Source organism: Arvicanthis niloticus, chromosome 5, assembly GCF_011762505.2.
Source record: "Arvicanthis niloticus isolate mArvNil1 chromosome 5, mArvNil1.pat.X, whole genome shotgun sequence".
NCBI lineage: Eukaryota > Metazoa > Chordata > Mammalia > Rodentia > Muridae > Arvicanthis > Arvicanthis niloticus.
Window position 1 is genome coordinate 25,710,751 of NC_047662.1, and position 285,491 is coordinate 25,996,241.

The window sequence follows — 285,491 nt, forward strand, 5'->3', positions numbered from 1 at the left end:
TGCAGAAAAAGAGAAATGCTTGTCTTGGTTTGTTAGAAGAAATACAGGGAGAAATCCTGAACGGCATGGCCACCTTCATCAAGAACTAGGTCTTCTTCAGAGACAACAGAGCAATTAATACCAGTGTGCGGCCCTTTTTTTCCCGGTTCTTGTAAAAAAAAAAAAAAAAAAAAAAAAAAAAAAAAAAAAAAAAAAAAAAAAAAAAAAAAAACCAAAAAAAACCAAAAAAAAACAAAAACAAGAAAACAAAAACCCAGATTTTTAAAAATCTTTATTTGTGTGTGTGTTTATGTACCGTGAGATCAGAGAACAACTTATAGGAGGAGTTTCTTCCTCCACCATGTGGATTCTTGGGATTGAACTCAAGTCTTCAGGCTTGGTGGCAAGTTCCTTTACCCAATGAGCCATCTGATTGATTTTTTTTTTTTTTTTTTGGTTATTGATTTTACTTTTTGTCATTTTTTTTGTTTGTGATTTTTTAACCAAATATAACAGAAATAGCTGATGAATCTGTGGTAGATACATTATATTTACTTATTTGTGCATATGTAAGCATGTGGTATATGTGCATCTGTGTCTGTATGCTTGCGTGTGTGTAGGTACGCAAGCACTTGTGTGTGTTTGTGCGTGTTTATGGAGGCCAGAGGTTGGCATTGGGTTTATTTATTTGTATTTTATTTACCGAGACAAGATCTCCTTCAGAACCTGGAAGTCACTGACTCTGCTAGTCTAGCTTGCCCCGGGGGGTCCCCCCTACTCTGGGGTCCCCCTTCCACCTCCTGATTGCTGGCTCTGTATGTGTGCCACCATGCACATCTGACTTTTTATATGGATGCCGAGGATCCAAACTCTGGTTCTCATGCTTGCAATGGCAAGCACTTTATCCACTGAGCTCCCTGCTTATTTATTTTTGAGACAAAGTTTCACTATGTAGCCCAGGTTGTCCTCCAAAGCCGCATCCTCCCGCCTCTTCCTCCTGAGTGCTGGGTGGTGAATATGTGTTTAGCCGGAACTGATTAGTGGAGGAGTGTTTGAATCAGCGTCAATCCCTAAGAAACAGCCATGAGTGGTACCACAGCTCTTCCCATTTAATAGAAAAGAAACTAGAGGAACTGCTCAGCACAGACAGAGTTCTTGTGAAGGCCTGGGTCGGTCCCTATCACCATACTAATAGTAACTAATAATAATTAAGTTTGTTCCTAATAGTAACAATAATAGTAACGATTAACAACAACAACAACAATAAATATTTTGAAAGGAGGTTTGGTTTGGTTTTAAGACACAGTGTCACACAATGTCTAGGCTGGACTGGAACTCACTATGTAACCCAGATTGTCCTTGAACTAGTTGCAATCCTCCTGCCTCAGCCAAGTCTTACAACTGTAGGCATGAGCCACCATGCCTGTCTTGATAAGAAATGTTTACCATTGTTTTTGACACCACAGTGTTTAAGGTTCTTCTTGTCTATAGAACCTTGTCTATAAAGTTTGTGTGAAATGACTCATGAAAATTAAAATTAATAAAAACACTTTCATCAATTATGAATGCAAGTTTATAAATGTGGCCAGGCTTTTACTAAGTGTGAAAATCAATTTTGATGAAAGCATGAGAAATTTGTAGAGGAGAAGGTACAGAAACAGTAAGTGTGGAGTTACTCTGTGTCTGCCAGACTAGCATACAGGTCCACGTTTACGCCCTTCTTTTAAAAACTATACCAATAATTAAGAATCATAAATCTGACTTGAGGAAATGGCTCAATGGGTAAACCATGGGCTGTGTAAGTATCAGGATCTGAGTTCAAATACCCCAGATAAAGTTGTATGAAGTACCACATGTCTATAGATACAGCACGCTGCTCTGGGAGACAGGAGAGAGGGAGACCAGAAAATCCCCAGAGATGTATAGGCCTGTTCTTCTGGGAAGATGAATGAATGAATAGCAAGAAACACTGTCTCTCACTAAGTGGACACTGAAGGTCATCCACTGACTTCCACACTGAAGGTCTGTGCTGTGGCTCAAGTGTGCCTATATGCACACACCCAAGCATACACACATACACACACACACACACACACACATTGTAAAGAAAATTCACAAATCTATCAATTTTTTTTTGTGTTAAAATATTTTACTTTCTGATATTGTCACCGGCGTCTGTTTCTTTTGTAGCTGTTATCATTTATATAAACATTATGGTTATTTATGAAAATATTTGTATCATATGAGAGAGAATATTAATAAAAAATATCTGGCCTGGGTATTGAATGCCTGAGGACAATCACCAAGGATGTAGCTTTCATTTCATTCCTATAAGAAGTGTTGTACAGTCTGAACACAAGGAAACACCAGACAAAACAAACTGAAAGACATTTACAAAGTAACTGGCCTAGAGAGCCTTGCAAATGTCAAGTTCGAGATAGACAGAAAAATGTCAAGTTCAAGGAAGATGGAAAAGGTCGTTAACTGTTTCAGATTAAAGGAGAAGGCGGGGGTGGGGTGGGGGTGGGGATAAACACAGACACACCATCTTGGATTATATTCTTAACCGGAAAACAGTTCTCAAAGGCTTTATTGGAGAGACTGATGACATTTGACTGTGGACAGGGCGTAAATAGACCTGTCACCTCACTCTGATTCCCATCTTTCTGTGACTGCACTTTTGCTTCTTCTGGGAACTTCGTTCTTAGGGAGCACACTCCGAAATGTTTAGTAGGCACGATGCTTTCCTCTGCATATTTTTATGTGAAAAATATGTGTTTATGGAAAGCTGCAGTGAACGAGGGCAAACCAGCGGAAGCGACACTCGGGGCTTCTTATGCTAGCTTGCAACGTTTCTGTAAAATCAAGATTACCTTAACATGAACATTTAACTCTTCCCGAAAACAAAAGAAAACAAAACAGCCCAAACCATAAACAGACTGCTCTCAGTGGTTTGCCACACTGGGAGCCGCTGAGGATTGTTTTGGTTGGGGGTAGGGGACAAGGGGGGTGGGGAGGCAGGCTACAGCGGGTTCTGTGGTTACTCCCCAAAGATATGTTCACATCCTGCCTCCCCAAACTGAAAAACAAAAAAAAAGAGTAAACTTATTTGGTAAAAAGATCTTTGCAAATGGAATGAAGTGATTTTTTTAAAAAAGATTTATTTATATGAGTGCACTGTCACAGTCTTCAGACACACAAGAAAAAGATCAGATTGGTTGTGAGCCACCATGTGATAGCTGGGAATTGAACTCAGGACCTCCAGAAAAGCAGTCAGTGCTCTTGTCTGCCGAGCCACCTCTCCAGCCCCAATGAAGTGTTTTTTTTTTTTTTTTTTTTTTTTTTTTTTTTTATAAAAACATGCTGTATTTATCGGTGTGAGTCTGTGTGAGTTCAGGCACATGAGAGCACAGGTATCACGTGAGGTCAAAGGCCAACTCTCAAGAGTTGATTTTCCTCTTCTATCCTGGGCCTGAAACTCAGGTCACAAGGCTATCAGGGAGAGCTTTTACCCATTGGGTCATCTTGCTGACAGGAGTTAAGGGAGTGTTAAGTACTCCTTTGGGCTGGGATGCAGCTCAGTGGGAAAAATTTTGTCTAGCTTATGCAAAGCCCTGGTTTCAATCTCCAGAAGCACAAGAAAGAAAAACAACAACAACAACAAATTGTTCTGAATTTCCCATTTGGATCCTAACCCACTGACTAGAGTCCCTCAGAGAAAAAGATGAAAAAAGGGCAGAGAGAAGAGGTGAAGATTAGAGCTGGCCACACCTCAGGGTTAAAGGAGGAGTCTCTTCTAGAGCCTGAGGTTGGAGCTCCGACTTACTGGCATCTGCATTTGAACTCCTGGCCTCCAGAAGGAAGAGAATAAATCCCATTGTTTCAAGCTACTGTTGTGGTAACTCAGGCTAACAGCTCTGGACACTAATACAGCTGCCCGATGGGAAATCTGACTGTAGCTGAAGGCCTGCGGGGCGGCTGCACTCTGGGGCAGCTGTGACCAGGCAGGGCTCTACTGCCTCTCCCCTCTGTTGTTTCAGATGGTTTCCTCTGGGCCCATGGGCTCAGGCAGCTCCAAAGGAAAACTCAAAAATGAGGGGTGTTGGGCGGGAGGGCAGGCTTGTGTCATGAAGCCTATTAGTCCCCGCTAGAGATAAAGAGTGCCTAGGTGAGCCTCACGCCCAAGAAAGGGGCCTGTGAGCCATGAAACACACAACACAACACAACACAACAGAACAAAACACAGCAAAGTGCTTCTCTCCACATCGGGTGTCCAGCCAGGAGGAGTGGCTTCTGAAGTTAAGCCTACCTCTGAAGTCCCAGCTCTCTCTCTGTCTTCTGGGTAAGCCTCTATCTAGTATTTCTGCATTCCTGGAAGTTTCTGTTGTCACTTTGGTTTAATGACATCTTGTCTACCCTATTGGGCAAGCCCAAGGCAGAACATTTACTCCAGCTCTTATCTGCCTGTGAAACTACCTGCCTTCTTCCAGCTCCTACTTCTGGGCCTGGCCCTTTCTCTCCCTTCACCTCTGAAGTGACCAAAGTGGGTGAATGTTGCCCTACTGACTGCAAACGATTAATCCATAGGTGGTCCCCTGAGTCAGGCAAGGCCTGTAAAGGCAGATGCCCATAAGTGGCTGTGGCTCTGAACTTCAGACTCAGAGAGAGAGAGAGAGAGAGAGAGAGAGAGAGAGAGAGGTATTTGAGTCACAGTCCTGGAGAGTCCAGTTCATGGTTGGATGGATTCATTGCTTTTTGGACCACATCATGGCAAGAACACATGTTGGAACGCTACTTCTCACTTTATGGGCAGGATGTGCAAAGAGAGATGATAGGACTACGGTCTAAATATACCCCTCAAGTGCATGCCCACACCCAGCAGAAGACCCCTCACTAGGCTTCACCCTCTTCATGTCTTCCCACCCCTAAGACTTTGGGATGGAGAACCAAGCCTTCAGCCATGGCTCCGTGGAGGTATTCCACATCCGAACTCCAACACTGAGGTCCTTGATTTGCTCACAGCTTCTGCTGCTCACCCCTCCACTCTTTTGGATGTCGATTATTTGTGAGCCTAAGATAGATTTCTGCCTTTTACATAGAACATAGAACATGCAAAAAGAACATGTACGGGCAGAGTAAAACTTGGAACTATCCACTTGTGACAAGTGAACATGGCATCAAAGCCTCAATGTTAGTTCAGCTCATGTTGCATGTGGGAAAACCGAGGCCTAGAAAAGAGAGGTGAACCACTGAGACCCCAGGCGTTTGCACAGGGGACTTCAAACACGCCTCCTCAGTGGTCTGCCACTCTGAGCCTCTCTCTAAGGGCCTTCTCTAACTCAGGGGTTTGTGTGTAACCTAGGGTGGCTGGCTTCATTTTTATCTGCCTCAGTTTCCCTATCCAGTCCCTATGGGCTCTCCATTCCTGGTAGAAAGGAGCCAGATGTTATCATACAGGCTGTTTTGAGGTCTCCAGGGGACAAAGGCCATTATTATTTAATTACTGCTAGTGGTAATTAGAAGAGAAAGTAATTGCTTACCCTTTCATTAATGGCGCTTCTGCCCATCCCTTATAGCCCTAGGCCAGCAATAAAAGGGAGCTGGTGAAACTCTGTGGGGAGGGTCTCTCTAGAGAATGTGGCCTAGCCCTGGAGAAAGGCTATGAAGGTTACTGCCAGGGGCATCACCTTCCAAAGGTGGTTTGTGGGTGACTCCATTTTCTTACATCCTGGAGATCCCCCAATCCTAGTAATAAGGATCCCTGGACATGTACTGGGCATAGGTCTAGGTACCCACTCTTCTCTGGACAAGATTCTTCCACCAAAAGCCCAATAGATGCCTTGTTTACAGTTAATGCATGGCATATGGTGGTGTGTTCTAATCCTGACATCCTGCCCCACTGAGGAGAGAATACCATACCCATCTACAGACTAGAAAACTAGTATCTCAGGGCTGGAGGCGGAGCTCATTTGGAAGAGGGTTTGCCTAGCATGCTCTGGGTTTGATTTCCAGCACTGCATGAACCAGGTGTGGCCCCGTATGTGATACCAGCAGGAGGATCCCAAGTTCAAGGCCATCCATGGCTACCTATCGAATTCAAGGTGAGGATGGAGGTGGGAAACGTCGAGGGGAAGCAGAAGAGTGGCATCTTCTGGGATCTTATCTAGTGGAAAGCAAGATTTGACCCCCAAGTGCCCGATCTCACAGCTCTGGTACTCTCAGCATAGATGGACTGTAGTCCTTAAACTATTGCCCGTTTCTCGGATGAAGAGCAACAAACTTACCACGACAAGCTCAGGGATTTAACAGTATCGAGACTTAGTGTCCCTTGTCCTGTCCTGTCCTGTCCTGTCCTGTCTGGATAAAGTTCTGGCCTGTTGCTGGCCCTGCTCTGCTGGTCTGCCTTTTCCCTGCCACTCATCTTAATCCAAGATCCCAGCCCTCCTGATGTCAGACACAGGAGGATGGCTAAAAATGAGACCTTTACTTCTGAGCTGAACTACAGAGCTGGAGTTATGGACTCCTGGTGGCCTCTGGGCTGTCATGGAAGCCCAGTCAGGACAGTCCTTCCTCTTGTTCGAACTCCAATTCCTCAACCTTCCAGATCTGGATCATAGTTAAATTAGAATTTCCACCACACCTTGGTAGAAATCCAATAGTGTGCTCTAGAGCTTTTCACTTCCCAGTGCTGTACAAAGTCCCTCTGACTTCTCACTCCTGCTTTCTGGTCTCAGCACATCTCCACTTGTCTTTACTGAGCTTCCCACCCTACTCCCAAGTGCCAAGCCAGGATACCCGGTGCCGCCTGACCACAGTGCCTGGTTCATTTTGCTAAATATTCAAGGAGACAGAAGATGTTTACATCACTACAAGGCAAAGGGCAGCAAGCTGAGGGTCTCCCCTCTTTCCGGTCACCGCACCCATCAAGTAAACATTGGATTACAAATTTCAGCTCCTCCACTCTGAGCCCCTCTCACCTTCAAACTTTCGATACCCATTACATTTTTATGAGGTGAACGAGCACAGAGGTATTGAGCTTGCAATCTGCTATCAGAGCCAACTATGAGGAATCTGAAGGCAGAATTATAGCTAGAATAGTTGTGCAAAAAGAAGAGAGTCCCATGAAGCTACGAGAGCCACCTGAAGGTGGTGTAAGGCTGTCTTTAGAATGCAGCTACGGGGCCTGACATGGTGGGTGAGCAAGGGTTTCCCTAGGTGAAGAGACTGTGGGTGTGGCTAGGTAGAGCATCCATCCTGAGCAGAGGAGGGCTGCATGTGCAAAGCCTTGCAGGAAAATGAAATTATATGCATCGTTCAGGTTTCTGTGCCTGGGGACAGACGCCAAGGTGGGAGCTGATAGTAGTTAGAGAGAGAGAGATCAGTAAGGGCCAACGTCAGATCTGGAGGCCCAAACCCACCATGTAAACCAATGCAGAGCTTTTCTTCTTCAGCTCACATACAACTGTGGTTTATCCCATGTTCTGAAGATGTCTGCTTAATAATGGGCTAGGGAGGTTGGGGAGATGGCTGGGTGGGTGAAGCACTTGCCATGTGTGATGGGTAGCTTTAACTGTCAGCTTAGCACAAGCTAGACTCACTGGGGAGAGGGATCTCAGGGAGCAGTGGTCCACACTGAGTTGGCCCACGGACATGTCTGTGTGTGTGGGGGGGGGTCTTGGCTGCAGAAACCGATGAGGAAGGAGCCACTCCAAATGTGGGTGGCAGTTTCATCTACCATGTTTCTTTCAAAGTTGGCTCCTTTGCTGCTATTAGAACCGGTTTCTTCAGGCTTCCAGAGTGACCCAAAGACCAGCAGCTCTCCAGGAATCTTTAGGCTGCTGGTGCCAGATTGGAACTGTTGAAGCAGCCAGTCTTGTAGTCCTAGCAACTACTGAGCTGTCTGCCTCTCTGGTATGAGACAGCTATATTGTTGGACTACCCAGCCATATGATGTGAGCCAGTCTAATAAATTCTCCTCCATATTTACTCTGTCAGTTCTGTTCCTCTAGGGAACTTCAACTAATGCACCATGCAAGTGACAGGACTTGAACTGAAAGACTTCAAACCCACATAAAGCTTCACATATAGTGTGTGTAATCCCAATGTTCCTACAAGATAGGAGGTGGGAGGCAGGAGAGTGCCTGTAATCATCCAGAGTGGCTAGTTTGGCATAGGCGGGTGGAAACTGAGGACCTATATCTGAGATTAACCTCTGACCTCCATTGTGCTGGGGCACCCATACCTACTCCCACGCACATCCCACACAAGATTTAAAAAAAAAATAGTGAGCTAAATACTCAGTCTCCCTAGAGAATGCGGCTGCCATGGAAGCCTCTTGCTTCCCCCACACCTGTCCAGCACTGAATCAGAGTGTCTCCACTTCCACCAATACCACATGGTCCAAGCCGGATTCATCCTTCATGAAGACTTTGCTGCTTCCCTACTTTTGTCCCATTCCAGTCTGTTCGCTTCCCACGACCGTATGATCACTTCCGATAGAACTCAGCCCAGAAGTCATGCTTGTGATTTTCCCTAGGGAGATGTGAACGGTAAAACGTCTGTTCACCCTGATTGAGCTTCAACAACTGGCCAAAGAATCTATCCTACCTGAGTGACTTCAGTTTGGCAAACAAAGAATTTATTGGGCTTACTTATAGGGCTTACTTATAGGAGTGTGGGTGAAGGCTCATAGGTGAGCCCCAAAGTGCCACGTCACTGAAAAGCCCTTCTCCACCATGGGTGATTCTCATAATAATAATAATAATAATAATAATAATAATAATAATAATAATAATATATGTTTTATTGGAGTGCCCATTCCAATTAGCCATCACCCCATAAGAACTCTAAATAGCACCTCCCAAGGCCAGATGCAGCTTATGCAGGATTACATGCATCTTGGAGGGGTCAGGAGAGAGTGGGTCTCAGTCTCAGCTGAGGCTCTGGTGAATTTCCCTAACCCTCCTTCTATTTGAGAAGTCTTGTGGACCGCATGTGTGTGATCACAGCTTCTGTGATTTCAAGCAAGCAACACCACGCCATACTCAGAAGACAGAGGCCCATAATAGAATTGCTGTGTTGTCTTATTTCTATAAAACCGAAACCCTAAATCTTTTCCTCCCTGGGTCCACACGAAGCATCCATCCCTCAGGATCATGTCACGGTTGCCTCATTTGGTTGCTGGTATGTTGTCCCTTCTGTGTGGCAAGCTCTTACTTGCTTTAGCTCTTACTTGCTACATGCCAGTTTCTCTCCTAGAATCACTGTTCTCTTCCTGGTTTCAGCTTCACTCCCTTTTCCTCTGGAGAGTTCACCACGATCTCTTCCACCTTCCGGCACTTCAGATCTCTCCTCTGTAGTGCTTGTGAGCCCTAAATAAACAATCATGAATAAAGGAATTCTTTGCTCAACTCTGTCTCTGAGAACAGACTTTTGGAGAGTTCACTCACATCCCGAATAGCTACCGCTCTTCCTCATAGGGAACTCAGTCTCCCAGCTTCCATTGCGGTTGGACAAGCCATGTGACTAGTCTTGTCCAATGGATGGTGAGGAGTGGTATGAATCACTTCTAGGCAAGAGCAGTAGAATACCCATTCACCTGGCCATTCAGACAATCATAAGTTCCAGTGGATACTGTTCGAAGATGTCAGTGACTAGCCAGTCTAAGGTCCTCGATGACTAGAGCAGAGGACCTGTGTGGGCAAGTGGTACAAGCCAGCAGCAATTTCCTGTTGTGTTCTACACCTGAGGTTTGGAGCTCTCTGTTACCACTGCACATTCTGGGTAGTACTGTGCTCTGTCTGAATAGGGACCAGGGTTTGTCCTCTGCTGCCTCGCCAGAACCTCGGGCCCTGAATGAGACCCCTGAGTAGGCGCTTGGTGAATGCGTGTTGAATTATTAAAGATGTAAGCCATGGTTTCTTCCTCAAGGAATTTACCCTGGCCTGGCATGAGGGTGTATGCTTTTAATGTTAATACTCAGGAGACAGAGGCAGTTTCCGGGAAGTTTGAGAGCAGCCTGATCTACATAGAGCTCCAGGTTAGCCATGGTTACACAGTGAGATCCTGCTAATTTTTTTTCTTAAACTCATATTCAAGGAACAAATACATCCACACAGCAAGTAGAATGTAGTCAGGAGCTACACTGTCCACATTAGAGAAATGAGGCGAGGGGATGAGCCTCAGCCACAGAGGGCTTCCTAAGGGAGAGTAAAAAGAGTTGCGGAATCGGAGAGGACGCACATCATCCATCCATCTGCCCAGTAAGCATTTATTCGGATGTACCGTAGCCAGTTTGCTAGCATGGTGTTTGGTGGCCCTGGGAGTTCTGTAGAACCAGAGGACACACTTCTGTCCATGTAGGAGATCTACAGTGGATTCATAGATATGATGGTATTTGCTCGCAGGCTTGACAAATAGGTGTTTGCCAGACAGAAGAAATGAGGAAAACAATTGAGATCCAAGACAGGTGGAGGAGCTCGAGCAGGGAAAGACAGGTGAGCAGGGCTGAGGGACAGGGAAGCACCAGCCTGGCTTTCGTGGGAGGAGTGTGAATAGCAGTGGCAAACCGCCGGGCATCCCCATCCCTGGCTTCCGTGTGTCATGGCACATCGTTTACCTTGAGGCCATATTAATAAAATCCTGGAAGACCCTGGATGGATTTTACTTATTATTATTATTATTATTATTATTATTATTATTATTATTATTATTATTTGTGTGTGTGTGTGTGTGTGTGTGTGTTCATGTGGGTTTGAATGTGTGTGAGTGCAGGTACCCAAAGAGTCCAGAGGACAGCAGATCCTCTGTAAGTAGCGTTGCAGGCAGTTGTGAGGCTCCCATGGTGGGTCCTCTTAGCCACGGAGCTCTCTGTCCAGCGCCCTCACCTCTCCTCCTCAGAGCTTTTAAATGGCTAGGCTAAAAAGGGTGAGTCGAAGCTAGTCAGGGAGGGTGTTGTGGAAGGACAGGTGAGCCCTGGGTGGAGGGAACCACATCCGGAAAGGGATAGGCAAGGGTGGGATGGCCGCTCATGCTGGCTGAAACCCTTTTGAGGGTGGTCAGAGACTGGCAGGGCGGGGAGGAGCCAAGTGATGCTACCTGCACACGCGAATCCCCTCGGAAGGCCCCAGCTCCGCAGCCAATCAATGCCTTCAGTGTTCTGTATCCTTGGATTTTGGCCCTAATGCCTTTTCTAGAGTTATTCTAAGTGCCAGTGATGACCACACAGTTACATTTGAGGACCCCTAGGATGTTCAGGGCAGTGGTGAGATGAACTTTCAACAATGCCATAATTGGTTTACTCAGGAGTTTTCTTTTTAGGCTTAGTATGTATGTATGTATGTATGTATGTATGTATGTATGTATGTATTATAATGTATGTGTGTATTATATGTGTGTATGTATGTTTGTGTGTATATGTATATATGTATGTATGATATGTGTGTATGTATATATGTTGTATGTATGTTTGTGTGTATATGTATGTGTGTGTATGTATGCATGTATGTATGAATGGATGTATGTATTCAGGGTCTCGCTGTATAACTCTGGTTGTCCTGGAACTTGCTAATGTAGAATAGCTTCAAAATCTCTGAGATCCTCCTATCTGGGATACTGGGAGCCCTGGGATACTGGGCTTAAAGTCATGTAACACCACCCCCGTTAGACTTTTTTTTTTTAAAGCCTGTTTTATTATTTACCAAAATTTCAAGTAGTGGGTTCCCCCTTATATACTCCCACCACCCCTCCCCCATTACCAATATATGATAACTAAGTGATACAATTTTCCACAATTATTCATACATAGTTTTATTTACATAATTAATTAGGATCTACAATTTGATTAGAGAGTCATAGTTTTGCTTTAACACCTATTTGTCTGCTCCAATACCTCATCTAGGGCAATCGCATTACACTCAGTCATCCTGTCTCCTCAGGTTCTGCCAGGCTGTGACTGTTAGACTTTCCTGGTTTTGTTTTGTTTTTTAATGATCTTGACAGGTCTAAGAAGTAAGGTATTTTGTTTCACCACTAGTGAAGTGTGCTTGATACTTTTTTCCTCATAGGAAAGAACACCACCGAGGTAATGTGCCACTAAAATAAAATCACCTGGGGCTGGAGAGAAGGCTCAGTGGTTAAGAGCACTGACTGTTCTTTCAGAGGTCCTGGGTTCAATTTCCAGCACCTCCGTGGCAGCTCAGAACTGTCTGTAACTCCAGTTCCAGGGCATCCAATACACTCACACAGATACTAATGCAGACAAAGCGCCGATGTACATGAAATAAAAAAATAAAAATAAAAAAATACACACATACACGCTCTCTCTCTGTCTCTTTGTCTCTGTCTCTGTCTTTCTCTGTGTGTCTCTCTCTGTGCGTGTATGTGTGTGCAGTGGGCACATTTGCAGGATTTTACTGTTGTGAACAGACACCATGACCAAGGCAAGTCTTTAAAAGGACAACATTTAGTTGGGGCTGGCTTACAGGTTCAGAGGTTCAGTCCATTATCATCAAAGTGGGAGCATGGCAGCATCTAGGCAGGCATGGTGCAGGCAGAGCTGAGAATTCTGCATCTTCATCTGAAGACTGACTTCCAGGCAGCTAGAATGAGGTAAGCTCACGCCCACAGTGACACACCTACTCCAGCAAGGCCACACTTCCTAATAGTGCCACGCCCTAGGCCAAGCATATACAAACCATGACATTCCACTTCCTGGCCCCCATAGGCTTGTCCAGACATGAGTCTATGGGGGCCATACCTAAACATAGTATAATGCAAAATACATTTAGTCCAACTTCCAGAGTCCCCATAGTCTATAGCAGTCTCAATAACGTTAAAAATTCGAAGTTCAAAGTCTCTTCTAAGATCCATCCAATCACTTAACTAATTCCCAAAGCAAGACAGGAAACCAGCTGGGCAAACTCCAAACTCTGCATCTCCATGTTTGATGTCAAAATGGTCTTCAGATCTCCAACTCCCTTTTCATCTATGTTGACTGCAACAAACTTTCTCCTGGACTGGTTCCACCCGTTAGAAGCTTTCCTCAGCAGATAGCCTATGGCTCTTGAATATCTTGGGGTCTCCAAGGCAACTTCAGCTTCACAGCTTCTTGTTTCAATGTCTGGGATCCACACACAGAGGCGTCACTTCTCCAGCTCTGCCCTGCAGCACTCTAAGCTCAGGCTGACCCACTCCACTGCTGCTGCTTGGCGATCATCCCATAGTACTGGCATCTCCAATACACTGGGGTCTTCTGTTGCAACTAGGCTTCACCAATAGCCTCTCATAGGCTCTCTTCATGGTGCCAGGCCTCAACTCCTTTGCACAACCCCTTCAGTCCTGGGCTGTAAACTACAAGTGAGGCTGCACCTTCACCAGAGTTTCTCTGGCTTCACCCTGCCCCAGCATAGTTGTCCATCTTTTGTGTCCTAACACGTGTTCATGTTCCACCTCCCCGGTGTGGTGGGCGAGACTGGCCAGTGGTGAGCCCTCAGCAGACTGGAGAGGCCTCCGGATCCCACCTCGATGCGGGCTCTGCATCTTCATTGCACCACGACTACTTTTGGATAGAGCCCCTGATTGGACAGGAGGGAGTGTCAGATCTCCTGGAGCTGGAGTTAGGCAGTGGGGAGGAGTTAACATGGATGCTGGAATCGAAACTCTAGTCCTCTGAAAGAGCAGCGAGCCCTCCATCTCTCCAGCACCTAAAGTAGTAGTTCTTCTCCTTCTCCTTCTCCTTCTCCTTCTCCTTCTCCTTCTCCTTCTCCTTCTCCTTCTCCTTCTCCTTCTCCTTCTCCTTCTCCTTCTCCTTCTCCTTCTCCTTCTCCTTCTCCTTCTCCTTCTCCTTCTTTAAAATAAATGTTTATTGTTTTTAACTAAGCTGGGGGAGAGGGTATGTGCACATATGGGTGAAGGTTCTGGAGGAGTCCAGAAGAGGGCATCAGATCCCCTGGAGCTAAATTACAGGCAGTTATGAGCTACAGTACCTGAGTGGTAAAAACCAAACTCAGGTCCTCTAAAAGAAGAGCTGGTGCACTCTAACCTCTGAGTCATCCCTCCAGCCCCGGAAGGTTTGCTTTTCATCAGACGTCAAATGTGCACACCATCATCATGATTCATGACTGCTGATGTGGCCTTCATCAGTTTTCTTCCTTTTCTGACTGTGCTCTTTGAAAGGAAGTCACTCTGTAAAACCCACGCCCCACGTCTCACACCTTGATTCTTGATTCTTCTACATGGGTGATTTTTCTTTTCACTCCCGTTGCTGGCCGGTGTGTTTCCTCATAGAACTTTCTCAACTCTGGGCTAGTCATTTTGTTTTACCCTTGTTCTGGAAATCAAAAGGCCTTCCTCTCTCCTCTTCCAGGCTCACGCCAGAGCCATGTTCTGAAAACAGCCGCTATCTCTCTAGGAGAGTGGCCTCTGTATGGTCATTACGATATCATTCCAGTTAATTCGTGTCGCTTGCTTATTGTGCCTCTGCCCTATGCTAGGAACTATGTGCTTGGTGCTTGAGAAGGAACTAACGACCTCCGTGGGTCCCACCCTCCAGCTGCCCCAGTGTGTGACATCTTGTGCTAGACTGGAATCCCCGCGAGGACAGCGACTTTGACCACTCTTTAGAACTGTGTCCTCAGCCAACTAGCACGTGTGCCTGTAAACGTTTACTTCCTAGAAGGCAGGATGGGTTTTTTTTTGTCCTTCCTCCCCTGGGATGCTTTTGGCGGCAGAGGCAACCTTGATCCTCTAGGCCTGCAGGTGGACAGCTGAGTGTAACACAGAAATCTAAGCCGGTTCGGAATCGGGAATGTCTGCCTCCTCAGGTAGAAGTGAAGTTTAGAAATTGACACAGCCCGCGAGGCCGAATCAAGAGGACTTGGTGACTGATTGGCTGGGGAGGGTGAGGCGGGAGGAGGAGTCGCGCAGATGGCTGTGAGGTCTGGAGCTGGGGGACAGCCGGTGCCACCTCTGATAGACTTTCCAGAAGTGCTGGCAGCCCCTGGTCGCCCCACCGCTGAGGCTCAGGCCTAGGGATGGGAAGCGGTGTCCTGGCCTGTGCAAACTTCTGCACCCCCACCCCGCCCCCACGTCCTTTCTTCAGAAATAAATAACAAAAATCTTAGCAGGGATCTTGAGCCTGGCCGTTTGTCACCGGGGGCGGTGGCGGGGGGGGGGAGGATTCGGGGGGCACCGTGGGGGTCCGCACCAGCCTGCGATTTCCCAAGCAGGAACAGACACCCCCACCCCTCCCAGGAGCAGCGTGGCCAGCCAGTCCCGGGTCCCCAGGCCACAGCCACCAGGGAGCCGAGTCTGGGCGGGACAATGGCCGCGGCAGCCCGGGCCCCGGGAGCCCCCGTGCTGGGGAAGGGGCTGTCCTAGGGCCGGGCGCCGGTGCCCTCCCCGCGCGGCTCGGGCGGGCGGAGGGGGGCGCGGAGTTCCTTTGTGGCTCAGCCTCCGGCGCGGCGCGGCGCGGGCAGGGGGCGCCGCGCAACTTTCCTTGGCGGCGGCGGCGGCGAGCGCGAGACGAGGCCCCGGGGCCGAGCGGGGGCCCCCAGCGCGCGGCCCGTCCCCGCCCCGCCGGCCCCCTCCCCTCGCCGTCGCCAGCGCCGGGCGCTGCCCACTCGCCGGAGCCCCGGGGCCGGGCGGGCTGCGCAGCCGAGAGGCGGGGGGCCGGACGCGGCTCGCTCGCGGGGCCCAGCGCACCGGGGCCGCGCGGCTGCACAGCCGGCCTCCGCCGCCGCGGCGCCTGCAGAACCCAGAAGTGAACAGCAGGCGACCCGGAAGGTTTGCGCGCCGCTCCGCACCGAGCCCCAGCCGCGCGCCGCCGTCGCTGCCGCCGCCGCCGCCGCCGAAGCCGGGAGCCCCCAGCCCGGCCCTGTTCGGGCCGCCGGGCTCGGGGCTGCGGCCGCTTCCCGGAGCGCCGCCAGCACTGCCAGGTCCGTGCGGGCCCGGGGCGCGCGGGGGAGCGGGCCCGCCCGCGGGAAAGTTGCGCCGAGTTGCGGGGCGGGGGCCGGGCGGGCGCGAGCGCTGTCAGCGCGGGGCGGCCGCGCTGCGTGGGCTCGGGGGTCGCCGGTGCCTCGGGCCCGGCCCCGGGGCGGCCGCGGCGGCGGCGGCTGCGCGCGCGGGGTAGGCAGCGTCTCCCGCGGCGTGTCTGGGGCTGGTCTCCGAGTGTGTGCGTGTGTGTTTTCCTAAGCCGGGCTATTCAAACCTGCTGCAATTCTCCGGTAAACAATGATTCATGGGGCTTAATGCAAATAAACGGATTGCAAACGGCGCGGTTCGCGCACTTTGCAGCCGGCCCGGTGGAGCGGCCAGTGCCGGATTTCTCCGTTTTTTTGCAGATCTGAAGAATATGGCGTCCCTGTCCTGTTTTAAAAATAAGCCAGGCTGCCATTTTTGTTTTTCTTTTGTCTGAAGATTTTAATAAAACTGTCTGAGAATGTGGGAGAGGCGGCTGGAAGCAGAGGGGGCACCCGAAGGGTTGGCTTTTTTCCTTTTCTTTGGAGAGAGCCGGGAGCCTTTCGGGGAGGTGAGACACAATACAATTACACTTTAAAGGAAAAATAAGGGGGAGAGAAGCTGCCGGGTGATTTGGGGGGAGGGGGCTGGGGATTTAAAGTTAACTCTGAAAGTTTTCTTTTCTTTCTTGCTTTTTTTTTTTTTTAAAGATTTTTTTTTCTTCCCCTGAGGGCCCTGAGATGCCGCGAAAGGATATGGGGGCCCATTTCTCTGTTTCTTCCCCCCTAGCTAGTCGCCTTTGCAGGGTTTTTGGGAAAAGTTAACTGCCGGTTTCCCCAGAGCTGCGTGGGTGGGGATGGTGTGTGTGTGTGTGTGTGTGTGTGTGTGTGTGTGTGTGTAGGGCTGAGGTGAGAGTTTTTGGGAGGAGTCCTTTGGACGAGGCTCTGTTTCAAAGTGGCATTATAAGAAACTATACTGAAGCCCCAGATTTGGGGGAGGTGGCTGGCTCTAACGGGCCCAGGGTTTGGAGCCAAGATCTCTGTCATGAGGACATGACCCTTCTCACCACCCTGTCCTCCAGCAATGTGGATCCTTTAGGAGCTGTGTGTGTGTTGGAGGTGGAGGGAGGTTTGCCCCTTCATGGGTGGCCAGAGCCCCTTGGTGGACAGGAAGTTTTGGTAGCCCCCTCTTGGGGCAAGTCTGATTGATTGCAGTGGAAGAATCCCCTTCAGGTATGGGTGGTCTTCTTAGCCTCCAGAGATGGCTTCTGTTGGTGAGTGTCCTTAATGGTGGGTTTTTAGCTGGGTACAGGCCTGCAGCTCCTGTGGGTCCAGTATACATGAGAGTAGCTGGCTGCCTGGCCCTTGTGATTTGGGCCTCTCCTCTGCTTGTGTTAACTCCTTTCTGCCACCCGGCCTGCCACTTTGAAGTCTCCTGATTGGACATCAGTTGAGTTTCTGAAGTGTCTGACTGGACTTGCTGATGGCTTTGCAGGCAGGCAGCAGAGTGGTATGAGGCCAGGCCCATAAAATCTGAACCTAGTCTTTTCCCCTTTGGGAGAATCTGTCCTAGGAGGACCCTGTTCTGTGTAAGCTCAGAGCCTTTGTGCTTATCTAGGTCCTTTCCCCCAACCCCCATTTCCTGGAGGGAAAACACTCTAGAGTCTCCCTTCAGATCTGTGTCCTGGCTTTACCAGGCTATGTGAGTTCCTTACGGACAGTCAGTGGTAACAAGGTCTGGGAGTGTTGAGCTGCAGAGCTAGGCATGCCTAGGTCAACAGGTTCTGAAACAACAGGGTTTTAAGATGGAGAAACTGAGGCCCAAGAGTCTCACTACTCTGCCCAGTCGAGGAGAACTGAGGCCGGGATCTCCGTTTGGGTTCCGTCTAACTGTTCTCTTTTGGAGCGCTGTCACAAGTATGGTTTGTTTCAGACAGAACTGGACAGGAATAGGACAGTGCAACCCCCTTCATTTTCCCCTGGACTCCATTATTATACTGTTTCAGGAAATTGAACTGTACAGTGTGTACAATGTCCTATGTGGCTGTAACCATGTCAGGCGCTCCCCAAAACTGAGTTGAGGTCAGATACTCAGGTGAGGACAGTTGATCTCATTTTAAAATGTAAGAAACTGAGGCTTGGGGAGGTAGGGCAGTGACGGAGGAGGGCTCTAACTCGGGCCTGCAGGCTCCCTGGGTGGGCCTTTCCTATGTGGGTGGGGCTTTGGGCAGGACCTTTCCCAACTTCTAGTTTTTGGTCTGAAATTCTTCTGTTGACCCCAGTGGCTGTGTAAAAACCCAGAGGCTCACCCCCACCCCAAAGAATGTCAGAGATGGAAAGGCCCTGGGAGGTCATCTGGACTCAGAGAGGAGGGCACTGGCTGAAAGTCTGGCCCCAGCTAGTTCTGGAGCGCTGTTCTCCTGTCTTTTCCTGTGAAATGCTCAGAGAGATGGTGGACCACTGGGCCCGCTGTAGGGCTGCTAGCTGGTGCGGGAGGGGCTGGCGGATAATGGCCACATTAGATAGGTTGGTCCTAAGGGGTAAAGGATAGTTTGCCTGTGACCGTAGGAAACGGAGGCCAGCTTGGTCGTAGGTGGGAAGAAACTGGTGTGTGAACCGGCTGCGACCTCAGTCTAAAGCTAACTTAGCCCTGTCCTTCTCAAGGCAGGTGTTCCTTGCCTCTTTCTCATTGCTCTGTATTCTTGTTGTTCATATATTCTCTCATTTGCTGCCAGGCCATTTGTGTATTCTTTCACTGTCTATTTCTTAGTCTATTGGTTAGTCAGTTCAGTAGTCTGCTTGTCTATCCTATCATCCAACCATCCATCCATCCCTCCATCCCTCCATCCATCCACCCACCCACCCATCCATTAATCCACCCTCCCACCCACCCATCCATTCATCCATTCATCCACCCTTCCACCCACACATCCATCCATCCATCCATCCATCCACCCACCTATCCACTCATCCATCCATCCATCCATCCATCCATCCATCCATCCATCCATCCGATCAATCCAACTCCCCCAGCCCAGGTTGGACAGATATGAGATGCAAATATAGCCCTGTCATGTTTGAATGCTAACACGGGAGAAAAGCCTAGGCTTCAGTTGCGTTCCTAGGGATGAGAGTGTCAGAGGCTCTGTAACAGTGAGCCTGGGTCCTAAGATCAAGTCCTATTTGTGTCTCAGGGCTCTGAGCCTGCTCTGTACCTCCGTGAGCTTCCACCTGTACAGTGGGCGCTCTCCTTGGTCTCATCGATCATATGGGGAGATAATAACAGTGGCTTAGATGTCTCCCATCCCTGGCCAGGCATGTGCTGGGATCTCTGGACATGTTCGTTACCCCATAAGGATCATCACTTACTTTTCTAGGCCCTGCCTTGACTTTGTGAGCCATGGTGGGGGGTCTCAGAATGCTAAGTGGTCTGTGGACCCTGAGGGTCCCATTCTGCCTCCTTCTTCCCTGCTGAAAGTTCCACTGCCTCCTGAACATTTAGAAGGAACATAAGTAGCCTAATTCTGGGCCTACAGTGGGGGGTGGGGGTGGGGTTCTAGAGTTCCAACTTTGCCCGCTTTTCAACCTCTGCTTTCCCAAACCAGCTCTGCCCTGCCCACCCGCATTTCTTACCACCTCTGGCCATGCTAGCTTCTTTGCGCACCTTCCCTGACCTGGAATGTTTTTCTCCTGAATCCTTGCATAGCCGGAGGCACCATCGAATATCACCTCCTCAAAGGGGCCATTGCTGACCCGTTGGCTGTAAATAGCTCCCCACTGTCACATGAGCCCCCTTTTGTGGCTCTGGGCATCTGAGACCTTCTCATTCCCTTGTTTGTTTGTGCTTCTCACTGTCTGCCCGGGGACAGCTTAAGCACACTTAAGCTTCCAGTGAGGTATGGCTGGGGCTCCTGCAGAGGTGAGGACAGGCTGTGGAGCCAGGTGTGGTGGCAGCCACGGTGTCCTGGCAGTGCCTGGGAGATGATGTTACATCGAGGTCTGTCACCTTCCCCTGGGAATCTTGGGGTTGTTGTTAGGCAATTAATGAGATGATTAAATCACAGGCTCAGACTCAGAACTGTACAACCCAGGGAGCTTCCCACCCAGAACCGTTGACACTTTGACCGTGAGCCCCACGTGTGTTTAGGGACCAACAGAGGATACTCGTGCTTCGTGCCAGACCATGCTCTCCGAGGCATTGTGCGTATGGAAATATACAGTCAACATTGTTGTCTTCTTTTGTAGCTGAGGAAGTGTAGGCATGGAGAAGTCAGGGAGCTTATCTCTGGGGAGTTGAAGGGTGACTGGTGTCAGGTGGGGGGCACTGCTGGGTCTGGTTAGGACCCCACTGCTGTTGTGGGGAAGCCCAGCCTTACCTGACCCTTGCTCACATCCTGACTGAAGAGCCTCTGCTGTCTCCCCTAGAACTCCCCCCAAGTAAGCTTCTTCCCCAGAACCCTTGTCACCCATGGAAGTCAGGCGGCTGTCACTGCTAGGACACCATTTCTTCTTTACACGCTTAGAGTTCTTGCACCTTCCAGTGAATGACATGGGAAGCCAAGTTAGAGGGCCAGCTTCCGGGGCTGTTGACTGGGTCAGTCTGGTGGCCTTGGTGCACGGTATTGAACATGTAAATGAATGAACCAGTGGGTACACAGAGACTGCTAAGTATTACCTGAGCCCACTCCCACCCTGACCCCAGTCTGTAGCACCATGCCGACACTTGTTTGGGGTCTTGATGTCCTCAGGGAAGTGAGACTTGCTTTCTGCTCCTGTAGTGGGCATCTGATGATGCTTGTGTAGCCCATGTCTTCTTACTCATGGGGGAGACTACAGGGTTAAGGAAGAGGAGTGGACTGTGCCTAGGACCGTAGGTGTCTCCAGAGGCTTTCCTTATCTGGTAGGCTCTCTGCTCATCAGGTTCCAACAGGCTGCTCAGCTTTTGCCTGGGGGTTCTAGGGCAGGAAGAAGCCCTGGTGGGGATAGCTGTGCCCCGTTAGGTACCATCCCCTCCCCCATTGTGGGGCAATATTCCTGAAGCACAGGGCAATGCCCGACACTGAGGAAGCCAATTTGTTGTAGATGTGTGTTGGAGCTGTAGTGGCAGGAGAGCTTTCTGGAACCCCAGAACAGAGATGGGCTTTAGAGACTGGGCAAGTAGCTAGGTGGGGTCATCAGTAGATCAGGTGTGACGGACAGGCTGAGAGACTTGGCTCTGAGGCCTAAGGAGTCTTCGGTCTGCTGGTTCTTGCCTCACCATCGTGACCAGCAAAGATGTTCCATTTTGAGCTTTGGGCAAAGGCTTCAGGCTTGTCAGCACACCGGGTCTCAACCTGTGGGTTGTAACCCTTGGTGGGTGGGGAAGGAAGGAGCTACTTCATGGAGGAGGTTATGATCACATGCTGGGATTCCCAGTCTGGTACCTGTCTTGAAAGATAGATGGATCCATGTCAGCAGAGCAGCCGTGATGTGGGGAGAAGTCAGAAGAGCTGAAGGAAGCTCCCGCACCCCAGATACTGGAGCATGTGTGTAAGGCTCCTCATACCTCAGGAGCCCATCACTGGCAGGTTAGCATGTGTAGTGACTGCATATCACAGAGCCAGGCACCATTCTGAAATCTTACGCCTGTTACCCTGTACTGTCCTCACAGCTTCCCTGTGCTTGTACTGTGACTCTCCGTCCTCACCCGTCAGGTTACAAATGGCAACTTTGAACTCAGGGCTTTGTTGTGATTCCCAAGGCCCAGGCCTGGGTTTCTGTAAAATCTACCCTTTCAACCTTCCACCCCATCCCAGCTGTGATTGGTTGAGCCCCTTCACTTCCTAGAGAAGGACCCAGAGACCCAGAAAGGCTTGCCAGACTTTTCTGTTCCCTCTGCCCTCATCAATTCACGAACTTAAGTGGCTTAGTAACCTCAGAGCATCATGCCTGACCCTAAACCAGGGAGCACTCTGAGAACCAGGGGGGCAGGGGCAGGGCTTGGGGTCTGGACAGATCTGTAGGAAGGACAGGGTAAAGCCCCCTGCCCCCAGATGTCCTGACAGGATGCCTTTTGACACACGAGCCTGCTGCTCAGGTGTGTTCGAGACGTTTTTCTGGGAGTGTGTCACAACGCAGAAGGTTCACAGCATCTTTCTGGAGAGGTTGGGAGGAAAGACCTGGAAAGCATCTAAAGGTAACTGGGTGGAGGAAGGGTTGGGGGCTGTCACTCCGATCAACCTGGCATCCCCAGGGGAGCTGCCAACAGAGACAGGCCCTGATCTAAGTCAATAAGGTGATGGTGTCTCAGGCTACGGAAGGCTCATTGCCGTGGATGTCTCTGGGTATTGGGAACTGGGTGTGGAGCTGCTGAGGATGCAGGGATGGGGGAGTGGAAGGTCAGGGAGGGCACTGTGTGCACATATCTGCCCTCTTTGTCAGGATCACCTCTCTCTGCCCTCCCAGGCTTGTGGGGCTACAAAACCTGCCCTAATTGGATCCAGGATCCTCCGTCTTGTTCCTCACAGGAAGTTCACAGAAGCCAGTTTCTGAGGCTGGCCTGGCCTGGCTGCAATTTTAGGAGTAGAATGGACTGGGCAGCAACAGGGCTTCATGGAATGGGGGACTGTGGAGGGCAGAGGGGCCGTGAGAGGCAGATGTTGATCATGGATGGCTGGGTGGGTCTCAAAGAGCCAGGCAGAAGGCAATCTCACCTGAGCCCCTCTCTTGCATAGCCTCTTGCTTGTCCTTTTTCAGTCATCCCCCTGGCCACATAAGGGTTTGTCTTCTGGAAACGTTACTCTGGACTACTCAGAACCCTCCCTTCCTGTATGAACTGCTCTGGCCATCGCCTGTACCTGTCCTACACTCTACCTGCTCCAGACCACCATGTTGCTGTGGGGTCTCCTAATGCCTGCCTGTGCAGGTCTGCTTTTCTGGGGAGGAGGAGCAGTGTTCCCTCTCTGCACTGGGAATGCTTCTGCCTGTTCCCCTCTGTTCTTCTGGCATGAAGAGACCCTGCCCCTTTGAGGCCCTCCAGGCCTTATGGAGCACCAATGGGAGCTGAGCCCTCTCCATCTCCAGTTTGGTGGGTGCATGGCTTTGCCATGATCCTACCCTCGAGTGTCACTCTTGGCTGTTGGGGTGACCAGTGTATTTAGGGGTATGACAAAGGAAGGAGTCTTAGGAGTGTGAAGCTGGGTAACCTCATTCCTGTTAGGGGAAAGATCAGGGAAAAAATTGTCTTGAATCTAAGACCTGTCAGTTGAACCATGAAGCTTGGCTGGGGAACAGGGAATGTAACTATGAACCCTCAAATAAGCTGTCCTCACACAGCTCACAGCTTGTGTGGGGAACTGGATAGACAAGTGACCAGACCATTCATCCGTGGCAGGGTGATCTCAGCAGAGATTTCATGTCAGGATTCTGGCTCTAGAACCTTCAGATGGCACAGGCTGCCATATAAAAGCAGCTTGTTTGGGGTGGGTGGTACAGTGCTAGAGGGGCAGAAAAATAGGTGTAGCCATTGGATGACAGGGAAGAATGTGGCCGACAGGACCTTGTGGAGGCCTCAGCTGACCAGCTATGGGGTTAGGACTTCCCCCAAGCATTGTCACCTATAAAGGGCTTTCTGTGGAAGAGTGGGTGACAGACAGACAGGCTAGTCTATCCCTTAGCCTGTCTTCCTGGCTGGAGCCCCTGGATATAATGAGACTCCCAGTCCCTTCCTAACTGCCCTCTCACTGGGGGCATGGGTGGTGCTGGGACTTGCAGTGGGACCCTTTGCTTCTCTTTTGGAAAAATTTGGAGAACATCACAGTTTGGATGGGAAGCAAGGGTGCCTTGCTTTCCAAACAAAGCTTGCAAAAGCTTCGATTTTATTTTAAAACCATTCCTCAAGGCAGTCACATAGCCACACTGTAGAAAAGTCATAAAAGACAGACAGCTATGAAGTACATCAGCCCCCTGGCCCTGACTCTGCCCTGTTGCAACCCCTGCCCCATGTTAGCATTCAAGTGCCCTAACGGCATCCCGTCTTGAGCGTGATTTTTGTCTTTCCTCGGCCTCCTGACTCACAAGTATCTCCTAATTGCCCATGGAGGGTTATTAACTATACTTTTTAATGGGTGTGGTAGCCTGGCTCCAGATCCCCCATAGTCTGGATCAGAGCCCCATATTTTCTGCTTGGCTTTGGGCAGCTCCCTAGCCCCTCTGTGTCCCTGGTTCCTCATAGGCTCATGTGCACATTGAACAAATCACAGCAGTGCCAGTCACAGAGGAGAGTCATTTCAGAGCCGTCTCTCTACTGCTTGCAAGTTTGGCCGGTCCAAGTTTTTGCTCCTAAGAACCCACAGACACAAGCAGCGTCGTGCATGGGGCTTCGGGTTGTTTCCGCGGGATGGCTGACCAGGACTGGGCTCAGTAGGCCGCGGGTCTAGATGCCTTTCGAGATCCTCACACATCATGGGTTGATCCTTTCTGGAAATGTTTGTCCCAGTTCACAATCCCACCCATCACCCACAGGAGTGTCACGTCCCTGCATCCTCACCAGTATTGGGTAGTCTCGTTTTTTGTGGTTCTCTTTGCTGCTTTGGCAGGGGAAGCCCATTGACTTTTCATGGCTAGTGAGGCAGAACCGTTGGCTGTGTTCACTAGCCGCTCAATCTTTAAGGGTCAGCACACATACTGCCCCCTCCTCATGTCAGCAGGAATGGGGTCAGGCAGATAGAGGCAGCAGGACTGAGAGTAATGCAGGGGGCACTCAGAGGGAGGGCACTTACTTCTGTCCAGACTGTAACATTTTTAGTTCCCTCCACCTAACCATGCATGCACACTATCATTCATTCATTCATTCATTCACTCGTTCATTCACTCATTCAAACACCAGGTGCTGCCAAAAGTTCTCTAATTCTTTGTGATGGAGTACCATGTCTCAGATAGCTAAGAAAAGATAGGCATGGGAAATACCCTGATGATGGGCATGTAGGGCACAGGGCACAGAGTTCACGTGGGGTTAGCAGACCCCATATGTAAGAAGAGCCTGTGCATCAGGAGCCATGTGGGGAGTTGGAATTGGCCAGTGAGTGACTCTGGGGTCCTTGAAGGAGAGAAAGCAAGAAAGGAAGTGGACACTGGAGAGAGGAACTGTCAGCCTGCGTGGCTGTTGTGCAGTGGGTCAAACAGTGAAGCCAGCAGACAACCAATGACGCAAGTCATCGTCATCATGTCTGCAGCAGGGAGTCCTGAGGCTTCTAGGTAGGGCAGGGTGGACATGGAAAGCATGCAGGGTGGGGCTCCTGCGGTAGCTGAGGTCTGAGTGAAGGACTGCGCCGAGTACCTGGTGAGGGGCAGAGACCCACTTTGTGCCCCAACCTGTGTAGTCCTACTCACAGACTGTGTTATCTGTTTCAGGAAGCCCTCCTGACATTCCCCCAGCTTAGTTTTAGGGCTGGGCTGTGAGAGGCCTGATGTGTAGCCGTTCTGGTGCGCCCCCATCAGCTGAGCCGACTTTCCCATGAGCCTCTAGTTTAGCCCCTTAGGCTCCCAAGCACTTTCTTTCACTTTTTTAAATAATAAACTTACTGTTTTCATTTAAAAAGAAACGGAATGCCATGACTGGGAATTTGGAAATCAGAGAGACAAAGACAAAAAAACAAAACAAAACAAAAAACCCCATGCAACTGAGGCTAGTACTTCCTCCTCAGACCAATGAGGCCAGCCCGGCTCCCTGGGCTCTGCACCTTTGTGGGTGGGCGTGGTTCCCTGCAGCCTCCTTATAATCGGTGGCCCTGCTGTCTGGGTCCGGCTCCTCCCACTTCTCCATCCCTACCCACCCACTCCCACCCCCATTGGCTTTGTTGAAAGCCTGTTCCCACGTGGGACTGGGCAGATCTCAGTTTTAATGTCTGTGGTGTGGCTTTGGGGGGCGGGGCCTAAATTTGTTGAACTGACAACCCTCACTTCCTCCACCCTAGCAGAAGTGACCCCAACTACCCACCAAGGGCTGTGTGTCCTCTGTGTCCCCTGGTCCACGTCTGTGCTTTCCCCATACAACAGAGCCTGGTACCTTGTTGTGCCCTTCCCTCTGGAGTTTAGACTGGCCTCAGAGGTTTTCTGGGGAAAGATGACAGAGGGACCTGCTTTGAAATCTGTACTGAGCTTCATAGCCTCAGCCAGGTTGCCTAACGTGTATGGACCTCAGTTTCTTCATCTGTACCATGGGTCTATTGTTTCAGTAATGACTGTAAATATCCTGCCACAGTCCTCAGCCTATTGTAGGTGGCCACCTTGGGTAAGATGCTGGCCCAGGTGAGGTGCCAGATACCAGCCTTCCTGGGAAGCTTACAGATTCTCCTAGCCACTGTGTAAGAACCACACCAGAGTGCATGTGTCCCTTTAGGGCTGGGCCAGGGCTGGATGGCATCCTCGCTCCCTCACTCACTTGCTGTGTGACTGAGCAAGTTGATTGACGTCTATGAGCTGTACTTCTGTCAAGTGCTCATTCCACCAAGTCACTGGGAAGAGTCGATAACTCGAATTGTAATATGCTCAGCACATTGATGTTTAAATCAACGGTGGCTGCCATTTTATTATTGTTATTATTATTCTCATACACAAGGTGCCGTTGGGAACACAGAGGAAGTGACTGACTGGGGGTTCAGGGAAAGCTCCGTAGAAGAGGGAACACTTGAGCTGGGTCTTGAAGGATGAGTAGAAGTTCACCAAGTGGGAAAGGACCCTCTAGGTAAGGAACCTGTGATTCCAGGCTGTGGGTCTGTTTTGAGGGGTTTGTTCTCTGGGGATCAAGACATTGTGTCCATAAGAGTCCCAAGTGCCCCTCACTGCTGTCTTCTGAGGGTGTCATGGGGGAGGTATGCTTGCTCTCTTAGTGTTGGTGGCTTTGGCTTCCTGTCCCCATGGGTCCATGCTTGCGGCCACAAGTCTTTGTCTGTCCCATGTCTGGGTTTGGTGCGGTCTGCATGTTGTGTTAACTGTGTTTGTCTCTGTTGATGTCCAGAGATCTGGGTCACACTGTGGGGGCAGCTGTATAGTTCCCTGGCCACATGCTTTCCTGAGTAGCCAGGCCCCTTGGGTCATTCCCCTCTGGGCCTAGGCTCAGTCCTATACTCATACCTCTAATTGGGAATTCCCCTGCCACCCACTCTGGCCTCTCTAGAACCTGCGGTAACTGACAGGTCTTAGATACCACACATTTCCCCCCTTTACTTACTGCTGCAGACACCTGGACTCTAGGCCTAAGAACTAGGGGTCAGCCTCTGAGCCAGGGTCTGGCTGACTGTCCAGGTTCATTTGTTTGCCAGTCTCTCTGAGAGGCTGCACATCCTGGGCACCACACTGGTGCATTGCTTGCGTACAGGACTTTGCAGACACCGTTACCTCTACCCAAGCGCCTGCCCCATCTTCTGGTTGAGTCCCACTCACTCTTTGAGACTCGAGGCAGGCCTCATGTCCCCCTGAGGCCTCCTTGGATCACCTCTTGGATCACTTAGGCCAGCATCTAGGGCAGCTTATTCCCTTACTTGGAAGTTGAGTGAGAGACTTGCTCAAGGTCACACATTTCGTGAGGTAGAATCAGGATTAGAACCAGAGTCTGCTGTTTCCTGGCTGGAGGAAGTGCTCCAGGCCAGACTGCTGGGGAGGCATGAGTGGATTGGAGAGTGTCTGGAAATAACCTCTCAACCCATCTCATCTGGGACTGGTCTGAGGTGGGAGGACCCTTGTGTGTCTATGACTTGCTCAGAGGCGGGTCACTGGGGGAGGGGCTTGCCATGGGAGAAAGTCGAGGCCAGCAGAGGCAGACTGATGCAAAGCAGCTTCTGAGGTAGTCTGTGAAAGGGCAGGGGAGGCAGGGAGCTGGGCCTAACCTCTAGGTGGAGGCTCAGGTTGGTTGGTACTTACAGCTCCTGGGTAGACAGGCCACTGGTGCTGAGGTGCTAGGGAATGGAGGTCCTGCCCGATTCTGAGGAGCCCAGTGTGGGAGGCGGGGTGGGAAACTGTGAAAGAGATCAAAAAGGCAAGCAGCCCCAGGTGCACAGGACCCCTCATGGGGCCAGGTGGCTCTGAAAGGAGTGAGTGGCCTGGTGGTGTGTATAGCAGGGCCTCGTAGGTGGGAGCTCTTATGAATCCCCGGTGGCTGCTTCGAGAGGCAGGCGCATCCGACTTAGCCCCTTTGCTGGTCCCTGATCTGGTCCAGAGTTTGTGAAACAGCTCCAGGAGATAATGTCAGTCATCCACAGTTAAACTTTCTTTACCCTTTAGAACAAGAAGAACCAATGGCAGTTGTAGGTGGATTGCAAGGGTGAGGGTTAAGGTGTGTGGCTCTCTACTCCTAGTCTCTGCTCAGCGCTGAAGGCCCCAGCTGACTGCCAGTGTATCTCCTCTGCCCATCCAGCGTGGACACTCAGTCCCGGCAGGCTTGGCTCTTGCTTCTACCCCAGTATACTCCCCCCGACTTGGTGTCCCCTCTGTCACCTTGTTCCCTTGGTCCAGCATGCTCCCTGTTGCCTTCCTTCCTACCACTGACATTTGTCCCCTGTTTCATCTTGGCATTCAGAGCCCTAAGGCTGACCTCAGTGTCCCATGCCGCTATAGTACTGGGAAGGTGTTCATCTTCCACATCACTGTACCCTCCTCCTCCTCTGTCCTTGCCTCTCTCCACATCACACCCTTCCTCAGGGCAGGTCTTACCCGCATGCCAGATTGCCAGTGAGTACCAGGCAGTGGCCCTGTCCTGTCCCCTGAATCTGGCACACAGTAGGTGGATACCAGGGCCAAGGTCATTGACAGACCCCTAGCTGGAGAAGGGCAGAGAAGGACCAGGAAGGGGCTGTGTAATGCCCTGGCAAAGCCTCCCCTTATGTGCTTGGCTGTGTAGCTAAGGCAGGGGCTATCCCTGGCTACTCGGTGATAAATGATAAATGGTAGCGTATATTTTATTCCAGCAACAGGACCTGGGCAAGCCCTCGGCTCCCTAGAGGAGTGGAGGAGTGGAGAAGAACTTCCCCAGAACTGTCTGGAAGCAGCCTAGTGCAGTGGGCAGAGCCCTGGAGCAGAGCAGCCTGTCTCACCCCATCTTACTGATGCAGAAAACAGCTCTGGGGACTGTTTCCAAGGCTGCTGGTACCAGTCCTTGCAGCCTGGAGCAGGTGTCCTTTCTAATGACTGATGGGTTCCTCCATGAAATGACGACAGAATGTTGTCCCTGCTTGTCATCCTTGTGGGCTTCTGAAGCTCTCTCCACAGAGGCACTTTGTACACTGAGCAGCTAGAATGCAGGAGGGCTTGCCTGTCAGAGAATTTGGAATCCTATTTGCTGTTCATTCCTTCCCAAAATTTACACCGATGGACTCCTGTCCTGGAGGCTGGGGGGTATCAGGATGAACTGGACAGGTGGACCCATTCCCAAGCTACTGTAGGTTAGCTCCTCTCCCCCACCCATGTCTACCTTGTGTCCACTCATGGGGTTACAACTATGTCACCCTAAGGCAGGACACACCCACAAGCCTACAGCCAGAAAGCTCTGTCATCTCCCTGAACAGTTCACTGTTAATGTGAAACCAGTTAATGCACTGGTTTTGGGCTCAGGCTGAGGGTAGTGGAGTCTCAATAGTACACTCAACTGCTGTGTGATCTTGAGCCAGTCACTCTGCCTCTCTGATCTTTGTTTCCTCACTTCTAAAAGTGGGCATGGTGAGAGCTCTTGTTCTAGGTGCCAGTGTGCCTGGTACAAGGTGGGCACTGGTAACCCGCAGCCTCCTCACGGAGTCTTGCTTGGAGGGCTTTTTGGTTTTTTGTTTTGTTTTGTTTTCTGGGAGAGAAATCCAAAAGGCCTGGGGCAGACAGGGAGATGGGCCTAGGGTAGTCCGGGACATGGGCCTGGGGCAGTCAGGGACATGGGCCTGGGGCAGTCAGGGACATAGGTCTGGGGCGGTCAGGGACATGGGCAGGCAGAATATGATTTTTGTCTGTAAGAGGCCAACATGGGTTTTGATGGGCAGAGAGAAGGGCCTCCTATGCCTGTGGGGCCGGAAGGCTGACAGGATGGGAATTGTCCTGGTTACCCCTTGTCTCCAACCCTCTGTTCCAGCCTAGGGGCTGAGACCAGACTCTGCCCAGGCTGGGAGTGAGGGGTAGAGCAGCTGCTGGCCTTCCTTCTGCTGAGGACTGGAATTAACAAAGCAAATGTCCAGGGAAGCAGCTTGAGGAATCTGACTTCCAGGCTTAACCTAGCACCTTAGAGCCCCAGCCTCTCCACCTATAAGAAGAGATAGGGAGGGATGCCTTTTGTGCCCCTTATCAATCAAAGATCACAAAAGGAGATCCATATAAAAGCTCTTTCTGAAAAAAACACTTCGAGTAGAGCAAGTCTGAGGGGCAGCTGTCCTCAGACTCTGCCAAGGTTCCAGGAGGGACTTCCCAAGCTCCTTGGACCAACCCAGGTTGCAGGCATTTCTTTGTGGCCTAAAGCTGCAATACCAGGTAGGGTTTGCAATCAAAAGTGATTTCTGAAAGACTACTCTGTCAACTCTGATAGGAAGCAGTGAGTAGGGGCACCCGTGTTTACCCGGTCCCTGCAAATCACTTCTTGACTGACCACAGCAAACTGAACCACAGAAAACTCAACCTCTCCACCCTATTTCCCAATCCCCAACCCCTTGGCCAGGAGGAAGGACAGAGATAGTTTTGAGGGCCTGTATTGCCCTGGTCTCTCCAGCTCACAGGCTGCCAAACTTGCCAGTAGTGGGGACCACCGGGTGCCCTTGTCACATTATGTCAACCCCTGGTCTCCCCAGCCTCCTCCCTAAGCACGGCACCCTGACACCCCACCTTTGCAGGTCAGATGTTACACCTGTCCATGCCCGTACTTTCCAGAGTGTAATTCTTGAGACAAGGGAAGTACTTATTTGGGGCTGTGTAAATTCTTCTACCGCCTCCCTTCAGAGAGGCCATATGTACGCCCCATCTCATGTATTCTGATGAGAATATCTTCCCTAAGGGAGAAGGCAGGAGGGCAAGGATCTAGAGTGGGTAGTCAGTTGCTTCTGCTCTGTGGCCATTAACAAAGGTGTCCCCTGGGCTCTCCAGGTTATCTCTGGGTGGGGGAGGGTTCTATGTAGAATGCAGCTGGGTTGGCTCTGAAAGCTAGGGGATGGAAGCTGGCCTGGCAGCATGTCCCACTCCTGTACTGGGAGCACTCTGGTCTGACTGTGACCTTTGCCCCTTGAGGTCCACCCAGGGAGACACTGAATTCCTGACTTTTCAGCCTGGGAATGTGGGTCTCTGGGCTTGGTGGGAGGCCCACTTGGCTGAGGAATTTAGGTCTCGAAGGGTAAAGAGATCTCATACCTGATAGTGACAGGTGCTCTCCCTTCCTGTAGGATGGCCGAACCTCGATTTAACAACCCGTACTTCTGGCCCCCTCCTCCCACCATGCCCAGCCAGGTAAGACTGACGACGCCAGCTCCTGCTGCCTTCCTAGTGGGAGCTACTATGCTTTGCCTGGGGCTTGGGCTGTAGCTTGCAAGGGAGAGGGCCCTGGGGTGCGGCCCACCCATTCCAACTTGGCTCCTCTCCCTTCTGCAGCTGGACAACCTGGTTCTGATTAACAAGATCAAAGAGCAGCTGATGGCCGAGAAGATCCGGCCGCCTCACCTGCCACCCACCTCAGCCTCATCACAGCAGCCGCTGCTAGTGCCCCCCGCGCCCGCCGAGAGCAGCCAGGCGGTCATGTCGCTGCCCAAGCTGCAGCAGGTGCCGGGGCTGCACCCGCAGTCCGTGCCGCAGCCCGACGTGGCGCTGCACGCGAGGCCGGCCACCAGCACTGTCACTGGTAACCTGAGTGGGCGGGGCTGGAGGCGGTACGGAGAGTGGGTGGGGCCTGGGAGTGGGCGGGGCCAGCCAGGTCTGTTAAGAATGTTGGGGCAGGATCTAATCCAGGTAGGACTTGGTGAGAGTGGGGCTTGACTGTTTGAGAACAGGGTGGGCAGGGCTGGGGGTTGTAGGGGAAGCTTGGCAGAGAGGCCAGTGGTGCTAGCCATAGCCCCCGGGCTTCTAAACTACTATCTAGAGGACTCAGAACTTCCAGAAATGTGAACAGATGTAGGAGACAAAAGACTGTTTCCCGGGAGAAGAAAAAGGAAAGGCTCAAGGCAGACTAAGGGTGTTGGAGCCGAAGGATGGACAGCTCTGGCAGAGGGAACAGTGTGTAGAAGGCCAGAGGCCAGGTTGTTTGGTGGGGGAGGACCAGGGATGCTGTAGTGGCAGCGATTCCAGTTAGCACCTGTGCACGCTCGGTAACAGTCCTTCCTCTCAGCAGCCTGGTGATGGGCGGTGGGAGTGTTGGGTTGAAGGACAGTTTTTGGTACAGAACCAGCATCTTGATGCATTCCAGCCTGCTGTCTCCATTCAGCAGACGAGAAAAGCAAGGAGGAAGGCACTGTGCTCCACCCCACAGCTGGGTCTGCTCCCTCAGTGCCCAGTCTCTGCCACCAGCCAAGTGCCTTTCTCTCCCCTTCTTAGAGATGCCGGAAAATTGTGGGCCCTGTGAGCCTCCCCAGGCCCCAGCTGTATTCTGCACATCTCCCGTTATTATGATTTTATTAAATTTATTTTTCATTGTAAAAGTAATATTAAAAAAGCAATATACGCATATTAAAGGAAATTTGGGGAAAGGAGGAACTAAGAAAAAATTATTCATAATCCTGAGTGCCTAACCCAGAATCTTTTTTTTTCCCTTACCCTGGAATCTTAGAGACGCTTTGGCACATTTTTCCCTTTTCCATATCTTTTGTTTATTCTTTAATATGGGTGCATTTGCTGTGTTTGTGGCAGGGCCGTATCCACGATTTAACTTGGGTTTTGGTTTTTCTTTTTTGTCTTCATCCCCTCTGCAACCCCTATTTGGGCATTCTCTCCCAGTCATCTATATTTCACATCTATTGTAAAAGTAACAACGTAGTCATTATTGAAAAAAAATGAAATTTCAGAGAACCTAAAAAGAGAAAAAAAACCCATTAGCCTTGCCTAAAATTTATAATTCTCTATAATTTATTTTATTTTATCTTCTGATCACAGATGTTAAGAAAGATAAGTGAATTCACCAAGTAAAAGATTCAAATAATTTTTGAAGTAGACAAACAAGATATGAAAAATTCCCCATTACCAAACCTTGCCCTTCACTCAGTGAAGAGGGCTGTGTGAGCCGGCTGGAGCATCGGGGGTCTAACTCCATCCTGGCTCACTCAAGGCAGGCATGTCCGTACGTGTCACTGGAGTGTGCTTTCTGGGGTAGGTGGGCCCTCGTGGGCTTGCACAGCCTGGCATTCCTCTCTGTTCCTTGTGCTCCACCTCACAGTTATGGTGGTCGTACAGGCCCCATATCCATGCCCATAGTCCATGCTGAAGACAAGCACTTTATCACTGTGGGGAAATCACGGTTTTGTGGGGAAAGCCCCTGCACGGAGACCCTTGTACTCAAGGGTGACCGTTTCTTTGTGGTGATTTCTAGAAGTAGAATCAATCAACTGCCTGGCTGAAAGTTATGCGCATTCAGGCTTTAATAGTTACTGTCAAACTGTCCTGGGTGGACTGGGGAAGTGTGCACTCCTGCTGCGGGTGTGAGGCGCGTACCAGGCTCACACCCATTCTGTGTCCTCTCTGCATAGATAAAAATATAGAGAGATATAAATAAATAAATTGAGCCAGATAATAAATACTAGGGTCATATTTTATCTACTATAAGAGCATGTATCTGTAAATGCTATCATAAATGTTTGTAGGCCCTCCCTTCCTTCCTGACGGGCCTCACTGTGTAGTCTCGGCAGGTCCGGAACTGGCCTTCCTCTATCTCGGCTCCCAAGTCCGTGCAGTAACCAAGTACGTGTAGTACAGGCAGCCATTCTGCTACTCCTGCCTTCATTTCTAAAAGAATAACTTTTGGCTGAGCACAGTGATCATGTGGGAGGTAGAGGGAAGAGGTTAGGACTTAAAGACCAGGCCAGCCTAGGCTACACAGGACCCTGTGTCAAAAAGCAAAGATAAGATAAAAGAAGTAAATAAATAAAAACGGACATTACAAAATTGGGGGTGAGGGAGGGTTCTTCTTTCTTTTTTAAACTTCATTGTAATATAACCAGAAAACAGTTAAACCATTACTTTTAAAACTTGCCCCGCTCCCCCCACCACACATATGCACATCACCTGTCATTTGTTCCGCCCCCACCATCACACGTATGCACAATGCCAGTTCATTTTTCCTGGGCTTACATACACAGCCTTTTGAAACAAAGATAATGGGAAGTTTGGAAGAAAAAGACTGACCACTGTTTGCTCAACCCTTTCCTAATTTGCATAATTCAGTTGTCTCTGAAGTCTTGCTATTATAAATAACACAGTGGCAAGCAAGCGTCTGCGTGCCTGGGACTTTTTCTGTGGGTGGACTTATTTCCAAAGTGCTTCTCGGATTCTGTGGTGCTTGTACAAACCAGAGGCCTTGTGCTTGTCCGGCGCTGTCAGCCCTTACGCTGACTTTTCATATAACTTAACCCAGGCTTTCACTTATCTACGGCTTTAGTTACCTCTGAGAATCATTTAGGATTAGGAATAGCTCAGGAAGGCAAGAGGAAGGTAAGGGGACCTGTCAGTCACAGAGCTGAGTGACTTGTGACTGAGTTATCCCTAACCTGATTGATCTCCATGTGCGTGTCTTCCTAGGTCTGGGGCTTTCCTCTCGGACCCCTGCTGTGAGTGCATCCGAGTCAACCCCAGGCACCGGCACCAGTACCCCGTCCACACCCACCACCACCAGCCAGAGCCGCCTCATCGCCTCATCCCCCACCCTCATCTCAGGGATCACCAGCCCCCCCCTCCTGGACTCCATCAAGACAATCCAGGGCCACGGCCTGCTTGGCCCCCCCAAGTCTGAACGCGGCCGCAAAAAGATCAAGGCAGAGAACCCAGGGGGTCCCCCTGTCCTTGTTGTCCCCTACCCCATCCTGGCCTCTGGTGAGACCGCAAAGGAGGGCAAGACATACAGGTGGGTGTCTCTTCATATGGTGTCTGGGTGAGGTTGTGGTGGAGATATGCATGGAGTTAGAAAGTGTGGCTCCAGGGGTAAGAGTGGGGCTAAGAGTCAAAGAGCAGGCAGACTCACACCAGTGTGTCAGGGAGAAGGAGGGGAGGAAAAGAATTTAACCCCGTCACAGGTGGTCTAGGGCAGGCAGCATCCTGGGGTGCTAAGAGTTCTGGTCCTCCTTGGCCCATGAGGGTCACCTGGGCCATTTCACAGAATGCTACCTCCAGGGCTGGACCTCCACAAGTCTGAGTTAGTTGGGTGGAGGAGGGGAGGTAGAAACCTGTGCTCGTCAGAAGGTCCCAGAAGATTCTAACGCACTTCCAGGTCACAGTGACTTAGCCTGTGAGAACCTCCTCCTCCAGGGCCACGGGTGTGGCTGTAGGCAAGAAACTTGCCTGACTTCCCTGTGACTGTGTGTATGTCCCCCAGACAGCTGTTCCCAGTTGTCAAAGCTCCCTGCAGACTAGAGGGTGTGTGCGCTGGAACTTGCCCCTGTCTCTCTCAAGCGGGCCTCTGCCCTCTGGACTCTATAAGTAGAATCCGCCCCATGCAGAGAAGGTGTCCCTGGAGACCTGCCCTTTGAGAGAGGAGGTCTTCCTGGAGACATAGTGCTGGGGTGGGGATTTTCCCAGGCCTGAAGCTGCCTCTTGCCTGCAGGTGTAAGGTATGCCCGCTCACCTTTTTCACCAAGTCTGAGATGCAGATCCACTCCAAGTCGCACACCGAGGCCAAGCCCCACAAGTGCCCACACTGCTCCAAGTCCTTTGCCAACGCCTCCTACCTGGCCCAGCACCTGCGCATCCACCTGGGTGTCAAGCCCTACCACTGCTCCTACTGTGACAAGTCCTTCCGGCAGCTCTCCCACCTCCAGCAGCACACCAGGTGGGTGCCCCCTCCCTTCCTCTGCTGTGGCCCCCGGAGCTCAGCACCTCAGTGCTAGAACGATTGCAAAGAGGGGCAGGGGCTCTCAGATGGCTGTTGCTCCCAGGGTCAAGACCAGAGTCCTCTGATGAGCCTTAGGTCATGCTGGATGAAGCCTTTACTGAGGGCGCCATGCTGGATGGAGCCCTTACTGAGGGCGCCATGCTGGATGGAGCCCTTACTGAGGGTGCCATGCTGGATGGAGCCCTTACTGAGGGCGCCATGCTGGATGGAGCCCTTCAGCTTCACTGGGCTCCGCTCTCATCTCCAGGCCTTTGCACTTAACAGTGTGCTTTACTTGAGACATCCTGGCTGCCTTTTCTGCGTCTCTTGGTCCCACTTCCTCTAGCATAGCGGGAGTATGGCTTCTGTGTGCCCACAGGTCCTGAGCATCCAATGACCACTTGTCTCATTTGAATCCGGAGTAGGCTGTCTCATATTTGCCTGTGTGTTTTTCTGGCTCCCTCAATATTTTGGGAGCCATGGAAAGCAAGGGCTTGGTGTCCCGTCTTTCTGTCTCTGCCCCCCGGGGGTGGCAACACGTGTGAGTGTTGGGCGTCTGTTAAGTATTTGTGGACTAGATAGACCTAGTTTGGACAGCGAACATGATTCATCCATTTAACAGACATTTACCCAGCCCCTGTGCTGTGCCAGACGGAATTCTAGAAACAAACCAGACAAAAGTCTCTGCCTAGTGCGGTGTGTGCAGAGCCTAGCTGAGTGTGGGAACGGGGGTGTAAGGAGGTGACAGTGTGTGCAAGGGAGAGCAGGGAGATGCTGGACAGACTGGCTCCCTACATACTACCAGCAGAGTTTAAAAGAGACAGCGTTCAGAAGGTCATAGTCAAGTTTGTTCCACGCGTTCAGAGGGGGGGAAGTACAGCTTGTTCGTGTGACTGTCGTGTCTGAAAGTAGGTCGCCTGTTTATCGGTGCTAACTGGGAAAGGGACTGTTTGCTTGCAGAGTCTGTAACTGCTGACAGCTAAAGTCCCCAACCCACCCCGGTAATGGACGAAAGCTATATGTGAAACCATATTTTATTGTGAGTGTTACTTTTAAAATCGCTTGTTCTGTGGTGTTGGGAATCAAATCTATGGTGTCGTGTGTGCTGGACAAGAGTTCTACCACTGAGCTATAGCCCTAGCCCTGGTAAATTTTCAGTCTGGTGATATCTTTGTATCAGGGATTAAACCTAGAGCCTTGTGTGCTAAGCAAGTTGGCTGCCATGGAACTACATCCCAGACCTTTTAAATTTTCTTTTTGTTTTCTCCTTTAAAACAAGGACTTGTTTGATGATGATGATGGTGGTGGTGGTGGTGGTGGTGATGATGGTGATGATGATGATGATGGTGATGGTGATGATGCTGCTGAAGAGCCTGCCATCTTCCCTCTGCCTCCCTAGTAGCTAGTTTTATAGTGTGTGCCTGCTAACACTCTGCCTGGTCACAGTGTTGCTCGTTGCTCATCTGTCCCTGTGGTCTTCCCAGCCTTCATCCCAGGGTGCAGATGGCTTGCCTTGTGCGTCACTCTGCTGTGAGGAATAGTGGGGATACATGGACAGCATGGCCCAGGGAAGGCTGTCAGCCTGATTCCCATCTCTGTGCCTCCCCAGACACAGATTTGACGGTGGACATGTGTTTCAGCCATTTCCTGATGTAGTCATGCCTTGGTTTTTAAAAACCAATTGGCTGGCCTGGTGTGCGTGAGTACGGGAGACACGCTATCAACAGATAAGCAAGGAGCCACTGGGCACACATTTGATACAAATGCTCTCAGGAGACTCTGCCGAGTCCCCGGGACAGAATTTAATCATCGTGTATATGTGAATTTAAAAAAATACTATTACTAGGAATCAGTGAACTATGAACTAACTGATATCACCTCTGCCAGATTGTAGTATAACAGGGATAGCCCCCTTTTGGAGACTAAGGCTCCCTGTGTCAAGACTCTTGTTCTGTTTGTCTTTAGAAAGGGGCAGCGAGGCACACGTAGCAGAGGTAGGAGGGTCGGGATTTCAAGGCTAGCTTCAGTTACATGTAAGTTCAAGGCCAGCCTGGGCTACATGAGATCCTGTTTGATCAACATTTCTCTTTTTTTACTTAAAGCTTTGCCTCCACAGCCTGTGGAATATGTCCAGATGTTCACCACGGCCTCACTCTCGCAGGATACTCTGTCCTATCAGGCTTGTCATGCCTAATTACGTGAAATTTGTCTTTAAATGTGACATTTCTGCCATGGTCACGGTTACAAATTTGATTTAGGCAGTTGTATCCTGTTAGGAAGGACAGTGGACTCCCTTGGAGCCTACTCACAGAGCTAACGATGGTGAGGGGGGGTCTAACCCAGGCAGAGAGACGGTCTCACTGAAGCACCACTTGTTCTGTGTGGTTTTGTAGACGAGGCCAATCAAGTGCATCGTTTCTCAGAGAGATGTGATTTTAATTTTTCCTTGGTAATATGCTAGTATATAAGGATGTGAAGTTTCTGTAGCCCCTCTCCTCTGTGGATCTGAAGGGTTAAATGAAGCAGGCCATCTGTTTGGAGACTGTTTCATTCTATTTTGTTAAATATAGCTTCCTGAATGAAGGGTCGGAGACAGACCATGTAGAGGGTGGTTCTTCTGGGCTCTTTAAACAATGAAATATTAACCACAATGAAATCAGCTTCATTTTCCTCGGTGATGATCCCTTGTCCTCTGATCCTACAGTTATCAGTCCACTGGGCTATGTTGTCCTTGTTGAGAGCAGGAAAGCATCTCTTCTCAGGCTGACAGCACATTCGAAGCCCAGGTTCCGAGGCACAAGGAACTGAGGTCTGTCCCAGACCTCATTCATCAGAAAGACTCTGGAAGTTTCTGACCTGCTGCTCAGGGCAGAAACACTAAGGCCAATGTGAGGGGCCCAGGGATCTTCTGATAGGACGGCATGATCCTGCCCAGTCGGCAAGATCAGAAGGGAGCTAGAGTCCACTGTCAGGCCTCTCCTGTGCTGCTCTTTGTACTAAGAAGATGGTGCACACAGTGAGTTTGCTTCATCTTCAGAGGCCTTCAGTTAATCCCATAGAGCTAATTGAAAAGGGTATTTTATATCTAGAAAGAATTTTTGTGTGTCTGTGGTTCAGGGGCTCAAACCCAAAGCCTTGGGCAAGCATCTACCACTAAGCTGCATGTGTGTGTGCGTGGGTGGGTGGGTGGTGTATGTGTCCGGTGTATACACATACATGGATACACATGTCCACGTATATACATGGATACGTTTCACAGCCAGGAGCACAAGTGCAGAGGCCAGAGGAAGAGATCTGGTTCTCTCCTGTTGTTGGCAGCCCCTACTTCTTGAAACAAGGTCTCTGGCTGAGCTTGGGGTCAGGCTGACGTCCAGCCAGGCCCAGCATTCCTCCTGCCCCTGCCCCTACCTCCTGCACTGGAATTATGAGTATATGTGTTTAGCCATGTCCAGCTTTCATGTGGGTACTGGGATTCAAACTAAGGTTCTCATGCTTGTCCAGCAAACACTCTTATCCTCTGGGCCGGCTCCTCAACCCTGGAGACATGTAACAGCATGGTTTTGTTTGTTTGAAGCAGGGTCTCACTATGTACCTTTGGGTGGTCTGGAACTTACTCTGTAGAGCAGGCTGCTCTCAGACTCACAGAGAACCCCTTGCTTCTGTCTTCTGGGCGCCAGGACTACAGGAATATGCCCCTATGCCCAGCTAAGATGTGTTCTGTTGACATTTTCTGGGACAATCTCTGTACATCAGCATCTTTGGTCCATCGTGAAAAGCATATGCTGTGGGCTGCAGAGATGGCTCAGTGGGCAAGGGCGCTTGCAGCCAAACCTGATGACTCAAGTTATTCCAGTTCTATAGATCTGGAATTCCCATGGCTGAAGGAGAGAACTGACTCCTGAAATTTGTCTTCTGATTTCTAAGTGTGCACTTTGACATTAGAGCAGGCATGCTTATACACATACATACACAAAATAAATACATAAATGCAAGAAACTGTTTTGGAAGAACAAGCCATGTATGATGTTGTGCTTATAATCCCAGCATTTGAGAGCTGGAAGCTGAAGAGTCAGAAGTTCAAGGTCACCCCCAGCTACATAGTAAATTGGAGGTCTGGGTTATATAAGACCCTGACTCAAGACAACAAGCAGAATGGGCACAGAAGATCTGTGTCCATTAGATATTTATATATGTATGAAGCGAACCCATGGGCACTGAGCCTCTTGTTTGGGGATTTGCTCGTTTCTGAGGCTGCAGACTTCATTGGACATTTGTAATTTTATGTCCAACTAACTGACAACAGGGAGGGGACCGGACAGCCCCTCTCTCTGGGCATTCTCCTTTCTAATAGTTGGTATTGCCCAGCGACCATCTGGAAACTCTATGAGTGTTTGTATACAGAAGGATCTGGAAAAGTTTATTATTCTGAACTAAAGGTCTAGACCCAAGAAAGGCCATCAGCTCCAAGTCAGCATTGGGTAACACTAGACATAGTTGGGGCTCGGTGCTTACGAGCTTGTGCATCTGCTCTGGAAGACTTAAGTGTGGTCCTCACCACAGTCCACAGGCCCACAGCTGACCCTAAGTCCAGCTCCTGGAGGACACAGTTCCTCCGGCCTCTGTGGGCACCTGCGCTGGCATGCACATATTCACACACAGACACACACACACACACAGACACACACATACACACAGACACACACAGATACAGACACACACAAATACACAGACACATACATAGACATACACAGAGACACACACAGATATACACACAGAGACACACAGAGACATATACACAGAGATATACACACAGAGACACACAGAGACATATACACAGAGATATACACACAGACACATACAGATATACACACAGAGACACACACACAGACACACACACACACGGACACATACAGGCTTAATAAAATAAATTCTGTTTTTAAATTAAAAGAAAATAGACACGGTAGCAAGCAGTAAACATGCACATATTCCCACACAGACACAAAGACACATACAGACAGACACACAGACACACAGACACACATATACATACTTAATAAAATAAATCACTTTTTAGGATTAAGAGAAAATAGACACAGTAGCAAGCAGTAATAATGATTAGAAATTCTTTTGTTGTTCGTAAGTAGATTTTGTCTGAGCATTTGTAAGAACGGTCATGGGAGCGTCACACTTGAATTCCAGCTCTTAGGTTGCGCAGTAGGAGCTATTTAGTCCCCTACAAGGGGACTGTTTTGCCAGAATGTTCCCAGGCATGAGGGGAATTGCTTCTGTTTCTGGGAGTTTTGTTTGTTTGTTTGTTTTGTTTTTCTCTCTCTTTCCTTTCCTCATTTGTGTGATTCGACGTTGTAATAGGCAGGAAGCAGAGCCGCATAAAGGAGTCTGTCAACATTCAGAAGGTAATTGGAAGTCACAGTAAGCCACCGTGTCCTCACCCAGTGGCTAAGAGTTTACCATGCTCCCAAGCCCCAGGACCCCCAGCATCCTCTGAATCAAGGAACCAACCTGTTCCATTCTACAGAGACTGTGTCCTGTCTTCCTGCCCTTTGAGAAATCACACACATCTTCCCAATGTTACTGTCATGAAGGGTGTGAATCCAAAGCAAAGCTGTGCCAGGCACTCAGAAATGTACAGCATTGGCAGGAGGTGGGCCAGGCTGGCCCCGAGAGCTGAAGCTGTCCCCCAGACCACCGTTGGGGTGATCCTGTTTAGTGGCTCCCAGAACTTGTATTTGAAAGGAAAGCACATGTAAAGAGTGGATGACCCCCAAACTGTACCCACAAGCCCAGACTTTGGGAAGATCATCTTAGCTAATGGTGCACACCAGAAGCATGTATCAGCTTCGAGCAGGACACTGTCCACTGTGGTCTGTTTACGCACAGTAGGTTCACAGCATGTGTCTTATGCAATTGTGACAAAGAGATACACAGGTGAAAGGTACCACATGCCTACAGGTACCGGGGTGTGAGACTCGGATGAAGCTGCTTCAGGGGGGATTCAGTGAAGTATAGGAGAGTGTTCAGAGTCTGTGGAGGCTACTGCCAGACATGGTACACTACCTGTGTTTGTTTGCATATGCAGGGTGCAAACCATGCTTGCTTTTGCTTTTCTTTCCTGGGCTGTGATGTGTGTGTGTGTGTGTATAACCTTAATCCTACACACACACACATACTCAACTACAGTGGGGAACTGTGTCATTTGGCTTTCTTAAGTGTCTTGACAGTAATTACAATATTAAGAACAGCTATTTAGTACCAAAGGGCCCCTGTGTGCCCAGCACACAGTGCTTTAACACAGGAAGGGCCCCTGTGTGCCCAACACACAGTGCCTTAACACAGGAAGGGCCTCTGGAGTCTTTGTATGGGGTGAGTGTGTTTCTCCACAGGAGAGAGTGTGAAATGAGAGAGAACCCTGAATAGTGACTTTTACTACATCTACCCTCAGTTATGAAATACAAGGTAGTTAAAGTCACCCAGGAGTGGGAAATGCTGGAGTATGGGCGCTCAGTTCTGAAATCCTAGCATACAGAAGGCTGAGGCAGGAAGAATGCTTTGAATTTTAGGCCAGCCCAGGCTAAAATGAGACCCTCCTTAAAAACAAAACCAGGCTGGAGAGATGACTCAGCGGTTAAGAGCACTGACTGCTCTTCCAGAGGTCCTGAGTTCAATTCCCAGCAACCACATGGTGGCTCACAACCACCTGTAATGGGATCTGATGCCCTCTTCTGGTGTGCCTGATGAGAGCAACAGCGTACTCACATACATACAATAAATAAATCTTTAAAAGGAGGTTGGTGAGATGGCTCGGCTGGTGAAGACACTTTCTGCCAAGCATAGTGACCTCAGTTTCATGTCTGCAGCTCACATGGTGGAGTCGCCTCCCCTAACCCTGCAGCAGTGGTTTTTTAACAGTCTTAGATGGATTCTTTTGTGCCCACGGTCTTCATCGTTATCTCTCTTTTAGACGTGAGAACTTGGGACTCAGAGAGACAGGAGGTAGTAGGAGTGTGGTTCATGGGGCCTGAGTTCCAGGAGGAAGGGAGGGGGTGTCTGGGTCTGCACTGCAAGCGCTGTGTGGAGGGGCCAGCGTTAGGTAAGAGCTGGTCTGGTTTTGAGGTCCCCACATGGGGCTGGGATCATGGGGCTGGGGTGCAGGCAGCATACCGGTTTCTGCTGGCTTTTCCTGTGTTTGAAGAGGGACTGCCAGAGCTCAGACAGATCATTCAATCTTCCAGATGTGGGAGCTGAGGCTGGAAGTCCTGGCAGAGGAAGATGTAGGGGCGGGATCCTGGTGATGGGCATGGCCTGACACTCAGGGCTGGTAACTGAGACCTTTGTAGGTAGTGAGAACAGGCAGTCCAGTCCTTTGTCCAATGGCTACCCAGCTGCCTCATACAGGGACAAGTCACTGGTAAGGGCAGACCTTGGCCCAAGAGGGTCCTTTTTATGACTCTACTGTGACAAGGCCAGTGCATGTGGACATGCCCGTGAAAGAGGTATGGTGAGGGGCTATCTGGGAGTGTTGAAAGGCCCCACGTACCAGCAGAGGGCAAAGGCCTTCCTGAGGCTCAAAGCTGTATGTGTGTCGGGAAAGGGGATGTAATAGAGAAAGCAGGGCCAGAGAGGAGGTCTCAGAAACCAAGGCAGAATGTGAACGGGCCCTGAATGCTAGGGTAAGGGCTGGGAACCTTGTCCCAGACAAACAGGGACAGAGTGGGGGCTGCTGAGCAAGGACACAACAAGGGATGATATCATAGCTGAAGTCAGGAGGATACTGAGGCTGAGGACCCACGGAGGAAGCTGGACAGTTGGCATAGTTGGATGGCCGGAGGCCAGAGGGGGTGGTTAGCTGGTCAAGATGTTTGGTGCAGCCCTGTGGAAGAACCTAAGTCCCTGGAGGACCACATGTTAGTCAGCCAACCAACACTCAAGCAACACCTCGGGCAAGAGCCTGAATCTCCTATGAATCTTATTTCTGCTGTCAGTAGCTAACTTTAGAAATGAGAAGCCTTCTCTGTCTGTAGTCCCCAGCTGTCTAGTCAGCTTATGTCAGACTCTGGGGAGATGGCAGTGGGAAAAACCCAGAGAGGTCTCCCTCTTATGGAGGGAGCCAAGAAAACAGAAACTGTAGGATGTCTCAGGGATTTGGGGAAGTGGGAAACTGTGTTCAGACCAGCGGCAGAATCCAGAGAAGGATGCTGGTGGCCTTTGCAGGCCCTAGCTCTTGTTTGGGGCCTTCCTCGACCACCAGAGAAAGTGAGTGGGGCCTGGGGAGACAGGTACTTGGCAGCAGAGGGTCTAGCTGTGGCTCTGGGTGCTGGAACTGCTGTGGGGTGTGGCAGGGGTAACCCCCTCACTGGGCCTGCTCTTGCAGAATCCACACAGGCGACAGACCCTACAAGTGCCCGCATCCTGGCTGCGAAAAGGCTTTCACTCAACTCTCCAACCTCCAGGTGAGTGCCCCACCCCCACTCCCAGCCGGAGCCCACCCGTCTAGGGGCCCAAGAAAGGGGTGGGATGTGGAGTCGGGTCAGCGCTTCACGACCCTTTGCCGCGCTCTTTTCAGTCTCACCAGCGCCAGCACAATAAGGACAAGCCCTACAAATGTCCCAACTGCTACCGGGCCTACTCAGACTCCGCCTCGCTCCAGATCCACCTCTCTGCGCATGCCATCAAGCACGCCAAGGCTTACTGCTGCAGCATGTGCGGGCGGGCCTACACCTCGGTGAGTCCTGCTGCCTGGCACCAAGTTCCAGAGCCTAGAAGCTGAGCTGTGGGCCTAAGGTTCTCTTCTTAGCCCAGGAGCATTTTAGCCCAAGCTTCCGACTTGGGACAGCTGCAATACCGCCCAAGTCCACCAGGGGGCACAGTACCATAGCCAGAGCCACCTATCCTTAAGGGAAAGGGACCCAAGATAGTTCCTGGGTGGGAAAATCCTCCAAAGGAGAGCCTTGGGTACTCAGGTAACTCCGTTATGGGCACGCTTCTAGTCCTTTGACTGTTCTGGTAACAGGCCACCATAGCCAAACGTGCTCACGAGTATCAGTCTCCTGCTATGGAGTGGCTACTTACACGGCTACTGACTAACAGAAGCGTATCAGCGAGCCAGTGACACATTCTTCAGTGTCCTCGACCACTGAGCCGGGCACTAAGGAGACAGGAAACACAGATCAGATAGGGAAGTTAGGGACTACCAATGGAAGCAGGGATTAAATACATAATCACAGGTAAGCTTCTACTGGCAGGCGGTGGGTGCTGTTTCAGAGCAGAACTGACTGCTCAGATCTAGCCCCAGGAACCCTGAGCAGGATGCCCCTCTGGGGTCGGACGCTTCCTTGCGTCTGGTAATATGTTAGACAACTTCTGTATCTACCCACTGGGTGCTGGTAGCAACCTCTCGTCTCCAAGATGAGGTCACTAGAAATGTGTGCAGACTCTGGGTATGTCCACAGGACGGGCAGCCCTTTTTCTAGTTGAGAACCACAGTTTTGAGAGACAGTAAAGAGTCCAAGGAGACAGAGTTGGGGACAATCCAAATGAGGTCTTTGGAGGAAGGGATGCATAATAGCTTTCTGTCGCAATAACAAAATACCTCAAACAGTCGATTTAGAAGATGAGGGTTGGTCCTGGCTCCTGGATATGGAGGTTTCCGTCCATGGGCAGCCGGGTCCTGTGTCTGCTCACCATGCATGACTGTCCTCAGCCTCTGCTCTCAAAGCAAAATCCAAACATCCTATTGTTTGTAAAAGCTTATGTCTCTAAGGGCCGTGACTCCTTTTAAAAACATACCCATGATATCTTTATAATCCCTTATTCAAAGGCCCATTGTCCAGTACCTAGACAGCATGGACATATTCATCTGTCTCCCAAATGCCATCTTTTTATCTATAGAATTTTTTTTTTTAAAGAGCAAGACCCGAATAAGGTTCCTATATTATCCTGTGTCTTAGTCAGGGTTTTACTGCTGTGAAGTATGGACACCATGACCATACCAGCAGTTATAAAGGACATTTAACTGGGGCTGGCTTACCGTTCAGAGGTTCAGTTCATTCTCGTCATGCCGGAAAACATGATGGCACGCAGGTATAGACACCGTGCTGGAGAAGGAGCTGACAGTTCTACGTCTTGATCTGCAGACAGCAGAAGGAGACTGTGTGGCCACACTGGGTGTAGTTTGAGCACAGGAGACGTCAAAGCCTCCCCCCACAGTGACACACTTCCTCCAACAAGGCCACACCTCCTAATAGTGCCACTTGCAGTGGGCCAAGCATTCACACACATGAGTCTATGGAGGCCATTTGTAAGGGGCCATTCCTATTCAAACCACCACACCAGTGTCAGTGTCTTTCAGGCACAGCCTCCCTCGCCCCTCTCTCCTTGCTTTGTGGAGACTGGTTTCTGTCTTGGCTGTTGCCGACTGCTTCCTCTGGCTTATGGAACACCTTACCACATCTGTAGGCTCTCTCCCAGTCTCTGCCTGACAGCCCATCTTGAGTGGCAGCCAAGGACAGGGTATGGACAGAGCCCGTGGGCATGCAGACAGCCCAGGTCACCTCACCAATCCAGTGATGATTCCTCAGGACAGACTTAGAGCCAGTGGGGAACAGGATGACTTGGGTGTGGCTTTACCTCCAGAGAGGGTCTCCTGGAGGTTTACAGAGACCAGGAGTCCTGCTTCCAACTGGAATAAACTGTTGAGACTGGGAAGGAGTGTCCCCGTAGCCCTCACTGAAACGGAGGACTCTAGGTTCAGCTCCTACTTACAGAGGAGGGAACGAGGCTTGGGAACAGGTTGGGGGACATAACTTGCTCAACAGTAAGAAATGACGGAACTCAACTCCTGCCAGGCCCCTGCCTCAACCCTGTCCCACGGGGAACACGTGGTTTTAGGATGGCAATGTCAGGCAGAGCTGGGGATTGCAGGGCTTGGGTGGAAACTGGTGAGGGTGAGCCTAGTTCCCTGTCAGCTTTGTCCCACCCCTCCAGCCACCACTGTGTAGGACTGGACCCCAGCAAAGCAAAGAATCACTCCAACATCAATAGAACCCCTAGAACCCATTCCAGGGTCCACCTGAGCTCCAAGGCTGTGGCTTCTCTCTAGTGGCTGCTTTGGGAACTGCAGTCTCTGTGGTGATGGCTTCTGCATATCTCTTCTGCCCACAGGAGACCTACCTGATGAAGCACATGTCCAAACACACAGTGGTGGAACACCTGGTGAGCCATCACTCACCCCAGAGGACCGAGTCCCCCGGCATCCCGGTGCGAATCTCTCTGATCTGAGCCACCTGCGGCGCCGCCCCGCCCACTTGGCAGACACAGACCCAGGCAGCACCCAGCCTAACTCCCGCTGGGGCCTCCAGGAACCACCAAGCTCTCTCACGACCTTCCCAACCTGCCAGAAAGCTTGGTCCACAGAAGCCCTGCCTGGTCCGGCTCCTGGGCAGCCAGGCCAACTGCAAGATTCTGGACTGTTCTGGTGGCATCCAAAGACGATCTCAGAGCACTTTGAACCTGTCTGTTGGGTTTTCTTTTTGTTCCCCCTCCCTCACTTGCTTCACTGTTTCTTGTTTTTAAGTTTGTTTTGGAAATAACGAAAAGGATATTTATTGGCCAGAATGTTGGTGCTGCTAAGAACGAGAAATTAGAAGGACAGACGGATACAGAGGACCAGAGGGCAGCGCGGGAACGTCTCTGGCCACAACCTCAGGTCTTGAGGGGAGGCCTGGGGTTCTGGACTTCAAAGGGGACACCCTCCCTCAGGTGGGAGGAGACAGGAGACAGCTGGAGTGAGCCCTTCTGCCCAGTCACCCAGTCAAACAGCCTGAGCTCTGCCCTAGCCTCCTCGAGCAGAGGGCACAGTAGTTGCCAGGCCTGCCTGGCTTTAGGGTATGGAAATGAGAGAGGTCTGGAGAGCCGCGGGACCAAAGGGTGCAGTGACGGCCGGGTGGCAAACCCAGGGAATGGGTTGGGGGCGTGCCAGGTGAGACCTGGCCCCTCCCCTGCGGCCCTGAAGACCACCCCAGTCTACCTCGGTGCTGGCCAGGAAACCTATCGGCTACCTCTCCCACCACTCCAGACTGTGGGCAGGGGATGGAGAGGGAGGGGCCTGGGACTAAGTGCCCTTTCCAGAATTTTCTCCAGAAGGGTACAGTGCCCAGGGAGGGGTTGTCCTTCTCGCCACAGACGAGGACTCCCCAACCCAGACCCCAGGCCCTGCGGCAGGGATAGGAACCTCCAAAGGAGGACCCAGGAGCAGACCCTGCCCCCAGCCCCCCAAGACATATCCCAATCCGAAAGCCATGCGTGTCCGTGTATATAGAAACTATGTACAGAACCCAGAGAAGCCCCTTCCACATCACCCCCCAGAGAAGAAAACTAGACAGAACTCATCTATATATTCTGTATCTGGAGTCCGTTTGAATATTAACTGTGTTATTTTTATACACTTTTTAAGCCTTAACTCGCCATTGATTTACCAGTTTAACGTTTCCTGGGGTTTCTTTTCCACTGGGAGGGGTCTCATCCGCCCCGCCCACCCCAACCCCTTTGTTTGACTTGCGTCTTCAGATACTCAGTATTGTAGCTTTTGTCCGCATGTTACTACCCTGTAAATACGCTGTTCCAATACTGTTAACATCCTTTGCTTTTTTCTATGGGACCTCCAGGCCACCATATTTAGAAATAGTTACCTTATTAAAAAAGAGAAAACAGTCCGTTGGCTTTTCAGTCTGCATCTCGGTGGCAGGGAGGCAAGGAGAGGGCACGTGGCCCTTGGAGCTGCAGGAGAGAAGGAAGCTTCCACTCTATTCAAAGAAGGGAATGAAGCCAAATGAAGCGTATGTGGGAGAAGACTTAAGGGGGCGAGACAAAGGGAGGCAGCCCCTCTGCTCTTTGTATTTCTCTGCTGTGAAGAATAAACTGTGTGCACCGGGTGGTGGCAGTGTACAGAGTGCCTGGTGCTGTGTAGGGCGCTGTGTGGTAGAGTGGGCACGACCACCTTGGCACTACTCTGCTCCGGGCTTGGGAAGGAAGGTGATAACCGCTTACTGTGGGCTCCCATGTTTTGTGCTGGAATGCTCCGTGATGCCCCCAGGAAGGAACTGCAACCCAAGAGAAGCATTTTGCCCAGTTGATGGCAGGGATGTTGCACATAGCCAGTTTTTCTAGTTTTGAGATGGGTGTGCTGGCTCCTGTTTCCCTACCTTCTGATCGTCTACCCCAAGGGCCTGGTTTGTGGAAGCTGTTCTAGTGTTGGGGTAGGAGTAGGCTCATGAAGTTACATTCACATACGTTTTCTTCCATGGTGGAGTTTGTGTGTTGACGTCTAGGAGGGGAAGCAGGAAACTAAGAATTATTCCCACCGAGTTGATCAAGGTTGGCCCTGTGGAGTTATCCTAGTGTCTCGGCTCCTGGTCATCACAAAGCCCATATCCAAAGTACATCTCCCCGGGAAGGAACCAGAACATGTCTTAGACTCTTATCACTGTGACAAATTGTGACCCTGGGGTGGAGTGGGTCAATTCACAGGAGGACCGTTGCTTCTGCCTTATAGTTTCAGTTCAGTGGCTCTTGGCCATCAGTTTAGGCCTGAGGCTTGAACATGGAGGGGAGAGGGGTGTATAATGGGAGATGTTCACCTCTGTGGCAGCCAGGATGCACAGAGAGAGAGAGAGAGAGAGAGAGAGAGAGAGAGAGAGAGAGAGAGAGAGAGAGAGAGAGAGAGAGAAATGAGCAGGGACAAGGTGCCCTCTATTGTTTCTGGGCCTGTATAGGGCCAACATCAGTGTTGAAGGGTATGGATGCGGGGGCAGAGGGATGGAAGAATTCTCTGGCTGAGTGTAACATGAGGGGCTTCAGTTTCTCACATCAGCATGCCCATTACCGCCTGAGAGCACAGGGTCCTGTTTTCACAGTCCTGTCCACATGTCCACATCCTGGTCTTCCAAGCTCCTAGCCGACTTTCCCAAGAGCTCTGCCTACAGCATTCTAGGCTTTATCAAGATTTTTTTTTTTTTTCAAAATCTTCCCACAAGCCAATCCCAAAGGCTTCAGGCAGTCACAGCGATGATCTAATCCTCTGGTATAAATTTTTTATGTTACAGACTTTTCTTCCTGTGACAAATACCAGATGGTTAATAGGAGGCAAGATGGGTTTGGGGCCGATGGCTTCTGCCGGTGGGCCCGAGTTGGCTGGCTCCATTGTTGCTGGGACCGTGGGAGGCAGAATACACACAGGGAAGGGTGGAAGGGCACTGCTGAGCACAGTTGCTCACCTCAGAGTGAGAGAGACCGAGAAAGGTGGGAGAGGCACTGTGCCCTTCAAAGACAAGCGACTGGTGACCTGCTTCCACCAGCCAGGCTCTATGTCCCCAAATGCCATCATATTGGAAGTTTGTGAATGGGTAAATCCATTGATTGCATCCAAGCCTTCAGAGCCTTCAAGAGTTGACTTAACCCTTGAGGACTAAGCCCTTTGGGGTGCACTTAATGTATCCCCGAAATATAATATATTAATTATAATATAATAAAATATAGTATATTTTTTTACCCTTGAACTGAGAATGGACTAACAGAACCACCATGTATTGGTAACCTTACAGGCCTCTGGTCTTAAGGTTGACCTCCATTATTCTATGCCAGAAAAAGCTGGACTCCAGCAGCTGTGTCTGTGTCACATTACCAACACTATTCACAGCTGATCAGCCAGAGATGACCACCTGACTCAGTCAGTCCCCACACAGAGGCAGCCAGAGGTGCAGTGGCCACCCTGGCTCATTAGAACAGGTAGTGTACAGCCTCTCCCTCCCCCCCCCCCCCCAACTACACATTCAGGAGTGTTGATGACTTGTAATTAACCATGATGTGTTTGCATCTGCATGAGTGTGGAGGCCAGAGGTTTACCTCGAATGACATTCTTCAGGCTCTGTCTACTCTCTTAATCTTATTTTTTGAGTCAGGCTATCTCACTTCCCCGAGGCTCACTGAATGGGCTGGCTGCCCAGGAGCATAAGAATCTGCCTATCTTTGCCTCCCCAGCTCTGGAATTACAGCCACCGTGCTCAGCCTTTGGGTCCTCAGGCTTGCGCAGGAAACACTTGGCTAACGGAGCCATTTCTTGTTTTCCTGACGAGCCAGTTGCTAAGTATTTACCAGCAAGTCATTGGACGACACCACCTCTCCGGTCTGCATCTCCACTCCAAGTTAGTTAGGAGATGGTGGGCAGTTGAACGGGAAGACCCTTGAGACCAGGTGCTTCGATGGCTGTGTTCAGCCATACTCAAGCAGAAGACAGCAGAGGCAGAGCACGTAGAAAAGGCCAGAGGAGGCTGAGAACAGTGGTCTCCTCAGTTCTGGAGACTCGAAGTCCTCAGTCTCTGGCCATATTTCATTTCCTGTCTGTCCTTGGCTTTTAGGAATGTAAGCTGCTAATGGCAGGTGTTGCAGGAGATATTTAAAATGGCAGCATTCAATCTGGCTTTTCAGCCACTATGAGCGGAGGCGGCGTACTGCCTCTGCTCAGCTTGGGCTGTCCGCTCAGGCAGCCAGAGACACTGGCCTTGCCATTCATGAGACGCCAGAGTGGGAGATGGCTCTGTCAATCTTCCATGCTGTCTCCACAAGGCTGGGCATTGCCCAGACCATCCCACCATCCACGCAGGCCTGGTAGGAAAATGAGACTAATGCTTAAACATTAATCAAAGGCTTTATATGTTTGGTAATGATCAATAACAATATGCCCATACAACTAGAGGTGTAACCCAATACCCAGCCTAGATATACCAACTACCTTTGACTGCTAGAGACAGGAGCACATCCGCTTCCATGTTCCCTTCTCTCTGGTCTCTAGCTCCCCTAGCTCCTCCTCTTCCTTCTCCTCTTCCTCCTCTCCTTACTCCTCCCACCTTAGCTCCTCCTACAGGTAGGACAATGAATGAGTCACTTATTTGGCCTCTGGTTGCCCGATTGTACCTTTAAATGAGATCGATAATAGCAACCATTTAGTAGGGTGGGTGTAAGGTAGAGTCAACCCGCAGGTGTGAAACATTTGAACATGTTCCAGGCATGTAGCGTCATCACCCCAACCCCACCCCAACTCTCCCCCCCACCCCCCACCCCCAGTCCATAGACAGGTGGAGCTGTACAGGAGTTTCTAGGCAGTACCGGGACTGGTTCAGCAGAGTGGGGGTGCCTAGCCACATCTAGACTTTGGTTGTACTGCTGATGATCAATGAACAAGATTCTAATTCTCACTCTTCTGCTGGGAGTAGATGAACAAGTCTTGTGGACCCAAGGACAGCGGTGGCTAGCATGGAAATCTCTGTAGAGGTAGGGTTTTCCTTCCTTCCTGTTCTACTGCTAAGGATCTGTAGCTCCTGCCTCTAAGAGAGGCGGGGAACAAACTGTTCCCAAGGAGGGACCACTGTACTCCATCCTTTCCTGCATCCTCTCCCCAGTCCTCAGAGGGTCTCCCTCAGAGTCTGTGTCTTAGAAAATCTCGCTCATTCCCCCTTACTCCTTTATAAACCTGGGATCCTCTGTTCTCAGGAGAATCCCTCTCTCCCTCTGTGACCTTGCTTTGCAACTGGGACAGGCAGAGAGGGGGAGAGAGCAAGATGGTTTCTGAAGCGTCATGGCATCCCTCGCTCGTGGCAAGAAGGACTTCTGGCTTCCCACATTTCCTATCAGTAAACTAAGACCCAGCACAGATAAGGAACTTGTTACAACACACACACACACACACACACACACACACACACACACACACACACACACACACACGTACTTCATAGAAGGGAAGGTTCACAATAAGAAGTTCCTGGCTGACTTAGTCAGCTCCCCAGCAGGACACAGCTTGTTAGAAGCGATGACTGTTGTAGGGTTTGGTAGTGAGGACAAGCATTATCCCACATGAGGAAGGACCAGGCCAGTTCATAGCTGGCACCCACCCGCCTGTAAGCACATTCAGCTCATTCAACCCCTCTTTTAGAGTCCAAAGGGCTTGGCTTTTGTTCATCTAGTGCAGGTAGAAGACACTGGGAAGCAAAAAGGATAGGTTGCTCAAAACTGGGAGCAATACTGGAACTTGTTCGTAAACAGTATCAGATTGTAAAACACCATCAGGGTTTGATCAGACAAATAGCTACAGTCTGTGTGTGTGTGTGCAGAGACCAGAGGTCAATGTCAGGTATGTGCCTCTGCTGTTCTCCATCACAATTTTTGATACAGGGTCCCTTGCTGAACCTAAAGCTGACTGATTTGAGCAGATTCATCCTGTCTCTGCCTCCCTATTATAAGTATGTGCCAGTATGCCTGCTTTCACGTGGTCCCTGAGATCTGAACTCAGCCACCTGTGCTTGCAGAGCAGAATGGAGTTGTTTAAATAGGTTTGGCCCCATAGACTCCTGTGTTTGAGTGCTTGGCCCACAGGGAGTGATACTATTAGGAAGTGTGTCCTTGTTGGAGTACATGTGTCACTATGGGGGTGGGCTTGAAGACCCTCCTCCCAGCTGCCCATGAGCAAGTCTTCTCCTGTTTGCCTTTGGAACAAGATGTAGAACTCTCAGCTCCTCCAGTGCCATGTCTGCCTGGACACTGCCATGCTTCCCACCATGATGATAATGGACTGAACCTCTGAACCTTGTAAGCCAGCCCCAATTAAATGTTGTCTGTTATAAGAGTTGCCTTGGTCATGGTGTCTGTTCACAGCAATGAAACCCTAACTAAAACACAGACGCTTGTGGGGAGCCAACAGAAGGCGGCTATCATTCTTGCAGCCATCTTGAGCCATATACCCTGACAAGAGACTTGTTTACAATAGCCTACAACAGCTGAGCACACTCTGATAACATCTTGCTTTAGATACCCAGGATCTTCCCTTGGGTGTGTGAGACTTAAAGGGGTGATTTAGAGATAAGACCTAAGGGTGTGACTTAAAGGCATGACTTAAAGGCGTGGCTTAGAAGTGAGACATATAAAAGGTGAGAGACAGACAGAAGAAATTATTATTAAGTATTAGGCACTTGGAGTAGGCACTTGAGACTCGAGACAGGCAACTAGGGATTAGGCACTTAGCACTTGGAGAAAGAACTTGGAACTGGGAAAGAGACTAGCAACTGGAACTAGGATTAGGTGCTAGGAACTAGGAACTTGGAGAGAAGAAGAGAGACCAAATGCACAAAACAAAGAAAAAATATTAAATGCAGTAAGGGGAAAAGGCCAAGTAACATATAAAGGCAGACCTGTCAGAATTATACCAGACTTCTCACCAGATACTATAAAAGCGAAAAGATGCTGGACAGATGTCATACAGACCCTAAGAGAACACAAATGCCAGCCCCGGCTACTATACCCAGCAAAATTCCCAATTACTATAGATGGAGAAACCAAGATATTCCATGACAAAATCAAATTTACACAGTATCTTTCCACAAACCCAGCACTACAAAGGATAATAGCAGGAAAGCTCCAATGCAAGGAGGAAAATTATACCCTAGAAAGAGCAAGAAAGTAATCCTTTTTCAACAAATCCAAAAGAAGATAACCACACAAAGATAATTCCACCTCTAATAACAAAAATAATAGGAAGCAACATTCACTGTTTCTTAATATCTCTTAACATCAATGGACTCAATTCCCCAATTAAAAGACATAGGCTAATGGACTTGATACATAAACAGGACCCAGCATTTTGCTGCATACAGGAAACCTACCTCAGTAACAAAGACAGACTCTACCTTAGAGTAAAAGGCTGGGAAACAATTTTTCAAGTAAATGGTCCTAAGAAACAAGCTGGAGTAGCCATTCTAAAATCTCCAGCCTGAGAACACAAAAGGAGGGTCCATGGCTCCACTGTATAGGTAGTTGAGGGTGGCCTTGCCTGGCATCAGTGAAAGTGGACGGCCTTGGTGCCTGAAAGTTTGGCTTCCCTAGTGTTGGGGAATTCGAGAGCAGGGAGGCAGGAATGAGAGGATGGTGGGAACACACTCTCATAGTAATAGGAGGAGGGGGGATGGGGTAAGGAGTTTTGGGGTGGAATGGGAGAGGAGATAACATTGAAAGGTAAATAAATAAAATATTCAATTAAAAAAACAGATAATGGGTCTGGCAATTGTAGTTGAGCAGTCGAGACTTTTTGTCAACAATTTATTATGGGGATTTTGTATAATCCTCAAGGACAAGGTGTTGTGGAAGAGGCCCATGGAACTTTAAAAAGATTGGTGAGACATGCTGTTGCTGAGACAAAGAATGATGCCAACCTGTGAGCTTGCTGAGTGTCCTGATGAGGGTGACTGGAGAGCTGTATTGGACATATGTTCCTGATCCACCTTTGCTTGACTATATCCCAGATGGGACAAGGTGTCTTGCATCAAGATTTTAGACCTTGTAGGATAGAGAATGGAAAAGAGAAACTGTCTCTTGTATTCTTCTTAAAGGTGCCCAGCTATTAGGACTCAATCATGTACTGGTCTAGAAATCAATCCAATATGGGAAATAAGAGTCTACTTTTGGAAGACTGGATCTGGACTTTGTCAGGAACATATTTGGAAGCTAGCTGTATCTCGCTATGATGTTAGGATAGCAAGAGATAATGTTGGGACAGGATCTGGATTCCAAACAAGGGTTAATGCATGTTTTAAGGCTCTTTTAAATGTCAAATTAAAATTGGTTTTTATCTCTTCTACAGCAATTATTGTAAGTTGCATTGACTGTATAATTTCCAATTATGTATGTAATCAAATGGTATAAAAGCATAAAGGAAGAGGGGGTATAGGATAGGGGGTTCTAGGGAGGAGAAAAGGGTAAAGGGGATGACATCTGTATTATAAATAAATAAAATATCCAATAAAAAAGAAAAGAAATATCACATCAAAAGAAACAGTAAGGTCAGAAGTGAAAGGGACTAGGGGAAGGGTCTTACCCCTTTCTGGGGCCCCAGGTGGTGTTAAGCAGTGTCGAAAAACTCTTAACAATGATTACATGTGTTAATGATTCATTCTTCAAATCCCCACTGTTAACATTCTTCCTGGTGCTCAAATAAGCACAGTCACAAGTCATAACATATTCTGTGTGAGCAGGTGTTGGATTACCCCCATGCCAACGCCTGGCGTCTTGCACAGCCCACAGACACCTTAAGAGTGCCACACCGCAGTCAGAGCTCCTGAAGGCACAGCCATAAAACCATGGTTATTTGAAACTGCCCTTCTGCTGCCAAAGCCTTTGTAAACTCTAGAAGACTCCATAACCATTACCATAAAGAGTGGAAGTCTAACAGAAGGGAGTATCCCAGAGAGATGAGGCTGGGTTGGTTCAAACATCTCTTTTATGGTTATACAACTAGATGTTCAGTTGAGTGAGCTAGCATGCAGGAGTGGGGGTGGGGAGGAGGGCTGACACTCTCCCATGCTCCTTTCCTGACACCGGGGTGTTAGGTCCCTCAAGAGGCTTTCCTTAAATGGCCTTGCCATGGGTGAGGGCTGTCCAGTAACATGAAGGAAGAGCCAGCGCAGCAGTGGTGGTCCCAAGGGGGCAGAGCTCTTGGATGGGGACCCTGGGACAAGAAGGCCTGTGGGGATCGACTGGTCTCAAACTCCGGGGCTCCCAGGCGCCTCTCAGAGCGGTGGAAGAGTTGAGACTGGGGGTGTGTAGGTTGTACCCACCCGGAGCCGAGAGGGACAAGGGAGAGAAGCTCCAGCGGCACCCTGTGGGGTAGAGACTCTTGGTTGAAGTGACTCTTGGCTGGGTCAAGCCTGGCTTGGCTAGCTTGCTTGAGTTGGCAGGCCTCCATGAGGGAATGCAGAGAGGTCCTCCACAGAAGATTAGATCAGGAGCTTAGACGGTGGGCCCCAAAGACATGAGGAACTCCATGATTTTAAAAGGTTTATTGTCATGGTGGAAAGTGGATGAAGCTGTACCCTGTACCCCAGGGTGGGCCTGAGATTAAATACTGTTTGTAAGGAGAAGGGTCTGGGAAGGAATGCTTAATTGGCTATGCCTTTAGGTACCTCATTAATATAGAGATCTCTTGAGGCTCTGAGGCCTGTAGTCACGCCCTCTACCTACGTGACTGCAAGGCACTGATCAATGGAGGTCTTCAGCCGGGAGTCAGGACCCTGGAGTCTGGGAGCGTGGCGAAATGCATGCCCGTTCCTTGCAGGGATACCTGCTGGGTCTCCGGCCATCTCTAGCCAGTGCTCCACCAGAAACCATACTATCCTTTCATGGTCCTCCGCCCCACATTCATGGTTTTGACATAGTTTACAATCCCATTCAATACTAGCATTGCCAAAGATGCTGAGGCTCTTACCTGGCCGGAGGGGTGGGGTGGGGGGTGAGGGGCGAGGGGGCGGGGCTGCTAGTTCCGTACCAGCGTATACTCCTTGGGTGCCCAGAGCAGGCGAGGATGGTGGATCTCTGATCTCCAGTCAATTTCCTTTGCCCAGCAGAACTCAGGCGACAGCAGCTTGCTGGGCTTGCTCAGCCAAAAGAACTTGTTGAGATGGCTTTCGTCATGCCAGAGCGCCTCAATGCCGTGCTCACGGTCCAGCTGTTGGCCAGTCACACAGTGGGCTGTCAGCTTGAGCAGCTCAGCCACACTGCCGCCAAACACCGCAGCATGATAGTAGAAATCGCCTTCGCTGAAGGACAGCGCGGCAGCCGATCGCTTGTGCCTCTCGTAGGGCAGCAGCCACCGTGGCCAGCGGTAGTGCCAGGCATGCAGCTGTGCCACCAAATCTGCCAGCACCTCGGGACCGAAGTTACCGGTGAAGTACTGGTCCACGTCCAGGCAGAACACATAGTCAGTTTCTTGGCCCAGCTGCCCTCCCAGAGCCTCATGTAGCGTGGGCATGCGAGCCATGGACACGTCCTGCCAGCGCCTTTCTCGCTGCACGGCTTTCACCCGCAGCAGGCGACCCTGGCCTAGAGCCACATAGGGTACTGCTTCAGGGCGATCGGTAAACACATAGTACACCACGTTCTGGCCGACCATGAAGTGCTGCTCTGCTGATACCAGGAAGTGTTCCAGGTATTTCTCCAGGTACCTGCCAGGCAGTCAGGGCAGAGTCAGTCCTGACATCCTCCACCCCTGCCCATACCAGGCCATGCAATCCCAGATCTCCAGCTTTGAAGTGGTGTATTAAAAGACTGAAAGCTGTCTGCCAGCTCCCTGGAGGGGATGCATTGCCCTGCCCTGTTCCCCTTGAATATGGACTCCTGATTTCTCTGACCCAGGCAATATTGAGCTGGACCACCCTTGGAGGACAGAAGGTGTTTGAAGTACTCTGAGCCTCTGGTCCTGGGACCTCCCTCCACCCCGAGGCGGCTATGATGCAAGTAAGCCTGTGCTGTTGAGGATATTTTGTTGGTTATGGTGGTAGTGGTTTTGTTGTGGTAATTGTTGGGACACAAGTCAGGGTTATCTGGGAGGAGAAAGCTTCAGTTGAGAAAAATGTCACCATCAGAGTGGCCTGTAGGCAGTAACGTAGGAGGGACTAGCCCACTATGGGTCTGTCCACCCTTGGGTCCTGGGGTGTAGAAGAAGGCAGGCTGGGCAAGTCCTTGTGAAGCAAGCCAGTAAAAAGCACTCCTCCATGGCCTCTGCTTCAGTTCTTGTCTCCAGGTTCCTGCCCTGGCTTCTTTTCTTGGTGGACTACCAACTGAAATAGCTGAGATAAACCCTTTCCTCCCCAAGCTGTCATGCTGTTTATCACAGCAATAGAAAAGCAAATTAATACAAAGCCCAAGCCAGCCACAGAGGGAGCTTACGTGAAGTGAGAGGCATCCATGGGTCTTTAGGTGTTGATTTCTCTCGGTTGAGACCCAGTAGTGAATAGCCCCTCTGTGTCATCCTGGATTCCTGACTATAGTGCTTTATTTTAAACCATAGTGTCTGTTGCTTTCCTTTACAAGGATGCTCAGAATACTGACAATTTGCATCCCTCAAAACCTGTGACACCAGAAGTTTAAAGGAATAGTGACCAAGCCAAATAGACGGAATGTTTACCACATAGCACACACTAAGTGCATGTGCTGGTTTTTTTTTTTTTTTAAGCTAGAGTCACTTGAACAAATATACAGAATTCTAAGGGGTAGGGGCAAGAGTTGAGGCCAGCTTGGCATTGGAGCCAGATGACTTACATATGCTCTGCTTCTTTCTGGTGGACCTGCTAAATCTGGGTCATGGGTCAGCATCTCAGAGTGTAGGGTTCACAGTCCTGGAACTCAGGGAGGTATCCTGAAATCTTAGTTTCTGGAGCTCCTGGCCTCTAGAGCATTTTCTTGCCCCCTATGGCACACAGGCACATAGGCCAGAGGAGTGGCCCCAAGGGTCCAGCAGCTCTGTCCCGTTTCTCTTGGGCCAGCCCTGTGATCTTTCAGCCACCTTGTGTTGCAGTTACTCTCCAAGATTTTTCTTTTTTGTGAGGTCTGGGGCATGGTTGGGAAAACCTTAAACAGTTTTCTGGGATATCCAGTAGCTCAGAATTCTTTGCCCAGGTTTTTTTGTTTGTTTGTTTTTTCTTCCTAGGTGGGTTCATTTCAAAGGAGCCTGGCCCTCTCCCTACCCTGTCCTGTACTCCATTGCTCTGTGACTTAGGGTTGTAGGTCTGATTCCACACCCAGCCAGGAATCCCCTTTGTATCACTTTGGAAAGTGGTCATCACCCTGGACTCTCCTTTTCATCCATAATAGGAGGACAGTGTCCTGCCCTGTGTCTCTTCCCCCTACCTAGCTCCTTCTATACCTGAGGACCACCATTTATGTTGCAGGCTGTTTGATCACACTGTGACCCCTGAGGTTGTGTTATGGTGTGGCTCAGACCTTAGCACACACCTTTAATCCCTCTGGCTGAAATACAGACATGCCCTCAGTACACACCTTTAGTCCCAAACAATGAAGGTAAAGTTAGTTTATAAAAGAAAATGCTCATGTTTAAAAGTGATGTCTAATTGAGTGGCAGACAAAGTGATGAATCAGAGAAAGATTTGACAGAGTAGGCTATGCCTACCCAATTCTCATGAGTTGAGAAAAGAGAGGTTACTTAAGAGAAAGAAGTGCAGAGAAAAACAAAGACGGTTTTACTGGGAGAGTTTTACAGAGACAGGTTGAAGAGAGAACAAGCTAGACACAAGTGAAAACAGAATGAGCCAGAGAATGGGAAGGAGTCAGAAGATTAGATCCGATTGCTAGAGTTAGTTTTAGGCCGAGTAGAGCAATTCAGTCAGCAGCAAGAGAAGCCAGTTTGAATCAGTCAGCCTGGAGAGGAGTTTGAGCCAGAGCAGCTGAGTTGACCAGCCAGAGCTCAGAAAGAGCTAGAAAGGGCAAGCTTATTCAGCAGTAAGTATCAGAGGCTGAAAATAATGTAGGCCTAGATGAGATTGTACAGAGGCTAGAAGCTTCCAGAACTAGGCCTAGGTTAGCAGACAGAGGCAATAAACCTTGGAGACAATTACATTTCAGGTATATAAGAGTTACACTTATATCTTTGTATGCCTCACCTGCAATGATCTTGTCCTCCTCAGTCACCTGCTTCTGTGGCTACCCCCTTGACATGGTCATTATTTATGTCGCATCTCCAAACTGTTACTCTCACTCTGTGAGAGCCTCTTTCATCCAGCTCACTTACCCTGATCCTTTCCCCACACAGGCTTACCTCACTGAGCTCTGTGATCTGGCCATTGTCAGTTCTAATATATCACTCTCCAATGCCACATGCCCTCATGTCCTTCTATGCCTACCCTGGAGTCATGCCCTTTCTAAATTCCCGAGCTCCTGGCTCTTCTTTCTTTATCAGACTGCCTGGCAAAGCCATTCCTACACTGAGTCACCTATGCTAAGGACCTTAGTTTAACCAGTTGCTAGACCCCCTTTTCTTGTCATTGGTCATTGACCTGAAAAGCTCATTTATATCTCATTACAAACCCAGTGTTTCCATGTGTGCCAGACCTAACCCCAGGCACATTTCTTTTTCTGAGCTTTGGCTGCTGGGCTAGGTGGACTCTGGCATTGATGTCCAGGGAGTAGGGGACAGCCGAGAGTGCTTCTGTCCTTGCATGAGAGTCTGAAACAGTGGGTACAGCCTGTAGCTGCACTGTGTGCTCCCATGGCATGGACCAAGGCTTCATGAATCCCTGCCCATGGGCACACCCTTCTGCTCCCTACCTAGAAACATGATCTCTTCCCTGGGCCTTACCTGCCTACTGCAAAGACAGTCAGTCCAATGGTGAGGTTCTGCCGTCTCGCCTCTTGCTCAGCTACATGTGGATCGAAGGTGTCATCCCAAATAATTGGGGCTCCCCAAGAGGTACAGGTCAGGACGTCAGGCCGGGCCCTGGCCATGAGCAGGAGGAGTAAGAAAGACAGTTGTATTCACCCAGCTGCTTGGCATCTGATTATTGCCACTGCCCCATTGCTGGACCCTAGGAACCCACAGATATATCAGACCTGTCCGTAAGCACCCCTAACTTAGAACCAACTTGATAATCTGGGTGGCATGTGACCCAATGGGCCCCCTTTGAATTTCCAAAACCAGAATGCCTTGTGTGGATGAACAGAGAGCAGGAGCCCGGGGAAGACCTATATAGTTAACTTGTGGACATCCTGCGTGGGAGAACAGTGGCTGCTTACCAGTGACGCAACACTCCTGTGAAATTGTCCCTTGGCAGAGGCATCATGGCTGTGGGGCAGGTACCCATGGGGATGAAGACTTCTATGTGCCTGTGGGTGGTGGAAGCAGGAAGAGACACTAGGCATGTTCTTTGTTGGGTGAGGAGAGCCCGTGGAACATTTGCCCAAGCTAAGCCAGCTACCATCTCCCCTTCCTCCAGGAGGCCCTTGCAAAGATCCACTCCAGCCCTAGCCCCAGGGAAGGAACTGTACCTGAGAATACTGACTCTGTAATAATATAGGCCTAAGAAACCAAGTGTAGCCAGGAAGAACCGCCACAGGAGTCTCTTCTTGACCCTGGGGAGGTGGGAATGGGAGAAGGCATCAAAGACTGACTTACACGGGAGAGATGATGGCCTGATTTCCCTGCTTTGTTTGATTTCTGAGTAAGAACCTATTCACACAGCACAAACATTCTAAAGGATTCAAGAGTTTGCATGGCACAAAGCCCATTGCAGTTCTGCACAGAGGTGGTCAGTGGTATTGGTGTGTCACGCATCCTTCCTGAGATGACCTGGTCAGAGAAGGTACACACAGATATTACAGCAAGCACTCCTTGTTCCTCTGTCTGCCCTACAGATGGCATCATAGTGGACAATCTGTCCTACACCTTGCAGGTTTTCCTGACTCTTGTATCGCTCTGCTAATAAATAAGGCATGTTATATAGCAGCATTTAAAGACAGCATTGTCTTCACAATGCTGGGGGCGGGGGGAATCAAACCCAGGGCTTCACACATTAGGCAAAATTACTACCACTGAGCTGCACCCCAGCTCATCTCAATACTTAAAGAACCTCCCGCCCTCTTCCCCAGATGCCCCTCATGCCTTGGGTCGGAGGAGCTCATCCTCCGGCAGGATCTGTCTAAGGAGCCCCAAGTCCTGTCCTCAGCTTTGGACAGCAGTGTGGCAGGGTGTGAGTTGGGCAGGCGTGGAGGTCAGTGGCATTTAGGTTTGGTGTGCTTGATGTGTTGTGGCAAGGCTGATCTTGGATGGAGGCGGCGAGGGAGACCCAAGAGGAGAAAGGAATTGGTGGCTTGGTAGCTGAGAGCCAAGAGCTGGGCAGATGCATGTCGGTGGCATCCTCCCACCTAGCTCAAAGGCTGCAGGCCTGGCTTGGAGGGAGTGGGCATGGGGATTTGACCGTGGTTAGGTTGTTTGTTTGTTTTTGTATGTAAGCACCTCTTAGTAAGAGCAGATAGGGGGTCCAGGTATCTGCTTTGAACTCTGGTGTTTCTATTTGTCAGCCACACTGGCTCTCTGGGCATCAGTCTTCACGTGAGACGGGGTGATTAGAATAGCATCCTTATGCACCCCGCTCATGTGCTCTCTTCCTTTTGATAGCTTGTAACTCTATTCCCCACCTGCCCTATAACTCCCCCAGCAGTTTCTATGATCACTTTCGAGAAGACAATTTACATCAGATTCTCTTATCTCTTGGAATAACTCCACACCATATGCCTAAGATTTGCTAAAGAACCCGCCTTTCGCCTAATGCCCTTGTGGGAACTCTCAAGGCACAGGGTGCCTCCGGAAGGGTAAGCTGCAGAAACCTGCATGCAGCCCAGCCCCTCCCTCTCCCACACTCACCTACCGTGGAAGTGGAAGTCCCCAGGTTGGCTTGCCTTTGTCTCTTTGTCTCTGCCCTTCCTGTTCTCTGCAACCTCCATGTGACCCTGGCCAGCTCACTCTCCGTTCAGCCCCCAGCGCCATCTCCTAAGAGACCAACCTCCTTTAACAGTGCCTATGGCAAACCAGCAGCTTAATTCTCGAAGGGGGAAAATGCATTTAGTAGGCAAATGAATGGAAATATGTGTTCCCTCACCACCAGTAGTCAAAGACATACAAATTAGAACCCAGCAGCAGGTTTTGTTTATAAAATGATCGCCTTTAAAAAAAAAAAAAAAAAAAAAAAAAAAAGCAGCTATGGCCAGGTTGCCAGCATGCAGTGTGAGAAGCAGTCCCCTGGCTTGCTGGCAGAGTGGGAACTATCCTGGCCTTTTAGAAAGCTGCTTAGCTTCCATTATCTGTCCCCTGATGCCCAACAGCCCCAAGCCTTTGCCCATCTGTTCGAAGAAGATGCCTTTTGGTATAGAAGATAGTCATGCCTCAAGCTGTTTGCCAGGGTCTGTTGGGCCCTGCTCTTGCTTACATTGTGGCACCAAGTCTTGTGCTGGGGCCAAGACATCAAGGTAAGAGAGATGGGAAGACAAACCCTGTCTTCAGGATGCGGAGTGAAGATCCAGAAAGGCTGAGAAGAGCAGAGGTCTGTACAGTGGACCCAGAGAAGGGGTGGGGGGTGGTGGTGGGGAACACAAGCATAGTGGCATATCAACCTGGGAGGGGATAGGGGAAGGGACAGAAGGTTTTCAGAGACTTCCTGGAATTGCTGACCTGTATGTAAGTGAGGCCTAAGAGAACCAGAAGCTATTTAGAAAGGGATGTGGGAGAAGGGCAGCCTCCAACAAGGAAACGCCAGTGTACCTAGGGATCTCTCATTAAGGGGAGGTTTTTAGTGTGTGTGAGGTGATGGGGTGGTATTGGGATAATTTCACTTGGAAAAACAAACAAACATAAAAGTATTCAGATTGTACTTTGTACCTGGACATGGTGGCTGGGTGGGAGGGGCCAGGGTTGCTGGGCTGTGAGGCAGAGCATTAGTGGCTGGGTCAGGAGGAATTCGTGGAGGGTTCATGGGCAGGGTGTGGCCATTGAGGACAGAGGGATCTGGATCTGTAATCTAAGAGTATCTGGATCTGAGGGTCAAACTGGATCTTTCTGATTAGGGTAAAGCCTGGAGCTCAACAGAGAGTTTTGGGATTCATCAGGAGCACAAGAGAGTTGTGGGAGGGAACACAGAAGTGCAGGAGGCCAGCCCAGGCATTGAGTGCTAGGTATGTGCGTGCCAGGTGAGGGGACAGAAGCTGATGGAGATGGGAAGAGGAGTAACAGGGTGTGGAGGGTCGTTGTCCTTAGCTGGACTGTAAAGAGTAAAGACAGAGGAAGCTGAAGACACCAGAGGTTTGCAGTTGATGGAGACACAGCTTCCTTTGACAGCTGCCCAGAAGGTATTTACAGAGTGGGGTCTCAAGTCTGGGATGGGCCTCATTTGAGTTGCTCATAGATACCTGGGAATGGCTCCTGTTTAGCCAAAGGGACTGGCTAAATGCACCTGTCGTGAGGACACAGGGGGAAGCTGCTTTCCGCGGGAACCAGAAATGAGAAAGTTAGGATCTAGAAACGACATGTATCATGACAGTTACTGAGCAAGAATAAAAGAACAGCCCAGAAAATGAGGGCAAAAGGAGCCACTTAAGGACTTGTTAAAGTCATTGTAGGAGGGCTTTTCTGCATCTCCTCAGTTGCCTGCAATGGTCTTACATTGCTGACTGTCTATGTTATGTGTCCATGTTCATGTGTGTACAGATTCATGCATGTGGGAATAAGCATGTAAGTGTGTATATAGATCAACCAGAGGTCAACCTCAGGCATCCTTCTAAAATCCTGTCTCCTCCCCTCCCCTCTCCTTTTTCAGTGCTGGGAATTGAACTTAGGGTCTCATTGTGAGCGACGTAGGTACCCTACCACTCAGCCACGGTCCCAGCTTCCATTTTGTTTTTAAAGACAGGGTCTTTCTGTAGCTGGGAACTTGTCATGTAGGCTAGAACTTGTCATGAGACTGAGCAGAGTCTCAGGGCCACACCTGTCCCCAGCTTCTCCATGCTGGGGTAACAAGTGTGTGCCACAACACTGGCTTTTTTTTTTTTTTTTTAAATGTAGGTTCTGGGATCAAATTCAGTTCTTCAGAAGCTGTGTTGATTTTTAAATGAAGGACTTGAGAGTTAGCCCTCTGGGTAATGGCACGATCAGTCTCCGGAGGAGGGGACTCTTCTAGTATTTCATGTACTGACGGTCACAGCATCCATAAGAGCTGCATCATCATTTACTGGGGGATGCCGGGACAGCAAAGCCCCCTAGGTCCCGATGCGATCCCCACACAGAGACGTCACACTTTACAGTAGCCACGTTACAAAAGAGAAGCAGGTGAAAATAATTTTTATCTTTTTTTAATGCCAACATATCTAAAATATCCTTTGAATATGCAATCACTGTGAAAATTGATACATTTCCTTGCCTAGTTTTTCTAAGTCTAAATCCTATTTTTGACTTAACACAGCGTGCTTGGGGCGGGGGGAGGGGGGCGGGCTCAGCACCCATGTGGTGCTACTTGCTGTTCTATACAGATTATAGGGGGACCCATGGATTGGTGGCTGTGGCTGTTGGAAAACTCCAGGGATGGAAGCAGGACCTGTAAAAACTGCTTTTGACTCAGTGCCCTCTGATTGTCTTCGCTGATGCACAATAAAGCCCCTCCCCTCTGTTAACTAGTGTATAACTTCTGTAATGTACCTAGGATCCTATGTTCCAGTTCGTTTTCTGGCTGAGGCGAAGGCCACGGGAATCTTGTATCCTCTAGATTGCTGTGTCTGCCCAGGTGTTGCCCACACACCTTAAACTCACAGCATCTAAACCACAAGTTTGTGTGTTCTTGCCTGTCCCACCCCTTCTCTCCTTTGTGCTCCTGGGATCCCTGTTAACAACAGCTGTCTCCAGGTTTGGCTGTGTATACACGGAAGCTCCTCTCAGACTCACCTGCAAACCCCCCTTCTCTGCCTTGCTGTTTTACATCTGGCTTTGTGTAACAATCTCCCAGTCAGGTTGCTGGGCTCCACCCTTCAGCTCCAACAATTAGGTTTCCCATAAATCCCTGGGATCATCACCTCTGTCTTTGCCCAAGCACTTCCCCCAGCTTCTGTCACTCATTTCCCGGATCCTTGACATATGGTTCCCTTTTCTCCGTCTCTACCGTCAGCAGACCTCTCCGTTAGCCCTTGCCTGACCTGTGTCTGTCTGTCTGCCCTGGGAGCTCTTCATTATCCTAGTTGACTCTGTAGTCTTGGTTCCAAGTCCCAGAACCTGCTGGTGACATTAACAATCATTTGCCAGAACTGGATGGAGTCATGAAGTGTAGATTTAACGTCACAGTCACACTCTGCCTACCCCACTGAAGCTTCTTTGCTTAAAAGCCCATTTGCTCTGGGAGTTAAGTGCCTGGAGAGGAACGTGGATTGCTACCATTCTGTCAGTGAGGTGACTGGGTCTCATGTGCTCAGGGAAGTGGCTGGCATGTGCTGGGGCTGAGCCTCGACCTACCCAGTGTGACCCCAGGTTCCTCTCACAAAGGTCCCTGGATCCTGAGGTCTCGTGCCTGACCTCTCCCGCTCTGCCTGAAGCCCACTCTGAACCCTGGTAGCGGGGCTAGAGTGGCCCTGCAGCAGGAACAGGGGAGGGCTGGCACGGACTTCTCTTTGTCCCTGGCGAGTGTCACACATTCTTAGACAGTTCTCTCCCTTGTCCTCTCTCACACCAGAGTAGGGAAACCAATGCTTATCTTGGAAATGGGGCCTTAGTGGGGGCATTCGGGCAGAACTGGCTTGGAGTGGCCCAAGCTGGATCAAAGGGCCACATGAGGAAAGCTGGGACCCAGATAGGCATGGGGTGACTGTACTGACCTACCACTCTGCTCCTCCAGGGCACCAGGTTAGAGCTTTACTCCAGAAGGACCTGTGTGACCTACTCTTCCACATTTCTTGGTCAGATTTTGCCAAAGGACCTGTGGTCTCCAGCTCACTGTAGAAGATAGCTCAGAGCTCAATAATGCCCATTCCTTTGCCCCTTTCCCTGCTTTCGAGAGCTCTCAGATACAGGGAGTACGGCATCCTTGGACCCTGGCTTTCTTCCTCACCCAGGGGACAAAGGAAGAGATCTCCTTAGCTTCCCTCTCCCTGCTCCCTCTTCCTCCCCCCTCCTCTCTTGCTCCTGGAGCTACACTTCCCTCAGGCACTCCACCTCCTGATTGAACCCCTCTTGAGTCAATCAGCCTGGAGCTAGGAATTGTACCTCCTACCTGGCCAGCACTGAGCCCACTCACCTGAGTCTCTCGAGGGCCACTGGGAGAAGCCAGTTGTGATAACCTGCCATACAGAGTTTTTTTTCTATCCCAGAGAGTTGGAAGAAATGATCTACTCATGAAGAAAGTGACAAGGTATGGGGGACAAAACAGTTCCTTCTTGCCTCCTGGACTCAGGAACCACACCCTAAGGCAATCTGGGATGGATCACCAATAAACTCAGAAACTGGAAGTGAGGCTTACAGGAAGGAATTGATGGGTGGAGCTGGCAAGTCCCTTGGGGCCAATCATCTACGAAAGAGTGGACAAGTAAGCCTAGAATGACCCTTGGGAAGGCCATATGGACTTTTCTGCCTCCTCACTTTGGGTCCTGGAGATCTTCCTTAGGGCTTGTTTCTAGGAGGGGTTAGGGTCATGAAATCACACCCCCACCCACAGGCTCCGAACCCAGTGACATCACATCTAGATGACCCCCACATTTGTATGGCCAAGGCAACCGCCATACATTCCCAGAATCCACCTGGCTACCTCACACCTGGGAGAGGCTCAGTCACTGCCCATACAAATAGGCAGAACCCCCACCTCTCCCTCTGCTTCCTCTTCTTCTCCCCCTCCCCTCCCCCAGCCCAACCTTTGCCCTATCTCCTGAATAAACCCCACTTGGAACCATTTGGTCTGGTGTGGTCTGTTCCAAGCAGTGCGCAAACAAACATCATTGATGTGTTGGGCTAAGAACCAAAGACTCCAGGACTGCTGCGTGGACTGCCACCCCTGCCACCACCGCCACTGCTACACCATGTGGACTGTATCCGCTGCTACCTGCCATCACCGACCATGTGGATTTCCACTGCTGCTGCAGACCAACTCCACACACCGCTGCGAGGCTCACGAAACTTCTGCCACATGAGCTGTGCCACTGCAGCCCGCCACGTGCAGCTAGCCTCTGCTACGTGGGCGAGGCAGCCAGACAGGCCCCACACAGACCTCACGGTTTCACATTTCCTGATACCAGACTGTGGAAGCCCGCAAACACACACAGGCATATTGATTGGTAAGGAGCTTCCAACTGGCAGGAGGAACCCTAAAATGCCCAGATAGCACCTGGCCAGCCTTTCCTGGGCTAAGGTGTTTCAATGCCCCAGTCCATATGACTGGCCTCTTGGCTGACCTATGAGTTAGGACTCAGGTGGTTGGGTGACTTCTCCTCTCTAAAGCAGTTCAAAAATCCCCCAAGCTCTTGCAGCAGCTGGTAAATTCCTGGTACCCAATTGAACTGCTTTCTGGCGATCTCAGGGAAATCGCCACCGCAGTAGCCCCTAGATATTCTTGTGACGACCTCAATTTCTAGCCTGGCTGTCTGATCCGTTACTGACTCTTCTCTTGGGACACCGGTACAAATAGTTTGGTAACAGCCCCCATCACCCAATGGGTGCTAAATTGTCTTCAACTCTACCCCCAGACACCCCACTGGATTGTCTCCTGAAAAACCTCAAATCTCTAAAATTAATGCCTGATTTGAGGCCTTCCAAACTGATACAAGTCTGGATTCAGTACCCTCTAGATAATGGTTCAAAATGGTCACCTAATGGCACACTAGACCCGATCATTTTAAAAGGTCTTCATACATACTGCCAGCAGTCTGGTAAATGGAAAGAGGTTCCCTATATCCAGGCATTCATTTATCTTCTATCTCAACCCTCCATGCCTCTGCCTGTTCCCCACCCCAGCTTCTCTTAGCCATGATACCTACTCAACCACCGTTAGATGACACTACACCCCTAGATCCAGCTGACGAACTGCCTCCCTTCCGTCAAACACCTGTTTCCCTGCCACTGAAAACCCAAACTGCTGCCTCCATTTCTTCTTCTCACCAGAATACCTCAGAGCCTACTGGCCCGACCTCTCCAGACCCTTCTCCACCTTCTGTGCCAGCTGCAGGCCACTCTAATTGCCCTGTGTTGGCACCAACCTTTACCCCTCCTATCATGCATTCTAATTCCACAGCCAAACCCCCAATTCATTCTTCTCCAGGGACATCTGAACCAGCATCTGTCCTTCCTCTAAGGGAAGTGGCTGGAGTTGACAGTCTGGTCAGATTGAGTTCCTATACCTCTAACTCTTTTGCATTTATTAAGGAGTTTCAGTACATTACTCAGTCATATAGCTTGACTTTCCACGATGTACATATGATTCTCACTAACAATTTACTTTGTGATGAACGTAGCCGAGTTTGGGAAGAGGCAAAAATGCATGCAGATCAGATCCATCAAACAGACAGAACATATCCAATTGGACCTGAGGCAGTTCCTGACCAGAATCCTCGAGGGAATTATAATTCCACAGGTGGTATCTTACCTAGAGATAGATTTATAACATGTCTTTTGGCAGGCCTAAGAAAGGCAGCCTTAAAGCCAGTAAACTTTGAGAAACTCCAAGAGGTTGCCCAGGACAAACAAGAAAGCCTGTCTCAGTTTTTAGAACGTCTTACAAAGGTTTTATTGCAGTACACCAATCTGGACCCTGAAAACCCAGAAGGTAAGCAACTTCTGAAGACCTACTCCTTTTCCCAGAGCTACCCCAACATAAAAGCTAAACTTAGGCAGTTGGAGAACGGGCCCCTACATCCACAGGCAGAAATCTTGGCACTGGCCTTCAAGGTGTACCATGAGAGAGATGAGAAAGCCCGAAGACTAAAATACCACATGCTGGCAAAGGCTGTCTGACCAGCCTCAGCTGCTACCCAGGACTCCTGGTCTTTGAAGGCTCAGGGACCACCAGGCCCTTGCTATAAATGTGGTCAACAAGGTCATTGGGTGAGGGCTTGTCCCAACCCCAGCAAGCCAAGGGGACCATGTTCTAGGTGCCATCAGAAGGGACATTAGGGTATCAACTGCCCTCATGTGGCCCAGAAAAGAGGGACATCACTCCCAGAAAATCCTTCAGATGACCTTCTAGGATTGGCTATGGATAACTGATGGGGGGGGGGGAGGGCTGAGCTCTCTTGACCCGACCATGCCTATCACTAGCAGGGAGCCCCGGGTAGCTATCATGGTATGTGGACAACCAATCTCCTTCCTCTTGGAAATGGGGCCACTTACTCGGTCCTGATGGAGTTTGGGGGACCACTTCCCACTCTCGTTTTCCTATCTTTGGGGTAGGAGGACAATCTTACCTTCCTCAACAGACCCCACCACTTAGTTGCATTTTTAGAGCTATATCTCTCACCCATTCCTCTTTGGTAGTGCCTACATGTCCTGTCCCCTTATTGGGAAGGGATCCTCTAGCTAGGTTGGGAGCCTCTATTTCCTTTGCTCTCCCCCGACAATTTGCCTAAACCCAAGCTCGCCAGCAGTTCCTCTGCTCCTTCTTCTAGTCAGTCAACCTTCTGACACTAACATGTTATTTCCCTTACCAGCTTCTCAGGTGGACCCCCGAGCCGGGGACATCCAGAACCCCTCTGTTGCTAAACATCATTCTCCTGTTGTCATCTAGTTTCTGGATTCTACCAGGACCATCACCCAAGCTCAATACCCTCTCTCCCTCCAGAGCCTCAGAGGACTTAAGCCTATCATTTCTGACCTCTTAAGGAAAAAACTCCTTCACCCCACCTCTTCCCCCTTTAACACCCCTATACTAGCAGTTAAGAAACCTAATGCTACCTATCGACTGGTTCAAGACCTCAGATGCATTAATTCTGCAGTGGTTCCCCTCCATCCTGTGGTGGCTACCCCTTACACACTCCTTTCTACTATCCCCTCAGGGACTTCTCATTGCTCAGTCCTAGATCTCAAGGATGAGGGTGCATTTTTCTCTATCCCTCTAGATGCCCAGTCACAGAACATATTTGCCTTTACCTGGACAGATGCTGACATACACTTTTCTACCCAACTATCCTGGCCTGTTCTACTTCAGAGATTCCGGGACATCCCACACTTATTTGGCCAAACCCTGGCTTCTGACTTACAGTCTCTGTTTCACTCTAAATCTAAGATTGTACTTTATGTAGACAATGTCCTTCTCTGTAGCCCCTCTCTAGAGATTAGCCAAGCAGACACCTCTGCTCTTCTAAATTTCCTTTCCAGTCGAGGCTATAGGGTCTCACCTTCTAAAGTCTACTCCTCAGGTCACCTATTTGGGACCATCAATTACCCCAACCCACAAGGCTATTATTACCTTAGATACAAAGAATCTGATTCAGTCTTTAACTGTTCCTTCTACAAAGGAAAACATTTTATCACTCCTAAAAATGACTAGCTTTTTGTGTCCCTGGGTTCCTTTTTTCCCTCCTTTATCGCCCCTTATATGAAGCAGCACTAGGCCCCACCCACAAACCTCTTCTCAAACCTGTTACCAAGCCCTTCCAAAGGCTCCAACAGGCTCTCCTTAAGGCCTCAGCCTTACATCTTCCTGACCTGACTCCTCCTTTTTCCTTCTATGGAACTGAAAAGGAGGGATTTACCCTTGGAGTCTTAGGTCACCAATTGGGACCTTCTTTTGCACCTGTAGCATACTTGTCACAAAAGCTAGATCTAACCATCCAGGGATGGGCACCTTTTATTCATACCTTAGCAGCTGCTGAACTCCTTATTTGAGAGTCAAAAAAACCACTAACCTTTGGGTAGCCTATAACTGTCTTCTCTTCTCATAACCTGTCACAGCTAATAACATACAAAGGCTTACAGATCTACCTCCCTCCAGGGTTCTTTCTCTTCAGGTAGCACTAATAGAAGACCCCACACTCACCTTCCAATCATGCCCACATCTTAATAGTTCCAATCTTCTTCCTCGACCAAATACTAGCCACTCCCTATCCCACTCCTGCACTGAAACTTTAGAGGAACTATTACCTCATCCCTCACACATACAGGAGGGCACATCGCCTCAGGCCATCTATACCTGGTATACAGATGGAAGCTCCTTTCTACATAAAGGGGCCAGAAGAGCTGGCTATGCCATAGTGTCAGACACAGGTAGTGGAGGCACAGGCCCTTCCTGCTCATACCACCAACCAACAGGCTGAACTAATATTCCTTACCCATGCCTTCCAGCTGGCACAGGGACAATCCCTCAACATCTACACAGATTCCAAATATGCTTTCCATATCCTACTGTCCCATGCTGCTATCTGGAAGGAGCATGGGTTACTAACCACAAAAGGAGGATCAGGAACTAATGCATACCCAATTATGGCCATGCTAAAGGCCTCCCATCTCCCCACAGCTATTGGGAGTGTCCACTGCCGATCCCACCAGACCGATGACTTTATTGTCTCCAAGGAAAACAACCAGGCTGAGGAGGCAGCTAGAGCTGTGGCCCTTAGGGGCCTAGACTCATCTCACCCTTGCCAGGACATTCTTACACTGCAACCCACATCCCCACCTACACCCCCTGACACTTGTCAAACTCTGTCCTATCTTCACCAACTCTTTCATCCTAACAGCCAAGCATTGTCTTATTTTGTTAAGACCCACCGACAGCCTGCTCCTGAGGACTTAAGTTTCTCAAAATCTATCATTGCTTCTTGCAAAATCTGTCAGATGTCAGATCCCAACTCAAGGTATCGCAGCACCACTTTTCCTACCCATCAGGCTAGAGGTTCCCTTCTTGGAACTGACTGGCACCCTGACTCTACCCACATGTCCGCTGTCAAACGTGCCAAGTACCTCCTGGTTTCGGTGGACACCTTCTCAGGCTGGGTAGAGGCTTTTCCCACAACTAACAAAAGGGCTCAGACAGTCTCTGATCTCCTCCTCTGAGAGATCATCCCCCATTTGGCATCCCAGCCTCCCTCCAGTCAGACAATGGTCCTGAATTTACTTCCCAGGTTTCTCAAATTCTATCTAAGGCCTTAGACACCCCCTGGCATTTCCACATTCCCTACCACCCTCAATCTTCAGGTAAGGTAGAAAGAACCAACTGTTCTTTAAAAACCACTCTTGTCAAGCTGTCACAGGAACTTCATCTTGACTGGTTCTTTTCAGGCTACAAGCTCTCCCCAAGTGGCCTCTCCTCATCTCACCTTTGAACTCATGTATGGACGTCCAGTTCTATCTCCTGGTCTTTCACCTAAACTCTGTCTCCTTTCAGACCATCTACTCACCCCATTACTTTGCCACCTTCATTCTCTCCTATGGAACTTTGCTGACCACCATCTACCTCACCCATACACTGTCTCCTGTCCACTGCCTGTCAACACTGGAGACTAAGTCCTCCTATTCCCTCCAGACCATCATCCCTCACCCCTCTCTCCCAAATGGCAGGACCCTTTTAAGGTAATTCTTGTGACCCCCTACAGCTGTTAAACTGGAAGGACTCTCTCATTGGGTTCAGCTGTCTCACCTCAAGCTTTTCATTCTTCCACCTAAACTCGACTCTTCTTCATACACGTGCTCTGTTAACCTCCAGAGGCCGTTGAGATCATCCACCTTGTTCCCAATCCCAGAAAATGAGACTCCACTCCAGCAGCCGCCAAGCTCGACCTCACTGGACTAGACATGGGTTTCTCGTCCTCCCCCTGCTGCTTGTTTCTATCCAGGTCAGCCCTCACATCTGGAGATTCCAAGTTCAAGAGGCACCCACAGATAGCAGTCTCCCAAACAGGGTCAGGAAACTGCTCCATAGCTGGATGCCAGGAACCAATCCAAATTGCTACCATCCCTGTATCTGTTGTCCCATCTAAATATTATGTTCTCTATATTTGCTTTCTCTCTGACCAGATAGAAGATTATTGTAGAAACTGGCCAGACGATTATGGGGGCTGCCCATATTGGTCTTGTCAGATACATATGCTAGGATCACAGATCAACCATTTCTTCTACCAATACCGCGAGACACTCATTTCTACATACAAGACCCATGGGATTCCAGTTGTGGTGCTTCAGAACTGAAGGGGGCTAGATGTCCTGACAGCTAAAGAAGGTGGTCTTTGCCTGTTCCCTCAAGAAGAATGCTGTTTTTAGGGAACTTCTTGTTACAGGATTATCAGCCGCTGTCCACAGAGAAACTTGATGTACACATCTACCAAGTGGACCCCGATGGCGAAAGCCAGCTACACTCCAAAATGGACTACACCCCTACACAGCAAGAAATAGCTTAAGAGACACGGCACCCTGATTCCCCTTTCACCATCAGCTTCCCCTCCCCTTTTTTCTTCTCTTTATAATAAGAAAAAGGGGGTATGTTGGTATCAGGCTCTGAACCCAGTGACATCACATCTAGGCAACCCCCACATTTGTATGGCCAAGGCAACCGCCATACATTCCCAGAATCCACCTGGCTATCTCCCACCTTTATCTGGGAGAGGCTATATCACTGCCCATACAAATAGGCAGAACCCCAACCTCTCCCTCTTCTTCCTCTTCTTCTCCCCCACCCACTTTTGCCCTATCTCCTGAATAAACCCCACTCGGAACCGTTTGGTCTGGTGTAATCTGTTCCATGCTGGGTGTGAACGAACATCAGTACTCACACCAGCTAGAGCCAAAAAACTCTGAGCACTGTGACTTGGGTACCTTCACACTCCCTTGTAGAGCTCTTTGTCTCCCCAGTAATATGGGGTGCACATGCCTGTCACCAGGGTCTCAGTCACGTAAGATCGTAACTCTGAAGCTCACACTGGTACTATGTTTGAAAGTTGAATCTTTTTGGAGAGCCAAGAAGTCAGCTTAGTGGTATAATAGGTATTGTTATGTTGGATAGTGAAGTGATTGACAGAGTATTGAAACGTTGTACATCAGGGGAACTATTCACATTTGTATGTGTATTTTTTTCAAAGATTTATGTATGAAGTGTTCTACCTGTATGTATACTTGTATGCCAAAAGAGGGCATATAGATGGTTGTAAGACACCATGTGGTTGCTGGGAATTGAACTCAGGACCTCTGGAAGATCAGACTGTGCTTTTAATCTCTGAGCCATCTCTCTAACCTATATGTATGTTTAAAATATGTATGTTTATATTTCCAAGGTTGCAAATTTTAATTAAAATTTTTTAATTAAAATTTTTATGAGACAGGGTTTCTCTGTATAACTACCCTGGCTGTCCTGGAACTCAACTTTGTAGGCCAGGCTGACCTTCAAACTCAGATATCTGCTAGCCTCTGCCTCTGAGTACTGGGATTGAGGTGTGTGCTGCCCTACCTGTTGGTATCCAGAGCCAGCTTGGCAAACAGGCTCCAAACTCAGGAATGCCATACATAGGTGACATCTGTTGCCATGACAACCCTGCATACCTTCTTGGAGCCCACTCCTCACACTCACCTGGGAACCACCTACATCACAGCCTAGATAAAAGGCGAACCTTTCCCCACCTTCAACCCTTTTTCCCCTTGTCTTTTCTCTCTCTCCTCTTTGTCCCTGTTCTTCCCTAATAAAACCTCTGCCATGGGGAACTGCTTTGGCCTGGTGTGGTCTATCCAGAGGAGAGCTGCCATTCCAACAGGACACTGGTGCGGAAACAGCCAGGAACAGGCCAGGGGAGACTGTGGCCAATCCCAGCCACGTTGCCCTGCCTCTGCCCTGATGCAGAACCACTGCTACCTGCTGGCTGCTGCAGGATTCACAGCCTTCTACCACGTGAGCTGCTGCCACTGTGGGATATAGGAACTTCTACCATGTGAGCTGGGCTGCCCCCGTCCACCCTGTGGGGCTAGCTTCTGCCATGTGGGTTGCTCAGTCTCTCAGGCCCACACCAGACATTCAGTTCCACTTTTTCCTGCTACCAGATCACTAAAATCCTCACACAGACACCAACTTATTGGAAGGTCAGTCAGAGTCAGCCAGGAGGACCCTAATTTCCTAGGTACAGCCTGGCCAGCCTTTCTTTTGGGATAAGGGGTTGGTATTTCACAGCCACGGTCCTCATGACTAGCCTCCCAGCTGACATACAGGATAGGACATTGACCCTTGGGTGACCACATACCTCGAAAATGGCTTTTGCACCCCTCCCCTTCTGGGCTCCTGAAGCTGTTTAAGAAATCCCTAGGTCTAGGTAGAAAAGCTTTCTAGTAAGTCCAGGACTTACTGTTTAGCCTCTAGGCGGTCTTCATGAAGACTTACGCCTCTAGCCTGGCTGGAATTTTTGGTAATTGATTTATTCTACAGAAGTTGGTATGAATAATCCAATAATTCCCCCAATGGGTGCTTAGACCATATCTCCAGGCACCCCACTGAGATGTCTCCTAGGAAATCTCAAATCTCTGATGTTAACACCTAACTTGAAGGCATCAAAGCTAGTTCACCTCTGCAGTAAGGTCTGGATTCAGTACCTGTTAGATAATGGCTCCAAATCCCCACACAATGGCACACTAGATCCGATCATTTTAAGGGTCTTCATACATGCTGCCAGTGCTCTGGTAAATGGAAAGAGGTTCCACATAGTCAAGCCTTCGTCTACCTTCGCTCTAATCTCTCTATATGCTCCTCTTGTTCCCAAACCCAGCTTCTCTTAGCCATGAAACCCACACTGGTACTTAAGCCAGAGATAGATTTATAACCTGCCTCCTGGCTGACCTAAGAAAGGCAGCCATAAAGCCAGTAAACTTTGAGAAACTCCAAGAGGTTGTCCAGGACAAACAAGAAAACCTGTCTCAGTTTTTAGAATGTCTCACAAAGGCTTTATTGCAGTACACCAATCTGGACCCTGAAAACCCAGAAGGTAAGCAACTTCTGACGACCTACTTCTTTACCCAGAGCTACCCTGACATAAAAGCCAAATTTAGTAGGCTGAAGAAGGGACTACTAACTCCACAGGCAGAAGTCTTAGCGCTGACCTTCAAGGTGTACCATGCTAGAGATGAGAAACATGGAAACAAAAATTTTTTGTTTGGTTTTTTTTTTTTTCCCCCAGACAGGGTTTCTCTGTGTAGCCCTGGCTGTCCTGGAACTCACTCTGTAGACAAGGCTGGCCTGGAAATCAGAAATCTGCCTGCCTCTGCCTCCCAAGTGCTGGGATTAAAGGCATGCGCCACCACTGCCCCACACTCCTGGTCTTCTAAGACTCAAGAGACCATCAGGCTCCTGCTACAAATGTGGTCAACAAGGTCACTGGACAAGAGCTTGCCTTAACTTCCAGAAGCCAAGGGGGCCATGTCCTAGGTGCCATCAAGGGGGACACTGGGCTGTCAATTGCCCTCATGTTGTACTGAATAGCGGGACATCGCTCCCAGAAAACCCTCCAGCTGATCTCCTTGGCTTGGCTACGGTTGACTGACAAGGCCCAAGCTCCCTTGACCTGACCACCACCATCACTAGCAGGGAACCCCAGGTGGCCACCACGGTTATGTGAGCAGCCCAGTTCCTTCCTCTTGGAAATGGGGCCACTTACTCGGTCCTGATGGAGTTTGGGGGACCACTTCCCACTCTCGTTTTCCTATCTTCGGGGTAGGAGGACAATCTTACCTTCCTCAACAGACCCCACCACTTAGTTGCATTTTTAGAGCTGTATCTCTCACCCATTCCTCTTTGGTAGTGCCTACATGTCCTGTCCCCTTATTGGGAAGGGATCCTCTAGCTAGGTTGGGAGCCTCTATTTCCTTTGCTCTCCCCCGCCCATTCGCCTAAACCCAAGCTCGCCAGCAGTTCCTCTGCTCCTTCTTCTAGTCAGTCAACCTTCTGACACTAACATGTTATTTCCCTTACCAGCTTCTCAGGTGGACCCCCGAGCCGGGGACATCCAGAACCCTTCTGTTGCTAAACATCATTCTCCTGTTGTCATCTAGTTTCTGGATTCTACCAGGAACATCACCCAAGCTCAATACCCTCTCTCCCTCCAGAGCCTCAGGTGACTTAAGCCTATCATTTCTGACCTCTTAAGGAAAAAACTCCTTCACCCCACCTCTTCCCCCTTTAACACCCCTATACTAGCAGTTAAGAAACCTAATGCTACCTATCGACTGGTTCAAGACCTCAGATGCATTAATTCTGCAGTGGTTCCCCTCCATCCTGTGGTGGCTACCCCTTACACACTCCTTTCTACTATCCCCTCAGGGATTTCTCATTGCTCAGTCCTAGATCTCAAGGATGTGTTTTTCTCTATCCCTCTAGATGCCCAGTCACAGAACATATTTGCCTTTACCTGGACAGATGCTGACATACACTTTTCTACCCAACTATCCTGGCCTGTTCTACTTCAGAGATTCCGGGACATCCCACACTTATTTGGCCAAACCCTGGCTTCTGACTTACAGTCTCTGTTTCACTCTAAATCTAAGATTGTACTTTATGTAGACAATGTCCTTCTCTGTAGCCCCTCTCTAGAGATTAGCCAAGCAGACACCTCTGCTCTTCTAAATTTCCTTTCCAGTAGAAGCTACAGGGTCTCACCTTCTAAAGTCTACTCCTCAGGTCACCTATTTGGGACTAACAATTACCCCAACCCACAAGGCTATTATTACCTTAGATACAAAGAATCTGATTCAGTCTTTAACTGTTCCTTCTACAAAGGAAAACATTTTATCACTCCTAAAAATGACTAGCTTTTTGTGTCCCTGGGTTCCTTTTTTCCCTCCTTTATCGCCCCTTATATGAAGCAGCACTAGGCCCCACCCACAAACCTCTTCTCAAACCTGTTACCAAGCCCTTCCAAAGGCTCCAACAGGCTCTCCTTAAGGCCTCAGCCTTACATCTTCCTGACCTGACTCCTCCTTTTTCCTTCTATGGAACTGAAAAGGAGGGATTTACCCTTGGAGTCTTAGGTCACCAATTGGGACCTTCTTTTGCATCTGTAGCATACTTGTCACAAAAGCTAGATCTAACCATCCAGGGATGGGCACCTTGTATTCATACCTTAGCAGCTGCTGAACTCCTTATTTGAGAGTCAAAAAAAAAAACAAAAAACAAAACAAAAAAACAAAACAAAACAAAAAAACAAAAAACAAAAAACAAAACAAAACAACAAAAAAAAAAAAAAAAAAAAAACCAAACCTTTGGGTAGCCTATAACTGTCTTCTCTTCTCATAACCTGTCACAGCTCACAACATAAAAAGGCTTACAGATCTACCTCCCTCCAGGGTTCTTTCTCTTCAGGTAGCACTAATAGAAGACCCCACACTCACCTTCCAATCATGACCCTCCAGTCAGACAATGGTCCTGAATTCGGGAGCGGACTTTAAGCAGAAAGCAGCTAGAAAGCAGCTATCAACTTTGCAGCCATCTGGAACCATATACCCTGATGAGAGACTTGTTTTTCAAAAGCCTACAACGGCTGAAGCACACTCTGATAAATATATTGTTTATCCCACATAGCTTGTTTTGCTGTTTAGTGACCCCCAGCTGCATGGTACACGTGGTAAAATGTTTTCACCTGTGTTCCTCTGCTTGTGCTTATAAATACCCAGGATTTCCTTGTAAGGATATAGGTGGTGGTCAGTAGGAGGTGTGAATATAGTCTGTGGGAGACAGTAAAGGAGACTTGACTACAGATCCTCTGGCTTGTCTCTATTCTTTGAATCTCTTGCCCCTCCATCCTCACTCTCTCTTGACCAGATCACTTAGCCCCAGAGCATGGGGCAGTGTAGACAGCAAATTAGTAGCCCCAAAGTGTGGGGCAGTGCGGTCCTCAACACCCAGGTTTCTCAAATTCTATCTAAGACCCTAGACACCCCCTGGCATTTCCACATTCCCTACCACCCTCAATCTTCAGGTAAGGTAGAAAGAACCAACTGCTCTTTAAAAACCACTCTTGTCAAGCTGTCACAGGAACTTCATCTTGACTGGCTCTTTTCAGGCTATAAGCTCTCCCCAAGTGGTCTCTCCTCATCTTACTCTCTGAACTCATATGGGCGTTCAGTCCTAACGGGTCTTTCACATAAATGTTCTCCTCCCAGACCATCTACTCACCCCAATACTTCGCCATCTTTCTTTCCTATGGGACTTTGTTGACCACACGCTGTCTCCTGTCCACTGCCTGTCAACATTGGAGACCAGGTCCTCCTATCCCCTCCAGACCATTGTCTCTCACCCCTCTCCCCTAATTGGTAGGACCCTTTAAAGGTAATTCTTGTGACCCTACAGCTGCTAAATTCAAGGGACTCTCCCCTTGGGTTCACCTGTCTCATCTCACACCTTTTATTCCTCCACCTAAAAATGAGTCTTCTTCATACATGTCGACCCTAACATGACTATGCTCTGTTAAGCTCCAGAAGACGTCAAGATCACCCACCTGGTCTCCAATCCCAGAAAATGAGACTCCACTCTGGCAACTGTGCTCCACCTCACTAGACTAAACACAAGTTTCTCGTCCTCACCCTACTGTTCATTTCCATCCAGGTCAGTCCTTATATCTGGAGATTTGAGGTTCAAGAAACCCCCACAGATAACAAATAGTCTTTCCCAATAGGGTCAGAAGACTGCTCCAGAGCTAGATGCCAGGAACCAATCCAAATTGCTGCCATCCCTATCTGTTGTCCCGTCTAAATATTATATATACTTGCTTTCTCTTTGACCAGACAAAAAGATTATTGTGGAAAATGGCCAGATGTATATGGGGCTGCCCATATTGGTCTTGTCAAATACATATGCTAGGATCACAGACCAATCACTTCTTTCAACACCGCAAGACACTTTTTCTACATAGAAGACCCATGGAATCCCAGGTGGGAGATTGTTGGTAAGTGCTACTGCAAAAACCAACTCGGGTCCCCAGGACGTACTGTCCCTATCCAGAGAGAATATGTTCCAATTGCCCAACCTCTAGATACTGAGAAAGTAGAAGTAATCAAACACCCCTCGAAGTCCTTACCTCTTTGACATCACCCCCTCATAAATGGCATCAACTTGTCATTTTGCCTTTTGCTTCAGACCTGGATCTCAGCAGCGTACCAACTTCTTAATGTCACCAGAACTGATTGCTTTAAAAATTGCTGGCTATGCCTACCTGCTGGAACTCACAAGGGCCGCTTACAGCCTTTCTGTTGATACTGCCAAGTAACCTTACCTCAACTTTTGTCAGCTGCTCTGACTCCACTGTTGCTATGACTCCATACCTTTCCTCTATCCCTCTCTTTGGTATGGCAAACTGTTTTAAGACCTCTGGGACATATTCCTTATTCTGTAGGAACGCTAAGCTCCCCAGACTGCAATAGAACCACAACCCTTGATAGATCACCTCTGCCACAATGCCCTGCAATGCAAAACACAGTCAATTCTGTTTGTTTGTTTTCATTTGTTTGTTAACACAGTCAATTCTTTTTGGCACTCAGGTATATCATGGCCTACCCGCCAACTGGTCAGGAGTTTGCACGTTGGTACTCCTTTTCTCTGATCTAGGAGTAATCCAGGGAAACGAGCCCCTGCCAATCCCAGTTGTAGAGATGATAGCTGCCCAATGTAAAAGGGCAGTTCAGGCTGTGCCACTCTTGGTCACTGCAGGAATAGCCATAGGTGCTGGTACTGGAATTGCAGGAAGAATGACTTCCATGACCCAGTATGATAAATTCACTTTCAAGTTTAAATCGATTTTCAAAAAATGTCTGAAACCATGCTTACAACCCAGAAACAGATCAATTCTTTGGCAGCTGTGGTGCTTCAGAGCTAACAGGGGCTAGATGTCCTGACAGCTAAAGGTGGTCTTTGCCTGTTCTTTCAAGAATGATGCTGTTTCTACGTCAACCAATCTGGGATAGTGAGAAATAAAACTCACGAGCTACAATCAGACATTCAGAATTCAGGGAATGTGAGGCCTACAGTTCTGGGATTTTGGAAAACCCCCTATGGAAGTGATACTCCCTTCCACGAAGCCTTTCCTAGTCACCGTCCTGGCATTACTATTACTTCCTCCCTGCCTTATTAATCTTGTTTCTACATTCAACGACAAATGCAAAAAATTTCTAACCAAACTATTAATCAGTTCCTGTTACAGAATTACTAGCTGCTGTCCAGAGGGGAACCTATTATGATCATCTACCGAGTGGACCCTGATGGTGAAAGTCAGCTATACTGATGACGACCCTAGACAGCAGGAAGCAGTCTAGGAGACAGACCCCTATTCCCTTTTCCCCATAGGCTTCCCCCTTCCCTTCCCCCTTCCCTGTTTTTTCCCTTCTCTTTATAATAAGAAAAAGGGAGGTATGCTGGTATCCAGAGCCAGCTTGGCAAACAGGCTCCAAACTCAGGAATGTCATACATAGGTGACATCTGTTGCCATGAAAACCCTGCATACCTTCTTGGAGCCCACTCCTCACACTCACCTGGGAACCACCTACATCACAGCCTAGATAAAAGGTGAACCTTTCCCCACCTTCAACCCTTTTCCCCCTTGTCTTTTCTCTCTCTCCTCTTTGTCCCTGTTCTTCCCTAATAAAACCTCTGCCATGGGGAACTGCTTTGGCCTGGTGTGGTCTATCCAGAGGAGAGCTGCCATTCCAACACAATACCCAGCAGGGAAAACAAAACAAAACAAAACAAAACAAAACAAAAAAACCATAAACTGTGAGCCATAAACAAACATTTGTGAAAGTCTATGTAAAGTGTAAATACCAGGAACAGATATATATTTGGGAACACAGCCCTCAAATTCACAGTAGCAGCCAAGAGCAGGCTCACACTTGTAATCCTTAGCACCAAGATCAGCTGTGACTACACAAAACCAACCATGTTGGGTGGGCCCTTTCATCTGAAGTGATGGACAATCCAGCCGACTTAAATTCACCCATTTCTGAGTAGCTGTGGCTTCCTCTCCATCACACACTTAAAAGCAAACTTGAGTGGGGCCTGTTTATTTTTTCTTCCCCAACAAAGGAAAACAGAGGTCCCAGTGGCTATACTGGCCAAGGCCATTTGGGCTGCCTAAGTACACAGGCCACAGTGAGCAAAAGGACAGGTAGGAGGCTCTCTTGACTGGGGGGGGGGGGGGGGGTTTCCCTGGGGCTCACTCCAGGCTACCTCCAAGTTTCCTTGGCTTTACAACTTGAGACACCAGACTTTCCAGGTCTTGTTCTCACAGGGGGTTACTAAGTATCTCCCCCAGTGTGCAATCCCATTTTATTAGGTCCCTAGGGTTAGGAGTGTAGATTCTCAAATTACCATGTCCAAGCTCCCTGAGAAGTTCTGGTGGGTTCTGAGGCACCTTAAGAAAAGCCCAGCTGACTGCAGCTTAGTGGCAGGCTGTTCCTTAGGCCATGTAAGCCCTGGGTTGTCACCTTCATTCAAGAGGCAGCCAGCCAATCCGAGCTACCACCTGGCTGCTTTCAGCTCAGTCTGTCCAGCTTCGGTCTCATCTGCCCTCACTGTGCCTTTACACAGTTTACCACAACTGGCACCTTTCTTCTCTGAAGGGCTTAATGCCACTTCCCCTACACATTTCTCCACTGCCTGATTAGCACACAATGCTTGGTCAGTGTCCCGAGTGAACCAGAGCTGTTCCCAGTCCCTCTATCTTGTCAACATGGAGCAGCTCCATGCAGACGCTCCTGGAGGCAGAGGGCTGAGATGCAGCTCAAGTGCTCCAGAGAATGCGGCCTCTCCATGCGGCCTCGGTGGGAACGGCAAGAGAGGAGGCTCAGAGCTGGAGAGTCCTGCATTGTTACTTTGAGGAGTGTTGATTTGGGGTCAGGACAATGAAAGGATCCAGGTCTAGTCAGGTATACTGAATATGCTGGTCAGTTAACACAGCCATCCTTCCCCAACCCAGGGCTCATCCTTTTCCTCACCAGTGAACAAAAATTCAGGCACATCATCCCTGGGAGAAAGCCACAGAAGAGGCAGATTTTACAGATTTATTTTTTAAAAACAAAAGAAAAGGTTAAAAAAGTCCTTCATTTCCAACCCTGCCTGGAGGTATGGGGAAGGGGGCATAGCAAGCTGAGAAAGTGCCCGCCCTCTTGGGAAGAGCTGACTTCCCAGAGTTGGTAAGGACAGAGGCAGGCCCTGGCCCTTCCTGCCTTGCCCCTCCTTAGGTAGCTGGTACTGCCATACAAGTTTTACAGGCCGAGTATGGGAGGGGAAAGGCAAAGGCTGTGTCTATGGAGCCTCCAGCCAGCCTTCAGTCACACGCCCTCCCATGGGTGTGGGCAGGCAGGTAAGCCACAGGAGGCGCAGCCTTTGGGCCACAAGGTCTAAGCTCCTGTAGCTTCCTTATGCTGTTTGCCAACCAGCAGGACACACTGCAAGTCTGTTGTGGAGACCTTCCTAGAAACCTGCTATCTGGAGGGGACCTCTAATCTCCAACTCTTGGGGTCTGCTCTTTCTATCCCCAGCCTCAGGCTGAGCAGAGTCCAGGACAAAGCACTAAGTGGCTGTTTGCTACAAAACACCTGGAGATGCCAGAGGGCACTCATGGCCTGTCAGCCAGTCCAGGCTCCCAGTCACACAGTCATACACACAGCGTTAAGGCGTCTGTGCCAGCAGGCGTGGCCAAACTGGGCTCAGCTTCTCTGTCTCCACCTGCAGAGGGTATAGGGTTAGAACCCCGGGTGCTGTGGGAACAGGCTGAAGTGGGAGAAGCCAGCAACAGAAGGTAAACCAGGCCTGGGGGAGGGGAGAGGGGAGAGAAGGCAAGGGCTTTCAAGACCTCTGTCCAGGCCTGCTGGCTGCCCTTGGGAATAACCCAACTCAGGTTGGGGAGCCCTGACCATAAACCCCCTGGAAAATGGGGGATGGAGAAAGGAGAAGAGGCGGGGGCTAGAACATTGGGACTTTGGAGGAAGCCAGTGCTATCAGTATTTACAAGCGCAAAGCCCCATCTTCTGTACCACCTACCTCTACCCCTTCCACAGAAATGGCCCCTGAGAGCCACTGAAGAGGTACTCAGACCTCCTCCCAGCTGCACCCCTAGGAAGAGCCCCTTCCCTCCAAACTGGCCCTTTTCTGGGCTCCTCAGGAATGTCTGTGTGGCTCTGCTCCATCTGCTCCATGCCTGGGGCTAGAACCCTGGCTGCCTGGTGGTGCAGTGGGCAGGCAGCAGAGACTCTAGGAGTCCTTGAGCATGCTGATGCGTGCGTAGATCTTCAGGGCAGGCCCCAGCTTGATGTTCATGGCGCTCATTAGATGGTCCTCCTTGAGCAGCAGCAAGGCTTGCCCGTCAATCTCCTGGGCACGGAACTCCTCTGCGATCTCCTGGCAGCCTGAAGACCATGGACAAACACTAGCAGTTAGAGACAAGCCCTGGCTCAGAAAGGTCTCAGTATGGTGCCTCAGGGCAGTTCTGCTCTTCTTGTCTGGCAGCCTGAGAGGCTAACCACTGAGCCAGGGAGTCGTGATGCAGGCCTTCTTGAGCACACCCTTGTTCAGACCTCCACTAACTGTACTAGGTGTGGGGATGCAACAGAGGGCAAGCATGTGGGCCCTGAAGCTTCTCAGGGAGAACAGTGGTTTTGCCTACCCTTTCAGGTAACTTAAGAGCATGACCACCACAGCAGAATGCTCCATCAGCCCCCTTTAGACAAATGCAGGGGGAGAGCAGGAGAGGCCTCTCGGATGCTTGCCTTAGCCACAGATGCTGCTGTCCTGGCTGGCTTCCTCAGCTTTCCTCCCTGCTGACCTACAGCAAATGCTGACCCACACAACTTTGAGAAAATGAATGGGTTATTACCGCTTAAAGCTAAGTTTTGAAGTGATTTGTGTCACAGAAATATATCAATAATACAGATTCTGTACCTTAGAGAGAGGTGGGACATTAAAAAAATTTCAATTAGTAGGGATAGCGTTGTACTGGGGCTAGCAGTAGCTAGGGCAGGCAGAGTAACAATGACTACCTAAGGTGATTTGGGGCCCTGAGTCTCCTAATCCAGAAGGACATTGTTGGAGAGAGGGGAGTTGCCAGTGGTGGAAGGGCTAAGATTCAACTGCATCCTGTCAGGAAGCAGCAGGTGTGGCAGCTCTGAGCTGGAAACCAAGAGTATAAAGTTCCCAGTGAGCTGAGCGGCCTGAAGACATTTTCAGGCAGAAGGCCAAGGGTGTTGCCTGGCTTCTTGTTGGAGGGAAGAGGAAGGGAAAAGGAAAGAGCGTGGCTCTGTACATTATGACCAGTAGGTGCTGATTCAGGAAGCCCTTAGCCCTTCAGATGGCCAATGAAGCTGGGTATTAGAAAAACAGTTTCCAGTGTGGTGGTGCACACCTTTAAACTCTTGGGAGGCAGAGGTAGGTGGATCTCTGTGAGTCTGAGGCCAGCCTGGTCTACAGAGAGAGTTCCACAACAGTCAGAGTTACAGAGTGAGACCCTGTAAATACCTCAAAATACCAACCAACCAATCAACAAACAAACAGAAAAACCGTAAAGCAGTTTCTAGGCTAGGATGAGGCTGGAGGCTGATGGTGTGACTTATGTTTCCTTTAAGCCTTTGCTGTGGTGGCTGTCTCTTGTAATACAGACACCGAGGGACTCAGGCAGGAGGCTCTGAGGAATTCAAGCCTAGCCTGAGCTACATAAAAGATCTTGTCTTAAACAAACAAAGCCTCAGCCTTCTGAAGACCCTGGAGGAGAAGGCTGCCCATGGTGTTCACAGGCCAGCTTCATAGATTTTGATCAATTGCAGAACTCCCAAGAATCCGAAGAGCTCCAGAACAAGTCCAGCATTATAGAAAGGCCTCTCTGAAAGATAATTTGGGATGTAATTTTTGTTTGATGGGATAAACCCCAACAAGACTCAGAGACTATAAAGATCTTAAGAAAATTATGTTGTCAGAAATATTTCCAGGTGGGACTGAAAAGCTCAGAGGTAATACAAAATAAAAGCAGGAGTTACAGTAAGCACTGTAATTGACACCTGAACATTCCGGCTGCCCTTCACAGAAATGGCAGGTTACCCTGAGCACAAGCACAGGTGGGTAAGATTAGATCCAGGCCTTGACTCCTCAGAAAGAAATGGCAAAAGGGCTGCCCAGGGCTGGTGTAGGTCAGAGCTGCTTCAGTGTCCCATTCTTCCCTCAGTTACCCATTAGATAGAGGGGGTGTGGTGAGCAGGAGACAAACTGTGTTAGTCCTCAGGTCTCTAGAGTAGGGAACCACACCTGTGCAGTAGGGCCAGAGCTCTTCATGCCTAGACTTGACTCAAGAAAATGCCTTCTGAAGGGTATTTTCTTAGTTAGTGACTGATGGTGGGTGGGGTTAGCCCTGGGCTGGTGATCCTGGGTTCTGTAAGAAATCTGGCTGAGCAAGCTGTGAGGAGCAAGGCAGTGAACAGCAACCCTCCATGGCCTCTATGTAAGCTCCTGTGTCCAGGTTTCTGCCCTGTTTGAGTTTCTGTGCCGACTTCCTTCAGTGATGGATTACATGAGGGCCTGTAAGCCAAACAAACCCTTCCTCCCCCATTCATCCACCCATCTTGCTTTTGGTTGTGGTGTTTCATCACAGCAACAGAAACCTTAACTAAGACAGGCTGGGGGGGGGGGGGTCCCCCAAAGGACAGAGCTTATTTGTGTGACCAAGGAAACACTGTAGGAATGGCAGAATGTGATTTCTGAGGCTAGGTCCAAGAGGGCATGATGGACTTTTCTGATTCTCTGTAGCTGTGGGGAAAACCTGCTGACATGCTTGCTACACAAGGCTCATACAGAGGCCTCCTGCCAGACTGCCTCAGCCGTGGCTGACACAAAGTTGCCCTCTCATAAGGGACCCTGAGGCAGGGCTGCAGAGGCTTCCTCAGTCTTTACCAGAAGTAACAGGGCTGTGACAAGTGTGGAATCCAGGGATGGACAGACACACTAGGCTACGTCAGAGTAAGAGAACCGGACCCAGTCCTATCTGACCTGCAAGTCTATGCTCCTAACCGCTATACCACACTCTGCCCTGCAACACACTTGTGGCCATCATCACTGCTCACCTGGCAGTGGATGCATGAGGCTGGCAAAAAGGTAACAAGTCTCAGGGTTCCCCTGGAAGCATCTGTAATGCTAGGTCATTTGCCTTTCCAAGTGTGAGTCTTGATACCAGCCTCAGAACTATCTGCCCTGCACCCCAAGGGACACACACAGTGCCCCCTGTGCCACACATTTTTGTCCTCGCTCTTGCTCAAGCTGCTCCCATAGGCAGTCCCTCAACCTGCCAAAGCCTGCTTCAGTTCTGACCTTAGAGTCTGTGCTAGGCTAGAATAAATGCTTTCACATGCAGGAGCTTTATGGCTCCTACTGCTGTACCCTGGGTCCTGCGTCCTCCTGGAGGGAGGCTAGGTCTCCCACCCCCTCCATTAGCCCATCAGGGAAAAGGGTTTCTGAGAAACTTACCTGGCAGAGAGCGGATGAACTCGTAGACATCCTCCACATTCCATTTCGTGGGCTCGTTTGGTAGATAGTGGTGTCCCATGCCCACCAGGTCCCTCATGTGCATGTCAGGCAGCTCCAGATCCCTCTGGCCTTGTCGCCGTCGGGAGGTGGACGAGCTGGCTGAGATGGGTGACAAGGGTTCCTCATAGCTTGAGTTATCTGAGCACCGGCTGGAGTCTTCCTGACTATGTGCCAGCTGCAAGGCAGCAGTAACTGAAAGGGGTACAGTGCCTGAGGGCTGGGAGCAGAGAGAAACACCGTTCTTCAGGACTGGGGCACCGAGCACCCTGGTGTCAAGAAGGGCAGAGGCAGGCAGAGCTCCCTCTCCTGCTTGGTTCACTATTCCTGGAGGGGCAGCTTCTGTGCTTCCTGCTCAGAGCCCTGTCCCGCAGCACTGTACTGTGCCACAGTGATCTGCTTTATGTCTGCTCTCTGTTCACTGTGACTTGGACTAGCAAGAGGGACTTCTTGGCATGTGTATATTCTAAACTGCAGCTCTTAGTAGATTCTTAACAAGGTGCAAGACAAAAGACTGCCAAGCTAGAGTGTGAGTTCTTTTAAGACAGTGTCCTTGGATCATTAGTGCCTAACAGAGTGCCTGGCACCAAACCACTGGGAAAATATTTAATAGCTGAATACCCATGGTCCTGAGAGAGGCCTCCAGTTTTCACAGGGGCAAAAAGGTAGTGAGGGAAACACTGGAGGCTGCTACCATCTTCCCCAGCCCAACATGGAGGTAACAGAATAGCCTGTCTTCACAGGGCCAACAGGATAAGACCCAAGAAGATCGGATGGCAATCCCAAGAGGGGGTAGTCATGGAAAAGACTACTGGACAGGGTAAGGTTTAAAGGAAGGAGCCTGCTCAGGGCTCAGGAGGCTGGCTGTGAGACCCTAAGAGGTGAGAGCAGAATGCTGGAAGGAGCATCTGGCTGAAACTGGGAGCATCTGTGATAACAGGCTCTGTGGTCTCTTACCTGCTTCTTGGTGTCCTTGGTAAGTGTGGGCAGACTGGCCTTGCTGGCCCGTCGGCGGTTGTGGGTTGTGGTCCCTGCCTTCTGCAGCTTGCTTCGGTCTGAGTGAAAAAGCCCCACTCGTTTGGTACAGCCCACATTATACCTGTCAGACAGGAGCGAGTCAGAGCAGGGCCTGGGTGGCACAAACAGCCCTGACTGGGAAAATCCCAGTCTGTCTACAGGTACAAATCCTGACTCCAGGACACTGCCGATAGGACTCTGAGACTCTCAACAGGCACTTGAGCTCTGAGCCCTTCCTGGGAGGCAGGGTGTGAGAGCAGCTGCCTTCTAAAACTGGTCTCATGAGGACATAAAGGACTGCCAGTGACAGAGCACGGGTGGGCGCCTTGTGGCTGCCACACACTATGATGCTAGGAAATGACTTTATTTTCTGCCCTGCTGGAGCTCAGCCTGATAAAGTCCCCTCAGCACAGCCTAAGCATCATGGCTGAGGACGGGAACTCTGGTGGATCACACAGAATGCTGGACCATCCTGCATGAAACCTACAGAGTTCTTTTTGGGTTCTGGGCTTTCAAGGTGAAGCTGTTCCTACAAAGAGCATAGGGCAGTGTGAGCCTAAAACCCCTAGAACTGACGTATCAGCTAGGTCACCTGAGTCGTGCAGAAGCACTCCTTCAGGCCTTAGTTTCCCAGCCTGTGGAAAGGGCACAATAGACAACGCTGACAGCAGCGATGGATGTTAACAGAGACGCTCCGAGATAGTCAACTGACTAGCGGGGCCCTGGCACCAGGTCTCTCTGTCTGCCTGTCTGCCTGCCTGTTCCTTGTTTTGGGCTGAGACAAAAGTCTCCTCAGGTAGCCCTTACTATATAGTGGAGGCTAACCTCCTTCTTAAATCAATCCTGCTTCAGTATTTCCAGTTCTGGGATTTCAGATCTGCAGCAACATGCCCACCCTTGGAGTAGCTTCTCAATAAACGACAGTGGTTTTTATCATCATCAATTTTTCAGGCTGGATAAAAGCTTTCCATGGCCCTGGGCTACACTGTGTATAGATGACTTTATCCTAAGGGCATGGCAGCCCTTGTGGCCCAGCTAAGGGGCTGCTACTTTCTGTGCTTGGATAGCAATGCTTCCTCTCATAACACTCTGGTCTTCACCTGGTGCACTTGAATCCAGTGCCTTAACTAGGCAGGCCAGGGAATGGAGGACTTGAATCCGGTGCCTTAACTAGGCAGGCCAGGGAATGGAGGACTTGAATCCGGTGCCTTAACTAGGCAGGCCAGGGAATGGAGGATGGATGAGCTTTACCTACAGCATCCAAGGTAGATGATTATGGAAGGAGGACACTAGGTACAACCCTGGGGACAGGACAGGGGTGGGGCACGACAGTGGGGCTCAGGCACTTACCTCTTCGCACAAGCCATGGAACAGAAGCGCTTGGAACGCTTGAACTTGTAGGCAAAGTCCACCCGTCCACAGAGCTCACACTTGAGTTTGAGGGGAGCACCCTCCTCTTTGGATTCTGTAAAGTATGGAAATGGCTGAGTGTGGAGAAACTGTGACAGGCTCTAGACAAGCACAGGTGCTCCCTATCCTGCCTTCATGTCTCTGGGATGTGGCACCCAGTGGCATCCACTCAAAAAATGACAGGTTTGCCTCTGCTTTTACAAGGCTAGGTCTCCCACTGGAGTTGTCCAGAGTGTTTGTTTGGGGACAGACCCTGCACACTGAGCCAGGGCACAGTAGACACAGGCAGAGTCAGCATCCTTCTCCATGGCCACGAAAGCAGCAGAAGGCTCACACAAGCTAAATGTAGTCCTTGCCTGACCATGGCCTTAGATTCATCCCAGCTCAGGGTCAGGCTCTTGAGCCAGCAATGGGGTGGGAGAACCCCTGGCTGGTGCTAGCTTACTCTCACTTCTAGAACCTGGCAATGGCCACAATAGGAAGTGAAACTCTGAAGCCACACAGTTGCCAGAGAGGGAGGGAATGAAGACTCTTATTTCTTCTGTCCCTGTTCTAAAGGGACAGAAGTTGAAGAGGTTGCTGGTGAAATGTTCAGTGAAAGGAATGTGCCGGTCAGGCTTCTTCCAGATACTGAGAAAGGGGAAGTGTAAGGCCTGTCCTTCTGCCTATCCCGGGAGACCTGAGTCCCATGACTGTGGCTTGTACCTTGCAGGTAGGGCTCCTCCATCTCTGAGTCAGTAGTGGTGGTATGATCCTGTTGTGGAAGCTTCTCAGGCAAGAACCCCTGTGCATACTTCTTCTTGAGATTCCCCACCAGCAGGGACGAACGTCCCACCTAGAGGACAGGTGACATGGAGGCCGCCAGGTTAGATCCTAGACTCCTTGCTTTCTATGCAGTCTCATTATATTACAGGTACAAAGTAGCCAGGCAGATATCAGACCCCGCCCTCCAAGCCTCCTGCATGCCGTCATCCGAGGATGCTCTACTCAAGGCTCTGTTCTACTGTGTGGTTCCCAAAGCAAGACACAGTGGGCACCAGAGGACAGGGACAGCTCGAGAACTCGGAGGTATTCTCTGCCCAGGTATGTCCAAGGGTAGAGATCAGACTTCCCTCACCACTCACTCATCCGGTGCCAGGTTCTGTATTTAGAGGTCACCAGGAGGGCAGGGCTAAGTGTGAGTGTACTCATAAGACACTCAGCACTCTGACTTCATACTGTTCTCTACCTGACCACGGCCAAGCCAAAGGGACAGGCAGCCATATGGGAGAGCAGGACACACTGATGCCAGCCACACAGGACAGACATGTCCTATGGCCGGTAACACCCAAGGCTGGTTTTGCCTCTTTTCTGGCCAGCTCACAGGGTAGAGGTATGGCTCTAGGACAGCTGAGCTGCAGTTCTATCTGCCTTCACTCTGCAGGCTCAGAGGTTTTCAGTGTTTCTCCACAAGCAGGAAAAGGGCCAGGCTGGAGTAGAGAGGGGGCAGGGACCAGAGCTAGCTCCTCATACAGTAAGCTGCTCCTGAGTGATCATCCATTGGCCTTGGCCAACCTCCAGAAAGAGAGGCCACAAATGCACCTGTCCGTTGGTGGTTCAGAAAGAGGCTCACCCACTGCAGGAATGAAACCCAGTCTTCTGGTGACTTATAAAACCTCCCATAAACCCAAAGCATGAGCAATAGACAGATGGTCCCCCAGGAGGATGGCGGTTTCAATACACACGATGCTCCTGAGCTGGGCCCTGTCAGAAGGCCCCTTCATCTCACTCACTACCTTTTTAAGGCTCTGCTGCTCCTAGAAAGCACATCTCAGACTGCACTCCCATGCCAGCATCTTGATTTCTAACACATCACATCTCTGTACTAACAGGTTCCTTTTGCTAACTGGCCAAAGTTTTGCTGTTTATGTTTTGGCATTAAAAACTCAATAAAGTATAATTGTCCAAAGCCCACTGTCTTTCATCAAATATCCCTAGGAGAACTAAGTCCCTCTATGTAAGGGGTCACAGGTCACCAGTCAGGGGTACAGCTGAACCTGTGTGCATAAACTTGTAACCAAGGGGTCTTGTCAATTAGCCTTGATCACCAAATCATTTCATACTCTGAAGAAACTCAATCCTAGAGAGAAATTATTCCAACATTTGGAGGACGGGGGAATTAGCAAGGGAAGAACAAACTTCACATTTTCAGAAATTTTACATGGAATTGTAAAAATACTCTAGTAAACATCCAAAATATACTTTAAATAAAAAAAAAAAAAAAAGAGGGGAAAAGAAGTAGTCCGTACCGGGAAAGGCTCCGCCCCCTCCTGGATCACAAACCCTTCGATAACATGCGTCAGGATTTGGGGTTTCACAATGGCCTGTGGTGGTTTATTCTCACCATTCTGGGGGGCAGTGCCGGCGATGCTGGAGGCAGAGTTTCCGTTCCCTGAGGTCATGCCGGGGCTGCTGAGGTCGGTCAGTGCATGAACAATGCCCTGCCCTGTCTCTGTGAGACAGAGAGAGGGAGGGAGAGGGGGTGGGGGGGAGAGAGAGAGAGAGAGAGAGAGAGAGAGAGAGAGAGAGAGAGAGAGAGAGAGAGAGAGAGAGATTTCAATCAGAACAGAGGCCAGCTTGGAGACAGACAACAAGTATCCACAGTGCACATCCAAGCCACAGTGCCAACCAGGCAGTCCTTACCCCCCACAACCTACTTACAAGTGTTACAGTGCTAATGGTTACACCACCCAGTGTGAATACTATCAGTTTTGCAATAATTTGGCTCTGCACCCAGTAGCACTTCTTAAATATTCTATTTAAGACAGATCTAACCAGGCTCAAGAGGCCAGAATTCTGCCCCGAGGAGGTAAAATTTTGGCCAGTACTGGATTAGACAGAACAACACTTAGTTTACAGAGAATTTCAAATAGTGACCAAGATATTTAAAGCTAAACCAAGAAACTCGACTAAACGTAGGCTCATGGGATAACAGAGCAGCTTGGTAGACAGAGGTTAAAGGAACCTTCTGAGATTCCTTGGACGACCTGAAACTGATGCCCAGGAAATAGGAAGGAAGACTGAAAGGCCAGCGACCTTTGAAGCTACTGCACTGAGTTACAGGGTTATTTTTTTCTCCAATGCTGACGCTGTTGGCACTGCCACCATTTCTCTCTGCTGACCCGATTTTAATCATACGTCCTGATCAGAGTGCAGTACACACTGCATTCTGCCCTCAGCAGACCCCACCCCGCCATCTCTGTGTGGACAGCCTTCCTAACCTCTCCTCTGGAAAACTCAACACAATGCCCAGGAGAGGGGGATGGAGAGGGGGAAGGGGTGCTTCCCACGCCCATCAGGAGGTCAGAGGCCTCCTCCCCTTCAGCCAGTATCTGAAGCAGTGGCAGCTTCAGAGGTGCAAGGCTTCACCACCCCATTTTTAGAGCCCTCTCCCCAGCCCCTTTCCCGAGGCTGTTTTCTGTCACCACCAAGTGCTCAGTGAGCTGAGGTGCCTTTAACCTGGAACTTCCTAAAAGAGAAAAGTGGAAAAGCCATTTCTTTACTGCAATAAGCCTATTGCTATTAAGCATGAGCCAGTGGTGTACAACAAAGTTAAAACAGTGTTAAAATAATAAAAGTCACTGTAGTAACTGTTGTTAAAGTAATTTTTGTACACTTTATATGAAGATGCTATTTCATAATAAGAACCCAAAATATTCCCAGGAAATAGAAAATCATGCACACAAGGAAATAAAAACAGAAGCATTTTAATAACGATTTCTACTGGGCTCCAGCAAATCTCTGACCTCTGCTTCACTTTCTTACAGCATTCCTGATTCAAATCACCAGGACCAACCAACCTTTCTAAATGACAAAGGAGAGGCTAAGGCCTGCCTTTCTGTTCCTACAGACCCCAATGAGGAACAGACTGCACAGCTGAGCAGAAGCTGCCCAGGAGAGGTGACTGGTAAAGGGTTTTTTAAAACCAATTCCTGGGACTGGTGAGATGGCTTTGTGGGTCAGTGTCTTACAGCCTTATGACTCCAGTCTCTTGCCTAGATCCTACTGTGGAGAGAGAACACAACCCTGAGAGTTGTCCTCTGGCCTCCACACCAGTACTTGAATGTGTTTGTGCTTGCATGCATATGTGCATGCACACACACAAATAATTTTTTTAAGTCTTAATTTGTGTTTGACCTAAAGCCACATCAGCACTGTTTGTGTTAATGTGAAATACATTTTATTAGGTTTGGCTTTTCTGTAGAAAACTTGAGACAGTTCCATTTTTCTTTCCTTTTTCTTTTCTTTTTTGCTTTGATATTTTGAGATAAAGTTTTCATACTCAGCTCTGACTGTCCTTGAACTCACTCTACTGACCAGTCTGGCCTCAAACTGTGGATTCTCCTGCCTCTACCTCCTGAGTGCTTGGATTAAAGGCATGTGCAACCAACCCCAGATGGAAATCCTCTTGTTTAGAATTAGGTCTTTTTAATCAGTAAAAGTCTTTAGAAATGGGGGGGGGGGGAACCCAAAATTTTATGTTGTAGAAAATCTCCAATCCCAATAAGCCCATGCAAAGAACACACAACCCAGTTATATTTATAGGCTGCACGCCTAGACTGGCAAACAGACCACTACACTACTCTATTCCCCAGCTATAAAATCTCTTGTTACTTGCGTCTCTTCCAGGCTGTCTGGTTCTGCTCCATCTTCTTTCCCCTTTCTCTTTCTCTGTCTTCCTCTTTCTCTTCGATCTCCTCATCTCTCCCTTCTCCTTCCCCTTTTCCTTCCCCTCTCTAAAACCTCCAGGCCCCACCTTTCCCTTCCGCTGCCCAATCACAGGCTCTAGCCTTTATTTGACCAGTTAAAATGGGGAGAAGGTTCACATGAAATCACCTGAGTACATGCTCTGCTCCTCCCTCTTCAGGAAGCAGAATTAGCATCAAAATACAAACAGCACCAGGGCCATGCACATTTCCCCCTTATTGTCTGATTAAAAGGCTCTTTTCTCTCAGATACAAATTGAGCACAACCATTACAATTATGCAATTTATAAAGTATACAATATACTGAACACCCAGTTCATCAATTTTGTCCATTAGATAAAGCCCTCTACCAACTATCCTAACTTAAAAGGCTTACAATTCTACACCTGAATTATGTCCTGGTTTTAGAATGTATGCCATCTGAAAATCATCCTCTCAAATCTGTATCAGCTCTCTCAATGCTAAACAGCTTGAGTTGGCGGTGAGACTACAATCAGTCTTCAACCCCATCAGAAATCTGAAAATGACTTAAATATTACCAGAGAATACAGAAAGCACAAAACATAGCTTCAAAACTTAACCAATTTGTAGAGATAGTTGACTACCTGGACAGTCCTTCATTCCTCAAAACATTAGAGCATGAATCTTCAGCCTTCTGGCCCAGAATCATCTGATAGGCCTTTGTAACACAGAATTCTGAAGAACTGCTTACCCTGTCTTGGCAGAGCTATCAATCGACTATTCCACATAGTGTGCCTTTTCCTGGACAGTACTTCTGTCTGTAGATGAATTGAGGCAATTCTTGCCTAGTGGCTGTCTTGCTACAATTGGAGCAACCCCAATGATACTCAATTTCTTCTTTGAACCCAAAAAAGGGGTGCTGTCTGGAGCAAACATGTCTCTAGTCAAATGATCTTCAATAATGAAATGGCCTAAATGTCATATTCTGTGGACTTCTGACACCTCTGCAGACTATCTATGCATTTCTGAACTGTTAAGCCTTGACTACTCTCAGCCACGTCTAATTGAAATATCTCGAAAACACCCTTTTAAAATTAACTCAGATCAGAACCATGAGTTTGCTATCTGGCTCTTACCTCACATAGCCTAATCATCTAAAGACAGTTTGTAATAGCAGTTACAGAAGGACTGGGTCTGAGCTTTGTATAAATGTGTTACATAAATGCAACTCCTAAGAGTAACAATATTAATTTCAATTTTTGTATCAATATAAGAAATTCATACCAATGAAAACCTTAAATCTGTATCAAAACAAATTCTGTAGCAATGTAAGAAATTATAACTTTGCATCAATTATAAAGATGTCTACCAATGTAAGAATTTACAACCTAGAAATAGCTAGGATGGAGCTAATCACACAAGCAAACTAAAGTTTTCTTGTAAACTTTAAAGTCTGTGTTTATTCATTTGTTCTTTGCTTTTATGTTCTAACATTTTAAATATAAAAAGAAATATGGATTTTACTTAAAATGATGGACAAATATTGTTCAAATGTAAGAGTTGAAGGCTCCATTTAATGATGGTTGTCTCCTCCTAATTACAGCCCAGTGCGACAGTTCATGTGGGTTTGAACACCCCGTGGACCACAAAAAGCACAGAGGCAGCTCCAGTCTCTTCTAACACTCAACCAACATTCTCTACAGTGCGCCCGGTCCAGTGACTTTTACCATGTGTCTGTCTGAATGCTTCCGGCAACAGAACTCACTCTGAGGCTGCCTAACTCTGCTGCTGCCTTGAGGAGTACAAATTCCTCATAATGAGTGCAGATTTCTCTGTTAATTTCTGCCCAGTAGCCCTGGCTATGTTCCTTAAGTTCAGACACAGAACCTATGACGTGTACACTGAGCAGACACAGGCTTAGACAGGGTTTAGGGACTATCTCCATCAGTGAGTGGATTATGTCAAGCCCTGGCCCTCTCAGCCTGTTCCATGGACCTACCTTAACATGACCACCAAATGTGCATCTCAGAAAGCTCATTCATAAGCTATTTTGGTTCATTATTTGTCTCCCCACCTAGAGAAAAAGGTCTCCCGAAGTTGCTCAGGCCAGCCTTAAACTTGAGATCCTTCTGTCTTGGCCCTCCTGGCCTCTCTCCCAGTCTCTCAGTGTTGGGATCACAGCTGTGCACCTGGTTACTGTTTGCTTCTGAACAGCCACATTCTGGCCTGAGAGCACAGGCTGAAGAAACAGAGTGGTTTACAAGCTGCTGGTGCTTGTCACGGGATTAAACCTGAAGGAATGTGCTTTCCTTGCCACGCTGCCTAGCAACTGTCACTGACACTCACCCCCAAGCTGCTCCTGACATCCTGCCCCTTTTTGTGGGCTCTTCCTAGCCTCTTCCCAACCTCTTCCTTACAGTCTTAGAGCTGTACCTGTTGACAGAGCCTGTGAGACAGAGGAGCGCAGTCTTCCAGGCATTTACCTGCTGTGCTCACAGATGGGAAGCAAGGACTCTCAAATCTCCAGTCTTTTTTTTTAAGATCTTATAACAAAAAGATAAACTCCTTCATGCTGACTTCAGAAGTTCTAGTCTTGTAGTCTCCATCATAACCCTGGGACAGATTACAGGAAGCAGAATCCCAGGGGCAAAGAAAGGTGTTCTGTGAATGGTAAAGGTTCACAGCTGTCTGGCTTTGCCACCATCAGGAAGGCCTATAGTTCATCCCCTGCTTTAGTAACAAAGAGTTTGGGCTATTTCCGGAATGGCCAAACAGTCTCACCCCCTGCCATGCTCAGCATACTGAGATTAATTTAATCTGCTTCCCACTCTCAGACTGCTTTGCAGCCTGTGTGTGGGGGGTGGGGGGGACGGAGGAACCTGCTTTGACAGTGAAACTTGCAGAAACCCGCCCTGCTGGCCTGAGGCAAAGAAAAGAGACAAAGGAACTCTGTCTTTGGAATTCAGTTCTTCAGTAAGCTCCACCAATGCCCTGGGCTGAAGGCTCTGCCAGGGGGATTCCCACAGGTCTCAGATGCCTTCCTACAGTGAGCACCTCAACAGTGGGCACTCCTCTAGCTCCAGGGCTGGAGAGGAAAACAGGCCAAGCTCCACTGAGGCCAGGCTGGAACTGCCACTGAGCTGACCACGCTGGACTACCAGTATATGTCAGTCTTAGTAAGCAAGCGACCAGCAGCTAGGCTGCTGCTCACTGTCGACCTCATTCACAGGCTCCAGCAGAAACAGCTTTTGCAATAAACAACAGGGAAGCCTACCCAGTGGCCCTGTCTATGCTACTGTTCTGAACCCATTCTCTTTGGGACTGGTCACTTCTGCTAACAAAGGCAGGGGCTGTGACCCAGTTACCTCTGGCCCCAGCGACTAACCCAATGTCCAATATATGACACATGCTTAAGGCCTGTTCTAATATAAAATAATAAAAATGAGTAATAATAAAGTCAGTCTTCATCACCATAAAGAATATAGGTCTCCTTGATACTACAAAGAGATCTGTCATAGGTGAGATTCAAACCCTACTCTCTGAAGCCGTAACAATGAGTGGCTTAGTGTCTATTGTAGAAGTGGCCTTTCTGCAGACCTGCCTATGACAGCTACTATTCTTTAGTCCCCTTGCCTGTCCCTGTGGAGGATTTCCTCAGCACTGGAGAGTTAGAGTACCAACTTAGATCCAGAAACCTGTCACGGTAGGATGACCTCTAGACGCAGAGGCAAGAAGGCACCTAAAAAGACACTTTCCAGCCAGCTGGATAGTTTTTAGGCTAGTCAAAGCCTTGAAAAGCCAGGCCAGTTCAGAACAAGGTTCTTCCTATATACAGAAGACACCTTCAGACACATAAACTATCTGTTCTATCAGAATGCTGAGGGTTTTTTCTGTGTGTGTATGGAAGTGTAGAAGCCTGAGGCTGACAAGGGATGCTGGCTGCAGCATGAGCACAAGCTAATGAAATGAACGAAGAGTTTAAGGAGACAGTAACTGGTAACCTGGCTCAACAAACAAGCCACTCTGCAGACTTGCTCCAGGCTCAGCACTGCATCAAGCTCCCTGCTTCCTTTAACTCAGCCTGTTGAGAATATAAGTGAAGCACCTGCTGACCCGGTATCCAGGAGACGGCAGGAGGCCACAGCTGGTCCCAGCAGCAGGTCAGGTCACCTTACAGAGAGGAAAGCTAAAGGCAGAGTGGTTAGGCCTGAGGAAAAGTTTGGGGCCAACCTTCTCTAGTTATAGTCAAATCCCCAAAGAAATTACTGGCACTGTGACAGTGAGGGAGGTGTCCCTTCCCAGGAGAGTAGAAGCAGGGCATGGCAGAGGTAGTGATGGGCTGGAGTTCAATCTAGGCACTTCACAAAGAGAGCTACAGGACAAATACCCTTTTAAAAAGCAAGTGTGGTTACACTGGTTGCTCTGGTCAGGTGAGCAGACCCTTTCCAGCCCTCTCTGATCCTGCTTGTGGACCCAGGTACGGTGGGAGGTGAGGAGAACAAATTCAGTTGAAAGGGCCAAGTCTAAGGCCTTACATTTTCAGATGAGGCAACTAGTCTTGGGGATTGAGCGGATTTAGAGTCATGTATGGACTAAACTTTGGGCTTGTTTGTGAACATGTTTCCAGAGAGGTGGGAAGACCCCCCTGAATACAGGCTGGCACCATTCCGACGTGACCAGCCTACTGTCATGTGAGCTGGAATGCGCCTCTTCCTTTAGGCTGCTCCCGTTGCCTGTTTTGCCACAGCAACAAGAACATTGAAGGTCATGAAAGACCTGAGCAGAGCATGGTGGTTCATTTCCCTGCAGTGGGCTGTGTGAGGGAAGCAGTCAGGGAGGGGAGGGCTGTGCTTGACTGGCTGGGACCAGTGTGAGGGCATTTGAGGGAGGCGGCAGGAAATGTAAAGTCATTTGGGGACAATTGGGACAATGAGGCTGCATCAAGTGTGGTCTGGGACATTAGGTTGGGAACTGGTAATGATCTAGGTGAGTGATTCCCAGGCGGGAGCCTGGGACTAATAAGCAAAGGAGCATGGGTAGTGAGGACCCAGGCGCCACACTACATTCCAAAATGTCAGCAGGGAAGCAGCTCACGGTCTTTCAATAGGCCTAGCACACCATTATTTAATGCCACGTATCCCACACCCACGATTTAGGATGAGTCATTCCTCCCACCAATTTTTACACTAAATTTAGATGATGTCCACACATGCATCTCCCATGCAGATGGCACAAGTTACAGGTGTGCTCTTCAGAATCCAAGCAAGAGTGAATGTCATTTAGAAGATGGTATCTTCTAAGACATACACGAAAGGAGCTCTTACAGATGAGGAAATTGCAGGCTCCTTCCCACACGAGTCCTAGGGGAGCCGATGCATGTAACCTTCTCAGTTCTTCTGAGGATAGAGCTGTGAAACAGAAGACCTGTTGCCTCGAGACCACAAGCCATGGCTGTGGCCTCAGCCTGCCCTCAGAGCACCTTCCTCAGCTGGGCCAACTGTAGCTGTTCTTAAGAACCTCTCCAGAGAAGGGAAGAAACAGCAGTGCCTGCACAGCAGGGAGATTTACAGGCACAGAAGCAAGATCCAAACCCAGGTCTCTGGAGGGAGCTGGCCAGCAGAATGGGAAAGTAGCTGAGCCAGATGACCTCAAACCAGCCCGAGTGTCACTTCAGGATGACTTCACTGAGGCTAGGTTAGCAGGCCAGGAGGGCAGAGGAGCTTCTCAGTATCTTGGGTAAGAGCTGAATGTCTCTATCTACAGTCTTGGCTGGAGGAGCAAACCCTCCCTCCTGGCAGTCATTACTGTACAGCTGACTTTCATGCCATCTCTCAGGACACAGACAGAGAGGGCCCATACAACTCACCCCAAATCACAGGCTAGAGTGCGCAGAAGCTGAATTGTAAACAGCTGGATGTCTTCCAAGCTGTCACCCAGAGCTAGGAGGGAAGCAATCAAAGCAGGCAGCAGCCACCCTCCCCCATGCAGCTGAGGACAAGGGAGCAGTGGGCGAGTTCCACCCAGATCCCTAACCTGCTCCCTAGCTCTCGGGCTCAGTGCCATCAGATGAAGAGGGTGCTGCGGTGGTAGAATTAGTTTCTGTGGGACCACAAAGTGACTTCCAACAGGCTATGCTGGCTTCCAGGAATGCTGCTTACTCCAGGTTGCAGAGGCTAGGCAGAGCCTTGTCTGTTTTGCTTGACAACAGAGGTCCATCATGGACTAGACCCCAATGCCCACCTCAGGGTCTCCCAGCTTGCCTCTATCACAATGTTCTGGCAGATAGTAAGACTCCATATGGCATCTGGGAACAAGGGAGAGGCTCTACAGAGATATTTCAAGTCCAGGAGAAAGAGATCAAGAGTGGCAGGGCAGGAGGAACTCTGGCTCTGGGTCAGGTCTGGGCTCATTCTGGCTCCACCTGTGATAGCCTTAGGCACATAGTCTTCACAGTGTTTAGTCAGTTTAAGTTTATGGGAAATCCTGGTTGTGAGTAAATAGAGAAGCAGAAGACACTGGGTTTAAATATTAGTCTGTGGTGTCATCAAGCTACTGTCAGCCTCAGTGTCCTCAACTATGACATGTATGCTCATACTTGTGCCTGCAGAGAGGAAATTAAGTAGAAGCACAAAGCACAACACCGAGAAGTGGCCCCGACCTCACTCTCACTAAGGCTGACATCACTCAGTCCCAGAGGCCTTGTTCCTGTTCCCCAATGCTTTGTCTACCAAGGGTTTACTCTGTGCCTGGTCTTGAGGTCAGTCTTCAGGAAGTGTCATTATTTATCTCTGCTTTGACATGACTGCAACATAACAGAAGCACTCTCCTCTTCAGGGAAAGCCAAGTCAATACACCAAGACTATTAACCCCAAGGCCAGGAAGACAAACACCAGATTTCCTTTCTATGTCATCTTTCATAAAGAGCCTAAAAACCATCAGTAAATAATGCAGAAGAAACCCAGAAACCAAAGAAAGGTTTTCTAAGTCAAAGGAAGAACCCCTACCTAGGAATATAAGGGTTAGGGTGGAACTTAGAAAGCCTGTGAAAGAAAATCAGTTTAAAATGCTAAAAATAAATCATGGAAGAAAGATTTTTAAAAATTCCATTTGTAAAAGAAATCTAGAAATCTTCAGTAAATGTTCTAATTATAAGGAAAGGCGATCATGGCCCCTAATATGCCAACTTTATTATTTCTGGCTACTAACTGTAGGATCACCAAAGGTAACAAATGACAGGCAAGGTCAGAATGTGGGAGGTGGCACCCAGCCTTAGCCATCCTGCCAACATCACAGTCCAGATGACTTTTACAAATCAATTCTGAGGCCGGACAATGGTGGCGCACACCTTTAATCCCAGCACTTGGGAGGCAGAGGCAAGCGGATTTCTGAGTTCGAGGCCAGCCTGGTCTACTAAGTGAGTTCCAGGACAGCCAGGGCTACACAGAGAAACCCTGTCTCAAAAAAACAAAAACAAAACAAACACAAGTTAATTCCGATGGCTTCTCTCAGAAAACAATACTTTCTTTAGAGTTTATTTAATTGTGTGCACATGGGTATAAGAGTCGGGTCTCTCTGTATGGACAGACATCAGGCTTGGCAGAATCACTTGCATTTTTATAAAAAGTCTTATTATTTATTTATTTTTGCTACCATTTAAGTTTTCAATCATCTTATTTGCTGAGTACTGATAACAGGATGTCTGCAAAAACGGAATAAACCCACTATTTTAAAACATGTTTGTTTCACATTAATTTTAGAGTGCCATTTGCTTTACTTGTTCCATATGTCAGTACAGCTGTGGAGCTCTGGGAGACATAAGGATGGGTTAAAATATTCTGAAGACATCAGTAACTAGGAATAATATTCAGTGTCTGAGGCCCAAAAATGGTGCAACTATAACTCTCAGCAGTCATGAACTTTTGTTTTCTTGCCAAGGGTTCCAAGACGGCATCAGGCCTGGTCCCCTGATCTACTGGAGAGGACGTGGTTATGACATGGCACTGAACAGTCATCTTTTCTTAACTGAGAGGTGAGAACACATTTATTGGTAAGTACACTTTACATAAAGTGTAAATAGAGAAATGAGCCTCTCTAACATCTGGATTCCTCTCAGAACCCTGGCCGGTTACATCAAATGTACAAACAGTGCTGTCTTTGGACTTATCTGAACTAAAATGCTTGGAAAGTGAAAGACAGGGAAAGCGTGTCCCCCTTCACTAAACATAATGGGGGTATGGGGGTGACATTTATGAAGGGGCCTGTGTAGTGTTATAATGAATCCCAGAGTGAGAATTTACTATTTAAATTATGTTGTTTCTGACTACACTCCTATTTTCAAAAGCTAATACTTCTGGGGAGATGGCTCAGTCTGTAAAGTGCTTGTTTCAGGAGTTCAGATTCCCAGCACATGTAAAAAGTCAGGCATGGTGGTACAAGCCTGTCATCCCAGTGGCAGGGGGCAGGGGCAGGGGCAGGAGGAGGATCGTCAGGGCTTCCTAGCCAACTAATCCCACCAATCAGTGATCTTCAGGTTCAGTGAGAGACTGTGTCAAAATGAGGAGTGGAATAAAGGTAGACATTCACATACATGGACACACATGAACATGTACACACACACACACACAGACACACAACATGTACAGATACTTCCCTACTCATTTTATATTCCACAACTCTTGGTTAGCTGTAAAAAACATTCTGGGGGAGGTGAGATGGGTCACTGGGTAAGCTGCCCCTGCAGAGAACCCAGGTTTGGCTCCCAGCACCCATGTGGCAACTTAAGTGGTCTGTAGCTCCAGTTCCAGGGATCTGATGCCCTCTTCTGGCCTCCCATGAGCACCAGGCATGCAATCAGTGCATATGTAGGCAAAACACATACACAGAAAATTAAATAAATCTAAAATTTTTTTAACGATAGATCATTTCTTGGTCATGTTGGTTAGATTCCATTTTGCTACTAATAGAGAAAAATCTAAAATTAATAAGACTATTATCTTAGGCAAATGGCTATTTCCATAATAATTCCTCAAGCATCTATGATAAGAGATAGAATTAAAGATACTTTGCCAATGAATATCTTTACAAATACCAAACCAGTAATCTGATGTAGCTAGGAACTCAAAATAAAAAAATTTAAATGTCAATTACTAAAGTGAAACCTACAACTATTTAATGTGTAGATTATATTTAAGTGGCATGTGTTTTTAACACCAAAAAAAACCATGCTCCCTGACTTTCAGAAACCATGCTTAAGACTTTCAGCCGGGCGGTGGTGGCACAGGCCTTTAATCCCAGCACTTGGGAGGCAGAGGCAGGCGGATTTCTGAGTTTGAGGCCAGCCTGGTCTACAGAATGAGTTCCAGAACAGTCAGTACTACACAGAAAAACCCTGTCTCAAAAAAACCAAAAAAAAAAAAAGACTTTCAGACGGTGATGTGTATGGAAGCTTGTGCCACGCCATGTCACCAGCTAAATCCTAAATCTGTGCACTCTGAGGCCTCTACCTTGAAGGGAGGCCAGCTCTGAAACACTAAATCATTGGTGAGAGGTTTCTGTCACTAACACAAAGGCCCAATCACAGTGCTCAAAGCACCTTGCTACCTGTCCTTGCTTCAAGATGGTCTCCAAAGGGGCACCAAAGAGCACAACTTTTTTGAGATTTTTCCCGACTACTGCAAACCATCACCTTCATCATCCCATTACCAAGAGGCGCAAGACTAAGGAAGAAACCACCACTTAAGATGACACCTTACTGTCATTCATGAAAGAATTCTTTCTGTGCATGGGACCAAGTGCCTGGAGATTAATTACTGGACGGCTGGAAGAACTTCAATACAAACTGGACTCACTCAGGAAAAAGTCTGTGCTACTTTTATACTAACATGTAACAGGTCCAGACTTACCACCCTGTTCCCTAGGTTTTGGCTTTCATTTTGGCTTGCTGGAAGGACTGACAGGAGACAGGTGGGCCTTACAGGGTAAGAACAAAGACCTAGAATGCAGTCAAGTCACCTCTCTCTATGTTAACAACAGGAAAGAAAAAAAGAGAGCGCTAGAAAAGTTACTTCCCTGTAGCATTCTCTACCACAGAGGTAGGAACTCCCGATTCTTAGCCAGTAACTGTTTTATCTGTGTGTGTTTCCCTAAAAGAGACAACCTCAGGAACAGACGAGTAAGAAAGAACATGTGCGCTACCCACAGGAAGGATTTAGATTTTAAGCTCATCTCTCTCCTCTATCCCTCCAATTTATTCCCTCTGCCTCCAAAAAATCAGAACTAAAAGATCCAAAACATGTGAGACAGGAAATGAGTGAGGCAGGAAGGAGGATGTGGTCTGAAGAAGAGTGGATTCTGGGGCTGAGCCAGAGCAAACAGGCAGCACAGGTCAGAGCTGGGGGAAGGGGGTCTCTTGGCAGAAAAGGCAATCTCAGGGTCATTCGGCTTAGATTAAAGTCAATGGCAGACTTGGAACAAAACATCTTCCTAAAACGTCCTCCAAAGGAGGGTGTGGAACACACAGAGACTGCCTAAAGACCTGCAGCCAGAAAACTGTTTCTGCCACACAAGGAAGAGGCTGGAGTTTTCCTCTTCATTGTTAGGGAAGGAAACAGTGTAGACGAAGCCCACTTGGCAGAGGTAAACGGACAAAGTAAGCACAGGAGAGAGTGGAAAGGGTCTAGGGCCATGGGTTCCGCTCCCAGGGCCATAAACAAACACCCAGAAACGTGCAAAGGGCCAGAGGGCAGCCGCTGGATGAAATGCCAACACTCAACAATGACAGGAGGGAGGGAGTGAGGCCAGAGGGACTTACTCCCAAACGCAAACCCACAGCACAGTGCACTAAGAAACTACACACTTTCTCAAGTTTAAACTTTCAGGGGGCGTTAAGAAAAAAAGACATCTGTTCTCTGTGGTATATAAAGACAAGCCTGGAAACATCTTGGGTGAGCAGGGAAGCAGAACTCATATGATAGTGCCAGGAGAGAGCAGGTGCCAAGAGAGCACCACTCCCCATCTGCCGGACCGTGGAGGAACATGCCATCCTTGTGAAGAAGCCAAATCCCCACCTCACCCGTGCTGGCAATCAGGAACAGAAAGAACGGTGGGCAATAGTTTGTGGACAAAAGTCTGAAGGTTCCCAAACAATCTGGATGTTGGGGGCTATCTTTTATTAAACAGTCTGTGAGGCCCAACAATGTTTTACATAAAGCAGGAGCCCGATAAAATGTGCAAAATAGAATTGAACAAGGCCAGAGCTGCTCAGCTGTGCAGCTGTGAAGATTCAGGAGAAGAATCTCTTGCCCTGATGACTACTAAGTTAATAAACTACTTTCTATTTTCCAGGCAAAATGATGGGACTTCCTACATCCCTGGTGACCCAAATCTAAATGCTAGCCAACAGGCAGTGCCACAGGTTTGCAGCTCTGTGTGGGAATAAAAGCTGAAGAGAATGGGAAGTGTGTGTGTGTGTGTGTGTGTGTGTGTGTGTGCGCGCGCGCGCGCGCGAGAAATACAAGAACAAGGAACAATTCCCTTGCTTCACTAGCCTGTAATGTTCACACTGACCTAGAAATCCTAGCAGTTCTAACATTTGGGTTGACTCAGGAGGGGTTAGAAAAATCCCAGGTGAATGATAATTGGATTATCCAGTAATGCCCCAGGGCCAAATGGCTGAAAAAGGCCAGGACAGTGCGGGTGAACATTACACTGGTCACAGTGAAAGTGACATTACTTTCTAAACCCGAAATTGAAAGCTCAAGGCAGGCAATGAGATGGGATAGTTTAAAGTGGGGCCATCCTAGGAAAATTGCGGACAGGCGGAGGATTCAGGTCGGAAGTTCACTTCCCAAGAGATCCTCTGGGTCTAATATGCTAATGGAGGATTAAGGATCAAGGATGGGAAAAGTCGGAGGGTAAAGCTGTCACTGATTTGTAAAACAGGAATAAGAGTGAGCTCAGCGGACAAGCTGAAAGGTAGGCAGACTAGGTCTGCCCAGGGAAGGAAAGTTGATGGGAACTGTTAGTATTAAGCTAGAGAAATCTTCAGCAGCTAAGGTGCGGGAGGGTCTCACTGGTACAAACTGGCACCCGAAGCGGGAATTAGGGCTTAGGCGCTCTGGCGACAACTTCACGGGTTCGAATTCTGGCCGTGCACATTACCTGCCTCTCTGGACGTCAAATTAAACAGATTCCGGATTTAACGTAAAGAGCTCGCAGATGCAGCATACCTTCGCTTGGCACGGGAGGGCGAGAAAACGCTCTCCTAAAAATGGAAGAGGACAGGCACAAAACAACTTGTCCTTTCCCATCAATACAAGTCCTCCCGGGGCCATGGGGTCCAGAGGCCCCGAGCGGGAGCGGAGGCGGTTCAGGCCCTCCCCAGAGGCCGAGCGCGGCGACGCGGCCCACAGGCCTCCGCGAGGCCCAGGGCGGCGCCCGTTCCTGGCACGGCACGATCCCTCCCCGCGGCAGCACTGACCTGTCCGGGGCCCGGCCGGGCCTGACCGGGCGGGGCCTACGCAGCCCCTCGGCCCGGCGCCGCCTGGAGCGGGGGCCCGGGCGGGCCGCGTCCTCCGCGCCGGGAGCCTCCGAGCCGGGGCCCGGGGCTGCCGCGGCGCATCCGACCGCAGGGCCCGGCGGCCTGGACAAAAGGAGCAAGGCGCGGGACGCGGGGCCGGGAGGGTGGCAGGCGACGGCCGGGCTGCGGCGAGAGCTCAAGAGCTGCGGCGCCGCGGAGACAATGCGGCGCGTCCGGGCCGGCTCCCGGGCCGCCTCCGCCGGGGCGGGGCGAGGGCGGGGCTAGGTGGCGCGGGGCGGAGCGGCTGCCTACGCGGCCCGCGCGCTTCCTTTGTGCCCCGAGCCCCGCCCCGCGTCCTCCGGAAGGCTCGAAGGCGTCCGGCTTGGGGGGGACCCGGGGACCCGTGGCCTGTGACCCCCGCCCCGGTGGCTCACTGTGGGGTCTCGGAGGCGAGTCTTAATGATTGAGGGTTAGTGCGTGTCAGGGCGAAGTGCACGCACCCTCTCCCTTATTGTCCACAATAACCCTCCAAGTGGTCATTATCCTCCCCACTGGGAGCGAGGATCAGAGGTGAAGTAATGACCAAAGGGACCCAGTCCTACCTCCATAAAAGGCGTAATCCCTACCGCCAGGTTTAATGTGAGGGTTAACTGATTTACAAATTGCCTGCAGTGCCTGGTGCACAGTGGGAGCCTAATAAATGTTAGTTTTCTTTCCCAAACACTGCTGCTGTAGCTTGAACTGTCCTGGCCAAGTACCTTCACGGTGTAAGCAGGCTAGGAGCGACGCGGGGTACACGGCCATGAGAGTAGCACCATCCTCAAACAGTAGCTGCTGGCTGGACACAACGACTTCCATCCCTCAATTCCTGACTGCTCTCTAGTCTCAGTATTTTCCCATCCATTAATTTTCTTGGTTCATTCCAATCTCTACCAGGCTGCCCCCCAACTTGGCTTTGTCCACGTTTTCGATTTCCTGAATGCTTACTTCTCTCCCTTTCTTGCTCTCCATTCCTCCTCTTTCCCCTTTACTGTCCAAACTTTCATACCTTTGCGGTAGAATTCACATTGCTCGTTCTCACATACATTTGGTTTTAAAAGCGAGGTGACAAGGGACTGAATAGTCACCTTCTGTCTGGCACCTGCCCACTCTTCTGCCCTCCACCTTAACTTCCACTGTCCTGCCAGGAAGGCTCTATCCCTGACTTTACAAGCCCAAATCTTATCCATCCTTCAGAGACCAGCGATTGGCAAACTTCAGAAAGGGGCCACAGAGGAAGGAAATAGCATATGCTATGTGTCCCAGCTATTCCAGGGTACTGTTGCTGAATCTGAGAGCTGCCATAATGGATAGCGAGTGTGGCTGTGTTCCCACAGAGCTTCACTGTGAACGCTGACTTCTGAATCGCATATATTTTCACACATCATGATATAGTATTATTTTGATCATGACATTTTTTACGTACAAACACTGGCAAGGTAATAGATGTAGCCTGGGGGCTATGGTTTGCCAACCCCTGCTTTATAGCAATGCCACTTCCGCTCTGACATTCAGCCTGCTAATCTCCACTTGGCAGTAACATTGCCCTCTGTAACTTGGACAGCACTTGCCTAGGGGCCTCTGTGGCACTTATCAGATTATTGATTTCATCATAATTTCCCATGTGCTCATCCTTCCCAGTAGACTCTAAGCTCCATGGCGGTAGGGACCAGTCCTTATTCCTCAGGGCCTTACCATCCATCCTACAGTGCTTTGCCCCAGAGTGGGTACTCAAACATGCATAATCTGTGCAGCTAGGGCTTGGGTGATCGGCAGCTGCCTCCACTGTACAAAGCTGAATTCTCTTGGAATATAGGGCCTTCGAGAGCAGGATGCTTATGTTATTCTTACTGTCTTGCCTGGATTTCAGAAAAATTGAGAGCCTTATGGACCAACTAGAAAAAGGAAGGCAAATCCCAGCTGATTTAGGGGATTTCGGGTAACTATCCTTGAACAAAGAGTGTTGATCACAAGTACACTAGAGGCACTGCATGGATCCTCAGGCATCTCCTATCCATCCGCAGGTTGGTAAAAGATCATATTCTGGACAGAACCGGGCTGCTGCTCTTTCCTGAGTTTTTGTTTCCCCCTTGGAGAATGAAGAGCAGGGTAATGCTTATTCCTGTAACTCACCCACAGCCACACTGTGCAGTGGAGTTCACATAACGAATGACAAAATTCAGAGCAAGAAACTCCTGCTCCATCACCGACTCTGCAACTTAGTTTTCTCATCTTTAAGTGGAGGATAATAAAATCCCTGAGGGCTATTAATGGGATCCAGGGAGGAATCTATGTAAATCCTGGCAGAGAAAGTTCAAGGACAGCTTTATGAACGATTATTCTTCTCTGGAACTAAGGGCTAAAGTCACACAAAATCACTGGACAGATGGAAGTAATTGTACTTTGGTTTGAAATATAAATAGCACAGGTTGGAGACCAAGGAGACCCAGAGGGACGGCGACGCTGTCAAAGAAACAGCTACAGCAAAACAAGCCAGTTTCCGGTTGGCACAATCTGCCAGTCCAAGAGCAGTTGCTGCTGGATTGAGGAGAATCTGTGACCCCTGAGTGTAGAAGGCCCGATAAAGGCAGTGAGGGAGCTGCCCTCTCCCGGCTCCGTAGCCTGGAGCTGCTCCTTCTTGGTTTTGTTCCCATGGTAGAATGAGGAGGAGGAGGCTTACCTCTGGGGGGAGGGGCATTGGTGAGTTACAAACTTAAGAACCGTTCTCAGTACATAGTGTCTGTTTTTTCTGACTATCCCACATGTACCTAGAGGACAGTCCTACCTCTTCATAAGTCCTGCCTTAAAGAGACGGTAGCTTTTGGTATTTGGAATGAATGAGCTTGGCTGGGGGAGTTGCATTTTAAGAGAATCAATGCAAAGTTAGAATGAAAAAAAGCATGGCCAGAAATGTGGGGATGAGGACTTTGTGTGTCACGGAAGGAAAGAAAAAAAAAATATCAAAGGAATCTCAGGTTTTAAGACCCATCTCCGCCCAAGTCAGTCAGAAACCCTATGAGATGGACTCTTAAATTTGTAAGACAGGGTCACAACCAATGATGGCCAAATTTCAGAACAGCAGGTTCTGGTGTAAATAGTAGATGACTTTCTTGCTAATTAGAGTGCACTCTATAAGGGAATGGGTTGTTCCCCTCCCCCACCTCCCTTTCCTCAGAGTTGGGGACAGAACCCAGGGTCTTACACATGCCTAGCAAATGATCTGCCACCGGGCCATGGCTCAGCCTCAGGACTACTTTTCAGTACTCTTCCTCCTTGCAAGTCTGCACAGGGAGCGGATGGCCTCTTCTCATTTCCCTTCCTAGTGTCTTTTCTCCAGTATCTTTTCCTTTCTTTTTCCTCGGTCCCACTCCTTATAAGACTCATTGACTTCTCCTACCTTGCCTTTTGCTTTTGCATCCCTAAGTACTTCTCCCTTCAAGTCTCCTGTGAATTCTGAGCTTCTTTCCTCTTGCCTCTCCCACCTCTACTCTCAGCACACACTTAGCAGTACGCCTGGAACTGTCAGCAGCCCGTGGCTCAGGTCGAGCTGAGATCTAGGCCAAGATTGCTGTGCAGACTGGCTGAGAGGAAGGCCAGCAAGTGGATCACGACAGAAGGCAGAGGTACCACTATGACCCATCCTCCCCCACCCCCCGCCCGGATGGAGTGCTCCAGCAGAGTGTCCTGAAACCCAGGTTGTGGGAAGTCCACTTGTCACTCAGATAGACAGATGGAGGCCCCAGAGATGAGCACAGTGCCCTCAAAGATGCTTTTGGCAAGCAGAGCTCATTCTGAGTCCCCTTCTGGCTCTCCTCTGAGGCATTTCCCTTCTCTTGGACTCTGCGGTCCTCTGGCCATAATTAATCTCAGTCCCTATGACATCTCCGCTATCAGCTTGGCTCACATATATGCATCATTCAAAACCAACAGTAAAAGAGCTGCAGGGTCCACTCTTCTTTTCCCTCTGATCCTCCTGCTTTCCTAGCTCCCGGGTCACCTTTGTCCTTGACCTATGCCCTCACTTCCCCCTCTGTTTCCAGCTACCCAGCTGCCATGTTGCTTCATTAGGTTTATGGCAGTTTATCTCCTCTCTTAGACACCAAGAAAAAGGTGCAAGGAAGTGGCAGGCAAAGCTAACTTCCTCCCTTCCCCAACACTTCATACCGTGAGCTGGGCACTGCTGGATGTTGGGACTCTTGGGTCCAGGCAGGCCACCAGGTATGGCAGTGATGATGGCTTGCTGGTGTGGGGACGGGCCTGGTCGAGTCACAGGCACACTCTTCTCCGCTGGCACCACTTCCTTCCAGTCATCAGGAACACACTGCTGGGGCTGTCAAGGGACAGGATAGAGATGTCTCATGAATCACCTCTGTGTTCTCAGACACTACCCTGGATTCCATGGAGCTTGGGCAAAGATTTAGTCATCTCTAAGTCAGGGAGAGCCCTCTCTTCTTCTTGGAGATATTCAGAGACAAGCTCAGCTTTCAGCCTACACTGATGTACCTGGACTCAGGAGTGTAGGACCACCTGAGCCATGGCCCTCCCTACTGTTCCCAGTACCTTGATGCCAGGCTGCTTACCACTGGAGAAGCGGGCTGCAACTGTAAGATCACAGCTGAGGTGTGCTGGAACCTTCGCTGGGGGGCATGGGACACACCCTCAGGATGTCCATTCTGAGACCCGGTGTCTGGTGTGGGAAGGTGGCACTGCTGGCTGCTCCCTGGCTTGTGGAGATGGGCCGTAGAGCACTGGAGAGGCAGGGCCTGTGTCACTGGGCCTAGAGACATGGCATGGTCTTCTGGACTGGACTGGAGGGCCAGACTTGGGGAGACTGGGGCAAGCTGGGGTTGGGACTGGACTTGGGGTGCAGGCTGTGGTGGCTGTGGTTGCTGCTGGGCCACAAACTGGGGCTGTGGGTGCTTTGATGGTGGCTGTGGGAGGAGCTGGTGTGGCTGCAGTTGAGCGTAAGCTGCAGAGAGAAGAGCCAGGTAAGACAGCACGGTCAACCTCCTTCACACACAAAGGCAGTTTCCCATGGTCTCCAGTTTTCCTCCCTGTTATCTTTTGCATGGAGACTCGCCTGCCCAGTGCCAGAGCCAGGAAGCCTCTCTTGTGTTAGATCTTCCTTTCCAGATGGGGAACCTTACCTTAGCAACTACCATGTCTCCTTTACCCAGAAACAACCTAGTACCTAACAGGACATGTTATAAACATATCAGGTTATTGTCCTGACCCAGAGTTCCCATATGTTGCCAGTTTTCTTTCCATTTTAACAAGGCTGGCTCTCTGAGGTGAGGGTTTGGTGTGTGTGTGTGTGGCGGCGGGGGGGGGGGGGGGTGTAATGTGCACATGTGCATGTGTGTCTGCATGTGTGATGAGGCAGAAGTCCTAGCCAGGTGTCTTTCTCCATTACGCTCCACTTTATTGCTTTGAGACAGGGTGCCTCACTGATACTGGAGTGAGTTTGGTTAGGCTGGCATGTCAGTTAGCTCCAGGGATCTGTCCATCTCTCTTCCCAACTCCAGCATCCATGTTTTTGTTTGTTTGTTTGTAAATGGATGCTGGGAATCCAAAATCAGGCCCTCATGTTTGCACAGCTGGCACTTTACTGACTGAACCATCTACCCCTCACCCTCACCTCGGATTCTTACATCTTTTAGTAGTCCCTGTTGTGATTTTAGCTTTTGCCTTATACGTAATAATGACTCAGGAAATCCAGTTCAGAGTGCAAATCCTCTGCGGGGAGAGTACCCAGGCCAGCTCAGAATGCTAACAGGTCAGCGGAAAATGTCCTACTGAGATGCCCCTTTCCACAGTGACTCTCAGAGCCAGTGAGCTGAGTGAGTAGGTATACCAGCCAGACATAGAGGGCCACAGTTACAGTCACACCAGATCTGTACAACCACATAAGAACAGACAGATTTACCAAGAACCCTAGTCTGCAATCACAGAGGCTCCCAACTGAGTTAGGGGCCGTGTGTCCTTCGTTCAGTTTCACTTCTTAACATGTAAGTTTCTAGCTGTCATAGCAGACATGGAACTCCAAGCAGGTTGCCAAAAGGAATAGAGAAGGAGCAGAAACAAGAGGTATCAGGAGCATGAGCAGAATGGCCCTCCACCCGGGGGCTGGCCCCCATGGAGATGGGGTGCATAAGGCCAGCACAGTAGGGTCTTGCGAGGACAATGAATGATGAACCAAAAAACTCGGGGGTCACTGTGAATTTAAGGGGATGTGCTGGTCTTGAGTGGAAGGAGGAGCCTCTACAGACACCGCCAGCAGGCATTTGGGGATTATAAACTGTACAGTGGCTACAGCCTAAACCCTGTCTCCTAATCCCTCTTTGGATAGCTAGAGCTTAACAACCAAACAAAGCAAAACAAAACCAAAACCAAAATTGTTCATCAGGCATAAAGATAACTCTTGGTAAGACACTTGGGAGGTGCTGAGGAGTCCTGTGGGGGCCACCAGGCTCCAGAGACTAGAATAACTAGTGGATGAGATGCTGGCCAGAGTTGTTCCAGAAGCTGCCCTCTGAGGGAGAGCTGGAGATGAGCCAGGTCTGGGGAGCTAAGAGCATCAGTGGATGATGCTCCACCAGCTGCTGCTATGAGACCCAAGACAAGGGCTGCTTCCCTTCAGGGCTTCGGTGCAACAGAGATCCTGTCTAGGAGATCACACATGTCTTCTAGCGCTACATCTTGGTGAAAATCATTAGAAAAACGGTTTTAAAACTCAGGATGTCTTGTAGTTGGGAAGCCAACCTAATGGGGAATTGCTTGCTGTGTAAATATAAGAATCAGAGTTTGGGTCCCTTGTGCTCACATAACGCCAGGGGTGGGGTGGCTATGGCAGCCCATCTATAATCCCAGCACTTGGGAGGTGGAGACAGGGGCTTCCTGGAACAAGCTGGCTAGAGAATTAGTCAAATTTGTGAACTTGGAGTTCACATGATAGATTTTTGTCTCAATATATATAAGGTGAAGAGTAACTGAGGGAGACACCCGATGTCAACCTCTGGCCTGCACACCCACATACACACACATACACCAGTGAATAGGCACATGTACAACATATTTCAGGATTTATGAGGTTGGAAAAACAAGGTTGAAGATCAAAAAGGTTCTAATGCTAAACAACATAAAGGGACAGTTAGGAGGCAAAGAACACCCAGAACACCCAGATCCCCGGCCATGAGGGGTGTGGTTTTCATTTTGCCATGGGCTCCCTCCAGGATGCGTTGCCTTGCCACAGGCCTGAGGCAGCAACAATGGAGGAGAAGCTACAAAGATGTGAGCCGAGGCACCGAGGCACCGTCTCTCTCAGTCAGCTGATGACGGCAGCAATGTGTCATAGAGCTTCCACACCAAGAGATCTGGGAAGGGGACTGCTGGCCTCCTGGCCCCTGTCCTGTGAGTCGCCTCCTCCTACGCTTGCTCCGAACTGTGGCACTTCTGTGAAACTACAATTGTTACAGGACAAACGATGCCATATCTGGTCCAAGCCAGGGAAAAGCTCCGAAGGGTGAGAGAGCTCATAGGTCAAAGCAGGAGAGGCATTTTGGGGAAGTGTGTGTCATTAATCTTTTGAGGTTAATAAGAGGCGAAGAGCATGGTTTAACTGCAGCATTATCCTGGGTCAGAAATCCTTTTGTTCAGCATATTGCAGTAGCTTTCTACTTAGTCTTCCTGATTCTGGTTTCTTCCTGCTGTAATCCATCTTATGGACAGAGTTCTAATGAATCGCCCGAGTGCACAGATACAACCCCTGACTAAGAAGCAGCAAGGGCTCCCCTTTGTCCAGTTGTCCAAAGCCCTGGCATTCAATAGCTCTCTGTAGCATAAACTAATGTTTTATTTTTAATTATTTATCTGGCCAAGCAAGCTTTGCTGTTTCCTTTACAGCACTGCTGCCACTGGGTCCAGGTCACAGACCGAATGCTGGTCCTCTGGGGTTGCACCGTTGCCAGGATCCTTCCTTCTCTGAGCTGCCACTGAGATGCTCTACTCTGCAGTCTCCAAGAAGCAGTATGTTGATTGTCGGGGGATGGGGTGGGGGTGTTCAGAACCATTATACTTGGATCTGAGTGCCAGCTCTGCCACTTAGCAGCTGTGTGACGCTGGTTAGCTCTGGATCTCTGGGCCCCCATCTTTAAAATGGGGTTAAGCATGATGCCCATGTCATAGTTATTTCAGGAAACCACTAATCTCCTTGGTGGGCAGAATTTATGCCACCCACTTGTTTCCTCTAAACCGCTTGAATGTAGTAGATGCTCAGTTAGTAATGCTCACTGACTAGACGACAGCAAAGTAGGGCTCCATTTCTGGGACCTGTTTCTCCCACAGAACTTCTTCCATCTGGGCCCAAATGTGGCTGACAAGTATGACCTTTCAAACTAGTTTGCTCTCCCTGGAAGCCCTGTCCCATCTTGCCCTTTACCTTCTTGGACTAGCCTTCAGCAACCTTAACTGACTTACATGTGCCATGAAATGGCATGTCTGTCTGTCGCTGTGTGCCTTTGGGCCCCGACAGCAATGCTTGCCTTGGATGGAATATGCTCCTTCTGGTCCAGTGGCCTCTGGTTTCAGGATTTGGGATCAGGCTTTGTTCCTGTTTTCTCCATTTGCCAGAACCTATAGTTACTGGTGTTTTCTTAGATGCTTCTGTGATATCCACTGTGAGGTAACATCACCTTGCTTAAATCTGCATGCCATTGATCTGTAAACACTAATCACCTTACTGCACATCAGTATCTTCTAATTAGGATGCACAGCAAAGTGGTATCAGTTGACTGACAGTGTTTCTTTCTCAGAGTCAACGAAGGTGCAGCTTACAAACACGGGTCTTCAGTGAAATCGAATTTTGGGAAATGCTTTTCTATACATATGCCCTAATCTTTCTAGCCAGAGGGAATGCCTCTTGAGTTGAAGGCATACTTTAGTATTAACTAAAAAGACATGCATTTGTTTAATTTAAAAGATGAGTTTCTTTGTCATTCTGCACAGTCCAACAGACTATTCTACAACTTTACAGGTACTCAGAGACTGCCTGCGGCCAACCAAAGCAACATCAGTTTACTCTTGCCCTCTCCTAAGGCTCTCCCAAGACAATAGGGGGGCACTGAGGAGGGCTTTTACCACTGAAGCCTTGACACCAGAAGAAACCATGCCCCACTCCCTACAGCCAGGATGGGGCTCACTTGTGAGCTACAAATGCCCAGAAATCTCTGAATCTGCCTTATTCCTTCCTAAGGACCCTCTGGAAAGTCCATTGCTTTTGAGAAACCCAGTGCACTGGCTCTACAAAACATCAATCAGTGCTCTGCAAGGTCTCACCAACACTTTTCCATTATGGTGTGTGTGGGGGGGTGGTGCTGGTGAAGGAGAAGGACACAAAACCAAGGAGCAGTAAGAGGCACTGAGGCATAGAAACAGGCCTGCCACCAAACAGGCGCTTTTTGGTGAGGCCCATGAGTCAGAGTGTTTTGTGGCCAACCATCTGACAAGACCACCAAATGCTCTTTACTGGACTCCATTTGGGGGACCGCGTACTTAGTCTATAGTAGGTGCTCAGGAGATGCTCCCTCAGTGACTAGATGTCAGAAGTTTATGCTACCTTTCTAAATCTTGAAATGTAGTGGTTACTAAGAAGAGATACTGTTTCTTCCCTATGAGCACCCTACCTTGATCATGTGATTTCATAATCTAGTTTTGGACACCTAGAAAAACATGGGCAGATGCCAGCCTGCAGGCTGGAGTGGGAAACTTCTTCTTCTTCTTCTTTTTTTTTTAATATTATAGAATAGAGTTTATTGAGGGCATGGGGAGGGGAGCCAGGAGGGTAGTAGAGGCAGAGAGAGATAGAGAGAGAGAGAGAGAGAGAGAGAGAGGGAGAGAGAGGGAGAGAGAGAGAGAGAGAGAGAGAGAGAGAGAGAGAGAGAGAGAAGCAGAGCAGTAGAGAAGTAGAGGCCAGCCATGACCATGTAGAGAGGAAGAGGGTGGGGAGGGAACAGAGAGGCAAGAGGGTAAGAGATTAAGAGCGCGTGGGAAACTTCTTGAACAGTGAACTGTCTCCTGCATACTTGCAGCCTTGAGATCAACACCTATTATTGACAAATCTTAGCAGTAGATACAACCAGGGACAAGTGAACATGCCAGTGCCCCCTCATAGGTAGCCCTTCTGCTTAGGAGACCATACTCCCCTTGACACTACCAACAAACTGCTTTGGGAGTGGTGAATTGGCCTTTTTGAATCCCAAGGAGGCAATGCAAGGTCAGGGGAAAGGCCAGGAAGCTGAATATTGCCAGGACCTGATCATCAGAGGTCCTACCTGCTTGTGGAGCAGACCTCTCTGAAGCCAGATCAGACAGCTGGCAGAGACTCTGTGGGCTTGGTAAATGTGAATATGAATATAAAGAACACACACATGAGGATTCAGCTTTGGAGGGACACTTCCAAAGGTGGCTTCCCCGAATAGGTTTAGCCCAATCAGCCTACAAAAGTCAATGGCAAGAGGATTAGCATTGGGAAGCAAGGTGGGCATCAGGCACACACTTGGGGACTGCCAGGTGCTCACTGTGCACTGCTGAAGCCCAGGATGTCTGTGGAAAGAGGCCTGGGAAGAGAAGATGCTCTCAGCATGGGTCTAATCAGGACAGCACTTCCCAGGGACTGCTCCTCTCTTGAGATGCCTGTGTGACTCAGCTTTCAGGGAATGGCTGGGACTGAAGCTCTTCTCTGCATGAGTAGACAGGGACAGTCTTTTTAGATGGACTTTAAGCAATCCATGAATCTCCAATGATGAGTTCCCTCCAGGCTTGGGTAGCAGCAGCTTTTGAAGGAAGGAGAATAAAGGAAAATTTCCCATAAGAAGTAACTGGGTATAAAAACAGGATTGCCACAAAGGGATACTTCTTTTGGTGGGCCTCATGTCCTTAGGCCTTTTTGGCAGTCAGAAGGTAAGACCACCAAATGCCCTGTGTACAAGTCTCCTTGCCAAACAACCTTAGAGGAAAACCTAGTATTTCTGTCTTACCCTACCCTTGGCAGAAGCTACACTGGTTTGGTGTAGTGGCGGGCACAAGATATGTATCAAATGGATATTTCTTGGACTGAATGGAACAGTTGAAGACACTGAGAAAATGATTGGGAATGGCTGTCGATTGTTCAGTGGACACCATGAGCTCTTCCTCTGTGAGGTGGGCTACCCACCGTTGGGGTGAAAGGAGATATGCACCGCAACTGGTTTTCTCTTTCTTGGCACAAACACACGCATGGCCACACATATGCAGCTCACAGTGTATGCGCACATTCACATCCACCTACACAGTGAAGGATCCTGAGTAAACCCTCCACCCCCTACTGAAACTGATGTGTTCTGAGTTTTCCCTGAGCCTAAGAGTCTTCATAATCTAAATCTGGTCCTACAGTGGATAGCTGAAATAACTTTCAAGGCTGGTTCTATGATTTTAACAGCAAAATCGCTGGCAATTTTGATCCGCAGCTGGACAGCAGGTTCACCTGCACGCTTAGCTGTTTATTGTATCTTTTCCCCTGGTAAAAGTGTGAGCCATGAATTCAGCAGCTGCTTTGGGAGGAATATACACAGTTCTCAAGAATCCTTGAACCAGAAAGCATCACTAAGCCCAGCCTATCACAGATGGAAATCTCTGCACCCTGACACAAATCCACTCTGTGATAAAACAGCTACGTGGCAGGCCTGCCCATCAGAAGATTCCCCCTCGGAGCCAAGACCTGAGGCGGTTGAGGAGACTGAACAAAGACCTGGCATCTGGAGGTACATCTGAATGAAAGGGGTCAGGATCTTCAAAGACTCTACAACTCCCTTTTATAACAGCACACTCCTTTTGGTCAGCAACTGTCTCCTCACCATTAGGCCTGAGTGTTACCTAGAGCCCGGAGTCTATCACCCAGAATGGTAAGTCAAAGAAACAAGTCACCTAGCTGGAGCCATGGTCAGGTTGCCTGTCTTGGCTGCCCCAGAGGCCGGGCCCACGGGACCCTTCTGTCTGTCCTCTTCTGCCTTCCATGCTCCAGTCCCCCTTGCCCTAAAAAGGGCAAGGCCAGACCCTTTGCCTCTCTTCCAGGGCCCAACATCTTAGGCTCTGCTCTCCTGCCCTGCCTCCCCTCCCCCCATCCACACTCTTTCAGGGCATAAGGGACCTTTTCTATTTGCACAGCCTAAAGAAGCTGGTTGCCAAGGTGACAGGAGCAGGAACAGCAGGGAGCTTGCCATGGGGGAGGGGCTTTGCCCCCAAACAGCTGTCAGTGGGAGCGGTCCCAGCTGGGGCAGGAGGGCTTGCCTCTCTGGAGGAAACACCCCCAGGGAAGACACATTCCTCTTTGCTACTCAGACCCTGCCCCCCACAAGTCTCAACTGCCTACCTTCCTTTTGGGGCAGCCAGCTTTAAAAAATGCTCCCGTAACAAAACAGACTCTCCTCTAGTGTACAGGGCTCTCTCACAAGCACAAGCATGCCCGCTCGGCTCTCCCGCCTTCGCCCCTTCCTCATTGACACACAGTGGGTTGGCTGGGCAGAAGGCCAGCCATCACCTCTGAGCCCGAGGAACTGTGCGGTCTGACAGGTGCTGCTTTACTCTGTCCCCCACCCCCCATCAGGTTGAAAGAATTATTTCAGTCTTTTTGTTCCACAGGGCCAGAGAGGCCCAGTGGCTCCTAAGCCTCCCCCAGCTGCCTTCCTTTTGGGAGGTGGGAGTCAGGAGTGGAGAGGCTTATGGAGGGGTGGGGGGTGGGAGAGAAAGGAAGAATGGGCCAGACAGTGGGAGGCAGGAACAATGCCAAGCCCACTGATCTGTGTCTCTGGGGAGAGGGTCTTTGTATTCCTCAGCACACAGCTGCTCCACGGAAAGTTCTGTGGGGCTACCGGTCTCATCTGCATCACACCCACACTGTCAGGCTCAGATCACACCTAGGCCTGGGCCCTTAAGACTGCTGGTTCACTGCTGTTGACCTTTGGGGGGGGGGTCAAGAGCAGAGAGTAGTAGCCATTTGGATCTGCAAATCAACCAAACAGCCTTAGTTAGAACCCCCAGGCTCTTTGAGCTTTGGGTTGGGAAGAGGAGAGGCAAGGGGGCTCCAAGTCACAGTAAGAATTGGGAGTGGCTCTTGGACTGACTGCGGGTGCAGAGCTGAGGAAATGGGGTGTGGAGTTGGACCCAGCCCCTCACTGACTCCCTGTGACTCTGGGGGCTGTATGATGTAAGTTCTTGGGGAGATCTCCCAACTGTCAAACAGAGAAAGGGCTCTCTCAGAGATAGAAAGATGTGGCATGCACAGACCGCACTCTCTCCAGCAAAGGATAGACTGGCCGTGGGCATCTTTCCTCTCTCTGTCTATCTAGCTTCTTGGAGATCACAGAGATGCCAGCAGCCTCGGGAGCCACTCAAGACCTGCTTTGTTTTATTTCAAAATCCTTAGAATTTGGGGCTGGTATTGCTCTAGAGAGAAGCTACACTTTGGTCTGGGTAGGAATGGGATTCCCAAGGTATTGGGTCCTGAAATTGCTCCCCCTATGGAACCTAGAAGTGGGGCTTTGGCCCTTCCCTTCAAGGCTTGGGGACCCTTTTTGGAAAAGGAGTTAGAAAGATTGTTAGAGCTGGAGGTGATAGATAACGCCAAGGGAACTGTTTTCCAGACACAACAGGGCTGATGCATATATGAACAGAGACCGTGGCAGCACACACAAGGCCTGTCAGTGATGAGAGGGGCAAGTGGACACGGGTTCCCAGCCCTAACCAAGATGCTATGAACAACTGATACCCACTGGCAAAGGAAACACCAGTTTTCTCCAATGGCGTCTCACTGGTGTATTAACCACACTTTAGGATAGGTCCCAGACCCAAGAGTAACTGGCCAACACAGAACAAAGGCAATGCTAGCTTTGCAGAAATTTTATCTGGTTTTGTTTGGGCATTTTTGTCTTATTGGTCTTTGGCTTGTATGATTTTCATTTTGATGTTGATTTCTTGGTTTTTGTTCTTGTTTGCTTGTGTGTGTGTATGTGTTTTTTAAAGAGGGAGAAGTTTGGGTGGTTAGGGATGGGGAGGATCTGTCTGGTAGGAATTGGGGGAGAGGAAAAGATAATATATTTTATGATTTTTTTCAGCAAAAACCTTTAAATGTTACTGAATCAAAGGAAGAGGAAGAGGAAAAGGAAGAGAAGGAAGAATAGGAGGAGGATGAAGAAGAGGAAGAGGAGGAAGAGGAAGAGGAAGAGGAGGAGGAGGAGGAGGAAGAGCCTAACGTTCTCATCACATGTGGCTCCCCTAAGTCTGGCTGTCCAGTCTCAGTTTCTTTTTCCACCCAAGAACACAGCTGGAGCAGTCTCTAAAAATAGCAATGCCAGGCAGGTGGAAGACTGGGAACCTTGGACCCCTGCAGGGGGGTTCCCTCCTCAGCTCAGGCAAGACCTAGGCAAGGCGGTTAACCTGTCATTTGTCCTGGGTGATTTCTGAAGTCTCCAAAAGGTTAAAAAAAATGACTTGTACTCACAAGCCTGACCTGTGCTTCCTTGTGCCTGCCTAGGGTGGCTATCCCTACTTGGTCTGCTGGGCTACTTCTGCTCATTCTTCAAGACTCGGGTACCAGCTGCGTGTGTCGGCACATACCTGTACCCCAGTATTCACGAGGTTGCGACAGGAAGATGGGGAGTTCCAGCTAGCCTGGGCTACATGAGAAGACTCAGGTGCTGCATCCTCTGAGAGACAGCACTCCAGAACCAGCTGCCTGGCGCTGAGTTGGTCATCTGGGCCTGCCACACCTACAGTGGATTTGATTTTAACTGTATGCTCTCTTAGGTTAGAAATCATACTTTGACTTTTTTTTTTAAACCTTTTTGGTGACAGTGGGCATCAAAGCCAGGGCTTCACATATTCTAGGTAAGTTATGTTCTAGGTAAGTCACCATGTTACGCCCCAGCCTAACAACCTTGGTTTCGATCTAGTGACAGATTCTGAAGAAAACTTCAAAGACCACGTGGAGTCTATTGGATTCTCAGTGGTGTGGATGAAGACGAAGGTTAGTGGCTTTCTCAAGGGGTCGGCCGCAGACACTGTCTTTAATCCAAGCAGGATAATCCCTACTGTACTTCTGTTGTTATTTCTGTTGTTGAATTGCTCACACTTGTCCCTTCGACTACAAAGTTTGCTTCCAGAGAGAGCCCGTGGCAGATTTTCTATTGACAGCCAGTGTTGGGAGGTTCAGTGGGCAGGGCTGGGGGCTGGTCAGAGACCACTGATTCAACCCTGTTAGCAGAATGTGCCCTGCAAACAATCGGCTATTTTTTTTCCCCCCAGTCTTCTATATTTACTCTCAAGAGTGGAGATCCTTGGCAAGCCGTTCCTGGCTCCTGTCCCCCAGGTAAGGTAATCCTTCCACTCTCCTGTGGGGCTCAGAGCTTGGACACAGAACAGGCCACCCTCCTTGATCTCCTTGGCCTCTGCATACTCAGAGGAGGCAGAAAGCCTTGCCCACATTAGTTAGCCGAGGTCACTGAAGGATGAGAGTCAGCTTCCTGCCCCTCCTCTGCCTGTGGCTCTCACAAGCTCTGGCTGGCCACATCCCTTTCACTAACTTTGGGAATCCCCAAAATAGTCCAACTACCAGTCTCCACCCATTCAGGGCTAAGGCTGTGACAGGCTCCCAGAGCCGGAGCTGTGTCAGTAAAAAGGCTTATCCTTAAGGATGTGGTTTCCTTCCTTAAAGTCAGACTAAGCATGGGCAGGAGCCTGGAGTTGGCAAACACCCCAGGGTTGGGAGAGGCTGGTGTCCTAATGCACACACGGAAAGGAAGGTTTGGGAGGCTCTCTTTCCACAACCCAGATTTTACCGTGTTGTTGGGACCTTACCTGGTGCAATGAGCGGGTGAGCGGCCACAGCAGAAACTGCTCGGCCAGGTCCAGGCCGGCCCTCCATGTTGTTGCCGTCTCCTGTCTTGAGTGGCTCCGGTACACTGTCAGTCACGCTAGGCTTGGCACCCGCAGGGGACCCCTGAGCCATGGTCCTGCCCTGTGGTGGGGCAGGCAGAGGCTGGCTACTGCTGGGTGTGGGTTTCAGGGCCAAGCTGGGCAGGACAGGCTGGGTCGGGGGAGGGCCCGAGGCTGCTGCTGCTGGTGTCTGCTGTGTTCGGAGTGTCAGGTTCTGTACCTGAAAGAGAGGGGCCTGTGAGAGTCCAGAGAATGCAGGCCGGAGCAGCAGCAACACACACCTGAGAGGAAGTTAGGGCAGATCCAGGACTACAGACATGAAATGGGTTCTAAATGGAGAAAGCAAGAGAAAGAGACAGAGAGAAAAGAGATGGCAGAAAGAGAGACACATGGGGTGGGGAGTCAGGGGCTGAGAGAGAAGCCAGGAGTGGGCGGAGGTTGTAAAGAACACAGGAAGTATGGTTAGTGATCAGAACTGAATTCTGGGGCTGACCTGCTGGGGCGGACAGAGGCAGGAAAGCCAGTGCCTTTCTTTTTTTACTCCCACCCCTCTGACACTTTCGGGATTCACTGCATCTCGCTAAGGCAAGGCACGGTTTGGAGAAAACCGGGTTAAGAATGACAGGCAAGCGTAGGATCAGCTTGTCCTCACAATCAGGTCAACACCAGGCATTTCCAAGACAGCTGCATGTTTATTCAGCCTGGTTCCTGCTGCTCTCTGCTGGACAAAGGGAGGCAGTGCAGGACTCATAACTAGCTTCTCCATCCTTGAGCTTGGGTCCCCCTTCTGGAGATGAGGTGGGAAGACAAAGAGGTCTGTAATCAGGTCCCCCCAGACTTCTCACAGGGAATAGCATCTAGTGCTGTAGCAGAAGGCAGGAGGCCAGGACCCACCCTGTTCCTTCTCTCAGTATGCCCCTGCCTCTACTCCCCACCCTTCAGTGTTGGCTCACGATGCCCTCTGCTGCCTACCTATATTCAGAGGAACCAAGACAGAGCCAAGAGGTGCTGAGGACAGCTGGATGAGAATTAATTAGTGAGCCCATTTTCTTCACTGCCAGCGCCCCTGCCCCTCTAAGAGATACCCACCCCCTTGCCCACCCCCAAGCCCGGGATCCTCACCTGGGCAGGGGTAGGGGGCCGAGCGGGGGAGCCAGTGCCGAGCTCAGGCTGTACAGTAGCGACGGTGGCCGTGGGCGTGAAGATGAGCTGAGGGGACAAAGGAACAGTGCGGCCTAGGCTCCTAGCTGCCTGCACCAAGTTACCTGGCTGGGCCTGGAATTGCAGGGACCGAGGTGCCTTTTACCTGCCCAGTGTGGGCTCAGCCACAGGGTAGAATAGTCTAACCAGGGAATGGACGTGAAGGCAGCTAGACAAGCAGGACACAAAGCCAAGAAGGCAGGAAGCCCAGGGACACTGAACAGACATCTTAAAAGGCCTGGGGTGTGATGAGCCAAGCCAGATAGTTAGGGGATAGCCCTCTGTGAGGGGCTTGTTCTGAGAGACTCTATCTCCTCAGAATCAGTCACTGTCTCCTCAGTCCTGGTGAGGAGGAACCTTGGGCAGCTGTCACAGGTCCATCTTCCAGGTCTAAGATACCTCTGCCCCCAGGGCTAGATCAGAATAAGACTATCTTTCAAAGAGGATTAAATCAGGTGTGCACAATGGTCACCTTCTGGTCAAGCTCTGATTCAGCAGGGGTGGGGAGGGGAATCTGGAAGCAGCAACAGCAGAGGAAGGAGATGGCCTGGAGCTACAGTGACTGCATCTCATCTGGAGGGGTACAGGTAATGAGCTGGCAGGCACCTTGACCTCTGTGTGGCTCTGTCTCCACATGCATGTGGATAAGCTGGTGTCTGGGCAGGAGGCCTTCATTTCAGTGGTGGGGCTTCCTGGATCATGCCTTCTGTGTACATTCTGGTCTCAGGGGGCAGCAGATGGGTATCAGGACCCCAGTGGGGGCATAAAGTGAAGTGTGGCTGGCAGCTAGTTGGCTGGGGACATGGAAGTCCGTCATATGCTGTCTGAGGCATTGCCTGGGAAGGGGAAAGTACCTGCAGTGACAAGCTCGGAACCAGTAAGAAAAATTAGGGAACAAGACCAGAATGGCCCTGAGAGTGATGCTCTGGCCATAACAGCAGAGGTAGGGAGGGACTACACTGTCTTCAGAATGGTGTCTTCATGGGTAAAAGAGAAAACTAGCTCTTCAGCATGAGGCACATGAGTGAGGACTTGTCAATTGGAGCCCACCACGGTTATGTGGTTGCTTCCCAGTCTGCTGTTCCCAGACCTAAGGACCCCTTAAGGACAGACATAAAGGAGAGATTCCAGGCATGCCAGTGCCAACTCGGGTATGTTCTGCATGGATGAGCTCACCTGCCTCAGAGTAGAACAGGTCAAGCTGAGAGGACTGTCATGGGAGCCAGCTCATCTCTGTGGAGCAGCTAGCATCTGTCTGCTCGCCTCTGAGTTCTAGGTACCATCTGGGCATGCATCTTTCCCTGTCTACCTAATTAGCTTGGAGTTGGGGAGGGAAGGGAGGCACTGTGGGTGACTTTCCCTGGCTCCATCTTAGACCTGGCCCTTCCTGAACCCTATGGCCTCCCACTCAGTCTCTGGTCTTCTTCTATCCCCTTCCTCCTGCATCTGGTTCCTAGTGTCCTCTGCTCCTCTCTCTAATCTCCCATCTTTCCTGATTATGTCCCCACAGTCCAGGGACACACCCAGGATGCACATACTCACCATCTGTGCCCTGAGGTACATCTGTGCTTGGCTGGCAGTCAGAGCAGGAGAGGATGTGTTGCCCAAGAGCACGGCCTGCTGGGCAAGGCCCGAGGCTGTGGCTGAATTGACACTCTGAGCCCGGTTGATAAGCTGGGCTGTTGCTGGGGAGGCTGCCAGATTGAGCTGATGAGAGAGATGTGCACATTAGAAAACAGGAGGCTGGTGCAAGCAGTGTCCCCAGAGGCTGGGGTGAGCAGAGCCCTTGGAGGCCTGGGCAGTGTCCCCTCTATTTTTTTTCCTCCCTCTTTTCCTGTTCTATGGCCTATGTGGTGTCCTTTAGGTGCATCTCTTGCTCTTGGCTCTAGGTGGTTCCTCTAGCTCTACCCCATAGCTGGCTTGGACACACAGCTGCAGGCTGGACCCTACGGTGTAAGCACAGTTAGCAACCGAACCTCGACGCCAGGAAGATGATGGGGTATTAATATCAGAGCTAGAAAGAGCACGCCTATTTTTTTTTTTCCTGGCAAGAGCAACTGATTCCAGCTATGACCCTACATGGCTAAGGCTTCCCCTCAGCTGGATCCAGGAACTAGCAAGCATCGTAGGCAAGAGCGGGTCCATGGATGTGGACTCTGCCTGCCATTCCCGTACCATACTCACTGAAGAAGATTGGGTGGGGGCCTGTGAGGACACACTGCTACCGGAAGTACTTCCTTGTCTGTTGGCCACCAGGCTTGCCTGGAAAAGAACAAACTCTGGTCATTAGTGTCTTCCATCTCAGTGATTCACGGACCACTGTTTTCCAGGAAGTGCTCTGAACAGTGATCAGGAAAGCAGTCCCTAGGGCCTAACCCCATTTTCCTTTTCCACATGGGCCTGGCCTCCTGCCTCATAAAGCACCAGTAATAACTGAATCTGTGTAGGAACCATTGAGAGCCCTGGTACTCTGACAGTTGGCCATCACCACTGCCCAGCAAACAACTCCAGCTCTCTCCAGACCTCCACCCCACCCACTCCATCCTTGAGGTCACTGGTACCACATGAGAGCTTTGCACACTGGAATGTCCAACCTGCCCCTCTCCTCTGGCCACTCAGTGTTACTCTGGCAGAGAGAGCTTCCCTGACCACCTGATGTAATTGCAGCCTCCTGGGGTCCAGCTGCAGCAGTTTATTAGTAAGAATCACAGCATTGATAAAGGGCTTGTTATTTGATCCAAGGAGGCAGGGTACACAGTGCACGCTGTGCCTGACATCAGCTTCACCCACAGAAGATGCATAAAACATTGCATTGGGTTGAAGGAATGAATCCATCAGTGAGCGTATGTCTCCCTCAGTGGAAGGAGAGAGCATCACCAGTCTCTAAATGGGCTCACCCAGCACTTGCTGGGCCAGCAGGTGAGAACCCCGGATATTCCACTCATGAGCAATAGGCCTTGGTATCTGTCTTTCACCAGCTTAAAGGACATGTGACAATAATACCTCCTTCTTGGGGGCTTCGTGGGGACCCTGAGCAGAACTGGGGAGGCAAAGCGATAGGACTTGTTTCCTCTCGTATCACTCCTGTATTACAATGCTGATTCGAAAAGAGCCTGGGCGCCAGGATTAGGCCATCCCTCACCTGCTGCACTGCTGCCAGGCTCTGGAGTTGTGCGCTGCTGAGGTGCTGCTGCTGCAAGGCCGCCGTCTGCAGCATGAGGTGCTGCTGCTGGGCGGCGTACATCTGCTGCAGGTACTGCGCCGCCGTGCTGGGCTGCCTGTGCAGGGCCTGCTGGATCACCTGAGGGGTGCAGGAGAGGAAACAGGAGTACCAACTGACCACACAGTGTGTCCTCTGCATTCATGCCTCCTCCATACATACCAGCTGCCCAGAGAAGGACCCCACGCCACTTCCCAGGTGGCACAGAGAGCCATTGGAGAGTTTTACGCCCGCCTGTCTTAATCTGTCAGATGCCTGTCTTCAGCTCCTGACTAACAGGGTGCTCTGCCTCAGCTGCCTGTACCCTGCTCCTCAGCCCACAACTTGGGAAACATAGCCTTCCATGCTAGGCTTGGTAGACACTCCCCTTACTCTGTACCCTCATATTCAAGGTCACAAGCAGAAGGGGCAGGGAAGAAAAGGTGACTCAGAAGGGTCATACAGAGCCAGGAAAGTTGACTAGCATCAAAGTAACTGCTTCCCTAGGTCAACCTGGAGCTCCCTGAGTCCTGTCATTCCCCTAAGAAGGTCTTTGTGGCCTCTGGGGGGGATGGCCATACCACGGAGGAAACATAATGAATGGGTTTAACTCTCCTTTCCCTCATCTCTTCTCTCCTTCTCTTCCTTTTTGTAGGGGCTGCCTTCTAGCAGCCATCTGTAAACGCTAGTTTTTGTTCCTCACTCACCATCAGCACAAAAGAGCCAGGAACCTTTTCCCTCCCTTCTTGGCCACCCCTTCCACATGTTGACCTGCACAGGCCCTAGCCCTGCTCCCCCATCCCGGTGCAGTCTCTGGTCTCAGGGTTGTCACTGACCAGCAGTGACTGGCAGAGAGTCTCTGGTGAGGATCTCTTCTCAGTGGCTCTAGGGCTCTTGGCTGGGGTTTGGGGGTTCAGTTCTAGCAGGTTGATGTCACAGATCTTCCAAGGGCTCTGGTGTCCCCCAGAACCCCATCTCCTATGAGTGTGTTTCTGATCCCTCTCTGCTTCAGTGTGTTCTACCCTGAGATCTTGCATAAAGGAATTAACTTTGTTGTCCCACTGCCTCCTGTCCCACATGTACTGACTCCCATACTAGGTCCATCTCCTTCAGATTCCTGACAGTGACCCCCCAGCAGCCCAGCCAGCAGTGGCAGGGATTCCGTGACTCCTCCACACTAGGGGTGATTTTCTCTGGAGTTGAGAGGAAGCCAGTGGTTCTGTCTGGGGCCTGAATACAGAGACCAACCAGAGCAGCAACCCTGAGAGCCTTTTGCCTACAGTTCTGGTGAGTGCCAGGGGATGGACACACTCGCCTGTGATGCTGAAAACAGAGCTAAAGACTCCAGTGTGAAAGGGCAGCAGAAGAGGCAACCGTGGGACAGGAAATGCAACTTGATGAAGTATGAACAGAGATAACTGGAGAGCAACAGGCCTGGTCTACAGCAGAGTTTCCCAGGCTTCCCACTCTCTGCTGTGGCTTCTCCCCCCATTCCCTTTTCTGGGCCTAAGACCAATGCAGGATGAGGTCACTTGCCTAGTTTATACAAACTGTAACAGCAGAGTTACTTAAAGTAAACATTTCTCAGTAGTGGTTTCTCTAACCTGCCCCATTTACAAGGAGGCTCAAATAGACAATAATAACCAATGGTAAGTGCTACCTGCTCGAGGATCAGGAGCCCTAGGTTCTTTTCTCCTCTTTACACTGGGTAGCCATTGCCTCATCTGAGACTTTGTTTTGTCACGTGTGGGCCTGTGCCTAGGGACAGGCACTCTCATCACTGAAGAAGACATACATGGTCAGCCACAGTGGTTGGTGCCTGTAAGCCTAGCATTGAGAGGCTGAGGCAGGAGGATTGCCATGGATGCCATGTTCAGCCTGTGCTGAACAGTGGGTTCCAGGCCAGTCTGGGATAGAGCGAGATCCTGTCTCACAGTAACAACAGAGCTTGCAAGGTAAACTGCTTAGCACACTGCCAGGCACACGCCATGACAGGTGGCAGCCACGCATAGGCACTGTGTCTAACTCCCTGGAGGACCTGACAAATAGCAAACTTTAGAGAAGTGATAAAGCTTCAATGACAAAGAGTTGTCTGGGCCACTTGTCTTCGAAAGCCTTACATTTTGTTTTTATGTGTGCATGTGTATATATGCATATCTGCATGTGTATCTGTGTATGCATGCACATGTGTATGTGTGAATGTATATGTGTTCACATGTGTGCTTGTCTGCATGTGCATATATACATGTGCATGTGTGCGTGTGCATGTGTGTATATTGTGTATGTGTGCATGTGTGTATATGTGTATGTATGTATATTGTTTGTGTATGTGTATTATATATGTGTACATGTATGTATTGTGTATGTGTAAGTGCATGTGTGTTGTGTATGTGTGCATGTACATGTGTGTATGTATGCATATTTGTATGTGTGTATGCATGTATTGTGTGTACATGTGTGTATGTGTGCATATTTGTATGTATGTATGCATGTATTGTGTGTGTACTGTGTATGTGTGCATGTGTGTATATGTGTATTGTTTGTGTGTGTATGTGTATTATATATGTGTGCATATGTATTGTGTATGTGTGAGTTTATGTATGTTGTGTATGTGTGAGCGTACATATGTGTATGTGTGCACATTTGTATGTGTGTGCATGCATTGTAAATGTGTGTGTATTGTGTATATGTGTGTGCATGTGCATGTATAGACCAGAGGCCATTCTTTTCTTTTGAGACAGGGTCTCTCACTTCTGGAGCTCACTTGACTAGGCTATGTGGCTGACCAATGAGTTCTAAGGATCCACTGTCTCCACTGGTGCTACAGAGTTTTCTCTGCAGACAGCATCCTCACCATCTATCCCTCAGGGGAGCCAGGGCTTTTCCCATCTAAGTTCTGTCTCAGCTTCCTGTGTTGGACCCATCTGGCACCACTTCCCCTCTTTTAATCACACACAAGTATATATTCACTGGCCCACACTCCCTTTTGCTCATTCTGGAGCTATCCTGTCTATCTCACTAGACTATACCAACGCTCTTTCTGGGCAGCCCTGTCAATGAAGGGATAGAATCCCAGGCTGATTAGGATTTTACCTGCACAGTCTGCCGGTCAGGAATACCACTGTACACAGAAATCTGAGGTGCAGTGGGGCGGCCACTGCCACCACCGCTGCTGCAGCCACTGCTACTATTAGTCCCACTGGTGTTCGTGGTGACGCTGGCCCGGCTGGACGTGTGGGGGACTGGCAGTTCATTCTCCATGGCCTATGGAATAGCACAGTCAGGGTGCTCAGGTGGCAGAAGAGCAGGCAGATGCTAGGAAGAAAGAGAAAAGAAACAAAAAGCTTAGCAAATGTTTGTTACATGGGCATGAACATTTGTTCCGCCACGTCCCAGCCTTTTGATTCTGTGAATTCTGTCATCTAGGATGAAAAACACTTGGAAAAATTGCGTCAGAAGTTAAGCTTATACCCTTGTTGTTGTTGTTTCCCAAATAAAACAGTACAAGCTACTTAGCACTCTACCTTGTAGGCTGTAAAAGACATGTAAAGCTTATTTGGAGCACATGGGATGATGTAGGTAGGTTACGTGCATTTGCATAAGGGACTTGGGCAGCTGCAGAGCTGAGGGTCTGGTTGGGCAGTCTGAGACTGGACAGGCACACGCCAGCTTTCCAAGCAGGCTGCCATGGGGCCACTTATGAACTCAGGCTTCTGTGATACTCTGATGTAGTTTTTAGAGACAGGCTCTTTCTATGTGGCTCTCTGTTGGTCTCAAACTCACCATCCTCCTATCTCAGCCTTCTCAATGCTCAGAGCTCGAGACCCAGCTCTCAACTGAGGCTTTGAGTCACTAGACCCCAGAATAATATGGTCAGGATGGGTTCTTTAGGAGACTTTGGAAATCAGGTGTGTCTGCTCTAAAGTCTAAGTTTTCTGCCAGAAGTAGTGGAGAAGAAGTAACAGAGAAGGGTTTCTGGAATGTTCTCCTGGTAGGGACTACCTTAGACCACTCCAACCTCTTCATCTTTGGAATGAAGAAAATGAATACCTGAAATTATTACCAGCTCTACCAAGCCCAGGGGGCGAAAAAGTGAGATTTAAAAATCTCCATCTTAACCAGGGGTTGTGAGCCCTTTGTGGGGGTCAAATGACCCTCCCTCTGGTGTCTCTAAGACCATAAAAAACCCCACAGATATTTACAATACAAAACAAGTTATGAAGTAGCAACAAAAATAATGTCATAGTTGGGGGGTCACGACGTGAGGAACTGTATCAAAGGGCTGCCGCAGTGGGGAGGTTGAGAGCCACTGCTCTGGAGAACAGAATGGGAAAAAGAGGCAAATCAAGAAATGACAGAAATAGTTGCTTTTGTTTTGAAAGACCAAAGAGCTTCAGGTGTTTGCAGATTCTGCGTTAAGGCTTCCCCCATGCCCTAGGGATCAGTGTGGAGCAGGTTCTACTTTATGTAGCTAACTAAAATCTCCTGCTTTGAAAATTTGATGGACTAGGGTCTGAATTTGGTTTAGCCAGTTTCTAGTTGGGGATCCTGCACAGCACAGTTTCTCAATCTGTCAAAGGTGACAGTCCACGAAGAACAAAGTAAAAGGCCATGCCAAGTGCCAGCAGGCTGTCTATCACCTACTTGGTGACGCCCCTGCCCCACTGATGCCATGGTTATAATACTGTCCAGTCTGGTTCCCACTGGTGACGCCCTCCCCCACTGATGCCATGGTTATAATACTGTCCAGTCTGGTTCCCACTGGTGACGCCCTCCCCCACTGATGCCATGGTTATAATACTATCCAGTCTGGTTCCCACTGGTGACGCCCTCCCCCACTGATGCCATGGTTATAATACTGTCCAGTCTGGTTCCCACTGTCTGTCTCTAATAAATCATGCTTCTCCCAAGACAGACTTGATGCAGTCTCTAGGAATCTGATGTCCTAGCCAGGAGGGAGCATCAGAAACCCCTCCAGAGGCTATTCAGTGGCCCAGATGTGTGCCCTCACCACCACCATTCAGTGGTCCAGATGTGTGCCCTTCACCATCACCATTCGGTGGCCCAGATGTGTGCCCTCACCACCACCATTCAGTGGCCCAGATGTGTGCCCTCACCACCACCATTCAGTGGCCCAGATGTGTGTCTTTCACTATCAACATTTGGTGGTCCAGATGTGTGCCCTCATCATCCGGCCTCTCAGGCCCAATGTCACAATGAAGAGAGCTTGGGAAAGAAGTGAGTGAAGAGCTGTGGGAGAGGCCCATTGGGCCTGAGTTCGAGTTCTGCTTTTAGTGTTTCATGCTCTTCCTAAACCTTTCCTCTTCCTATTCTTTCCTGTTTGTACACACATACACAGTACCAATATCTATTATATATCTCTATCTACCTATCTGTCTATCTATCTCTCCATCTCTCTATATATCCATCATCTATCATCCATCCATCCATCCATCCATCCACCTGTCTAGACATTCATTTTTATGTATTACATTCTGTAGATATTAAACCCTCTCCTTGTAGATGACACCAAAGTCATAAGGGAAAATATATTTTCATATTAATGAAAACATTGATTTGTATAAAGAACTGAAACAGATGTTAATGTCTGTCTCAATTTGAGGTTGACATTCCTCAAGCCACTTTCTTCAGACAGTAGGTTTCACCATGGGATTAAAAAAAAAGTGTAGGAAGGCAGCTGCAGAGATGGTTCGATGGGGATCTGGCCAGGTGAGCACGAGGAACAGAGTTTATATCCAGCACCCACATAAATGCCAGATGGATGTGATGGTCTGTAAATCGGAGCTTGAGAGGCAGAGACAGGGTATCCCTACAGCAAGCTGGACAGCTAGACTAGATAAACCTGAGCTCGGTCCAGCGAGAGACCCTGCCCTAGACATAAGGTAGACAGAGTGACTGGCACCTGATGTCAACCTTTGGACCCCACACACATGAGTAAGCCTTTAGTGTTTCATGCTCTTCCTAGACCTTTCCTCTCCCTACTCTTTCCTATTTGTACACACACACACACACACACACAGAGAGAGAGAGAGAGAGAGAGAGAGAGAGAGAGAGAGAGAGAGAGAGAGAGAGAAATGTCAAATGGCAGATGTGTTGGGGGTTGGGAATCCGGAGCCACTTCCAGGAGGCAAGTGGGTGCTTTGTCAAATACCTTTCTGCCTATGACCCAGATCACCAAGCAGATTTTTCCTAAGGCCTGTCTGCTTTTACTGCCACAGAGGCCCTTGTCCACACATCCCTCGGCCCTGACCTGCATTGGAGCCAGGCTTCACGATGGCCGGTCACGTGTTAAGGATACCTGTGGATGAGGGTGAGATGCATAGGCCAATAGTGTTAGCTGAGTCAGCACGGAGTTCCTGTGCCTGGCTCTGTCAACATCTGCCACATGTATGTTCCAAGAACAGGAGTCCAGGCTGACGAATAGCCATGCAAGACGCCATTCCTGGCCTTGCAGAAACTGAAAAGCTAGTTATCAAGTAAATTTAAAAATATATAACAAAATTATTTTTGTAGATTATCTATGTGGCGGGCCTAAATGCATGTTTGTGTTCCAGCAATGTGGGGGTCAGGGTGATGTTGGGCACTGTCTTTATTTCTCCTCACTTTATTGAGGTGAGGGCTCTCACTGTTCTGGTTAGTTTGGTCAGCCAGATTGCTTCAGGGATTCCCTGTCTTCCACTCCCATGTGCCAAGTTACGGGCAGACTTTTACGCAGATGCCAGAGTCTGAGTTCAAGTCCTCATACCTGTGCGGAACCCGCTGCAGCTGCTAAGCTGTCTCATCTGGCCAGCCCACAACTGTGACCTTGGCTAACCGGGTAATGGTAGCAGTCTCCACACATGGGCTTCCCAGGAAGGTCTTTACCTCCCTTTTTCTAAGTGTTGACCAAAACTGGAGTTCAGCTCACACTCTAAGACATCTCAGCTGAAGTGTTTGGAAGAAGTCAGACAGGAAACAGGCAGTCACAGTAACTGAGGCAGAGGATGTCCAGGTCCTGGGTGACTGGGTTTGGCTCGTAGTCTTTGCTTTTGCTGAACAGGTACTGTAGAGTGTACACTCAGGCCCTGTTGACAAACACTTGTGGCATTCCTCTGTGGAAACGCTGCCAAATAAGAACAGCACTGCTCCCGTGCAAAACTGACACTTCTCTTGGTCACACATTCTATAGTACACAGCCGTCCCCTTCCATTGCTGACCAGTGCCCGTCCTTCTTTGCTTTCCTTGCTCATGGCCTCTTACCTCCAGCTCCTCTCATTGAGGGACTCTTTTGGTTTTACTCCCTTGATGCCGGTTCCCTACTCTCCGTGACACCTGTGCTCACACTTACCCTCCATTACCCACGCATCTATGGCTGCATCCTGCCCCTGTGTTCTCTTGGTGCACATGCTCCTCCCACTGCGCTCTCTGGAAATAAAGAGTGCTCCCTCATTCCCGCTTTCCCACTATGTGATGGACCCTGCCCAGCTTTCAGCCCACTAATGGGGCCCCTCCTCCCAGTCTTGAATCTCTGTCTTCCCTCCCCTTCCCCCCTCACTGACCTGTCTGTGGTTCTCTGTGACAGTTACTGCTCAGCCTCCTCTCTCCTCTCAGGATCTCTTACACAGGCTGAATCAAGCACACTTCTCCCATAAGTACACACTTGCTCACTCCCCCTACAGCGCCTGCTCACTGGTGACGCACTGTCTCTCTGGCGCCCTCTGTCTGAGCTCCTGCTTTTAGTAGCTACAGCTTCCCAGGGTGCACCCTCTCAGGGTCTCTGTGGACCACTCAAGCACAGAACAGGGAAAGGAATGCCAGACTGGTTTGCACACCAGCTTTTCAATGTGTGCACAAACACTGACTACACTCAGAATGTGTTCACCACCACCACCACCACCACCACCACCACCACCACCTCCACCTATTTCTAGAACTTCTGTGACCATTAAGCAACAATTCCTTCCCCACTGTGTAGCCGTGGAACCCCTGGTGGTCTGAGATCTGTCTCTGCGAATCTGCCTTTTCTAGCATCTTAGATGAGTGGACCACACCATATATCATCCTCACAATGTTTTAAAGATTTATTCACATTGTATCATATGCAACAACTGTATTCCTCTTTGGGGTTAAATAATACTCCTCTCTATATGTGTGCATATCTGTGTGTGTATGTATATGTGTGTGCATATATTTGCATATGTGTGTCTCTGTGTGTGTACCACAGTTTGCTTCTCCATTCATCTGCTAATGACACTCAGGTTGCTTCCATCATTGGCAATGGCCCCTGTGAACAATGATCTAATTCTCCAGTACGTAAGTAGTATGTAAGTAAGAATCATGGGGCAATTCCATGGAGGGACATGTGGATATCAGATGTTCCTGCACCATTTGTTGAATTGCCACCATGTTTCTGGGGCTCACAGAGGTCCCCTCAAGCTACCTGGTGTGTGTCAAGCGCCTGTGTTGATTCTACCTGTCTTCCTCACTTCCATTATGCTGTCAACCCCTCAGGCTCAGGATCATTATGACTGACCTGAAAAGTCTTGGTCACCTGGCAACTTCACACCCCTGGGCTTACTGCCATGGCTACTGATGCTGTCCCTGTGCCCTGAAATGCTTTCCTTCCAGTTTTCATTACCAGACTATTCAGGTCAGCAGTGTAGTGTGAGTCCTGGGGAACAGCACAGAATGCGGCTTCCCGTAAGTCCTCCTGCCCCTTTCATAGTCAACCACAATGTCGCTTAAGCCATCCAATGGGAAGGCTGTTTGCACATGTGATGATTGTCTGTCTCACACTCACAGTGGACTACTACTGCAAGGAAGTCATTTTCTTGGTGTCTGCCTCCTGTACCCATGTGTCAAATGTGCCCTGCGTGCTTGGGGCCTTGGGCCAGCCTCCTTCTGCCTGCTGGAAGCTTAGTCTAGTTTCTGCCTCATCTGCAGAATTCTCCCAGCTAGTTTAGAACATAGACTACCCGTGGTTTAATCATAGTTTCCACCTGTGGTCTCTATACTATCTGTAGACATGGCTCAGTACCACAGCAGTTGGTCCCCACAGCAGATGCTTTAGTATACCCATGACCACCATAGAGAGCAGTTATTAATGTCCCAGTTTTGTCAATAAGAAATTATCTAAGCCAAGTGTGCTGAGGCAGAAGGATTTCCATGAGTCTAAGGTCAGTCTTAAATGGTGAGTCTGGGTTAGCTTGGACTATAGAGTAAGATTTTGTCTCAAAATATAGACACTGACACAGACAAATGGGGTGGAGATATCTAATTTATCTAAGCTCATCACAAAACTGGCAGTCCAAAACCAGGTGTGACTTCAAAGCCATTACCTGCAACTTCAGGGAATCTGACCTGGCCCACTGTTTTGGTGACACTGGGTCCAGTCCCTGTCAGAACATACCAGAGCAAAGTAATGGAGAGTACTAGGCTGACTCCTCTAATTACTGTCTATCAAATATTTATACAAAACCATCCCTCTATAACATTTATACATGCATGATATTATGCATGTGTACCCATCAACTAGTTCAAGAAACCAGACATCACAAATTCCCTTGTTTTTCCTAAGCAAAAACCAAGGCCTAGTTTCTGAGGAAGAGAGTGACATAGTCAAAGTGACATGGCTGTGACTCTCTCTTCTAGGACCATGGGAGGAATCCCCAGCAGCCAGGGTTAGTTAACTGGACTTACCCAGCCAGAGGGCTAGAACTCATCCTGAGGGGAAACCAAAGCAAGTTGGTCTCCTCATGCAGGAGCATGCACTACGACAGCTTCCAACGTCTGCTTCTACAGTTTGTGTGGCAAAGCTTCCATCTCTCTCCTCACATGCTCCTTCTGCCTCAAAGCTTCGGGTGGCTGGGCAGCAGAGGAGGCCTCCTGGAGTTTTAGCTAGGGTGACTGATGTGTCTGTCTGTGGACTCTCATTAGGGCCTGCCTACCACATGAGAAATAGGAAAATGGAAATTTCACAGCGCCCATGCTTTAAACATTTATCCACTCCTCCTCAATTTCCTCTTACTTCCTGGTTTCGGTCCCCTTCTCTTCCTTCTAATGACTGCCTCATTCCTTCCCAAGGCCACCCACCCCTGTGGACTCCCGCTGTGAACCACAGCCAAGTCTCACTAATGGCTGACAGCCAGAAGTAGAAATCTGTTTTTCTCTGGTTCCAACTTACTGTGTGGTTCTGTGTGGGGCTGAGTTCCAAAGCCGCCGTTCCTGTTTCAGTCAGGCCTCCCTCCCAACCACAAGGGACCACTTTGAACGATGTGCTGACTGGAACTGGCTTGGATAGCGATCTTATTACAGGTCTCTGAGGCCTACAGGGCTTGAGACCCGGCAGCTGGAGAAATGCTGATGGTTCTGTCCTTTCAGGAGCCGCCAAGTCTAGGAAACACTAGGCCTTTGTCCCCAGGGTCAGGGAAATCCATTTGCTGTGGATTATTACGGCTGTGATAGCGTTCCAGGGAGGCAGAGGGGAAGATACTGAAAACAGCTCTTCAACCCTCACCAGAGCCATGGGTCTGGCGGGATGAGGCTTTCTAATGGGATCAGGGCTTGACAGGAAGTGAGAGGTCTAGTGAGCCCCACAATGGCTGCTCCTGATGCCAGCATATCAGCCTCTGTGTTGAGTCTGAAAAGGCAGTGTGAAGGGTTCATCTTGGGTGCCTTGCTCTTTGAGGGAGGAGACAATAATCGAGAATTCAGCTCTCTGGACTGAGGGAGCTAGAGGAGACCCCCTTCTACTTCCAGGTTGCAGGGTGAACACCTGCAGCCTCATCCTGTGCAGAGCTCCGGCAGCAATGTGAAGGCACAGAGACACTGGGCAGCTCAAACCTTCCTCCAGATCCCCAGTCCTCTGTGCCTGCCGTGTCTCTTACAAACCAAGGTAAAGAGAACTGGGAGATGTCAGTGGATGAAATGCTTGCCCTGCAAGCACAAGGGCCTGAACTTGATCCCTCAGGACCTAAAAAGCTGGATGTATCAGCATGTACCTGGAACCCCAGCACTGGGTGGCAGGGTACAGAGAGAGCAGGATCCCTGGGCTTGCTGGCCAGCTAGTCCAGTCAAACCAGCAAGCTTCAGGTTCAGCATGAGACTATGTCTTAACAAATAAAGTGGAGATGGCTCAGCAGTTAAGAGCACTGATGGCTCTTCCAGAGGTTCTGAGTTCAATTCCCAGCAACCACATGGTGGCTCACAACCACCTGTAATGGGATCTGAAGCACTCTTCTGGTGTGTCTGAAGACAGCTACAGTGTACACATATAAAAATAAATAAATACATAAATAAATAAAATTTAACAAATAAAATGGACAAGCAATAGAGGAAGGCACCTGACAGCGACCTCTGGACTCCACACACACGCATGCGCCTGCACACATGCCTCATTCCCACACACACGCGCATGCGCCTGCACACATGCCTCATTCCCACACACACGCATGCGCCTGCACACATGCCTCATTCCCACACACACACGCATGCGCCTGCACACATGCCTCATTCCCACACACACGCATGCGCCTGCACACATGCCTCATTCCCACATACACACAGGAGCACATACACTCATGGCAGGGGTGGGGGCAGGTAATCAAATGAAAGTAAACTAAGTTAATTAATGAAAGGCAACAAAGGCTTATTGGAGGCGCAGACAGACAGACAGACCACTGCTCTAGTCATCCAGACAATGATCTCATAGCAAAACACACACAGTGCGTTCACATGAGCAGTCTTTTTCCTGCTGAGGCCTGGGATTTCTTGGTACCATAGAAAGGGCAGATTCTATCAAGCTTTATACTCCAGCCTGGTGCTGATTTGTTGACAAGCATTTGCAGAAGAAAGAGAAAGATTTGATCTTACTTGTAGACACATTTGGCAAAGGCCCCACTCTGGTCCTGCCTGGGGAGAATAAGGTGTGAGGGTGGGTTTGTCTTAGCTCGGGAAGCTTTAATCTCACAGTTCTGAGGCGGTCCAGTCTCCCTCAGGTCTTTAGATGACATGAGGAGTGAAAAGAGGCAAGGACTGGTGAACATTGCTGTGAGCCAAGCAGCAAACTGGGAGAGGCCAGAAGGACTCAGAGGGCACTGCCTGGGACCCTTCCACTCGGACTTCTGGTCTCCAGAGCTGAGAGAACACAGTTCTCTTCAGTTTCAGACAACCTTGTTGGTCATGGCAGCCCTAGAAAGCACTAAAATGTACTGCCTACATCTAACCCTCATGAGCCAACGGGGTCAGATGAAACTTGTAGGAAAATTGCAGAGACATAACCCAGACTCGCCAACATAAGGGCTCTGCGTGTTCACATCAGGGGGTCTCAACATGTGGCCTCAGCAAATTCTCCAAGAATGTCAGCTCTCAGGCCCTCTTCAGACCCAGAGAAGCAGGGATTCCAAGATGGGTTCAACAACTGTGGCACGACCAGCCACGCGGGGTTTCTGATGCACCGAAGGCTGAAAGCCACTGCCAGAAGGCTACTGTCAGACCTCTAAGAGACAAAAAAGGAATGGCCATGTGCCTGAGACAGTTCACACACAGTTCCTCAAAAGTGCTGGGTCTCAAAATTAGGGGAACGAGAAGAGAGACTTAACAAATGGAGTCTCTCCCGTGATGGAAATCAAGGAGCAGCTGTGTAAAGGGACACAGCGCTGGCTGCTCTCAGAGACCTTCCCAAGGCATCTGACTCATTGCCTCTCCTGTGCCCCCATGCCACACATTAGAGCATTCTGTCTCCCACTACCCTTCACTGAGGCCACTCCCTATGTCCCACCTCCCTGGCAGAATCTGATTTCCTGTGCCAGCCACTCCACATGTCTGTTCTTCCTAGAGCCCAGCCTTGGCTTGGTGTCTTCATCCAGCCTTTGTCACATTTCCTGAGTGTGTGTGCGTGTGTGCGTGCGCGTGCGCGTGCGCGTGCGTGTGCGTGCGTGCGTGTGCGTGTGCGCGTGCGCGTGTGCGTGTGCGTGTGCGTGTGCGCGTGTGCGTGTGCGCGTGCGCGTGTGCGTGTGCGTGTGTGTGCGCGTGTGCGTGTGCGTGTGCGTGTGTGTGTGCGTGTGTGCGTGCGTGTGTGCGTGCGCGTGCGCGTGCGCGTGCGTGTGCGTGCGCGTGTGTGTGTGCGTGTGCGTGTGCGTGTGCGCGTGCGCGTGCGTGTGTGTGTGCGTGTGCGTGTGCGTGTGCGTGTGTGCGTGCGTGCACAGAGGACAACTTGTTGATGTTGGTTTTCTCCTTCTATTATGTGGGTTTGGGGACTGTCATCAAGCTTGGTGGCAAGTGCTCTTACCTGTTAAGCTGTCTCATTAGCTAGCCCTCCATGTCTTTGACCTGCCAATAGGCCAGCTGACTTTCCCAGCAGGTGGTGACTGGTATTTTCATTTACACTGGACACTGAATGGCCAGCCACAGTGATGCTGTCTACATGAAGAACAGACCTGAATCCCTGCTGATACCTCTCACTCGTGAGGAGAGCTCTCAAAAAGAAATACCAAAGCACCTGTGACACTATTGTGTGATCGTGACACCTCTGAAACCTCAGTCAGCATGGACACATTTCCTCAAGTTGGTGGTCCCGATTCAGGCTCAATGAACAGGGCCATTACATGTAAAGTTTGACTTGGGGAAGGAGTAAGATGAAAACCAGGAATGAGGTGTTGACCTGGTGGTTGTGAAGATCCAGTTACTGTGAAAGGCACACACAGGAGATCCTGGCCAAGCAACGTGGGCTCAAACCCAGGCTGCACTATCGATTAGCTGGGCTTGAAGCATCAGCACTGGCAGAGATGATAACATCTTACCTCCTACCTTACACAAACTCTGCAAAAATGAATCAAAATGCATAGGCCCAAGGAAACATTTTTAAAACAAAAGCGGTGTGAATTCAGTGCGGTGTGAGTTCAGAAAGAGGGAGGGTTGAGAACAGGGAAGTGAGCATGAAAAGGCAGAGTGCACATAAACGAGCCCGTGCCAAGCCACCCTCCTTCTGACTAACTTCCCAGTTTGCACAACAGATAGGGTAGACATCACAGACATCATAGACATCACATTTGCTTTAAAGAGTACATATGCTTTGAGACAAGGTCTCGTTATGTAGCCCAGGTTGGCCTGGGACTTGCTTTCTAGATAAAGCTGGTCTTAAACTCAGAGAGAGACACACCTGCCTCTCCTCAAAGGAATGCACCACTGTACCCTCAAGACTATAAGATTTAGAGAGCGGTAAAAGCAGCCAGGCCTGGCACTGTGTCCTGAGCCATGCACAGGTCACGCTGATGCTAAACCACTGAGTTCTGCTCTCAGTTCTACCTTTGCTTTTTGGGACAGTCTTCCCAGGCTGGCCTTATGTTTACTCTGCAGCTCCAGCAGGCCTTGAACTTACAACCATCCTCCCCAGTCACTAGAATGGCTGCAATTACAAATCTGTGCACCACCATGTCTGGCTAGAGTCAATTAAAAATATGAATATGGATATTTTGTCTACATGTATATCTATGCACAACTTCCATGCTTGGTACCCACAGAGGCAAGAAGGCATAAGATCCCTAGAACTAGACTGTTGTTAACCACCATACGGATGCTGGGAATCTTCTTCTGGAAGAGCAGTCAGTGCTCTCAATTGCTGAGCCATCTCTCTAGCCCCAGTTAATTCTGTCTTCTTAAGTAGTCCTAGTAGAGTTGTACATTTTTGGAACATAGAAATCTTAGTAGCTAAGGCTACCAAGGACTATTTTCTCTGTACTGAATGTCCCTATAAAGTATGCAAACATGTATATGTACACACATGTACACATGTGTACACACATGTGCACGTGTGTGCTCTTGGTGGCTAACAAGTTTGCTGACTCTCGGAAGGCAAACACCAGGGACTATGTTGGGTACCCAGCTGTCCTATGGCCACCGGGGTGCTACCTCAGATCTTGTAAGAGCGTGAAGCTTAAAGTTTCCTTTTCTGTCACTAAGAGGAGATGATGGGGTCAGGGTAGGAGGCCATCCTTCTGGGGCTGGCATAGTGAGGGAAACAGCTCTTGCCACTTGCTTAGAGACTGGATCGTGTGACATGCATGATCCCATTTAGTCCTCCTGTCCCAACACGGGAGTCACTCTTTCATTGTTTTCACAAGAAAACAGAGGTTGACTTCCCAGAGGCCACGGAACTAGCAAACGGCACATGGTTGTGTTCGAACTCAGCTCACACACCAGATGCAGGCTCTCCTATGCTTACTACAGCACGGGCCAGCTGGTGCTTATGAACTCGGCTCGTACAGCCTTCTGTCCCATAGCAGCAGCCTCTAGAGAATCATCCCAGTGAGGTCAGTCCTAGTCAGGGCCAGCTCTCCCAGGTGCGGCCTGCTCTCCCCCAGCCCCACACCACACTTGGAGAAATAAGACAGAGCATGTGCTAGCTGCTGGCTCTTTCTGCTAAGTATTCTCACACAATACATGTAAAGCTGGTCACAGAATCGTTCACATGACCCTTGCAGTAACTGAATCCAAAAGCTAAAAAATAAAAAGCTGCCCAGCAGTGCTTTGGAGTGAAGGGACAGAGGCGGCCTTTCTTTCCTGAATCTCCACATACACTGGGCATCGCGTCAGAGGGGCAGTATGCCATGTAAGAAAGGAGGAGTTTCTTAGTCTAAGAAGGCTGTTGGATTCTTGCTTCTGTCCCAGTGGGGACACCTTGGACAGATCACCCAACCCCGCTTAGGCTCTTTCTTTATCTGTAAAATGATGTTAACATTGACCACTAAGAGTTACTGGGAAAATCAAAAGAAACAGTGAGCTCAACACAGAGCCCCAGGCGCAGCACAAACACACACTTAGCTGAAGCGTCCCCCTCTTCGCCTGCTTCAGTGTCTTCATGTTGCTGTGGAGCAGTGGTTAGAGACAGGGAAACAAGATCCCAGAGACAACAGCACCAGCCTAAGATCACCTAGGTACAAAGCAGAACATTCCAGAACAGCCTGAATGAAGGGTGCACACCCAGATCAGCATGGCGGAGCCTTGGGTGTGGAGAAGAGATGACTCAGGCAAGGCTTCTGGTCCTCCACAGTGATTGGATGCTCTCAGGGCTGGTTTGGACATGAGCTTCTCACCAGACCCTCAAAGCCTAGGAGTTTTCTTATAAAGGAAAGACAGAGAGAGTGAGAGAGCGAGAGACAAAGAGAGAGAATGAACACCCCCCCCCCAAACAAAACCCTTCCCTTTAGTCCCAGGTCAAACTGAAAGCATATAAGACTGAGCATGTGTGTTACACATGTCACACATCACACGTTCTCTCATGAACATATGTGTTCTGAGAAGAGAGAAAAGTGTGAGATTGAAAGCTAGTCGCTCACTCATGTTTCCAACTCTTCTACACGCTGTGCTTTCTGTCCTTCAGATGCTCAGAGCGAGGCTGCTCCCAGAGCAGGCTACTTCTCATGTGGTGGTTGAGTTATCAGCTCTCAAGGCGACTGCCTGAAGACTACTGCACATCACACTACAAATAGCAGGAAAGCTGGGCTTCCCTCCTCCACTCTCTCCTTCCAGCCTCTTCTTACTTTGGCTCAACTCACTAGTGGAGGACTCAGCCCTCTGAAGGGGCTTTCTCCTGCTCTGCTTGTAACTTCTTATGACAGTTGATCACAGCCCTGAGAGCGATCCCAGAGGGTGGAGGCTATGGTTCAGTTGGCACAGTGCTTGCCTAACATGCAGAAAGCCCTGGGTTCGACACCCCCTTGCCCCAGAACCACATGAACTGTCTTGGCTACGGAGAGCTCACTGCCAACCTGTGATACATGAGATCCTGTCCCAAAAGTTAAAATATAGGGGCCAGAGAGATGGCTCAGCAGTTACGGGCACTGCCTGTTCTTCCAGAGGTCCCAGGTTCTGTTCCTGGCACCCACATTGCAGCTCACAATCATCATTACACCAGTTTCAGAGGGTCTGACACCATCTTCTGGCCTCTGTGGAGACCACACACACATAATACACAAACATACGTAAATAAAACACACAAAACCCCAAATATATACATTCTTTTTTACAAAGTAACTCTTTAAAAAATTAAGCAAATAAATATCTCACAATTTGTAGGTCCAGCTCTCAGGACTCTCCATACTCACTTGTTCCATTCAGATAGTGTTTAATTGCAATTAACATTCCTGCATGCCCAGTAAGCCTGTGATCTACTGTGACTCCCAGCCTTTCTTCCCTTAGCATAGTTGCTGGCTTTAACTAGACCACCAGATTACCTCCAGCCTCCTGTACTCCTGTGCGCTCCCTACTATCTGCAGGAGAATGGACCCAATGGGGTAGAATCAGTATCTCACCGTTACCTGTCAAGTACAGCTCTACCCTACTTCCTTTTTCATATTTATAAATCACAAGTAGCTAGTTTGGGCTGAGGTCTCCAGGATGAAAAGGCAGAGAGACTGGAGTGGTTAGGAAGCAGGAAGAGGACAGCTTCCTGTGAGGCTGCTTCCCTCCCCGTGGCTGTCTGAGCAGAGCTGGGTGGCCCAGGCAGGTGCAGCTCCCAGGGGGGTGTCCCCGGACATGCCTGCAGCCTGCTGTTGTGTGACTTCTCAAAGACACTTTTCTGGACACCAGGAATCTACCTGAACAAGCTGGATGCTCCTCCAGTTGATAGCTCTGCCATATAAGGATGCTTTAAAGGCTAATGCTCTTTGTTGTTTAAGATGTGCGGCAAGCCCTAACTTTTTACTTAATAAAGAAAAGGGAAAATTCTGTTAGTATGAACTTCCTGATGTTTCCCCCATCCACTTAGCGGGGAGGAAATCATTTGTATTACACAGATGGGGCAGCCAAGAAGCGGCCAAGTAGGAGAGCTGATTTCTTTCATGAACCATCCAAACGGTTCACTCACACCAACTCACCCGTGGTTTCCTTATGTACTGAACACTTGTTATGCACTAGGTACTGGGTGGGGAACAAAAGAGATCGGCTCTGCTCTTAAGGAAATTACCATGAAGTAAGATGAATCCACAGGCGTACCAGCAGTTAGAAAACTTGATGTGGTTTTGTTTCTGTTTTTGTTTTTTCCTCACAAGGGGCCAGGTAGTATATAAACTAAGCTTTGCAGGCCACATGCATTCTGGACTGTGTATTCTCGCTGGGCTGCCTTCCATTTAAAAATATATGGTCTGTTCTTAGCCCGAAGACTTTCTACTAGGTGTGCAAGATAACTTTTAGTTCAATCAGCTCAGGTTTTGTCTTAGGAAAATCTTTCAGGCAGACTTGAGCCAGGAAGGATTATTCCAGATGGAGCTCAGGCCTTTGTTACATGTCACCCTGTTAGTTTGGAGCTGAGGTTTGCTGAATGGGCTCTGTCACCTAGGAGCTAACTGAAAGCGTAAACTTCCTGGACCACAGTGGGTTTTTAAACTTGAGCATGCATCAAAATCAGTCAGAGGTAGAACACTGCCCAGTCGTACCCCCAGAGTTCTGATGTTGCCATCAAGGGCCAAGCTGGAGTGAAGAACTGAGACCGGACAAGTAAGAGAAGTCACCATAAGAGGCTTAGACACCAGAGAGGGGTTTTGAGTCTTGCAGTTAAGGATGGCTCTCCCCTTACAGGAAGGCTCTGAATCTCCTTGGGCAAGGGTGTGTGTGTGTGTATGTGTCTGTCTGGAAGAATCTTCCCTTCAACATCTGGGCTGTTGGCACTCATCCTGTCCAGCTTCTGAAAAATTTGCATATTTTAAACCACGCCCACAAACTGCTCCTATGCCAAGTGCCTAGGACTGTATCCTTTGATAGGGCAGTACTTCTAGTTTAGCAAATACATTAATAGCATTCTTTAAAAACAAAGTCAGATGTGGTGCTCAGAGAGCAGGTGGGGGAGGAAGGAAAGAAGTCATAGCGAGTCCACAGAGCTACCCACAGAGGATGCTGTGGGCATCCCCACACACAAGAAGTCATTAATCTGGTAGACAATGAACAGCGAAAGGCAATTAGCTTGCCTGGGGTCATAGCAAGCCAATGAGGGATGCAGCAAGGCTCCAGAGGGTCTAGTGGAAGGGCAGGGTCATTGCTGGGGAACTGAGGAGGAGGACAAGGCAAGGGAGGTGGGGAAGCCTCCAGGGGCTTTCATGAAGGGAAAGGAAAGTCTTCATGGTTAACATCAAACTGTGGAAGTAGCCAGGAATGACTGTACCCTTGCCAGACTCTACCCACTGTTATGCTTGGACTCGATCTTGACAATAAACCAGGTGCTTCAGTTGTGTGCACACATACATACACACATGCACATGTACGCACATGTACACACACACACACACACACACACACAGAGAGAGAGAGAGAGAGAGAGAGAGAGAGAGAGAGAGAGAGAGAGAGAGAGAGAGGTCTCTTATCCACCTGTAAAGTCTAACCTGGCAGAGGGACAGGCTGAGGACTGCCTGACTGAGCAACGCAAGGAGCGCATGCCAAGACACTGGTGGAGTTAAAGAGACAGATCCAAACTTCAGCTCGAGGGCTTCCCCTGCACACTGCACACTGCACACTGCACAGCATGCTTGTTGTCTCACCACATGCCCCATCCGCATGCACACTTCCATGCTCTGTTCTCTGCAGACACTCTAAAGGCACGAGAATGGATTCTTCCTACTAGACACATTCTCCAGACACAGTCCCTTGTCCACCCTCAGTGATCTGCACATGAGACATCACCTTCTGCAGCTATAAATCACTCAAATGTCAAAGTCGCCTCCATAGCTTCTGTCCCTGATATCTGCAGGGCCCTGCCAGCTTTGTTGTTCTTATAGAAAAACAAAAACAAAAACAAAAAATAAAATAAAAACAAAAATGAGGGAAAAAAAAACCAAAAAAGGGAAATCAAGCCAACAACTATTGGCTTGATTGCATAAAGAGCCCAACCCAAAGCAGATTGTCCTACCGTGGGGTGCAGGCTTGTGGCTGTGGTGTCCCCGCCTTCAAGACCATCCCATTTATCTCTCTTTGTTCCACTCCCTCTCTCTTCCTGCACAACGCTGCAATCACACACATACTCTGGGTTGGGGGGGGGGCGAGGACAGCCTAATTTCCTGATGATTATGTTGTTACCTAGCAACAGCCAATCAGGGGCCAGGCTTTTTGTCTGCAGTATTTCATGCAAATAGTTTGGAGATATTGCAGGGTAACATAGGCTGCTTAGTCTGTCTTCTCAGGGGACACATTACAGAACACAGCCAACCCAAAGGGGGACTATTGGAGCCAGGCACATGTGCGCGAGTGCAGGCCATCTGACCTCAGTCCCTACCCTTCTGCCTGGTACAGAGAATGTAGCTCTGCAGAGACACTCATGGGGTCAAAAACTTGGGAGAGTGTCTGAGCAGCAGCCATCTGGACCTTGGCTCTAAAAGCTGCTGATCTGGTTCACAGCACACTGACCCCAGAGACCCCTTGCTTGCGTCCCAGCATGGCAGAGCCATCTCTTGCTGTGGAGCTGTCTGTGGAGAGATGTGTTACCTTCCTGTATTCAGGAGCTGAGAGACTGCTGCACTCTAAGAAGGTGGTGACAGCTCCCCAACCTGTGCATGCCCACTGTCTCACTGCCACAGCCAGATGTTGGCACCAAAGAATTCACCTTTGTCTACTGGTGGGAAACTCTATTCTTACCCTAGTCTTCAAATTCCAGAAAATTCCCAGTCAGGTAATTTTATCCTCATAACTCTGGAACCTATAGTGGAAAGGAATTCAGTGAGTAAATTGCCCTGAGTGACCCAGGCCAAGTGTCAAAATGTGGGACTCATGGGTAGGTCTTTTGTTGTAAAGTATCTGCTGTGGTCCCAGTAATTCTAGAACACTTCCAAGACCTTATAACTGTAAAAGAGAAAACGAAACAAAACACAGGAACAGCGACAGAAAGCTAATTTTTCAAAGTGAAAAAATTTCATTTTTTAAAAAAACCCTTCAAAACTGATGACACATGAGGGTCTGTCACTTAATTCAGATGCTGGGACTTCAGGGACCCTCAGCACCACTGAACATTAGAAGCTACAGGTGAGCACGTCAGAACCACCTAGGCCTGGATGCATGCCCTCAAGCAATTACTTCATTAATTTTTTTTTTTTGAGGGACTGGAGAGTTGGTTGAGTGGTTAAGAGCGCTGACTGATCTTGCAGAGGACATAGGTTTGGTTCCCAGCACCCATATGGTGGCTCACAATCATTTTTAACTCTAGTTCCAGGGAATCTGGCACCCTCTTCTGGCAACACCAGGTACACAGTACATTAATATACACGTGGGCAAAATACTCATAAACATAATAAAAATAAAACAAATCTTAAAAACTTTCTTCCAGGGAGGGGCAGCAACACCCCACCCCAGTGTGTGTAACTGTGTGTATGTGTGTCTGAGTGTGCATGTGGGTGTCTATATTTGTGTGTATGTGTGCGTGCATGTGGTGTCCATACTTGTGTATGTGTGTGTACATATTTGTGTCTCTCTGTGTGTATGTATGTATGCATGTGGGTGCCCATATTTGCATGTGTATACGTGTGCATTTGGGTGTCTATATTTGTATGTGTATATGGGTGTCCATATCTGTGTGTGTATGTGTGTTTATGTGGATGCCCATATTTGTGTGTTTGTGTGTGTGTATGTGGGTGTCCATATGTGTATGTGTGTATGTGTGTGTCCATATGTGTATGTGTGCATGTGTGTGCACATGTGGGTGAGCATATGTGTGTGTCTGTGCATGTTGAGTTCAGTATCATCTTCATCCCTGTTTCCTTCATCATCCTCACAGTTTTCTGAGGCAGGGTTTCTTGCTGAACTCAGAACTCATTCATTTGACTAGGCTGGCTGGCCAAGGGGCTGCCTCTGCCACGTGCTCCCCTCCCAGAGCAGTGGTGGCTCCTGCAAGCAATGGGAGGGATACTGACCGTGTGTGTATCATTTGGTATAGGCACCTGGCAGGCTCAGAGAGGAAGGCTCTTCAGGCTGGTGTCTTTCATTATATGTAAATTTTACCTCAAAAGAAAAGAACCCACAAATATTGAAGTCGGCTGAACTGTTCAGGAATGAAGAGCAGAGTTCTGCAGCTTAGTCTGAAACGCATTTTCCCCCTTTCTTAAGACAGGGTTTCTCAAGCTATCTTGGAGCTTGCTCTCTAGACCAGGCTGGCCTCAAACTCACAGAGGTTTGTCTGCCTCTGCCTCTGCTTCCTGACCACTGCCTGGCTGAAATATGTTCTTAAAAGAGGGTGTTGCTGAATAGACAGAGGGTGGATAATTGGATAGTTATGTGGTGATGCTAATCTGGTAAAATGTTAGCTGTAGACTTTAGGTAGGATGTGTCTCATATCCACTGCCCAAGTCTACTGACTTTCTGATATGTCTGAACATTTTCATAGGGAAATTCGGGGAAACCTCTCCGGTGATTCTGGTGAACAGGCACAAGGAGAGAGGACATGTTTCTGGCAGTCTTAGTTTATGAATGTAATCAGAGTAACAGTAAGTTCCTCTATCTCCAGAGATGAACGCAGTGCAGTCATGCCCAACCCCCAATACCTCCATAGACCCCTGAGACCAACACTCAGGCTGAAGCAAAACTTCCCAGAGTCAGGCAGACTATGTGTGTCTTGTGGAAACTATGGCCTGCTTGTTCTGCAGGACATATCATCCAACATGTGGCTTTGTGAGGTGACACATTTGAAACTGAGACAATTTTGAAGCATCTGAGTGATGTGCTAATATACCTCTAAATAAAAAACAAACGTTTGCCAAACTCAGTGGATATGACAGCCCCGACTGTATGGTTCAGGCAGCTCAGTCTAGCCCCATTCCCCTGCCTCTGGTTTTCTGACACTGTCATTCTCTGCAGCTGCCCACCCCTCCCCCTCCAGAGCCACAGGGACAGTGCGGGCTCTGGCCCTTGGAGAGAAATAAGCCCATGCATGGCGCCATGAAGAGCCTGAATGGAGAGCGTGTCCCATGGGGTGGGAAGCAGGAGAGAGGGACTAACAGTCAAGGGCAACGTGGAGCCCCTGCTCCCGAGCTGCCCCATTTATTCTGCGTAATTGCTTCATTTCCACTAGGAGTGCATCCCCAAATGAGTTTCATTACTGGTGCCTGGGATATCATATTGATTACCAGTTTCATCGATCCCTATCTCGCTAATTAGCATATAAATTAGCCATTTGGGGGCAGGCATTAGGCAAAATTGAATTTTCTCCTTAATCTTCTTTCAGAAGGTAAATGAAAATAGATGTGGCCTGTTAAGGCTGGTGGCCTCCCTCTGACACCAAGTGCTGATCACCACGCCTCCCAGGGAGAGCGAGGAGGCTCCTGGAAGAAGCCTTCCCATGCCTCTCTATGTAGCTGCAGTGGGAACTCCTTCAGAAGAAAGCTCTGCTGCCGATAGATGGAGCATCCGCCCCGGAGCCCCAGCTAAGGCATCCCCATGGACTGGCTTCCGAGGCTGGAGTGAAGGCATCACTGCTCTAGTGTTCAGAGAGATGCAGAGTGGAACATCTGTCTGGCCTCTTCCAGCTCGGTGCTCCTGAGCATTCAGCTTCTCTGAACCTCAGTTTTCTCATTTATAGAATAGGGGTGCAAGCACCTAGCTCTCTGGGTCACTGCAAAGATGGAGAGCGAGTGTATATAGAAGATTTAGTGTGGGGCCAGCCACTCAGCAGAGCTTACCAAACCTTACCTCCAGCAGTCAACACCACCAGGGACCTAGAGGCCACTCAGGAATCTGGGGTCACTGTTGCTGGGTGAAGGATAGACCCTCACACTGCTCAGCAGGGAGGCAGGGAGAAGTGGTTTCCTCACTAAAGGATGAAACACTAGGCAAAGTGTTCAGTGACATAAAGTATTTATGTCCCAGCTGTACCCCGTGAAGTCACAGTGAAAGAGAGGAGTGGGCTTTGCACCAATGGGCTTTAAGGAGTAAAGGGGCAGGAAGCCGGGGGCTGAGTGGGGAGACCACTCAGTTGGTAGAGTGCTCAGTGTGCAAGGATGAGGACCCAAGTTCAATTCCCCAGTCCCTTCATAAAAAGCAGGTCATGTTTGTACACTCTTATAATACCAATGGGAGGCAGAAACAAAAGCAATTTGGGGGGAGGCAGAAACAGGTGGATCCCTGGAGCTTGTTGGCCAGATAGCCTACCTAGGTGGTGAGTATCAGGTCCAGTTGAGAGACCCTGACTCAGAAATCAGGGTGAATGGTGGCTGAGGAACAATACCTGAGGTTGACCTCTGGTCACTAAAGTACCCATACCCAAGTGCATGTACCCTAGAACTCATGAGCACCCCACATGAACACACACACACACACACACACACACACACACACACACACACAGCTTCTCATCCCCAACTCCCAACAATGAGTCGAAAAAAAGCTGGTAAAAATAGAAGAACATCACGATTGCTACATGGGATGCCGTATAACACAGAGCCCCCCCCCCCCCCCCAGCATGTGGTAGTATTTAATAAACAACTCAGCCAAGGGAATCCATTCTAAATATTAAGAAAAACTGCTTTGGGCAACAGGGTTACTTCAGAATTTCCATTTTCTTGTGTGTGTGTGTGTGTGTGTGTTTTACCTAAGTTGCCATTTTTTGAAGTGTTTGTGGTTACACACACAGTATCCTTTGCCTAGAAACAGATACACTTTAGGAAAGGGCACTCCCTTGTCATCTGGACAGTGGCTCATACAGACAAGAGCCACAGAAATCTGTCTGCAAGGTCATGGTATCTGGACATCTGCTGTCCCAGGGGTGACATTCTTGGCTTCCTCTGAGTCCATTCTCCAGGGGCTTCTGGGACTATGTGGCATCTTTCAGAATTAGAAGCACACACAGACAGACATCTGATTCCCAGCACTGCCTCCTAACAGTGCATACGGCTGGTTGGAGGAGCTCCATATCCAGACATTGACCATAAAGTATTTTGGGGGAAATCCAGTGGATCTCGACAGCCTCACTTCAAGCCTCTCAGGTGGTAGAAAAAAGGAGCCAGTCTCTGCCCTCGGTGACTCTGACAACATTGTAAGACTGATGGCAAGAGCGACGCACCAATAACCCCAGCAGTCGGACAAAGTGAACCATGCAACAGAAGCATTGTGGGCTCCAGGGGTGACCCACTGAACTCCCTGAATCTTCTCATCCTCAGAGGAAACCCAGTCCCGTGAAGATGCATGGGAGAATGAAGCAGATGTGTGTGGAGTATTTGAACCACATCATAGCAGATCCTCCCCCTAAGGACATGCAAGTTATTTCAGACACAGAGCTCCCAAGCCCCACATGACAGCCAGACTCTCATCATCACTGTTCCCATTTGGGAAAATCCCAAGGAGCATGGGCACCGAAAGCCCCGTTCACAGTTCTTACGCTTTCCTGGTGGGAGCCACCGAGTGCACGTGTGCAGGGTGGGGGTGGGGGAGGGGCGCCGGCCGGAGCATCTTGGTTTGAACATACACACAGAGCCTGCTTAGACTTGCTCTAGCATTCTTATTTTCCAGGGGTCACAAGATCCAGTGGGTGCTTTATGTCTTAGGGCTGCGATTCAGGCTACCATGGAGACTTCTACCAGTGAGGCCGTTGTGACAATCACCAAGTCTGGTGGGGGAGCTGGTCCGAAGGAAGCAGCAGGGAACAGGAGGGGATAAAGCAACAGAGGCACAGAGCGTGACCCAGAAAGGGTTGGTGAGGATGCTCCAGGCACGTGGACGCAGGAGAGATGAGTGGAAGCTTCAAGCTATTTACACACGACATAAGTGTGTGTGTGTGTGTGTGTGTGTGTGTGTGTGTGTGTGTGTGTGTGAGAGAGAGAGAGAGAGAGAGAGAGAGAGAGAGAGAGAGAGAGACTAACTCAGTCATATCTGACTTTCACAGTAACTGTGTTTCTGAAATTCATGTCAGTCTTCTTATTTTTAAGGCATTTTGGACTCAGAAAAAAAGCAATAAAAAGATGATTCAGCAGAAAAATAAGCAAGGGATAAGGAAAATGAAAGAAGTTTATCATTGTTTGTGAAAGAATATAAACGTCATTTCTATAAAAGCATTAGCCTTACTCATATTTAAAGAGAGGCAAGTCAAAGTAATGAAGTGTGCCAACCACACAAAAACATGCTAGTGGTCTGGGCCAAGGTGAGGCCGGTAAAACTGGCAATAAACAACGTTTGTAAACAATATGCCCTTTGACCCAAGAACCTCCTCTTCAGGAATTAAAGGATACGGAGCACGTGAATCTCAATCTCTCTCTCTCTCTCTCTCTCTCTCTCTCTCTCTCTCTCTCTCTCTGTGTGTGTGTTTGTATGTATACAATACGTATGTGTGTATGTATGCTATGCTGTGTATGTGTGTCTATGATGTTGGGGGACATATGAATATCATGGTTCATGTGTGAAGGTCAGAGCACACCTTGAGTGGCATTCCTTGGCTTCTGTCTTGATTGAGACAGGGTATTTTTAGCTGTGTCAGCAGGCTAGCCCATGAGCTTCTGGGGCACCCACTGTCTCTGCCTCCCATCTCACTATAGGAGTGGGGATTGCAGATGCATGCCACTGTTCACAGATCTACATGGGTTTTGGTTAGAACTCAGGTCTCATGCTTGATCAGTGAGAGCTTTCCTATGGAGCCACCCACAACATATTTTAACATGTATGTACAGGGATGCTCATCACAACATGCTGTCTATCACAGCAAAACCTTGGAAACGAGCCAGATAAGACAGGAAGAATAGCATGTGACATTACCAAACACAAATTATCTCATCTCCATGATAATTCTGCTACTTTGCCCTTTTAGTAAATGAAGAAATGAGATTCACTGAGATTAAGAAACTTGCCCAAAGTCTCTTAGCAGGTTGTGAAGTAGCAATCCAAGACAGACAGAGCTCATACAGCTATCCGTTATGTTATGCACACACACATGGACACATCTGCATACACATACACACGTACGCACACACACATGCACACACATGCACACATCTGCACACATTTATCTGCACACACACATCTGTACACATTCTCACACACATCTGCATACACACATCTATACATACACATACTTGTATACATCTTCACATACATCTGCACAGGCACACGTGCATACACACATGCATGCATACATCTGCAATACATATCTGCATACACACATTTGTATATACATACATATCTGCATACACACATTTGTATATACATACATATCTGCATATACACATTTGTTCATACACATATGCATACATCTGCACATATATATCTGAATACACACATCTGTACACACACATACACACATGCACATATCTGCACACACATGTCTATACATACATACACATATCTGCACACATATCTGCATACTCATATCTGCATACTCACATATGCTCGCACACATGCACACATATACACACACATACACAATGGGGTATTCTGCACCAGTGCTAATAGAATCACGTATGTTGACATGGGAAGATACACTGTTGGTTGGCAGGATCTAGGCTGGAATAATGTGCTTCAGGGTGCCTGTTCTTGCTGGTATTAGAAAAGGAGACATATCAATGGGTCATCACCCCATCATTCTCTGTATTTTAAAAATAGTTTAAAAACAAAACATTTAAAAAATGGTAGACAAGTAAAGTCTTTAGAGAAACTGTATAAAATACTCAAGTCCAAATATTAATCATTTTATAGTATAAAATTTTATTATAACAATTTTATTTGCGTGTGGGTTAGACAGTGGTTTATATACATTTTGAGCATGGGTTCTTCTACTCTTTCCCCCAGCATGGGATGGAATGGGAGTTGACGAATGAGAAGAAAGCTTTTGTTTGTTTTGGTGGTGTGTGTGTGGGATGACTGAGGACTCTTTGGAGACAAGGCCTTTCTGTGTAGCTCAGGCTGGCCTTGGGCCTTTTGACTCAGCTTCCTGGGCTCTAGGGTTCCATGCATGCACTACCATGTCATGATTTAAAGGACAAACCAAAGTATAACCCAGGGCTGGGTGCCTGGTGCATACCTGTAATCTCGGCCCTTGGGAAGCAAGACAGGACTACTGTGAGGTTAGGGCTGGCCTGTGTTATAGTACTACTTGCAAGATCTTGTCTTAAATAGCTAAACCAAACCAAAGAAGGGAAAACATCACTGGTAGTTTACTCACACAAATGAGTAGTTGACGTAACGTTTCGTTTAGAGGAAGACTGCATCTCAAGAGCCATGTGTGGGAGAGAACAAGGTTACAGAACTGGGCAGGGCACGAGCAGAAGGCCCAACAGGAATGTGAGTCCAGGTGTCACAGCCTGGCAAGATGACAGGATGAGGCTGGTTGTCCCTTCAGGAGCCCCGATGCTGCTGGCCCAGGCAATTCTCCCTCTATTGCTACCGTATTAGTCTGGGCCCTCATCACCAGGCAGCTTAGTGGCTGCACAAGGCTCCCTCTTCTCCTAGCCACTTCTCCAGCTCACCAGGTCACTACTTCCCTCTTCTGGAAGACAGCATTGGCAGTCCCTTCCTCTGCAGATTTTGAGGGTTCCTGCACCTTGGGGAGACAGTCCCCAACTTCTACCCAGCAGTTCATTCATTCAACAATACTGAGCCAGGCACTGCTCTCAAATAAAGGGCAGGTGGTGAACAAAACGGAGTTCAAATACCATATGGAGCTTGTATCTCTGGTTGGGGACACAGAGTAGGGACATCAAGCAATAGCACGTGCTTTGGAGAAACGTGGAGCAGGGTCAGGGCAGGGGCAGTGAGGACGAGGACGACTGGTCTATGATTCCAAGCATCCGTACAGACTTAGATCACCTGGAGCCAAGGCTGCAGGACTCAGAATGCAGTCAGGTTTTCTCCGGCATCCACACTCACACACAATAATAACATCAAAATGAAAACAGGAAGAAACAAATTTAAAAAGTTCTTGTTTCAAAAAAGGAAAAATAGCAGGGCATGGTGGTACATGTCTTTCCTCTCAGCATTTGGAAGGGAGAGGCAGGTAGATCTCTGTGAGTTCAAGACTAGCCTGGTCTACATAGTATATTCCAGGCTAGGCAGGGCTACAGAGGGAGACTGTGTCTCCAAATACCAAAACTGCCACAACATCAAAAAACCAAAACCTCACATCTGACAATTCAGGTGCCCTACACAGGAGGACAATACAATTAGCTCCCTTTCCTTTCATTAAGAGACTTTCCAAATTTAGCAGTAATACTTAAAGTTCTTTCTTTGAGTCCATTCCACACATTTGTTATCTCTTCTTTTCATTTTTTATTTTTGTGTAATATCTCCTTAAATATTTCATGACTTTTCTTCATTGTTTCTCCTCCCCCACCCCCATACTACCTGAGCCCACTTCTCCATAACTGAGTTAGGACAGGGCATCTCAGTTAATGGCTACTTTCTGAGAATGAACCTGGGACAGAAGGATGGGCAGGGCAAGGTTCCCAGTGTATTTTACATCTGACAGGGAGCAGGGAAAAGTCAGACAGCATTGAGAGCTTCAAAGAACACTGCAGCAGGGTGGCTCCTTCAGACTGGGGGATGTGAAGGCCTTTAAAAAAAAAAATCACCTGTGTTCACACACATTCAGGTACACGGAAAGTTATTATAAGGAAAGAAATGTTGAAGTTACATCTTACCAGTAGAGAATTAGTGGCTGCACTTTAAAAAAAAAAATAGAATAGTATGATAGCTAGTGACACAAAAATGGTCACAACCAAGTTGCAAACGCAGCCTATAAAAGACCATAAAACAAAAATTTTATTTTGTATTGATAAAAGGTTGAAAAGATTTACTAATAATACCTTTTGCATTTTTATCCCTGAAACTTCTGTAATTGAAATCATAATATTTTTATAATAAGAAAAACCCCAACATGAATAATTAAAAATTAATTAGAGTAATTTTACATCTAATATACATAAGATCAGGCCCTCAGAGTCACCCATTCCCCATCTGAAGCCCCTCCTCCCACTGGTTAGCAGGTACATTTATATGCTTGTAATTTCATCGTTAGTGAAATACATAAACATATACGACTCTGGCCCCGGAACGAAGAGGAACATTCGCCCATGAACACATGGGTGGCACGCATTTATTGAGCTAAGTTGATTGCTAAGAAATAGAAATGTGTTTATAAAATGGCAGAATGTCAAATACATAAACGATGGTTTTCTATAAAATAATCTCCACTGTACACTGTCCTCATGTCTGTATATTTTCTCACATCCAAGCTAAATGAAAACATTTTTGAAAGACTGCTTAAAGGGAAAACTCATTTAGCTGCATCATGTGTGGGGAATATACGGGAAGCTCTGTTGTTAGCTTGATGGTTTGTGACACTCTGACCAACCAGGCTTAATTGCCTCTGCTGCTGAATGGCCTGAAAAACACCTGCCCCCCACTCCATTATAGACAAAAACACATGCCTGGAATGAGCTGGAATTTCCAGGAAAAACATACTGGATCAATTTGTATTAATCCTTGTGGGATTGCTGCGCTGATGTCATTTCCAATGTGTCTGACTCTTGCCCTCTGATTGGTGTGATTGCTCACCCTCCTCAGCTGACTTAGTAGCCTCCCCTACGGAGGGCATCTTTGTGAATGACTCTCTCAGGGAGCATGTGCGGTAGGTGTCCAGAGCAGCAGTCCATGGGAATGCAAGAAACAAACTGAAGAATGAGCTGAGAGCAGCAGCAGAACAGAACAGTGCAGGCCACGCTGCTTCTGAGGCTGCCAAGGCCAGTGCAGTAAGGGAGCTGATTGAGGGTGCCTGCCTGGGGTGACCCTGCAGGCTGTGTGTTCAGAGAAGACCGCACAGTGCAGCTTCACATCAGACGCAGTGGGATTCCTCTTCTGGCCTATTGGATGCTGTTTGTACAAAAGGAGGCATGCAGACTCTTCTAGGGATCACAGCTCTGCACACAAACCTAAAAAAAAGGCTCACTCAGCTGATGGCCGGCCCCCTTGGCACCTTTCCATTTGTAGGGTTGTGAGTGACAACTGGGGGTGAAAGGACTGGATCCTTCTTACTAAGTTTAAACTGACTTTAAAATGCCTTCTTTGCAAAATCAGTAGTCCCTTCAACAAAAGGGACCAGTGACACTTAGAGACAAAACTGAAAAATACCCCCTATAAAGAGGAGAATGTCCTATTGTAATCACAGTAAACAGTAAAGTCACTAAACCAGGGCACCAAGTGTGGGGCTCCGTCTTCACCTGGGCACCTCTTGCTCTTGTGATCACTGTTCTAAAAGACCTCTGGGTATGGAATGGATTAGATTTCAACATCAGAATCGTTTTGCTCAGTAAGCTCATTTTTTCTTTTATGCGTGTAGTGCATGCATAAATTCCTCTGTGTGTGTGTGTGTGTATGCGCACGCATGCGTGCGCATGTGTAAGTGTGTGTGTGTATGTGTGTGTGTGTGTGTCTGTGTGTGTAGGTCAAAGGCCTTCTTTTCTTTCTTTCTTTTTGAAAAGTCTCCCACTGAACCTGGAGCTCGCAAACTGACTAGGCTGGCTCTCCAGTGAGCTCTCTGGATGCTCCTGCCTCCTCTTCAGTGCTAGGATTAAGTTAGTTCCTCCCACTGTGCCGGCTTTTTCACTGGGGTGCTGGTGATCTGACCTCAGGCCCTCATGCTTATGTGGCAAGCACTACTTCCAGACTGCACCATCTCTCCAGCCCCAGTACTTTCATTTCTCTAAAAAGAAATATTTCAAAAGAATTTAGATTTCTTTTAAAACTGGGAAACATGGAACAAGTAAATGATCATGGGTTAGCATGGATTGTTATTCTCCTGGTATTAGCTTATATGTCATTAACATGCATTTAAATTACTTGTTAGAAAATCTCAATCTAATCATTTGTTTCTCTCCCCCAACATATATTACTGTTAGTTTTTACATCTTTAACATTGTATCTGGCTGGAGAGATGGCTCAGCAGTTAAGAGCACTGGCTGCTCTTCTAGAGGTCCTGAGTTCAATTCCCAGCAACCTCATGGTGGCTCATAACCATCTGTAATGGGATCTGAAGCACTCTTTTGATGTGTCTGAGACAGCTACAATGTATTCATATACATAAAATTAATAATAGTAATAATAATTATTATTATTATTATTTAAAAAGGGTTTGGTAGTGGTGGCGCCTGCCTTTAATCCCAGCACTTGGGAGGCAGAGGCAGGTGGATTTCTGAGTTCAAGGCCAGCCTGGTCTACAGAGTGACTTCCAGGACAGCCAGAGCTACACAGAGAAACCCTGTCTGAGAAGAAAAAAAAAAAAGGAAAAAACCAAAAAACCAAAAAACCAAAAACAAACCATTGTATCTGTACAGCTGAGACTAGAGAGTAAGCCTAGAGATTTTGAACTAACTAAAAACACTGCCAGTTCCCAACAAATCTGTAAAAAATATTTCTTTTTGTTACATTGAGGAAGTGGCTTAACATTTGAAAAATTAATTGCTATATATTATATTAATAAAAAAAGATGAACACATGATTATCTCTATAGTTCAGTGGTTCTCAACCTTCCTAATGCTAAGGCCTTTTAATACACTGACTCATGTGGTGACCCCCAATCATAGCTGTAATTTTCCTAATGTTATGAATTGTAATATAAATATCTGATATGCAGAATATTTGATATGTGACTCTCATGAAAGGATTGCTTGACCCTCAAAGGGGTTGTGACCCACAGATCGAGACCCAGTGCTATAGCTGAAGAAGAGTCATTTGGAAATTTTATACCCAGTCTCATAGCAACTCTAAGCAAAGTAGAAACAACAACAACCACCACAAAAAATGTCCTCAACTTAAACTGTTATGTGATTAAAACCTACACTAACATGTTTATTTACTGAAAGTCTGAATGCTTTCCACTAAGACTAGGAACAGCAATTCAGTTCAATATTTCTCTTATTACAGTAATGATGTTAGCCAGTGGAATAGAACAGGTTTTTAAAAAGGTGTAAGGACTGGAATGGAAGACATAGAACTGTCTTTGTATGTAAACATGATCATATTTTCAGAAAATCACAAGAAACCTGCCAATTCTTATTAGAGCCACAGTGAATTCATTAACACAGAGAGGTTAAATAACTTGGCCAAATTCACATTTAAAATTAGTGATTAGAAAAGTCAGAGTTCAAGTCAGAAAGTCTCTAAAGAAGTCTAGCCTAGAGACTTCCTCTTAACCAACACTATATAGTAACTCCGAGACTGAGATGCTATTATTCACGATAGATGAAATCTTTTCACCCAGCATAAAACAGACAAAACCAGAAGTCACAGTGTTAAGGAAAGTAATCCAGGAAGGCAAATGCTACATGGTCTCACCCATATGAAAATCTAAAATACTTAATGTCAAGTAAGGAGGTAGAGCTGATCACTGGAGGCTGGGAAAGGTTGGAGTAGGAGATGTAGAACTGGGGCAATGATTCTAAAATACAATTAGCAGGCCTGAAGTTCTAGTGTTCTATACACAGTTGTGTGGCTATTGTTCACAACAACCTATGATGGATTTTACAAAGAATTAGAAAAGAGGAGTTTGAAGGCTCTGTCTTAAATTACTTTTCTATTTCTGTGACAAAACACCATGACCAAGGCAACTTATAAAAGAAAGCATTTAATTGGGCTTACGATTCAAAGGGTGAGCGTCCATGATAGTGGAGCAAAGGCTTGGAAGCAGGAATAGCTGAGAGCTCACATCTTGATCCATAAGTAGGAGGCATAGAGAGAGGGCACACTGGGAATGGTGAGAGTCTTTTGAAAGTGCAAAGCTGCTCCTACAAGAGACACACCTTATCCAAGAAGGCTACATCTCCTAATCCTTCCCAAACAGTTCCAACAACTGGGGACTAAGTATTCAAATGTATGAGCCTATGAGGACCATTAAAACCACCACAGGCCCCAGACACAAGAAATAAGATGGAAATGCTAGTTACCTTGGTCTGATCATTATGCACTATATAAATGTATTGAATTATATGGTGCCTCACAAATATGTACAATTATTCTTTTTGATTAGAAAGAGAGTGAAGCTCTACCTCAAAATAAAGAGTAAAAAGAAGGGTAGGGAGTGTAGCTTAATAGTGTAGTGCTTGCCTTGTGTGTGTGACGCTCTAGGTTCAAGTCTCAGTAGTTGAACTGAGTACTTGAACTCAGTAATTGAAAAAAAAATTAAAAAGAAATAAGACCTAAATACTAAATGCAAATACTAAACTTCATGTCTCCTCTCCAACATCCGTGAGTTTTATCCAGATTTTGTTGGGGATGAATAAGAAAAACAAGGCATGGATCCTGATCCCTCGTTCTGTATTTGAGTAGCCCGACTACTCAACTGACTGGTTTATAATGGAAATTATAGATGTGAATACCACACAGGCCTGCATATGCCATACTAAACATGTCCTCCAAAATACAGTGCCAGGCATATGTGCCCTGCCTCACCCTTACCCCAATAAATGGTAAACATCAAGTTTGGCATGACATGACTCTAATTACAGAAGACAAAATCAGAGTGGTGAAGGTACATTAGGGAGCCACCTTCAGGTCTGAAGGAGGGCAGAATTTGAAAGCCTGCTGTAGGGGTTGACAGCAAGGAGCTAAATGCCCAATTATCCACAAACCAAAGTACAGGCTGCTGGCCCTTCTGTCTCTTTAAGAGCTATTACCATCAAGGACTGTAGATAGAGTTGCTCCATTCAAGGTTCATAAGAGAAACTAGAAGGTAACAAACATTGATAAACTAACAAGACTTATCGAAGCTGCCATGTAATGCTCACGTTCCGACATGAAGCTCTCCATCAACACCAGACACCAAGAACAGGCTGAGAGAAGCTACAGCCTGAAGTGCTCTAACTCGAGAGCAAACTCAGGGTAGCTGAAAAACACAGGCTAAGCATCCTTCCCTCAAAAATCCCAGATCCTCCCAACTCTGAGACCTTTTGAGCATCTACAGGACACCTCTGTGGAAAATTCTATCATGAGACTTGTTCTCACGATAAAAGGTATTTAAACGCCACATAAAGTTACACTCAGTCTCTCTATATAAGGTATACACAAAACACAAACTTTATGTTAGAGTTGGGTCCTATCTCCAAAATGTCTCATTAATTAGAAGCAAATATTCCAAGAATTAGAAAGCCATACTCTGAAATGCTTCTCATCTCAGCCTTTCAGGGAACCTTGTGGTTGTTGTGGGTCCAGCTGGAAATCACCAATGCCTGCTCAAATTTGGGGGTTCACTCCCTGCTAGGACTAAGTTGTGTTTCCCAGGCTATTTGGGAGCTAGGCTTTGAGTCTTTGGCCTATCGCCATTGGAGTCATCACAAACGCTTAACATAACTGTGACTCTTGGGTCTTTTAACATATCACATGAAGAAAATTCCCCTAAAGAGTCCACGGGCTCAGCCAGAAATGTTAGTGAATGTCTTTCACAGCTTGGCCTGCAACCCCAGTAGCAAACTCTGACCCTCTATCATAAGATCCACTCCATGCCCAGGCCAGAAACAAGACTATCTTGTAGGAGTCTAGAGGTGGCTTTCCTGCCACCTCTAGACATTATTAGTCATGGGACTAATAAGGGATCTAGACATTATTAGTCATGCAAAAGCAGGAAAAAGCAATAGATAAACAAGATATTCTTGACTTGAAAGAGAACTAAGAGACCTCATGTTAAGGGTGATCAAAGTCAATAAAGAAGGAGCCAATCAATAGACCTGCAGTGTTTGTGGATGTCACAGATGGGATCCCGAGAATGGTAGCGTAGGGAATGATCACGCCCAAGAGTGGACTTAGGCCCACTGTTTATTCAACACACAGCAGGAGAGAGCATGCCCATTGCCCCTGTGCAAGGATCCACAGTGAATGAATAATCCATGTGTGATCATGTAGGTTCTGCCATGTGGTTCTCTGCTTGAAAGATTCAGTGCTGGAATATTTTCAAAACTTGACACCAGTTTGAAGGTATACGGATGACTCCATTATGCTTTTTTGCTTTGATTTGACCTGAAAAAAATTAATTGAGTTTCAGGTATTCCCATGTGATTAGGAGCCTCAAGTCTAGGAAAAATATAATAGCTTGAAAGGTACAAAGAGAATATTGGGTTGTCTGGTTAGAATGTAATAACTTGGGCATATAATTAGATTTTCTATTGTTTTTTTTTCCTCCCAGAAGCTTATAATAGCAGGAAATCTTGAGTTCTTTTAACTTTTAGTAGAAAATAAATACACAGAGGAACTGATTTTTTATAATACTTTTCAAGATCTCATGGTAGCAATCTCAAATGTGAATGCTGTCTTTGAGTTTTCAGCACAATCAGACTTGGCTACCTGTACAACCTCAAACTCAAAGACTCCAGAATGTGGTTTGGTGTTGAGTTAAAAAGGGATATCCATCTCTATGTCTATGTCTTTTTCTATGTCTATGTTTGCCTATGTCTAAGTCTATGCCTTTGTCAATGTCTTTGTCTATGCCTTTGTTTATGTCTATGTCTTTGTCTTTTTCTATGTCTGTATCATGTCTATGTCTATGACTATGCCTATGCCTTTGCCTAGGTCTACATCTTTGTATCCATGTCTTTTTCTATGCCTATGTCTATGTCTTTGTCTATGTCTATATTGTTGTCTTTGACTATGCCTTTTTCTATATCTATGCCTTTGTCTTTTTCTATGTTATGTTCTATGTCTATGTCTGTCTATGGTTATGTCTTTGTCTATGTTTATGTCTATGTCTGTCTTTGTCTATGTCTGTCTATGTCTATGCCTTTGTCTATGTTTATGTCTGTCTTTGTCTGTCTTTGTCTATGTCTGTCTATATCTTTGTCTGTTTATGTCTGTCTATGTCTATATCTTTGTCTATGTCTATGCCTTTGTCTATGTCTATGCCTTCATCACTGTCTATATCTTTTAATATAATTGTGCGCTGTCCCCACTGTTTTATCATTGTTTTGATCCACTGCATGCAAATTATGAGTTTTATATTATTTTTTTCAATGGAAGAAACAAACATAATTCATCCAGTTCTGCCTTATCAGGCAGGCCTCCTGTGGCCCGAGAGTCCATGACTGCGAGAGCAACAGTCCAAGGTTGCATTTGTGCTTTGTTGACAGATAAATTATAGGACTACTGAGGGTTGAGCTGTGGTGTAAGAGAAAGCGTGATGTAATGGAACTCATGGACGCATTGTTTAGTGCCCTTACATCTCAACTCATTAAGTCCCCAAGAACTGAATTCACACTGTGATGGAGACAGAGATGCCTCACACATATAAGATACTAAACGGATGAGTGTGCATATTTGCACATGTAAATCCCCCTTACCATGTGTGTCCTATACACTAGAGGGTTAATAGCTGAGGTTGATTTATTAATCTACATAAGTTGATCCAAGGGCAGATGTTATAATTAGTTTCACTTATTTTCAATGTGGCTAACAAGAACATGGAGAAACATATGAATTCTGATGTCAGATGTTGGTGGCTTGGAAACTGTCAGAGTCTAGAGAATGCCAGCTTTGAGCATGAGCGTCTCACTCTGGCTTTAGTCTTTATCTCAATGATCCTTGAGAATTTTTTATCTCAATTACTCCTTGTTTATATTGGAATGAGAGGTCCAAAACAAAACAATGAGAGAGTTTAAACACAGCAAGGCAGCTTCAGGGTTGATCGCTTGGAAGCTGGTCATGCTCCTGGCAATCATGGACTCCCAGGGAGGCAGAGTTGGGTCGGTATGAGCCTAGTCTGAACTCCCACTGAACCCTTGAACATCTGTAACAGTGATTTAGTCTCTGACTGTATGATAGAAGCTGTGGGAAGATGCAAATCTCCTAAATCTCCCTTCATCTACTGTATTGAATATAGGTTTATCTAAATCTATACATCATGAATTATTCCAGGCTCTGTGTGTGTGTGTGTGTGTGTGTGTGTGTGTGTGTGTGTGTGTGTTTGCATGGTGCTGGGTATCAAACCCAAAGCCTGTGAATGCTAGATTTAAAAAATGTAAGGCCTTGTGAAAATTAGAGATTTTTACCAAGAGGGTAGAAGAGGAGGGATGTGAGTCATCCTTCCTCCATAAACAACTAAAACCTGGACAAAAGACAGAAAACACTGTTTTTCAGACATCAGCTGATAGACAACACAGGCTTGTGATGTCTGAGCAAAAAGACACAAAGTGAACCCTGGAGAGTACTAGGCTGCTCCCTGGGACTCCCAGGAACAGTGTGAGGGGGGAACAGGTGTCCAGAGAGCTACTGGGTGGAAAAGACGGAGATCTGGGAGGGAAAATGGCTGGAGTACCTGCAAGGGGGTGAGTGAAGAGAGAAGTGAGGAGTGGAAGACAGAGGAGAGGGAAAGAGGAGAGGAGAGGGAAGAGAGGAAGAAAAGAGAAGAGGGAGGGAGGGAGAGGAGAGGAGAAGGAGAGGAAGGGAGAGAGCCAGAGAGAGAGGGACAGGGAGGGAGGGAGAGGGAGGGAGGGAGAGGGAGGGAGAAGGAGGGAGAGGAAGGAAGAGAAAGGAGAGGGAAAACACTCTGGAATTCTGCACACAGGCCTCCCTGGGTTGTCTGGTTTAGTTCTGAGGGACGTGTAGACACACATGAGAACTACTCCAGACCACCTGAAAGGATAAAGCAACCCCTGCTCGCACTGGGCAGGGCAGCTTGTATTCATCTGTATTTCAAAAGGAATTAAAGGACTAGAGCAAGTGTCACCAAGGGGAAGATCAAGTTTACAAAGGCTCATACGCTGTGAAACTGAGAAGGCAAACAAAGAAGTTGGTAAGAGACTCCAGGAGCAGGAGAACTGGCAGACGAAGTATTAAGGTACATTAATAACTGCACCCCACGTGCTCAGGAAGCAGTGTTAATAATTGTTTCCACATGTTCAGGAAGTGACATTAATAACTGCACGCCATGTGCTCAGGAGGCAGAGGACACATGAGCGTGAGGACAGGGCAACCCCAAATGCAGCTTCCAGTGACTAGAAATTACAGCCAAGACAAACAGTAAACCGGATGAGAGTAACAACAGATTAGGAGACACAGCAGCATGAAAGAGACAGAAGGCTGAAGAGACACAGTTGTTCATCAATGGCCTTATCAAACAATCTAAGGTTCCCAACATCAGCATTCCAGGAGGGAGACACCTGGGTGGAATGGAGCAGAAACAGTTAAGTTTCCAAATTCAACTAGAGTCGTGAATTTGCAGATCCAAGAAGTCCAGCTAAACAGAATACATGGAAAAAAATTACTGCAAGAAACATCACAGTCAAACTGCTGAGCTGATGACAAGAAAATAATCTCCCCCCAAAAAAAAAACTCAGAAGAAAAGAACACATTACATAGGAGCAAAAACCAGTTTTTTTTTTTACACACCATTAAACAGCTGACAGTTGATAGACATCTTTAAAAAAACTGAAGAAGAAAAACAAAAACAAATTAAAAGTCAGCCTCAAATTCTATACCCAGGAAATATCTCTCGAAATGAGGGTAAAATTGACCTTTTCAGACATATGAATACTGAATAAATGAACTTTATAATAGCTATACTATTGAAAATGTTACAGGCTGGGCTTGGTGGTGCATGCCTTTAATCCCAGCACTCAGATGTCTGTGAATTCAAGGCCATCCAAGGACATAGTGAGACCCTGTCCCCCAAACAAACAAAAACACTTTGAAGAGAAATGAAATCATAGGAGTACATGAGAGAATGACATTTAAAGTCAGCAAGAGAGAGCCATTTGGAAACTCCCTAACATTTGAGAAACAGTGCACTTAAAAATAATTCATGAGTCAAAGAATAAAATCACAGGGGAAAGTAGAAAATATTTTGAATGTAACGAAATGAAAAAGCATCATATATGAAACCCGTGAGGGAGGCAGATGCGTGGTACACAAAGGATTTTATAGCCTTAAAATGCTCATTCCAGAAAGAAAGTTCTCAAATTTTAACCTCAGCTTCTGTCTTAAGAAATAAGAAAAGAATAAATGAGATACAAAACACAAAGAGAGAAATGAGAAAGAGGGAGGCAAGACAGGCAGAGCAGGGGCATGGCAGGAAAATCACCAAAGGACAAGCCAGTTCTTTGAAACTAAAAGTAAGACCAAAAACTTAGTCACAGCGACGTGAAGGGAGAACCCAGAGATGAGAGCTCTCACAGATATTAAAAGGACAATGAGGCGACACTAGGGACCATTTCCTGGACACTCGCAAATTATCAGAGCTCACACATGAAGAAACAGACAAGCTAAGCAGCTCTATCCCCCCTCTCTTTATACCACCCCAATTTTATTTTTGTTTATTTGTTTTTTTGGTACAGAGTATCCAGGATTATAAGCATGTGCCACTGTGTTGGCTACACTGTATCAAAAATAATTTGTGTGATAGCACACTGCCTTTAATCCCAGCAGAAGCAGGTAGATCTCTGAGTTTAAGGCCAGCCTGGTCTACATAGTGAGTTCCAGGACAGCCAGGGCTACACAGAGAAACCCCATCTTGAAAAACCAAAACAAAAATCAAGAGAACAAACGGCACACCAAAAAATTGAATTAATTGGTGTGAAACCTTCCCTGAAAGACAAGATGATTTTACTTGTGAATTCCACTAAGTATTCAGGGGAGATAAAATGTCAATATTATATGAATACATCCAGAAGATAGAGGAGGGAAAGCATCTGCTCATTCTGCGATGCCTAAATCCCTTGGAAACCAAAACCACAGAGAACACTCCTGGAGGCATTAGAGATGAAGGATCCTTCCCAAGGAATACAAGTACAGACAGTGTGCACCACACAGGCAGGAAGCTTGCAGACACTGTCATGCTGCCTCTGTCCTTCAAGGACAGCACCCTGTGCTGAGCACCACGAAATCTAAGCTCCACTGTTCACCAGATGCCTGACTTGGCCAAGTTACTTAACTTTTCTGTGCTTCAATCTTTCCATCTACATGTGGAAAAATTAACAGAATACCCTTTCTATGGCTGTTATGAAGATTAAAGGAGCACACATACACAAATTAGGGAGGCCGGTGGGTAATGGACTTGCCTTGCCACCATGAGGACCTGGGTTCGATCCCAAGAACAAAGTCTACAAGTAAAAAGCTGATCACAGTGACATATGTTTATAATACCATCGTCAGAGACATGCAGATCCCTGGGCTCCTTGGCCAGACACATGGGTGAGCCCCAGGTCACAGTATGAGACCATCCTACCAAAACCAAGATGGATACCTCCTGAACAATGACACCTGAGGTTGGCCTCTGGCCTCCACATATATGTGTGCACATGTGAGCAAACACACACACACACACACACACACACACACACACACAGAGAGAGAGAGAGAGAGAGAGAGAGAGAGAGAGAGAGAGAAAGTGGAAGAGCATGGTCAATGCTAGCATGCAGAAAACACTACATATATGTATAGTGAAATTATCCATGTGCTAGCTGGTGGCTGTCTTCATATATTTGCCCTGAAGTAAACTACTGTCCTCACTGTGTTTGCCCTGTTGCTGCTGCAACAAATTGCTACAAATTTGGTGGCTTGAAATAACACAATGTAACTCTTCAACGTTCTGGAAGCGGAAGTACAGCATTAGTTTCTTAGTTTCGTTGGGCTGAAATGAAAGCAGTCAGCAAGGCTGCACTGTCTGAGGGGGAACTAGGAAGGTCCACTCCCTGAGTCTTCCAGCATTCCTTGTGGCTCACAGCCTTATCATTCCAATCTTTGTCTCTAAGCCCAGGCTGCCTTCTCCATTCTGGGCCCCTCACCCTTACCAGGATGTCTGTGATCAGGCAGTTCAAGACACTCTCCCTGGGTCAAGATCTTTATCTTAATCACATCAACAAAGAGCCTTTTCCTTTTGAGGCAACCATTTGTAGGTTCCAGAGATTTGGACTCTAGAGTTGAGGGGTCCTTATCTAGTCTACACCAGTTTGGATGGATAAATTGTGTTACACGGCAATTACAATGTAACATTTATCCGTAAAGGATACTTGGCTCTCTCTAAAATAAACTTACCAGTACCCAGCAGCCAATTTCCAGTCATATTCACCTGAAGCACAAGCACGATGTCCCCAGTGTATTGAAGCCACTACATGGTGCTAACACGGACTCAAATCTACATACCTATGATAGTCATTACAACCTTCACGGGGAATTCCTGGGAACACAGTGGGCCTTCTTGTGGTTTAAATAAAACAACTTAAATTATATCTCTCTATATAATTTGTTATTATTATCACTATTCTAAGAATAAGTGCTGCTGTGGAGGTCAGAGTATGGTTCTGTGGAGTCAGTTTTCTTCTACCTTTAGATGGGTTTCAGAGATCAAACTCTGATTCTCAGATTTTTTTTTTTTTTTTTTTACATCAAAGCTTAAACCCACAGAACCATCTCTCTGGCCCTAAAACAGCTTTCTAAGACCACTAATCAGAGTCAAGAAAACTGGGAGCAAGTGTATTTTGATGGTGGCAATTTAACTGGTTTCCCTTGTAGAATTGCTAATAGCATGGAATAAGAACTTAACTTAATTCCCAGTGTAAATGTTCAATAAATCGTACTCAGTCAATGAGTCATTAGTATGTAATAAAATCCATTCTGTCCATAGCCCCATCTTATGATAAAGTGGAAAGCTTATCTTTTTTTTTGTTTTTTTTTGTTTTGTTTTGTTTTTGTTTGTTTGTTTTTTTGAGACAGGGTTTCTCTGTGTAGCCCTGGCTGTCCTGGAACTCACTCTGTAGACCAGGCTGGCCTCGAACTCGCCTGCCTCTGCCTCCCAAGTGCTGGGATTAAAGGCGTGCGCCACCACTGCCCGACTTGGAAAGCTTATCTTGTCTTTCATTTCTTTCTAGGATCAGGAAAGTTACTCCTTTGAGGACTGCGATGTCTTCTGCAGAAAAAGTGGGAGAACAATGCAAGTGTCCAAAACTCTGAGCTGCATGTCCTTGGGAAACAGGAAGTAAGACTGGACTTTCTAACTGAATGAAGGATGACAAGTAGAATCCAGAGAGTCTCGAGTGTGTCGACGAGGCTTGGAGGAAGCAGGGGCAGAAGTGAAGTTTCAAGGGAGCCAAGAGACTCATCCTCTGTGGGAATGTCCTGAATGATGATGAAGCAAGGGCCAGACAAGGAAAGCACAAACCCAGGCAGCTCGTGCTCCTGGCAAATAGGACCTCACGGCTCCGGCCATGGCTGGAGGCTGCTCTCCTGAGTCCAGCCAGTCCAGCCAGGGCCTGGCATGCCTCCCAAACTGGGAGTGAGTGCATCCGCTCAGAACCAATAGGTTAATTCTGATTTCCAACCTGACTGGATTAAGGACATCTAGCTGGGTTCAAGTATGAAAATTTCAAATATATATATTTATATAAAGAACAATATATATATTATATATATATTATTAAATAAAAAACAAGATGGTTCAAGAAAATGGTTTGATTCTAAACATTTTCTATAAGAGAAAAGCCATTGTTGCCAGCAAAACTGTGAAAAATTAAACCCTTGGTGCAAAATTTAATAAAAACCTAATTGCTTCTTTCTCGGGGGGTGGGGCACATTACCACAGGCCAAGTTGTGACGATGAAGTTTACTCTCTTATTATCCCCAAGTAATAGAATCAGGCATGGATGATACAATACATAAGAACTCAACCACCAACACTTCAGAACTGTTAATAAAAATAATGAAAGAAATGACATCTAGCAGGGGGCGGGTGTGTGTGTGTCCATGACCTTGCCATATACAAACATGGAAACGTGCTGGCCCAAATCCACACCCACTTCTATTCACCCTGGATGTGCGCAGGTTACACGCACTGGAAGTTTATCTGAGGGAAGACCCACCCTGAGCATGGGCGGCTTATTCCATGGGCCTGACTCCAAGGGAAATCTCCCATTTTCTGTGATACCCTGAACTTGCCTCTGAGAGAGTGATGTCATGTTCATGTACTTCATCAAACAGTCTTTCCTTTTACCCGAATTCTCCTTTTCTTTCCTTCTTGTCAACTGGAATGGAAGAGCATCAGTGCCCAGTTAAGGCTGAGAACCCTCAGAGTCCAGACTGTACAACTTCAAGGAGGTCACTGTTCCTCTGACACATCTGCACATCTGAGCCTCCCCATTTCAGATAGGATTAGTGGGAGGTCATAGCAAACAGCAAGAGGTAAGTTCTACACAGAGCTCACCATGCAGCAAACGTCTCACACCATTGGCTCTCAATCTGTGGGTCGAGACCCCTTCTACTGGCGGCATGTATCAGATATTTACATTACTATTCATAACAGCAGCAAAATTACAGTTATGGAGTAGCAATGAAATAATTTTACGGTTGGGAGTCAACACAATACGAGGAACTGTGTTAAGGGGTCACAGCATTAGGAAGGTTGAGAAGCAATGCACTAGACCATCTCATTTCATTAACCCTTTGAGGTAAAGGTTGTGGGTATTCCCACCACACACAAGAAGACCAGGGCACAGAGACGGATGGAAAAAAATGGGGTTCATATCTGGGTGGCAGAGGCAAAGCTGGAACCTAAGTGTCCTACTGACCTTCACTTCCTGCTCCCTACAGGCCAATGACAAGCCACTCCTGGAGCAAACCATCATTACATTAAAGCACAAAAGGGCTTAAAAATTACATTTCTTTCAGACAAAGCATAAGAGAAACAGGGGTAAGAAACAGGAGCTTTTGTGATCTTAGCCCAAAAGGAGACAGGTTTGTCTTTTGCTGGTCTTGTATTTGCATATTTGCAGCAAAGATGACTTTGTCCCTAGACAGATGTCTACCTTGGGACTCAGTCTTACAGGTTAGTATGGCATTTTCCCCAGGCAAGACCCAAAGATGAGAAATGTCAGGACAGAAGCTTCCTGTGCTTGTCCACTTATTTCCTTTCACATTTATGTCTTTATTTATGTAATTATGTATGTGTGTATGTATTCAGTATGAGTCTGCATGCATATGTATGTGGACCTACACATGCCATGGAATACATGGAGGTCAGGGGACAGCTTGCAGGAGTCACTTCTGTCCTTCCACTTGGTGGATTTCAGACATCTGAAGTTGTAAGGCTTGGCATGAGGTGCCTTTACCCGCTGAGCCATCTCCCAGCCCCATCTCCCCCGACCCTCAACTTTTCCTTGGAAACAGGGTCCCACTATGTAGCCCCAATTGGCCTGAAACTCGGAATCCTCCTGCCTCAATTCCAAGTGCTGGAGTCACAGGCACGCACCATTATGCCTAGTGCTGCACAATTTCTACAAAAGCATCAACAATAATTTTAAAACGCAAAATATTTAAGTAAGCTCAGCTCTCCTTACAGTCAGAAAAGTAATTCAGGGTCACATTCACAAACATCTAGGTGTAAACTCCAGCCTCCAGGTGACTGCCGGGCTTGGCAATCACCTCCTCTTCTATTCAACAGACCGCTTGAAAAAAGTGTCCAATAAATCGTTGTTAAAGAAACCAAATATTAGAAATGAATTCATAGAAACTTTTCACTTCCAGATAATTTCCTGGAGGAGTGGGTGCCTGTGACAATCATCGTTTGTCCTGGAGAACCACCCTGCCCTGCTCTGGAGAGAGAGCTTCCTCCTTAAGGAACTGGAGAAGCCTTGAGCCTCACTGAGCTGTGCTTCTGCCTCCCCCGTCTTTCCCCGACGAGAAAGGATGGAATGGCGAGTCTCATAGTTTCTGCACTGTGCACATCCTTTTGATATTCACACTTCTGTCAGGAAAAGTCCCCTGGCAACCATGTTTACACACCCACTTCCCTCCTCCCTTTGATTCCTGGGTTGGTATAAAAATGAACACGCAGTGACTTGATGAAACTTTCAAGTCAGTCAGTCTCATGGACTAGCAAATTGCAGACCTTGGATCTGACCAAAAAGGATCTGCCAACTCTTTCTCTTTGAAGCAGAGTTGAGGTTTATCAAAGACATTTCCATATGGATGTTAAGCATGAATGGAGAAAGACAGAGAGAGGGAGGGAAAGCAGAGAGGGAGGGAGGAAGAGACACAGAGAAAAACAGAGACAGGGAGGGACGGAAAGAGACTGAAACTCTAAACGGCAGCAAGAGACACTCAAAAGCATTAATCTAAGCATCTGTAAGAATTCACTGTCTTTTAACTTTTAGTGTGTATATATGTGCTTGGATGTCTGCATGTGCACTATGTGTGTGCTGGTGCCCGTAGAGACCAGAGGAGGACCTGGAGTCACAGGTGGTTGTGCGCTGCCTGATGTAGTACTGGGGGAAGAAGCACTCTTACCCACTGATCCGTCGCCAGCTTCCATAATCCACTGCCTTTACAGTCATCACAGATACCACTTTTGTGATGTTTGAAGCTGTCATGGTAACTGGTTGCCAAGGAACCTGAAGGGGATCCTATGGTAGTTCCTGAGAGGGCATCTGACAGGACCTCAAACGTTAAGATCACCGAGAGGCAAGAAGCTCGGTGTCTTCACTGTAAACACGCCGACAATCTTATTCTGAGTCCCAGAACATGTGTGGGAGGCGAGTGAGGCCACAGACAGTCAGGCCTTCAGCTTGGCTCATTATTGTCTCTCTCTAGGAAAAGAACACATTTCCCACAGCAGAGGCTAACTGTGCTGGGGAGTCTTCCTCCTGAGCTGGTGAGATGCTTTAAGGGAACTCCAGGCTAAGGGGCTTCTTTCCCTATAATGTCCCTGTCTTTCCTTCCTGCTTCTATTAGACAGCATCTAAAACCTACAGCGGTGCGTTCCCTGCAATGCTACAACCCACTTCCCTGATAGTTCCAATGTACTTTCCAGCTAACTTTCTTTAGAAATTTGAAGGCAATTCTGGATATGGACTATTGTGTATGGATAATTCCAACAGGTGGATTCTGGATGTTTGGAGCTATAGGAAGAGGAAGGAATACTTTCCCACGGACATGGTGGGAGGGGTGTTCTCCTGGGAAATATTAGGTTGTTATGATGATCAAGAGATAGAGCGGTACCTTGGCTTTCAGTAAGCAGGGGGCGAGTCAAGAGCCTAGGAGACAAGTCCAGGTCCCATGGAATAATGATGCAAAACAGAGTTCCTAGATGACAGTGTTTCAGGACACGGGTGGCAGGCATGGGGCATATGCTATCAACAAAGGAGTTCCGTTCATTCATCTGCCAAGTATTTATCAAAGAGCTTGGTATTGGCAAAGCTGCAGTAAGCTGGAAACAGACCCCGCCACCAACAATGAGCCAATATTGACTTCGACACATGTGGTCTTTTTATGAGGCCAGAGTTGGCTTTAGAGTAGAGATGGCCCAGGGACCTACAGGCAACAACAAGGTTAAGCCAGAGCAAGTAAGTTGCCATGTCAGGCCCTCTCTGCATAGGTATGGTTTCTTTACAATTTCTTGCTTTACTATCAATGACACGTGAGCCCACAGAAGGGGGGAACGAAGAAGAATATATTTATACAGGGCACAAGCCTGGATACTTTGCAGCTTTTTAGAGACAGTGAAAGCATACAGTTGGTTCATTCAACAGCCATTTATTAATCAACTATTATGTCCAAGGAATGGCACTAGGAACAAAGTCCTACGGTCCCTAGAAATCACAGCAGTGTGCCCAGTATTAAGATGATGGGAAAGGAAGGGTGCTAACAGGAAAGCAAGCTAGAAAGGGCTTCTGGGAAACAACAGTGAGGATGACTCCTAACAGATAAGGAGAAGCCGGTGGTTGTAAGCAGAACACTTGGGAGGAGTTGGGAGGTGTTTCACAGCAGCAGGTACTTATGACCTGACACAGCCTGCCATCCCACTGCTTCCCGTGTGCCATGGTACCTAACTATATTCCATTTGTTCCTCATATTGTGGGGATGCGTTTGGGTCTAGACTGGTGGGTTAGAGGACAACAAGACAGCCACATGCCCAGAGGGAGCCTGTGGAAGACTTGGCCCTGGAAGGCTTGGTTCAAGACATATGCTATAGATTACCGTGTACCCAGAAGTCTTTCATGCTTCCATCCTTACACATCCTTAGACTTACTTGGCTGTGTTGGGAGTGGAGAACAAGAACACACACAACGAGAAGGCAGACAACGAAAGGAGGCGGAGCACCATCACAGGCTTGTCTGCTCTCCCCCATGAGGCTGGGAGGACTTGACCAATGGGGTGGGTTAATTTCAAGCTGTACCAGGATATGGTCAGGATTTGGTTAAATTATTACCCAGAGGAGTGGGAGCGATGAGAGGGTGAGTGAAAACTGGCGCTGAGAGAGCAATATTGGTGAACATGAAAATGTACTCGCCGTCAGTACCAAGTGACCGTGAATGGACCCCAAAGGGGGAAAGGGTGTGAAGAGGGAACTTTCCTCATTTTCCATCATCCCGTGTGTAGATGGACAGAGTGAGGAGGAAAGGCAAGGGCGTGATGTGAGCCGTGCAGACAGCTGTGGGGACAGGCCTGCGGATCAGCCCTGCAGGGAGCCTGTGGCTTGAGGAGCCCTGCCTGTCCAGATGGGGCGGACGAGTCATAGCACACCTGTTCAGCTCATTTCTCCCTCAGTAGACGGACAAAGTCTCCCAGCCTCCCACAAACCAATGGTTTAGAACTGACCACAAAATGAATAGAAGTGAACTCCTGTTTAATATCCTTAGGACCACAACTCCATCCTGTAAGCCTCTCAGGGCATGATGGGCGCTTTCCTAAGTCGTTGGTCTTTCATGCTGGCTGGGTATCAATGTAATGTTCAAAATTCTTCCTCCGCTCTCCTCTAAACCACCAGTCTGGGCGCAAATAGTCCCCAGAATATGAGGGACAAATGGACTATGATTGGGTGCGACAGCATGCTAAGGACTTTGGGCTACCAAACCATCTACCCCAAATTAAAGGTTACAGAAAAAAAAAAAAAAGCAAAAAACAAAACCTTTTCAGCTTCAGGGGGCGCCCTGCTGATATCTTCAGCCAGAACCTAGCCTATGAGCCTATCACATGAGGAATGAACATTCAGGGCATCTTGTTAAAAATTATAAAGATTTCAAGAATCAGGGAGATGGTTTACTAGGCAAGTTCACTTGCCGTGCAAGCCTAAAGCCCCAAGTTCAAATCCTTGTGAACCACATAAAGCTGGACGTGCTAGTACATGACTGTAACCCCAGCATTCCTAACCACGGGACGAGGATCCCCAGAAGCTCACATGCCAGCTATTCAAACACAGACAAGGTGGAAGGCAGAGACCAACAGCACAGGTTGTCTGTCCTTTGACGTCTACCCACAAGCCCTAGTGCAAGCGTGCCCCATCCCTACAATTAAGTTCCACCAGGCAGTAAGCCAAACATAGGGGTCCCTCTGACATCAGGATGTAGGCTGCCTTTTCAGCAAACCAGTCCTGCTTTCCAAGACGGTACGGCATGGCCATGTGGAAGAGCTGAGTCACAGCTGGCTCCGACCCTATCCCTGGCACACATTTGCTACGCAAGGTTAAGGCGACATCGTCCAGCATTCGGAGGAACGTAATGGGATAAAGCACAGAACGCCTAGTACGCGGCAAGCTCTCAGTAATGAAAACTCTATGGTCCCTGCTTAAAACGACGCGCAGGTAGCAATTTTAAAAGTTTGAGAAGCGAATTGCTAGGTCCAGAGAGCCGGCTCAGAAGGTGGCATGCTTGCCGTGCAAACATGAAGCCCTGAGCTCCAGCCATAGAGCCAGAGTTAAGCCAGCGTGGCAGTGTGCTCTTTTAATCACGGAGCTGAGCAGGAGGCGACAGGTGGGTCAGGGCCTTGCTGGGATCCAGCCAGCCCTGCCTGAATCAGCGAGTTTCAGGCCAGCTGTGGAAGCTGTGGACGATCCTGTCTCAACAACAACAACAACAATAAAAAGCCAAAATTGGCAATCTGAAGAAAGGCAGCGGAGGTTTCCTCTAGCCTCCACGAGCTCGCACGCGCGCACGCACGCACGCACAGAGAGATAACTATTAAAAAGTGTCAAAGAAACAACATTTCAGGACAGAATTATGAAGCAGATGGAGAAGGCCAAGTCCTTTGCTAGGCTCCTGCTGCTTCCCTTCCTGGTCTTCAGTGGCAAGCACGCACGGATGAAGAGTACTGTTGTCATTTTTAGTTGGTTCTATGCTCCTCTTTTTATCTGGCCCCTTAGTCTTCCTACGCCCCATCCCCCAACTACAGTGATGCTGTCGTTTAAAGAGTTATGAATGGCCTCCTGTTTATTAGATAAGGCGCATCCCTCACAAGCCTTGTACACTTTCACATTGCAGACTCATTCCCACCTTAACCCTTGGCTTCTCTCGACTTGTGTGATACCACATGCCCGTGACAACAGCACGGAGTTGAGGATTTTGTGTAACAGATTGAGGTAGACCCCCATGACCCCTTTGGAACCCCATAGGCCTGTAGCAGTATCTGGCTTGGCTGTCCCTCATTCTGAGTCAGTTGGCCCTGTGTCTATCAGAGCTATCACACATGATGGTAGGTAGGAGGCCTGTGTCACATGAATGAGTTGAACGGTGCTTTTGCTTCTCGGACACCCCTTGTTCTCTGCCATGCTGACACTGTCTGCTCTCACCGGCTCCCTAAGGGAGGCAATCTCTGGGCTCCATCTTCAGATCTCTGCCCTGGTATTTTTACAGTGTTACCACAGGTGAACTCAGCTAACCACCCGGCTTCCACTATCACATTCTCCATATTAGATGCAGGCAGGCCAGACCCCTCTCTCTGGAACACCAATCACTGCCTACTCCCAAGCACAGGGCTAGTCACCTGAGAAGTTCTAGTATCACTTCTGGATACTTCAGCACTCACTTCTTCCCCCAAACCAGTTTTCTGTGTCTCATTTTTGCTAACTCTTCACCAGGATGGAGACTATACTGATGCTCTCGTCTTTATCGCTTAGATCCAACTGCAGTCTTGTTCGTTACAGACTGGACTCGCCTCTGATTTTCTTCCTGTCACCCTAACCCTCTCATAGCTGTCCCGTTTAAGTAATTTGCTAGCTGACTGTGTCATCCATTCTCTCCCTACCAAACTCCAGTCTTTATCCTACCACTGAGAATCTTCTCAAACATGACTTTCACAACACCACACTTACCTATCCCCAGTCTTCCAACTTCCTGTCTGTAGGATAAAATCCGTAACTCTTCAGATTGCCATTCCATGCCTCCTACAGCCTGTCTACTTGAGCGTGATCTTGCTGGACTGGTTAGTCCTGTCAGCTGACCCCTGAAAACTCTCAAAATATTCCCGCCTCACATTTTATGAGCACTGTGTTTTCTGTCTGAGAATTCTTCCCATCTTCTTTCCAGAAGAATCTATCATGGCTCTGAGTTGAGTTTGCTGCTGCTGCTGTTGTTACTGTTGTCGCTGCAGCTGTTGACAACTTCAGGGTCTCGGCTCCTATCTTCCTATCTTCCACCCTGTTGAGGTGTGAGTTCTTGTTTCCTCTGCATGGCTGTACTCCAGGCTAGCCTATGACTTTCCAACTCCTTCTCCAGGCTCCTCCTCCCACCTCCATAGAGGGAAGGAGGGGATTGCAGGCGGGATGCTTTCAGTGAGCTCAGCGGTAGGTCATCAGGCTTGCAAGACAAGAGCTTTTCCCCACTAAGCCATCTCTCCCTGCCCTTGTTTTGTATTTCGAGAGAGGGGCTCCTGTAGTCCAAGCTAGTCTCAAAGTCACTACTTAGCTGAGGATGACCTTGAACTCCTAATCCTCCTACCTCCTCCTCCCAAGGGTTGGAATTACAGGCATCCACTTTCCCATGGCCCTGAACAATTCTTCCTTGGGAATCACAGCGCAGGATGTTTTCCTTTCTTAATCAATGTCATGCTTTACAGCTCAAAGAGGTACTGAACCGACTTACATTTGGAATCCATTTATTTCACACACACACACACACACACACACACACACACAGAGGCTCACGAAGCCAGCAGAAACCAAGGTCAAGGAGCTTACCCCAAGTCATGTGACCAGTAACACTAGACCTAGATCTGAATTCTTCTAAGCTGAGAATACCCCAACCCACACCACCTTCCTCATTTCCTGTCCCCTTCCTCATTTCACTGCCACACAGTGTTTGGACAAAAGCCATGTGTGACTGTGTTGACTAAGAAAGTTGCTCAAATGTTATCTTGGAGTTCACAGCACTGACTGGCCTTTCTGCTCTGCCAGAGCACATTCGAGGCCAGAGGCACTTCCTTTACTTGGCTTAGTCTTTGACATCAAAAACTCACTATGATTCATTCTCAAAAGAAATTTGGGGGTGCCAGGTGGTTCAGTGGGTAAAGTACTTGCTGTGCAAATATGAGGACCCAAGTGTCAGCAACCCCAGTACTGTTGTAGCAGCACGGAAAGTAGAGACAGGAGAATTCCCAGAAGCTCACAGGTTGGCCAGCCTGACCCACACAGAGCAGCAGCAACAAAGAGACTGTCTCTAAAAGGTAGAAGGTGAGAATTGGCAGCTGAGGTGACCTCTGACCTCCATGTATGCTGTGGCATGTGCATGCACACACACACACACACACACACACACATCACATATATGAGCACACACATCACACACACACACACACACACACACACACACACTCACTGTATATGCACACCCTCTCTCCAGCACGCAAAAGAAATCTGGGGTTAAGTAAAGCTAAAGGGCTTTTATCTGATTCAGACACATATTGAGTTCTGGGGATAAGATCCACCTTACACCTCTGGGCCCAACCTAGCGCTGTATCATAATGACCAGGAAGTAAAAACAGGCTGGCTAGCTGGGGGTGGGTAAAGGAACAGACTGTTGCAGTTCTGGACACAGACACTACAAAGAAGGGTGTGATTTCTCTGCTCCAATAGTTAAGGATCTCAGTTTGAGAAACTACAGAAGTGACTCATAGGTGGAAACGGGACTAAGGGGAAGGAAGGTCAGGAGAAAGGTCAGAAAGGTGGTAACACAGGAAATAGTCCATGCCAGAGATGAACAGGTCCTGTTCTACACAGACTTACTGCTGTTGTACATGGCTGGCACCCTAACAGCGGGTTCTGGCCTGTTTGCATGAGTTATAATCTGCCTGGAACTCACATGTGGTTCAGACTCACCTAGAACTCTGTATGTAGCCCAGGCTGGCTTGGAACTTGAGATTCTCCTGCCTCACTCAGTTGCTCATGCTAGGAATTCAGGCGTGTGCAACCTTCCTGGCTGCCATCCCTTCCCCCTTCCCCCTACCCCCTTCCCCCCTTCCCCCTTCCCCCTTCTCCCTTCTTCCCTTCCCCCTTCCCTCTTCCCCCCTTCCCCCTTCCCCCTTCTCCCTTCCTCCCTTCCCTCCTTCCTTCCCTCCCTCCTTTACTTTTCTTTCCATCCTTCCTTTCCTCTTTCTTTCTTTCTTTTTTAAATTTATTTTAAAAAAAATTTTTGAGACAGGGTTTCTCTGTGTAGCCCTGGCTGTCCTAGAACTCACTCTGTAGACCAGACTAACTTTGAACTCAGAGATCCACCTGCCTCTGCCTCCCGAGTGCTGGGATTAAAGGTTTGTGCCACCACTGCCCACCCTGCAATCCTTTCTTCATTCACCTTCTAGCTTCTGATCTTATCTCTCTGGGAGTCCCAGGTTTTTGCGTGTGGTTTAACATTTGCCCTCCTTCAGTGCTGCTGTGAGTGCAGCACTGTGCCCAGGCCCAGGCTCAGGCCCAGGCTCAGGCTCAGGCTCAGGCCCAGGCCCAGGCCCAGGCCCAGGCTCAGGCTCAGGCTCAGGCCCAGGCCCAGGCCCAGGCCCAGGCTCAGGCGCTCTACCTTGGCGCTGTTGGAACCCACTCCTTTTTGCTTCCACTTGTTGAACCTTTTCTTGGGTGACAAAGACCAGGAGTGAGGTTCACAAAAGCCCATGAGGTGGAATACAGGGGAAAATACCACTGGAGAATGGTGATAGAAATGAGAAATGTGCGCCAGCTCTTTTTAAAGGAGGCACGATTGCAATATAAAGTCAATTCCCAAATAAAAAGAAGGGGGCTTGAGCTATTCATGTGACAGAATTTTCCTTAGTCACAGCACTCGCTGAGTCTTCCATTTGGATGTCCTCCCTAACCTTTGCAACAAACTCCTATTCATCCTTCAACACTTTGCTGAAGTACGGTTCTCTGGGAAGCTGAGAAGCCTTCTCTGACGTTGGATACATTTAACAGATCCATTCTTGCGGGCCCCATCTGTTCTTCTGCTATCACTTTGGCTAACAGTTCATCTCTTCCACCACCTCTCTGAGGACCAGGGCTAATTATCTTAGTGTAGCATCCTCTAGACACAACAGCGTGCCTGGCATATACCAAGTGTTTGTCGTTGTGTTGATAAATACGCAGCCTGCAAGTACAATTCGCACTTCATTTGCAAACCCCGTTTGCTCGTTTCACGTTTTGAAAGCACGTTTCCCCTTGTTGTGAACAAACGATTTGAGACTCATAAAGTAAGCTCCATCCACGAGGGCACATTAGTCTGCTCTTCATACCCTGGAGACGAGAGCATTTCCCCTCCACACTAAACCTCCTGGGGCTGGCTTGATATTAGCAGCCCATCTCCGTGCTAGCATTTCTATTGTGGCGAAGGCTAAATTACACCAAGAGCCTAATGCGGCCACCAGTCTTAGTGAATAGGGGGAAGGGGTAATTAGGAGACAACATTTCTGTAGCTGACCTAGGAGCGGAGATGGAGGAGGAAGTTGATTTACACCTAGCACTAAAAGAGATTCGACAGAAACTCAAGCAAAACAGGAGCTTCCTCTGGACGTGACAATATACCCTAGTGCCCAGGGTCTGTTCCCCATGGCTGTCAGGTCAGAAAACCTGGGAGTTGGTGGGGGAGTGCCTGCTTTGGGCACCCCTCCTCCTTTACCGTGGGACCTGCTTTGCTTAAGGAGAGAGATCTTATTTTCTTCCAGCAATAACAACCACAGTTTGCTCCCCAAGGCACCGTCTCGATCTCGCCTTGGATCCCCAGCAACCCCCACCAGGTTTAACTCGGGATCAAAAGTACCCGTGGCTGGGCTGTCAGGCCGCGGCAGAGCAGGCGCGCGGTGGGCAGGCCGGACCCGGTGTCCCCGCAGTCCCCGAGAGGACACGGGTCGTAGGGGCGGGCCTCTCCACGTAAGAAGGCCACGCGCCCACGAGATCGCGCGACTGCAGGGATTTCAGCGGCTCTCCTACGGCCTCCCGCAAGCCCTGGACCCCTGAGATCGCTGCGGTCCTCATTGCGGCCGGATCCGCGTCGGCGGAGAACCGGTGTCCACCGCGCTGCCCACCTCGCAGCGGCCGGGCCCTCTCGCCGCACCGTGACAGCTGGGTGCCCAAAGGGTTAAGCCCGCCGCGCGGCGCCGGGTGTCCCCCGCGCGCCGCCCCGCCGCCGCCAGCCGGCCCCAGCGCGCACGCGCCCGCCCGTTACCTGCGGTGGCCTCCGCGCTCCTCCTCCACCTGGCCGCGCTCTCCCGGGGCCGCCCCTCAGCCCGCCCCCTCGGCTCTCCGCCGCGCACCCTGCTGGCTGCCCCGCAGTGGCCCGCGGAGGAGGGGCCTGGGGGCGATTACCATGTATTAGCATACCGGAGCTTGTCACGTGCCCACTCCAGCCAATCCTCACTCTGGAAAGGCGGAGATTGAATCGAACACGCCTAGGTGGTGCTCTGGGACTGAACCGGTGGCCATGGCAACGGAGGGGCAGGCGGAGGAGGGGAGAGGAGAGGCTCTGGAGCCTTGTGGTCCCCCTGGAGCATCTCCTCTGCCTGAACTCTGCACCGGGACCCCAGTGTACTTTTCCTATTCTGCATATGGAACACACCTCAAATTGGCCTAGCGAGGGAAATTCAGATTCTGGAAACGCTCTGAACACTTAAACCTCGTGCCTAACACTTTTCTGTAGCTAACTCTCTGGTAGCCTTAGGAAGTGCATATCATAAACTTAATTTGATACTGAGGCAAGTTTATGCTCAGAGAGGCTCAGCCACACACCCAAAGTCATACAACCACCAAGCTACATTGAAAAGTGGAAATATGGGAACATCAGGCCCAGGGCTCTCCTGCATTCTTCACAACTCCAGATGGTCGAGGATAAGACCGTGTACAAACAGTTGAAAGAAATCTTCATATATCACCAGTGGAGCACTTTGTACTGCCCCACCGTGACCTTCTGAGGCCTAAACCTGGTACCCATAGTACAGATGAGGCCTGGGCTAAACAGTTTTTAGGAGTCTACGATTAATCACTCGATCTATGTATGCTTAAGCTATCAAAAATTTTAAATCCAGTCTTAATTGCACTGTTGCTATGGCCACTTTACTGACTGAGACACTGAACCTTTGATAGGGCAAGCAAATTGTCCACACTCACACCTCCAGTACTTCAGAGGTTTAGATTCAATCCTGGCTTATCTGACTCCAGAGCGTTATTCCAGTGGCACCTTGTTGTACCAGGCTCACTTAACTTAGAGTTAGGCACAAGAACACCTTCCCTAATAGAGCTGTCACTCAAGATTGAATTATATTCTGTGACAAGTGGCTTGTGTTGAGGTCACCAAAGATAAAGTCACCCAGTTGGTAGGGGACTCTAGAATTCTGTCTCTCTGCCTTCATCTCTGTTGATCTGGCAATTCACCTAAAGGGACGAACACTCCCATATGGACTTGCTCAGCTCAGTGGCTCACTGATTTTAATGTAGCATGGATGGATTGCTGGGTTAGTCCCTGTGGTTTTAATGAACTATCTAGACTCTTTAATATCATTTAAAATATATGAACACTTCTTCTCAGCAGACTGATTTAAAATCCAATTTCCTTCTAAACTGTCACATAGAGACAAACCTACTTGGGTTAACATCCTGCTTGGCCACTCATCAGCTGTGTAATCCACGGCAAGTTCTATAACCTGTCTGTGCCTCAGTTTCTTCACCAATAAGACAGGATAAGAATGTCAGAAGCATTAAAGAATTAATGTATAAAAGACATGCAATACAGGCCTGGCCCAGTGGGTAAGGACCATTAAAGAGTTAATGTAGAAAAGGCATGTGATACAGGCCTGGCCTAGTAGGTAAGACTCCATCCTTGCTCTCTATGGTCATTTCCACATCTGGCCCAGGATCTCCCACGAGATAGCAACCCACGTGTTTTGATCTCTCCTCCCTTCCTGGCAGTGGGACACAGAAATTGCCCGTCATCCCCTGTGGCACATTAAACAGCCTGTTGTGCTGGTGGAGGCTTGTTATCTCTGCAAATGACATTCTCTTTTCTCAGGACCATAAATAATTTCTGGGCTCAAAGGACCTGGTCTCTCTTGCCCATCTCCTAGCACCAAATTACCGGAGTGGCTCCTTGTCCAAGAGGAGCTTGGCAAGCAGAGAGCAGCCATTAGTCAGGGCCCTTGAAGCAGTTTTATGAGGGCCTTAATGAGGGAGATGAGCTGTCCTCAGGAACTGGTGCCGTCTTTCCTGGCCACAGGAAATGACCTCTTTGTGCTCAAAGGGTCTCAGAGCCCAGGCACAAGGAGTGTTCAGGAAGTGGGCTAGGGACTGGGCATTGTTGACACAGGCAGCCCCGGGGCTAAACAGCCTCCTCCTGCTCTTCTCCCTAGAAAGTTAAATTACCCGCAGCAGCAATAGCACCAAAGGGTGGCAGGTGGTTGTAGGTGTTAAACCTCTGCCTCCTACTTTGAGCAGGACCTGTCACCCCTAACTTTCCTGCCCCCTGTCCCCCAAAGACACCACAGGATAGAACAACGGATAATGTCAGTGTTCCTGGAACTGGGTGTTTATCCCACTTCTTCCACATGAGTGTCAGTGTGACACTGGGAAAGTTTCTTAAACCCCTTGCACCTCAACTTCCTTATCTTTAAAATGGGCAGAGAGTGGTCACTGTCACAGGTTCTTGTTGGGATTAAATGAATTACTAAGAGAGACAGCAGGACACCTTTCAGTAAGCACTGCTGATGCATTAGATAACTGGGAAAAAGACACTTTAGTTCAGTAAATGTACATTCTGTATGTGTACCTGTAGCTTTAAACAGCCTGCATCAGGCCCTCTCTCCAGCTCATGTTGGCCCCCACTCTAAGACGAGTATAAAGAATTCCAAGGAAATGAAGACCCTATGCTACAGAGCTTCGGTTTGCACCCTGGATCTGCCACACTCCTTGTGCTATATATGAACCAGAACAAGGTATTTTACATATATGAGCCTCAGAGCCTTTATTTGTGAAGGGAGGTTAACTTCCCTGGAGCCCTCCTGAGCCCACTGGGGTCTGGCAGGAGATGGTGAAGGCCTTTATAGGACAGAGGTTCTAATCCATCTACATCCTCTTCTTTAACTTAGCTCTTCAGGCATGAAAAATAACTAAAGATTATGGAGAATTTACCCCAGGCCTTCTGTTATATACACCATTTTTCTTAATCCCTGGGCCAAGGGCTCAGGGAGAGACAGTAGCTTGTCCAAGATCTCCATGGGCGTCTGTGGCTAATTGAGAGTCCTGCCAAGACTATCAGATTCCCAAGTTCATGATAAGAACCCAGTGTGTGTGTGTGTGTGTGTGTGTGTGTGTGTGTGTGTGTGTGTGTGTGTGTAAGAGAGAGAGGGGTCCCCCTCCACCCATCTACCTTCTCTCTTCAGTACCCACCAGTGCTCGGCATTAGGGAGCACTCCATATGTCCATGTGTGTTTACAGAGTGAATGGAAAGAGATGAAATGAGGTTCCTATGAACTGAAGGTCCAAGGAGAAGGATGAGGAAGAGGGAGGAAAGAGAGGGGAAAGATGGATGCACTTGTATTAAGGGATCTACAAAGTTTAAGGACTAAATTCTGAGAGCAGGGAAAGTTAACACATTGTACAGGGGAGCCAAATTATCCTGGGCTATTTTGAGTCCCTTAGTCTTCTTGAAAGCCACTCATTGCCCACACCGGTATGTGATCTAACAACATCCTTGTGATGCTCACAACTTTACAGTGTATTCATTGCAGACCATTAGCTTCCACTGCTCCAAACGCTAAGAATAGCACCTGATAGCATCTGAAAACTACAGCAGAAATCCTCCCACCTTACTGTAACAGCCCATCCATGCCCACCCGCCAAGGGTGTTTGGTACACAACTTTGATCTGTGGTTTTCTTCATTCTGTAACTATTAAAATGTCATGTAACCCCATCTATAGTAGATCATAGTATTTTGGAAAACAACAATCCATGTTCATGGAGTGTGATCTCTTCCATTTGGTTCTAGAATAAACTCCTATTCTCTTTGACATGAGAGATGGTTTGGGGTTTACATTCTTGTATGATGATGGAAACTGCTTACCTTGGGCTGCCCCAGGAGAAAGGCTTCTCACCCGCTGACACCCTCTGCCTGCTAATAATATAATATAGCTTTGTTTTGGAGATGCAGTTCAACCCTCCACAGTATGTTTGGAACAAGCTGTAGAGAAGATGGGGAGGGAGGGAGGGCAAAAAGGAAAGGGATGAAGAAAAAGAAAGGGGGTGGCAAAAGAAAGGTCTGTGTTCACAGTAACAGCAATAAGGAATGTGACCAAGGTCCCTCAGGAATGTGACCAAGGTCCCTCAGGAATAGGACCAACCTTTCTTTCTTGGCCAACTTCATTCTTTCTCCATAAAGGTCTCCATATCATAAACTCCTGAAGCAGATCAGAGCACCTGCAGAATTTTGTTTATTCACTTCACAGATGCCAATCAAGCTCTGCAGAGGAAGGTGTGGTCTGGATAGTGGGTGTGAGTGGTCTAGGTCACAGTAAGTCTAATCATGGCTGGGAGCAGAACAGAATATCCCAGATCCCAATCTGGAGCCCTGCTGATGCCTGCTAAGATGGCTGCCTCTCACTCTGGACCCAAATATCTAGTTGTCTGACAAATCTGAGTTATTAAACATTGTATTGTCAGGCATCAGCCAGTTCCCTAGGCTCCACCAGCTGATCCAGTCTCTGCAGGGCCTTGGAGACACAGACAAAGCTAGAGGCATCCCAGCTCTAAGTATGATCTGGCATCCTTTCTTTGTGTTCACCCAATTAATCTCCCAACCCTGAAAACATCATCTTTGGTTGCAAAGATAAATTGGGCACAAGGGAACTTCCTATGGGTGGAGACAATGACTTGTTTATCTTTTCTTTTTTCTTTTCTTTTTTTTTTTTCTTTTTTCTTTTTTTTGGTCTCAGTGTTAATATAGAGGCAAGCCATTATGGAATTTCCCTTGAAAACTTACTTCTTCAATGGGCTGGGGAAACAGCTCAGTGGTTAAAGTTCTTGCTGGGTAAGTATGAGGATCTTAAGCTCTCTGGCTGGTGGTATATTTGTAACCCATCACTGGAGGAAGATGAAGAGAAGTGATGGCCATGGCCTTGCTGGCCAGCTAAGACTCTGTCCAAGAGACTCTGTCTCAAAAGATAAGGTGGGAAGGTGATGGAGGAAGACATACTGATGTCAACTTCCGGCCTTCACACGCATCAGCACCGCATGCACACATGCATGCATACACACACCCCTCGACACACTCACAAATCATTTATTCAGTGAATAAACTCATGTGGCTACAGATAATGCCAAAAACTCCCTGTAGGTTACTGGTCTACACCCCACAGACACGAGTGGACTGAGGTTGGCTTAAGTTGCTCAGGAATTCCATCGTCAGAGCTCTGTTGATCTGAACATTCCCTTTGCCGTCTCATTGTAAAAAAAAGGGATGGTGTTTTGATCCTAATACTCATGGCTGGTGTGAATGTGGTCCTGCCTAGAGCTGTCATGAGATGAGAGATCAGCCTGGAGCAGCGAGGCTGAAAACTAGTCCAGGCAGGGGTCAGAGATGGGGTCAACCCAGCAGGAGTTGTCAGATGAGAGCCGGGGTGAGAGGCAGGTCAGATGTGAGATCAAAGCTCAGGTATGGCCACTCCTGACTCTCCTGAGGAAGAAGGCTTGTTAGCTGGAGCCCCTTGGGAAGACAGATCATCAGGGTCTCTGAGTTAGGCCTTCTTCTTACAGGTCCCCGGAGGTTCTTTGTAATTGATCTGGATTGGAGTCTCCTACTTCTGAAGGGGATGCAGGCAGGCAATGGTATTCATTAGGCTTCGGGTTCCTATAGTTACATCAGCTGTGGTACAGGATGCTTGGCCCTCAAATAGTGGCATCATATTGGGAGGTGGGGCACAGAGAGAGCAAGTAGGTTGCTAGGGGATAGACATGCCTGGTTACTGGTCTCTTCTTTCTCTGCTTCCTCTCTGTCACAAAGATGTTCTGTATCACAATAGGCCCCAAATCAGCAGAGCCAAGAACTGTAGATTAAAATCACGAGCTACGATAAGCCATTCTTGTTTGTGTTGGATGGTTTATCACAGCAATAAAAAGTTTGTCTAATACAACAACCCAGGATCGATGATGATGATGATGATGATGATGATGATGATGATGATGATTTTGCTTTGAGTTTGCTATGGTCTTTCTTTTTATGAAGCTCTAGAAGAGATTTGGAAATACAGTTGTATATTTGCTAATCTGTTTGATCATTCAGTCATTTGCTAATGTGACACTTGTTTTGTAACTAAGGACTACACCCCCTGCCCCCAGACCCCTGTTAAGCACCAATAATCCTTCTCAATCTACACACTAGCAGGGAGTCAGTACTGGAAGTATGGTTCTCTTCTCTGCCTTCAGGTCTCTGTGCCCTTGTTGGACTCAGGATTCCTGGGCTTTACCTCTGGAGCTACTTGGACACAACAACCTTCATTACAAAACCACCATTATATTGAAATGAAGAAAATCAAACAAATGAAGAAGTCATTTGCACTTGGTGGTCCAGTTTCTAATTGGTAAACATTGGGCAATTCCCATGGAGAAGCTACCTTCTATTGCCTGCAGTGTTTTCTCTAAAAATGGCTTCTTCCTTTCATGTTTCTACAGGGTTGGCAAAAGAACAAATGTACACCTGTGATTCTGCACTTCAGCCCAGACAACAGATGATGGGTCAAGGTCGGTATTCTGATCCAGGATGGGTCCATCCTACCCTGTCTCTGGGCCTCTGAAACTCCTGTCTACTCTGGCTGCTTCTGGAGTGGAGGAACAGTTGTCAGTAGACATTTCTCATGATGCATGTCACAGGAAGAAAAGAGCTAGTCAGTCTGCAGTGAGGAAGAAAAGCCAGTACTCAGGTTCTCAGGGCACAAAGGCCTGGATGACCTATCCTTGGACTCAGTAATTCTTCCCTTTGCACAAGTCCATGGGGAAAAATATGGAGGGCACTCCTTATTTGCCTGGTACCCAGAAGGTGGGATTTCCTCCTCACAGCTGATCGTCTGTGTCTCAAGAGCTGTTCAAGAGAGAAGCATATTCGAGGGTCTTGGTTTGGAATCTAAAGGCCAAGAAGTCCTTACCCAGCTCCAGAACCTCTGTGTCATCTTTAAATGAGGTTTGTGTTGGTGTAATGACAAACTCCCATCATCAGGCTGACGGTAGAAAGAACTGCCTAGGTTAGATTAATGAAGGGTGTGTGTGTGTGTGTGTGTGTGTGTGTGTGTGTGTGTGTGTGTGTGTGTGTGAGAGAGAGAGAGAGAGAGAGAGAGAGAGAGAGAGAGAACATTAGATTGTAAGGGTTCTTACACAAGGAACGTGCCAGTCCCTTGATAGAGTCACAACATGGTAGCTTTACTGGGAAGTGGAGAAAGATGAGAATGAGGGTCACTGGTGGAGGGTGTGCTTGGCTTACCCAGCTTCTTCCTTGTCCCCTCGCTACTTCCTGTCTATGGAGAAGGGAAGCGTAGTCCACATTATACATTCCTGCCAACATATGCTCATGGAACCAAGTAACCATGAGCCAACCCAACTCACTAAAACCTTGAGCCAAAACAAATCCTTCCTCCCTGTGGCTGTTTCTGTCTGATATTTTGTCATAGTGACAAGAAAAAGAAAAAAAACAAAACAAAGCAAGCAACACAACCAGGAATTTTAAGAACATAGAGTGGAGGAAAGGCCCTGGGGTCTTGAGTCTGGTCAGGGTTTCAGGGGAAGGATTGTTAATAGACAATATTGTTTAGTTAGAGAAATGTCCAAGAGCATCACAGCCTTTCTCTTCATGGTCACGCTCAGTGTCGCCTAGTGTTCGCCATTCTTCCCACATTGACATCATTCTCAGCACGCCTGGCAGTGGTTTATGGTTTCAACGCAAATTGTACCCCCTACATGTAAAGAGATTCACTTATAAGCATCGCCCGTCAATAAAAAGCCAATGGCCAATGAGCTGAGGAAGGAAGTAGGAGGTGGGACACTGGCAGCAAGGGAGAGGATTCTGGGAAATCGTGAGAGACTAAAAGGAGACTACCGAGAGCATATAGAGAGGTTCAAGAGAAAGTGGAGGAGACAGACCAAGGAGTCCAATGTAAGCCTGTAGGAGCTAAAGACAGGATAGTATTAAGAGAGCCACTGAGAGGGAATAAAAGGAGATGTTAAGAGAGGTCTGAGAGAGATTCAAGCTAGACACTGAGGGGAACGCAAAGAAAGAAGTGAAGAAAGAAGCAGGCCGGGACTGAAGAGAGGTAAACAACTAAATGGCAGACAAACTAGTTTAAATGGGTTGAAGAAGTTACGAGTTAGTCAGGGAATGAGCCAAAGCTTATAGCCTAGGTATTTATTAATAAATAATTAGTCTTGGAGCCATCACTGTGGGAGCCAGGGCTGGGAAAAGAAAGCATAGAATTTAATAATCTTACTACACCTGCAGGCTTAATTGGTGGTGGAACTATTTGGAAAGGTTGTGGACCGGTAAGGAGGCGGGATCTTGCTGTAGGAAGTGGGTTGACTGACAGGTGGGCCTTGAGGCTTCCTAACCCAACCACACTTCCTGTTCATGCACTGCTCCCTGACTGCCGCTACAATGTGACCAACAGCCACTGGCTTCTGCCATCACACTTTTCTACCACTACCAGGTACTCTTTCACAGGGTGAGCTGAAGTAAACCCTCCCTCCCTGAAGTTGCTTCTCCGTGCATAATTTTGCCACAGCAACAAGAAAAGTGAGTAACCCCAGGGTGAAGGCTTTTGTGTCCCTCTTGAGGTTAGGGAGTGGGTGATGAGCAGCAATGTGGAAGAACAGCTTCCAGGGCATCCCTTCCTTTAGTGCCACGGAGCGGATGCCTGTTAACCCTTTCAGCACCTCTTTTGGTCTAGATCAGTCAGATCTAGACCCCCCACCTCCTGCATGGTACAGATGGGATTGACCTTTAATTCAAATTACGAAGCCATTGAAGTACATTCCTGTTGATGGCTGTTCCTACCTTCCTGGGTACCCCTCCTGAATCCTTCTCTGACATCCTCCATTTCCCCCTGGAATCCTTCAGATAGCTGTTTCTTCAGTAACTAAGGGGTTCATATCAACCCAGAAAACCCAGCATACTCTTCAGTAGCTTAATGCTGGACACCAGCATGCTTTCCAATTTGTCCCTGCCCTGCTTCTTTCAAATGTCTCCTCATTTACACAGAAGGGTTAGAGACGTTAATTTTCTCTGTTTCTCCTTTCATTCGTGCACTTAACGAGTTTTTATGTGGCAGCTTTGGGCCATCCCTGGGCTAAATGTTGAAGATATACACTAAAGAAAACCGATATTTGAGAACACACAGTAGTATAGAGACAGATAAAGAAAAGTAGGAGAGAAGCAAATACGTATATACAGTTTGGGCATTCCCAATTCCAAACCCCAAATGCTCCCAAACCTAAGACATCTTGAGCATCAAGTGGATATAATGGGTACCAGCAGAGTCTAGTTATGATCAAGAGCACTGGCTGCTCTACCCAAGCCTTATTCCCAGCCCCTACATGGTGCCTCACGACTATCTGTGACTCCTGTTCCAAGTGGGCTACCACTCTGTTTTAGCCTCTGCAGGGACCAGACATGCAGGTCGTGCACAATCATACATGCAGGCAAAGCACCCATGCGCATAAAATAAAAATAAATGTTTTTTTTTAAAGCCCAGTTACACTAAAAACATCGGACACACAAGCTTCAGGTTATTTGTATATACTGTACATGAAACAGAAATGGTTCTTATCTGTGGACTTGAGTCCCATTCTCAAGACAGCCTGTCTATGCAAATATTTCCCAACTAGAAAAATTAAAAACCAGAAATACTTTTGTCTTAAGAGTTTCAAATAAAGGATACTCAGACTGCTTTTCCAAGTTCTGGCAGGGCTGCTAAGTGAAAGAGTAGGAAGGAAATTGTGAGGAAACCTAGAACAGATGTGCTTTTAGGTGGGAGGCCTTGAAGGACTCTAGGCAGAGATCCTTAGGCACGGGGACCCAGCACATAGGAAAAAACCACGGTGTCAGATGGACTCGACCAAGGTCATCTAGCTCAGAAGGAGCCGGTCTGGGCTTGGAGATGGTGGTCTCTGCGACTATGAAATTTGGATTCTTTTTCTCCCCTTTGGATGACCTTGCCATGCTCATTGAGACATCTTCCCGAGATTCTTAAGGGTGGGTGGGCCTCAGATCTCCTGCAAATCACTGCTGGCCTGTCTAGACCATAAGCAAATACTATCACAATATAAGATACAACCAGAGGCCTCCTGCCTCCTCAGCCAGTATAAGTGTGTCTTCAACTAAACTGGGCTGGACCAGGAGAGTCTCCTGGGAGCTAAACCCATGGAAGGGATGGGAGAAAGAGCTTCCCCATCTCCTCTGATGTACAGTGTACTTAGAGCCTCAATCTCGACTTCATTTGAGGTGGTGATGCAGCTACTTCATCTCTGGACCAAGTTGAGTTCCATCTCTGGACCAAGAGCAGATGCCTGGCCCCAGGAAAGGCAATCTATAGGCAAAAAGATGCAAAGACCAGGGAGGCTAGCCTCTTGAATTTGAGACAGTGAGGACAGCATATCAGATATTTTGATACCTGATAAATGCAAGGAAGCCAGTAAGGAGGGAGAAGTGAAGGCAGCCCATGCACCAAGAATACATGACCTGGCTGACAAATTTGGCTGCCTCTGGCTGCCTGGAGGGTGTGGAAGTGAAGCAGTCCCGATTTCCCATCAAGGTTGACTTCACGGCTGATGTCAGGGATTCATGCAGTTGGCTCCAGAACACCACTGGGCCATCTCCTCATGTTTTCATCCATGGACATCCCTTCTGAGGCTTCTGAGGGCAGGTGGCCACCTGATTATAAGTGACATTTTTGCCTCTTAGCTGTGGCCATATGAGCAAAATCTGATTGGTGGACAGTGAACGGCCTTGGTCAGGCAGTCCCTTTCCCAGCTTTGAAAGCACTGCTGATCAGTCCGACCTTCTCTCTCCTCTCCTGCCGGCCAGACTACAGATGTGCTGAATTAGTTACTTTCCTCATTGTGGACAAAATACGTGATAAAAAAAAAAAAAGAAGCCCCGAGCCGGGCAGTGGTGGCGCACACCTTTAATCCCAGCACTTGGGAGGCAGAGGCGGGCGGATTTCTGAGTTCGAGGCCAGCCTGGTCTACAGAGTGATTTCCAGGACAGCCAGCGATACACAGAGAAATCCTGTCTCGAAAACAAAGACAAAAACAAACAAACAAACAAACAAACAAACAAAAGAAGCCCAGAGAAGGAAGAGCTGACTTCGGTTCAGTTCACAGCTTGAGGAGACTGAGGGGACAGTCAGTCATGGAGGTGTGAAGAGAAGCATATCAGTGGCTGGTCACATTATGTCGACAGTGAGGATACCGAGAGCCATGCATGCTGGAATTCTGGTGCCTTCCTATTAAGTCTGAGACATTAGACCACTGGATGATACCATTCACATACAGGGCGAGTCTTTCTCCTCACTTCAGTCTCTCTGGAAGCATCCTCAAAGACATGCCTGTTTTCTAGATTATTCAAATTCCAGTGAAACTGACAATGAAGTCACACATCCTCACACACAGCGAAGATGAGGAAAATACACTGGGGCCAGAAGCAACAGTGTGTGAGGGAAACCCAGATCTTTGTATCCAAGGAAACTCTGGGAACAGAGCTATCCCAAGTGCCTCTACTTAGCCTGTGGTGTTTCTCAAGAGAGCGCTCAGTGTGTGTGTGTGTGTGTGTGTGTGTGTGTGCACACGTGCGTGTGCGTGTGTGTTTGTGTGTGTGGTTTGTTTGTTTTTTGGATTTTTTTTGAGACAGGATCTTACTCAGTAATTCTAATTGTCCTAGAATTTGCTATGTAGACTAGGTTGTCCTGGAATTTGCTATGAAGACCAGGTTGGTCTCAAACTCATAGAAAACTGCCTTTCTTTGCCTCCCAAAATGCTGGTACTAATGGAATATACTACCATGCCCAGCGTAGTGTGTATCTCATTTAAGGCTTGTATTTTGCATCCCCTTCCTTTCTTCCTCCCTTCCTCCCTCTCTTCCTTCCTTCCTTTGTGCTTTGTTATTCTGCCTGAATGTCTTGGCTATGTCTTAGTCTGTCTTCTTGTGCTACTATGAGGTGGTTTATAAAGGAGCTTTTTTTAGCTTACCTTTGTGGAGGCTAGGAAGTCTAAAGGCGGGATGCCAGCAGCATTTCCCTCTGTCAAAGACCTTCCTGGTGTATCTTAGCATGGCAGAGGGCTTCCCAGAACAAGACAGGCAGGGCAAGCCTGCTATCTCTTCCTTTCCTTCTATAGAGAGGGGCCCCCTTTCACTATTTTATTAACTCTTATATTTTCAAGGCTTTGCCTTTGAATATCAACATGAATTTGAAGTTTTCAACCCAAGAATGCGGGGGGGGGGGGACATATTCAAACTGTAGTAAGCTTTAGTAATTAATATCGAACTTCACTGCTTCCAGTGGAATCTTAGAAATTGTTCTAATGAAGACTTCAAAACTGTCTCCAAGGCTGGGGCTGTAGCTCAGTTGGTAGGGTGCTCACCTAACATGCATGAAGCCTGCCTTTGATCCCTAGAACTACCTAAAAGAAGACATGGTGGTACACACCTTTAATCTCAGTGCTTGGGAGACAGAGGCAGGAGGGTCAGAGGTTCAAGGTCACTCTTATCTATACCAAGATAAGTTTGTTTGATAGCTAGGTGAGTGAGTTTGAAGCCAGTCTGGGTTATCAGTGACCCAGTGTATTTTTATGTATTTTATGTATTTTTCCCTCGCCACAGACAATCTTACTAAACTGTCCATCTCTGTTCACTTGTTCATCCATTCAACCCTTCAGCCAAAAGTGAGTGGTTCTTCCTGTGTGCTGTAGCTACAGGGATGACTAAGACCCTGCCTTGTTTCCAGGAATTCAGTCTGTTCAACTCACTGCAAGCTCCCTAAGTACAAAACAGAGTAGCCAGTGCTGTAAAGGGGCTGTACTGAGATGCTGTACCACACCAGGGAAAGTAGCCTTCCTCAGTCTCAGTGTGGGGCTCACCAGCAAGAGAGACACAGGGATGGAGCACAGAGAGGTGATGATAATGATGTATTCAACCTGGAAGTCGAGCATCCTGTGACAGGTCGTGGCCGGTCGGGACTGAGGCTGGAAGGAGATGCAGGTTTGGGATGTGGCTGGAAGACATTTGTAAACAGTCCCAGAAACCACAAAATGAGATTTCAATTTTTCCTCCCATTCATTGTCTGCAGCTGCTGGGCCAAGATCAGGGTCCAGAACTCCTTGCAACCTGACCACACATCGTGGCCACACACATCATTTCCCATGGAGGATACTGCAGGGGATTGACCTCCACTGGGAGCACCAGAGAACAAGCCAGTGGTGAAGGAACAAACATGCTGTACCAATTCTGTTTTATGGCCTTATCTGATGCTCAAACACGTAGAGAGGGCACCAGGTCATCTCTGGTGCAGCGGTGACATAAATCAGGCAGCACCCTGCCTCCTGAGGCCCTCCCCAAGGAAGACAGGACCTGCTCAGCTCTAACTGAGATCAATGACAGGCCATTTCTCTGCTTGTCCCAGTTACTTCCACAGACTGGTGCAGGCCTGGTCCCAGAAGCAGCTCCCTGACCGTGTCTGTGACAATATGCAGAGCCCTACTTGGACAGGCCAGAGGCCAGAGAACTCCACAGACAGGGTAGAAAGAAGAATAGCAACGTAGGAGAAGTTGTTTTTGTATATGCGGCCAGTCAGCCCAAGCCTCAAGGAGCTGAGGCCCAGCAAAGTTGAGCGACTTGCCTAGGACCACCTGCCTAGGAATTGGTGGAGCCCGAAATCCAAATTCAGTTCTGTCTACCTCTCTAGGCTGAATTCTTAAACACTGGCAAAGAGAGCACTGATCTAGACAGGTTTTCTTGTTTTGTTTTGAGTCCAAGAGGTTTGGATTCAAATTCTGACTTTTCCACTTCCTCCCTGTGTGACCTGAAGAAAGCCACTGAACTTCAGGAGCCTCCGTTTTCTCATCTGGAGCACCGGGGGAAAACAGACCCTACCCCATGATGCTGTTGTGAAGATGAAGAACAATGTATGTAAAGTGGATGGCAACGCACCGTAGGTGGTAGAGATGGAACCGTCTCCGCCATCCATGCTCTTACCTCCTTCCCCCATCACAGTCAAGTATTACAGACAGGAGAGTGCCCAGAAGGGTAGGCCGGCGTGAGGCAACAGTGTGTCTGGAGACTGATGTGCTGTGCCTGACGTTGAAGGGAGTGGCACAAAATAGAGGCAAAAAGCAGGCAGGGACCAGATCCCACAAGGGCATCATGGAAACCAGAATTAGGATTTACGGGGTATGCCAAGATAGGCCTAGAACCATTGGGCAGTCTTATGCAGGTGGAGGAGTAACGTAGTTGACTGTCCACGTGCTATGTGCCAGGTGCTGCTATAAGCATCGGAAGGATAGAGAGGTAGCCTGTGAGGGATGGAAGAGGGTTGGGAGAGCCCGGAGGATGGAAGAAGATACGAAGAGTCATAGATATACTGTATTTCCCTACACTCCGTCTGCTAGGGATGTAGATGCCAATGGGAGGTGGATCAGACAACAATGATTGACGCTGAGAAGAGAGAGTGTGGAGCTGGAGTGTAAGAGAGCTCTGAGGAGGAACTCGGAGGGGAGAGAAGAGAGGCACACATAGTAAAATCTAAATGAGACTCTCTTTGTCTCTGTCTCTGCTCCCCCAGCCCCCCTTAGCATTTACAAACAGGACTGTTTTGGTAGAGTTGAGTCTAAAGAGAGAACCGTCACCTTTTCTAGGTGAAGCTGACCCCCAACAGACAGGAGGCACTGCGATGGTTAATCTTGATTGTCAGACTGACAGATTTACAGTCACCTAGGAAACACACATCTGGGTGCCCATGGGAAGTGTCTAGGTTGGGTTTACTGAAGCGGGAAGATCTACCCTAATGGTGGGTGGCACCATTCCTCAGGGCGGGGTCCCGGACTAAGTAAAAGAGAAAGTGGGACATCAGCTCTCATCTCTGCTTCCTGTCTGTGGATGCAAAGCGACCAGCAGCTTCAAGCTTCTGTTGTTGCCTTGCCTTCCCCAAGCTGGATCTCAAACTGTGAACTCCAATAATCCTTCCTTCCTTACATTGCTTTTGTCAAACGCGTTTGTCAAGGCTATGAGAAAAGCGACTAGTACAGAAGTTAGGTGCGAAGATGCACATGCTAGCCCTGAGCCTCTCTCCAGAAGAGGGCGGCAGGGAGGATGGGCGAGGGGGTGGCGGCACCCAGAGATGTGGGGTGAGAATAAGTGTCAGGCTCTTTCTTCCTAAAAGCACATTTCTATGCATGATCCCCAAGGGAGGGATTCTGACGTTAAATGGGCCATGGTTGAAAAAGAGGGAAGGAACCCATGTATGGATTTGGGCCTATTCGGGGGCCTTATATGTTTGACAAATATATCCAGAGTCTACCAAAGCCAGTCTGATCTGGTTGAGAGATCTAGTTGAGAGATCTATGAATCTAAAGACTGTGTGTGTGTGTGTGTGTGTGTGTGTGTGTGTGTGTGTGTGAGTGTGTGTATGTGTGTTCCTCTTGGCCTCAGGAATAGCGTGGTTCCAAGACACAGGAATCCTAGAAACTCAGAAGACATTTGAACTCCTCCAGGTCTCAGGGATGGTAACTCTACCAACACCACACGATCTCATCTGCAGCCGTTCTGGTTTTATTCTGTAGCTATGATAAAACCTTCTGACCAAAAGCAACTTAAATAGGGAAGAAAGGGGGTATTCCATTTTTCACTCTTCTGAGGGAAGTCAGTGCAGGGACTCAGGCAGGAACCTGAAGGCAGGGCTGCTTGCTTTTCCATGCAGTGTGATCTCTGACCAGGGAATTCACTCACAGCCAGCGGTGCATGGGTGTATGGCAGAAGCCATGGAGGAACAGTCCTTGCTGGCTTGCTCCCGGGCTCAGATTCACTTTCTCATGTTCAGCTAGTTTGTTTGCACAGCCCAGGGAATGGTACCTCCCACGGTGAGCTGGGCCCACCCTCATCAGTTAACAGTCAAAGCAGCCCTGCACAGACCTGCAAGCACCCACACTGAGCAGACACAGACAACCACTCAACTGAAACTCTTTTTTCAGGAGATTCTAGTTCATATCAAGTTGACAGTTAATGTTAGCTCGGACAATAGCTTATGAACTTATGAATTTCAGGCAACATCTGGATTGCTTGGTGGGAGTTGGGGGACAGTAGTAAACACGATTCAGTATGCCGTCAGAACATAATCACCATCTTCACATTAGGTAGTCTGAGAAACATTTAATGAAGGGCCTTTGGAAAGCTGTAGGCAGAGTTTAGGGAAATCACAGGTAGCGCACAGTCTGGGGTTCTGAGGGCAAGGCTGCTGCCATACGCCATTGGCAGAGAGAAAAGAGCAATTGCCTCGCTTCAGGGGCCCTTCGTGGAAAAGGCCACCAACAAGAATGGAAATCTTCAGCATACGGCAGCTTGGCAGAGATAAGTCAAGGATTACATACCCTCCCCTGCCACCCCCTACCCCCTACCCACCTCCACCCCATCCCATAGTCTCTTCTTCAGTGCTTCTATTGCCTGAGGCCAGCCCGAAGCCCGAGGGTAAGAGTTCACTGCTGGGAGGCCTAGAGTTCACTGCTTGGCTCCTGGAGGAGAGTGGGTGATGGCAGTGGTCCTGTGGGTGTGTGTGAGGGATGCTTCTCATCACCGTGACCAAATACCAGCTAAGAACTGTCCACCATGGCAAGGAGTCATGGAGACAGGAATAGCTTGTGCCTGTGGTGGCTGGAGGGTGAAGCTGCTTGATCACATTTGGTGGACCAGGAAGTGGAGAATGGACAGGAAGTGGAATCAAGCCTCTGATGACCATCTTCCTCTGGTAGGCTCCATCTGCGGAAGATTCCACAGCTTCTCAGAACACTGCCTCCATCTGCAGAGTGTTTGAACAGAAAACCTTCCTGGTCCACCAAAATGTGAGCTGCAAAATAGCACGCTGCACTTGGTTAAGACACTAACTAACTCTGTGCTTTGTAACAGCGGGAACCTTACAAGCAGTTATTATCACAGTCCATTAAACATATCAGGAACCCTGGAAACAGCAGCTGACTGAAGGAGGCAGGCAAGAAGACGGATACGGAGGAATGGCAATGGCTGTGGGCTCTGGGTTCAGTATCTATACGTCTCTGTGGATGTGGAGGGCAGGGCTATCTCTCTAGATGACACACCACCTCACAACACAAGTACGTTGCTGTGGCTCCCCTCACGAGATACAGGGCATCCTCAAGGAGGGTGGCAGACAGTAGCCTCCACAAGAGGTGAGCTGGGAACATGAGGTAAGTATAGGGTGATAGATAGCTCCTCACGTGGGGCAGAGGTGCAATGCTTGAGGTAGAGTGTGGGAGATGGTGTGAGAGGCCTCATAGTCTAGACAGTACAGGGAGCCATGATGATGCTGGCTGTGGGAAAGAGAAAGGAAGCATCCTCTTAAGGGTTCTGAGCCCTGCAGTTATTTGGACTGGCAGCCAGGCAGAATGTGTCCAAATAATATGATGGCTCCACGCACATGAATCAGATCTGTTCCCGTGAAAAATAGAGCCCATTAGAGGCAAAGCTGGTCCCTTCTCCCAAAACAGGTATGTTAGTGTTTTAACTCAGATACCTCAGAATGTGATAATTTAAGATTATCTTAAATCTTTCAGAGGTCATTGAATTAAAGTCATTATCCCAAGCAACTGTTGTTCTTATAAACAACAGAAATCTGGACATAGAGACGGGTATGAAGAGACACCAGGCACAGAGAGATATAGATAAGCCAAGGAGAGGGGCCTAGGTCAAATACTCCCCTCATAGTCTCCTGGGGGAACTAACCCCGAGACACCTTGACCTCACTCAGTGGCAGCCCTGGCAAGCCCTGCCTTCAGCTGCTGCCCATCATGCAGACGGTCAGGGAGCTTCAGGATGTGGGGTGTGGGAAAGGCTGCCCATGAATGGAGTGGGAAGAGGCCTGTGGTGGAAGAGAGGAACATCCATTTCCATGGCCAACCACGTGGCTGCTGGCCTCCACACGCAACAGCTGTGTGGGGGCAGGAACAGCTGTGGGAAACTGGCTTAGAAGGACAGAAAAACCGCTGCAGGAGGATGTTGAAGGCCCTGGGGTCAGCAGAATGGCACAGCTGCTGGGGGAGCAACTTTGTTATTTTAGCATAAATGAGCTAGAAGGTGGAGCCCAGGGACCTCTAAACCTTGGTGGGAACACTTTTCAGGGGCCCTAGAATGAAGATGATGACTCAAGAGTCCTATCCACAGACTCACAGATCGCTCCAGTTTCTTCTCCCCTCCCCCTCCCTCAGCAGTCAAGGTTACCAGCAGTTGGCAGTAGCATCTGTTCTCTCTCTCTCTCTCTCTCTCTCTCTCTCTCTCTCTCTCCTTCCCTCCCTCCCTCTCTCTCCCCTCTCTTCCATCTTTGTTCAAAGTCCCCATGCCCTATCTGTTCCTGCTGAGTGGCCTCAGATCTCAAGCTTTTAGGGAAGTGAGATCTTCCCATTGGGTCCTATTTAGATCAGTGTAAAAAGCAAGCTCCTGTGTGTTGGGAAGGAGCTGCCTTGGAATTTGGGAACAAACACTGTGCAGGAAGAAAAGGGAGAGCAGAGACATGTCTGGACACTCTGAAGATCTGTGGGTCATAGCAAGTATATAAGATTTCATGAAAGACTGGGTTTGAGTGAGGCCTGGGCTGGATTATGGTTTCTACAAGGTATCCTCAGAACCTGACCTGAAATGACATCCATCTCTGGGGTCCCCCACCCCCTTTTAAAGATAGGATAGCCTGAAGTTTGCCAAACTCCTGCCTCAGTCTCTCCAGCTCTGTGATCACAGGCACAAGCTACCAGATCTGGCTTCAGGAAAGTTTTCAGCTGAATCACTAGGCAAGGAGCTGGGTGTGTCTGCCGGTTCATGTCTGTAGATGGCTTTTCGGTGTTCAAACATATCTACCAGTTCCCAGCACTCCAACTCTCTGTGACTGCATAGCTGTGGCAACCCCAAACAACATTCATGTTGTTCACAAACCTGCAGTTTGGGGAGAGCTTGGCAAGAATAGCTCCTCTCAGCTCCATGTAGTATGTGGGGACAGACACGATCATCTGAAGGCCCTGGGACTTGAAAGTCTGAAAGTGGAGGCCAGGACCTTAGCTGGGGCTGAGCCAGACCCTAGAGGTGGGCTTTCATTGTAACTGGACGTTTGTGTAATTGTTGGGTGCCACAGGTAGGTGTCCTCAGAGGGAGAGCCAGGTGGGTGTTGGGCTAGAAGCCAGGTTTTATCAGGTAGAATGTGTAAAACTGTGTCACTTGAAGTCTGCCTGACTGTCTCCACATTCCGAAGAAGCTGGGTAACTTGCCAGAGTGACATAGACATAGGGGATGGGAGAGATGGCTCAGGGGCTAAGAATATGCACTGCTCTTGCAGAGGACCAAGTTTGGTTCCCAGCACATTCACAGCCGCCTGTAACTCCGGCTGAAGAGAGTTCAGTGGTCTCTTCTTCCATTTCCTTAACTACTGAAACGTGTTCCCTGCCTCTCCTCATGTGTCCGAAAGCTGAAAGTTTCTAAAAGTTGTGTGTGTGTGCTGTTGCCTTAGCAACTAGCTTCTCTTACAGCAACAGGCTCCTCTTTCACTTCACAATGATTCGGCATTGAAGTCTATTTCGTTTTTACATTAGTATGGGGACCACTTTATGGTCTTTTTGCTGTTGGCAAGACTTCAAAGTGTTTGGTTTTAGGTTCAAAGTCCTGCTGTCTGCTAAGAAAATAGGATGGGAGAGCAGAACCTCCCTATGACCCTGGAGAATTCTTTTGTCTCTGGTCAAAAAGTCTCTAAAGCGGTGCGCCATACACAGAGCCATGAATTTTACAGCACTAACAGTAGATATGTGCACATGTCTGTGCACACAAGAAGACACATCAATAAAGCAACCAGTGTCCATGGAGGCTGCATGCCCCGACACCCACCCTCCACAACTCCCCTCACCATATTCCTACAGAGCAGTAGGCAGACTCACCAGACAGAGGAACACAGAGAAGGCCCCTGTGGCTTGAGAGAGGGTGAGGAGAATGGCGTAGGAGGAGCTAGGCTGGGCTAGCTCAGGTCACAGCAAAGGATGCACTTTTATTCTCATTGTAGTGTGGAGCTGTGGAAGTCTGTAAGCAGAACAGCATGATGCCACGTGTATCTTTCAAAGATTACTCTCCATTCTGTATGGAAAGTGGGTTGTAGGAGACCGGAAGGAGACCAGAGAGGGTCAGGAGAACACAGCCGTGGTCTACGTGGAAGGTGACGGCCACAGCATGTAGGAGTATGGTGGTGGAGATGGGGAGAAGACAGTGGGTTTTGGAAGGGTTCCCGAGTGACCTTGCCAGGGCTGGCTTCTGGGCAGGAATGAAAGAGCAACCAGACGTGGCTTTCAGATTTGTGGGTTAAAGAACTTTGTAGACAGAGTTGTACTGCACACTCAAGCTTCCTCAGCTGGAGACCCACAGGGCTGGGGTATGGCTCTGTGATAGCACATTGACCCAGCATGTGTAAGGCTGTGGTCCGATTCCCACTGCAACCATAAAGGAGGCGGAGACACTGAGAGCGAGTAGAATGGAGCAGGCTGGAAGCTAGACGGTTTATTTTTAGCTAATTAAGTCCAGATTGCTTGCTTAATACCCTGCCCCCTAAAGTGATGATGGCAAATGGGTGGTTGCACAAGAGCCTGGTGCCCAGCGGGAGGGAAGAAGCCGTGGGCAAATAGATGCTGAGAGCCTGGAGGCTGTACAAGGTGACCCAGGGAGAAAAGGGAAGGGAAACCAGGATGGTAGCTTACTTTCTACTGCTGTAATGAAACAGGTGACAAAAACCAACTCTGGGAGGATGGTTTATTCTATCTTATACCTCACAGTTCATCATGAAGGGAAGTCAGCGGGGCTCGGGGCAGGAACCTGGAGGCAGGAACAGAAGCAGAGGCCGCGGAAGAGTGCTGCAGACTGGCCTTCTCCGTGGGGCTTGCTCAGTCTGCTCTCTTATGCAGCTCAGGACCATATGCCCAGGGATGGCATCACACACACCAATCGTTAATTAAAAATGTCTCACAGACTTGCTTAAAGGCTAATATGGAGGCGTTCTATCCATGGAGATTCCCTCTTCCCAGATATGTTACATTTGTGTCAAGCTGACAAAACCAACTAGCACGTTGGAGCTTGCTGCGAATTTTGCTCATGTTGAGATGATAAGAAGCAGTCTGGGGAGAGGAGATCTTGAGAGCAGACTCACTTCAGATCAGGTCAAGTACAGAAGACGGAAGTAAGGAAGCAATATCAGAAAACTGGTGGGCCTGTAGGACTCCCATCCCAGAAGGCCCAGTGAAAGGCAACCTACAAGAGGCCTGGTTTCCTGGGGTCTCTCAGGTTGGGAACTGAAGGGTGTCTGCTAACACATTACAGGGAAGTGTTGACAGCTGACAGGAAAACCAAGGGGGCTCTGGATCACTCCCCCTCTTCCAACCCCATGTTTGCCCACCTATCACAAGCTTCCTGAGGCTTCTTCTGCCTTTGCCTCAGTGCCGACTGTGTTGCTCAGAACAAGTGTGATCCCTGTTTGCTGGCCTTTAAGATGGTGAAAGAATGGTATTTGCCTCTTTCCCTAAAACTATATAGAATCCTATGACATTCCCCCGCCCCAGGAAGAATATTCTAGCAAGCTCATTATACAGGGAGGGATATTCTAGAAGGTACTAAGAAAAGAGGGCGGTAGTGGACATCTCTCTTCCTCTGAGCACCTCCAGTGGATCCCATGGGCTGAAGGGAGGGCATCGGAACCTGGTCCTAGAAGAGGATGGACGAGGCAGAGAGGCAGAGAGGCAGAGAGGCAGAGAGGCAGAGAGGCAGAGGAGGCAGAGAGGCAGAGAGGCAGAGAGGCAGAGAGGCAGAGGAGGCAGAGAGGCAGAGAGGCAGAGAGGCAGAGAGGCAGAGAGGCAGAGAGGCAGAGAGGCAGAGAGGCAGAGAGGCAGAGAGGCAGAGAGGCAGAGAGGCAGAGGAGGCAGAGGAGGCTGAGGAGGCTGAGGAGGCTGAGGAGGCTGAGGAGGCAGAGGAGGCAGAGGAGGCTGAGGAGGCTGAGGAGGCTGAGGAGGCTGAGGAGGCTGAGGAGGCTGAGGAGGCTGAGGAGGCAGAGGAGGCTGAGGAGGCTGAGGAGGCTGAGGAGGCTGAGGAGGCTGAGGAGGCAGAGGAGGCAGAGGAGGCAGAGGAGGCAGAGGAGGCTGAGGAGGCTGAGGAGGCTGAGGAGGCAGAGGAGGCTGAGGAGGCTGAGGAGGCTGAGGAGGCTGAGGAGGCTGAGGAGGCAGAGGAGGCAGAGGAGGCAGAGGAGGCTGAGGAGGCTGAGGAGGCTGAGGAGGCTGAGGAGGCTGAGGAGGCAGAGGAGGCAGAAAGGCAGAGATGGCTGGCCAGAAGAGTGCAAAGTTGAAGCTGAAATATGAGGTGTGGAGGAAAAGCGATCAATCTAGTGCTGTTATTGAAGTTGTTAGGGTCAAAGTCTAGCCCACTTCTTCTTAATAAATAAAGTCAGTTAAATAAAGTGCTAGCGAAATGTGCAAAATTGAGATGTATTCAGTGTACCACGTTATAGTGTGTGTGTGTGTGTGTGTGTGTGTGTGCGCGCGCGCGCGTGTATCTATGTGTGGGTTTGTGGACAAGAGAGCATCCAGAAACCATGGAGCTGGAGTCACAGGCAGTTGTGCGCTTCTTGATGTGAGTGCTGACAATCAAACTCGGGTCCCCTGCAAGCAACCTACACATTCTTAACTGAGGAGTCATCTCTCCACCCTGTGATTGGCCACATTGAGAAAAGGAACAGGTAAAGAAGTCCAGTGACCCCCCACGCCTTCCAAGTCCTGACTTAGGTTTAGAGGGATGGCAGAGGTGTGTATGAGCAGAGCTGGTCAAAGGGTGGTGGCCTGCCTGTCATGGAGCCTAGCATTATTTCAGCTTCAGTCGGCATCCCAAGGACAGTTTGACAGTTTCCCAGAACCGTACGAAGTCTCTTCCTGAGACATGAACTTCAATCTTTCCACTCTCCCAGCTTGAGATCCCAGGAAAGATGTAAGTTACGTGGGGCCGGTTGTGCCAACAGTCTAAAGCTGAAGAGAGGGCACAAGCATCTCTATGACACCTTTTCCTACCTGCTCAGTGACACTGCTGTAAGTACACAGTAGCCAGTGGGCCACAGGTTCACACCTCCCCCAGACACTCCCACCCCCACCAGACAGTCCCACTTCCCTCAGCCGGTACTCCTAGGGAAGTCATCATTTATTTCTGTTTCTAGATATCAAAAAAAAAAAAAAAAAACTTATTCAGAAATGCTTAGCCTGGACTGTCTCACTTCCTCACAGGGTGGATGCTATGGCCTCACACTGGTCCTGCCCAAATCTCTGCTCCGGAGTCCTATTTATGGGTAATGGGGAGGATTCCCCAGAGCAGCGTTCTGCTGATCGATGGTGCTTATCTGGACTCCTCTGTTTTCAGTCTTATCCTCTCCCAACTGAGCTATTTCAGCTTAAGACTCCTCTATCTATCCTAGTAATTCCTGAACTATCAGGAAGTGAGAGCTCACCTTTCTCTGGGTTGTTTTAAGAATTTGCTAGTGAAGGCCTGGGAACATGAAGTCAAAAACAAGAAGGGATTCCATCGTCCAACCACAACCATCCCCTGGAAGCCCCAGATTGTGAAGTGATGACCAAGGTTTCTGGCCTTTTGCAGAGAAAGCAAACTCTCTTAGGGTCTGTGGAGGTCACTGGACTTCAGTGGGCAGTAGGCCTTCACCTGGAGGCTATGGAGGGGAAGGGTATGTGCTCAGAGGAACTGGGCCCTGGGGATTAATGAAGAACTTAACCAGTATGGGACTTCTCTGTGGCTCAGCACTTGCCTGGCATAAAGTCCTCATTGTCATCCCCTACACTGTGGGGTGGGGTGGGGTGGGGTGAGGGGAGACAGAAAGAGAGGGAGTAGAGATAACATAGTCTCTGTACTATGTACATTCATAGACAAGTGTTTATGAATAAAAGGAAGTCTGGCTGGTTAAAGGGGGAGTCTGGAATTTAAAACACTTCTGGCTATGTGATTCAAAGGCTTAGCTGTCTGTCTGACACACAGTCTATAAGTCGCTGAGATATTTGAAGAGGTCTCTGGGGAAGGGAAAGAAGCATGGGCAGGAGTCCCCAAGAATTTCCCCTCAAACACTGTCTTCCCTGCCACATGCCTCCCCGTACTCCTGAGACCAGGATAAAGTAAATTTATCTTCTGTCTCCCACAAGAGAGGGAAACTGAGGTAATCTCATCCTGGTATTTCCTTCCTTTCTACTTAGCTGCAAATTCCACGCTTCTCACTTTTGATGAGTAAGCAGGAGAGGGTGGTGAGGGAGGAGCCTTCTGGGCCCTCAGAGATTAATTTTCTTGGTTAGAGGCAGAAGGCTGCTTGTTGCTACCAACGTACCCTTCCCAGCTAACCTACTCACAGACCGGATTCTGATATGTTCTTGTTTTCTCTCTGTCTCTCTGTCTCTGTCTCTGTCTCTCTCTGTCTCTCTCTCTCTCTGTCTCTCTCCTTCTCCTTGTTTTTCATCACAAGGTAATGGGCTACAGTTACAGTATTGAGTTCTTTACTTTTTTTTACAATTTATTTTGCTTTACTTTATATTATGTGTTTAAGTGTTTTGATGGCAAGTATGTCTATACACCACATAAGTACCTGGTGCCCTTGGAGGTCAGAAGAGGGTGCTGGATCTCCTGGAACTGGAGTTTCTAATGGTTGTGAACCATGAATGTTAATCCCACTGGTCAAAAACAAGACCACTACCATAATTTTTGATCCAAATTTGAACAAGCTTTAATTAAATACTAGCCAGGATGATGGACTCTGGGCAGGTCCATTTTGAGATTCCCAGAAAATGGCCATGAGTCACATTTTGCTGAGATTTTATAAAAAAAGAACCCATAGGCTATGCATGTCCTGGCATACTTCCTGCTCACATACTTCCCGCCCACAAGTGAGCAAGCACATCCGGGGAAGTCGGGTCAAACAAACTTGTTTAAGGGAGGAAAAAACGTGTGTATTGTTATTTCTCACAACAGCGCCCCGCATTTCAGGAAGTGTCTGTCCTTGGGCAAGGGGCTTACAGGCTAGAGGCATTTTTGTTTTATGGATTTCTTAGGCAGAACAATTAAAACTTAAAATGTAACTTTGGCCCTCACATGACATAGGTGCTGGGAACTAAGCACAGGTCTCCTGCAAGAATAACAAGTGCCCTTGACCACTGAGCCATCTTTCTCCAGCCCCAGTTTTGAATTAAGTAAATGCTCTGTGTTTATAGCATGGGCATTCAAACATGGGCCTGTATTTTAGTAATCTTTCACACCTTGCTCTCCCACTAGGCTGTGGGCAGCACAAGGGCAAAAGCTGTGGTGTCACGTTTAGCTATGTGATACTAATCAAGTGAGAGGGTTGAGGTAGCTCCTTTCCCATCCCCAGCTAGTTGAGCTAAATATCAAATGCTGACTGTGGACCTGATGACTTGAGCCACAGACACGCAGGCTTCTTGCTAATGCAGCCCAGGATTACTTTTATCCATCCGGCTGAAGAACGTGAAGGAGATACATTGATTTTTTTTTTCCATTTGCAGTTCATTCTTAACAAACCCAGAACACAGAGCTGCAGATCAAGGTGTATATTCCCCAAAGGAAAGGGAAGAGGAAGGCAGAGGAGACATTCCCGCTGCTTCCTCAAACTCGTCATTAATGTAAGTCCCATTTCCTCCCTGAAAAGGGAAGGAGAAAGCAAGCTGGGAGGATCATACTGAAGGAGATTCTTTTACATGGAAGGAGATGTCAAGTAAATGGAAGAACATTCTCTCTAACCACATGCTCCGGGTAAGGATCCTGATGTCATTATAGTTCACACAGGCTAGTAGTGAGTATCAACCATCCCTTCGGCGCTCCAACATCTCAGTCTTTTTTCAGTTCCTTTTTACCTCCTAGAGAGGTAGGGAGGTAGGGTTTGGTCATTTTTAGAAGAGAAGAGACAGGGCTCTGCCTTATCAGCTCCTCTTGAACTATAGTGAATACCATAGGTTAGTGTTTGGCACACCCTGAATCATAAAGCAAGATCTTTGAGAGCAGACTCTGTCATTGGTAATTGGTTTGAGGAGCAAAAGGCAACTCTATCTGGCTTCTTTTCTGGCAGCAGGCCCCGTATGTCAGGGAGTTTGGGCAAGCCGCTAACCACAGCAGCAGCAGCAGCAGCAGCAGCAGCAGCAGCAGCAGCAGCAGCAGCAGCAGCAGCAGCAGCAATGGTTATCCTCAGGGAACTGATTCTGGCTGTGTGGCTACGAAGTTGGTTCTCTTTGTTCCCAGAGATTCCACAAGTTAACCAGAATCTGTTTTCTAAAGTTTCCTTTCTGCTTTAATCAGCCTGAGCCAGTCTGCAGCAGACAGTAAAACCCAGAACAATGATGGTAGAGATGAGATTGTGGGAGGAATAGCTGTTGGTGACAGGCCCAGGAGGGTGAGAGTGAGTCTAAGAATTGGTTCTCAGGGCCCATTTGGGCCAAAGACAGTGAAAACCCAGCTTTCATCTCTGTGCTCTAGTGGGTTAAGAATATCTCTATGAAAATATCTCATTATTAGAGCTTCTAGTCACTCAGAAGGATGTGTCCATATCAAGCGAGGCTCTAAGACCCAGGGATCATTGCTTCTTCACAGTGTGAATGATATGGAAACCTGACGACTAGGAGGTGGTGTGGATATGTCTAACTGTGCTATACAAACCCATATTCTAACTCCTGAGTTAAAGTGTCCACCTTCAATGGCTGTAGGCTTAGATTTTTTTTTTAAAATAAGAGTTTGATAAGAGTTCTGAAATGCTTGCATCCCCCCTTCTAGCCTACTATCCAAAGGTAGGAGAGAAGGGATGGTAACTAGGACAAGGGGATGTAGACCTGTGGAGAAGTAGTTCCTTGGGGCAATTCCAATCTCTGTTTGTCAGAATATCAGCAGTCCAGTTTAGTAGTGTCAGGATGTCAAATCAGCAGCTGTGGCATCATCCAGCAGAAACTGCCAGGCCTCTGCCAAATCCACACCAGTCAGCAGGAGTGACCAGAACCAACTGGGGTGCCAGGAGAAGTTCTCTGCTGTGCCTCTCTCAAGGAAGTGAAGATCCATGAAGATGGTAGACCAATGAAGCATTGCACAGCTAGCTACGCAAGATGCTGTCACTGTCTGTTGAGTCCTATTTATACTCTTTCCAAATATCATGTGTCCTCCCACAGATCTTGCATGAGAATGTCTTAGCAAAACACCATGTCAAGTCTGCATCACATGACATATCCAGAAACACTTCACAGATACACCAGCAGTCCAGTTCGGTAGAATTGGGATAGCAAGCCGGGCGGTGGTGGCGCACACCTTTAATCCCAGCACTTGGGAGGCAGAGGCAGGCGAATTTCTGAGTTCTAGGCCAGCCTGGTCTACAGAGTGAGTTCCAGGACAGCCAGGGCTACACAGAGAAACCCTGTCTCGAAAAAAACCAAAAAAAAAAAAAAAAAAAAAAAAAAGAATTGGGATAGCAAACATGAGTCAGCAATGGTGGCACTACCTAGCAGAGGTAGCCATGCCCCAGCCTCAGCACAAGTCAGCAGGAGGGACCAGCAGGAGTGTTAGGAGAAGTTCTTGGCTGTGCCTTTCTCAGGAAAGCAAAGATTAGTGAAGACCAACAAGCATTTCACAGCTAGCTCTATAAACAAGCCTAGCTCAGCCTCACATGTCCCTTGAGTTCTATTTATACTCCCTCCAAACATCACAGGTCTTGCCTCAGCATGTGTCTTGCTCAGATGACATCACTCTGACAATTTGCCTGAGTCCGAGGAAGCAGCAAGAAACTGCAGCACACCACCAGAAGTTTTTTGGTGCATTTCTCTCTATGGAGTCCCAACAAATGGAGCTCAACTACACAATGTAAGGCAGACCAATACATGTGTGTTGTTAGCAAAGAATCCCTCATCACGTGTCCTTTCACATGCTTGCTTTAGCGGAGCACCCTCTCTCCTGTGTCTGCTTCAGTGAAATATTCCTTCACGAGTCTGCCTTAGCCTTTCACCTGTGTCCACTTCAGGAATACACTCCTTCAGGTGTTTGCCCCAGCAAAACACCATCCAATACAAGTGACTTCCCAAAGAACCCTCAAGTTTCCATGTCATACCAGTCTGCTGGGATATAGACTAGAGGGAGGCATCTGGGGAAGAGGAGGAAGAGGAAGAGAAGGAAGAAAGATCTGAGAAGAGGACAGAGAGTGGAGAGGGAGATGAAGGGGGACTGAAGAGAAAACACTTTAGGAGACCAGAGATGTAGAACTAGAGATACATCATTCAGTGCTCAGAAAGCAGTTTCTATAAAGTCAAACTCAGGAAGAGAGGCAAAGAGGGATAGAAAAATAATGGTGATTTATTGACAAAATTTAGATGCCGATGTAAACAGACTCTGAGAGTGCCAGGCCAAGGACATGATCATGTGACATTTGGGTTGGACTGAATTGATTGATGTGAAGATAAAGGTCCTTATTTTGGTAGGTGATGTTGAGTAGCCAGAAGGTTGTTTGCTTGGTTTGTTGTCCAAATCTTGGTTGAAACAGTGATGTACAGCAGAAAGCTCTATGACGCCATAAATTCCTGGTGTAAAATGGAAGAGAGGTCAGAATACTTAGCATGTCTCTATGTGTGATATATCTTCCTCCCAACTCTCCTGTATTCCCACAGTGAACCTGAGGCAGGATAGAAAAGCAGGGGAAACTTGGGGTCTTGAGAAAGGAGAGGAGCCCCTTCCACTAGAGTCCGGTGGAAGCCTCTTGCCAGCAGGAAAGCAAGGATAGGAACATTATTTCCAACTGCTCCAGGCCTTCCCGCCTTCCCTGCCGGAGTCTCCTAGGAATCACACCAGAAACTCACAGGAAATAAACACTGACTAAACCCTTTGTATAAACTTAGTGACTCCTAGTTTTACCTTATCCAACATCCAAGATACCATTGGATTCATTTTGCTCATCTCCTTTATCAAAAGGGACAGAGGGAGAAGAGAAAGAATAAGGTACTTTGGTAACTTGTAGAAATAGAACTTTGACAGTCACAAAAAAATGGTAGCTATGGCTAGCACTAAGACAATTGCAACCCTTCCTTAAGGATTCCTACTTGTTCTTGTGTGTGTCTTACCCTCTATAATGCTCCCTTGAGGAGTCCTTACCCACACTGCCCCTTGGGAAGCAATTCACACTTGGGTATGTCTTTCTTTCTGGGTGCCTCTTTTCTCCTTGCCCTTCATGCAATAAGCCTATGTTAACATGTCTCCTATAAAACTCTAATCTGTTTCTGGTTGGGCTGGCTTGAAACTTTAGTGTTGAAGTCACAAATCTTAGTTTGGTCTGGGTCCCTAAAGGGTTAAGAGAACCTCTTGGGTTTCCAGAGGTGACAGCATAGAACTAGATCTCTGTCCCAATTGCTGACGTCCCTGGAAGTCAATGAATCTGTGAAAACATTGAGAAATCCATATTCTATCACTTCTGAGAGCTGCTGCCATGGTAGAAACGGTGCTGAAATGGCTTTCTGGTTTCAGCAGGGGTAACAGTTTCAGAAGTTTCATCTCATTTAAAATATTTTTCCCATTATGTTCATATTTAAAGGAAACTTTAAATCTTCAAGCATACTGAGTATATTTATATGAGTTATATATATTTGCCATTTTGTTAACTCCACCATCTCTGCCATTCCTGGGTGTGTTTACATTGATCCATCCCCCCACCCCCATTATAAGCCACATTTTCTCACCTTTTCACTTATAACTCTCATTAAGTGCTGTACATTGTAAATTATATATTATTGACAAGCTGAATTTTGTTGTTTTCATTGGAGGCTATTGAGGTCTGGGCAGGGATCAGTTTGTGGAGTCATCTTGCTTATTTAAACATTTTTATTTAAGGCTGTGCTCTGGGTTATTTTAACTCTGTGGTGGTTTGAATAAGAATGACCCCCCCATAGGCTCATAGATTTGAATGCTGGGTCATGGGGGGTGGGGGGAACTCATAGGAAGCATGACCTTGTTGGAAGAAGTGTGACACTGGGGGTTGGCTTTTCAGAAGCCCAAGCCAGGCCCACAGTCTCTCCCTCTTCCTGCTGCCTGCAGACCCAAAACCACTCGAAGGGGGTTTATTAGAATGACTTACAAGCTAATACAATAATGGCTGGCTATGAATGGAAGGTCCAAGAATCCAGAAGTTTCTCAGTCCATGAGACTGGATGTACCTATCTACAGTAGATCCTGGAGTCCTGAAGAAGTAGTCTCTGATGTGAGTGAGGAATGGTTAGTGAGGCGAGAGCGAGCAGGCATACTGCAAAAGCTTCCTTCTTCCGTGCCCTTACATAGGTTGTCAGCAGAAGGCATGACCTAGAATAAAGGTGTTTCTTCCTGCTTCAAGACTCAGACTAAAGGCAAAGGCATGTGTCCTCCTGCCTCAAGATGGGTTTAAAGGCATGTGTCTTCCTACTTCGAATGCAGCAAGATCACTGGTGTCCCTTTCCATTTTTTTTTTTTTTTTTTACATTTTAGTTAATTCCAGATGTAGTCAAGTTGACAACCAAAAAGAGCCATCACAAAGCCCATTGCTAAGCTGTGACCTTGTCATTTATTCTCGGCAGGATGCTCTGGGTTTTGAGCCATGTTCTTACTTGGGGTTGTCACATAAGCATCTCCCAGCCCTGCGAGAACTCTGGAGGTGATTGCTCTCAAAGCTCTCCTTTGCCTCCGACTTCAGAGTTTCATCCTAAGCACTCAGTGTGGTGTTCGGCCCAGAGGAGACCCTATGTGGCTTTCTCGAACTCATCCTTTCCCAGGCTAGCTCTGTCCTTGTACTCTGCCCCATGAGTAGCAGGTGTCCTGACTGGTGATTGGTCTCTTGGTTCAGTAAGGCAGGTATGGTCAGCTTGGCTCCTCACTTGCTCCCTGTGCTGGTTCAGAAATACCACCAGGTAGAAAGGCCTGGCAACTGTAGAGCCTGCCTCTCATGTTCTCCTTCTTTTGGGGATCATCATCCTCGACCGCCATCACTGTGGTTTCTACATGAATTCAGATGTTGCTGATGTAGGGTCTTGAAAGGTGATTAGACTATAAAGGTACTACCTCTGTGAGTGGGATTTAAGCTCTTATAAAGGAAGGTTTATACACTGTTCAGCCATCTTGCCCTCCTACCCTGCCATGTACCTGCTACAGGGTGGAATGAAGATGCAGGTACTATTTTGAAAGTAGGGAATGGCCCTCAACAGACATCCAAGCTGGTCTATGCCTTCTCTGGGGTTTTCCAGTCTCTGGACCATATGAAATAAATTGCCTTTTGCTTTTCAATGCATTTGGAATACAGAAAACTATTTTAAGTAACTATTCTAGCTAATTAGGAGATGCTTTTTTTTGACACTGTAATTGTTCTTGATTGCCTCTCTGGTGCTATAATAAATACCGTAACCAAAAGCAACGTGGTGAGAAAAGTGTTTATTTCATCTTATGCTTCCAGATGACAGTTGGTGATTGAGAGATGTCAGGACAGGAACTCCGATGGAAGCAGAGGCAGGAACTATTGGGGAATGCTCCTTGGCTCATGTTTGGCTACCTATTTTTATACAACCCAGGACCATCTGCCTAGGGGTGCTACCACTGATAGTGAGCTTGGCCCTCCTACATAAAATAGCAAGTGAGAAAATGCCTCAGAGCCGCGCACACAGGCTAAGCTTATGGAAGCAACTCTTCAGTTGAGGTTCTCTCTTCCCAGGCTTTCGACTTGACAACCAAAATTGGTTATAGTGATCTTGGAGGATGGCATCTTCCGGCTTTGTTAGCATACAGGATAATGAGTTTCATCATATACGCACACATATAGCTTTGTACTTCTCTGACATCTTCTCAATACCTTCTTTCTTCCTCCCACTTCCTTCTGGTCCCAAATTCTTGCCCATTTAAAAGTACCTGGTCTGCGGTATTATTCTGTAGCAACCCAGACACCTTAGAGACAATGCCCCCATCTATGGAAGAAGTTGTTTGATCTCTTTGGTACAGTGTGACTGATTGTCACGAGCAGGGTTTATTTGTAGGAGTGACTGCACAACGGGGGAAGAGAGACTCTTCTTTCCTTTTGTTACCTTCTGAGGATGTCACATGGTTCACGACTTGGCAGCTTTTGGTGCTGGTTTCCAGATGAGACTGAGCATGTCTGGGTGGCATGGCTGTAGACTTGGTGTTGATTTTCACACAGAGACATTTAAAAGAGGATGTCTCCCCTGTGGATACGACTTATCTTTATCTAACAGGTTTCACTATGTAATGTTTTCCTCATTATTCAATTGAAATGCTTTCTAGTTTTTGCTATGGTTCTCTCTTTGATCCATGAGATATTTGAAGTTATTATATTCTGCCCCACGTCTCTATAAACTTATTTTAAAAAAATTTATCTATTTTATGCATATAGGTGTTTTGCCTGCATATTTGTCTGCTTACCATTTGTGTTACGGGTGTCTGCAGAATCCAGATGAGGGCATCAGGTCCTCTGGGACTGGAGTTTCAGACAGTTGTGAGCCACTACATAGGTTCTGGGAATCAAGTCCTGGTCCTCTGGTAGAGCAGCTGGTACTGGTAGCTAACCCATCTCTACATTCCCACTTAACTATCACATCTATAGATTTGTCCCCCCCCCCCCTTTACAGTGCTGGGGGTTGACAGAACTTAAGGTCCCATGTTAGACCTGAGCTACCAGGTCCAGCTTTCACGTTATTTTATCCTGAATTTTTATTTGTTTATTTAGTGTGTGGAGGGTTGGGTGGGTACGTGTGCCAGTCAGAGGGCAACTTTATGGAGTCAGTTCCCTTTGCTGCCAGGCGGGTTCTGGGGGCTATGGACTCAGGTCACCAAGTTGACAGCAAGCACCTTTACCTGCTGAGCCATCTGGCCAGCCCTTAACATTTATTTTTATTTTTTAATTTAATTTAATTTAATTTTAATTTTAATTTTTTTTTTTTGGTTTTTTCGAGACAGGGTTTCTCTGTGTAGCCCTGGCTGTCCTGGAACTCACTCTGTAGACCAGGCTGGCCTCGAACTCAGAAATCCGCCTGCCTCTGCCTCCCAAGTGCTAGGATTAAAGGCGTGCGCCACCACCGCCCGGCAACATTTATTTTTAAAGTACATGTCCTCCAGGTTTGCCGTGTTGTTTGTTGGAGCAACACAAATGCCCCAAGACAACGTCCTCATATCTGAAAGTGATTGTTCCTTGTTTAGTCCAGCTTGACAGCTGTTCATGCTGGGAGGTCTAGTTTGAGGTAGGTTACTGCAAAAATGGAGGAAGTGGGACTCTCTTTGTCTTTTGAAAATTATTTTTTTTCTTCTTCTAACTTTTTAGGTATGTGGCCTAGCTTCCTAATTTTCAGCTCTGTCCTTCCCTCCTTCCTTCCCCTCCTCACCCTCTCTCAGACCATCTCAGTCAAGGGCTTTATATTAAACTCAGACTAACATGAAACTCACGATGTAGTACAAGCTGGCCTTGTAATTGTAATCCTCCTGCCTGGGCACAGAGATTTTGAGCAACGTCTGTTTTCTAATGCTCTGTTGCCAGCATCTCAGTGGTGCTCCGTTTGGCTTGGTGCTCAGGGAAGTTACCAGAATTGACTCACAAACGGAGTTCCCCACTCTGATTTGGGGGCCTCTCAGGCGAGAGCAGCACCATGAAGTTGAGAGAGATGCAGATATTTAGACACCGGTTCTATGTTACCTCTGGAGGCTCCTCCAGGGTTCTGTCACTCATGGGCCTGCCCTCTCTTACGATTGATAATCCTGCCTGGACTCCTGGACTGCCTGTTGACGCCCTGCAAGCCTGCCTGCTAACCCCTTGTTCTTAGTCTTTTTGCATATGAAATTCTTAGGAACATCCTAATTTGAACATGTTGTTTGTTCTGTATATTGACACTGACTAACGCACAGGCATATTGGAAAGGAATTTAAGAAGCCAGACCCAATCCTGAGCACTTTTGCTAACTCTCCTTTTGTTTTATGACTTTAGTTTAGAAATTCTTGGGTTTCCCATGCAGGCACCCCAGCGTCCTGCCCTGGATCACCATTGTGTTTCTCCTTCAATTCCTTTAATTTTGCCGTTCTTGTCTGTACGGCCGTTCTCCAGCCTCTATTCTAACACTCTGCAGAAATGCAGTTGTCTTGTTCCTGGCTTTAAGTTGAAGGTGCTGAGAACGGTTCTCTTTTGTAGATCTCAGAGAGCGATGCCGTTTGAAGTCAACAGGATTTTCTTCTCTCTGGGTTTGTTAGTTTTTCAAATCACAAACAGATGTTGCTTTCCTTCGTAGTTTGAGGTGACCACACTGTTCCTTTCCTTCTCTTTCTTTTCCCCCTTAGTTCCCAGCCCTGTCCTGGAAATACATGCCAGGGTAAAGGCTGTGGACCTTTCCTTTCTTGTGGCAGTCTCAGAGAGCAGGGGTGGAGCCCACCCTACACCCAGTCTCCTCAGGTCAAACTGATGCCTTTGAGGATTTTTCCATGAGGAGCCTATAAGATGTCCATGACAGCATCATGTTGATGTACTATTTTGCTTATAAAACATCCCCGTTTGTGTTTATCCAAGAACTCCAGGTTGTCAGTAAAGAAAGGCAGTCATAGTGAAAGTAACAAGGGGGAAACCCCCATGCTGATCTGACTTTGTGTTTGCAGCAATCCTACAGACCAACCAAGCAAGCGGGAGTTATTCTCCTTGAACAGAAGAGAGAACACAGGCTCAGAAGAGGGAGATGCCTTACTTGAGGACAGCACAAAGCTGGACCGGACTCTACTTGCAGGAAGGGGGCAGGGATGGGGCTGTAGCTCAGCTGCATGGTTGCCTAGCAGGCTCGGAAGCCTGGGTTCTGACCACACTGCACTGTTCTAGTGATGCACAGCCATGATACCAGCCCTGGGGAGGTGGACGTAAGGGAATCAGAAGTTCAAAGGAGTCTTTACGGACAGCCTGGGCTACACGTAAAAAAGAAAACAACAAGAAGAAAAGAAACTCTGCTTTCTCCTAACAGAGAAGTGAGACCCACATCCCCCTACGTCACCCCTTGGAGACCCACATCCTCTCCCCTCCCTTGGAGCATCCGTGCTAAGTGTCTCCAAGTCTGCCTCCTCACTTCCCAACTTCCACAGTGGCCCTTTGACTGTGCTCCCAGACCTCGAAGGCACTCTGAGGTGGATGAGATCCCGCCAGTGTTGTGAGTATTGGCAAAGTGCATGTGTGGAGGGGTAGGAGTCTGAAGTCCTCCCTGCTCTGATTCTGCTGCTCTCGAGATGGGCAGGTACTGGCTGCTGCCTGGTCTCCTCCTTTCCCTGCCTCTGGTAACAGGGTGGACCACTTCCAATTGCCTGGTGACTGAAGGCTCCCGGCTGCCCCTGGTCTCCCGCTATTTTGCATTCTGCACCAACTCTAAGCTATCCTTTCTTGCGGCTTGCTTCCCTGTGAATAACCTGACACAGACCTTGGAAGCTGTACCCCGGGCTGTGGAGGGACTCTGCCTTGGTGGTTCTGTGTCTACTCTGCTTCCAGATGCTTTCTCTGCTTTTCCTGGACTCAAGATCCTGGGACTGAGTCTGCACCCTACCCGACTCCTGCCAGGAGCTCTCCGGGGCCTGGGACAGTTACGGAACCTCTCTTTTTTTGGCCATCCTGGTGGGAGGAAATCTCTCTTTCTACCTCCCGATGCCTTTGGTGACCTGATTTCCCTCCAGAGACTCCATATCTCTGGCCCCTGCCTGGATAAGAAGGCAAGTGTCTCTCTGCCTCCCAGTCTGCAATGGTTGACTGTCCAGTTCAGTTGCCTTCAGGATGTGGGAGAGCTGGCTGGCATGTTCCCAGATCTGGTGCAAGGTTCCTCCTCCAGGGCTTCATGGACCCTGAAGATGTTGGATCTGTCACAAAACCGGGGGCTGAAGATGGCTAGTCCTGGGTCCCTCCAGGGTCTCCAGGTGGAGATTCTGGACCTGAGAGGAACACAGCTGGATGCTGTGGCAGTGAAGGACCTGGGACTTCTGAAACTTGATGTCTTGTATGGACAGACTGCCACGGCCGAGCTGGCTGCTGAGGTCATTGCCCACTTTGAGCTGCAGGGCCTGAATGTGGAAAGAAGCAAGCTAGGAAATATATCTCAGGAGGCCCTGGCTTCCTGCCATAGCCTGAAGACCTTGGGTCTTTCAGGCACTGGCCTGACTAAGCTACCACCAGGCTTCCTGGCTGCCATGCCTAGGCTTCAGAGACTGGACCTGGCCAGAAACCAATTGCCGAGCACCGTGCTGTGCATGAATGAGACGGGAGACGTGTCAGGACTCACGACTCTGAATCTGTCAGGCAATGGGTTGCGCATCCTGCCTCCGGCTACCTTCTCCTGTTTACCACACTTGCGAGAGCTGCTGCTTCAGGACAACAAGCTGCTATCCCTGGAGGGGCACCTTTTCCAGGAGCTACAGCAACTAGAGACCTTGAAGCTGGATAGAAATCCCCTGTTTAACCTGGGTAAGAACTGGTTGGCTGCTCTGCCTGCATTGACCACCCTTAGCCTGTTAGATACTCAAATTGTACTGAGCCCAGACCCTGGCTTCTGGGGAGCAAAGAATCTGCATACCTTGAGCCTGAGGCTTCCCCATCGCCCTGCTCCAGCAGTAGTGTCCCTGCCCATGTATTTGACCAGCTTAGAGCTTCATGTAGCCTCAGGTACAAGGCATTGGACGCTGTCCCCAACTATCTTTCCTTTCTTAGAGACCTTGACTATAAAAGGTAGGGGACTGAAGCTGGGGGTCCAGAATGCGTCTGAGGTCTTCCCCGCTCTCCAGAAGCTCTCCCTGCTCCAGAACAGCTTGGATGCTTTCTGCTCCCAGGGCACCTCCAGCATTTTCCTCTGGCAGCTCCCCAAACTTCAGTCCTTGAAGGTATGGGGTGCTGGAAGCAACTCCAGACCCTGCCTTATCACCGGGCTTCCCAGCCTACAGGAACTGAAGCTGGAGTCACTTCAGTCCATAACCCAGCCCCGTTCGGTACAGCTGGAGGAGCTGGTGGGTGACCTTCCACAGCTCCAGGCGTTACAGCTGTCCAGCACAGGGCTCAAGTCACTGTCGGCCGCTGCTTTCCAGCGCCTGCACAGTCTCCAGGTCTTAGTGCTTTACATGGAGGAAGACTTGGTGCTGCAGGACAGTCTGAGGGAGTACAGCCCTCAGATGCCCCGCTATATCTACATTCTGCAGTCAAAATTGGCCTGCCAGTGTGCCAATGCATGGATGGTGCCGTGGGTTAAGCAGTCCAGTAAAACATACATACACATAAGAGATGGCCACTTATGTCCAGGAGAAGTCAGGGTCCCTGACAGGGATTCCCTTACCTCCTTTCTCTGGGACCACTGCCCCCAGACTTTGGAGCTGAAACTCTTTTTGGCCAGTTCTGCCTTGGTGTTACTGCTAATTGCCTTGCCTCTCCTGCAAGAAGCCAGGAACACTTGGATTCCCTACCTGCAGGCCTTGTTCAGGATTTGGCTCCAGGGTCTGAGGGGTCAGGGAAACGAGGGGAAGAGGTTCCTTTTTGATGTATTCGTGTCCCACTGTAGGCAAGACCAGGGCTGGGTGATAGGGGAACTTCTGCCTGTTTTGGAGGGCTTCCTTCCAGCTGGCCTGGGCCTACGCCTCTGTCTCCCCGAGCGTGACTTTGAGCCTGGTAAGGATGTAGTCGACACTGTGGTAGATAGCATAGTGAACAGCCGTGCCACACTCTGTGTGCTGAGTGGCCAGGCCCTGTGTGACCCCCGATGCCGCCTGGAGCTCCGCTTGGCCACCTCTCTCCTCCTGGCTTCCCCCTCCCCTCCAGTGTTGCTGTTAGTCTACCTGGAACCCATTTCCCGACACCAGCTCCCCGGTTACCACAGACTGGCTCGGCTGCTTCGACGAGGAGACTACTGCCTGTGGCCTGAGGAAGAAGAAAGAAGGAGTGGGTTCTGGACTTGGCTGAGGAGCAGGCTAGGGCGGCCATAGCCGGCATTGGTGTCAGGTGGCACATGTGAATTTTAAGGTGGGGGTAGGGGAAGCAAGCATGGCTGTCAAAGAGTCAGTGTGTTTGTGGGTAGGGGTCACATAGAGATCTGAAAGGCTGAAGTCAACCTTTTGCAGGTACAGGAATCCATACGCTGGGAACACAGTTTTTTTTGTTTTTTTTTTTGTTTTTTTTTTTTTGTTTTTTTTTGTGGGGGGAGGCCTGGAGGTTGAATGAGGGAAGCTAAGAAATGGAAAGTGTCCATGGGGCATGTGACATCCCCACGGGGCATGTGACATTCCCAAGATCTTCAAATCCTCAGTAAACTTGCTAAATCCATGAAATGCTTGGCTTGGTTGAACTTTTTATTTAGGGGAAATGCCAAGAGGCAGATGGCAAAGCGGGAAAGGAAGGTGGAAATTCGTGGGGCACATTGGGAAGGAGGGAAGGCTTTCCGAAGCTATGGAACTTGGGATCTTCATTCGCCAGTGGATCATAGAAGCTGTTTTGGTTTCACGTCTGTCGATGTGATAAAACACCTGGACCAAAATCAACTTAAAGGAAGAAAGGGGTTTTGTTTGTTTGTGGCTCCCCCTCCCCCAACAATTCCAGGTCACGCTCTGTCGACCCAGAAATTCAAGGCAGGCTTGCTTGTTATTTCACACAGCATTATGGTCCAACCAAGGAACTCACTTCACAGCCAAGAAGTACAGCAAGAGCCATGGAAGTGCCACTTGCCACTCACTTATGCTCAGCCTGCTTTCTTGTAGGGTTCAAGACCACTGCCTAGGATTGGTGTCGCCAACAGTGGACTTGTTTCTCCAATTAACAGTCAAGACTAGCCCCCCACAGACATACCCTCAGGCCAGTCTGTTCTAGGCAATTCTCAGTTGAGATTTTCCTCTCAGGTGTCTTAAGGCTATGTTGGTTGACAGTTAAAGCTAACAAGATCAGAGTTGACAGATGAGGCCCCAAAAACCTGGGATGCTATCCAGGAGCAGACAGATCATTTCTCCTTCCGGGAAAACATGAAGCTATCTATGCCCATGTAGATCATCCTCCTGAGCCTCAAAGAAACACTGTCCCCCTGGATACTCAAGCTGTGATTCCAGCCACATGTAGTTCCTAGAACACTGTGAACTCTCGCCTCTGGGCCTTTGCACGTCCTGCAACCTTACTGAGAACACCTTTCCCCTAATCACCTACTAAACATCCTTTAAGGTTCAGCTCAGACATCACTTTCTCCAGAGGCCTGTGCCGAGCTCCCAGCCTGGGACAGCATTTTTGGAAGAAAGTATTAATATTCTTTTCTTTTTCTCTTTTCCTCACCTCCAACCCTAGTCCAGCCTAGCTTCGGAACTCTCTAAGTAACGGAGGATGACTCTGAACTCCTCATCTTCTTGGCTCCAAATTTCAAGTGCCAGGATTATGGGTGTGTGTATTATCCGGCCCAGCTATATTTTTCCTTTCTCTTCAGAATCTTATCTTTCGCTGAAGCTAGATTGCCCACTTTTAACTATGTGTTTTTTGGTATGTCAGTTTGTACCTCAGTTTCCTGTTCTGTAAAATGGTATAGCATTACCCCCTCCCCCCAGTATTTTGTGAGAATTAACTGTGTTAATATGTTTGAAAGAATAAGAAAACCGCCCAGTTCATTACACATGTGTTCAATAGGAATTTATATTACAGGACTGAATTCATAACTCATATTCAATGATTAATAATTCATACTGTTCTTGATGAGGACTCGAGTTTGCAATCTAGCACTCACTTTGGGGCAGGCTCCAACCACCTCTAACTCCAGCTCCAGGGGATATAATGCCTTCTTCTGGCCTCAGAGTATACTGGCACTCATGTGCACATGCCAACCCTAACACATACACAATTAAAAAAATAAGCTTTTAAGAAACAAAATGAAAACAATGTTTTATATTACTACATGTGTATCATTTATAAGCAAATACACGTATATTGGAAACATATGCTCGGGAAGTGTGTTTTACACCCAGGAGTACTTGATCTTGTGAGTTTGGAAATTGGGTCCTGAAGAAAGATCAAGATTGATGTCTTCATCCTCGGAGCCTAGTCCTGCCAGCTGAAAAGATTCATATTGGTAAATGCAAAACAGACAAAACCCAAGACAAACTTTTTCTGGCAGTGTTTTTTCCTCTTAGGGATTTTTTTGTTTTTTTTGTTTTTTTAAATTTTCCCTTCTGTAATAAAAGGCCAGGTTTTAATTAGACAAAGGCAAAGAGACACCTTACAATTCCAGGCTGGATTTAGGGTGAGGGGCGCCCTCTTGTGGCCTAATAGTGTATTTCTCTTTCTATGTACTACCTCCCTTTCTGCTCTTTAGGACAGACCCAGCTGATGTGAAGGTCTCACTGGACCCTGCAAAGCTGTCTTTCCACCTTCAGACCCAAACACTCTCTCTGAAAACTCAGACCACTCAGTTCTCTTTACTATGTCAATGTTACCCAAGTCCTTGGCTTCTTCTATCTGTGGTCTCTTCTTCATGAAAAGTCAGGGAGCGAGCAAGGAAACTTCTGGGGTTTTAGGATTTAAAATTCCAGCCTCAGTACTTACTGTGTATACGATTTTAAGCAGGCTAATTTATATCTCTAATCTGCCACCCCTTTTATAAAATGGGGTAACAGTGCCAACCTCATAGAGCTTCTGGAACAATTGGACAAGGTGTTCTAATGTAACCTGTTAATACCAGCACACTGCATACACTAAATAAATCACATGATATATTAAGAACTAAGTCAGAAGCTGGGTGGTGGTGGTGCACTCAGGAGGCAGAGGCAGTTGGATCTCTGAGTTTGAGGCTAGCCTTGTCTACAGAGTGAGTTCCAGGACAGCCAAGGCTACACAGGGAAACCCTATCTCAACAAACAAACAAAACAAAACAAAGTCAGAATATAATTTCTAGCTAAGGAATTTGAAGTGAGTTACTAAGATGTAGAATTCCCTCTAAATGCAACACTGGCTGTCGTAGTGAGCCCTTTTCCAATGCTAGCTACTGTCAGATTTGCTCAACTTTCATAGGTCTCAATAGAAATAATAGCCAGTAGTCATTCAACTTTGTGAGCGCCAGGAGGGAGACAAGCAAGTGCTTCGGATACTTTGCACATTTTTTTTTTCCCAACAACACTCAAAGAAAGATTTTTCTATTATTACTCCCTTTCTCCAGACGAGGAGACTAAAGCTTCAGCAGTTTAGGGAAATGTCTTAGTTTGGGATTTCCATTGCTGTGAAGAGACACCATGCCCAAGGCAACTCTTATAAAGGACAACATTTAATTAGGGCTGGCTTACAGGTTCAGCGGTTCAGTCCATTATTGTCATGGTGGGATGCATGGCAGTGTCCAGGCAGGCATGGCGCTAGAGGAGCTGAGAGTTCTACACCTTGTTCAGAAGGCAAACAGAAGACTGTCTTCCAGGCAGTTAGGAGGAGGGTCCCAAAGCCCACCCCCACAGTGACACACTTTCTCCAACAAGGCTACACCTACTCTAACATGGCCACATCTCCTAATAGTGCCACTCCCTGGGCCAAGTATTTTCAAACCACCACAGGGAGATAGCTCAGTTGATAAGGTGCTTGCTACATGATCAGTAAAGGTCTCAGCTCAGGTCCTCAGCATCCATAAAAAGCTAGGAGTGTCAGTGCCATAGGTAACACCTGTACTGTCGAGTAGGATGGGAAGGCAGAGACAGGCAGATTCCCAGAGCTCGTGGGTTAGCTAACGTAGCTGGATTCTTCAGTTCAGTGAGAGACCCTCACTCTAATCAACAGGGTAGAGACTGCTCCATAAAGGGCATTCACATTGACCTCAGGCCTCCACACGCATGCACAGTGCGTCTATCCATGCAAACATATGTGTACAAAAGAGGCTTCTGCACTTGCTGGAGGTTTTGCAGCCGGGGAGTGTCAAGGCATGCACTCCGCATTAAAAGGTAAGTGGCTTGACTCCATGCTTTACCTAAATATTACCTTTAGTCTCTAAAGTCCTCTGAGATGTAGGTTTTGTTCTGTCACTTAAATTTTACAGCTGAAAAAAAAAATAAAGACAATCTTGATGCAGATTTTTGTTGTTGTGTTTTGTTCAAGGACGTATCAGAGTTTGGATCTATGGCTGACTACAAAACTCACATTCCCAACTTCCTGTTAAATTGCCCACACCTCAAGAGTATTTACAGCGGTTATCTTAGGGTTACTATTGCTCTGACAAAACGCAGTGAACAAAGCAACTCGGGGAAGAAAAGGTTTATTTGGCTTACACTTCCACATTGTAGTCCATCACTGAAGGAAGTCAGGACAGGAACTCAAACAAAGCAGGAACCTGGAGGCAGGAGCCGATGCAGGGGCCATGGCGGGACACGGTTTCCTGGCTTCCTCAGCCTGCTTTTTTATAGAACTCAGGACCAACAGCCCAGGGGTGGCCCCACCCACAATTGCCTGAGCCTTCCCCTATCAATCACTCTTCCAAACCACTCAACTAAGTTGTGAATTGGAAATTGTAGTTACAATTGACAAACTCCTGCCCAACAGATGGCCACTGTAGTCACCCTCTTTCCTTTTTTATTACTTTTCCCTACTCTCTTCAACTCAACCCAGGGTTCCAGGCTTCTTCAGTAGATGCCCGACCCCACTTTCTAATCTAGACTCCACCCACTAGGCAGTACCGTCACCGCAGAACCAATGAAGAGAGTCAGAATGGTACAGAGATACACCCTCAGGCGTTGACCCTGCAAGATTATTTGTTCCGGTACTAGAGCTCCTGAGACGATGAGGCACTCATTGGCTGACGTCATCTGAGAGGGAGTTGCCCACCGGTGCTCGCGCGATGTCTTTTGGGAGTTGTGGTCTCAGAGACCGGGTTCCCGGGCTGGCGGCGCCAGGACTCTGCGTCCCAGCATCCCCTGCAAGAGCCCGGGAGCACTTCCGCCCTGTTGTGAAGTGGGTGTCTCTGTGGGTGAGTCTGGGTGACGGATGGGGTGCAGCTGAGACTCAGGCGCTGGGCTGGAGGCTTTGGAGGTGGTGGTACCCGCGGGGGTTGGGGAGGGGAGCTGGGAAGGTGAGAGGGGAAAGCATCGTGGCGTGTGTGTGTGTGTGTGTGTGTGTGTGTGTGTGTGTCGGGGCGGGGGTGGGGGCGGTCAGAGGATGCAGCGTCTGGAGATGGGCAGGGTCACCGAGGGGTCGGGATGAAGAGTGAGTTGGAGAGGCGGGCAGTGAGGCGGGTCATATAAAGGTCTGTGGGTGAGGTGGTAGGGATGCGTTTTGGCTGTGTGGGGAAGTCACCTTAGAGTCTAGAAAAGCACAGTCAAGGGGAGAGGGGATTCAAGAGCCAGGCAAAGAAGTGAAGAGGCCCTGAGCTGGAAGTCTGACCTTAAAATAGTGCTTCATTCTCCACACCCGAGTTCATGTCCTCTGTGCCGGGACTGGCTATTGTGTTCTATCCCAAAACTCTACTTCTTTCCTCATAACCGACGGAAGTGAAAGGCATCTTTATCTACTGACCCGCCAACCCTCTACTGACCCAACCAACCTTCTACTGACCCGCCCACTCTCTAGTGACCGCCCCAACGACCTATTTGTTTTACCAGCTGATTCAGGCTGAACCTTCATTCTCCCCCACTCACGCCGTTTGCCTTACGCTGTCCCCAGCTTGCCATTTGTTTAGTTATCTCTTAAAATTACCTCTGTCTTCCGAGAGCCTCTGCAGAAGTGTCTACATTTTTATTTCTCCAGCTCGGACAAACATTGCAGACAGTGCGATCTGTTGAAAGCCTCAACTCTTGATTGTACCTTCCGTTCGTTCTCCAGCTTGGAATCCATCCCAGGCATGCATGCAGCACGTGTTGAATGAAATCTGATCTAATAGATTCTTCACGAGTCCCTTTGCAGCCCACATTTCCCATACTGCACACTCCGAGGCTGCCAAAGTGTTCCCCATTCTCTGGGCGGGCCATTTTGGTTCTCCGGTATTACATAGCCTGTCTCTCTGCTGTACTCATCCCCTGTTCTCTCTGCAGAGAACCCACTCAAGAACCAGTTCAACAGTTGCCTTAAGCCAATGGTCACCTCCAACTTCCCAGCTTCCCAAATCATACTATATTTATGACATTGGATTAATATAATTATCTGTGACTATTTGTGTGTGTGTGTGTGTGTGTGTGTGTGTGTGTGTGTTCCACTCGTTAGCTTCATCAGGACAGGGAGTGTCTGGATCATCTCCATTTTCCCTTGTCCAGCCCAGAACAGTAAACACCTAATGTAGAACAAGCAAATGAGCAAATGTTTGGCGAATGTGGACTAAAGACTCTCAGGGTGAGCGTTGTTAGACTTCATTAGAAGATGCCTACGGACTTCCAGGGCTATGAGCTTCAGTCTTCTTCCTGACATCAATGTCTGCTCGGAGCTGAGGCTGTTGGGGGCTTAAGGACAGCGCTGACCAACACATAGGGATGTATGCAGCGGTTTCCTTTTCCTGAGGCTTTGCTGCCGTTGCTAATTGCTGACAACACATATTCATAGGGAACTCATTTCTCAGCAGCCTACTCTAGGTGGTTACCCCCACGATGGAGGATGGTCTGTTAAGCGAGTCCTGGCTTCCGTTGCTAGTTCAAGTCCTTAGATGGGAGTCTCACTTCTTACAGCCATAGATTGTACAGTTAGTAGGACTGACAACCTTTGGGAGCTTCTAGTTCCTTACTGTTTCGAGGTCCCTAGCCAATCTAGTCCTTTCTCTGGACCCGGGAGCATCTTCTCTCCCCCTCTTGTTGTTACAGGAGCGGGTAGAGGGTGGAACTTAGTTTCACATTTACATCCACTGTCCCAGTTGTCAAGGCCCTGCTCAGCTTCCCCATGGTTAAGTGGAACCAACTAATTTTTTTTTAAAAAAAAAATTAAATGTGAGAATTTCATACAATGAATTCTGGTGGCCCTGATTTTGATTTGGGGACTCTGTACCCCTTCTAAGTCTTTCAGGGTACTGGAAGAGAAGCCTTTGTGATTTATTTATCAAAGACTTCTGGAAAGATACCCTGCTTCTGTTCAGTGCAAAGATAGGCTCATGAAACTAAAAGCAGGTGGGGAGTAGCGGAGACGTAGGGAGTAGCACCACATGAGGAGACATAGTGGGAGCCCACGTGGGGTGAAGTCTGCCATCATGCCTTATTTAATCCTCATGTGTCTGAAGCAACTCTGGCTGTTGTCAGCATCTGAACTCCAGAGGGTCTAGTTTCTCTTGGAAAAGACGGAAGAACTGGGGACATCCTGGGCCCCATCCCCTCAGGGCTTCACGGTGGGTCACAGTCCCTGCCCATTGCAGTGTTCACGTTTTCCCTTTCAGGCTCGTTTCAGGCTCGCTGCCTGCTTATTCTGCTCTTGTTTCACAAGTTAGCCCGGGGTAAGAGCTGGGGAGGGTTGGAGGCTGTCTGACCTGCACGGTATGGTGCTCAGCTAAGAGGCAGAAGTGGATGTCTTTGTCTCCCATAGCATAACTAGCAGGTAGGAGGATGTGACAGGATTACAGCAAATGGTGGGAGACTGACCTGAGCCTCGTCCTAACTCAGACACTTGGTGGGTCTCTCTCTTTGAGAAGCTCTGTTTCTCTGTGTACGTCACAGCTGAGGAGTCCTTTGGGAAGGACTCACTGAGCACTCTGTTTTTGCATAAGCTCACTAACACAGCCAGGTTTTCTAGTGTGACCATGAGACAGAAGAATTGACTTCTGTCTGATGATGTGGTGGGAAGGACAGCCTGTTTCTGTTCAGTGACAAGAAAGGCTCATGAAACTAAACACAGTAGAGACATGGGGATCAGCACCCCATGCTCACCGTAGAACAGTCATGGGTGGAATCAACTCCAGGACTTAGAGAGTGTGCTTTCTCTGTCTGGTCTTCCTGGGTCATGGGTGTTCCATGTCATAGACGTTCACCTTAGCACGAAGGACCCTCCACTTCCTTGTCTGGAAGATTCTGTGCAGATATAGATGGAGAACGCTTAGCACTATACTTAGTGTCATTAAACAGCACCTCTCGGAGGCCTGGATCTATCTCTGGTGGCCTCGAGGCTGGAGATGCCCTTGCCCAGCTCCTGGCTGACGGTGTTGATCTCCCTTCCCCGGCAGTAGTCTGTAGTCCATATGGGATGACTGATAGATGACTCTGAAAGCTGTTTCTGCCATCTGTTTGAAATGAACATTTGGCGTTTTTAGGATCTCTCCCCCAAAAGATGTCCTCGGCTCTGGCTTGGTGACCAGTGGCTGTTCATTGCCTGACTGACGGGTGTCCCCTTACGCAGGAGCGTAGGGGCCTTTGATTGCCAACACACTGTCTGTTCCTACACTGTAACTTTGTGAAGGCTGAAGGGACTCTCTGTCCCAGCTATTGTTGGATCTGTAGCTCCCTGTATAATGCAGGGCACGTGATGGTTACTCTGTGAATGCCTGACAGGTTAGTCCTTGTGTATGACAGTGACAGATTATGTGTTTAGATTAGTGTGTCGGGAAAATGTATTTTTTTAAAGTTATGTTAATTCTTTAAATCACAGCCATTCTAGACTTTTGATAGAACAGATTCATATATTTAATACGAGGCAACGGAATTTTTTAATGGTTCTGCTGTTTGTTGCATTTGGCTAGGTACTATAGCAGCCTGTTGGAGTGGCATTGTCCACTTTAGGGACAGGTGACTGCAAAGCATGGGTGAGCATTTATCTCAGAGTCATGTATCAGCTGCTTTGGGGGGGGGGGACAGGGATGGTGGTGGGGCGTGACAGAGCACACCAAGGAACTCTTCCTGGAGGAAGTGACATATAGTTTGGTAGCAGAGGGATGAGCCAGAAGTAGCCCAGTGGCCATGTGTTCTCTAAGCATCTTCCTAAGTACCCGGAAATCTTTTTGGCCAGTCTCTATTTTTTTGTTACCCTTGTCTTATCTCCACACACTCCCGTTGGATGGCCCAGAATACCAGATGCCGCCATCCATCACCTCTGGTTCTGCCGAGCCATTCCTACGTAGATGGAGCCAACGGCCTCCTTCTGTTGGGTGTGTCTTATGCCATTAGACTTGCAACGACGAGCTTGTTTCCTAAGAGAACTCAGTGTGGGTGTCCTCAGGGAGGCTGTACCCTCCTTGGGTACCAACGTGCACGTGTCTCTACAGAGTGTAATAGAAGACAGTGTCCTGGAAAGATGGGAGTCAGGGAGAGAGGAACCCTTTTGGCGTGGGCAGGTAACCAGTTGTCCTTTGTCTAGTGTGATCCCATCCTCATGAGCTCACAACTTCACCGTCTGCTGTGTTTCCTTCATGTGCCAAGCACTGTGCTAGAGCCTTCAGAAGCTGTGGTCTGGTCACTATGGTAGTTACACTAGGGTGATGACGGTTGCAAGGGAGAGCATACTATGCCATGGAAGCTGGTGACCGAGGACGAGTCCTGAATCAGGGAACAGGAAGGCCTTGGGACACATGCAGTTTCAGGAGAGACCTGGGTAGGTGAGAAAGGGCTAGCGATGGCTCCGTGGAACTTGCTCACAAAAGATGGGGAACTCAGGATTTTATTATTTATTATTTATTTGCTTTATTTATTCATTTTTGTTTTTTTTTTTTGAGTTGGAGTTTTGGTGTTTTGTTATTATAGCTCAAGCTGGTCTTAAACTTAGAATCTTCCTGCCTTGGCCACCTGGTTGCTGGGGATGGTAATTTGGTTTTGACCCATTGAATATGAGGTATCTAGAGGGTAGTCAAGTGGAAACATTGGAGCCATGAGGTAGGCAGGCAGCTTTGGCTGGAATTTTGAGAAATTTCACTTTAGAGATGGTGAATAAACGTCAGGTGCGATGACTGGAGAGTGGGGGTGACCTTGCCAGATGACCATCCACAAATGAGGATCAAAGCTCAAGTCTCGGGAGGCAGGTCTCATGGAAAAGGTGACCCTCTTGGGGTCCGGCTTTGGGGAAGGTTAGCTTGGAACATGGTGTAGAAGGGAGGAAGGCCACACTAGAGTCAAAGCCCAGAGGTCCAAGGTTCTTGGATTAAACATTTAGGTGTATCCCAAGAGATGTAACATGGTGCTGTCTTCTTGTAAAGTGAGCTGGGTGCTGGCTTTAGTGCCTGATCATGGTCTCACTTTCTGCCCTTTGCAAAGCATTGTCTCTGAGACTTCCTGCGCCTTCACAGGTCATAGAAGGTATGTATGAGAGAAGTGAAGGAAGCGGTGCTCCTGGGTCCTTTCCCTCACCGTGTCCTTTGTCTTTCTGCCTTCACAGTCTTGGGGAGCAATCCCTCCCCAGGAGTCCATTGAAGAACACATTGCCAATGCAGGAAGCCACCACCGGATGAGGACAGCCCTGCTGAAGTGAAGCATCCAGGCCAGATGATGGCTGTGACCTCGCCTCCACCAGAGCCCGAAGACCTCCTGATTGTGAAGCTGGAGGAGGACTCGTGGGGATCAGACTCCAGACCCGAAAAGGAGAGCCATGGCCCTGTCCCTGGCCCCGAGGTTTCCCGCCGGTGTTTCCGGCAGTTTCAGTACCGGGATGCGGCTGGACCCCACGAGGCCTTCAGCCGGCTCTGGTCTCTCTGCTGCCGCTGGCTGAGACCTGAGCTTCGCCTCAAAGAACAGATCCTGGAACTGTTGGTGCTGGAGCAGTTCCTGTCCATCTTACCCAGGGAGGTGCAGACCTGGGTGCAGGCACGACACCCTGAGAGTGGAGAGGAGGCGGTGGCCCTGGTGGAGGATTGGCACCGAGAAGCTTGGGCTGCTGGACAGCAGGTGAGACTAATAGATCTCCAAGAAGCTGGTTAGGTAAGGAATTGAGTTAATAATTGCTCCCAAATCACAATAATAGTGATCACTGAGAAACTACCACTTACTGAGCCCTGCTGTGTAGCAGGTAGTATTTCTACTGCTTGATTTGTATTATTTCATTTAATTCTGCCACAGATTAATGAGGTGGGTCGGTACTGTTAGCCTAATTTTACTAGTGAGGAAACGGAAGCAGAGAAAAGACAGATAATTTGTTCAAAATCACCAGCTACTGGATTGTAGAGGCAAGATTTGTACTTGGAAAAGCCTGACTGAAGGGTGTGCACCTAACCACCATTGAAGCTGCCTCCCAGTACCCATTCAGTGTGCATAATCTGTGTAATGCTGGATGTTTAACACAGTTATCACACGCACCTGGATCTCTTTGGATGCTTATAGCAGCCCATAGGCAGAAACAGTTTTACTGTCTCCATTTTGTGGATTAAAGTTCTAAGAATCAGATGGTTCATGGAGGTCACTCGGAGAGAGAACCAGAGCCTAAACCCCCTGATCTTTGGGTTTCAAGGCCATGCATGCCCTTTCCACTACAGAACTGATGCCTTATCTGCAAACCTGCAGTTTAAAATGTCTCTGAGGGTGAGGCTTTATAGAGCATTCTCTGGCATCCCATGAGCTAGCATCCACTGTGCTTCAGGCCCTCTTCTGAGTCTTTCATATGGGAATGTAACCCAGTCAGCCACTGGTGGCTGTTTTTCAAATGATCTAACAGCAAGGTAAGTAGCTCCTCTGAATTTGAGATGAAAAGGGGAGGGGCATTGTGGATTCCACATCCACCCAGAGACTCTGAGAGTCTACGATATAATATGTCATACTGGGGAAAAGACAGCTATCTCAGTCACTGTTCTATTGCTGTGAGAAGATACCATGACCAAGGCAACTTGTAAAAGGAAGCTACAATTTCAGAGGGCTAGTCCATGACCATCATGGGGGCAAGCAAGGTGGTGTGTGGGCATGGTGCTGGAGCAGCAGCTAAGAGCTTACTTGCATCCTGATCAGCAAGTTGGAGGCAGAGAGAGAATAAAACTATTGCAGGGTATTTGATCACATTGTGAACCCCAAGTCTGTGAACTGGAAAAACCTGTTTCTAATTGTGGTATGGCTCAGCCTTTGAACATAGAGCTTTCTGTTTACCATAGAGAAGTACTTGTGGTGTGGCTCAGCCCTAGCACACACCTTTAATCCAAGAGCTACATAAAGTCAACCCTAGATCAAGAGGCAGAGCAAGCAACCAGCCCACAGGGAGTGAACATAAACAGAAAGGAGTGTCTTTTGAATTGAAGGGTATTTAAAACAGTGTGGAGGAGAGCTTCTTCCTTCTGGGAGGCCAATGGTGTAGGAAGGTCAGCTGGGTGCTTTCTCTACCTCTCTGAGCTAGTGGCTGTTCACCACAGTATCTGGCTCCTGAGGCTTCATTTGGCGAAATCAAACAGCTGGGATTTTTGTTTTATACACAAGACTGGGCCTGCTGCGAGCTTTTGAGACCTTAAAGCCCATCCCCCATGATATACCTTCTCCAACAAGGCCACACCTCCTACTCCTTCCCAAACAGTTCCATCAACTGGGAACCTGGCATGCAAACATGTGAGCCTTTGGAGCTGTTCTCATTTGTAACCACGACAGCACTGTCAGCATACAGTGCTGGTCAAACTGGATAGCATGCATGTAGAAGAATGAGCTAGATCCCTGTCTTCACTCTACACAAAACTCAAGTCCACATGCATCAAGGACCTCAATGTAAGACCTGATAACTTGAGTCTGACAGAGGAGAAAGTGGGGGAGGGGGAATATGCTTCAACTCACAGGCTTAGGAAAGTTCTTTCTAAGTTGGACTGCTGCAACACAGGCATTAAGATTAACATTTGACAGACAGGACCTCATTAAACCAAAACGCTTCTGTACAGCAAGGACATCATCATCTGAGTGAAGAAACAACCTATAGAATGGGGAAAAAAACTTTGCCAGTTACACATCTGATAGAGGATTAGTATCTAGAAAAGCAAGTAATAGCAGGAATCTTTCCTATAGTAAAATTCTTCTCGGCCTTGCCTAGAGAAGCAATTCCATCATTAACTTTGACAGTCCGTGGCAGAACCATCTCAGAAGATCACTTGCTAGTTTTTAGCGTCTCCTTGATGCCTCCTGGCAAAGTGCAAATTAGAACTGTTTTGAGATTTCATCTTACCCCAGTCAGGATAGTTAGAAATAAAATAACACCACCACCACCACCAATAACAGCAGCTGACAACCTCTAGTGCTGTGGCTATGGGGAAGGGGACACTTACTGACTCCTAGTGGAAGTGTGACTGGTACAGCCACTGTGGGAATCAGTGCAGAGGTTTCCCACAAAGCTAGCGATAGATTTGCATTGTGATCCAGCTATGCCACCCCTCAGCATATTCCCGAAGGACTGTATTCTACTACAGAGATACTTTCTCATCCACATTCATTCTGCTTTATGCACAATAACCAGATAATGGGAACTGTCCAGATGTCCTTCTGCTGACGATAATGGATAATAAAAATGTGCATAGATATAGTGGAATGTTACTTAACTAATAGGAAAATGAATTATGGAATCCACAGATAATGGTGGGGGCTGTAGTTAACCACTTCAAATGAGTGATGTAACCCAGACCCAGAAAGACAAATGCTGCATGTTCCCTCTTATGTGTGGATGTTAGCTTTGACAATTTAGATGTGTGTTCATTTTATTTTATTTTTTGGTGGGGTGGGGTGGGGTCTGAGATAAGGTCTCTCCGTGTAGACCTGGCTGTCCTGGAACTCACTCTGTAGACCAGGCTTGCTTGGAACTCAGAGATCCATCTGCCTCTGCATCTCAAATGCTGGGATTAAAGGCATATACCACCATTGACTGGCTTAGATGCATATTTAAATTGAAGTGCCCACAGAAATGAGGAGAGTAGTAAGAGGCCATGGGGTATTAGTTACTTTCTGGTATTATGACAAAGTACCATGACCAAAAACAATCTGAGGAGGTTCAAGCTCATAGTTCATCATCAAAGGAAGTCAGGGCAGGAACTCAAGCAGGAGCTGAAGCAAAGACCATGGAAGAATGCTGCTTCCCTGCTCCCCCACTCTGGCTTGCTCAGAGAGGTCAACCCACCTAGTAATGGCACTGCCCAGAGTGGGCTAGACCCTTCCACATTGATTAGCATAGGGAAAATGCCCTCTCCCAGTTGAAACTCCCTCAGATAGTTCTGGGATGTGTCAAGTTGACAGGTGAAGATGACCAGGGGAAGGGAGACTCTCGTGGGGAAGGGTAGAATACAGGTGTCATGAAGAGGGACAGAGAATAGTGGAGAAGAAAGGGTTAAAGGGATGAGGGAGGGCAAGGTGAAGCAGGTAGTGTGGGGAGGGATGATAACAAGACCTTTGCAAATGCCATATGGAAAATCACATACACACACTCGCACACACACACACACACACACACACACACACACACACACACAGAGGAATGGAGTTACCGTACAAAAGAAACAATGCTTTCCCCAGGTACCAGGCTATTAAATAAAAAGCCTAGTTCCAGATATGGGTTACCTCTTTTCAAGTTTTTGGTCAGTGGGACCCCAAAGACCACTCCACAAACATTGCAGGCTACAGCCATTGCCCCTGGTTGCCCTCCAGAACTTAATGGTAAGACCCCGTTGCTGAAGACACCTCATACTTGAAATTGTAGCACAAAGAGAAATTGAGCTGGTACCAGCCTGGAAGTTTCATCCCCACTGGCTAGCTTTCCTGGTGGTAGAAAGTTTGATGAGTGGCCTGGCAAAGTCTCCCCGCTAGTGCCATGTTGGTGGCAATGTTATGGGGATAAGGTGGCCTGATTGCATTTAAGGCCTGCTCCACAAGATGGAACTCGTGCTTGATACTGACAGTTTGTTACCAAGCAGAGTAAGAGACTGGAGTGTTCAGCTCTACCTGGGACAGCTCTACCATATCGTCTCCCCCAAGGCTCAGGGGGCACCTCAGAATGGGGGACAGAAAGTTTGTAAGGGATACAGGGAGTAGCTGCCTGCAGTGAAAGATTCTTTGCTGGACATGGTCAGGTTGCTACACTCAGGAGCTCCGTGCTGGGAGCTGAACCTGCTCTTCTGGAAGAGCAGCGCATGCTCCAGCTGCTGAGCCGTCTGTCCAGTCCTGGGTTCTTTCTGGTAACCCACCTTCAAGCTCTGTAATCCTTACTGCATCCCGAGGGCTATTTTATTTTATTTTATTTTTTAAAAAGTTGTAGTTTCATGTAATTTAAAGTACTTTTAGATTTCTCTTGAAATTTCTTCCTTGACTCAAATATTTACTTGTATATTGCTTGAGCCCCAAGTATGTTGGAATTTTCCAGCTACCTTTCTGTTTCTGAGACACTTCCGTGTGATCTGAGAGCACACATGTCACGATCCTGTCCTTTTACATTCACCTGGTATGTTTTGTGGCCTGGCCATGTGGTTGCCATGGCAACAAACTGTCCATGAGGGCAGATCTTGTACTCCCTTGTTAGAAGTTCTACCTTGCAGAATTCAGGGATCCCTCTGCTGTTCTACCCCGCTAATGAGTCTACGCCACTCATCGGTCTCTTCTCTTCAACCGTCATTGGTTTTGTCTGTTCCAAGAGCACTGCTGGCCTTACGGGCTGTGCTCCTGCTCCTCTGCTTCTGTCAGTTTTGGACTGTGTTATTAGCAGCACGGAGGATCAAGGTGTGTGTAAGCCTTACCTGGACTGACGATTATTATGCCTTTGTATCATAACTGACCCCTGTATCCTATCATAAAGCCATTCTTCAGCCCTGGCAACTTCTCTTGCTCTGAAGTCTGCTGTTCTGAAATTAATATAGCTTCTCTTACTCCACCCTCCTTCACGTGCCTGTATGTGATGTGCATGCGTGTATATGCATGCATGTTTGCATGTATGTGAGGATGTGCTTGTGTGTGTGTGTGTGTGTACTTGGAGGCTTGAGGTTGATGCCAGAAATCATCTTTAATCACTCTTATACCTTATTCATTGAGGTGGAGTCTCAGTCAGACCCAGAGATCATGGATATGGCTAGTCTTACTAGCCAGCTTGCTCTTGCGATCCCCAGGCTTTGCCTACTAAAGTTGGCATTACAGACAGGCCACCATGATTCCCCTGTATTTACCTGGGCTCTGGGGATCTGGAGTTTGACCTAAACTGCTTGTGTCAAGAACTTAACCACTGAGGCATCATCTCCCAGCCCACTTTCTTTTGGTTAGGGTTAAATTGTTACCTCTTACTCCCTTCTTGGACTTGTATCTGTAAGGTGTCCTTGTATTTAAAGTGGATTTCTTAGTTACAGCAAATATTGGGGTCTTATTTGATACAATCTTGGCCTTTTAGTTGGTTTGTTTATTTATCTTTGAGATAGGGTCTTATAGTGTAATCCAGCCTGGCCTCAAACTTGCAGTCCTCCTGCCTCAGCTTCCCAACTGCTGGGATTGCAGACAGGAGTCACCATGCTAGCTAGTTAGTGTGTTTAGACCATTGGCACCTGGGTTACTATTTTTAAGTTTTGTAGTTTGATAATCCCAGCTTTCTGCTATCTGACACTGGTTCATGCTCTTCAAAAATGTTGCATGCCTTTTAGTATGCCTTGGAAGTTTTGGTTAAAAGGTGGCATATGATGTCTTGGGTGGAAGGAGCTATGTAAGTAAGTCTTATAATGTAGTCGCAGCGTGTGTCTAGTGGGCTCTATAGCTCTGTGATTAGCCTGTGCTCTGGACTCTGAATTTCATCAGTATGTCTCAGGCATCCTCTTTTGGGTGGGGAAGGCTGCTAGAAAGGGCTTCAGGTGGGTGCTTCGGTCACCTGTGCAGAACAGTAGGGAGATGCAGCAGGTAGCTCCTCTATGAAAAGTAGGCTATTCTCGGCAGTGTTTCACTGGCGTGTTTCACAGTGGTTCCTGTCCCTACCCCTGTCCTGCCCTGCAGATGCATGAGGCGACGTTTCCTTGCTTTTCCCTCACTGCAAGGAAGGGTGGAGCTCTTGGGATTAATACCCAGTAAAGCTTACCTGCCCTGTCACTGGGTCTCCTGGAGCTTGACTCTCAGGTTGCCTGCCCTGTGCCTCCAGCGTAGAGCTTTTGTGCTCGCACTGGCCCCTCCAGAGGTCTCTTCTCCGGTGAATTCACCCTCTTTTACTTCTCCAGCTTTGAGGGCAGGTATAGATGGTATGGCCTCGCTTCTCTTCTGGATGTAAGAGCTTTGAGTTTTGTTCAGTTTGGGTTTGTTCAGCTTACTTCTTGCCGAGGCAGAGCGATGACTTCTGAACTTCTTACTGGATTAGAAACTCAAGACCCTCCTCATGGTTGTCACATGCATCTTCATTGTCAGTTGAATCTGCCTTTCTTCCGTGTTGGCAGTTCTGGTCCAAGGATTAAAGTCTTCGCTGTGGTCTGGCAATGGCTGGAGGGGCTGGGTAGAGAGAGAGTGAGTCTTCACATCTGTTCATGCAGTCTCTCCATTGACTGTAACTACTTAAGAGGCAAGTGGGCTTATAAATATGCTTGTAAACTATTTTTAATGTCACAAAATTTTATGTAATTTGCTTCTGTGAATCAAGACCATTTTCAATAGTGATCACCTGCTTGAAATACTTGTGTAAGCTCCCAGAATTCAACAAGACAGAACTCATTTGGTAATATACACAGACCTCATTTGGTAGCATAGACAAACCTCATTTGGTAGTATAAATGCTGATTTGTTTTCTGAAGTCAGTCTGATAACTTTCTTATTGTGTTAAAACCCTCTTTGGATCTTAAGACTCTGTTATCCCCGTGGATCACGTTCATACTCAAAGTAACAATCCTGTCCCATTGAAGGGACCATACCACCCTGATAGTTGTAAATTTTAACTTTGTGTGTAGGGACTGGAGCTATGCTCTGAAGACTCCAGGTCCTTTGAAGCAGTTCAGGAGTTCCAGAGGTTTCAGCTGCAGCCAGTGGCCCACTGCTCTGAGGGACAGCCTCAGAAACAGTGGGTGGAGAATACACGTCCTGGCCTTTCCAAGATGCCACCTGAGTCCTTGAAAGAGAATGGTAAGTACCAAGGATATGGGGACCTAAGAGAATGAGGCCTTTCCTCCCGCAGGATGGGCTTGGGAGGTGGGGAGAAAGGACATGCAGAGTGCAAGGTACACGGTGGGTTAAATGTCTGATGAATGTTGTTACTGAGCACAAGGTTAAGACGCTTTGTGAAACAGGATGCTTGTAGCACGCCCCACTAGCTGGAGTCACACAGAAGATGCTGGCGTGGCAGTGGGCTGGGTGCTGCTCACAGGATGGGGACTGGTACCTCACACATGGAACATCACTGAAAACAGCTTAGGAGTCCCATCCTCTAGAGGAAGTGAAATGGCAAGTGCGTGCCGGGCGTGGGGCACCCTCGATATGATCCCACTGTGACCTTTGGGAAGCTGGGCCTCAGAAGGAAGTGGCTTTAGAGAACTGAAGCTTTTATCTCATGGGGCTCTTCTCTTCTTCAGCTGTCCTCACTCCCCAGGCCCCAGCTGTTCCAAAGATGGCGAGCATTGGAGATTGGGAGGTGGCAGCCAAGTCCCAGGTAAACTACTGTCGTCATCCTCTTGCTGTGCCCCACCCCCAACTCATGGCCTCCCCAGCAAAGGGGCATAGAGCATAGGGTGTTAGCCCTTGCCCCACTGGGCCTGCTGCTAATCCATTGACTGTGATGCTGGCCCCACACATGGCTGTAGTGATCTCTCTTAGGCCTGCTCAGGTTTCCAGGCTGTTTTTAAAGTGTCATTGATATTTAAGGTCCTCTTTGTGTGTGTCACAGGAAACCCTGAGCCCCAGTAGACAAGCCAAGGAGGAGCCCTGCCAGGACCCTGCAGGAGATGATTGTGGGAATGGTGCATGCCTGGGTAAGGAAAGCGTGCTCTGCTCCAGGGCCCAGCTGGCCTATTTCTGGTACACTCAGTTCTAAGAGCGGGGTTGCCACTTCCCTAGCACCAGAGCTCTGCCCTCTCTGGCCTTTCAGGGGAGGAAGAAGACTAGCTCCTTGTAGCCATTTTTGTAGAGAGCCTGCAGGCTGGGATGGGGCTGTATGCTGTTTCCTAGAGCTGCCCCTGCCGGGGCTCATCACCTGGGTGCAGTCACCTTGGTCCAGAACTGGACCAGACTCTCTGTCTCAAAAGTGCAGCACCCACTGAGAACTCCTCTTGGGGTCAGGCTTCTGCAAACTGAGGTCATGAGAAAAGCGAGTAGCAAGGGCTTCCAAATGCTCAAAGCTCATGTGATCGGTACACCTTTCTCTGAAGGCCACCCATACGGAAAGCCAACACTAAAGGGCCCTTCCCCAGAGGGAGGGAGTGACACACAAATGGGGTGAAATAGGAAAGGTTGTGAAAGGCTTAACTCCGGATAGGCTTAGACTAGACATCTGAGGTCTGCTTACTGGACAGTGGGACCCTAGTAGTGCTTGCTTAAATGAACCGATCAAGAAATGCTGAATTAGGGTGTCCTGAAAAGGCTTTACATCCAAATTCTTTATCTAGATCGCCTCAAACATTTATTGTAACGGAAGGCTTTCTGCATCGTTAGGACCAGGTGCTGCTGGGAAGGTCTTCCTGTAGACCAGCTACAGTGTTAGGAGCCCAGTTCCTAACTGGATCCTAGGAGGATGAGGTGTTCCAGGCATGCTACCTGTTAGCTCAGCAGTGCTCTAGGGCTCTATGTTCGATCCATTCTCTCTCTCTCTCACCCTCTCTCTCCCCTTCCCTCCACCAGTGAGTTGAGTCTAATGGGGTTGTTTGAGGTCCAGTGTTTGTCACCTGTGATTCCATGCTAGCCACCCTGTTCTATGATGTATTTCATAACAGCACGGCAGACGAAGAGCTAGTGCCTCCCTTTCATTTTCGGTGCGGTTCCTGTGTCTTCTAAGCACTTCTCTCAAGGGAGATCATCATGGGGGTTTCTCATTGGCTTCTTGGAGGAGAAGGGTGTGAGTTTCGGGAACAGTTTAGAGAAACACAGTCCGACAGGGTCATTTCTGCTCAGTCATTTCTGTCCTTCCTTTTGTGTAGGAGTTCCAGCTTCAAAGCCAGGTGTCACCACCCAGCATGAGCAAGGACCAGAGATTTGGAATCTGAGCCCTATAAATTCTGGGAATGGGAGCACTGCAGAGGATAGCCTGGACAGTGAGCAAGACAAGCCAGCTCAGGCAGCAGCCCGGGCAGACCCAAGGGTCTGGGAAGAGCCATGCCAGTGGGGTGCGGAGGACATGAAGGTGTCAGGTGTTCACTGGGGCTATGAGGAAACCAAGACTTTCCTGGCAATCTTAAGTGAGTCTCCTTTCTCTGAAAAGCTTCGGACTTGTCACCAGAACCGGCAGGTATACCGGGCTATCGCAGAGCAGCTGAGGGCACGGGGCTTCTTGCGGACTCTGGAGCAGTGTCGCTACAGGGTCAAAAACCTTCTACGGAATTACCGGAAAGCCAAGAACAGCCATCCACCAGGGACCTGCCCCTTCTATGAGGAGCTGGAGGCTCTGGTGAGGGCTAGGACAGCCATCAGAAGAACCACAAGTGGGCCAGGAGAGGCGGTGGCACTCCCCAGGCTGGGTGACAGTGACACTGAGATAGATGACCAAGATGAAGGGAGCTGGGATCCCGAGGAGGCCACAGAAGACTTCAGTGGTTCTGGCCTGGCTGCTGAGGAGTCTGTTCAGGGGCCCAGGATTGCAGGGGGTCCAGCTCTGCTCCAGAGCCGTATTGGTAAGAACATGGCCTTTAACTGGGTGAATATCAGCCAGGCTGCTGCCCAAGGTTAGAACTCAGTCTATGAGTCAGATCACTGACCCTAGAGTAAGGTGCTAAGTACCTAGGCCCTCCTCAGACTCACTCTTCTTTGTACCATGTCTCTTAGTTATAGGAGCAAATAACTCTGAAGGCTTGCTAGACCTGGAGAGATTCCAGTTGCTTCCAAACAGTGTCACTGAGGACGCTCCCAGGTGGCACCTGAGTAATCTTGTCATTTCCATAGGTGTGTTTCTCTTAATTAAAGGGCCTGTGAGAATGGCCCTTTAATTCACAGATAGCAAGTCTGTGGTAAGAAAGTGAGTGAAATACTGGAGTGTAGAAAAGAAACCAACAGTGTAGCCTTGAGAGTCACCGTGTGGCAAACACCTAATCTTGCAAAGGGAGAGTCACTGACAGCCATCTGTAGCTTTGGAAGCCACATAGGCAGGATCAGAGCCTGTGTTCCTGCCTTGTGTTCATGCAGCCCCTCCCCCATGCAGCCTCCTCAGGTTACGTCACTTATCTGAATGGAGACCATACTGCACACTGTTCCTTCTTTGACCAGCGAGGAAAGCGTGTCCTCAGCTATAGTCTGCCACCTGGTTAGTCAAGGTCCATTTATGTCTCTGATTCTTGGGGATTCTCAGATTCCATATATTGTTGAAAGGACTCACGAAGGAGCTGGGGGATCAGGGAGAATGTCATGGATGAAAGTCACTTGTCAGCTGAAGCTGAGGGGTGGGCTGCTCGATGCAGTTGCTAAAGCATGGCCACTATGCCTCTCCTTCAGCAAGGAAATGGCGAGAGAGGTCTCTTGAAATGGTGAGAAAGGGTATTTTGGCCTATTTCCCTAGCGTGTCCCTGAGAAGCAAGTTCGTGTTCCCAGGTCCTTTGCCAGTTCCTGAGATCTGTGTTCTAGATATATAAACGTGCAGGGGACCCCAGTCCTGATGACCTAGATAAAGCTCCAAAGTCTCACACGTCTGACCTCTTCACTTCTGACAGCAGGCGTGCACTGGGGCTTCGAAGAGACCAAGGTCTTCCTGGCAATCCTCAGTGAGTCCCCCTTCGCCGAAAAGCTTCGCACCTGTCACCAAAACAGCCAGGTATACCGGGCCATCGCGGAGCGGCTGCGTGAGCTGGGTTTCCTGCGGACCCTGGAGCAGTGTCGATACCGATTCAAAAACCTTCTTCGAAGCTACAGGAAAGCCAAGAGCAGCTGTCCACCAGGAACCTGCCCATTCTATGAGGAGATGGACTCACTGATGAGGGCTCGAACTGTGATCAGAGCCGTGGAGACCGTAGGAGAAGACACAGGTCTTCCTGGATCTGGGCAGAGTGGTACTGAGGCAGATGACCAAGAGGCCTGGGGTAAGATGGAAGATGAGGATGCCATTAGACTTCTGACTCCAGACCCCCAGACTCCAGATGCAGGTGAGCCTGGAGTCATTGGGTGTTGGCAGAATCTGCAGCCCTGTACAAAGATGGGAGCGGAAAGGACCAGGATGGGCACAGGACACACCAAGACCAATTTCGCAGCACAAAGGAGATTTATTTGCCCCAGAGGGACAGAGGGCAGGGAGTAAGAAACAAAGACAGAAGATAGAGGATGAACAAGAGGATAAAGAAACAAGGAGGGGTGGCATGGGGGCGGCGTGGGGGGGGGTGGGTATTTTCCCAGCAGGAACAAAGGACTGCTTCTGGATAGAGAGGAGACAGGTGTGGCTCATAGACAAATGGCTTATAAAGGGGAAACCCCTGTTAGGATTAGGCATTTAATTGGGCTTGTTAATTAGATGAGCCAAAGGGAGCTTTTGATTGCTGGACTTCAATACTTTGAACCAATCCTGGATCCTAGTGGCCAGCCTCAGGAGGAGGAAGCGGCCGAATAATGGGGACTAGACCTTGGAGGCTGGCTTTAGGAATGTAACCTAACAGTTTACCAAGGCAGAGAGAAGGGCAAGGCTTCCAATCCATGTTTGCCAGGCTTGTCTACTAGAGCCCCTCAGGAACCAGGTATTTCATCTTGGTTTCTGAGCCAAAAGAATGAATGAGATCAAACAGGAAAAGCCTGTGCATTGCGTAGATGCTGTCACATGCCATCATAGTTAGTACCAGCCTGCACTCTGGGTGGCCAGTCTAGCTTTTACTGGGACATAGCCGGGTAACTATGGGACTGATTGATGACACGGGGTCTGTTTAATGTGCTGGGGGACGAGAAGAGCTGTTTAGTATTGAATACACACTTCAGAGAAATGGCTGGGGAAGAGCCAGGCTGCATGGTCACTAGGGTAGGGTTACTGTATTCTAGACTGATGGGTCGGGGGTTGGGGGAGGGGAGAGCCAGGCTTCATGGTGGCTGGGCTGCAGGGTAGGGGGTGGGAGGTGGGAGCGTTAGTACCATATTCCAGATTGTGTCCAGACTGTCAGTGTTTCAGGGTTAGAAACACATGCTTACACAAAAACTTGATAGCTTTCATGCTAGTCACATTTATAAGCTGTGTGCTATAACATACAAATCTGTGTTAGCCAAATCGACAAAATTACGTGATACACTAAATTAGGTACACTAACGCTAACCAATGAATGAACAAAGGCCTTCTATTCCTGTCTGTTCTTTCAGGTTTTGAGTTGAAGCATGAAGTTGAAGACCAGATTTCAGAGCAAGATGTTTTGGGGGATTTGCCTAGGGCCTTATCAAGATATACCACCAAAGCTGTCTGCCAGCCTCACGACTGGGGGGAGGACCATGAGAATGGAAATGAAGAGGAGTGGAGGAGCACTCTCCCGTGGGAAGAGTGCTCCTCTGAGGAGGACTTAGAAAAACTCATTGACCACCAAGGCCTGTACCTCACAGAGAAACCCTACATACGTGACGCACGTGTGAAAAGCTTCAGTCAGGAAGTGCATTGCTTTTCTCCTCACCGGAGCCATGCAGGTGAGAAGCCCTACAAGTATCCTGCCTCTGGGAAGAGTTTTAGTGACTGTGCCCACCTCAGTACCCACCAGAGACTCCATACTGGAGAGAAGCCATACAGATGCCTGGAGTGTGGGAGTTGCTTCAGTGACCCCTCTCACCTCATCACCCATCAGAGAGCCCACAGAGGGGAAAAGCCCTATAAATGTGGGATGTGTTGGAAAAGCTTCAGCCAGAGCTCAAACCTCCTGAAACATCAGCAGACCCACTCGGGAGGAACGCCTGACCAGCGGAATGAGCCTGGGGAGCACTTTGGCCAAAGTCCATCATTTAATGCTTACTGGAGAAATTCTACACAGGAGAGACCTAAACAACCTCAGAATCTCAGCATGGGTGCGGACTCTCCTGGAGCCTATCACCCAAACTCAGGGGAGAAGCTGTACCCGTGCCCCGAATGTGGAAGGTGTTTCGCTAAGAGCTCCGCCCTCATCAGCCACCAAAGAATCCACACGGGCGAGAAGCCATACGAGTGTGCCACGTGTGGGAAAAGTTTCAGTAAGAGCTCCAGCCTGGCCAACCACCAACGAACGCACACCGGTGAGAAGCCACACAAGTGTGCGGACTGTGGGAAGTGCTTCAGCGAGCGTTCCAAGCTCATCACCCACCAGAGGGTCCACACGGGAGAGAAGCCCTACAAATGCCCCGAGTGTGGGAAGTTCTTCCGAGACCGGTCCAACCTCATCACCCACCAGAGAATTCACACGGGAGAGAAGCCGTATAAGTGCAGGGAGTGTGGGAAGCGCTTCAACCAAAGTTCCAGTCTTATCATTCACCAGAGGATTCACACCGGCGAGAAGCCCTACAAGTGCACAGAGTGTGGCAAAGACTTCAACAACAGCTCCCACTTCAGTGCCCACCGCAGGACCCACTCGGGAGGGAAAGCGTTGTAGGCCACACCTCCTCCCGACAGAAGAACAATAATGTGTATCCATGCCTCCCATGTTAACTAAAACACGCTAGAAAGAAACCTTTCGATGTTTAAGCTTGGCGTTTGCTTAGAGAAGCCATCTACTTTACTGGTAAAATCCGGGTAACTTGGAGGTTAGCTACAACTACTAAGGATTGAAGTCTGAAGGACTTCTCAAGTGTAATTTGGTTTGCACACCCCCAACACACACACAGAATCCTTAGGCTGTCCTTATATCTGCTGTCACTTGAGAGCTTAGTCAGTGAGGCAGATGGGCAATGTGGGGTTACAGTTGAGTCCGTGGCCCAACATATTGGTTCTAGTTTCTTTCTGTGCCTTCACTACCCTTCCCATGGAAAACAGTTTTTGTTCTTGGTAGTTTGCAGTTGGGGCAAATCCCCATAGGGAAACCTTGAAACCTGACAGTGAGAGGAGGTATAAGCCGAGAACCAGTGCCTGGGGTACCCCACCTCGAGGTCAGCAGTAAGTGTGGCCACAGCGAGATCATCACAGAATCATTAGTAATATCAGAAATAGCTGTTCACTGAGCATTTGCTCTTTGGCGGCCCATGTGCCAAGCGCCTTCTGTATCATCTCATTTAATCCTCAGAGTAGTCCCAGAGTCAAAAACGGAGGATTGGCCAAGTCAGGTGACCTGCATAAATCATACCTCTGAAAATGGAGGCAGAATTCATCATGACTCATGTGTCATCCCCAGAGCCCAAGGGCTGTGTGCTCTCCCAAGTCCTCTTACATGAGGGCAGGTCGCTAGCACTAGGATCTCAAAGTATGATCATTAATGAACTCTTCCTTTCACACGTACAGAAGTTGAGAGTTCCTGCAGATGAGAGGATTTGGGATGTTCAGTATTGGTGAGGCACTCTTCCTGAGGCTGGGTTGTTACCAGAGCGATGTGTGAGAGTCACCATCTTTAGAGTAATATGGCTGAGAGGTAGGTAGACAGACTGGCGTGTCTTACAGTGAGATAGTGCTTTGGCTGAGAAGTGGGTTGAAGAGTCCTTCCTCAGATCAGTTCTGCTTGTTGGTCACATGGCTGAGCACTGGTGACCAGGTCTTACCAAACAGGTCTTCCCTGCCTGTCCTGCCTGCCTCTTGGCCTCTCTGGCTTATTTTCTTCATTTCCAATCCCAATGCCTGAGGTGGAAGGAGTTGACACATCGTCCTCTACTGAGAGGGCTTTGAAAGGGTTCCATATTCTAGGTTCATGGCACCATTTTGGCTTGAGCCCTCTTGTCCCAAGCTGCCCAGTTTGTCTCTTAGACCAGCCACTCACACGACAGGCCATGGCAGGGAGGTCCACACAGGCCATGGCAGGGAGGTCCACACAGGCCATGGCAGGGAGGCCCACACAGGCCACAGCAGGGAGGTCCATACACAGCGCTTTTCTTGCTTGTAGCACTTGGATCTCCATAGCTTTTCCTTAGGGTTTAAAAATGTTGACTAAGGACTCTGGCTTTCATAGACTTTTTAAAAGGAAGGTGACTTTCTTAACATCTACGTGTGACCTTAGAATGCCACTCGTATCCCACTTCAGGGCTGTGGGAAGTATTGATGGGATAATAGTTGTGAAGAACTCTGTGAAGTCTGGAACGTTCTATTTGCATGTGAGAAAGTAGGTGGAAAGTCTTGCTGTCCCTTCTAAAGGAGGTCGCTCCCTAGCCACCTTCTTGTACCAGAACCCTTCCCAGGAACCAGTCTACTGGAGGCTAATTTCTGTCAACTCTCTTCAGCTTACCTTTCCTGGCTCATCTTATCTCTGAGGATCAGGGTCATGGGGTAAGCCCTGGCTAGAGATCAGCAAATGTCAGTTACTGCAATAAGAAGATGCATAGAATACCCTGGATCTGAAAGGAAGGGTCCTGAAGGAGAGAAGAACATTCTAGAGAAAGTTACCGAGGTATAAAAGACCTGGGTTCCAGGTGGAGGTAGAGGCCCTCAGGTTGTAGCCTAGGGTAAGGGACTGGGATGGTGGAATGGTGGCATCAGTGATTGCACAGATGCTGGGACAAGGTCATTCCAGGCACAGCAACACCTTAGGCTCTTTCCTTTCACAAGTTGGAAGTTTAGCTGGGTGGGCCTTTAATGGTGCTAATCTCTTATCAGTTCCAGCCTCTTTCAGCACATGCCTTAGCTCTAATTAAACTGCCTAGTGCTTTTTATTCTCTCCAAACCGTATATTTTGTATTTTTTTCCTGTCTCACTTGTTTTTCATTAGAGTTATTGGTACTAACTATGTCACAGGCACAATGTTACACTATTTTGAAATACTACTTTAAAAAAAAAATCAGTTCAGTACTTTTAAATTTAGCCGTGGGCAAGTTCTTAGAGCACAGGCAGAAGGCAGCCAGATAATTTGTCAAAATATCACATGAACGGTCTCATATCCCAGTTCTTAATAGAGACTTTGTTTCCTTCTGAATTCCTCTTGAGCTGGGCCCCACAGTCTGCATTTCCCTGGTACTACTATTGTCCTGGGGCTTACTATCAAGGCCCATTAAGCTCTGCATATAGCATTCTACCCAAACACAAAGCAGAGAGAACTGGGATTGAGTGAGACTGTAAACAATCAAAGCCCACCCCCCAGTGACATAACCTTTCTCAGCAAGGCTCTGCCTCCTGAAGGTTCCGTTAGCTCCCAAACAGCACCACCATCCAGGGTTAAGGATTCAAATACCTGAGCCTATGGGAACATTTTTCATTCAAACTGAAGACCTCCAAACTCGGGAGACCCTTACTCAAGTCTCAGGAAGTCATGGCCACCCACAAACTCGCAAGACACTGTACCTGGATGCAATCAACAGAGGTTTATTAGGGAGAGAGTTGGCTAGCCGAGTTCAATTCAGTTCACTAGCGCAGGAGTTGAATTGACAAAGCCAGTCAGTCTGAGAAGGGTTTTTTAAAGGGGAAAGCCACAAACCAGGGGAGTGGGAAGGGGGTTGAAGGGTTGTCAAGGATACATAACATAAAAATAGTGGAACATTTCAGAGGAACTCACCCTAAATGATTTAGAGTCATGTGAAAATCACTCTGCACACTCATTCTTCTCAAGAATGTAGTTTTACCATGTCACTGTGCCCTACCCTGTCATTTACCAACTATTTCAGATTAACTATTTCTCACTTGCTCCGGCCACAGCCCCACCTAGATGACTTGCATCTTTTTTTGTGGTCAGGAATGTGTCTTCCTGCTTTGGGCTTTTCCCACCCACAGGTGGGTTTTCTTCCCTGGGGCTTGAGGAATGTTAATACTCTTCCTGGAATATATCCCAGGGCAGTAAAGGCCTGAAATCTTACATTCAGTTCTGCCTTCTGGATCCTGCATTCTTTTGCTCAGGTCTAAGATAAAGAAAAAGCCTGTATATATTTCATAAAATGGTCTTTATAATTTTTCACTCTACAAAACCACCACCTTCATGTGTGCATGGAGCTTAGATGGTGGACTCAGAGTGATGTGTTCAGGTGTGCAGTGTCAACATCTAACAACTGTTTGGAGCTTAAATGTGTTGCTGTCTGGTTGTATGGTAACATTCCAGTTAAAAGATGTAAGGGTTTGAATGGCTGCAGTGGTTCTGTTGAGGGAGGAGATACCTTTCTAGGGTTTCAGAAGAAGACTTCAGGATAGCAGAGGAAAGTAAAGGTCCTGTGGTGACTGGATGGAGCATCCATGACTCCAAGGGGACAGGATGTAGACATAGGAAAGCAGAAGATGTAGGCTTATTCTGTGACATTCTGAACTCAGGGTTCCTAATGGACCTTTGAGTAATAATTCATTTGCATGTTTGTGCCTGAAGTTGGAGGAGAGAGTATGTCCAGAGAGTTATATATGTGGGTATGGAGGCAAACTCACAAGGAAGGGATTATACTCAAAGTCAAAGTAGTGTTGTGCTTAAGACAACTGAAGAAGCACCAAAATGTGAAGGGAGACACCCTTCAAGGCAATGTGGACCACTCCTCAGCCTACTCTTGTCATGTTTTGGACACTGCCTCCCTTGCTTGCTGACCCCTGGCTTCTCAGTGTAGTCTTGAGCTTTCTGGAAGCTTCACATGGAGGACTGAGCTCCCTGAGGAAGCGAAATGGTTGCCCGGACCTTGTTCTTTCCTTTGCTGTTGGGGCTGTGTTAGTGTCTCTTTTTATTTGCAGTGATGGCTGTTGGGGCTGTGTTAGTGTCTCTTATTTGCAGTGATGGCTGTTGGGACTGTGCTAGTGTCTCTTTTTATTTGCATTGATAGCTGTTGAGACTGTGTTAGTGTCTCTTATTTGCAGTGATGGCTGTTGGGACTGTGCTAGTGTCTCTTATTTGCAGTGATGGCTGTTGAGGCTGTGTTAGTGTCTCTTATTTGCAGTGATGGCTGTTGAGACTGTGTTAGTGTCTCTTGTTTGCAGTGATAGCTGCTGGGACTGTGCTAGTGTCTCTTATTTGCAGTGATGGCTGTTGAGACTGTGTTAGTGTCTCTTATTTGCAGTGATGGCTGTTGGGGCTGTGTTAGTGTCTCTTATTTGCAGTGATGGCTGTTGGGGCTGTGTTAGTGTCTCTTATTTGCAGTGATGGCTGTTGAGACTGTGTTAGTGTCTCTTATTTGCAGTGATAGCTGTTGAGACTGTGTTAGTGTCTCTTATTTGCAGTGATGGCTGTTGGGGCTGTGTTAGTGTCTCTTGTTTGCAGTGATGGCTGTTGAGACTGTGTTAGTGTCTCTTATTTGCAGTGATGGCTGTTGGGGCTGTGTTAGTGTCTCTTATTTGCAGTGATGGCTGTTGGGGCTGTGTTAGTGTCTCTTATTTGCAGTGATGGCTGTTGAGACTGTGTTAGTGTCTCTTATTTGCAGTGATGGCTGTTGGGGCTGTGTTAGTGTCTCTTATTTGCAGTGATGGCTGTTGGGGCTGTGTTAGTGTCTCTTATTTGCAGTGATGGCTGTTGAGACTGTGTTAGTGTCTCTTATTTGCAGTGATGGCTGCTGGGACTGTGCTAGTGTCTCTTATTTGCAGTGATAGCTGCTGGGACTGTGTTAGTGTCTCTTATTTGCAGTGATGGCTGTTGGGACTGTGTTAGTGTCTCTTATTTTCAGTGATGGCTGTTGGGATTGTACTAGTGTCGCTTGTTTTCAGTCAGTGATGGCTGCTGCTGCTCTTGTTATCTTTCGCTATCTTTTGCTCCTCTTCACAAGTCTTAATTTTAAGTTCAGCCACCAAAGCAAGGGTAGCAGGGGCCAGGAGAACTGTCTACTCAAGGCTTTGGGAAATCAGGTGATGTCTGTTCTAGACCCGACCTACCACCTTGCCAGTATCCCCAGGCATCCTTTAGAAGGACTTTTCTGCTTGAGTAAATTGGTATCTGCATTTATCTTACTCTTCTTGGGCAGTAGATTCACTCTGCACAGTGGTGGACACAGTTCCTCAGCCCTAGCTCTGGAAACCAGAGTGGTGTTTACTGCACTAGGAGAGTTTTGGCTGAAAGCAGGCTAATGGCCTCCCCTTCCACAGGCTCAGCACAGAGAAACAGATCTAAAGGTAAGGAAGGTAAGGTAAACACAAGCAAGCTTCTCTGGAGCCTAAAGCAGTTTCTCTGAGGTCTAGTCCCCGGCACTGAACTTACAGTTATATGACTACCGTTCTTGAGCCCTCTCCAAAGCAGAACAAAGCAGATGAGAGTTCTGGCCCCAGTTCAGCTAGCTTTGTTACAAGCTGCAGAGGAGAGCTGGTATTACTGACTCTCAGGTCAGGGAGCAAGTCTAAAATTAAATAAATACCTTTATTGCTTTATTGGGGGGTGGGGAGAAGATTGATTCACACCCACAAGAGTCTGTTCTTTCCCTCTACTATATGGATTTCAGTGATCAAACTTGGGCCACCAGGCTTGGTGGCAAGTGCCTTTACCTGCTGAGCCACCTCCCTGGCCCAGGGAGCCAGCATCTTTGGAGAAATGAATGCCGTGGTGTTTGGAGTGGAAGTGGACATGATGGGTGTCCTTTGTATTTCAGGGTGCTGCCAAAGTCTGCTATCCCTGACACCTCCCATTTCCCCTCTCTCTTTCACTTCTACTTTGTGGATGCTGATGACTTGGCTCCGTCTCCTTCCCAGCCCTCTTGGGAGCCAGCTGTCTGCCATCCAGCCGTCTTGTGGTGACTCCTGGGCCCCCACAGCCCTGTCCACCTGCACCATCTTCAGGTTCTTTGCCTATGCAGTCGTCACAAACATGTACACTCAGCAGCCCTTCTGCGGCCCCCGGGGAACTTTGCACGCTCATCCCAGCCTTAGACTCAGCCTCTCAGACATGATTTCTCCCCTCAGACATGATTTCTCCTCGGGTGTTCTAGATTGGGATGGGTTCCCCAGCTGCCGGGATAGGCAGTTCCTAAAGTTAAAATAAATCACCCAAAAATACACTTTTTACCTCGGTTAGATCCCTTCCTTGCATTGGCTGTCCTTTACACTCTCCAGTCCCATCCCAGTCTGCTCCAAGAGGTCTGCAGACTGCGGGGCGGGTAGGGCAGGATTTGAAGGAGAGCTGGGCTTGTAGCTGAGGAGTGGCAATGTGGTTATCCATCCTTATTACACACACACCCTCACACTCATGAGCTTTCAGCCAATGTAGAATCCTCTTCTTTACCTCTGTCCTACTGCTCACCTCTCCGAGGAGGGGGAGGAGAAAGAGGAGGAGGAAGAGGAGGAGGAAGAGGAAGAAGAGGGTGTTAGACCTCCCAGTTCTTAGTGAGAGGCCATTTCCCACTCTCAATGCCCATGGCGGTTTTGTGTGTGTGTGTGTGTCTGTGTCTGTGTGTTTTAACAGCCCCTTAGTTAAAGCCATAGCCCCAGGTCTGTGAAAAGCAGAGCCCTTCTCACTCGTTGATTTTCTAAATGCATTGAACGTGTGGTCTGGGGATTCGAGTGACCATTAGCTACTCACGACATCATTAGCTATTCTCTCTCCATGTAGATTCTTGTCGTGTTTGCTGCTTATTGCTAGAGTCATGCCTACTTTTTACATTTGTGTTGTAGGAAAATACACCATAGTCATGCCACCTACAGGATGAGGGTCGCAGGAAGGGGCATTTAAAAACAAATCAAGTTCTGAGAACAGTATCAGGCATTCTCCTGAGCCCAAGTAGAAGAAAACTGTCACTGAAAACTGTTGTCACTTGTCTGGAGGGTTCCTGGAGCTCAGGAAGCCCTACTTTGGTGGCAAGTGGTGAATCAGGAGGGAAGGGGTGTCTCTTTCCACACAGAAGCTGGGTTTAGCCTCAGGGCCCTGGGCAACTAACAGAACACAGAGACGTTTCTGTAGTCCTAAGAGGCCCGTAGGACCAGCAGGTGGTGCCTCAGCGGCGCCCCCTGTCGGCAGTGATCAGAAGCTTTCTATAAGTCCATGGGCCCAGAGCAGGAGAGGACGCCACTGTGGATGGCGGCTGACCACATCTGAGAAACACCAGTTACTGAAGTTTCCAAGAAACATGAAAGAAGTGAGACTGGGCAGGCAGGGGTCCTGCTAGGCCTGTCAGTCAGGGAAATGAAGTAGGTACAATCAGCAGGGATTTCTCAATAGGCTAATTCCTTTAGAAAAATAGACATTTGCAATTTGATTTCTAGTTGTGTCCTGAAGTTAGAATTGGTTGACTCTTAGCCTGTAAGAGACTGACTGAAGACCTTAACTCTAAACCAAACAAGCCCTTCGGGTGTATTAAATCACATGGCTTTATTTTATTTTATTTTTTCTGGCTTTGTTTTGATTTCCCCAATCTTTACACTTTCTTTCTTTTCTATGCTAGGCAAAGTCTAATTGTAGGGTGAGTTGGCCTGCTGAGTAAATTAAACGATGACCAAAAGGGGTAGGGGAAGAAACTAGATGTGGATTCTTCTAGCATCTTGTTTATTTACACAAGAAGGATAAAGTGGAAGGGGAGTGGTCAGGACATGGTGCTGTCTCTGGGAAGATGGAGCCAAGATCTTCAGGCTCTGGTGCTGGGGGACAGTCTTTTCAGATATGCTTATTAGCTCACTCTTCATGTCCCACCAAGCTTGCTTTTTTATGTAACCCAGACCCACCTACTTGGGGATGGTGCCACCTACAGTGGGCTGGGTCTTCCTAGATTCATTATTAATCAAGAAAATGCCCCATAAACATGCTTGCAGGACAATCTGATGGAGGCAGTTCTTCAGCTGAGGCGTCCTCTTACGTGACTCAACTGTGTCTCATCTGTGTTGAGAGATAATAGCACACAGTTCTAGTCAGCATAGTTACCCACAGGAGACACCAACCAGTTCTGACCTGTTGACCTTCTCTCCTAGGAGGGGTTTTGGGGAGGGTCATTAGGCCTTCATCTGAAACTAACCATGAACTCTTTCAAGTAACCCCTCTATTACTGAAGGAGAGCTTTTGGAGGTGGTTATCCATACAGCTACTGGTGGGTTTTTTTTGGTGATATAGCTGTTTTTGATCGTAAGAAATGGCCTGGCAGCTGGAGAGATGACTCATGGTTAAGGGTCAAACTGCTCCTCCAGAGGATGGGAGTACAACTCTCAGCACTCCACTCGGCAGCTCACAATTGCCTGTAATGCCAGCTCCAGGGGGATCTGACGCCTCTGGCTGCCGCAGGCCCCTGCACTCGGTGCACGTACCTACACACAAGACACAAAATTGAAAATCAAAATAAAACTTTAAAAAGATAAGGATCAGGGATTTCAAGAAAATTTCCACACAGTCCAAAGTATTTTGTTTGCCAAAGCGAAAACTTGGGCATTTTCCGTAACGGTGTGTAGCCATGACCATCGTTTGTGGACGTCCAGCCAGGGCCGGCCAGGTTTTTAAAGGGTTTCCTGTGACCCCACCTGAGTGGGTGGAGCTCAGCCTCAGAGTCTCATACAATTGGCTGATCCAGAGCAGTCGGGCATGTAGTGTGACTTTAAGAAGGGCTAACTATGGCAGAGTGTGAATTTCGGCCTAGTGGCGTCTCATATTTTTGAAAATGGTGTTTTGTCTTATTTAGCCTTTTGATAATAGCACATTTCTTTTTACATTTTCACAATTTCTGGTTTTTTTTTTTTTTTTTTTTTTTTTTTTTTTTTTTGTCTTTTTTGTTTGTTTGTTTTTTTAAAACTACCTGGTACTCATAAAGGTGCATCCTCAGAGTCAGAAGTGCCTGGTGTCAGCCTCGCTCTGCCTCCCAGGCTGTCTTCATGTGGCTGGTTTTTCTTTTTCTTTTCCTTTCTTTTCTTTTCTTCTTTACTTTACTTTTCCTTTCTTTTTAAAAACCATACCTCTTAATGTCCTGGACTGCTGTTTCTGCCTTGAGCTAACTTCCTCAGATGCCTATTGTCTTCCATAGATCCAGCTTTTTTGATTTAACCACCCTGACTTCATTCAGCCTGATGTACCTTTCCGTTGCTTTGATAAAATGTGCTAACAAAACAAGGAAGAAAGCGTTTGCAGTAGCGTGCTTCGCTGTTGCTGTGATAAAACACAGACCAAACCAACTCGTGAGGAGAGGGTTTGCTGGGAGTTGGTTCTAATAGTTTGTCTTAATTTGGCTCCCAGAAGCCACTCTTCCAAACTCTCAGGGTCCCTGTCCCCAGCTGGCTTTGATTGGTGATAAAGAATTGCTGTACAGCCAATGGCTGAGCAGGGAGACGGAGGCGGGACTTTTAGATCGCACTTGGGCAAGGGACCAAGGGGAATAAGAGAAGAGAAGAGTCATGACTCAGAGGAAGAAGATCAGATTTAAGAGCTGTAGGAGGAAAATCATCCAGCAATGTAGGTGAAAAAGGAAAGCGGCCCTATGTATGGGATGGAAGGCAGCTGCACAGAAGGTAACAGGGCAACAGAGATAAAATATAGATTGAGAAGGTGTTAAGCCAGGAATACCAGAGGGGACTGTATGCTAGCTACTGGGAGGTTTAGAAGTGTCCAGCTAGTGAGCTAGTCAAGGCATATCAAAATTAAATGGCCTGTATATGTCTTTTATTTGTGAATCCAGAGCTCACGGAGGGTGCAGCATGCACACGACCCACCAGGAGCCAAAGCGGTTTAACTAAGCAACTGCTACAGGGTTTATTTAGCTTATACTTCCATGTCACAGTCCATCCTTGAGGGAAGTCAGGGCAGGAACCTGAGGCAGGAACTGATGCAGAGAACACTATGGAGGAATGCTAGTTACTAGCTGCCTCTCACTGGTTCACTCAGTTGCCTTTCTTATCCAGCCCAAGCCCACCTGTCCAGGGGTGGCACCATCCACAGTGGGTTGGGCCCCCCTACAACTATTAGGAATTAAGAAAATGCCCTCACAGATATGTCCACAAGTCAATCCAATGGAGGCAATCCCTCAGTTGAGGTCCCCTCTTCCTGGGTGTGTCAGGTTGACAACTGAAGCTAACGCTGAGGGTTTATTTTGGCTCACAGTTTGAAGGTACAGTCACCCAGCATTTCAGGTATATCACAGCAGCAGAAGCCTGTGGCATATGCAGTCAGGAGGCAGAGGATGGGAGTGCCTGTGCTCAGCTCATTTTCTCTTTAAATGGTCTAGGATCCCTTCCTAAGGAATGGGCTACTCACAGTGGGCGAATCTTCCCACCTCTCAACCTGATCAAGACAGTCCCCAACAAGCATGCCCAGAAAGGGTCATCTCCCACCTAATTCTAGATCTCATCAAGTTGATAGTTGAGGTTAATCATCCTAGCTTGTCTTTTGGAATCAGATTTATAAAAGATCCTGCATCCCTGGAAGTCTTTTCAAATGGTGGCTGCTCAGTTCTCAGAGCTGAACCGCTTGGTGGGGACATGGGTTGTAGTATTCTCCTTAATCTTCTGCTCGCCTCCCACACACTGTTACTTCTTTGCTTCCCTGTTGGTTTGGTCAGTCACCCAGATCTCTTACCTGCAAAGGACCTATGTGTAAAGACCCTAAGTTCAGCCTCAGCGAGGTGTCATGGTCACCCCACTGACCCCAGGTTAGTAACTTGCTTTAGGTAGCATCCAGCTGCTATGCAGAAAAGCCTTGAAACACAAGTCAGATGCAGTATGTTGGCTCCAGGGCTATTCTCCAGACCAGCATTCTACCCCACTGCCCCTTGGCACATTCTTTGTATCTCCCAGCATCCTTTGCCTTTGTCAGCTCTTGACTGCTGAGTATCCTCCTGCAGCCACCCAGGTCTGTTTCCCCTGGCTGGCTTTCCTCCTCTGTATCCAGTTCTTGCTGGATGACTTGGACACCCACATGAGCTCAGGTGGCATTACCATCTTTGACATCACAGCTGCTCACTCAGAGCCAGGGCCTCACACTCTCTACCCCCAGCATCCACAATTAGTGTAATCTGGACTCTTGCCTCTCTCGAGCTTCATATTTTCTCAGCCGGTTACCTGGCATCTCCCCTGGGTCTCAGCATGTCTGTGTGGATTTAAGCCTGCTTTCTCACCACCCACCCTTTTTTGTTTCATCCAGTAAAGAGTGTCACCCATCCAGACATCTGGCAGTCACGTTTGAACCTCCAACCTTCTAGTGTCTGTATACTGTGAGATCAATCTCCCCAAGGGATCTCCACTCCATCCATCCCTGTCCATTGTCACCACCGCTGCCTCCACCCTTGCTGTGTTTACCCCACCCATATCCAGTTATTGCCATCCCAAACCCAGCTGCCACCCTCACCTATACCCGGTTGCTGAACTGATACATCTGTTGCTGTGCTAGGCTCACTTCAGCTTGTGCTTCTCTGACATTGCAGAGCAAGGCACCGCCACCCCCTTCCTGCTACAGATGTGTGTGATTTGCCCTTGTTTTCTGTCACATGCTCTTTTCCGCACTTCCTTGTGCTCTGACTACCTTTCAGTTCCTCCCACAGTCTGGGACCTTGCTGGGCTTTACACAAATCGGTCCAGCTACCGGAATGCCGTTCCCAGCATTTATGACATGGCCAACTCCCATGTATCAGGTCTCAGTTGAAGTCAGAGAAAGTCAGGCTCTAACTCCCACCTGACTTGCCCCCCCAATTACTTTCCTTGTAATGTTCCTTATAGTCTGTCAGTACATATCAGTACATGTTAGTACACGTCAGTACATGTATAACTCTTAGTGCCTGTGCCAGACCAGGTTGGGCTTCCTGAGAGCACAATGGTTTTGTTTTGGGGAGCTTCTTCTCACAAAGCCAGTGCCATGCATGACACAGCAGAGAGAGAGTTGGGGATCCATGCTAGGACGATCTCCATCAAGGGTGATGTCTGGCTTTCCTAAGCCTCAGGTTAATCTGAGCCACACTTCCTCTTCTTCACTACAGAAAGAAGCATGCCTCAGGACCGTCTTCCTCTCTCCTTCACTCCGTCTCTAGCTCAGGCATATAATTCAGATACAGCTACCAACAGAACAAAACTTCACATGTCTTTTGTCACGTGTGTCTGGTACTGACACGGTCTGTCATATGAGGATAGAAAAAAATGCAAGCTCTGTTGCCAATATTCATGCTATTGACTGCGGCTGGAGGAAAAAGAAGCATGACCAGAAAGATTGTCACCAAAATAAATCCACAGCCAATTAGGCCCTACATGGTGCCCAGCAACTACCCTACGAGCTTGTTTACAGCATTAATATGATGGTAAAACATTTTATAATGGAAACGCTAAATGAAAGGGGTTGGGATACAAATTACAGCACTGGCAGGCTTGGAAAGTGAGCAGCTACTTAAAGTGTGGAAATAAGATGCATTAAGGTGATGGAATGTACAAACAACCGGTCCACAATAACTAGTTAGCTCAGAAGTCTAACAGTATCCATAATCATGTGACGTGAGCCCTGCTGGATTTACAGCATGGAGCTAATGTGATTATCTCCGAGTTACAGATATTTATTCTCTCTCTCTCTCTCTCTCTCTCTCTCTCTCTCTCTCTCTCTCTCTCTGTGTGTGTGTGTGTTTTAATGGTCCAATTAATCTTTTCTCAAGTGAGGTTATTTATTTCTTTATAAAATGGGGCTGGAGGTGCCCAGGGCTGTTCCCAGGTTTCTCTCTTCCTGTTCTTACACTATACTCCAACAGAAGTGCGTTGGCTGGGTACTGTGTGAGAATTTATTTGGGCTATTATTTATAAAGTTTATGTCTTAGGTTCACATATTATGCTTGTGTTTAATCTAGGGGATTGATTTATTGTCTCATATTTGTCAGGAGTTTCCCTTCCTCCCAGCCCTGGGATGATTTATATGAGGGAAGGGCCTGATCTCTATATATTCTTTGGAGAAACTCCCCTTTATACAGTGTAACCCCAATGTGTACATGGAAAACCTTCTAACAGGAGATGCAAAAACAATCCACTCTGAGGTTTCTAGTCTCATACCTGTCGTGACAGCTGCTGCTCAGAAGATGGGAGGAGAGAAAGATTAGCATGTGGGGACCTGTGCATGGCCGGCGTGAGTGGAAACTGGCACAGCCATTATGGAAATCAGTATGGAGGTTCCTCAAAATATTAAAGGTACAACTACCACAAGACTCAGCTGTCCTACTATTGCATATCCAAAGAAAATCGATGCATCAAGGAAGTATACACATTATTCACACGTTTACCACAGTGTTATTCAAAACAGTAAGTAGATAGTAACCTGCCACCATCCACAGGTGAAGGGCTAAAGACAATGTGGTATATTCATAATGGAAAAGTAAATGCAAGTATAATTCACTCGAATTGCCAGAAAAATAGAATTTCAGTGCACATATCCAAATTAAATACCCTCAAAGCATGTTTTAAAAGGTATTGGAGGCCTGATAATTCCACCAACTCTTCTCTCTCTCTCTCTCTCTCTCTCTCTCTCTCTCTCTCTCTCCCTCGCTCCCTCCCTCCCTCCCTCCCTCCCTCCCTCCCTCCCTCCCTTCCTCCCACTCTTTTTTTTGGAGACAATGTTTTTCTGTGTGGCCCTAGCTGTCCTTGAACTCACTCCGTAGATTAAGCTGGCCTCGAACTCACAGAGATCCAACTGCCTCTGCCTCCTGAGTGCTGGGACTAAAGCTAGGCACTGCTGCTAACACCAATTTGAAGTCTAAAACAGCTCATTTGGGAAGACAAGGGTGATGCAGGACTCACAGCCTTTGCTTCCTGGAGTCCTGTCACAGCTGTGTGGGACCCTGGCTGAGGAATCAGCCATTTCTCCAAGGACAGAGTTCCTTTGAGTGAATGGTATTGAGAAACCAAGAGTTGGGGGCCTGTGAGCTGGCTCAGCAGGTAAAGGTGCTTCCTCCAAACTCAGTGACAAACTGAAATTCCATCCCACGGCTCACATGGTGGAAGGAGAGGAGAGCTTAGTTCAAACAAGTTGTCCTCTGATGTCCACATGTCACCATATAGAAACAAACAAACAAACAAACTAACAAATGATAAGAGATGGAAGCTGTGCCCATTGCTTCTGGGGCATATCACTTCTGGAACCTTCCAATGGATAGAAATAAGAAATAAATATATGTTATATATTTATATGTATAAATATGTACATATTTGTATGCTAATATACATAAATATATTTATAGTATAAACATATACTATATATTTCTACATATACATATGTACATTTATATTTCTACATATAAATATATAATATATATGCATATAACTATATATGTTTAAACTAAGTGAATTTAAATTATTGATAACTCAAATTTAAAATCACATATTTTGAAAAATAAAATATATTATTTGATAATTTTATACAGTGTATTTTAGTCATATCCACCTTCTCCTTCTCCCTAAGTCCTTTCAGATCCACCTCCACCACCTCAGTTCCCCAACTTTGTGTCCTCAGTTTTTAAAAAATGTATAACCCACCAAGTCCAATGTATACTACCCATATACCCCTGTGTGCCCATTTGGGTCTAGTTGGCCTACCATGGCCACACCATGAAATACGTTCCTCTCTGCAGAAGCCATCAACTCTCCTCAGTTCAGTGTAACAGTCCTTCACTGGAGGAAGTCAGGGCAAGTGCTCAAGTTATAAAACCCATAAAACTGAAGCAGAGACAACGGAGGAAGGTTGCTTATGGCCTTACTCCTCCTGGCTCATGCTGAACAAACAAGAACCATCTGCCCAAGGGTAGCATTGCCCACAGTGGACTCGCTACCCCCACATCAATCATCAGTAAAGACAACACCCTACAGACGTGGCCACAGGCCAATTTGATCTGGGCAAGTCATCAGTTGAGACTGTCTTCTCAGGTGACTCTTGATTGTCCAGTTGAAAAAAAAAAAAAAAAAAAAAAAAGCTAGCCAGGACATTGTGGGGGCTTGTGAGCCTCTTCCCTGCTCTATACTAATGTGTTGACTGAATTAACCTTGTGCAGTACCCACAGCTGCCCTGTGGTTGCTGTGGTCATGGGGGCAGAAGACAAGGCTTCACTCTGGTCCTCTGCAATCTCTGGCTCTTACCTTCTGCCCGCAGTTCCTGAGCCTTGGAGTGTGTGTGTGTGTGTGCGTGTGTGTGTGTGTGTGTGTGTGTGTGTGTGTGTGTGTGTGATGTAGATGCTCTGTTTGTGGATAAGAAGTCTGCTGACACTCTGCATACTTTGACTATTTGTGAGTTTCTTCATTAACCAAAGAAACTTCTCTGGTGAGGTCTGAGAGCCATACTGATACACAGGTAGGGACATATGAGTTTACAGGACAGCGTGTCTCTAGACCCATTTTGCAGAACGATAGGAGTAGGTTCACCTCTGTGATCTGTGAGCCCCAAGTGTGGGTTCTTGAGCCAGTTTTACTTTACCAGGTATGTGTTTTCTTCTGTGGAGTGGTGGCTTGCCCCTGTGGATCATGGCAGGATTTATTTGAACTGAGGTTTTCAAGTTGCAACTCTAAGAATTCATTTAGAAACTAGAAATTTCTGTAAAGGAAAAAATATCTTAGCATTAGGTGTCCCCTCCTCTCTTTCCTCCTCTCATTCTTTCTTTCTCCCTCTCCTTTCCCCTTCTTCTTCCTTCTCCTCTTTAGGATCTTAAACATAGCTTATATTCACCATTCACAACTGGGTTTCCCATGCTTCTTTGCATCCTTGTTAGAGGATGACAGTTCTAGTGCTTCTTTGTGTATGCCACATGCTTATAGAGGGAAGCCATGTCTCTTAAAGGTTGAGCAGCCAGGCGGTGGTGGCACACGCCTTTAATCCCAGCACTTGGGAGGCAGAGGCAGGCAGATTTCTGAGTTCGAGGCCAGCCTGGTCTACAGAGTGATTTCCAGGACAGCCGGGGCGACACAGAGAAACCCTGTCTCGAAAAACCAAAAAAAAAAAAAAAAAAAAAAAAAAAAAAGGTTGAGCAACATGTAAAAATGTATCTACACGCACCTCACCCACGTGGATTGGTTCTAATAGAAATGCCTGCACTGTATTGAGATCTGGTGCTTGTGTGCAGGTGTTTCCACAATGACCACCTTCCTTACCCTCACAGTGCATCTCTGCCAGAGCATGGGTCTCCACTATTCTTCTCTCCCCATCTGCTTCTCAGCATTGGTCTCTACAAACCGCCTCTCCCTATACAACGGGCTTATTTTTAAAAAAGACTCGGAATGTTCTCTTTAAAAAAAAAAAACAGGGCTTTGCACACCATAGGCAAGCACTCTAAAAGCAAGTTGCATTTCTAGTCTGAATGCTTTCTCTTTATTTAAAATCTTGAAGTTTTCCTGGGATGACTCAGAAGTGAGCACACTGGGTTAACTTTTCTCAGAAACTTGGTGTGTCTCTTAACAGGTGGGCCAATTTTTTCTGTTACTTCTAGTATTTTTTATATAACTTTAAATATGAATTCTGCTTGGTCTCTGTAGGTTTCTTCTTCCAGGACTTTCATTGCACACGAATCAGCTTTCTCTGCCTTTTCTTACCGTCTTTGTTTTCCTCTTCCTGTGTGGTGGATGTTCTGGTTTTTCCTGTGTGACCTTCATTGCACTTTTGTTCTGTGTCTATCATCCCCACCTAATGTACCTTTTTCTTTCTAAGGTATGTCTGTCTTCTTAAAATCTATGCCCACTTTTAACCCGAGGTTTTCAACTTCTTACATGTGCTGAACTTGTCTGGGCTTTTGCCTGCGTGTGTGTCTGTGTGCCCGATTCATGCAGTATCCTCAGAATCCAGAAGAGGACGTTGGATCCTCTAGGACTGGTGTTACATATGGTGTGAGCAACCCTCTGGGTACTGGAAATTGACTTGGGGTTCTTCGCAAGAGCAGCAAGTGCTCTTCACTGCTGAGCCATCTCTCTAGCCCCTGTGCTATATTTTAATATTTGTGCTTAATTTCATTTAATTAATGTTAAGCTGCTTCCAAAAGGCATTCTCTTCTTATGTATTCCCAGAGGAATGTTTAATTAGATGCTACGCTGTCCTACCATTTTCTGTATTCTGTTTCTCTTGTGTGTACATGTATATATATATATATATATATGTATATATATATATGTATATATATATATATATACATATATATATATATATATATACATGTATATATATGTATATATGCCTGTGTGTGCCATATGTGCATGCCTATGTGTGTGTATGTGTGTGAGTGTGGGTACGCCTGTGCATGTGTACATGCCTGTGTGTGTATACTTTCATGTGTGGGTATGTGTGTGTATATGTACATGTGTGTGTGCATGTGGGTGCACATATGTATGTGTACATTCATGCATGTGTGCATTTGTGTGTGTGTGTGTGTTCATGTACATGCCATGCACAGGAATGGCAGTCAGAGGGCAACTTTCAGGAGTCAGTTCTCTCCTTCCACCTTCTTGAGGTAGTGTCTTCCCTGTTGTTGCTCCTGTCCTGTGACCTCCATCCGTATCAGCTGGCCTTTGAGATGCCAAACAAGTCTCTTCTCTCCTCTCCCATCTTGCTGTATGAGTACTGAGGCTGCAGACACATATTGAGTCTGGCTTTTCCACTTAGATTCCAGGGATCAAACTCAGCTTGTCAGGCCTGAGCAGCAAGTGCCTTTGCTCACGGCACCATCTTGCTGAACCTGTACTTCTTATTCTCGTGGAAACTATGAAGATCTGGGGATGCCCTGTGGTTCATGATACAACATGTGTGCAGAGTTATGGGGTAGTTCTGGTGGAGGGAGGGGGTACAGTGACTTTAGTTGCTTATGGTTTCTTAGGTCAAGGGTGCTGGATTAATTATTTTTCCTTTTGCTGTGACCGAGGACTCTACAGGCACAACTTCAGGGAGGAAGGTTTTGCTTTGTGTTACAGTTTGAGGGTACAGTTTTTCATCGTAGAAAAAACATGATGGCAGGAGCTGAGGCAGCTGGTCACACTGTGTGCAGTCAGAAAATAGGGGGAGGGGCTCCTATTAATCCTCAAGGCCGGACCCCACCGACTGACTTACTCCTCCTGGCAAGGCTGCATCTCCGAGAGAGGTTCTACAAAGCACTAGCCAAGGATCAAGTGTGCAAATACACATGTCAGTGGGGGTGGGGAGACAATTTGTATTCAAAGCACAACAGGTACCTTCCTCCCTTGTGCAGAGGGGCTGGTGAGGGTGCTGTGCCTTGGCTCTGTAGTTACCTTGCCCCCTTTCTGTACCCTTAGACTTAGGGAACTCTTGCCTTGTCCTGGTGCTTGAGGGCAGTGAGAAATTATCTGCTGTTTTCCTGATAAACTGGGGTAAAATTCTGTTCTGAGCCATCTCCTTTGCAACAGGGCTTGTTTCTGACAGTGAACCCTGCCAAACTGAGGGAGGTTCAGTGTCAAGGATCAGCCCAGACTTCCGGCTCTTGTTGGCTAGAAGGTCATACCAGCTGCTATATGCCAGACTAAATGCTTTCACCGAAACTGGGGAAGTTGGCTTGAATTGGGTCACTGATAAGGGGACGTTGGAACTAAAGTTGAGGCCAAAGGTAACCTGGGTGTGCTTTTCACATAAAAGGACAACTTCCCAATTCCCCCTCAGCCCCTGTTCCTTTAGAGGCTGTCCTACCTCCCCACACCCTGGAATCCGTGGAGCCTGACCTCCACAGTCCCAGCCAAACTCCCTCTCCTCATCACCAGGAAACACCTACCCCCAGCTACGAAAGAGGCCATAAAAATGTAAGAAAACCAATGCAAAAATTTATATTTTATTTGAATTCAAAAAATTTAAAATTGCTTTCAAATTCCGGAAAGGACCATAACGCAGAACCCCAGGGGGAGCCTCATATACAGAGACAGATAAATTAAATGCATATACTGCAGACAAGCCGAGAAGGGGTGTAGATTACATATTTACAGCATGGGATGCTTTCTGAAAACCATATTTATACATTTTATTACATTTACAAAAAAGGCTCCCACACCATTTACCTACAATAATGAAAAAAATGTACATCCTTTTTTCTGACTTTTTTTGGTACTGTACAAACTTTGTATAATAAAAATATATCTCTGTACAAAAGACTTTTTTTTTTTTGTTTTTGTTTTACTTTTTTTTTTTCCTCGTGGGATGGAGGTGGTAGGTACAGGGTATGGATGGATGGTGGGTGAAGGGCTTAATCTGCCTTGTTCCCTTCTGAGCCCCTGGGGATGAAGAGAAAATGCCCAACACCAGAGGGAGGGTGACACACAGCAGGTGCTGGGTACCCACCAGCCTTTGCTCCTTGAGTGTCTCCTGAGACCTCCCAAGCACACACAGGGGAGGGAGCGAGGCAGGGCTGGGTGAGCACACTGGGTTAGCTTTAGGGAGGAAGGGGGAAGGAGCCCGAGAACCTCCTGCATTCACCACCAAGGGCGGAATGAGCATGAACAAGTTTGTCTAGGCTGGTCCTCTCCCACCGGGTGCAGGGATGCTGAGTCCCAGAGAGCCAGAGGGTGTGTGGGCAGGAATAGGCCTGCCCTTGTGGTCTTCAATGTACCTGCTGAAAATGAAGACCCCCTCACTTCAGCCCATCCTCATTGAGCTCTTTTAATTGTTCGTGTGAACGTTGTGGCTCTCCCTGCTCATCCCCATACACATTCTATTTGTTATTTCAATATGTCCTACAAGCATCGGAGGCGGCCGTTCACATGGAAGCAGGGGTGTCTGCTCATGGAGACCTTCCGTAAGACGTGGAAGAAGTGAATCTGAATGTCATTGTGTTGAGTCCTAAACCCACGAGCCTCCCAGCCACACTCATAAGGAATTCATTAATGAGCTAAACACAGTGACATTGTCTAAATCAGTGGTTCTCAACCTTCCTAAAGCTGCCACCCTTTAATACAGTTCCTCATGTGGGCGGTGACCTCCAACCATAAACTTATTTACGTTGCCTCTTCATAACTGCAATTTTGCTACTGTTATGAATCATAATGTAAATATCTGATATGCAGGATGGTCTTAGGAAACCCCCTGTGAAAGGGTCACTTGACCCACAAAGGGGTCGTGATCCACAGGTTGAGAAACACTGGCCTAAATGACTCTGAGCCACCTTCCAGGAGCTGGAGAGGAGGTGACTTTCATTCAGTTCTCTTGATTAAGGAGCTACCAGGTCCTCTGCTGTGGTTGCGGGGCCGTTGGAAGCCAAGGGGTGAGCACCAATTCAGGAGGCTGGGGCTCTGGGTGCTTGATCTGGTGCTGCCCAGGCACAGACAGCAACATTCAGATTAGACACGTGCATCCTCTTGTTGAGACCCCTCCCATACCTTCCTGCCTTTGGTGCCCATTGTAGACATGAGTTTTCTGGCAGCAGGCAGTAGACTTGAGGGTCAGAGAGATTCGTGTTCAGCTCTCCAGTGTTCTCGGTGGCTCATGCTTCCATCTTCCCTGACCTCTGAATGGAAATAGCAAGTCCTGCTTTGGTGGTGTTTTAAGAACTAGAAAGGACACGTAAAGAGTCAGGCACGGAGAATAAGTCAGTAAGCGGTGGCCGCCACCTTCTGGGAGCCAGGGCTGGCTTGCTCCTGTCCTCTCCGGGGTGTGCTGTCCGGTCTGTAGAGGTCTTTTTCTATTTTCTTGGTCAGCTGACAGCCAGATGTGATGCTAGGCTCCTGAACCAGATTCCTGCTCTACCCCCCAACTCCACCAGGACTTTACCCTTCTTTGCCATAACTGCCCAGGATCCCAAATGACTTTTTAATTCACTGGGTTTAGAACTCAGTGCCATTGTGGTTGAAAAAACATTTTTGCATTGATTACCTAATTATATCTGAAGAATTCCCCCCCTTCTCTTTCAGGTAATCCTTGCTATCATTGTGCAAATGGGGCCACCCCTGCAGCCAGGTGGCTTCTGCATGCTACCTCCCATGAGATGTGTCCTTCTTACTCATTCTTCAAGTCCCCATGCATGGGGTTTGAGAGGTAATGATGCCTCTCTCATCATTTCCTCTGGGTCTGTGGGGAAGAGTGTCTAGGGCATCTTACACACACACACCCACACACCCACACACACCCACACATGCACATACTTCTGTTTTTTAAGCCTCTGTGGTCTCTTCCATAGGACACAGTGAAGGAGAGGTTGTGTGTGCTCAGGTGCACACCCATAACTCGCTCTGCTGTTTTTAATCCTTCTACCTTCCTCCAGCTGCAGCCCTCTTCCTCTACTGCCCTACGCCAGGGCATCATGGAGTCCTCTCCAGGGTGACAAGCACAGATGGAGGCAGGGCGGGCAAGTCCTGAGTCCCAGCAGTGGCAGACGTAGGTGGAGGGATAGACGAAGATGGGCACTGGGCGCTGTGCTCAGGGGAGCTCCTTCCTGCCCCCTGGGGAGCTGGGAACCAACAGACCACACACACAGAAGGTAGGTGGAAGAGAGAAAGGAGGGGTGAGGTGGGGTGCGAATAGAAGTGGAGGGGGGGTGACAAAGAGGTAAAGCCAAGCAGGAGGAAAGAACAGAAGGGCGTCAGTTGGTTCTGTCTTTCAGGTTTGTAGTTTAGTATCCTCAAACTGGGGATGGGAATGTGTTGGAAGTGTGCACAGAGGCAGAACATTTATTACCCAACCCTGTGTGTGTGTGTGTGCGCGTGTGTGCGTGTGTCATGTCTGCATGTCTGCATATGCACGGACAACATAAAGTGCAGTGCTCATGCATGCATACATGTGTGTGGAGGCCAGACGTTGTTGATTCTGGAACCTTCACATGTCAATTAGTCTGGCCACCATCTTGCTCCTGACACCTCCTCTCTCTACCTCCCCAGCAATAGAATTCCAGATGGTTGCCACATCCCCCTGGCTTTTTTTCTGGCTATGTCTTTTATTCCCTTGTGGGTCAACTTTCCTACTGCAGTTCAGATTCTGACCTACTCTACGTAGATACATGGCCTTGTTTAAGTTTTTTAATGTTCACGTGCTTAACTTCAATTTTCTCATCTCCAGTGAGGGCGTGGTGAGGGGGGTGTCCCTGTGTGCAGGAGCAGTGTGTACACAGGTCCCTATGTCCCCTGCAGAGCCAGTCTGTCTCCCAACCCTCCTCCAGACCCCCAATCTCACCGGCTGCTGGCGGCGGGGCTCTCGGTGGCGGTGGCGGCTGCAGCCAGGCCTGGGGGCTATACTGCAGTACACACTGTGCTGACTGTGAACTCCGCCTCGTTGCTCATGATGTCTGTGGGCTGGATGTTGCGGTCATACATGGGGTTCTCAAATGTGGCCCTCACGTTCGTGTTCTCGTGGCCAGCATAGCCATTGAATGGAACTTTGGGTCTTCTCCTGGGAATAAGAGACCTTGAATTAAAAGATGGCACAGGATCCGAAACAAGAGAGGAGAGGAGTCTTTTCTCCCTTTAGAAAGTTACATTCTTCTGAGTCAGGAGGATGCTGGGCGGGGTGGGCTGGGCTGGATTGCTCTCCCTGGCATCTGCCTTCAGGGTACTAGGTCTGGCTACAAAGCTGAGCCCCCCTGGCCTCTGCCTTCAGGGTGCTAGGACTGGGTACACGGTTGCTCTCCTTGGCCTTCCCAGTACCTGTGCTTGTAGAGATAGAGGACGAAGCCGGCGATGATGAGAGCAATGAAAGGCACCAGGATGGCAGCGGCCACTGAGCTGCTGTTGGAAGCAAAGTTTCTGCCGAGGTTATCGGAATCTGGTATCGACTGCTTGCCGTCTGCAAAGTGTGGAAGCGTAACACTCAAGTCACAGACTCACCCCGAGGTGGTGCTCTCTGCTTGTCACTCTACCCTGCTGCCGAGCGTCAGGTACTGTCAAAGTGCTCTAGTTCAGCCAGCAGAAGCCCGTGCCCAGACAGCAGCTGCCAGCCTCACACGCTCTCAGATGGCTCCCTGGAAGCCCATGCGAATTTGCCTCTGGTCACATTGTGTCCAGAGGATTGTGCCTGGAACACAGCTATTCCTGGGGGTCCCAGGGGAGACAGCTGGCAGATGAACCTGAAATTTGTATCTCTGAACATAACCTTCAAAGGGTGATGTTCTTTAGAAGTTTCTATGCTTTTCTTGGCTATCAAAGCATTATTAGATGAAAACATTCATCAGATGGAGCCATGATGTGTGTGTGTGTGCGTGTGCGTGTGTATCTATGCATATATATATATATATATATCTATATATATATATATATATGATATATATATATCATAGTGATGTTGGATTGCCACTGCTAGAATGAAGTGGGGTGTATGAGGCTTGCCGCTCAGTCCATTGGCTCCCCATGAAGGGTTACCAAACTGAGGGGCTAAGGATCAACAGGGAACAGGAAGTTGGCTGTGTTTGCTGGGGTCTTCCCACTGCTGGACCGAGGGTCCTGGCTGTGTGTCAGGAGGTGTAAGGACTGCCCCATGTTAGGGCCCTGAGAGCAAAGCCGAGATGACTGTGTGGGGGACTAGAGAGGAAGGGGTACCACCAGTAGATTTGAGCTGACTGAAGAGAGAACTTTCCGGAGGGATGAGATGTCAGAAAAGGTAAAGGATGGCCTGGTAGGCAGGGTCCCTGGGAACAGGAAGTCATGGTGCATGGGATACAGAGCTGGCTTTCAGGGACACATGGTTGTCTCCATCTTTACTGTTCCTGGGAAACTAGGACCCTATCCCATGTGGGCCCGAGTCCCTGGGTCAGAACCTGTTCTGAAGTGAGGATGTTTGCTTTGAACATGACCAAGTGTCTGGAGACCAATCCTAAGACAGGACAAATAGGAGAAGGTTCCTCAGTGTTTGAGTCTCTTGTCTGTGATAGAAGGGCAATCCCTGCCTCCTGGGGAAATGCTAAGGAAGACATGACATCACAGGAAAGGGCAACCTGATATAGGGGTGCTTTGGGGACTCCCGGATCCTCTGGGTAGGGGTGATGCCTGTGGTGCCCAATGGCCAGTATGACAACCTAAGGCTGAGTGTCAGTCTACTGTCTGTTTTTGGAGCCACTATAGCTTCTGTCTGAGTCTTAAGTGACAGACCCAGATGAGCTTAAGAAATTCTGCTTCAGGTAGAGACATTCATTAGTTTCCTTCCTGCCGCAGGAGCTTCTGTCCCCCGAGCTCACACTTCCAAGGACACATGCTAGTTACCATATCTTTGAAAGCCGAACTGCCCAAAGCCTTGGCCCTTGACAGAGCCTTGGTAGATGAAGGTGCTTCCAGAAGATTCCGAGGAGACCTGTAACAGCAGAAAGGGGCAGGAGGAGAAAGATGGGGAGAGAGTGAGGGAGGGAGATGGGGAAAGAGGAGGAGGGAGGGAAGAAGGGAGAAAGGGGGACAAGGCATGTTAGAACAATCTGGAACTCCTGCCAGACCAGAGCATAGCTGGCACATATGTGTCAGTTGGCAGAGGTGGGACACCTACTAGATGTGAGGTGTGGCTGGGGGGAGTGAGGGTTTTTTCTCTTTTCTTTTTCTGGATTTTTGAGGTGGGATCTCAAGTAACTTTGGCAGGTCTCGAACTTCTATATATTGTCAAAGATGGTCAGAAACTCTTGTTCATTCTTTCTACAACTCGCCAGTGCTGGGAGTTAAGGTGCGAGGAGGCACTGCCTGTGTCCTTCGGCTTCTGCTGCTCACACCACGTTGTGCTTCACTTCTCATTTGTGGTATGTCATGTATGCCGCACTGAGAGGTCCGAGTAACACGGTGGTGTCCTCAGCTCGATCTTTAATAGGCTTTGGGCACATGGAGTCCTAAGAGTAAACTGTGATGAAAGCTGACTGGCAGACCACCAACAGAATTACAAGGGAGACGAGCCTGGCAAAGTGAGCACATTCTGGAGAGTTTCTGACAGTTCCAGAGGGTGTTGGTTTCTGAGGTGGTGTTTGGGACGTAACTCGTCAGCATCCCCCTGCACCTGACCCTCATGATGTTCCAACAGCTGGCCTATCAGCTTAGCAGCTGAAGTATGTCTTGAGGATGCTGTAGGTATACCTCCAAAGCCCATGCTCCAGCTCCAGGGGTACCCCTTGTCTAGTGTCTTCATTTGTTCCCTCAGACAAATCCTGGCCTGCTGAAGAAGGGACCCCAATGGTTGCTGGCTGCTCCTGGACCCACAGCTTTATCCTTTCCTTTCCTTGGCCTGCACTCTTCACGTCGGGTCCCATCTTTGACCCTTGTCTACTTACATCTGCTGATCCTCCTGGCATGGTTGAACCACTTGTTCCTTCTTGCCCTCTGGCACTATTGAATCAGTTATTCATTCTCTGCTTTTGGACTGATGCTAATACTGGCGCCGGATCCCCAAGGGATCTACAGACATCCCGGACGCATCAGAGAACTACCTGCAGGCTCCATCCCCGGAGAAGCCATGTGGCTTCTCCTTGTGGGTCTACCAAGCAGAATCTCTCAACCACAGCGCTCCACCAACTAGCTCTGTCCTCAAATTTGCTACCCCAGCCATTAGACCATTTGTTCTTTCCCTATTCTGTCTATTCCTCTAGGGGTCAAAGACAGCGATGCAGGGGCTGTGATAGGTGATTCCATGCTCGACATTCCTTTGTGAAGTCAGAAGGGACCTGCACATGATCATTACTAGGGATTGGTTTCTACTTTGTGGATAGTCTACAATGTATATATTTCCCACAAAGACATGCAAGAGATCCCTGCATCGCTCTTCTGTGTCCTGGACTCCCAAGCTGTGCTCAGTAACCTACAGTCCACATCTCAAACTTGAGGACATATCCGGGGAGTCACTGGAGATTCCCCCCTCTCCCAGCCACACCCACAGAACCATGACCTTCTCTCTCATACTCCTGACCCCTGCTTCATATTCTGATTGAGGAGCTCACACATTCCTCTCAGACATGGTGGCCCTTGACTCTGAGTCTTCAAGCCCCTTTGCCCAGGCCATCAGCTGACCAGGACTCCCCAGCTCCTAGTCCTGGTCTCAAGACTCCTCAGGTTTCTGGGTGGCCTCAGTAGTTCCCACACCCATTGTCCTTCCTCTGCGAGCAATCTGGGAATGGAGTGGTGTGCTAGACCTGGTGAAGAGCTATTTTCCTCACTTACGTGGCCATCTAATGCCCAGTGGTAGTCTTTGAACTTGTTCACAAAGCTCTCCACGGGCCCCATGAACTGGTAGACCTGAAGCAGGAGGCGGAAATCTTCCTTTTTATAATTTCCTGGAGAAAGAAAATAGGTTGTATTAGAAACTCTACGAAAGTTCTCAAAACCTACATTTGTGGGTGTTGTGGGCATGACTGCCTGTGTGACACTTCCATGTGAGCCCTGGGGTAAAATGTCCCCTGCACACATGTTGGTGCGTGTGCTTGTATGTGGTTGAACATGAGTGTGTGCAGGAATGTGAGGACACATGTTCATAACTGAATAGCTAAGGACTGTGATTCTGTTTTTCTATGTATGAGCAAAAGTATAATTTTTTTTTGGTGGGACTGGGAAAATGGCTCAGTGAGGACAGATACCTGCCTCCAGGCGTAGTAATGAGCGGGCTCCACTCCTAAGATCCACATGGCAGAACAAGAACCTTCTCCTGAAAGCTGCCTGCTAATGTCTGCACACATTGTGTGGCATGTACACATGCGTGCGCACGCGTGCACGTGCACGCACACACACACACACACAATTTAAAGGTTTTAAAAAGGAATATAATTTTATATATTTTGATCTGACCATCAATGCATAGGTACGTTTGTTTACAAGTCCACGAACATAGAACATCGGATACACACAGGAGTGTGTGTCTCTTATTAGACCGAATGAGTGACTAGGACTGTGTTTAAGGTGTGGGGGGGGATCATCCCACATGGGCTGTGTATGCAAATTCATTCATTCATTCATTCATTCATTCATTCATTCATTCATTCAGCAATTCATCTGTCTAGTCAAGAAAACACTTGTTTTATGATTATACAAATGTTGAAGCCTGAACAAACTCTAAGAACGAATGCTTGAAGAAAAAAGAGATCTCTTCTGGTCTTTCTAGTTACTATGGTAACCTCCAGTGGTGTCCACAAATACACACAGTTTTAAAGTGCCAATAAAAAGGAAATTGCTTCTGTGAATGCTTCTGTGGAATGCACTGTCTTTAGTTTTATTACTTTAAAACTTGGAGGTAAATGTATTCTGATGGGTATATTCACTCCTAAACTGGCATTTGTTTTAAAGTCTCATTCGACATTATTAAAGTGTGTGTGTGTGTACATGTGTGTGTATGGGTGCATGCACATATGTGCAGGTGTCTGTGAAGGCCAGAAGGAGCTGCCTTCATGTGGGTGCTGAGAACCAAACATGGTTCTTCTTCAAGAGAAGCGAGTGCTCTTCACCACCAAGCCATCTCCCCAGCCCTCAGATTGGAATTTTTTTATCCTGGAGAAGTGACATGATGAAATCACTTACATTTTATTCTGGGGAGATGTTTTGTTTCTAGCTTTTTGTAATATAAATATAATTCTAAAGTGAACATTTGTTTATACGTTTATACATTTTCTCCATTTCTATTTCATATGGCAAAAATATCTAATGAGTATGATAATTTTCAAGGGTCTTGCTAGGCCTTGTCCAGTTTTTCCCTGGAACTGTTTAGACTATGGTATGACTTGTCAGTACTAAGCTGGAATTTGTGAGAAATCACATTTTGTGTTTGCTTTTTTGTTCGGATTATGCTTGAAAAGTATTTTTCTTTAGTTAATTTTTTTGTTTTATTTACTTTTTTTTTTTTTTTTTTTTTTTTTTTTTCCTTTCGTTTTTTTTTTTTTTTTTTTTTTTTTTTTTTTTTTTTTTTACTTTTTGAAACAGGGTCTCACTATTTGCTCTGACTGTTCTGGAACTTACTATGTAGACCAGGCTGGCCTCGAACTCATAGATATATGCCTGCCTCTGTCTCCTGAGTGCTGGTGTTAATGGTCTGAGCCACCATAGTCAGCCCTTTTCTTTAGTGTACTGACTGTACTTGGGCTGCTGGGAATTCTCTGCTTCTACCTTTGGCCCAGTCTTCAGGGTACTTCTCTTTCCTTTGAGGGAGATCTTCATATGTCTGTCATTACTCCACAGGGAGGATTAGTAGATACCTACTCTTTCCTGACTGACAGGCAAGTCCGAGCCCCACCTGACCCTATGATGCAGTGATCTGATTCATCCCAGCTGAGGTGTGTAACTGTCACCCTTGTGCCTGCCCTTCTCTCTCTCAGAGACATGGTTTCCTCCTTACCTGCCAAAAGCAGTTCCACCCCACTGTTGTCCTTCAGGGAGGCATTAACCTTGCCGTTGGCTACTTGGAAGCTGATGACTGTAAGCGTGGCTGACTGCATCTTCCCCTGGTATTCATAGGCCCCTCTCCATGAGGAATTCTTGGCAAAAACATCCCCTGGAACTGGAGGGATCAAGGAATGTGTGAGTTAGACTTTGGATGTTGCTGGGGCAGCCAGGGACAGACAACCTGATGACTGATTATAGATGAAGACTCGTGTCTGATGTAGGGGTGACGGTAAGGTGCTCTGGTGGCTGTGTGGTCCTCTTGTGTCTTAAGAGTATTGTGGAGGGAACAAAACAGGCATATTGAAGAGACATATGTGTGTCCCCGTTCACTGCAAACACGCACAGCAGCCAAATTATGTCGACTGCAATGTCTGTGGTTAGATGGATAAAGATAATGGACTAAGCTATGAAATATTATTCATCCCTAAGAAAGGAAATTCCTTTTCTTTGCGATAACAGGTACCTGGGGGACACGATGCTACACGAAGTAAGCCAGAGATAGAAAGATTATTGTGAGGTATCATTTACAGACCAAGCTAAGATGTCAAACTTTAGAAGTAGGGAGTGGAGAGAAGAGGGATTGGGGGTGTAGACACATGGTCAAAAGAGATGCAGTTCCAGCCAGGCAGGAGAAACATTAGACACTGGTAATCTACTGCCCAGAGTTCTGACTATGGTTAATATAATGTATATTTTAAACAGGCTTAAAAAGTATATTTTAAATGTTCTAAATGAGGCGATGTGTGTTAATTAGCTTCATATAATTATACTAAAACATATATGCAAAGTGTTACTTCATATTGTGCTTCATATACATGTGCCTAAGAATGAAATGTAAATATTCTTTGCTTACATGTGAATAATAGCTGTTAAGCCAATGATAACTAAGGTACCTCTCAGAACCACAGAGGTTAGGTATAGAGAAGGGACAAGAACTTGGGGGACAGATAGAGCTCCCTAGGAAAGAAAAATAGAGTAGATAGTTAAGGATGGATGGGGGTTTGGAATGGGAGGATCAAGTGGGTGGGAGAAGAGGGGGTAAGGGAGGAAATACAGGGAGAGACAGCTAAAATTAAGGGCCAGTTGAGGTGTCATGTGGAAACCTAACACGGTAGAAACTTTCCAGAATACATACATATATGAAAGCAATCTAAATGAATTTGCCCAATAACGGGGGAAGACAGAGTCCCAACTGAACATCTCTTGTCACCAAATGAAGCTTGCAGTACCGGGAGTTGTCGGCCAAAGGGGTCTCATTGGGATCCTCAAATAAGCCAGGCTTCTGCCAAGAGTATAGGCTGCACTCCACAAACTGATGGCAAACTACCATTGCTGAAGAGAACACCTCCACAACTCATCAAACAGAGACTACTCAACTTGGTGCCTACGCAGAACCTTCATCCATGTGTGCTGGCTTCATCAAGTACCAGAGACCAGCATCCTCACTTGTGGACTGCAGCTCGATTCTGCAAGTGGGGCCATTCCACTTCCTCATCAGGGTCACTCTAGGTCTTAAATGCTACAATGTTTAAATGCCCCAATACTGTAAATCACATATACAATGTGAGTGCATAGAGGCTCCTCCCTCCTGCTCCCTGTCAAATGTGGCTACCAGACCATTCATCTTTGTAGCAACTTTCTTAGGCAGTGGTTCTCAACCTGTGGGTCATGACTCCTTTGGGGGATGCATATCGGATATCCTGCATATCAGATATTTACATTACCATTGATAACAGTAGCAAAATTACAGTTATGAGGTAGCAACGAAGTGATTTTATGGTTGAGGGCCACCACAACACGAGGAGCTGAATTAGGAAGGTTGAGAACCTCTGCTCTATGGCAAGATTTCCCCTTCCTATTTAACCTAGCAACAGTATTTAATTAAGACGTGAAGCTCAATTGTCACCAAAATGGCCTGTCAACTGAATCTACAGAACTTTAACATATGTGCCACGGGACCCTACTGTCTGGATCTGGAAGGTTCCCCCAGAACTCCACTATTAAAGCTTAGCTCACAGCCTGGCACTCTTGAGAGTTGGAAGGTGGAGGGTGGGTGGTGGAAACTTTAGGAGTTGGGGCAGGAGGTTTTAGGTCAGTAGGGCACGCCACTGAAGGGAACTGTGGGGCCCCAGCCACTTTATCTTCCCGTTTCTCTCACACACAACTGTGAGGTGAGTAGGCTTTCTCCATAATATGTTCTCACCATGACATTTACTACCCCCACTCCCCAGCCTCACAGCCAACCAGTCCTGGGTCAACCACCAGAACTGTGAACTAAAATAAACATTTTGTCTTCATAACTGGATTGGATGCAGTCTTTGTTCCAGCAATGGAAAGCTAAAAAGCATAGCAATAAAAGTAGAAGGTCCAACACAGGACATCAGAGTTTGTAATAATTTTGTACTGGCCAAGCAGCACCTGTGGTTGTTCTAGTTCTGGATGTGACATTCTTAAAGACACAGTGCCTATCTTGAAGAGGTCTCAGTGATAAGGAAGCTCCCTGAGAATGACCAGAGTCTCTGGGTTTGTGAGCACACATTGGCGGGTACTGTACCAGGAAGGGCTGCAGTACCCAGTGATTCCAGAGCTCAGGGTGTCTGTGGAGGGTCTCCATTCCTTCCCACTGGGCGTGGGAGCTGTGTGCCTGAAACTGGCTAACTGTATGGCAGAGGCAGTACCAGTTTTGTGAGCCAGCAATCTGGACTCTGCCTACCTGAGGCTTGGGTGAGCAGAGGCTCCCGGGCAGTGTTGATGGGTCTTCCGCTGGGCCGGACCTCTGCTGGGAAAGGCAAGGGGGGAAGAAATAGGGTCAGCTTCTGGTTCACACTGTGGAGGGACAACAATGAAGGCCGCCTGCCTGAAGTTAGGTGAACATGTTCTTTGAGGTCTTGCCCTGGATGCATCCTCTCATCTTCTCCTACCAGGACAGTGATGTTACACACCCATCTCAGAAAGGTGCAGTGCATAGACAAACGAGGGAATCAGACACGTCAGGCACAGTTACTGGAGTATCAGATGAGGCATCGAGATGTGTGTGTTTATGCAGATCTTCATTATTGCATTAAATAAGAACAGCAGAATCTGGCATGATCTTAAAATAGTTAAGGACCACTAAAAATAGAATTATCATCTGATCCAGCAATCTCACTCCTGGTGTATACCCAAGGAACTGAGCCCACTATGCTGGAGATGTGCTTCACGCTTGGGGTCACTGCAGCACTGTTCCCAGTGCCCAAGATACACAGTCCATCTCTCTGCCCATGGCTTGTGTGAACATGAACATACACTCCATGATACATACACACATGCACACACATACATACACACACACACACACACACACACACACCAGTATATACCATACCATACATACCACATACCACAGTTTACACATATCCACACATGCCACATGTATACTGTACCATATACCACACCATCTCATACTGCACACTACACACTCACACACTCCATATCATATACCTCATACATACCACAACATAGACCTCAGACACACAGCCCACACCATATCACAAACACACACACACACACACACACACACACACACACACACACACACACCACAGTGCATATCACAATACACATACCCTCTCTCTTTCTCTCTCACACACAATATCCCCCATGCCATATCTCTCACATACATACCTCATACCATATATAACATACACAATACACCATGTATCATACACACAACACATCATATACTGCCATACCATCTCTTTCTTTCTCACTCACATATCCCACATCATATATACTGCACACATATATCAAATACCACACACACACACATCACAATAAACACATACACACATACACACACCAGATATCTCACACATGCACACATGTGAGATACCCCCCACAACACACCATATACCATACCATATACCACACATGACATTCCCAAGGAAGTCCTCCCTGTCTCCTGCCCTCCCCTTCAGTAGCCTTCTTCCTCATCCCCAGCATCCAGCGCATCTCTCGGCTCCTCAAAGGGTCGTTACACTGATCAGGTTACGATGATCAGTGTCTCTTTCAAACATTCATTATTTCTATGTATTCCACATATGGTGGTGACATGTTAACATGACAACATACTTTAAAATACCAACTGGGTTGGGAGAGTAGAGGCTGCCGAAAGCGACACCAGGGTGAGTGTATAGAAGACAGTTGGCAGAGCAAGACTAGAATCCTTTCCCTGTCCTGGGCCTGGTGAAGAGGAGCCTCGCTTCACTATAAACACAGGCGAGGCTGGTGCTGTACAAATGGCCTATTCAGCTTCATGGTGCTGCTGGCCAGGCCTTTGGGCTTTTTCTCTCAGCTCACCTGCCCATCCACAGCTGGACAGGACTTTCTCTTTCTTCCTAAAATGTCTTTATTTCCACCCCCCCCCAATCATGAGCCTGGAGACCCTGGCAAGTGTCCCCCGGGCACAGATCATGCCTGTAACATGGTAATGTGCCTGCCTCACTGTGAACACCTTTATGACAGACAAGCACCCCATGCCCAGAACGGGCCCAACAGACTGATAGTAAGACTGTCAGGAGGAGAGGATAAAGTCAGGAACTCTTCAGGCCTGCTAGGAGGAACTGGGAGGATGGTGTGGCTTGCTTAAGTGAAGGCAGGCGGTGGGGTCAACATGAACTTGTGTGAGCTGTTCTGATGTGGTCTCCTGTCTCAGCCACACTTCAGTCAGAAGCTTTGTCTTTCTCCTGGTCCTATTCAGTACCCGTCAACCCCTTCCTCCACGGCTTCTGCCCTAGAAAGGGCTTGCTTACCCAGGCAGATGGGCGGTTTGCCTGTCCAGCTGCCGTCAGCTTTGCAGGTACGGTGCTCAGAGCCACCCCTGAGGGAGAAGCCCTCCTGGCAGGAGTAGATGAGTGTGTAACCCATGGATGGCAGGTCCAGGGCCCCGACATTGGCGTGTGTGGGCGTCTCTGGTTGCTTGCAGTGGTGGGCTGAGTGACAAGAGCAAAGACAAAGTTAGGCCTGAGAAGTCCGGGATTTGAAGATGCAGCAGACACATCTGAGGGGCCTCTCCCCCACAGCCCCACCCATGTCCCTATGTAGAACCCTGTTCCTTTCCAGTTCTGCCCTTTCATGCCTGGCTCCCCCTCCTTCACTTCTTTGCAAGCCCACACTCAAGGTCCTTAGGAATAGTTTAGCACGATGGCTTAGCCAGTCAAGAGGAACCTCAATCTGCAACACCAAGAAAATGGCTCTAATGTCTTCGATGTTCCATGACCCTGCCCCTCTATAGTTCTTAGTTCTCGCTGGCTCTGGATTACTTATTCTTTGCTAAGGGATAGGGATGACCTTCATATTCCAAAAAGACCTTTGTGTAGAAACATCTGTGATGCTCTAAGAGGCAAGCATTATAAAGAGGTCAACATTTGTCCTGATGGGAACACATCCCAGCACTCCATCCTGGGCTGGTGGATGAAGTATGGGGTCAGGTGGGGTGGCACTCACGGACACAGTCAGGTGGGGTTCCACTCCAGGTCAGGTTGGGAAGGCAGGTCCTGGTGGTGGATCCCTGAAGCAGGTAACCTTTCTGACAACGGAATAGCACCGTACTCCCAACCTGCCGCAAGGACAGAAGTGTCCCATGTCACCTTCCACCTAGCAGTGTGCCACTGTCACTTATTTACCAGGGGAGAACTCCAACTCAGGCTGTTGCCTCTGTTGGCACCATGAAGCTTCTCTGCCTGGTTGAGTCCTAATTGGTCGTTTGGGACCAACTGAAAGTATGCGTTTTGACCAGATCAGTGCCCTTACTGGGCATGTCACACCGTTAGGGCGAGCATTTCCTCCCTCGAACGGAACCCTGAAGCCCAGTCTCCCTGAGCACACAGAATGACTCTGGAAATCTGTGACATTCAAATGTGATGGTGGAGTTGAAAGTATTTTATAAAACACGAAGAATGTGCAAGATTAAATGACCGTTTCTGTGTCCCTTTCTTCTATGATGCTACATTCTAAGGATTGGAGACCTGTCTACTTTATAGATGTGAAGAATCTGTGCTTTGGAAAACTCAGACAGAACTGGTGCCATCTCTTGTTTGGCTGTGTCCTCATCTCTATCCTCCAAGAGCCACTGGCCTCTTCTGTCCATTTGGCTTAATGGACAGGTCGGTTTCCCACAATGCAATTCAGACAGAATCGCCCAGCTCCAATGTTCATGGGTCGTTATACCAACAAAGTCAGATTCAGACTCAAAGCAGCACTCTCTGTTACACAGGTTTCCGCCAGACCCAACCTGTTCTCTCTGCCTTCCTCATTTGGTTCTACATATTGGGCACCGTTCTCTGCCTAGTTGGCCAAATGAAAACCCTCAAGCTAAGTCTGATTCCATCCTTGTTCCCCAATCCTACCATGGAGCCTCTTGGCTCTAGGGAAGCACCAGGAGAGCACAGCGCATCCCGAAGTCCCTGCTTCCCCGCAATGCTACAAGAGCATCTTGAAGGCTCTGCTTCCCTGCAATGCTGCCCCCTTTCCACTCAGTCATGACAGCAGGCATCTCCTTGTCTGCATCCTTCATGCTTCTGTCTTGAACCACTGTGTTTTCTGTCCTTGACTCAGCAGCCCGAGTGGCATTTGAAATAGTGGATCAGAGTCACTGCCTTCAAGGGCAGAATAAAATCCAGGATACGCATGTTGGCCTCAGGGCCTGCGGGATGCCCATGCCTTTGTCTTTGCAAAAGTTATGACACAATGCAGCTTCACCACACAAGCTGGGACCTGGAACACTGGGCCCAGGTGGCTCATCTGTTAGCTCCCTCCCCATTCCGCTCCTCAGCTTCTCTGTGGTAACTGCTATCTTGAATTTGTGTTTTTAATTTCTTTGCCTTGCAAAAATTTCTATCATACACATTATATAATAAGTGAATGTGTTTTTACTGTTTTAATATTCATAGCATCTTTATCCTTCAATAGTATGTTCCTATGACACCCCATGTCATATAGCTCTGTTGCCAGGCAGGCCCAGTAGAACAGAGCCCAAGACACTCACCCTATCCCTTCTGAATGTCTAGCACCTGAAATAGCTCATGTTTCCTAGGTAAGAACAAGATATATATATATATATATATATATTGGGTCTCCATCTCCTTTCTTCTCCTGCAGCACTGCAGCCCACCCTGGCTGGCACATGCATATACACATACATACATACACATGTACACACATCCATCTATCTATCTATCTATCTATCTATCTATCTATCTATCTATCTATCAGGCCCCAGCAGCCTATCACTCTGGGCTAGTTCAGCAGCCATCTTGGGCCCCAGCTTACTGTCTGATGTGAGTGTACCCTGTCCTCACTGCTTCCCTTGCTCTGCTCAGTGTCACTCAGGCTGCCTAGGGCTCATTTTGAGGCAGATGTGCAAGACCTACCTGCAGATGGAAGACCATCTGGCTGCTGCCTCACGCCTAGCCCTGGTTGGCTTCCACTGCTCCCAGTGAGCCCTGTCGGTGGCTAGAAAATGGGTGTCTTGCTTATTTTGGTATTTTGGTCTCCACAAACATTTTGCTCCAGCTCTGGGGTTCCTGGGAACTAACTTCATGGCTCTATCCACTGCCGTGGTCCGTGTCAGCCTGGCTGATGGACGCCAGCATCTTCCATTTCTGAAGGATGCTCCTCGGGATACTTCCTTCCTCCCCTTCCAAGATCTCCTACTCCCCATCTGGGGGCCTCTGGTGCTGACAATGACAGGGAAAGGCAGAAGACAGGAAGGCTGCTTTGAGCTCATTACCTGGTAGCCCTGGGAGCTGTTCTGTATCCCGAACTGCGGCATGCCAGGATCTGCACATGTGGTTAGTGTGGGATCTGGATGACCAAAACACAGAAACAGATCACAGGGTCACTGGCACTTTCACTGCCCAGCTTCTTCTGATCTGGAGGCCAAGGGAAGCAACACAGCTGCCTCCTGACGTCACCTTCTGAGCTTTTTGCTTGTCTCAGAGGCCCAAGCAGACCTCGCATTCCCCAGTAAATTAGCTCTTGCTGTCCCACACTCTGTCTTAAGACGCGCAGAGAAGAACCCTGTTTCCACCACTAGTGAGACCATGAAGATGGGGAAGAGGACCCCATCACAGCTGCCCACCAGCCAGGCCGCTGCCCCCAGCCCCTCTCACCTATGCAGCTGGGCTGTGTGCCACTCCACATCCCGTCCGACTGGCAAAACCTCCGTGGGGAACCCACCAGCACCAGAGGAGCTTGGCAGGAGAAGGACACAGATGACCTGTAGAAGAAACCACGGTCCTCTCTCCTCCCTCGAGGTGGGACCCCTGGGTCTCCACAGAACACGGCTGGAAAGACAAGAGACAAAGGTTGGTCCAAGATGCTTTCTCGAGCCTAGTTTTCTTCACCCTCTTCTCCTGTTTAGCCTTTCTTCCTTTCCTTCCTTCCTTCCTTCCTTCCTTCCTTCCTTCCTTCCTTCCCTTCCTTCCTTCCTTCCTTCCTTCCTTCCTTCCTTCCCTTCCTTCCTTCCTCCCTTCCTTTCTTTCTGTGCCCCTCCCCCCGTTTTCCTCTGGGTACACTTGAACCCTGGAACCAGGGGCATGCTGGGTAAGTGCTCTTACTCAGGTAAGAGGACCTGAGTTTTGTTCCCAGGTCAGGTGGTTCACAGTCACTGGCAACTCCAGCCCCAAGGGGGCCAGTGTCCTCTTCTAGCCTCCACAGGTACCTACTTTTATGTGTGTGCGTGTGCGCGTGTGCACACACACATGCACACACACTCGTGTGCACACACACACACATGCATTTATAAAAATATTTTAAAAGCCATTAAAAATGCCGGTGCACAGATAAGTATGTATTGGATTGTCAGATATGGGGGCTTGGAAAACTCTTTGTGGCTTGTCAACAAATATAGGTCATGAAATAATGTGTCAAGACCCAATACCATTTAAAAGAACTTGAACATATATCATTATAACTATGGTTATGTCTAGGAAATTTTATTTTTCCTTTATGTTTTTAATAGAGTACAATCTCTCTCTCTCTCTTCTCTCTCTCTCTGTGTGTATGTGTGTGTGTGTGTGTGTGTGTGTGCGTGCCTGTGCACATGTACATGTGCATGCATGTCTTCAGGTGTGTGTGTGTGGAAGCCAGGGGACAACCCCAGCTGTCATTCTTTGGTACTGTCCACATTATTTTTTGAGACAGGGTCTCTCATTGGCCTGGAGCTTGCCAAGTATGCTAAGTTGGCTGGACAGAAAGCTAAGGGTGTCTGTCTGTCTGTCTGTCTGTCTGTCTGTCCCTGCCTTCCCAGTACTGAAATTACAAGTGTATGGTGCCACACTCAACCTTTTGTTAAAAATGTGGGTTCTGGGAGATGGGGGTGCCCAGGCTTTTGAGGAAAACGCTTTGCTGATTGGTTCATCTCCCCAGCTGCTGTACATTTTTGTTTGTTTGTTTTGTTTTGCAATGACCATAATTCACTGTTGTTTTGTGTGTGCTGGGTATGGAACCCAGAATGTCATCCACACTATGAATGCACTTCACTGCTAAGCTACACCCTCAGCCTTCATAATGACTATATATAGGTGAGGTAGATCTTTGTTTCAGGAGAAAAAGCAGAGTTGAGTCCAGACAATTCAGAGGTTGTGAGCTGATACATGTGCCCCTGATGCTCCTGGTGCCCCTGGTGCCCCTGGTGCAGCAAGAACACCAGAGGTGTCGACCATAAGCAAAGTTGTTGTTTTATTTTTCCTGAGCTACTGATCCTAAGCACGGTGGAAATTCCCAAAATAAAGCAGAGTTACTCAGGTATCTAACAGTGGCCAGGCCATGTAGATCGTTTCAGAGGGATAACAGTAAGAAGAAAACTGGTAAACCCTGCTGTTGTGTGCAGCATGAAGATGGAGTGAACTTTCGAGAGCCTACCCATGGGGTGCATCTAGAATCCTTCAGCTCCCTTCTCTGGAAACCCAGGAAACCTGAGTCTCGGAATGGACCCGGGCTCATCAGAACACAACTGGTCCAGGTGGATACTGGGTAGCCTCTCAACAGAAAGCCCTCAGACATCTTTCCATGAAGAGAGACATCTGTCTGGCATGGGATGGCCTCACATGCACCTCACTCTGATACTGACCCCTTCAGGTCCAGAGACACTGCTATTGTCTCCAACTTCATTTCCTTCCACTGTGACTTCAGACAGTGTCCAAATTCAGGCCCCCATAAAAATATTCTCAATGTC

The 285,491-nt window shown here is 48.2% G+C and overlaps 6 protein-coding genes and 2 long non-coding RNA genes across 22 annotated transcripts in view; 3 read left to right on the forward strand and 5 right to left on the reverse strand.

Moving 5' to 3' along the window:
* Positions 1–8,761: 8,761 nt before the first annotated feature.
* LOC143442344 (uncharacterized) lies at positions 8,762–9,489 on the reverse strand. Its single transcript, XR_013110446.1, has 2 exons — positions 9,429–9,489; positions 8,762–9,350 (listed from the first exon to the last, which is right to left on the reverse strand). It is a non-coding gene; the product is annotated as an uncharacterized LOC143442344 (long non-coding RNA).
* Positions 9,490–15,775: 6,286 nt separating this feature from the next.
* On the forward strand, positions 15,776–48,656 carry Znf362 (zinc finger protein 362). Of its 5 annotated transcripts, none has more exons than XM_034503456.2 (9): positions 15,776–15,914; positions 26,533–26,658; positions 31,313–31,376; positions 31,518–31,764; positions 34,647–34,968; positions 35,665–35,889; positions 44,321–44,399; positions 44,513–44,671; positions 47,110–48,656. In XM_034503456.2, the coding sequence occupies exons 2-9, from the start codon at positions 26,621–26,623 to the stop codon at positions 47,224–47,226; spliced, it is 1,251 nt and encodes a 416-aa protein (XP_034359347.1). In that variant the 5' UTR covers positions 15,776–15,914; positions 26,533–26,620; the 3' UTR covers positions 47,227–48,656. The 5 variants fall into 5 exon arrangements, with proteins under 5 accessions (XP_034359347.1, XP_076790281.1, XP_034359348.1 ...); XM_034503457.2 differs by lacking the exon at positions 15,776–15,914 and adding an exon at positions 16,244–16,507; XM_076934165.1 differs by lacking the exon at positions 15,776–15,914 and adding an exon at positions 19,505–21,502.
* LOC143442345 (uncharacterized) lies at positions 44,889–46,370 on the reverse strand. The gene is made up of 3 exons (XR_013110447.1): positions 45,977–46,370; positions 45,539–45,652; positions 44,889–45,094 (listed from the first exon to the last, which is right to left on the reverse strand). It is a non-coding gene; the product is annotated as an uncharacterized LOC143442345 (long non-coding RNA).
* Positions 48,657–56,810: 8,154 nt separating the features above from the next.
* Positions 56,811–79,382, reverse strand: A3galt2 (alpha 1,3-galactosyltransferase 2). The gene is made up of 5 exons (XM_076934168.1): positions 67,599–79,382; positions 61,822–61,905; positions 61,570–61,659; positions 61,136–61,273; positions 56,811–57,986 (listed from the first exon to the last, which is right to left on the reverse strand). Exons 1-5 carry the CDS (start codon positions 67,646–67,648, stop codon positions 57,299–57,301), a joined length of 1,050 nt encoding a protein of 349 aa, XP_076790283.1. The 5' UTR covers positions 67,649–79,382; the 3' UTR covers positions 56,811–57,298.
* Positions 79,383–84,275: 4,893 nt separating this feature from the next.
* Phc2 (polyhomeotic homolog 2) lies at positions 84,276–184,260 on the reverse strand. 6 transcript variants are annotated; one of them, XM_034502203.2, is made up of 15 exons: positions 184,158–184,260; positions 131,935–132,156; positions 128,785–128,943; positions 127,827–127,904; positions 127,185–127,349; positions 125,565–125,651; positions 124,365–124,662; positions 113,060–113,448; positions 112,644–112,809; positions 93,506–93,708; positions 91,923–92,052; positions 91,158–91,272; positions 89,748–89,889; positions 88,734–89,010; positions 84,276–85,636 (listed from the first exon to the last, which is right to left on the reverse strand). In XM_034502203.2, exons 2-15 carry the CDS (start codon positions 132,100–132,102, stop codon positions 85,482–85,484), a joined length of 2,532 nt encoding a protein of 843 aa, XP_034358094.1. In that variant the 5' UTR covers positions 132,103–132,156; positions 184,158–184,260; the 3' UTR covers positions 84,276–85,481. The 6 variants fall into 6 exon arrangements, with proteins under 6 accessions (XP_034358094.1, XP_076790284.1, XP_034358095.1 ...); XM_076934169.1 differs by having other exon boundaries at positions 127,818–127,904; XM_034502204.2 differs by lacking the exon at positions 125,565–125,651 and having other exon boundaries at positions 184,158–184,259.
* Positions 184,261–218,853: 34,593 nt separating this feature from the next.
* LOC117709519 (toll-like receptor 12) lies at positions 218,854–222,734 on the forward strand. Its single transcript, XM_034503955.2, has one exon. It carries the CDS (start codon positions 219,514–219,516, stop codon positions 222,232–222,234), a length of 2,721 nt encoding a protein of 906 aa, XP_034359846.1. The 5' UTR covers positions 218,854–219,513; the 3' UTR covers positions 222,235–222,734.
* Positions 222,735–227,072: 4,338 nt separating this feature from the next.
* On the forward strand, positions 227,073–248,924 carry Zscan20 (zinc finger and SCAN domain containing 20). Of its 4 annotated transcripts, XM_076934172.1 has the most exons (9): positions 227,088–227,210; positions 232,508–233,013; positions 239,964–240,135; positions 240,582–240,658; positions 240,893–240,977; positions 242,139–242,828; positions 243,353–243,454; positions 243,858–244,286; positions 245,476–246,871. In XM_076934172.1, the coding sequence occupies exons 2-9, from the start codon at positions 232,615–232,617 to the stop codon at positions 246,717–246,719; spliced, it is 3,198 nt and encodes a 1,065-aa protein (XP_076790287.1). In that variant the 5' UTR covers positions 227,088–227,210; positions 232,508–232,614; the 3' UTR covers positions 246,720–246,871. The 4 variants fall into 4 exon arrangements, with proteins under 4 accessions (XP_034359986.1, XP_076790287.1, XP_076790288.1 ...); XM_034504095.2 differs by lacking the exon at positions 243,353–243,454 and having other exon boundaries at positions 227,073–227,210; positions 245,476–248,924; XM_076934173.1 differs by lacking the exon at positions 243,353–243,454 and having other exon boundaries at positions 243,861–244,286.
* Positions 248,925–265,799: 16,875 nt separating this feature from the next.
* Positions 265,800–285,491, reverse strand: part of Csmd2 (CUB and Sushi multiple domains 2) — a 575,537-nt gene continuing 555,845 nt past the window's right edge. For 2 of the 3 annotated variants that reach the window (XM_076934176.1, XM_076934175.1), the window contains 11 exons: positions 283,426–283,599; positions 283,044–283,117; positions 280,760–280,871; positions 280,066–280,245; positions 277,989–278,054; positions 275,229–275,390; positions 273,071–273,183; positions 271,148–271,235; positions 269,600–269,738; positions 269,130–269,345; positions 265,800–268,410 (listed from right to left, as the gene is read on the reverse strand). In XM_076934176.1, the coding sequence (XP_076790291.1) occupies positions 269,186–269,345; positions 269,600–269,738; positions 271,148–271,235; positions 273,071–273,183; positions 275,229–275,390; positions 277,989–278,054; positions 280,066–280,245; positions 280,760–280,871; positions 283,044–283,117; positions 283,426–283,599 (1,268 nt within the window). In that variant the 3' untranslated portion in view covers positions 265,800–268,410; positions 269,130–269,185. The remainder of the gene's footprint in view (positions 268,411–269,129; positions 269,346–269,599; positions 269,739–271,147; positions 271,236–273,070; positions 273,184–275,228; positions 275,391–277,988; positions 278,055–280,065; positions 280,246–280,759; positions 280,872–283,043; positions 283,118–283,425; positions 283,600–285,491) is intronic. The other variant, XM_034502344.2, reaches the window with a different exon arrangement.

Excerpts from the sequence above, each read along its gene's own strand:
- Znf362 (XM_034503456.2), top strand. The coding sequence starts at position 26,621 with ATGAGTAGAAGTTCACCAAGTGGGAAAGGACCCTCTAG. Across the intron at positions 31,377-31,517 it reads CTCCCACCATGCCCAGCCAG|CTGGACAACCTGGTTCTGAT; the intron begins GTAAGACTGACG and ends TCCCTTCTGCAG. Across the intron at positions 44,400-44,512 it reads CTCAACTCTCCAACCTCCAG|TCTCACCAGCGCCAGCACAA; the intron begins GTGAGTGCCCCA and ends CGCTCTTTTCAG.
- A3galt2 (XM_076934168.1), bottom strand. The coding sequence starts at position 67,648 with ATGGCAGGTTATCACAACTGGCTTCTCCCAGTGGCCCTCGAGAGACTC. Across the intron at positions 61,906-67,598 it reads GTGGCCCTCGAGAGACTCAG|GGTCAAGAAGAGACTCCTGT; the intron begins GTGAGTGGGCTC and ends CCACCTCCCCAG. Across the intron at positions 61,660-61,821 it reads TACAGAGTCAGTATTCTCAG|GCACATAGAAGTCTTCATCC; the intron begins GTACAGTTCCTT and ends CACCACCCACAG.
- Phc2 (XM_076934169.1), bottom strand. The coding sequence starts at position 132,102 with ATGGAGAATGAACTGCCAGTCCCCCACACGTCCAGCCGGGCCAGCGTC. Across the intron at positions 124,663-125,564 it reads GGCCCCCTACCCCTGCCCAG|GTACAGAACCTGACACTCCG; the intron begins GTGAGGATCCCG and ends CCTCTCTTTCAG. Across the intron at positions 113,449-124,364 it reads TCACCCGCTCATTGCACCAG|CTTACGCTCAACTGCAGCCA; the intron begins GTAAGGTCCCAA and ends TTCTCTCTGCAG.
- LOC117709519 (XM_034503955.2), top strand. The coding sequence starts at position 219,514 with ATGGGCAGGTACTGGCTGCTGCCTGGTCTCCTCCTTTCCCTGCCTCTG.
- Zscan20 (XM_076934172.1), top strand. The coding sequence starts at position 232,615 with ATGATGGCTGTGACCTCGCCTCCACCAGAGCCCGAAGACCTCCTGATT. Across the intron at positions 243,455-243,857 it reads CAGCTATAGTCTGCCACCTG|CAGGCGTGCACTGGGGCTTC; the intron begins GTTAGTCAAGGT and ends CACTTCTGACAG. Across the intron at positions 244,287-245,475 it reads CCCCCAGACTCCAGATGCAG|GTTTTGAGTTGAAGCATGAA; the intron begins GTGAGCCTGGAG and ends CTGTTCTTTCAG.